The sequence below is a fragment of the Monodelphis domestica genome, chromosome 5 (genome assembly GCF_027887165.1).
Source record: "Monodelphis domestica isolate mMonDom1 chromosome 5, mMonDom1.pri, whole genome shotgun sequence".
Taxonomy (NCBI): Eukaryota; Metazoa; Chordata; class Mammalia; order Didelphimorphia; family Didelphidae; genus Monodelphis; species Monodelphis domestica.
Window position 1 is genome coordinate 103,119,026 of NC_077231.1, and position 269,006 is coordinate 103,388,031.

Below are 269,006 nucleotides of genomic sequence, written 5' to 3' on the forward strand. Positions count from 1 at the left end.
GTACTCTTAAATCTGGAGGCCATGCTGAGTAAATGGGGAAAGGCCAGAAGAAGAGCAAAGGGCCAGGATGATGGCCAAATTGCCATTTTGCCCTGGAATCACTGAGACTTGTCTGTGTTTGAAAGACTAGCCCAGTCTACCAAGAAAAGACAAAAGGGAAGATGAAAAAGAATCCTTTTATTTCCCCTATGTAACAAAAGGAGAAATGAGTCAGCATGTATTTGTAGCTATATTTTAATCTAAATAAACAATAAAAAGCTGTGATTGACAGCTGTTTGGGGACCTTGTCTCAATTTAACCCCTAGCTGACTGTGACACCAAAGAGCTGGAGCCCCAAGTCCTGGTTTATGATTCACAGCCTCAATGACAAAGCAGTGGATTTAATGAGCCAGGTAGACCAAACTCCTCCCACCCGAAGGATAAGGTGTATTAACAAAGGGGCTTTTTAGAACTAGAAACCAAAGAGCTCCTGGAGCCCTTGTTTAGAAACTCTAGAAAACGGAATTCTGTTGGGGAGAAAGAAAAGGCTTTTACTACAGCTTTATTCATTCAGAAAGAAAATAGATACCACGTCAAAGGGGAAATTCCCTTGGGTTTACAATGTGCAAGCATACCTAGGACCTAAAAATGTGAATCAAATATAACATCTTTTCTCTCTCTCTTAAAAAAAAAGCCACACACCCTCCTACCACACCCAAATGTACTTACTGATTGGAGAAATGTTTGCTAATAATCTTTTTTTAAAAAAAGAGAGAAGTGCCCCACGAATCCTGCTGGTGGGACTAGAAATACTCAGGGAGGCACCACCATTGTCCATTGGAAGGTCAGAACTGACTGGGATGGCCATCTGGGGGAGCTCCGGGCAGTGGAGGCTTGTTGACTTGCTGAGTTTCTTGCTGACTGTTCCCAGCCTCCAAGCTCACCAGGTGACCATTGATGACTCGAAGCTCTCTGACCACAGTGCTCAGATCTCCATGCAGTCTCCCAATAGCGTTTTTGATCTCCCCTAATAAAACCAGGATGGGTGTGTTGGCACCAGTTGCCTCAGGTAGCTGTTTGCTCACTAGGGAAGTAGGATCAGACACTGACGTCAGGCACTGTATATTCTGGGCCGGGAAGGTGACCCAGTTACCCCTGGCACCAGCAAGAGTTCGATCGTCTACAGACCTGGAACTATTAGGGAGGATGTTTAGCAGGTTAGCTGTGTCACTCTCATCTTCATCTGAAGATGCCAGGCAAGGGGCAAAGGGGCGATTAACCTTGACCTGCATCTCTTTAAAGAGAGCAGAGGAGGAGGAAGATCCATGGGATGAAGGCCTGAGGGAACGTCCACCGGAAGGCAGGGCTAAAAGATGAAGTGAATTTTCTGGAGTGACTAAGTCAGGGGATGAGACCGAGAAGGTGGAAAAAGATGAGGATGTTCCTTCAGAGATGGCCGAATCTAAAATAGATGTAAAATAAGAGAAAGATTGTGTAATATCCAAATGAGATTAATAGTTCAAATCATTTGTATAAACAAAGATAATGACAAGCAAATCACATTGAGCTTAATGTTTTAAATATACACAATTAATTAAACTTAAGTCAACCTAAAGTAGGACCTGAGAAAACCTACAGTTGGACAAAATATCTCTAACACCTAGAAAATTAAACAGAAATAGAATGGCTGATTCAGTGCTGTGATGGATTTTGCATGCCATCTATTTCAACCTCAACCTGAACTGGAATTCCATCCACAGCAAACCTAGAGAAATGATCAGACGTCGTCTACTGGAAGACAACCCCCAGGGCCAGGGAAGCAAGCTACTCCACTGCTTCTCAAGGCATCATCGTAGTAGTTGGTTGTTGTTGGTCGTTGTTGCTGTCAGTTGTCGCCTTCCTCTTTCTCTTCTTCCTTCTTCAAAACAACTCACACCTTCTGTCTTAGAAGCAATATGCAGAAGAGGTGACGAGGGCTAGGCAATTGAGATTGAGTGACTTGTCCAGGATCATAGAGCTAGGAAGTATCTGAGGTCCTATTTGAATCCAGGATCTCCCATCTCCATGCCTGGCATTCTACCTACTGATCCACCTAGCTGGCCTTTCACCCATTCTTCTTTAGGACAGCTCAAATTTGAAGGACACTTTTCCTTCCAGTAAGTCACCACTGCTCTAGTTATCTTTAGCTTTTCCTTCTAGGGTCAAACCCAACAAACCTAATTCTTCTTCCATAAGTCAATTCTTCAAACACATGAACAATACTCTCATGTCCCACTTACTTTTCTTTAGGCTGAAGACCCTCAGTTCTTTCATACAGTCCTCAAATGGCCTGGCCTCCATCTTGGTCACTCCCTTCTAACAGAATTAGTTTTATTTAGCCTATGCCACAAAGCATTCCTTTTCCCCCTTATGGACTCCTTTACCAGAATCATATTGATATTTATTAACAAACCATGTCTTTTGTACTTATTAGGTACAGAGGAAGACTGGCATAGGAGCTAGAGAGTGAGTCTTCAAACTACCCTGGCCTCTGTCCCTTCCCTCTTCTCTCCCTCATCCCAGAGCTGACAAGCAATTCCACTGGGATATACATATATTATCACTCAAAATCTATTTCCATATTATTCATTTTTATAATTGAGAAAGCTTTTAAAACCAAAATCCCAAATCATATACCCATATAAACACCTGATGAATGATAATATTTTTCCTCTGCAATTCTTCTCCAACAATTCTCTAGATGTGGATAGCATTCTTTCTTTCTCATAAGTCTCTCAGAGTTGTCCTGGATCACTGCATTGCTATTAGTAGCAAAGTCTATTTATTACATTTGATTGTCCCACATTATGACTGTTACTGTGTATAATGTTCTCCTGGTTCTGCTCATTTCACTTCACATCAGTTCATGGTGGTCTTCCCAGTTCTTATTTATTTATTTATTTAGTTAATTTAGAACATTATTCCTTGGTTACAATAATCACAATATTTCCCTCCCTCCCCTCCACCCACCCTTCCCGCAGCCAATATGCAATTTCATTGGGCATTACTTGTGTCCTTGATCAGAACCTATTTCCATGTTGTTGGTGTTTGCATTAGGATGTTCATTTAGAGTCTAAATCCCCAGCCATATCCCCTTGACCCATGTATTCAAGCACTTGTTTTTCTCTTCCCAGTTCTTATAGAAATCAAGCAGTTCATCATTCCTTACAGCACAATAGTATTCCATCACCGTTATATACCACAATTTGTCCAGCCATTCCTCAATCAATGGACACCCCCTCATTTTCCAATTTTTTGCCACAACAAAAGTAGTGGTATTGCTGGATCAAAAGACATGCATTCTTTTAAATCCCTTTGGGCACAGTTCCAAATTGCCCTCTAGAATGGACAGCCTACAATTTAGAGGGAGTTTCTTCACCTGGGAGTTCCTTTGAACAGAGAAATCCCAGGTTCTTCCCTACAGTACAAAGTACTGTGCTAATGGAGAATTTATGATTGGACCATGCCCATGTCCTGTGTATGACTTGGTCTGAGGTGGGGCAGGGGAAGTCTAGGAGAACCTGATGCATATAGAGATGGGCTAAGGGAAGGTCACAGGGAGGAAATGGCACTGGAGATGGGTTTAAAGGATGGGTAGGTTTTTAGCAAGAGGAAGGTAATGGAGGAAAAAGACCTTCTAGGCAGAGGCAAAGTGTAAGAAAAATGGAAAACGGGCTGGAAAGTATAGGATGTGACTAGTATAAGGCTGGAAAGGGATGATGGAGGCACAATTTTAAGGATAGATGTAAACTAAGAAGGCTAAGAAAGGTAAGTGACTTGCCCAGTCTCACAGCTAATGACTAGCTGAGATGGGATCAGGACTCCCAGCCCAGCAGTCTCTCTGCTTGGCCACATTGTCCATTTGGTTCCCACAGTCCCACAGCTTATTAGTATGTGGGTGGATCATGAATGGTCCAGTTTCACTGGGGCAAAAAGTTCATGGATGGGGATGGTCTGTGTGTGTGTGTGTGGTGGGGGGCAGTATCACCCAGAGCAGGCTGAGAAGCTGGACTTCCTTTAGCATCATAAAAAAAAAACAGAAAGTAAATGCATAAGGTGCCCTTGAAGTTTATTCACTCTGAGAGCTGTCACTATTTAAAGTTGGCATTGAAGGTAAGAAAACTCAAGAATTTAAAACAGAATACATCTTTGCCCAAAGACCACCATGGCAAAAATTAACTAACTAATAGTGAGAGTTTTACATTTTCCTTCTAAGGAGCAAATGCAGTGTGGTTCACAGCTCACCAAGACTGCAGTCCAACATGTTTTATCCCATATGTGCACTTATTTCTGGGAGACTCCAGGAACAGTACAAGAACAAAACAGACACATCCCTAAAATAACATGCAATTAAGCCTAAGAATGCCCCCAAAGGCCCTACTTCAAGGCCTCATCTTGGCTTGGAGTTGTCCCAAGGGCCCCTAGAAAGCATGCTCAAGTAGCCCAAGCACTGGTAGGTGCTTCCAGCTGGAAAGGCTTTGAGCCTGGTCCCAGCACACACAGTGCCTGTTGTCCAAAGATTACCCTGGATCTATAGAAGACTCTTCATTGCCAATGGGTTGGTTATTGGGAGATAATGAATTCTTTGGTTGTGACAAATCATGAAACAAAGAGAAAGAAATACAGCCAAGGTCTCAAACCTGAGTGGCCCTTTTCTGGCTCTGCACAGCTGATGTCAGACTGGTAGAAAATGGGGCAGAGGGAACTAAGAAACTTAGGTTTCCAGGTTGATAGCATATTCACTTCTGGCAGTCCTCTAAGATCTTGGCCCAGTGGCCAGTGGGTTGGCATGCCACCAGAAGATGAAAAACATATTCATATGGATATTCTTACTATAAACAAAGAAATGGAAGGATGGTTGTCCTATTGGATTCTCTTTGGAGAAGCTAGTCTTCTCCTAACCAAAGGCTTTTTCCTAGGCACTTAGATCATTTTATCTTGTGATACTCATGATGAACATAAGCAAAATGACCACTATCAAAATAATGACAGTGTAAGGGACAGAAAGCAAATGACTTGAAAAAAAACAAGATATATTATTACCCCAAAAGTTTGAGAGTATATCTGTAACACCAAACCCAAATGCCTCCTTTCTAACTTTTTTTTAAATCCTTACTTTCCTGTCTTAGAATCAATTGGTTCCAAGGAAGGAGAGGAGAGCAGTAAGTGCTAAGCAATGGGGGTTGAGTGGCTTGCCCAGGATCATACAGCTAAGTAAGTGTCTGAGGTCATATTTGAACCCAGGACCTCCTGTCCCTAGGCCTGGCTCTCAATCCACTGAGATACCTAGTTACTCTTTTCTTTTCTAACTTCTATAGAATCTCTATGAAAATGATCTACATAGATACTGAGAACATCCTTGAAAAACAGGTAAACTTTTTGTAAAAATTTTTCTATTATAGATGAGGAAAATTAATATTGAATTATTAATAATATTTCTATATGGAATCTTCCTTAAATTTAAGTTTTAAAAGCCAGTCTGTTTCCAAGCTAAAGTAATTTACTCTCAGGCTTGAAGTCATCTAACTGAGCTGGATCCTTTTGTCTTTTGATTAGAGGCAGAGTGAAACCTTCTCTTTCTTTATGTTTAAACAAGACCACCCTTCCTATGGCATTTGAAAGCAGGATAGGTCTGTGTTTCTCTAACTTAGTAAAGATCCACTTTCCCTGTGATGAAGTAAAGGAGGAAGAGCTGAAATCTTTCAGTTTACCTCCTCTTTTGAAATATCCACCAATGGGGACTGCCAGGGGAGGTACAAAGGATGAACTGTCAGTCCAATAAGAAAAAGGACATACCTCACTAAGAAAGAAATTATCAGAGCCTAAGGAGCACCTTTCATATAAGAAGCATACATAAAAGACCAATCTTTTGTAAAGAGATCACATGCCCCTATTAATAAATGCTATTTTTAGAGGAAATGGCCTCATATTATTTATTAGTTAAAATTCCAGGCACTCCAAAGAGCTACACAATTGACCTAAAGATAGGGAGAACTCAAGATCCCTCAGTGCTTATAATCTGATGGTTGTTAGGGGGAAAAAAGGCTTGTAAATTGATAATACAAGATGTGATCTCAAAGGTACACCTTCAACAAGATGTCTTTCAAATAAATGCTAATAGTCTACAAGTTCCCACAGAGAAAACGTTCAGGGACTACTGATTATTATGAAAAGAGTCATGAAACTGGGAGCTATATCTTCCCCCAAGTGTTCACTACTGTCTTAGAAGCTGTTCTCCAAAAAGTTCAAAGAGAATAGGGGTTCCCTAGAGATGGTGAGGTCCTCCAGAGGCTCTTGTTTGCAGAAGACATTGTCCTGATTGTTTCAAATCCCAGACTACAGAGCTTCCTTAGTGAGATGTGTGACCACCTGAAAGGGAATGCTTAATAATCCATACGAGAAAACTAAAATGGATGAAGAATATCTTTTGTCCAAATATGCTTTGCAGTTGGATGGGCCACCTACATTGATCATTAGATATTTTTTGGGCAGCAGCTACCTCAAATGGACAAAGACCTGGACCCAGAACTGAATAGGAGAAAAAAGGGGAGAGTGTATCACATCTGGGAAACTGATCTGACTTCAGCAATCCCAGGCGGCTCCCTGACTCAACAACTCACCTTCTCCACATAAATATTCTTCCAGTGATGGCTAAGGATCACCAATCCCCACAATAACATCAGATTTAATACCACATTTTCATTCTAAAGTGCTCTAGACTCTTAACAGACTGATACAATATAGGCTTGCTATCTTCTTTTTCTTTGTTTTATATACTTGAGCAAGGGATTGCATTTCAGCCATTCAACATATAAGAAACTTCATTGTTTAAAAACAAACAAACAAAAAAACCCAACCCTAGTCAGTAGGCCTGACCAAAAGCTAAAAGGCTTATTTTGGAAGACAGTGAGCTCCTCATCACTGAGCTGTACAAGCTGGAGTGTGATAAACCACATTTCAAGAATAACATTGAGGGGATTCCTATTCAGGTCAAGATTGGCACGTAGGAACTCTGATGATTCCATGAATCATGCAAGTACCAATCTTGATTTTTCCTATCATTTTAGTTAGGTTTATATATTTTTTCTTCTAAACTATATATTTGGATTATGCTATGCTAAGGAAAGTAATTCACCATCAGATGGGTTATGGATGGATGGCTAATCTCATTTTTATTTTTAAGTTGAATACCTATTAGTGATCTATGAGAGATGGTTAAAGGTCATATTCAGAATATATAATTTCTATATCTCTAATTCTGCATCAACTAAAGTCTTCTGGAGGAAAAGAGATATAAGGGGAAATACAAACTGATAATATTAAGAAAGCTGCAACATGGGTTAGGATAAAGTAGGAGAAATTCCTCAACACTTTCTTCCTATACTGCTAAACTAGTAGTGATCTCTCCCTTCTTAAGCTACTCGGGACACTCTTGGTCCATGTTCAATTTTTTATCTAGCATTGCAGTTATTTCTTGACGTACCTTTTCCTCTTCTTATGACTGTAAAGCCCAAGAGGGCAAGAGTGGGGTTATTTGTCATCTTTGTATCCTTAGTGCTTCACATAATACCTCCTGGGTAGTAGATGGTTTGTGTTTTTGTTTTTGGATTTATGTTGAATTTCATGGATTGAAGGAGAAAAATCAGAAGTGGGAAAGATGAAAGAATGAGAGAGAAGATGGGAGGTTAGCTAGCAATAACAATGTCCTATGAGGTCATTGGTTCCAAGTCAATTTAATAAAATACAGGTGGGAAGCCTCAAGGCTTCATGTTTAAATCAAACACAGATAATGTATTTTTAGAAGTAGAGTGAGATGGGCTAATATGTTTTGCGTGGGCGGGGGGAAGTTCTGGTATTTTTTAGAGATGAGATCTACTAGAAAGAAGAAAGCCAGGAGAGAATAGCTTTCAGTAATCCAAATATGAAATGATAGAGACCTGGGCCAGAAGTATATCCATGAGAATCCTGGGTTCAAAGAATCACACTTTTAGAACTAGAAGAGACCATAGAAATATCTAATCTAGGGATATCTAGGGGGCTCATTGGATAGAGCATTAGACCTGGAGACAGGAGGTCCTAGGTTTAAATCTGGCCTCAGATACTTTAGAGCTGTGTGATCCTGGGCAAGTCATTTTACGTCTATGGCCTAGCATGTAAGAGGCACTTCATAAATGTTCACACACTGATAAGGGGATGGAGAGCTTCCCTTGAAGCCCAGAAGATCTCAAGCCTCACCTCTGACACTGCTGTCAGTGGCTTGAGCAAGCTCAAAGACCTCTAAGTCATAGAAAGGAGCTGACCTGAAGTGATGAAGGGAGTTTCCTAAGCCAGGAAAATCATCATTCTGTTAAACGTGTTTTTGATCAAACTAATATTATCCAATGGCTCCTATTAGAACCAACTCTCTAAATATATATCATAGCTATTGTAGTTAAAGATGGTATGGCTATTTTATCCACGGATGTACATGGTATGACCCAAGGACTGGCATTGGTTTGTCTTTCAATGCTTCACATTTTCAACCACCATCCTGCTGGCTTGTGGTGGAGCAGCTGCTTACAAAAGTGTGTCACTGTTCACATTCTGCATCTTTGGCTTGTGGGCTGGATGTAAAAAACAAAAACAAAACCAAAACCATGACCCTCTTGGAGATGGACCATCCTAGGTTCAAATCTGGCCTCAGATTATGCCTAGCTGTGTGACCCGGGGCAAGTCACCCTCATTGCTTAGCCCTTATCACTCTTCTAACTTGGAACCAATACATAATATTGATTCTAAGACAGAAAGTTAAAGGTTTAAAAACAAAACAACCCCTACACTGGCTGCTGTCTACAAACACTGCACAATGGTGCTGGTTGCTTTATGATGTCTTTCAGTAAATCTTTTGCCCATCCTCTTTCTCTGCTCCTTGGCTTCCTCTGAGGCAGCCATGACCTCGGTATCTGTTGCCATCCATCTTCCTGTTCTTTAGGTTCTCTGTCCAGTATTCTGGCATAGGCCCTGCATTGCAAGATCAAGGCTGCTGGGATGGCTGCATTTTCATATTTCATCATGGGAATGAACCTTTGGCCACTTGGGGTTAAGAACTACTTATAGGGGATGCTGATAAAATTGTTCCAAAGGCCCAATGTGTCATCTCTGACAGATCTAAGTCTCACTGTCATAAGGGTCAGATCATGCTACAATTTTAGATTTCACATCCCAAATCATTTAAAGTACTGTGCTGTAAAAATGTAACTGTAAATGACTTTCCAAAAATGGGAATTGGTTCCAAATTTATGTTTAAAACTCCCACTAGTTCTAAATTCAATTCATGATTTATCTGAAGGCAGGAGGTCTCTTCACCAGCTGAACACCTTCAGAATTCTTCACTGTACAAGGCAGGGACAGCTTTTCATCCTTCAATCTATCTTCTGATTCCATCTTTCTGTTGACAGACAATAGCTGTTGTGTCAAGAAGTTATACACATAAGATCTAAAGTTCCTGATGATGTCTATGAATGGAAAATATCCCATTTGGAAACCTATCTTGGTTTGCCCATGTGTCACACTAGGATTGAGGACACTGTATAGAAAAGAAATAAGGTGCAAATCACCCTTTGTTTCATTTGGTTTAGGCCAAGCGTGGGGATGATAGATCTGATAATAGATTATAAGAGATGTATCAAAACTACTTCTTGAAGTGAGGAAGTGAGAAGAGTCCTGGATTCAGCATTAAAGGATTAGAGTTTGAATCCTGATTTTGTTCATTACTACCTATGTGCCAGTTTCTTCCCCTCTGGGCCTTGGTTTCCTATTCTAGGTGGACTGAGTGATCTCTGAGGTCATTTCGGATCCAATTCTATGAATCTACTTAATGTGACTATAAAAATGTGTTTTGGGGACTGCTGGATTTGAAAATTCACACTACTCCATGCTAGGAACTCTACAGATCAAAAAGTTGCTGGCAACATCTCCAGAGTGAGACCAACCTGTGGGATTTCCTAGAGGGCACAATAGATGGCTCCCTCTGGGGCTCCCCACAGTTCTTTTAAACCAGGCTGACCAGGGACGGGGCTCAGTGAGCTGGACTATTGTTGGCTCAACTATTTTCTGTCATTTCTTCACATTTCCTTTAGAGGATGTTCATTATTCCAATTCTGGTGACTTTTTGTATAAAAAAAAGGGAAAATGGCATGATTAATAGCTCCTTTTTGTGTCCCGTTCAGTTTCTTTCACTAGCAAAAGGTGAGGGGAAGAATAGCTTTAAAGAAAGACAATCCCTGCCAGCCAAAATATCCCTAGCAAAAAATGGGGCAGATGAGATAGGAACAAAGAGATGGGTCAAGGAGAATTTTCGCCAAGGTCCATCAAGAGTAGCATATAGGTCCATCAAGAGTAGCATATAACACTAATAGATTTTTTTCCCTCAAAGCTGATTAGAGAACAAATTCCCAGGACAGTTTAATCAACTTTAAATGTAACTTTATCTTCCCAGAACATTATGCAAGTTACCTACCATCCAAAGCAGCTTCTAAGACACCCCTAGCTCTTTTGTCTTTTTCCTTTTTAACATGAGAGGCAAGTTATCCTCGGCCTAAAAGTAGTATGAGATGCCAATAAATAAGTTGAAATCAAAACTGCAGAGCAGGAAAAGTGGACTACTGTATCTAGATAGAGCATTGAATACCTAAGGGTCAAACAGGATTCCTGCAACCAAGCTGAGGTGATCTCATCCAGGGAAAAGACCAAGAAAAATTGAGCTGCCCTAGCCCACCTTTTAATTTGAGACCTGTCAAATGAGAGTGAGTGTTAATTATTTGATTTGCAGAGTCCAAAGTGCCATCCATAGAACTTTTGTAACTGTAGGTGAAAACATGAACTGGAATCAAACTATGGAGGCATAAAAAGAGCTGGAGAGATGAGAAAACAGAACAGAAGGTAGAAGAAGACAAAGTAAGCAAAAGCCAATATGCTAAACAGGGCAAATACTCTAAGTATTTTCTATTCCAAGTCAAACGTGAATTCAGAAGAAGAGAGGGGAGAGATAATGGCCAAATATTTTTAGAATGTCTCATGGTAATCAATCTAGGGGTGTGATGAATTTCAATTTCCTTCTTTCTCTGTTCTTATTGGCGGGGCAAAGGGCAGGGATATTTTAATTTTTGCTATGATTTCTCACCAGCTGGAGTCTAGAGGTTTTTACTGAAAACTTGTGTGCTTTTCAAGAAGTGGTCAAAAAGACATTATCAAGGATATATGAGTGAAAAAGGGAATCAGGCTAGGCTGGACACATTGTGAAAATGAGAGATAATAGATGATCAGCCCAGGCAGCGGGTGGATATCCCACAAAACAAGAAGAGAATCATTGGGCAGATCCTCTATGGAGGGTTAGTGGGAAAGCATGAGCAAAAATGGCATAGGATGAGAGAGCCTCAAGGGGATGCAATTGGCACTAGCAGAGGGTGGTGCCCCTGCTGATGAAATCATGGGGGCGATATGAAGCTGGTGCATGTGCAAATGCTTGCTAAGATGGCGGCTCCATGAAAGGATGCCAGGAGACTGTTTCACAGAGAATCATATTGTCCTATAAGGGGAGCACCTTGAAGAGCCTGAAGCAGGCAGGGAGGTTCGGTTCCATTGGCTGGCCAAATATTGAAGCATTGAAGTTGATAAGACTTTTAGTGTTATGGACTGTTTGTGCAGCCTGGTGAAGCTTATTCTTTTTCAAAAGAATATTTTTAAGTGCAGAAAATACTTAGGATTGGGGGCAGCTGGGTAGCTCAGTGGATTGAGAACCAGGCCTAGAGACGGAAGGTCCTGGGTTCAAATCTGACCTCAGTCACTTCCCAGCTGTGTGACCCTGGGCAAGTCACTTAACCCCCATTGCCTAGCCCTTACCACTCTTCTGCCTTGGAGCCAATACTCAGTATTGACTCCAAGACGGAAGGTAAGGGCTTTAAAAAAAATACTTGGGATTACAATGGAAATGCCATTTTTTCCCCCCTCATTCAAGTTTATGGAACCCTCTGAAATCTTTCCATATACACCAGGCTAAAATTCCCAATCTAGAAGTCTTAAATCCTTGATCCAGAGCTAAAAAGGATCTCAAAGACAAACCCTCTAACTCTTTAGGTGAGGAAATTAAGGCTCCAGTAGGCTAAATAACCCAAGGGTACTCAAGTAAGCAGTGGAGTTAAGATTTGACACCAACACGTTGACTCCAGAAACAATGCTTTTTGTCTCACTGCCTCCCTAGCCAATTCCCCCTTAACTTCTTTTCTTTTCCTTTCACCCTTACCTTCCATCTCAGAATCAATATCATGTATTGGTTCCAAGGCAGAAGAGCAGTATGGTTTAGGCAATGGGGGTCAAGTGACTTGCCCAGGGTCACACAGCTGGGAAGTGTCTGAGGCCAGATTTGAACCTAGGACTTCCCATCTCTAGGCTTGGCTCTCCATCCACTGAGCCACCCAGCTGCCCCTATGTACGCTTTTAATGAAAAAAAAAAAGCAAGCTTTCATGGTTAATGTTGTCATAATCAAAGGAAGAAGGAGGCATCTGCCTCTGAGGCAAAGGAGGAAGCAAGAAGCATGCTCACCATGCATTTTCCAGGGAAGGATCCTATCCTAACAAGATTCTCTAAAATAGCTGTGAAATAGTGATTGCATAACCCCTTGGAGCTCTGGCACTCCCCAGAGGGTTGCAAGGGAACCAGATAGGGAAAGACTATCATAGCTCTCTTGAATTTAACCAGCCTGTACCCAATATGAGTGCAAAGAAGAAACCAGTTGCTGCAAACCAGATCCCAGTGAGCCCTGTGTGCTTATACTTTGAGAGGTAATGGCCTCTGACTGATCCTTACTCTATCAGTCTGAAAGCACCCTGACTTACCAAGTGTTCCCCCAATCAGTAATGATTCTGAGCCTCTTGGCAAGGCCAGGATGGCTGAACAGGGGGACTGCAATTAATCAGAAAGCATTTACTATGTGATAGGTACTGTGTTAGATACCAGGAACATAAACTGAAAAAAAAAAAAACAGTCCCTGCCCTCAGGGTGTGTACATTCTAATGACCATAGCATCCCTACAAACCCTACTAGTTCAGTTATTTCAGTCCTGTCCCAACTCTTTGTGACCTTATTTGGGATTTTCTCAGCAAAGATATTGAAAGGGCTTCCCATTTCTGTCTCCATCTCATTTTAGATGGAAACTGAGTCAGAGTTAAATGACTTGCCTAGTAAGTGTCTGAAGACAAATTTGAACTCGGGTCTTCCTGACTCTAGGCTCAGCATTTGGTCCACTGTACCACCTAGTCATTCAACCCTTAAGGAGCTGACCCCTTGCTCTGTGGCCTTTTGGCATTGCATAATTTTTCTGATCCTAAACTTGTCCCTTCCTCTCTGTCTACTGAGCTGGACAAGCCCATTCAGTAGACTTCTTCTCTTAACTGCCTTTTTCCAAAATTTTTTAGCCCCATTTTAGCCCCATCCTAGCCCCGAGGAGGCTCTCAGCTGTTACAACTCATTAGTTTTCTCTAGCAATGGCCTGGCCCCTGGCCCCTGTCCCCCTTCCTGCTACCTAACATGGAGACCTGAAAAGGAAGACAAGTCGTCTATATTGGACTCAAGAGTTTCAGGGGTACAAGCTTCTTTTTCTGTTCTTTTTGGCATTAAGTTCAGAATAAAAATTAATTAAAAGGAAACTGCATCTGCCCGGGTTCTACTTGAGTGTTTTTACAGATTGTCTGTGATTCTGCCTTCAACACACCTTCAGCACCCTAGCAGAGCTCCTTCTCCCTTTTATCCCTGATTCCCCAAGCTGCAGATGCCTTAAAAAACCTGCCCAGGGACTCAATATACAGACAGGTCTTCCTGGTGACAAAGTCAGCCCCTTGAATGTACTTTTTTTTTGTAATCCCATTGCTTAACTCCCAATAATCAGGTAATCCATGTTTGTTGATTGACTTTGATTGAGATAGCACTGACGGACAATGAGGTCTCAGTGAAGATGAGGGCAGAAAATCAAATTACAGCCCACCTGGGGAGTTCTACAGATCAGCATATAAGCTTATGACAAAGGGCCAAGAGAGAAAGAGTCCCCAAAAGCCAGGGAGAGTAGATGGATTAAAGGCAGCAATTTCTGGCTAAACTAGAGAGCAAGGAAAACAGGTCATAAATGTATTATTTGGCCCATAGCCTGAGAGGCAGCAGTGAGTTCTACGGAAAAGGGTAGCAGGATGATGGACCTCAGCTCAACGGTTGTTTCCCATATATAAGAGTTGGCTGACCTTGGGCAATTCTCTTAAACTCTCTGGGCCTCAGTTTCCTCATTGGCAAAATGGGCATAAGAGTACTTACCTCCTAGGAGCATGAGGATCAAGTGATATAATCTACTAGAGCCTTTGCAAACCTTAAAGTACTGAATGAAGAGATTATGATGATGGTGATGATGATGATCTCAACAGAAAACAAATGGGGGAAAATTCAGTGAGATGAGCTGTTTGAACAAAAACAGAAAACGAAACCCTAAGATCATCAATTATGGTATTCAGGGTGGCTGAGTTCTCATGTCGACAATCATCTGTGTTTGGATGGATGGATATTACCTGTGTATATTTTCAACCTGAAAAACTCACATGAAGTATCTAATGTCCAGAATTCATGCCAGTACAGGGTTCTATATCCAATCTAACCCCAACAAGCATAAGAATATTGGGTGTTTTAGAGTTTTTTAGAACTTGGAAATAATCAAACAAAAGACAAAACTAAGCTACCAGCTCATACATTGATGTAACAGAATTCATACTTCCCAGAACATCTTTTCACCAATAAGTACTGCAATGCTACTCTGAATGGGCTGTTGAAGTCAGTAGTGTCCAAGCGATCACTTGATTAAGGAATATTTTTATTTCCCTAAAATATCTCTAGCAACAGTAAAATGAAAAGAAATACAAAAGCAAAATATTTATAACAAGTAGTTTTTTGATCCTTCATTTCTCTTCAACTTCAGACTAGCTCATGACTCTCCAGACCACTCCTCCACCTCCACCCACAAGGGACTGACATCTCCCACTGGCAATGCCTCCTCCTCAGCAGCTTCTTCTTTTATTTTCTATTAAAAAAAAAAACAAACCTCTCACCTTCCATCTTGAAAACAATACTATGTACTGGTTCCAAGGCAGTAGAGCAGTAGGGGCTAGGCCATGGAGATTAAGTGACTTGCCCAGGGCCACAGGACCTCCAGTCTCTAGGCCTGGCTCTCAATCCACTGAGTTAACCAGCTGCCCCCTAAATATATATATATATATATATATTTTTTTTTTAAACCCTTACCTTCTGTCTTGGAATCAATACTGTGTATCAACTCCAAGGCAGAAGAGTGGTAAGGGCTAGGCCATGGGGGTCAAGTGACTTACCCAGGGTCACACAGCTGGAAAGTGTCTGAGGCCAGATTTGAACCCAGGACCTCCCGTCTCTAGGCCTGGCTCTCAATCCACTGAGCTACCCCCTAAATATATTTTATATTTCATTTTCTGTGCACTTGTTGAGAATGAATTACTTAAAGAGGATGACTGTTTAGTTTTTTGTCTCTACATCCCCAAAACTAGTACAGTACTTGTCCCATTCAATCATAGGCATTTAAAAATACTCATTAGATAAATAATACAAATCCAAGAATGGAAATATTTATTCCAATTAGTTTTAAAGAATTAGAGTCACATTTATGCCAAGCTGACAGTCATCCCAGAATGATCTCCCTCTGCTTTTCCATGGTCTCCGTGAAACAAGCATAGCACCAGGGCCAGAATCCTTTGGGCCAGTCCTACCTGAGAGCTCTGCAGGAGGCCCTCACATCTCTACAGCATGAGAAAAGCTAAATTGTCCACAAAACTAAAGCCCCATTTCACCATTATTCTGGTTCAATGCCAATCTTCTCCGAAAGGGGAATGGGGATAAGGCTTTCTTCTTCACTGGCTTTGTCATACCTAGTCTGTGGATTCCTTCATCCTTGATGCAGCAACTTTCATTATTTTTATTGATTTTTGGTCCATGCACAAGGCATTTAAAAGTTTTATATTCATATCAGTTGGTAAGCTTTATAACACTTGATTCATACCTCAAAATCAACAAAACTACTACTTGGACAACTGCACGAGCAAACAAACTGTACTGGCTCTAATTAAATAGTGGAAATAAAACCTAATTATACATTAAAGGGTATGCAGCTGATGGCCACAGGCCTGGAATGTAGATCTAGTCCTGGACTTTTCTCATTTCTAGACCATACTATGACCTCTTTTTTTCATGCTATGACCTTCTTGTAGGTTTTTAAGAAAGGAGAGGGAGAAAGGAAGAGATCTGTTCATGAGAGTCCAATTTTAAAATAACCAATGTAACACAGCAATCTGTACAAAGGGATTCTTTAAAAAAAAATACATACAAAATACCAGCTTTCTCTTACACAGCCAATAGCATCGAAGACCAGTGTCTAAGAGAAAACTCTTATTAACACTGATTGCTTTCTCATTTGGTCTACACTGCTGGGGCTCACAAACTGTGCTAATGCATTCTTCCTAAGTGCTTGCAGCCCATAGTAAATGGGTCATAGTACCTGAATGCAAAGGGCCAATTTCTTAGCTAAAAAATATTCCATGGCAAGCATGTACTTAAGAGAATAGGCTCCAGAGGAAGAGAGAAGAGAGAGTGAGAGGCAGAGACACAGACAGAGACAGAGACAAAGATGGGTATATACTTGCGTTTATTAGACTCACCATGTCTTGCAAAAGGGTTGAGATCTACACCCTCCATCTTAATGCTATTGGAGCTGAGATTTGGCAGCGGTGTCATATTAGTCTCCGAAAACTGTTTGGAAGAACTCTGTGTTGTTTTTGGATACTCCTTGCCATTTATGTTCTCCTTCAGAGTATCAATAGTTTTGAAGGAGGGAGACATATAGAGGGTTTCTACAGAAGCCTGGGATTTACGGAAAAAAGCCTGAGATCTTTGGAAGAAAGGATCTGATTTTGAGACCCTTAAGTTGGCATTGACAACTTCTTCTCTCCCCGATGGCCAAAGACCCTGCAAAGTTTCCAAGGCATCACAATTTTTCTGAGGCGAATGATGTTCTAGAGATTGCTGCATAGTGTTTTCCATTGCAAAATTTGATAAGGGGAGTCGGTCAATGCCCAAACTGTCTAGCCTCTTGCCCAAGCTCAAATTCGTATGCAGAGATGGACTTTTCCCCAAAGGAACAGGTACTGCATCTGGAAAATAACCAACAAGAATGATGGTTTGAGAATGAAAGCTGCCATGCTCTATTTCCTACCATAACAAGGATAATTCTATTGCCCTAAATGTAGTTTTCTAGCCTAGATGGGAATATTTCTAATTTTCCTGCTTATTATATAAATGATTATTACTATTCTTCACTTCTGTCTCCTGTCATTTTTGATTCAAGTTATTCTTGAATACACACAACACCATATCACTTTACAAGTGGGAATACTGAAACCCAGAAAAATGAAATGGCCCCTTTCCCATAGTGGTAGAGCCGGGGTCTGAACCAGTTGAAGACAGGAGATTCTAAAGAGAAAGACGCATTTGGATAATGAATAGCTAGATCAGAATAGCAGGTATAATACAACAGGAAGAATAGTCAAGAGAACCTATCATCATTCATAGGAGACAATATCCAAGAAAAAAGTCAGAAATAAAATCTACGACCTCAAAGATCTGTATACAAAAGTACAGCTCCTGAGTAATGAATAGAGTAAACTAGAGATCTGAATGACAAGAGGCAAATCTGACTTCATAGAGATCAGAACAACCTGACAGAATAAGATTCATAAGGAGAATATACCACATTCAAAGGGAACAGAATATATAAAAGAGAATGACTAGTGTTGTGCATTGAGGGTATATATGCATAGGAGCAAATTCAGGATTCTTAGGGTAGAAGATATAGTGGAGGGCACTTGGATGAGAATCAATGGTGAAGCAAAGTAGTTACAAAGATATAATACAAACCACTTGTACAGAAGGAAGCAGGAGATGAAGACTTGGGAAAACATATCACAAATCCAGTATGGGAGCATGATATTGTAGTGATGGGAGATTTCAATTATCTAAACATATGTTGGTGTTCTTTCTCTGCCAAAGGAAGAGAAACTAATAGATTTGTGACTTGCCATAATGATAATTTTGTTTCTCAAACAGCGAAGGAAGCCACAAGAGGAATAGCTATTCTGAGCCTTTTTCTTTTGGAAAAACAAAAACAAAAAAACAAAAACAAAAACAAATCCCAAACCTTACCTTCCATCTTAGAATCTAGACAATTGGGGTTGTGACTTGCCCTGGATCACAACAGCTAGGAAATGTCAGAGGCCAGATCTAATCTCAGACCTCTCATGTCCAGATCTTCTTTCTGTCTACTGAGACACCTAGCTTCCCCTGAACCTTATTCTTTCTTAATAAAGATATTTTATTTTACCAGTTATATGTAATATCAATTTTCCACATAAGTTTTCTGAAGTTATATAATCCAAATTGTCTCTCTCCCTTCCTTCCTTCCCTCCCTCTTCCTGGAGATAGTAAGCAATTTGATCCATATTGTTCTTTTTTGTAAGAGAATAAATATGTAAATGCAAAATCTCAAAATAAAAACCCAAATAAACTAAAGTGAAAAATAGTATGCTTTGATCTGTATTCCAACACCAACAGTTCTTTCTCTGGAGGTAGAGAGCATTCTTTGTCATTAATCTTCCAGAATTGTCCTGGGTTACTGCATTGCTGAAAGTAGCTGAGTCTTTCACAGTTCCACATCATTCCATAAAATTGCTGTTACTGCATACAATGTTCTCCTGGTTCTGCTTATTTCATTCTGCATCAGTTCACATAGGTCATTTCATCTTTTTCTAAAATCATCTTGTTCATTGTTTCTTACAACATAATAGTATTCCATCATCATCATGTACCACAATTTGTTCAGCCATTCCTCAATTGATGGACATTTCCTTAATTTCCAATTCTTCACCACTACAAAAAGAGTTGCTATAAATATTTTTGTACAAGTAGGTCCTTTTCCCACTTAAAAAAATCTCTTTGGAATATAGGCCTAGTAGTGGTATTATTGGATTGGAAATGGTATGCCCTCCAGAATGGTTGAATCAGTTCATAACTCCACCAACAATGCATTAGTTTCCTAATTTTGCTACATCCCCTCCAACATTTATCATTTTCTTTTCTGTCATATTGGTCAATCTGCTAGGTGTGAAGTGGCACCTCAGAGTTGTTTTAATTTTCATTTCTCTAATCAAGAGTGTAGCATACCAGGCATCTTAGCATCTTGGAAGTATGATTGATGTATTGATATTGTATCCTGTATATTCATTTACCAAACACATGGTCAGATCACTTGATGTTCATTGTATGGAAAGGGACAGTCCAAAGGATGGGCAAATTCCTGGGCTGGGCCTTGACAGCCACACTGCCCTGGCTCGGAGTACATTCATTTGCAAAGGGCAGGTTGAATTAATCTCCTCCTCTTTGATTCCGGCATTGTCAATGCTACCAATGTAAAAACCTATGTCATGTTATGTATTCGTTGATCACCGCCCAATCCACATTCCTAAAACCTCCAATAAATCCTGGGGAACAAGTGCGAATCTCTCTCTTACTTTCCTGAATCTTCTAACTGCTCTGTCCTATCTTTTCCTTCTGATCTCTCTTTCCTCGCAATGCTGTCGCCCCCCGCCCCCCATGCTTCCTATTAATGCTCGGACTCTCTTGTCCATAGGAGGCATTAAGGAGTCGTTACTTCCCACGTGTTTTCTTATTCCTCATGTTTCCCTTTAATTAATTATCCAAGGGAAATATTAAGGAGTTCATGCCACTCCCCATGTGTTTTAACTTGTTGTTTCTGAGTCTTTATTATTTGCCTATTTCCTTAGTCTCCCTTCTCCTTCTTGGGTTATCACCCACAGGTAAAAATATATAGGGACTGCAGGCCGGTCCTTATAAAGAGCAATTTAGGATTTTTTTCCCACATGTTTGTTGATAACTTTGATTTCTTCATTTGTAAACTTTAATTTCTTCATTTGTAAACTATTTTTTCGTATCCTTTGACCATTTGTAAATTGGGGAATGGCTTATATACTTATAAAATTGACTTTGTTCTCTATGTTTTTGAGAAATTAAGCCTTTATCAAAGAAATTTGTTAAAAATATTTTCCCCCAGTTTGATGTTTCCCTTCTAATCTTGGTTACATTGCATTTGTTTGTACAAAAAAATCTTTTAATTTAATATAGTAAAAATTATTCATTTTATATCTTTTAATGTTCTCTCTCTTGTTTGGTCATAAAACCTTCCCTTTTCCATGAATCTGCCAGGTAAACTATATTATGTTCCCCTAATTTACTTGTGGTATCATCCTTTATGTCTAAGTCTCATTTTGACCTTATTTTGATATAGGGTATGAGATATTGGTTTATACATAATTTCTGCCATCCTGTTTTCCAGTTTTCCCAGCAGTTTTTGTCAAATAGTGAGTTCTTATCTCAAAAACTGGAATCTTTGGTTGAACCTTATTCTTAAAAATAAGCAGGAGCTTAATGATGAAGTAAAAATTACTGGAGCTTTGGAGGCAAGTGACCACTCAATCACAGGGAGCAGGAAAACTGAGGATAGTTTGATGTGCATCCTTAATCCTGAGAGGGCCACATCTGAAGTGCTCAGTAGAAGCTGGCCCAAATGGAATGGGTAGCTCTCATAGATGAAATTCTGAAGATCTGAGCAGACATGCTGAAGAAGATGAAGAGGAGGTACTGTATAGATCAATGTGGATACTCAGGAAACTCAGATTTTTAAGATATATAGAGAAGGTGGAAGCAAGGGCCTCTATAATTTAGAATGAGTAAAAAAGGTTATTTCAATCCTATGGGAGCTAAGAGTGACCACAAATGCCAAGGACAACCAAAAAACAGGATTTTAAAATTTGTTTTAATAGTAATACAGAGCAAGAGAAAGCTTAAAGAATGAATAACACTGCTATTAATGACACACGAGAAGATAGCAATGAGGGACAATGTCACCTACTCTTATTTATTTGTTTTCTCTTCCAAGGAGAATTATCTTTGGACTGAGGAGGATACAACAAAATGGTTATCAGTAAGAATAAAATGAGTTGGGGGCAGCTGGGTAGCTCAGTGGATTGAGAACCAGGCCTGGAGATGGGAGGTGCTAGGTTCAAATCTGGCCTCAGACACTTCCCAGCTGTGTGACCCTGGGTACAATTCACCTGGCCCACTTAGAGGAACTACATCCAGAGTTCTGAAATAAGATATAGGTCTGATGCTGAGCCATTGTGGGGGATCCTGGGAAAATCTTTTCTCCTTACTGTAACAGCAAACTGGGAAAGAAGAAGTGGCAAGGAGATTCATCATGGTCTTTTAAGTGCACTGCTGTTCTGCTCTCTCAACAGTTTGGCTCTTACTCTGTAGTAAGCATACTGGAATGAGTTGCAGAATGTCTGTTACTAGCCCCAGATCAAGGGGCAGGCCCTTCACTTAGACACCATCATGACTTTCTGGAAGCAAGCTCCCAGGCTTTTCTACATGGACTAGTAGCAGGCACAGCATACTGGGCATGTTTGTTGGATGGCGTTCCTTTGGCCAGCTCTGTTTTCAGTAACTAAGGAAGGTAAAGGTGGAATGTTCATCAATGTGAGGATGGCACAGTCCAAGGGGGCAATAGGCTTTTCAAGCAAGGCCAAGCTAGCTCACAACATGGAATGAGAATTAATATCAATGCATGAAATGGCAAAGTCAAGATGAAAAAATATCTCCCCAGGCTAGAACAATGGCTTAAAACTTACCAACTGAAACCAAATGAGGATCAATAAAGAGTCCCTACCTGGGTTCCAAAAATTAGTTTCACAAACAAGAACTGAGGGATGTGTAGATAGAAAACAGCTACTGTAAAAAAGCTCCATGAGTTTAGAGTCAATAGCATAGCATGGCCCCCCAAATTATATCACAACCTTAAGCTTCCTTAAGAAAAAGCTACTTATTCAGTACCATCCCAATCAATTAAACTGCCAAAAAATCCTCTTACTGAGGTAGAAAAAAGTAATAAGACATGGAAAATATTTTTAAAATAAAATTATATTCAAAAAATAAGAAAATTCATTTGGAAGAACAAAAGATCAAGAATAGCAGAAGAATCAATGGAAAAATGTAAAAGAAAGAGGTTTATCAGTATCAGACTTTAAACTGTATTATAAAGCAGTAGTTATAAAACTATCTGGAACTGGCCAAGAAATATAAAGGTAAATCAGTGGGACAGAGCAGACATATAACAAATGGTAGTAAACGATTATGGTAACCTTGCATTTGACTACAACAACAACAATCTCAAACAGATCCTGGCTATTGATATAAGAAATCACTATTTTGGTAAAAAATTGCTGGGACAACTGGAAAGCAGTTTGGCAGAAACTATATATAGACCAAAATTTTATACCATTCACTAAGATAAGATCAAAATGGATACATGATCTAGAAATAAAAGGAGATATAAGGAAATTAGAAGAATGGGGAGCATATTACCTATCAGATTTATGGATAGGAGAGAAATTTATGAGTAAACAAGAGATGGAGAATATCGTGAGACATAAATGGATAATTTTATGGACATTAAATTGAAAAGGTTTTGTACAAATAAAACAAACCTTGCCAAGATTGGAAGGAAATCAGGAATAAAATTTTCATAGACAATCTCTCAGATAGAGGAGTCATATCTAAAATGTGTAGAGAATTTTATCAAATTATGGGAATAAGAGCTATTTCCCCAATTGATAAATGAGCAAAAGAATGGTTTTTAGATGAAGAGACCAAAGCCATATATAGGAACTTGAAAAAAATATTCTAAATTACCACTGATTAGAGAAATGCAAACAAAAACCATTCAGAGGTATCACTTCACATTCGTCAGATTGACTAAAATGACAAATATTGGAGGGAATGTGGAAAAACATGGACATTAATACATTGTTGATAGAAATGTGAACTGATTCAACCACTTTAGAGAACAATTTGGAATTATGCTCAGAGAGCTATAAATCTGTATATATTCTTAGAACACTGCTAAGTCTATTTCCTAGGAAGATCAGGGAAAAAGGAAAAGAACCTATATGTTCCAAAATATTTATAGTATTTTATTTATTTATTTATTGTTAAATTTATTATTATTATCATATTATTATTAAATATTTATTCATTGTGGAGGCAAAGAACTGTAAATTGAGGAGATGTTTGTCATCCCCATCCAATGGGGAATGTTGAAACAAATTATAGTATATGATTGTGATGGAATACTACTGTACCATAAGAAACAATGAGAACTACATGAACTACATAAGATAATGAAGAGTGAAATGAGTAAACCCAAGAGAACATTATCTACAGCTATGGATTTAATATTTGAAAAATAATTTGTGAATGTTCACCTCCAGAGAATGAATTGAAAAATGGAAACACAAAAGATATAATCTGTATAGACAAATCTGTTTACCCTCTATGTGGGTGGATGGGGCTGAATAAAAAAAAAAAAAACTTTTTTAAGGAAAAAATTGTGAAGGAATGAAGGGTCATAGTTCTGCTCTTCTCAATCAATCAATATTTATTAAGTTCCTACTATGTGCCAGGTTCTGTGCTAGGCCCTGAGAGATAAAAAAGAGGCAAAAGACAGTACCTGCCCTCAAGTTGTTTACAATCTGCTCTGTCCTTGTCAGGCCACTTCTAGAGTCCTATGCTCCCTCTAAGCTTAGGAATGAAGGAGAAACAACTTCAGTGCATAAAGGAGAAGGATCAGATAAAAGAACAAGGAGTGTTTATTCTGGAGAAGAAAGGATTTCAGGGAGTTAAGAGAGCTGGCTTTAAGAACTTGAATAGTCATCAGATGAAACAGGGATTGGACTTAGTCTGTTTAGCCCCAGAAAGCTAAACCAGGAAAAATGGGTCAAGCTGCAGTTAGATATAGGTTGTCTCTTTCAACTGAATGGAAGTTCCTTGATGGGTGCTAACATCATTCCCTTTTTGCTTCTGTCTCCTTAGCACCCAGCCAACATGATGAGACCATGAATAAAGTATTTCTTGATCTCTGAGAGAGAAGCCTTCCAACACTGAAAAGTCTCCCCAATGTAATGCAATGCCCCAGGAACTTGGGGCTTCCCCATTATTGGAGGCCTTCAAGCAGAGATTGGAAGAGTACTTTGGGGGAGACTAAAGAAGGGGAGGAGTTAGGCCAAGTACAGTTTGGGCAAGAGGAAGGGCTCCTCACTTGGGGTCCCGTAAACTTGTTTTAAAAAATATTGTAATGACAATAATAAAGTATGTTCCTTCTTATTCCTATTTATTTTATTTCATGAATTTTTAAAGACATTCAGAGAATGGCTCCATCCATAAGTTTACTCAAACTGCCCCAAAGGGGTTCAATGACACAAGAAAAGTCAAGAATCCCTAAACTAGATGACCCCAGAGATCCATTTGAACTCAGAAAGTTCATAAAGATAATTCTGCAAAGCCAATGCATTTGCCTCTGGAAGTGAAGTAAGCCATTAGAGCCACAATTGGCCATTTGGCTGTTGCCATCTCCCTGTCTTTCTCTCTGAAGTTATTAGGCAAGGCAAGACAAGTTCCAAGGAAAGGCTGGTGTTGTTTTTTTTTAAACCCTTACCTTCCATCTTAGAGTCAATATTGATTCCAAAGCAGAAGAGTGCAATGGAGGTTACATGACTTGCTCAAGGTCACACAGTTAGGAAGTATCTGAGGCCAGAGTTGAACCCAGGACGTCCAGTGTCTGGACCTGGCTCTCAATCCTCACTGTTCTGATAACTTACCCATTAATTCTGAGAGTTCTCCCTTCACCATCTCACTGTCTCTGTTTCTCCTGATCCCATTTCAAACCATTATATTCTTAATTCCTCCCAAATTCACTTCTTCTACAAAATAACATGGAAGGAAATGGGTCCACAGCACTACCACACACTTCTCTACCTGCAGATAGAAACTCAAGGCTACAGACAACTTTCCCCACATGCTATAAAAACAACATAAAACTTTAAAAACTGCTGGGCAGATGTCATCTTTTCCCACAATTATCACAAAGGAGCATCATGTCTATAAGAGTCAGTATGAACTTATTAGTCTGATACTGCAGGGAGCTGCAGGGGGGAGATCTACCTTTAATTCATTTTTACTATCAGTCACATAAGCATTAGAAATAAGAGGAGAGGAAGGGAAAGACCTGCCTATCAAAGGCAGAGGAAGGAGAATGAATGGGTCAATATGCATCTATGACAAGCAATTAGGTTCTATGAAAAAGTTCATTTTCTAGGAGAAAGAAGAAAATGAGACATTTATTCCAATAGACACACATCTGTAAGAGAACTGAAATTGAATGTGAGGCTGGCCTAGGAATGCCTATTTGTATATGAATCATTTGTCTTTGTCATCACTTCTCAGCCCTATCCTTGCCATCAATCTAAACACCAAGGCATTCCAACAATTCCATACAACTGTGAGAAGAAAAGAAATGGAATTAGAGAAACTAAGGGAGAAAGAAGGGAATGGTTGAAGGGAGGCCTACCATCCAGCACAAAGTTCCAAAGGGCAAAATACAAGAATAAAATGAACTGTTTACCCACTGAAACCAAAAGGAATCATGCTATCTTGTCTGCATTCTATTTTTGTTATTGTTTAGTCTTTTCAGTCATGTCTGACTCTTCATGACCCTGATTTAGGGTTTTCTTGGTAAAAATACTGGAGTAGTTGTTTGCCATTTCCTTCTTCAGTTCATTTTATAGATGAAGAAACTGAGGCAAATGGAGTGAAGTGACTTGCCCAAAGTCACCTAGCTAGTGAGTGTCCAACTCAGATCTTGCTGACTCCAGACCCAGCACTTTTACTACTGCATTACCCAGCTGCCCCAGCATATTCTATATTGATCCCATATGAATTCACCTATTATAAATGTCAGTGGCACTTTGGATTTTTTTTTTTGTTTTGTGTTAACTTTTTTTTTTCAGTTACACATACAAACAATTTCTGATCGTTGTTTTCTGACATTTTATGATTCAGAGTAAAAAATAAAAAGAAAGTTAAAAAAAGTCACTCTCCTGAGCTGAGAGCCCTCCCCATGCATATAGACTACAAATTCAGCCTGTAGCTGGCATGAGCATCAAGCTTTAGACCAAGGCAGTGCTGGCTGATCCTGCTCCCTTTCTTCTGGACCCCTTAGAGAGGCACCTAAATCAATACATGTTGTTGTGAGTAGTTATAGGCTATGAATTCTATCTAAGAAGGAAGCAAAGTATACTCCCATCATTGTCATGTCAAAGAGGGCTCACTGACCACTTGTTTCAAGTCTGGGTGTGAGTACCAAGAAATTTGTCCTTAGTATGACCACCTGACTCACTTTTCTGAGCGGGAAGGACAAGACGGGAGTTGGAGAAAGCAGCTCACGCCCACCTTCTTTCAAATGCAGGTGGGTGCAGAAATTAAGGGAAAATGGTTCTTGGAGAAAACCAAGCTGAGCATCAGAGTACAGTGTGAGTCTACTGAAAGAAGATAAGAGTCAGTCAGGGAAAGATCTAGACCTTTCACAAGCCACAGATGACGATGATGGCTGCTTCTGACAATCCTTTATTATCTATTTGTTGTATTCCACTTTTCTGTGACCTCTAGAGCCAAGATGTCCAATGGAAATATTCAGTGTTTATTTGCTGTACTGAATTTTCTGTTTTATAGATTTTATAATATCACATAAGTTAATCTATTGAGTTTCTGAATAACCAGGTAGTTCTAAATATAAAGGCAAAGAGAAAGAGGCCAATTAGCAAACTGAGTATTGTGCTGGGTACTGCTGAGCTAAGGATTGTGTTCTATGTAAAGGGTGACAAAGAGTTCTAAGATGCAGCATCTCACCTCAAGGGGCTTTTAATCTTGTCAGGAAAGAGAAGACATATATACAAGCAAAGAGGGTAGAACAAGTGACCAGTTTCATTTCACATGAATAGCTTAATGAAAACATTTTATAAACTCAACTTTTTAAAAAGTAATCTTAAAGGTAAAGTTACTTCCTCTAAGAAAAAAGCATTTTCCATCTTCCTTTTGGCTGGGTGCTAATTCAGCAAATAACATGGAACAATATTGGACCAACAGTATTGAAATTCAAAATGTCAGGGAAAGCTACTTCTAAATGTGTTTGACTTTTCCATTCCTGATGGTCATCATTGCCCTACCATTCAAGAGAAAAATGAGGCAATCTTTACAAATTCCACCACAAGGCAATTCCTTTCTCCTAAAGATTTTTGGAAAAGATGAGTCAAAATTTCAAGGATCTTTAATTAAGTAAGAGTAGATCTATCTTTTTTTAGCCCTTACCTTCTGTTTTAGGATTGATAGTAGGTATTAGTTCCAAAGCAGAAGTGTGTTAAGTGACTTGTTCAGAGCCATACAGCTAGGAAGTGTCTGAGGACAAATTTGAACTCAGAACTTCTCTAGATCTGGCTTTCTATCCTCCTAGGCACCTAGCCACCCCTGAAAATATTATTAAACTGAAGCAAGCATTCTTTCTGGGGTGCTAGGTTCAGAAAGTTCCACTATGGAGTGACCAAATTTTTGGTGAAAAGCCTCTCTAGTAATGAGGCTGGTCCCTGAAGGTCAGCTCACACACAGCCTTCCTAGCTTCTCAAGGACCCATGGGAGTTTTTGCTTCACCCACAGCCCTTTCTAGAACAGGAAAAAAATGATGGATTTGGAGCTAGAGGTTATGGGCTCAAATCTCAGCTTTGCCACTTACTATCTGTTCACTTTGGATAAAACATTTCCTGTCTCTGGGCCTCAGCTCTTTTTTTTTTTTAATAGATTAATTCCAAGACAACTAGATAGTATAGAAGACTGAATTCTATTTTTTTAATTTTATAGTATTTTATTTGATCATTTCCATGCATTATTCATTAAAGACAAAGATAATTTTCTTTTCCTTCCCCCCACCCCCTGTAGCCGACGCATGATTCCACTGGGTATCACATGTGTTCTTGATTCGAACCCATTGCCATGTTGTTAATATTTGCATTAGAGTGTTCGTTTAGAGTCTCTCCTCTGTCATGTCCCCTCAGCCATTGTAGTCAGGCAGTTGCTTTTCCTCAGTGTTTCTACTCCCACAGTTTATCCTCTGCTTATGGATAGTGTTTTTTCTCCTAGATCCCTGCAGATTGTTCAGGAACATTGCATTGACACTAATGGAGAAGTCCATTACGTTCGATTATTGGGCCTCAGCTCTTCCATGTGTAGAATGAGGAGGCTGGAAAAGATGGCCTCTAAGTTTATGATCCTACAGTTCATTCATAGGGCAATTTTCTCAGAATAATGGAGACACTGGGAGGGGACTGTAGGCAGGGGGACCTATGAGCAATAAAAGATGCATTCCCAAACCTTGAGTGGCTTACAACTTAGCTGTGGAGATCATGTATCACATGATCATCTAGGACAAATCAGGCATCCCAGCACTCTGGAAAAGAGAACTGAATGACCACAGTGGGGATAGAATTCACTGGAGAAGACTTCCTGAAGATGTTTAATTATCTAAGACTTATCAGGAAATGAACATGGCTCAGAAATCAAGGATACAGCCTGACTGAAAAGGCATTTCAGCTGGGGAAACAGAATGAGCCAAAGGGCTGGAGATGGGATGTAGGAGTTTATGTACCAAGGAAGACAACTGATCAATTAGGTTGGCCAGAGGCTGGATGGACCAATGTGGAGCCAGGTATGGGAAACCAGTCAGCGGGGCTCTTGGATGGAAACCAAGGAGCCTGGATTTATGATGATAAGCAATGAGGAGCCACTGGAGAGACCTTTTTGAGGCAGTGGAGTGACATGATAAAACAGTATATGAGGAATATTATTCCTGTAGCCTTTTATTGGAAGAACTGAAGCAGAGAGATCGCAGAACTGAGGAAACCCACAAAAGGTTATTGTTATCATTCAAGTTTTAAGAGTCCTCTTCTACTGCCCTGCTGAGTAGTGTTCAAAGAACTAAGAAAAGCAAAAACAGGTCCTGCCCTCAAAAAGGTCACATTCTGGGGTCAGCTGGGTGGCTCAGTGGATTGAGAGCTAGGCCTAGAGAAGGGAGGTTCTAGGTTCCAGGCTGGCCTCAGACACTTCCCGGCTGTGTGACCCTGGGCAAGTCACTTAACCTCCATGGCCTAGCCCTGACCACTCTTCTGCCTTGGAACACAGTACTGATTCTCAGATGAAAGGTAAACGTTTGGGGGGTGGGGGAGAAGGGATCACATTCGGATGAGGGAGACAACATGTAGATAATATGATGCCTATAAGAATCATTAGAATGTAACTACCTTGAGAACAAAGATTTATTTCATTCCTATCTTTTTTTTCACCCCCAAAACCTAGCATAATCCCTGGTATGCAGTAGATATTTAATAATTAATGCTACTTGGTGGCTTGATTGATGCATAATAGAATTTCAAACCTGAAAGGACTCCTAGGGAAGATCTAATCTATTCCTCTTGTTTTACAGATGCTTGTTTAAAGAATATGATGAGAGTAGCTGTGAAGGAACTTCAGTTTTGAATTTGAGTGAAAGAAACTTGCTTGTAAGCTCTGCAAATACTCTCATGGTGCTTTTTTCATTTCTCTGTAACGTTTCCACAGCCTTGTTTCAGGTACTATAATCAGTGTGTGCTATTTTATATGCCATCATATTGTGAATCTAATAATAGGTGTTACATTCCTATGGAGCGCTTGCTGTGACCAATTCTTCTATTAGTAAGATAAATAGTATCCTATTACAGATTACAAAACAGAGAGCTGGCAAGCAGGACATGAGATAAACGCTGAAATGTATCTTGCACTGGTTCAAGCCTACCTCTGGAACTCTTCTTCAGTTAATTCCTCTCCTCTTTCTGTGGCAAGAATCTGTCCCTAGCCCCCTTTCTCTAACTATCCTTGCTCCCTGCCCATCTCCCCCAGGCCCCTGGATCCAGTTCTCTGCCCCGTTCAGATGGCCCTCCAGTCTATGGATGTGCAGCCTCTTTGGAGCTCTCCCCTGAGTTCCAATATCAATTTTCTTTAGGCGGCTGCCAAACACAGTCCTCTAAGGTGAGACTGACTGCAGAACTAAAGAGCTCCAGGGGCTTCCTCTTGCCTCTAAACTCTTCCATTTGGTTTCAAAGCTTCTTTGCCAGCTGGCCCCAGCTCACCTTTCCAGGCTCTTCACCCATTAGCTTGGAGAAGCTTCTCCCCACCCTAGAATGTGCTCCCTGGACCACCTCCACTGTAGAGACTCCCTCATCTCCTTCAAAGCTCAGCTCAAGGGGCACCTGCTGCAAGAGCACCCTCCTGGTCCCCTCTGTCACTAGTGATCCCATTTATATTTATATTCAAGGCCTGGGTTGTTTTTCCTGGGGGGGAGGGGGGAGAAGCTGCTGGAGTCTTCAGCTCTATATTGCTAGCACCATGGCGCATAGTAGGCTCTTCCAGAACTGAGCAAAGCATCTTTTTCCTCAGACATTCTTCTCCCTATATCTCTTGTTCTGCTTCCCTGGACTTGAACCCTCATAAGGATCTGTGACTCCTTTCTTACTCCCTAGAACAAATCCATTTCTAGATTTATCAAAACTTACATTGGCATCCATCTCCTCCCCTCTTACTGCCCTCAGGCCTGAATAGTTTAATCACTCTTTATGTTCATATCTACTACTACTAGTCAAGTTGGTATTTAAAATATCTTTTCCATTTGAATTAGATATACTTGTTAGCCCACAACTATAAACTACTAACCTAGCTAATGACCAAGGTTCAATGATAACAGGTTACCCAGAAGTTTTACCTATAGACTATGAATGTTGGGATTAAAAAAAAAAATAAACCTTTATCTTCCATTTTAGAATCAATGTTATGTATTGGTTCCAAGGCAGGAGAGCTATAAAGCTTGGGCAATGGGGGTTGTCTCTTGCCCAGGGGCACACAACTAGGAAGTGTCAGGGGCCAAATTTGAACCCAGGACCTCCTTGTTTCTAGGCCTGTCTCTCAATCTACTAAGCCGCTTTCTGTGAATGTTTTCTTGAAGAAAGTCAGAAGGCCCTGGGCATATACCAAAGAATTACAGAAAATGAAGCAGTAGATCCTGACAATCACTAATGGCAAGTTGCTGGTGTGGTAGGCATTTCTAAATCATAAAGCAGACTATTGAGTTGTTAGAGCAAAATCAATATCAATTAGGAAAATGAACAAAAATGAAAAGCTATGTCATGCTATTGAAACAATTCCAATCTGGCCAGTATAAACAAGCTATCGATGCTACTTCTAACCCCTGTCCCCCAAAGAGGGAGGGGAATGAGTAAAAGAACAGTTTAAACAATTTAAAACAATTGCTGCGATGAAAAGACCAAAAGAACCCAGAAACTACCTCAGCCAGCAAATACTTGATCTTCTTGCCAAGAAGAGAGATATGGCAGCCAAGGGCAGTACTAATTTGGAATGTAAACTCATTTGTAAAATTTTACAATGGAGAATAGGAAAAGATAATAAATGGAATAGCCTCATAAAAGAGCAATAGAAGAAAAAAGTTGAAAGAAAGCTTGTCAACCAACCCAATTAAGTGCAAGGGTATTTGAGGATGAAAGTAGGACAATTGGCAGATAAAAAGTGGGAAAGATCTGTCATGATTTCCATTAAGAACTCTTTTCTTCATTAATGACACTGGATTTGCCAAATTTTGACTCTAACATCCCATGTTGTAATGCATTCCATAAAGAAATAGAAATAGAACAAAACTGAGCAAAGTTGTGAATGGCAGTTAAATTAGACCAGGTGTAAACAGAACAGGTTCATGTTGGAGGCAAAGAAATAGAGGAAGGAAATTTAAGATGCTTTCTGCTATTAGTGCAAATAATGAATCCAGTAAAATGATCTCATTATTTGAATTTTCACTGCATATTTCCAAAGGACTAGAACTAATTACCGTCTTTATATATAATATAACTTTGAATGGTGCAAATTCAAATAATGCAACCATTTCACAGGAATTAATTATTTGAAATAACCAAGACCTATCCATAATGTATATTATAATGTATTAATTGAAAATAGACATTGACTATTCCCTCTAAATGATATCAATTAGCTAGCAAGCATTTACTAGGTGTTTGTTATGTGCTAGATACTGTGATAAATCCTAGGAATATTAAAAAAAAAGCAAAAATACTTCCCACCCTCAAGAAGCTTATAACTCAGTGGGGTAGCCAACACATACACAAGCCAGAGTAGATGGAAGGTACAAAATATACTTGAAGCAAGCCTTTTTTTTTTTTAGTTACAAGTATATAATTGAAGAGGAAAATAACTATTATAAACTACATAAATATATTTTCCTTTTAACTTATTTCATGTTGTTATTGCTCATTCATTTGTCCTTTATTTTCAAAGAAGACCAGTGACATCATGGGAAGATGTCTTAACCTGTTCATGAATTGGATTTAAGTGAGGCAGAATTTCACAATCATCAGCTTCACTCTCTCTTCCAGAGTCATCAGTCCAGTGGTAAGACAAAAGTCAGGACAACTGGTGATGGCCCAAGAGGCAATGGATGACCTTGGAATCTTTTATGTCTGAGCAAGCTCCAATCACTCCACAGTCAATGGATGGGTGTTCAGGGAGGACTAGCACCAGGTAGGAGCTCTTTTCAGAACTGCTTGTCCACCTATGGTATCCACCTTTCACTCAACTCTCACCTCTGGCTCCAAGAAGCTGTAGCACATGCAGCAAAAAGCCTCAGGAAGAGCTTATCAGCAGTCATGTTGAGGATAATTGACAGGTCTCAAATCCATCGCTGAATTAGGGGGATGTCTACTCCAAGCATGTGAAGATAGAGTGGGCACATAAGAACAATTTGTTTCAACAGTCAGGAAGGTGGCTGAAGCAGGTGCTGTGGAGTGCTTGAAGCTTGGCCAGACATCAAAGACACCAAAGTCACTGACTGCATTCTTGGCCATCTGGTAGTTGTCCCAACTTTTGTCTCATCACTGGACTTGGACAACTCTGGAAGAGAGAATGAAGCTGAAGACTCTGTGTCACTCTGCCTCACTTAAATCTAATTCACAGCAAGTTAAGGCATCCCCCATGATGACATTGGTCCTCTGAAAATGAAGGACAAACAACACTGTCAGTAGAGTGCAAGCTCTAACAGATCATACCGAACCTATTGTTCATGGACCAACTGAGATAAGTCTGATGTCTTGTTACCGAAAAGTTGGCTCCTCCATGATGAATCTTCTGGACACATCAGCTTATATGAAATCATCTTATTGCAACAGCTTGTGGTTGAGGAAATGAAAACTTTGTTTTCTAAGCCTTAATGCATTCTAGAAATGTGAATGCTGTGACTACTGTGATGACAAAGATGACGATTATGAATGAAATTGCTGATCTAATGAAGCGCTGAACTTTCTTATCTATAAACACTATGATGAGAACATTTGTAATTGTACTTATGAGATAGGCTTTGGGATATTATTACCTATTTTGATCAGAGTAAATCTAGGATAACGATTTAATTTTCCAAAAGAAATGGAGCTCTATGGTACATATAAAAGGAGCTTATTTTTCTTTGTTTTCCTTTTTTTCAATTACATGTAGAAACAATTTTTGACAATTTTCTTCTGACATTTTTCAATCCAAATTGTTTCCCCTCCATATGTAAATAGTTTAATATAGGTTATACCAGTGCTTTCATGTAACACATATTTCCATGTCATGACAAAAACACATATCACACCTACAATAAAAAATTCATGAAGAAAATAAAGTGTAAAATGGTATGCCTTGATCTGCAATCAGACTTCATCAGTTCCTTCTCTGGCTGTGGATAAGTGCTTCTTTTTCAGTCTCTAGTATGATAGCTCAATTTTTTTCTTTCTTTATAAATAGACCATATGGAGGAAGTTAATTAATAAGTGTAAAATATTTTTGATAGATAACATCTTTTACAACACTAAGTTCTCCACCAATAATAAATAAGTTTTTTTCCAGTAACAAATATGTCTGAAAACTAGGTAAGTTGTTTCCATACCGATATTCTTTCTTTCAGCTAGAATTCAAACTCAGTCTGATAGATGACAGAATGTCTAGGCATATGGCCAATCACTGCACTCTGGGAAAGCAGTGAGATGATTAGGTGCCTGATGGTCAAAGTATTTATGACAATTGGGGCCATTCCTGGAACTTAAACTGGTGATGGAATCATTCTAGCCTCCCCAGGAATACATATTCTGTATGGAATTGACCAGTGGTTGAAGCAACCTGGAGAGGTAGAAATAGAAGACAATTTCCACCATCAAATTAAGCTCTGGGCAGGGGTCGGATCCTGAACCAAACAAGGCCATCTTTTTGCCCTCATAAGTGGATTAGAAGGCCTAGAATGAATCCCTTAAATCACCAATATTCACTGGAGTTCATGGATTTTACAGTCTCTAGGCCAAGGAGACTCAGGAGCCCAGAAAAGTCAGAAGCAGCCCTGAGGTCCCAGGATATAGGCTGGGCTAATACCAATCCAAGGTGCCAAGGGGATTCTCTTTGGCTTATGGAGGACACTGAATAGCCCTGGCATGCTTTACCATGGAAAGTGCCTGAACACTTGAGCTTTCTGTCAAGGGTGCTGCTTGATATCAAGACAAAAGCCGGGTTCCTGAAAAGCTAAGATTCTTCCATCCTTCCCCGCCAACCCCCAAATCTGTCCCTTTACCCAACTTCTGTCTCTGTGAATGAATGATACCACCATCTGTCCAGGATCTCACACTCAACTTGCCTCCCCATCCAATCAGTTGCCAAGTCCTCTTATTTTTACTTCCAAAATTTCTCTGGGCCCCTCTTCCCCCCTCCAGGGCCTTACCTCTTTACTAAACAGGAATTCCTTTCTCCCTTCTCTAAGCCCTCCAACCTACACATCATTGCCCAAGCCATCTTCCTAATACATCTCTATGATTATTTTAATTTAACCCAATTCAATAAACATTTATTCAGTACCTATGTTATAGACTGTGCTGGGTGTTGAGGACAGAAATATATGAAGGAAATAGTCTAAAAGGGGTAGATATTCTACTGGAGGGAGGGATACAGGTACAAAGAGAAAGAAATCCAAAGTCATTTCAAGAGGTGATTGTTAAGATCTGGAAGCAACTGTAGAGGCCTGACATTCCAATTCTCTCTTTTTAGAGTTGAGGAAACGGAGTCACAGAGAGGTTAAGTGGCTTGTTGAGGCTCACACAGCTAAGAAGTGACAGGTAATATTTGAATTCAGGTGTCAGTCAGGGGAGTACTGAAAGACGTTTAACCTCTAGGTCTATTAAAAAAATTCAAATCACACTTTTAAGTTCAATCTGCTTTATTAACATTTTACCCATAATTTTCTTAAGTCTAGGTGATCAACTAAATAATAAACCAAGCCCTGATATGCATTTGCCAATTTCTGAGGTATAAATGCTTACAGTGAAAATTAAACAATCTTCTGTCACTATCAAGCTGATTCCAGCATATGCCTGGTTCTTCTTGAATACAAATTCATTGCTCAGCACTCTCTTATTCCTCACTTGGGCAGGAGGAAGGCTAGGTGAAAGAAATCTAGAAAACTCTCTCCCATAACCAGTGGCAAGTGTGGACTAAGCTTTGAGGGAAGATAGGGGAGATTCAAAAAAGGATATGTGAAGAAGGAGTACATTCCAAGTAAGGGGCATTATGGGGAGTACAAATTCACAGAAACCAGAGATGAAACTGGGACTCTTTCTCTTTATCCTGAGCTTTTCCTTTAACTTATCCTAGTCCAAGTCTACCTGGGCACTCCCAACAATCTCCTTTCTTTTAAAAATGAATTCTTATTCTTATTCTGAACTTACCCACCAAATAGAATGAATCTACAAGTCTCTCTTATGGACAGCTAGCTTTTCTTTCTAAGTATATGATAAAAAAAAAACCAACAACAATCTGAAGCTTCTGTTGCAATGTAAGCAGGCAAGGACCGCTTTTGCTTTTTATTTTTGTGCCTGACACATGAATACACATATTCCCATTCATTCATTTTTGTGTGGAGACTAGCAAATAGACCAGTCCTCTATTTAAAAGCCTTCAGTCATTCTATAATGCCTACCAAATAAAGTTTAAACTCCAGATCCTGGCATTCAAGGTCACATCCAATCTGGCTCCAAGATATCTGGTTCAGCCTTATTTCTTTCTAGCCCAAGCTGTTTATCTATGGCTCAGCCAAACCAAACCACTCTTTAGTTTCCTTCTCCCACTACAGTCTCCTTCCTCTGTGGTTTTTGCCCACATAATTCCCCATTCTTGGAATATAGTTCTCTCCCTCTTTCTCCATCTATCAAAATCCCTTTCCTTCAAAGCCCAACCTGGAAGCCTCCTCTCCCAGGAAGCCTTCCCTAGTCTATTCCCACCCCAGATGAAAGTGAGCTCTCCCTCCTCAAATTTCTCCAAATGCTGTCTGGCTCTCCTTGCCCATGTTACAAACACATTATATGCCATATTGCATTTTCTTGTGTATGTTCTATAATCTAACCCACTTCCACCATTAAACTATAAATTCCTTTTGGGCAGGGTCTGTGTCATTTTTCACTTTTATATATTCCTGGGCACACTGGAAGAGATGTTTAATAAATGTTTCATGAATTGAATTATGAAGTGTTGCTCAAGACCATTGGGAAGACAGGACTGTTTAACTAACCATTATGAAAATATCAGTTTTCTTATCTACACCTCTGCTCCTATTTGAAACTAAGTGAAATAGAGGCAGCTGGGTGGCTCTAGATTGGAAGCCAGGCACAGGGACAGGAGGTCTTGGGTTCAGATTTGGCCTCAGATATTTTCTAGCTGTATGACTTGGTGTCACTATACCCCTGTTGCCTACCCCTTATGGCTCTTCTACCTTGCAACCAATATACAGTATTGATTCTAAGATGGAAGGTAAGGGTTTTTAAAAAAGAAAGAAAGAAATTGGGTGAAGTAATTGCCTATGCTGATGCAGAACAACTTTCTATTTAATCTATATTTGTTCAAATCATTTGAACCTGGTCATGAGAGAGGCCTGGAGTTCCAGTGACCCTCTGCCTCCCTCTTCTTGGGACCCATTTTCCAGGCTGATTCAGCACTGCAAAAAAAAAAAAAAAAAAAAAAAGGCTGCTGCAAAGAGGCACTTCCACAAGGTAACTATGAGAGCTGGGTCTGGTTTTGTAAAAAGAAAAAAAAAAGACTGCAAAATCAGAAAATGGGAGGAAAGTGGCTGCTTTTATGGATTGAATCAACTTCTTGAAAACCAGGTCAAAGGGTGCCCTATCTGTTTTGTCCAGTTTTCTGTGTTCATGATCTGTTTTGTGCAACATGAAAATTGCAGAAGAAATATTCCACTGCCATTATTTGCATTTCGTTAGCAATCTGCTGGCTTTAGGGAAACAGAGACTGCCATAAAAAAAACGTCTGGCTCTTATCAGCAACAGGAACATCAATGGAATTGCTGCTGTCTTCCCAGAACTGCTGCTATTGGATAGACCAGCTTTGGGAATGACCCATATTTAAGGTTTGGTAGCCTATGGTTTGGGTTGATTTGGTTTTTTTCCTTGTGATAATGGGGCTCCTCAAATCTCTGCAGTGCTCTGCAAACAACCAGCCACCAGTCAGGAGGAGCAGTTAGGGGAAAGAAATTAAGATTTCTTTTTTAGAAAATTAAAAAATGGGAGTACTTGCCTAAGAACTGTATTTCAGTCATTTTAAGAATACTTTTGCTTGTATCATTCATTCACTTCCCCTCATGAGGGAATATCAGAGCCTTTCACATATAATCTTTGGCCTTCTGGTCTTATTTTCCAGGGTTTCACCTGTGGTTTGACTGTTATTTCTGCATCTAAGATTTAGCAAACTATTTGGAATCATTGCTTATAAAGGCAGGTGCTTTCTCTCTCTCTCTCTCTCTCTCTCTCTCTCTCTCTCTCATATATATGCACACACATATTAACACTTTCTATCTTAGGAAGAACTCCGTGAAGACAAATAGGGTTAGGTGACTTGCCCAGGGTCACACAGCCAAAAGGTGCTGGAAGGCCAGATTTGAACCCAGCATCTCCAAACTCTGGGCCAGGTGCTCTATCTGCTGTACTACCTCGCTGCCTCTCTCCTTATAGGTTGCCTATTACTTAGAATGTAACAAACTTGCAAAAAAAAAGTAACAAATAAAATGTCAACATTCTTTTTTTCCCCCTTTAAATGTCTTGGGAAATTATTCTTATTTCAGATAGTCACTGTAATTTCCATGACAATATCCATGCCATCTTGTTAACATCCTTACATCACAGAGGAATCCATTCCTCTATTATCTGGGAGTAGAGGATGAAAGATGGTCAAGACTCTGGGGAATAGACATTGATTGATCCTGTGAATATTCTCTGGAATCCAACATTCTAGATCACTGGTAACACTGTCCAAATATTACCCCTTCTTCTAAAATGTTGTGCAGATCAAATGATCAGGGACATGTGAAGTGCTGAGAGTTCCTTTTTCAGAGCTCTCTTCCACCTCTTCTCCAGCAGCTCCTGTTTTTCCTGTTGAGATCTCATTTCTCTGACTTCCCCACCATGGCTTTCACCCTTCCGTCTATCATTTCAGCCTCTGTCCACTTCATTTGGAGACCTCATATGCCAGAAATCCCTTTAATCGACCACTAAGGTATCTCTCCTGTAGCCTTGAGGCTGTTGAGCCGGTAGCACCTTACTGATAACAAACACCTTTTATTGTTTGGCCTCCAAGGCTAACACCAAATCTCTCCAGGATGGCCCGGCTAGCAGGAGGGAATTTCTAACAGCTAGAAATCACACAAAGAGAGTGGATCAGGAGACTTCCCTGATCAACTTGCAACCTGATTAGCTTAGAGATATGGCTGGTGTCCATTGGTTCCTCACAGAGCATGCATCACAGGGAAGAAGATGAAGGGGAACTGGTGGCTCCCACAACTGTGGGATACTAGTGTGGCTTCAAAGGTATTAGAGGAAGTCTACACAGTGGTAAAGAGCAGCAGCAGGCCTGGCCTTTACCTTGCACTTAGTTCCTTTTTTTTCCCCTTTTTAAACTCTTACCTTCTGTTTTAGAATCAATACTGTGGATTGGTTCCAAGGCAGAGACTTGCCCAGAGTCGCCCAGCGAGGAAGTATCGGAGGCCAGATTTGAGCCCATGACCTCCTGTCTTGAGGTCTGGCTCTCCATCTACTAAGCCACCTCACTGCCCCCAATCCCCCACTGTTAGTTTCCTTGAGATATGTGGACAGCACAGGTCTGATGGAAAGCAAGCTTGTGTCCCTCTCTCCACTCTTGCAGCCTTGACCAAGGCTCTTTACTTCTACAGGGAAGCCCTTTAGAATTACATAAAGCTAGATCCCTCTGTGGCTTCTGGCTTTAGAAATTGGGACTCACCACAGTCTAGAGGGGAAGGCCATGACGGTCTAGCAACCTCAAAGTGTTTCCGTCCAGGGGATGTTAAAACCACAGGGCAACCTTATTGGTGAATGCCAAATGGGTTTGTGGGGTAGAAGACCTGGGCTTTGGGGGGGTTGCCTCTTTGACAGCCTGAAGTTTGTTGACTTTCTGAAGAGAGACTCCACCACAAGGTTTTGCTATGAATATGGAGGATTTTAGGACACTGGTGGGGAGGGGAGAAGGCTACTACTACTCACCAGAGAAAAAATTATATTCATCATTTATGGGCTAGTGGGAGCCCTTTTCATGTTTCTAGGCCCTGGAAAAAGGCTGTCCTGTACCCCACAAGCACACTGTGGTGATTTATAAGTGCCAAGAGCCCTTTGAGCCCCCTGTGTGGATCAGATATTCAATTAGAAGGGCTCTTAGAGGCAGATAAGCATGAGGTTCTAAGGTTTCTCAGTCTGGCTCAGGGTAGAGGAGTTCTGGACAAAGAGGATGATTTGGGGGCTGCTTCCCACACGGAGGGTCAGGGCACATCCAGAGAAAACCAGAACAGAGCTAATTTTATTTATTTATTTTTGTTCTATTCCTATTCCAACAGGAATCTGCTGGATTCAGACATCTTGAATCAAAATGAAGGAAGAAGCTAGAGAATGGCTGGGTAAGCTTTGTCTCTCCAAATGCCCTCCCTATGTGAGACTAGGAAATATCTCTGGTTGCAGGAATCCATCGTAGTTTGATTCCCATTGGTTTGATCTATACCCAAGCCTAGGCTCTCCCCTGGTAAAAGAGGAATGTGCTAAGTGTGCCAACTCCCAGAGGCAGCTCCCCCAAGGAACTTGACTTTGCAGCACCTTGAAGAAGGTAGCTCCTGGGGATCCACCAATAAAACTCCTCTCAAGTCTGGCTTTCAGAGCCTTTGCAGTGCATCACTATACAACTCAAATTGTTCAAGAATGCCCAGTGAACAATTATTTAATAAATAAAAACCAAAGGAGAAAAGCATAATGAAAACAAGTATACCACAAAAAAATAAATACATTTAACTCAGTCATTTCTACTTTTCAATAGGATTTGGTTTGGGTTTGGGTTTTTGCAAGTAAGCACCTCGAAGCTTAAGTCCCTGTTGGTCTTAACTCCCATTGGGAATGAGATCCCAGCTACCTGTTTAAAGATCTTAGATAAAGTCAGCTCGGACTCCAGATCTCAGAGGATGCCATCAGTGTTATATGGCACATCACTAGGGTTTGGATTCAGCCTGAGTCTCCTCATTTGAAAAATTCCTGTGATGTGTTTTTTTGGCCCTAACACTCACCAGTAATAAGGCTTTGGGCTCGCTGCTTGACCCAAAATTCACAAATAATTCCAAAGTCAACTTCCTTTGGGTCATCATAGTAATAAAAACCACTTGATACGTGAGCAACAAATACAAATAGGTGGCATCTTCAAAGCGGAGCTACCTCTGTCAATAAGTGTTTGTGGAATTGACAGATATATTGCCTTGTATTCTTTTACTGATTTTTTTAAACTAAAGTTGTTTGTCACTCTGACCAATTATAATCACAGTAGTAGAAAAGTGAAGACTCTTTCAAAAATTTCCATGATAGGCTTTAAAAAATTTAAACCCTGACCTTCTATCTTAGAATCTATACTGTGTGTATTGGCTCCTAGGCAGAGAAGAATGATATGAGCTCGGCAAATGGGGATTAAGTGATTTGCCCAGGGTCACATAGGTAAGAAGTATCTGAAATAAAATTTAAATACAGGACCTCCTATCTCTGGACCTGGCTCTCTATTCACCAAGCCACCTAGCTGGTCCTACAATAGGCTTTTTATTTTTACATTTTTATTTTATTATTATTATTTTCAAACCCTTACCTTCTATTTTAGAATCAATAGTACATATTGGTTCCAAGGCAGAAGAACACTGTAAGGACTAGGCAATGGGGGTTAAGTGACTTGTCTAGGGTCACACAGCTAAGAAGCATCTGAGATCAGATTTGAAGCTCTTGTCTCTAGGCCTAGCTTTCAATTCACTGAGCCACCTAACTGACCTCATGATAGGCTTCTTTATAAAGTCACACATTTATTGCTTGGGTTGTGTATTTTCAATGATAAAAAGAAGAAAATAGTTTGACAGGGAGGCAGTGCCTAACTGCAGGATCCTGGGCAAGTCACTTATCCTCAGTTGCCTAGCCTTTACCATTCTTCTGCCAATACTTGATTGATTCTAAGTATTCTGAGTATTGATTCTAAGATAGAATATAAGGGTTTTGAAAAAAGAAAATGGGTTTACAGACAACCATATCTGGAGCCAAAGAGTCTACTACCTTCCAAGGGCAGCTCCCCAAATGTCATGGAACTTATTTTGATGAATCAGTCCTTGGGTATCAGATCTGTTATGCAGACAATTTGTGTTTCTCCTACAGCTCTAGGATTTAAAGTATGCTCTTTAATGTTCCATCAAATGATGCAGAGATTCTCTAAAAGCATCTGCTCTCAAAAACGGGAGCTAGCAACACTAATGCTCTCGGCCAGCTGTACAACATGTGGAACAGGGTCCCATTATTTGAAAAATGTCACATGTGTGTGGTGGCTGCCAAAAAAAAATAACATAAAACAAATACTAAGTTAATGTGCTGGAGATCAAATGGGATGATGCATATAAAGACATTTGAAAATTTTGAAAATGAGAAGTACAATATACATGTAAAGCATTATTATGTCATTCTCCATTTACTAAAATATTTCCTGTTGTTCTCCTGTCCCTAAGCTTTTCTTTTTTCTTTTATTTCATAATTATTTTCTTTTAGTTTTATAATGACAATAATTCATTTTGTTTCCTAAGTGTTTCTAAATTATGTTATTATTTGATGAGCCACATTATCAGGATAGTATGGATTATTCTGATGACTGGGCAAGAGTAGTTTAAGAAATACTCCTATCCAAAATAGATGAAAAGGTGTTTAAACTACCCATTCTGCCCTGGCTAGTGTCTATGTCCCCCATGTGATAGTGTAACTTGTTTGTACAAACCACTTCACTCCCCTCTCCTGTCCTCATAGCCCTCTATTTAAGCAGAAAACAGCCACTGTCCAGGAGGACCTAGCAGAGAAAAGAGATTTTGCAAATAAATATCATGTTAGGGCCACCCTGTTCCCCTTGCATTCAAGAGAGGAAATGTCAAGCATGAAAAACAAATCTATTTTGTTTCTGCCCAGAAAATGGCCACTGTTGGGTGGCTAGTTCTTAAAGGACAAAAATGAAAAGCAGCTCCAACCTCAAGGTGTTTTTAAACCCTTGGAGTGGAGATATGTGTCTGAAAAGGAAGTTATCTTGAGAATCAGCCCACTCTGAAGGACTTTCTAGCTATTTCAATTGTCCAACAATAGATCCATCTACCTCATCTAGTAGTGAGTCCCCCATTCCTGTAAGTGTTCAGATAGAGCCTGGATGACCTATTAGGAATGACACAGAAGGAAGGTTGGTCAAGAATCTAGATTCAGGATATCCTCTAGCATATTATAATTGCATTCATTTTGCCCAGCAGAAGTCATTGTCAACAGCTCAAAGCAACAAAAGCACATCTTGAAGGGCAACTATTGGCAAAATCACACAGTCATATATGCCCACTAATTCCAATGAGTTTCTCATGGGAATCTGATTCATACAAACAAGCAATGAATACAGCAAACAAAGGAAAGCAATATAGAAGTGTTCACAATAGTTTTACAAGATTCCCATTAATCAAATGATAAAAACAGATGTTGAGTTATGAACCACATCCTCCTAAAATTAAAAATGAACAAAAGTTAATTTAAATCAGATAGGAGCACTTACTCTGAAGTCTTATTTTCACATTCTACTCACTGTTGTCTTTAGAACTTGAAAATGCCATAACCCAGGATGATTGCTATGCTCATGTTGGATGGAGCTTGCATATATATATATATATATATATATATATATATATATATATATATATATATATATATCCCCAAGGTTCTTTGATTTGTGGTTGCAAACACCCTGTAGAATCTGTCAGTCCTGGTGACCTCCCCATCAGGCATCAGGCTGGCTTTGGTGTTACAATGGTGAAACTTCAATACTTTTGGCCTGTTATTTGAAGTTGTGTTTCAATGCCCATGTAAAGCCTTCCTATCAATATTCCCTCAGAGTACATTGTGTGTCAGGGACTCTGATAAGCCCCTGCCCACAGGGAGTAAACATCACCCAGGGATCTAACATATACATAAATTTGGAGAGTGGAAGGTGAAGGGCAGAGAATTCCTTCCATATCCACCATTTAAGGAGGACACCCAGGCCAACCTTTTCTTCATTTCTACCAAGCTGCAACACTCTGGGCTTCATCTCCCACCCCTATTTCATCTCCTCCTTGTCCCTTCCTTTTATGTGTTGCCATCTCCCACTAGACTGCTCCTAGAGGGTAGGGACTATGATTTTGCTTCTCTTTGTATCCGAAGTGCTTAGCCCAGAGCCTGGCACACAGTAGGGACTTAATAAATGCTAACTGACTAAATAAGTATACATGAGATGGCTGAAGAAAGAAAAGAGCACCAACAACTAGGGAATCAGGAGTTCTCTCTCTTCCAGCCTTGATTCTTAGAGGTTAATATCTCATTATTCTATCTCCCCTCTGGGGAGAACAAGAAGGATAAGTGCACAGCTGGCCAAGTTATACAAGCTGAAAGCCTGGCCTGGAAAATGCTGATGAATGGATCAATGCCAAGTCTTCCCTAGAGGGAGGTGCCCAGCAGCAGCCCACAGCACTTGGTCCTCTGCCCTGCCTATGAAGCATTCTTATAAATGACTTGGATGAAGACATCAGTGCTATGGTTATCAAAGTCACAGATGGGATAGGCAATTTAAATCTCTATAGAGTGCTGGGCCAAAGCTAAAGAGGTGAAATTTCTTAGATATGAATGTCAAGTTCTCTGTTACTAAGTAATTCACTCAGGATGCATTGATAGATGTTCAGTAAGGAGGCTAGATGTGCATTGGATAGGGTGCTGGATCTGGAGTCAGGGAGCCTAGATTTTTGAATGTGAACTCTCTTTTAGCTTCTCTAGTCTAAAGCTCCATTTAAAATATGATGGAGTGGCACTAGGTGACTTCTCTAGATTGTCACTAAAGCTGAAGCTTTATGCATCGAGATGGCCTATACCTAAGCCTATCCTTGAACACAGATTTCACAAGCCCAGGGTCTCATGGAAGTAATCAATCTTAATGACAATCTTCCTCTGATCTTATGGTTTTAATGTCCATAAGAAGGAAGAATATAGAATACACACACTTGGCTCGTGTTGGTCTAACCTCTCCTGAAATAATGTGCTCAGTAAGATCACTGCATTTGAGAATGATGGTTGCAAGCTGGGGTACATCCAAAGGAAGGCCATCAGGACAGGGAAGGGGATCTTCAGAACCAATGGCTCACTGGATAGAGAGCCAGGCTTGGAGACAGGAGATCCTGGGTTCAAATGTGATCTCAGACACTTCCTGGCTCTGTGGCCATGAGCAAATCACTTCATCCCCATTGCCTAGCCCTTACCACTCTTCTGCCTTGGAACCAATACCCAATACTGATTCTAAGATAGAAGGCAAGGGTTTAAAAAAATAAATCAAAGTGAATGAACAGCTAGGTTTTTCAGTGGATAGTGCACCAGGCCTACATATAGGAGGTGCTGGGTTTGAATATGGCCTCAGACACTTCCTAGCTGTGTGACCCTGGACAAGTCACTTAACCTCATTTGTAGAGCCCTTGCCCTTCTGTCTTAGATTTGTTACTAGGACAGAAAGCAAGGATTTTAGAAACCAAACCAAATGAAACCAAATATGGGAAGGACAATCAAAGAAACCAGGAGAATTTAGCCTGGAGAAGAGAGAGACAGTTCCAAAGGAGCATAACTTTATCCTCCACTCTTCTCCCTCTCCCATCCATTCACCCCAGCACTCTCAGTGCCATCTTCCTTATGTTGTGATGAAAAGTCTCTAGAGAGCATATCTTAATTTTGTAATTATTATTTATGAAGTAGCAAAAATTGGGCCAGGGAAAGAGAGAAGCCTGAGCCATTGTGGCCAACTAGCTCTTTCAGCCTCCTCTTCCATGAGAATGATGAACTAGCCCTCTAAGTCTGTGATCCCAGGAAAGGAGAGCCACTTCCTATCCCCTCCCCCAATTTATGCTCTTCCTGATGTCCCTTTCCTGAGCCTTTCTGATTGGCAGACTCACACCTCAATATGGACAACAGGCAATCTTCCAGATGCCAGAAGTAACCACTGTGGCTTTCAGAATGGCGCTTGTATAGCATTTCCTAGCATGCCAAACAAAAGAAAGGAAGACTCCACCAATGGCATCAGAGAGATACAGTTCAAAACTTCAGCCCTAAGATTTTATGTTTTAAAATCAAAAGGTTGTTTTGGGGACCAAAATGGGATTTAGATATTAACTTCCCACATTTATACACAGACTGTGGAGCCTAACAAAGGGCTTACTTCCATGTGAGGCAGAGATCCTGGGCTTGTGAAATCTGTGACCTAGGTTTAGGCCATCTTGATTCATAAAGCTTCAGCTTTAGTGACAATCTATGTCTACTGACCAAGGAGTAGCCTAAATATGGAAAGTCACTTTCCCACAAGCTAGCAAACAGATAATGAATTTTTTGGCCATGGCAATCCATTAAAAAAAAAAACATTGAAAACAACAAAACAGTCTTCAGTCCCAAGTAGGGCCCTGGAGGCATGGGACCGAAGAAGGAGACAAATGGTACTAAAAAGGACACCATTGTTAATACATTAATTTAACTGCTGGTATTCTGAATGTCAAGTCAACATTACTGGAATTGGCTCATATCAATATTGACTTTCTCACTATAAATGAGGCCAGAAGATACAAGGCAAATACAACTAAATGGAAAGACAGCTCAGAGATTCTCTTTAAGGAGACAACTAAAGAAGTGGGCAAAGCTGGTTTTATCCTGTGCCCAAAGGAAACAAGAAGCATCATTCCCTGGGGCTCATCTACTCTAGCAGTGCTCACAGCAAACAAGCAAACAGATCTCATCAATGAAGATTGAAAAATACATCTTACTAATATCTACTCCAGAAGGGGAAAAAGTAGAGGAATTCTAGGACAACTTCAATGAGACCCTGAGCATTTCAATAAATATTCAGTGTCTTCATTGGAAAGATGGGCATAGAGGGAGGATGATGAAAAATTGTCACCCAGATTCACAATCTTGGAGTCATGCTCAAATTCTCCCTCTTTCTCACCAGCCGCACCCAATCAATTTCCATAAAATCTCTAGTAGAGATCCCCTTCTCTCCATTCACACAGCTACTCCTATAGTTCAGGTGTACAGGGAAAACTAGTACTTGTCACATGAGGGCTTGCTGGGCCCTTTACAGGGCTGCTCATCCTCCTTTGGTGACCACCTGCCATCCAGCTTTCACAAGTGGTTCCAAGAAGCTGTAGCATGCACCAGTAAAACTGTCTGAGCAGGCAGGCTTAATGAGGTTCAGGATAGGTCTCAAACCCATTGGTGATATAGAGGGGTATTTATCCCAGGCACATGAAGATTTCCCCCAATGGAATGGGTGATGAGAATAGAATAATTTGTTCCAATAGCCATGAAGCAAGCAAGGAGGGTTTAGAACCTGGTCAGACATCAAAGATGCTATAGTCAGGCACTGCCTCCCAGGCCATCACTAATCATCCTGACTTTTGGCTTGTGACTGGACTTGGATGACTCTGGAAAAGAGGGTGAAGCTGACAACTTTTTGTGACTGCCTCACTTAAATCCAATTCATGAGCAAGGCAAGAAATGACCAGCAGGGATAGCTGGGTAGCTCAGTGGATTGAGAGCCAGGCCTAGAGACGGGAGGTCCTAGGTTTAAATCTGACCTCAGCCACTTCCCAGCTGTGTGACCCTGGGCAAGTCACCTGACCCCCATTGCCTAGCCCTTACCACTCTTCTGCCTTGGAACCAATACACAGTATTCACTCCAAGATGGAAGGTGTGGGTTTAAAAAAAAAAAGAAAAAGAAATGACCAGTGATGCCATTTTGGTTTTCTTCACATATAAAGGACAATAACTAACCCTATAGCTCAGGCTTTCATCACCTTGAGCCAGGATTGTTACTGTAGCTTCTTCACTGGTAACCCTGTCTTCAGTCTCTCTACTATGACCAAAATGATATTCCTAATGCCTAGATCTGACCACATCATTCCCCAGCTCAAAAATTTTCAGCAGCTCCCAATTGTCTCTAGAATAAAACACAATATGTTGTAGGGCATCGAAAGTTTTTCACAGTCTGGCTACAAATTTTTCCTTCTGCCCCTACTAACCCTACTAACTCTCCATTGCAGTCAAGCTGGCCTTGCAATTCCTTGGACAAGACATCTCATCTCCCACCTCCAGACCTTTGCAAGGCTGCCCCTCCATGCCTGGAATGTACTCTCTTCTCACCTCTGTCCCTCAGAATCCCTGGCTTCCCCCAAGGTTTAGCTCAAGGAAGTCTTTTCCACTGTAGGATCCACTTAACTTGCCCCAGGACACTCCCAGGCTTGCCCACAGAATCTTCTCCAGGTGGCCTACTCCATACAAGATCCATACAATCACCTCCCAGCTTCAGGCTTCAACCACTAGGGTCTTCTCTAGCTCTAAGTCCACCTTACACTGTCATATCCTACCTCCTGATCAGGCTCCTAAACTCAAGCCCACACCTCTACCTGCTCCTTTCTAGTATGAGACGAATGTCCAAAGGTATTACAGGACACTACCTGTTACACAGAGGGTCTTTGAGAGAGGGCTTTGATCAGTCTAATCTCCCTCAATGGATCTCTTTACAACTGCTAATAATCTGTCTGCACCTATCCCTTAATGGCTAGCATACTCTCCTACTCCTACCCCCATGTAAATGATCCCCGCCTATGATTCTTTGGGGATTAGCATGTTAATTCCCCCCATCCTTGATTCTTCAGGAAATTAACATGCCAGTCTCTCCAATGAATTACTTCTGAGAGGGAAGGTAAAGCTTTTTTTAAAAAAATTAAAAAAAAATACTTGCTGACTAACTCAATGATCTAAACAAAGCCTATCCTGATCCCTATGGGTGCTAGGAGACTTCCCTCAGAAATCAAATCTATTTTGTGTTTACATATCTATTGGTGTTCTTCCCCCCCAAATGGAACACAAGCTCTAAGAGAACACAGAGTTTGTGGTATTATGTGTGTACAGAGCACTGGATGTGGCTAGAAATACTTAGATTCAAATCCTTTCTCTGGCACATGGTAGCTGACCAGGGGTTTTACCTTTCTCTAAAATGGAAATAATAAAAAAATTAATAGTAAACAAATAAAATGGGAATAATGGTACCTGCAGTTTCTACCTTACATGGCTTGCAGAAGGCTCAGATTAGACCACAGAGAGCAAGCATTTTGAATATGCTATAGAAATGTCAACTATTATCACCACCTCCTATACCTAGAAGGTACTTAATAAATGCTTGCTGACTGACTGATTAATAATCAAGTTCGAGCACTTTGTAAATATTAGGCAGTCACAATAAATATTTCTTCAATTAATTTACTCTCAAAATGTGAATTCTTCTAGGTAACGGTTTAATACTTCTGTTTTGCATTGTACACAATATCTAATGGGGTTCAGGGGAAACAATAGACACTTAATAAAAGTTTGTTAATCAACTGATAAGTGAAAAACTTAAATGTGATCTTGTTCAGACAGTCCAAGTCACCAAGAACTGATTACCCTTCACCAGTTTAGGGGCTTGCTGTCCTAGAGACACCAGACTCCTATCAACATTCTCTCACAAAGAACATTTGGGCCTCTGTGGAACATGGCCATGCACCAGTTCCAGAGAGGCCAGCCTGAGCATAGCCATCCATCTGCAGCAGTGCCTGGATACTCTGACCAGAACTTAGATCATGGGACCAGAGATACAGAGACTCTTCATTCATTCATAGACCTCAGAGGCCATCTGAACTAACTAAATTGAAAAAGCCTCCCAGATAGATGGAATCATATTCCAACTCCACTTTCTATCATATCCACACCCAAGGTTTCAGAGAAAAGATTAACTAATGTTTCACTTAATATGCACAAATACTGACATTTCAATTGTATTCTAATTGTAATCAGTTAGAGAAAATACCATCCATTTTGATATGACTAATATTTTTATGGGTTCTTGTTTTTTTTTTTGTCACTTATCAAATCATAACCTTCTTTCCTGCCCATAAGTGCTACCAATCATTAGAGAGATCTCAGAAAAAGGTTATGGGGTCCCTTCCGGGGGGATTTGAAAAGGTTTTTCTATTAAATGCCAGCAATCCATCTCTAGAATGCTGGAGTTAATTGTATTGTTCCTTTTGCCTTAGCCTATAGAATTACATGGAATATTCACTAGCATTTGTGAGGGGAAAAAAACAATGCCAAATTGTTTTGTATTAAACCAATCTGGGTAGTTGACAATAACTATTCCAAAGAATAAAAGATTTTTTGTTTTTTTTCTGGAATGGAATTCTGTCTTTAGGCAATATAATGGATGAGACTATAAATCTCTGGAAATTGCTGCAACCTCCTTAAAAAGCTCCTTCCCTCTCTCTCTCACACACACACCATGCAAACATCAGAGTCATTTATGTTGCATCCTTCCAATAGACAAATTCCCATAGTCTTTCACTGTCATTGTCATCAAGGACTTGTAGACTCAGGGGCAGGTTATACAACCCTTCTATTTTCTTTTTTTTTCAGTTATTTATTTATTTATTTAAGTTTTATTTAATCAACCAATTTAGAACATTATTCCTTGGTTACAAGAATCATATTCTTTCCTTCCCTTCCCTTCATCCCCTCCCACAATCAACACACAATTCCACTGGGTTTTACATGTGTCTTTGGTCAAAAACTTTTTTCATGTTGTTGATGTTTACACTAGGATGATCATCTGGAGTCTACATCCCCAATCATATCCCCATTGATCCATGTAATCAAGCAGTTGTTTTTCTTCCACCCCTTCTATTTTCAAACCATTATAAGCCCTCTTTTTTTTATTCCTAAGTTTCAACTCATTGTAGCTTAGAGCCTGCTTTCTTTTGTACTGATTTCCGGGCATTATTCCATTTTGATTTGGGTATAACACAAGCTGTGTACATTTCCAACAGAGAAATCTCCTGAACATACAAAAACTCAGAATACAGAGTATGACCAGGGACAAGCAGATAAACTTCCAGGACTGCTGGCTGATCCACCAAAAAAAAAAGGTTATCATCAATCCTGAAAGAAAAAAATATCTATTGGAATGGAAGTCAGAGATAAGAAGTTATTAAAGGATAATGTAAGTGAAGCAGGGAGGGAAAATGTAATGATTATATTCTGAAGTTAAACTTTGGTGCTTATCCCAATCAGACTAAGCCTTCTGAAAAATCCTCTTCTGCATCAACTTCTTCTGTCAATATTACCATGGTTACAATTACTAACATTGCCATGATTCTTTAAAAAAGCATTTCCTCACAACAAATGAAGAAGAAATGAAGGATAACTTAGATAAAATAGAAACTATTTTACTCAACTATATGACAACAAAACCAACAACTTAAATTTAATAAATGAATTTTTAGAAAAATACAAAATTTCTAGATTGAAAGAACAAGAAACAGAAAACTTAAGAACCCAAACTCAGAGTGAAAAAATCTCTAACAGGCTACAAATTAACTCACAAAAGGAAAAGCCTCAGAATCAGATGAGTCTATAAGCAAATTGTATCAAACAATCAAAGAATTCTGATCTTACACACAGTATATCCAAAATCAGGAAAAGGATGGATCCTATTGAATATATTCTATGATTCAAAAATTATCTTCATATCTAAATCAGGGGGAGTCAAAACAGAGAAAAAACCCTAAGGACTAGTATCCTTGATGATAATTTGTTCTTAATTTTAAGTAAAACACTAGCAAAGAGACATCAACATAGAACAAAGATCAAGAACTATGATCAAGTTCAATTTATACGAGGAATATGGTACTGATTCAATATTAGGAAAAACTATAAACCTAATGTCATATGAAGTATATGCAAAATATGAACATCAAAAAATATAATTATTTCAATTAATATGGAAGATTTTGAGGAAATACAATACACATTTCTGTTTAAAAACAATAGAAAACATAGGAATAAACTAGATCTTTCCCTTCCATGGAGAGTAGTAAATATATATATATAACCAAGAGCCATTATCATATATAATGAAAATAAATTGGAGTCCTCAGTAAGATCAGCAGTAAGGCAAGGATGTCAGTGGTCATGTATTTGATATAGTACTGGAAATGTGAGTTATAGCAGTAAGGCAAAAAACAGAAATTGAAGGAATAACCATAGGCAAAGTAAAAACAAAATTATAATTATTTTGGAGATGATATTAGAGTTTATTTAGAAGACCCTGGAGAGACAACTAAAAATTAATTAAAATAATAACTTGAGCAAAGTTGCAGGATATAAAGTAAATCCATATAAGTCATTAAAATTTCTGTATATTACTAACAAAATCCAACAGAAAGAGTAGAGAAATCCCACTTAATATAACTAAGAATGCATAAAATACTTTGATGTTTACCTACCATGATATACATAGGAACTATACAAATGCCACAAATAACTTTATAGAAATAAACACAGACCTAAATAATTGAAGAAACATTAATTGCTCATGGGTAGATTATAATATGTAATAAAAATGACAATACTACTTAAAGTAATTTAGTCAGTGTCATACCAATCAAACTACCAAAGAATTACTGTATAGAATTAAAGAAAATAATAATGGAATTCATCTGGAAGACTAAAAATCAAGAATTCAAAGTGAAATTATGAAAAAAATCTGGAACGGTAACCTAGAAGTACAAGATCGTATAAAGCAGCAACCATCAAAACATTTTGATACTGATCAAAAAATAGAGTGGACAAGAAGAACAAATTAGATACACAACATACAGAAGCAAATGAATCTAGTGGCCTAGAGTTTTGACAAACTCAAAGATCTCAATTACTGGAGTAGGAACTCACTATTTGACAAAAACGGCTGGGAGGACTTCCAGGTAAACATGACATCAAACTAGACATAAATCACTTCCTCTCCCCAGCACCCAACAAAATAGACTACCTCAAAAAAACATAAAAATCAACTTTGGAAGAATGGAGGGACTCTACAGTAGGGCACAGCACTGAAGGTATGCGGGGTTTGAGCATTTCCACACTCTTATAAGAAGGAGAAAAAGCTTGCACCCAAACATGATCTGAACTATCCTTCCCCACCTCATCTACAGAACCAGAGTCGGGACCAGCACACCCACCAGAGACAGCAAGTGAGCGATGGATGTCTCTGTAGTGAGTGGGGGGCACACCAGGGTCCTTGGGAACTGACAAGGACTGCCAGGGATCTACCCCTGAGAGTGGTTACACAGGAGACCCCTGTGCACTGGAGACCACAGACCTCAGGCACTCTAACAAACTGTGGAGGCTGCGGAGATGCCAGAACCTGCCTGAGGCAAAAGCCCTGCCACATAACTCCACAGAAAACCTTCCCATCTCACTCAGATTTCTGACTAAAAAGGAAAGGGAAAACCATCAAGGGATGGCTCATTATGCCCAAGACCAACCCTCCAAGAAAAACAGGAAAAAAGTGACTCTTGAAAACTTTTATGGAGGGAAAACCCAGGCAACAGAAGAAAAAGAGGATGAAATTCAAACAAAATCAAAACCTTCCCCCCCAAAATGGAAATTGCCCACAAGCTCTGGAAGAATTCAAATTGGAGCTTATCCAAAAGATGGAAGCCTTCTGGCAAGAAAAATGGGAAAAAATTCAAAAAGGGAACAACAGTCTGGAGAAACAGCTGGAAGCCACAAAAGCAGGGTAGACCAAAGTGAAAAGGAAATCCAGTCTTTAATGACCAGATTTAAGCAACTGGAAGACAATGATCTTGCAAAAAAAAAGCAGGAATAAATTAATCAAAGTCAAAAAATTAACGAATGAGAAGAAAACAAAATATCTCTCTGACAAGGTGACAGACAAGGAAAACATAGGAAGGAGAGACAATTTGAGAATCATTGGTCTACCTGAAAAACCAGAGATAAACAAAAATCTTGATGCCATACTACAAGAAATAATTGAAGAAAATCGCCCTGAAGCTCTTGAAGAAGGGGGCAAAATAGAAATTGAAAGGGTTCATAGAATACCCTCTATACTAAATCCCCAAAAGACAACTCCCAGGAATGTAATTGCCAAATTCAAGAGCTTCCAAGCTAAGGAGAAAGCCTTACAAGAAGCCAAAAATAGACAATTCAGATACAAAGGAGCACCATCAGGACCACACAAGACCTGATAGCTTCCATGCTAAAAGACCACAAGGCCTGGAACATGATATTCAGAAAGGCAAGAGAACTGGGTCTTCAACCAAGAATCACATATCCATCAAAACTGACTATATACTTCCAGGGGAAAGTATGGGCATTCGACAAAATAGAAGATTTCCACGTATTGTAAAGAGAAGACCAGAACTCAGCAGAAAGTTTGACATCCAAACACAAAGAGCAAGAGAAACATAAAAAAAATAAATATGAAAGAAAGGGAAAAGGAGATTTGTTTCTTTTATTCAAACTCTCTTCTATAAGGGCTATAATTAGATCAAAGTATATATATTAATATAAAGGGAAATGTTATGTGTAACTCTCAAAAAATGTATGCATTAATAGGGTAATCAGAAGAACCACTCATAGGGAAAGATTGAGGAATTAAGATGATTTGGAGGGAAAAAAAGAAAGAAAAAGGGAGGGGGAAAATTGATGATGGTACCAAGATATACTTGAAGAAATAGAAATAAACTCTAAATAGAATAATCTTTGTCACACAAAGATACACATGGGAAGGGGAGGGGAAGAATTCTCTTATAAGAAGGAGAAGAAGAGAGTGCAAGTTGGTATTACTTAAACCTTACTCTCAGTGAAATCAACTCTGAGAGGGAAGAGCATTTAGATCCATTGAGATCTTGAATATCTATCTTATCCAACAGGGTAAGGGAGAAGGGAAAACTAAGGGGGGTATGGAGGAGGGAGTACAAAAAGGGAGGGATGGAGAGGGAGGAGGGAAATTAACAGACCCCCCCAAAAGAAAACAAGAAAGGAACAAAAAGGGAGGGGCCAGAAAGGGAAGCATAGCAAGGGAGGGGACTAGGGGGAATGATTTAAAGTTTAAATCACTGGTTTAAAAGGTTAGAGCAAAAGAAGAAAGGTCAGAATTAGGGGAGGATATCAAAATGCTGGGGAATTCACAAGTGACAATCATAACATTGAACATGAATGGGATGAACTCACCCATAAAATGTAGATGAATAGCAGAATGGATTAGAATCCAAAACCTTACCATATGTTCTCTTCAAGAAACACACATGAGGCAGGTGGATACTCACAAGGTCAGAATTAAAGGTTGGAGTAAGACCTATTGGGCCTCAACTGACAGAAAGAAGGCAGGAGTTGCAATCATGATATCTGATAGCCAAAGCAAAAATAGACCTGATTAAAAAGGACAGGGAAGGTAAATACATCCTGATAAAAGGGAGTATAGACAACAAGGAAATATCACTAATCAACATGTATGCATCAAATGGTATAGCATCCAAATTTCTAATGGAGAAACTAGGAAAATTGAAGGAGGAAATAGATAGTAAAACTATACTAGTGGGAGACCTGAACCAACCACTATCAAATTTAGATAAATCAAATAAAAAACTAAATAAGAAAGAGGTAAAAGATGTGAATGAAATCTTAGAAAAATTAGAGTTAATAGATATATGGAGAAAAATAAATAGGGACAAAAAGGAATACACCTTCTTTTCAGCAGCACAGGGCACATTCACAAAGATTAACCATACACTAGGTCATAAAAACATGGCATACAAATGCAGAAAAGCAGAAATAATAAATGCAACCTATTCAAATCATAAGGCAATAAAAATAATGATCAGTAAAGGTACATGGAGAGCAAAATTAAAAATCAATTGGAAATTAAATAATATGATACTCCAAAATTGGTTAGAGAACAAATCATAGAAAAAACTAATAATTTCATTGAGGAAAATGACAATGGTGAGACATCCTTTCAAACCTTATGGGATGCAGCCAAAGCAGTACTCAGAGGAAAATTCATATACCTGAGTGCATATATTAACAAATTAAGGAGGGCAAATATCAATGAATTGGACAAGCAAATCAAAAAACTTGAAAGTGAACAAATTAAAACCCCCCAGAAGAAAACCAAATTAGAGATCCTAAAAATTAAGAGAGAAATTAATAAAATTGAAAGTGGTAGAACTATTGAACTAATAAATAAGACTCAAAATTGGTACTTTGAAAAAACAAACAAAATAGACAAAGTACTGGTAATTCTAATTAAAAAAAGGAAAGAAGAAAAGCAAATTAACAGTATCATAGATGAAAGGGGAGACCTTACCTCTAATGAAGAGGAAATTAAGGCAATTATTAAAAACTTCTTTGCCCAATTATATGGCAATAAATATGCCAATCTAGGTGATATGGACAAATATTTACAAAAAATATAAATTGCCTAGACTAACAGAAGAAGAAATAGAATTCATAAATAATCCCATATCAGAAAAAGAAATCCAAAAGGCCATCAAAGAACTCCCTAAGGAAAAATCCCCAGGGCCTGATGGATTCACCAGTGAATTCTATCAAACATTCAGAGAACAGTTAATCCCAATACGATACAAACTATTTGACATAACAAGCCAAGAGGGAGTGCTACCAAATTCCTTTTGTGACACAAAATATGGTACTGATTCCAAAGCCAGGCAGGTCAAAAATGGAGAAAGAAAACTACACACCAATCTCCCTAATGATCATAGACGCAAAAATCTTAAACAGGATACTAGCAAAAAGACTCCAGCAAGTCATCCCGAGGGTCATTCACTATGATCAAGTAGGATTTATACCAGAAATGCAAGGATGGTTCAATTATTAGGAAAACCATCCACATATCAACAAGCAAACCGACAAAAATCACATAATTATCTCAACAGACACAGAAAAAGCCTTTGATAAAATATAACACCGTTCCTATTAAAAACACTATAAAGCATAGGAATAAAAGGGTCTTTCCTAAAAATAATAAACAGTATATATCTAAAACCATCAGCAAACATCATCTGCAATGGGGATAAACTAGAAGCTTTCCCAATAAGATCAGGAGTGAAACAAGGATGCCCATTATCACCTCTATTATTTAACATTGTACTAGAAACACTAGCAGTAGCAATTAAAGAACAAAAAGAAATTGAAGGTATTAAAATTGGCAATGAGGAGACCAAGCTGTCACTTTTTGCAGATGATATGATGGGCTACTTAAAGAATCCTAGAGAATCAACAAAAAAGCTAGTGGAAATAATGTAAAAATGGAGACTTGAATCCAGGACTCCAATCCCCAGAAGTCCTTGCTCCATATCTCCAGAATGCCTTGTAACCTCACCTGGGCTTAGAGCAAGATGGGGTATTTAACCTGGTTGTAAAAAGGCTCTGCCCCTTTTTTTCTACTTCTGCTTGGGAGCAGACGCGGCTCTCCACCTAGCAGGCAAGATGTGAGTGGTCGTGACTAGGCTCTTTGGGCCTAGACATGTGCCTCTCTTACTTGTATTTTCTTTATATTTTAATCTTCCATAAACCTCTAAAAATATAATACTCCTTGCAGCGAGAAACTAATTTCTACCTGCCTCAGTTTCCCCAAATTTTAATCTTAATAGTTGGTGACCTAATGGGACAAAAGACTCTCAATTTTTAAAGAAGGATAGCCTAGATAATGAGTTCTAAGCCGCGTTTCTCCAAGCCTTTTTAGTCTTTTCACTCATCTTGGCCCTGCTCCAGCTCCCAGCCCTGCTTTCCTGCGTTCCTGTCCCAGCCATGCCCACCCCAGTGGTCTCTCGCTCATCTGACCCAGATTGCAGCTCACCTGCCCACCCCGGCTGTCTGCTCAGGCTGCTGCTCCTGGTCATTCTCTCGCTCACCTGGCCTACCTGATTCAACCTAGTTTGCAATCACCTGGTGACCTGCCTGCCCAACAAACTCTACCCTTGGAGTAGATTCGCTCACCACTCAAGACTCATTTATACTAGCTGGTAACAAATGAGGGTATTGACCACATTGGCGGATGGTGGTGGGGAGAGAGACAAGAGGGAAAGAGGAAAGGTTTTTTCAAGCAGGAACTTAAAAGCATGGCTATTTTACAAGAATATCTTTTAATTGCATTAATCCTTTTATTGACTTCACCTGCATGTCAGAGAAAATATTCAGCTCTATACAACCTTTTAGCTAACTTTGGGGAGACACCTGGGTGTCTCAGTGGACTGAGAGCCAGGTCCAGAGAAGGGAGGTCTCTGGTTGAAATATGACCTGAGACACTTCATGGCCCTGTGGCCCTGAGCAGATCGCTTGGACCAAATTGCTTACCCCTTATCAATTTGCCTTCGGGCAATAGATATTTAAATGGATAATAACCCAAGGAACTTTAAAGACTGGAGGTTATTTAATTTTAAGGCATTTCAGACTCCAATGGTTTATACAAATCTCTGTATTCTATTGCATTTTACTGTTTACTTTGCTTAAGGTTTAACTTTGTGATTTTAAATTCATATATTACTGAATTCAATATTATTCTGTTACACTGAATCATTTTAATGAACTGATTTTTAAATACTGTTACATTCTGTTGCTTTTCCCCTAGAACTATATTAAACAAATGTCATTGTAATTAAGCCCATATATAAAAAAACAGCTTTACTATTTTTGACTTTGTAGATGGACTTCATCAGAACTGGTTACAATTGTATAACAACCTTTGGAAAAATTACTGTGCTAAATATCTCAAATGATTTTAAGGGTTTTTTAAACATGATTTTTGGAATTTTTTTAACAATCTCTGGTTATTTTGCCTGCCCCTACCACGAGGTAAGGCCCATTCTAGTAGCTGAAGTGAAATACATTTTATAACCCCCAACCTTCCCGCATTTCTAAAATTGTGAATGGAAGTAGGGCAGTTAATCTCAGGGCATTTGTACCCCTAAAAAGCCTCCAAAAAAGGAGCTCGCTTCATTTATACTCTTCAGCTCACTACTTAACTTCCACCAGAATATCTAGATTTCTTGATGATCTTCTAAACCTAAAGTGAGTTTTACTTTGTTTAAAAGTGTTTATTACCAAGGTTGAAAGATTTGGTACATTTGTAAAAGCTTGTGACAAATATCCATGGGTTCATAGGCTTTTAAAAATGCCATACAGCAACTTATGTGAAATATGATAGTGTATTTGTTTGCTGTTGTAATTAATTGGCCTATTGAGAATTTTGGAGATATTGATACCTACATATTTGTACTACTGTTCTTTAACAATGAAAAATGTTACCTTGTTCAATTCATTTGCTTATACTCACAGTGGATCATGGCCAGATATGAAGAGGAAATGGATCTCATTTTTGGTGAGAAAGCCTTGTATTCCATATTTTCTTAGCTGTCACAGTGTTTCAATGATTATAAGCTATATTTTTGAATTTTTAAAGCTCTTTATTATTATGTTTTTCTTGCATGTGCAATATACTTTTTCAGTTTTTTTCTCTCCTTTTTATATTTGAAGCACATGTCACCAGCATTAAGATTTTATTTAACTTTTTGACTTTTCAGTACTATAAGTTTAAAATACATTTGTCAATACATGCCCAAAAAGCTAGAAACTATAAAAATGATGCCACTAATTATTTAAAAAATTATGGGATTTGCTTAATGATTCTGTCTAATTCCAGGACAAGATATACACAAAAGAGCCAATGCACAAAGAAGCACAAAGCTAAACTGCATAGTGCCAATCGAGCACAAGGTCAAAGAGACCAATCAGTCCTGGTGGCATTGATGTAATTTTGAGCCTAGACAAAGAGGACTTGAACATGTTTGGGGTTCAAGGTTGCAGCTGTTTAACATGTGTTAAAGGCAGGTCTTCCTTGTTCCATATTCTACCAAGTATCTCAAACTTGTCTCCTATAATCTAGTCCCTTTTTTCTGCCTTTCATAGTGTGGTACCTTTCTGTAGTTCTGGCTACTGACTGGGTAAATGCATCATTGCTTAGATCATTTTAATTGGGCCCTGATTCAAGGACCTGCTATAGACTTATTTTTCCTTTACTTAGAATTTTTACACATAAGACTTTGATAGTCTATATTTTCATCCAGAGGTTTTTCTTTTTTATTTGGATTTTTCTGATATCTTTTTAATTTCTCTTGCCAATTGATTCATATACCTCATACCTCAGCCATGCATCCCCAAGTGATCCTGTGTTTTTTCAATCACCCTCTTAATGGGGGAATGTAAAAAATATCATTATTTAAATTGCAAAGTTTAAATTCCTTTTAGAAGAATTTTAGGTAAAGATAGATGCTACCTCTCTGAATCCAGAAACTGAACTATTGGAGAAGATACCATGAAAAAGCCTCCGGATCACAAGCTGCACAAGAATTGAACGTTGGGTGTAGTTGATTGAAAATTTATTTGTATGTATACTTTCATGCCAAAAGGGACTGCCCCCTAACTGGCTTTTTGTCAATACGTCCAGCAATTATTTATTTTGTTCTTTTTTTTCTCTTATCCTCAAATTATTGTAATCTTTAAATTGATTATGTTTTTATGATCCTTTGGGGAAGTCCTTCTTCCCAGAGGATCAAACGGAGAAATGTAAAAATGGAGACTTAAATCCAGGATTTCAATCCCCAGAAGTCCTTGCTCTATTTCCCCAAAATGCCTTGTAACCTCACCTGGGCTTAGAGCGAGATGGGGTATTTAACCTGGTTGTAAAAAGGCTCTGCCCCTTTTTTTCTACTTCTGCTTGGGAGCAGATGCGGCTCTCCACCTAGCAGGCAAGATGTGAGTGGTCGTGACTAGGCTCTTTGGGCCTAGACATGTGCCTCTCTTACTTGTATTTTCTTTATATTTTAATCTTCCATAAACCTCTAAAAATATAATACTCCTTGCAGCGAGAAACTAATTTCTACCTGCCTCAGTTTCCCCAAATTTTAATCTTAACAGAAATCAACAACTTTAGCAAAGTAGCAGGATACAAAATAAACCCTCATAAGTCATCAGCATTTCTATATATCTCCAACGCATCTCAGCAGCAAGAATTAGAAAGAGAAATTCCATTCAAAATCACCTTACACAATACAAAATACTTAGGAATCTATCTGCCGAGACAAATACAGGAACTATATGAACACAACTACAAAACACTCTCCACACAACTAAAACTAGACTTGAGCAACTGGAAAAACATTAACTGCTCATGGGTAGGACAAGCTAATATAATAAAAATGACCATCCTACCCAAACTTATTTATCTATTTAGTGCTATACCCATTGAACTTCCAAAAAACTTTTTTACTGAATTAGAAAAAACTATAACAAAGTTCATTTGGAAGAACAAAGGATCAAGGATAGCCAGGGAAATAACAAAAAAAAAAAATACAAAGGAGGGGGGCCTTGCAGTCCCAGATCTCAAACTATATTATAAAGCAGTGGTCATCAAAACAATTTGGTACTGGCTAAGAGACAGAAAGGAGGATGAGTGGAATAGACTTGGGGTAAGTGAACTCAGCAAGACAGTCTATGACAAACCCAAAGACCCCAGCTTTTGGGACAAAAATCCGCTATTTGATAAAAACTGCTGGGAAAATTGGAAGATAGTGTGGAAGAGATTAGGCTTGGATCAACACCTCACACCCTACACCAAGATAAACTCAGAATGGATGAATGACTTGAACATAAATAAGGAAACTATAAGCAAATCAGGTGAACACAGAATAGTATACATGTCAGACCTTTGGGATGGGAAATATTTTAAAACCAAGCAAGACTTAGAAAGAGTCACAAAATGTAAAATAAATAATTCTGACTACATCAAATTAAAAAGTTTTTGTATAAACAAAACCAATGTAACTAAAATCAGAAGGGAAGCAACAAATTGGTAAACAATCTTCATAACAAAAACCTCTAATAAAGTTCTAATTATTCAATTTACAAAGAGCTAAATCAATTGTACAAAAAAAAATCAAGCCATTCTCCAATTGATAAATGGGCAAGGGACATGAATAGGCAATTTTCAGTCAAAGAAATCAAAACTATTAACAAGCACATGAAAAAGTGTTCTAAATCTCTTATAATCAGAGAGATTCAAATCAAAACAACTCTGAGATATCACCTCACACCTAACAGATTGGCTAACATGACAGCATAGGAAAGTAATGAATGCTAGAGGGGATGTGGCAAAGTCGGGATATTAATTCATTGCTGGTGGGGTTGTGAATTGATCCAACCATTCTGGAGGGCAATTTGGAACTATGTCCAAAGGGCGATAAAAGACTATCTGCCCTTTGATTCAGCCATAGCACTGCTAGGTTTGTACCCCAAAGAGATAATAAGGAAAAAGACTTGTACAAGAATATTCATAGCTGCACTCTTTGTGGTGGCCAAAAATTGGAAAATGAGGGGATGCCCTTCAATTGGGGAATGGCTGAACAAACTGTGGTATATGTTGGTGATAGAATAGTATTGTGCTAAAAGGAATAATAAAGTGGAGGAATTCCATGGAGACTGGAACAACCTCCAGGAAGTGTTGCAGAGCGAAAGGAGCAGAGCCAGGAGAACATTGTACACAGAGACTGATACACTGTGGTTCAATCCAATGTAATGGACTTCTCCATTAGTGTCAATGCAATGTCCCTGAACAATCTGCAGGGATCTAGGAGAAAAAGCACTACCCACAAGCAGAGAACAAACGGTGGGAGTAAAAACACCAAGGAAAGGCAACTGCTTGACTACAGCGTTTGAGGGGATATGATTGAGGAGAGACTAAATGAACACCCTAACGCAAATACCAACAACATGGAAATGGGTTCGGATCAAGGACACATGTGATACCCAGAGGAATCACACGTCAGCTATAGGAGGAGTTGGGGGTGGAGGGGAGGTGGAGGAATAGAAAATGATCTCTGTTTCCAATGAATAATGCTTGAAAATGACCAAATAAAATAATGTTTAAAAGGAAAAAAAAGAAAAACTTACTAAGCAAGAAAAAAAAACTGCTGGGAAAACTGGTATTTAGTCTGGCAGAAATTAGTTTTAGACTAGACCTTTATACCACATACTAGATAAGCTCTAAATGGATCTGGATATAAAAGATCACATCATAAACAAATTAGAGGAGGTAGAAGAAAATTACTTAATTAAAGACATTTGGATATTGGAAGAATTTGCAACTAAAAAGGGATCAAAAGCACAACAGGATGACAGGAATCAGAAAATAAAATGGACAATTTTGATTACACAAAATTAAAGCCTTTGCACAAACAAATTAGAAGCAGTTAAGATTAGAAAGGAAATGGTTAGCTAGGGAAAAAATCTGGGCAGTAAGTTTCTCTGATAAAGGTCTTGTTTCTTTCTTTTTTTTTTTTTAATTAAAACCCTTACTTTCTGTCTCAGAGTCAATACTGTGTATTGGCTCCAAGGCAGAAGAGTGGTAAGGGCTAGGCAATGGGGGTCAAGTGACTTGCCTAGGGTCACACAGCTGGGAAGTGTCTGAGGCCATATTTGAACCTAGGACCTCCCGTCTCTAGGCCTGTCTCTCAATCCACTGAGCTACCCAGATGCCCCCTCGTTTCTTTTTTAAAAAGATATTTTATTTTCCTAATTACATGTAATAACAATTTTCAAATTCATACTTTTTCTAAAATTATAAGATCCAAAGTTGTCTTCCTTCTTCCTTCCTGCCCCCCTCAGAGATAGTAAGCAATTTGATCTGCATTATACTTGTGTTATTGTACAAAACACACTTCCATGTTGGTCATTATTGCAAGAGAATATTAATACTAAAACCTCAAAACAAAAACATGAATAAATGAATGTGAAAAATAGTATGCTTTGATGTGCATCTGACTCTAATAGTTCTTTCTCTGACATGGATAGCATTCTTTGTCATAAGTCTTTCAGAATTGTCCTAGAGCATTGTAATTGTATTGCTGAGAGTAGCTAAGTTAAAGGTCTCATTTCTAAGGTATTTAATAAACAGATTCAAATTTATGATAATAAAAGTCATTTCTCAACGAAAGAATGGTCCAAAAGATATGAACAGGTATTTATTGAGGGAAGAAATCCAAGTTATCTATAGCCATATGAAAAAAAATGCTCCAAATCACTAATAATTAGAAATCCAAATTAAACCAACTCTCATACCCATCAGACTATGAAATTTTACAAAAATGAAAATAACAAAAGTTGAAAGGGCTTTTTAAAAATTGGCATTTTGATACACTGTCTGAAGAGCTATTAATTGGTTCAGCTATTCTAGAAAGCAATTTGGAAATTTATGCAGAAAAAGTAACTAAACTGTGCATCTGTCTTAAACCACAGATAGTACTTACTAGACTTATTATCTCAAAGACCTCAAAGAGATCCTAAACACACAAGAATAAAGCTCATTTTTGGTGACAAAGAATTAGAAATTATGGGGATCTTTTAAGGGGAATGCATTAGCTAATTGTGGTATATGAACCACATGCAAGATGATGCAAAGTAAGAAATGAAGGAGAAGGTTCTAAGAAACCTGGAAAGACTTGTGTAAACTAGTGTAGAGTGAAGTGAAGAGAACCAGAAAAACCAATTTATATTATAACACCAATATTTTGAAAGTGAACAATTCTTGACAGATTCAAGAAGTATGTTAACCAAATGATCAACCATGATTCCAGAGATGATGAATAACAATGAAAATCACTTCCTGGCAGAAAAATGATAAATTCAATATGCAGAATGTAACACAGATTTTGGATGTTATCAGTATGAAAATTTGTTTTGCTTGGCTACACATTTTTCTTTCAAGGATTCTCCTCCCCCTTTTCAAAAGAGGTATCAGCAAGGAAAATAAAAGCTTGTTAATTGAAAAAATACAATTTAGTTTTTTTTAAAAAGAAAGAAAGGCATTTTCCAAACTGATTTGTCTACTGAGTGCTTGTGGGCTTGAGATGCAGCTATAAAACCCATAAATATGAGACCTAGGACATGGAATCCTCCCCAGGATCAAAGGGGCAGAGTGAGCAAGTTGTTACATGTTTAAGATAGGCACAATTTCATATTTAATATTTTAGAGTGAGTACTAGCAATGAAATGTTTTCATGCAACCTTTATTCACACACATACATACACACACACACACTGTAGAAAACACTGTTCTAGAATGTAGCAGATGTGACATATTTCCTTTTAAATTCTTACATTTCAGAAGAGTAATTCAAAGTGATATTTAAAAAAAAAAAAAAGCCAAATCGGCTGCACTTCTTCCCATACACACAATTAAGCCACTTTTCTCTTTGTTCTCCAAACACATGAAACTTATCTCTGTACCAAAGGGGGTGTTTCCGCATCTGAAATACATTCCCTCATCCCTTCCACCTATAGTACAATGGAAAGAATGCCAACAGATTTGGAGTCCAAGATCTTGGATTCAAATATAAACCTTCCTCTTTAGTGTGGAGTTGGTGCCTATCTGGGCCTCATTTCCTAATCTGTAAAACAAGGTGGCATTAAACAACCTTTAATATTCCTTCCAGCACTAAAGTCACTGGTTTATTATCTATGATCTAAATTTTTCTCATGTTCTAAGGCACAACCTAACTCCCCACCCCCCCACTCGTGGACCTTTAAGCCAAAATCATTTATTCCTTCTCAGAGTTCTCATTGTGCCTTAGAGTCAGTTGCCCTCAGTTAAGCACTTAATTATTCTCTAATATTTTCAAATGTATTAATGCCTTGAAAATCTTAAAGTAGTATGGAAATGTCCATTTTTACCATTAATGGTATAATAGCATAGAATACAAAGAGACATAAAGAACAATACCTGCCCAATGAAATGAATACACATGAAAAAGTGAAAGAATGGTACAAGAAATCAATATCAGTACAAGGGAAGTTACCTGATAACTCAATATCTGTAAATACTGTGGTGTGGTGTTACTGGTCAAAAAGACAGGTTCTGATCTCAAAGGGCTGGGGTAGTCAGGACAAGACTTCATGAAAAATGAGTCTTGGGGTGGATCAAGTGCATTCTAAATGGTGGAGACAGAGTGGGCAAAAGTGTGAAGGTAGGAATGTCCAAGATATTTCCTGGCATTCTAACAGAAGTGAGGGTTCATATAGAAGAGAATTGAGAGGCGAGATTAGAAAAATAGATCTGAGCCAGACTGTGACACATACAGAATGCCAGGAAAAGGTATTTTGACTTAAACTTCTAGGTGATCAGTTTTTAAGAAAGATTAAGCTATCTTATTCAGAATAAATTGGAGAGGAAAGAGAATGAAGGAAAGGAGGCAAGTTAAAAGGCTATTGCAATGATTAAGAAATGAAGTGATGACAGCTGGACTAGTAAAGGACCCCTATGAAGGGGAAGGAAAGGGCCAATGAGAGAGATATTACCAAAGAAGAATAAATAATAAGTCTTGTTGACTAAATTATTAGAGAGTAAATGAGAAGAAATAAACAAAAAAAAAGTTAAGCAGGACACTCAGGATCAGAGCTATCAGTAGAACTAGAGGAATATCTTAAGCTCCAGAGGATCAGTCCTGCTCCAGGAAGCCTTCTAGGTGGTCCAGTGGCAGGAAAAAGAGATGACTCTGCCTTCTGGGAGCAATGGGTTGCTGGAAGAAGCTGGAGGGTTAAGCTAAGTGAAGGTGGGGAACAGCCACTATGGGAAGGGTACTGGGGAATTACCAAAATAGGAATCAAAAAACTGTTAAGTAGCTGGGTCTCCCTGAGGCAAGAGAGTATAAATTTGTCATGAGCCATCTCTCTCTAATTTCATAGTGTGACTTAAAGTATGGATTACTTGTGAATAAAAAAAATTAGGAGACTAGTCCTTCCTTGATGTTTTCTTAATTACCATGACCCTTGGGCCAATCCATGAAAAGATGGTTAAGAATGTAGAGAAGGCTGAACTAAATTGAGTCTTCAGCTTTCTTTCACAGCTCTCACAGAAGTCTTCAGTTGTGAGAATTTTGAAGCCAATGGCTTCCATGTGGCTTAATTTAGCCACAATCTTCCTATTTGTTGGTACTACAGATAACTGAGAGTCACCTATAATTCCCTTTCACAAAGGAGCTATCCAAAATACAAGGAGTCCAGGCTGAGACTTCTGTTTGGGAATGGGCTTCCAACTGCTAAGCCATTTTACCTGAATCCCAGAGGCTGCATCCTTCTTCACACTCTTGTGTCATCGATGAAGTGGGAGGGATCATTGTGGGAGATGGTGGTGGCAAAAGTTGCTTTGGTTCTTCATCATAAAATACCATCAGGTCCTTACAGAAAACAAGAGAGCACCTTAGTTAAGCAACAAAGAATCATATCTTGCCTCTTAAGATGGTTAAGGACATCTTAGTATTTTGGTCAACATAACAACTTAATTGTCCACCCAAGTAAAACAGAAAGAAAAAATAGTGAAAACATTTCAAACTGCCCAAATCAGTTTGTAGTAATTTACAAAAATGGTAATGTTAGGCAAATATTGTCTGCATATAGTTTTTCTGTTGTCTTCCCAGTTCTAGCTGCATTAGCCTGCCCTGAAGCCCAGCTTGAGAGACATTCAGTATGCAGGTCCCTACCCTTGGTTGCTCTTAGGATCCCTTCAGGTAAACCAGTTTAGAAAGAGTTCTCTGATATAATTTCAATTCAAATGAATGGAAGTATTAAGACTCCTCGGTCCCATAAGCAACAAGATGGAGGACTAGACAATTTATCTGATCCTCATGACTTCTCAAACTTCTCTAAAACTGAAACTGTGTAATGAAGATAAAGCAACTTTGGCTGTCACCATGATCTAAGACACTCAGAATCCCAAAGAAGGTTACCTGATGCTCACTGACATTGGGTTCAGCCAGCACCCTTCCTCTACCTCCCTTGTTATAGGCATCAAGAGTGCACTAGTAGCCTCAAAGACCTGACACACAGGTTGAGGCTCATATCAAAACCCAACCCTACACTCTGGTCCACCCTTCCTCATTCTTGTTAAGTAAAGACCATTATTCTAGTCTACATAAGTTTGCTTGGGCAGAGACAGCCAGCCAGTGTAGCAGAGGTCTACACTGCAGTCATAAAAAGGCTGCTGGGAACTACAACTACAATCTGGTAGTACTGATGTGGCAAAGCCTTGAATTGCCTATGATCAAGGTAGACAACCCTTTAGTCCTATAGCACCAGGAGACACTGTTCCAATAAGCCAGAGGGAAAGAATATAGCTTCTATCTGGGGCTAGTTCTGACCACCCAAAAGTTACTGGGACCAGAAACCTAGGCTGGTGAACCATAAATTGCCTAACATGGGAAAAGGTTGATTCTTTGAGATACAGACCCCAGGGAGATCACCATAACAAGGTTTAGAGTCAGAAAGTAAATAGGGGAAAATGAGTTGAGGGGAGACTGAAATTATTGATGATCTCAGGGAGAAAAAATCTCAAAGGCCTTGAACATGAGCAGATACATCAATAGGAAAAACATTAGCAACACAAGGAAATATGGCCTCCTGTCCTAGCAAACAAGTTCAGACATCTATGAAAAAATACTGTAAAACTAAGGAACATGATCCAGCCACTTGACTCTGTGGAAAAATGAGGAGATCATGGAACCACTACACACTGTTCTTGAGTGTTTTAAAAGAGAAATGAAAATTATGAGATCAGATTTTATGACTGTATACAGCAAAAATAATTAACAGAATAGAAAAACTTGAATCTGTAATGGCAAAGAAATAAAAGAAAATTGATAGTTTGGGAATGGAGAACTTCTAAATGAATAAAAGCAAAAAACATTGAAAGAAAATATGTTCACTATGTAAGCAAAACATACTGATTTCAAAGACAGACTGCATAGAGACAACTTAAAGATCATGGTCTCCCAGAAGAACATTACAAGACAAAAATAAATTTTAACATCCTAATGCAGAATAGAACTGCCCAGAACTTCTAAACAAAAAAAATGAAATATCAATTAAAAGAATTCATAGATCACTTTCAGAAGAAAACAACAACAAAAACTCATGGTTGCAAACTTTGAAACATAAAATAGTTAAGTTTAAGAATTCAATTCAGAAACAAGTTACACAAGTGATCAGGAGAAATGTCTTCAAAGAGAAATTAGAATAATGGAAGACTAGCATCCACCAAAAAATGCAGGAGGAAATGGAAGAATGTATTCTGTAGAGCAATGGAACTCAGAATGTAGCTCAGATGACCAACCCTGCAAATCTGAGGTTGCTCATAAATGAAAAAAGATGAACATTCAATAATAAAAAGGAATTTGGAATATTTTTGGAAAGTAAATGATAACTAAAGAAATTATTTGCTCCACAAATACCCTAAACAAAAATGAATCAAGGATTAATAAATATAATATCCAAGGACAGCAACAGAAACAGAATGATAACAGAGACCAATAAGAGACTTTTTTCTAAATGTACAGAAAAAGGGAGAGGTGGCAGCAGAAAAGGTATGTAAGAAACAGTGAAGAGACATTATAGACAGAAGTTGATATACGGGTAAATTTTTTTTTTGTCAGACTACATTATTACACTATAGGATGTTCTATAAAAGGAGGGGAAGAGACACAAAGGGAAAGAGAGAAATGTGTGATGTGCCAGGGATAGTGTCCTCTCTGATTCCAGTAATAATTGGCATTTTTCTAAGAGTGAGGCACAGTGGAAAATGGTAATCCACAAAGCATATTCTATAAGGTTGTAGCAGAAACTGGCTAGGTGGAAGAGTCTAGAATGGATACCTTGGAAGTTTTTTATTGCATGAAGATACAGAGAATATAGAGACTAGAAAATTATAGAGGTCATGAATCAGGAATGAGATCTAGAGTAGACAAAAAGAAAGATTACATCATAAATGGAGTGAGAGATAATATGGAGAAAGGAACAAAAAATTAAATTTATAAGAACTAATGAACAAGAGTAGTTGAGGAAAGGAGAAGGGGGAATCTACTTGATTGACCAAGAAGAAAAAAGGAGAAAGATATATAACCAGATAAAGACAGGAGAAAAAAAGGAACTAATGAGCAAAACTTTAAAAAGGAAAAGGGATAACATGAATAGAAGTGATCAAAGGTGAGGAGAAGAAATCAAGAGGAACAAGTCACCTTAAAAAAGATTAAAGTAACCGAAAGACCATAATACTGTGTTTAGAGCAGAAGAGCAGGAAAAATCATAACTTGCGGAGGAAAAAACAATTTAGAGACAGATGGAGGAAAATGCAAACATAACTCAATTTTAAATGTGAATGGATTAAACAATCTAATAAAATGAAAAGATAATGACAGATTGGATAAAAAAACAGAACCAACTATCTGTTCTAAGAAACACACTTGAAAAACAAAAGTGAAGAGATGGAAAAAGGTTTACCACACATCAAGCATATCAAAAAAATATCAGTAGCAGTCACACTGACAAAACAAAAACAAAATAAATAGGTAAATAACAAAAATATATTATCTGAAAGAAACCATAAACAAACCAATACCAATATGCCCCAAATTCTTTTTTTTTTCCTTAGCAAAGGGCGATGTCTTCAATCAGAAGACTTTTAAAATTAATTTATTTGTTTAGTCAATTTAGACCATTATACCTTGGTTACAGCAATCATATTGCTTCCCTCCTCCCACCCTTCCCATAGCTGATGTGCAAGTCCACTGGGATTTACATGTGACCTTGATCAGAACCTATTTCCATGTTATTGGATGTTCATTTAGAGCCTACATCCCCAGCTGTGTCCCCTCAATCCATGTAATCAAGCAGTTGTTATTCTTCTGTGTTTCTACTTCCTCAGTTTTTACTCTGAATATGGATAGTGTTCTTTCTCGTAGATCCGTCCAAGTTTTTCAGGATCACTGCATTGCCACTAATGGAGAAATCCATTACATTCAATTGTACCACAGTTTATCAGTCTCAGTGTACAATGTTCTCCTGGTTCTGTTCCTTTCACTCTGCATCAATTCCTGGAGGTCATTCCAGTTCACATGGAATTCCTCCAGTTTATTATTCCTTTGAGCACAATAGTATGCCATCACCAATATATACAACAATTTGTTCAGCCATTCCCCAATCGAAGGGCATCCCCTCATTTTCCAATTTTTGGCCACCACAAAGAGTGCAGCTATGAATATTCTTGTACAAGTCTTTTTCCTTATGATCTCTTTGGGGTACGAACCCAGAAGTGCTATGGCTGAATCAAAGGGCAGATAGTCTTTTATCGCCCTTTGGACATAGTTCCAAATTGCCCTCCAGAATGGTTGGATCAATTCACAACTCCACCAGCAATGAATTAATGTCCCAACTTTACCACATCCCCTCCAGCATTCATTACTTTCTTTTGCTGCGTTGTTGGTCAATCTGCTAGGTGTGAGGTGATACCTCAGAGTTGTTTTGATTTGCATCTCTCTTATTATAAGAGACTTAGAACACCTTTTCATGTGCTTATTAATAGTTTTGATTTCTTTGACTGAAAATTGTCTATTCATTTCCCTTGCCCATTTATCAATTGGAGAATGCCTTGATTTTTTTGTACAATTGATTTAGCTCTTTGTAAATTTGAGTAGACCTTTGTCAGAGGTTTTTGTTATGAAGATTGTTTCCCAATTTGTTACTTCTCTTCTAATTTTGGTTACATTGATTTTGTTTATACAAAAACGTTTTAATTTAATCAAAATTGTTTTACATTTTGTGACTTTTTCTAAGTCTTGGTTGGTTTTAAAAGCTTTCCCAAAGGTCTGACATGTATACTAATCTGTGTTCACCTAATTTACTTATAGTTTCCTTCTTTATATTCAAGTCATTCATCCATTCTGAGTTAAGATAAACCAAGATAGGTGTAGGGTGTGAGATGTTGATCCAAACATAATCTCTCCCAAACTGGCTTCCAATTTTCCCAGCAGTTCTTTTTTTAATCAAATAGCGGGTTTTGGTCCCAAAAGCTGGGAACTTTGGGCTTATCATAGACTGTCTTGCTGAGGTCACTCACCCCAAGTCTTTTCCACTGATCCTCCTTTCTGTCTTTTAGCCAGTACCAAATTGATTTGATGACCACTGCTTTATAGTACAGTTTGAGAGCTGGAACTGCAAGGCCACCTACCTTCCCATTTTTTTTTCATGATTTCTCTGGATATCCTTGATCTTTTTTTCTTCCAAATGAACTTTATGTTTTTTTTTCTAATTCAGTAAAAAAGTTTTTTGTTGGTTCAATGGGTATGGCACTAAATAAGTAAATCAATTTGTGTAGTAGTGTCATTTTTATTATATTAGAGCTCATCCTACCCATGAGCAATTGATGTTTTTCCAATTGTTTAGATTTAGTTTTAATTGTGTGGAGAGTGTATTATAGTTATGTTCATATAGTTCCTGTGTTTACTAAAGTTGGTGATTATTTCAACTACCTTTTTAGTTAATTCTCTAGGATTCTTTAAGTAGACCATCATATCATCTGCAAAGAGTGATACCTTGGTCTCCTCATTGCCTATTTTAATACCTTCAATTTCTTTTTCTTCTCTAATTGCTACTATTAGTGTTTCTAGTACAATGGTAAATAATAGAGGTGATAATGGACATCCTTGTTTCACTCCTGATCTTATTGGGAAGGCTTCTAGCTTATCTCCATTGCAGATGATGTTTGCTGGTGGTTTTAGACATATACTGTTATTATTTTTAAGAAAGGCCCTTCTATTCCTATTTCTAGCATTTCAATAGGAATGACTGTTGTATTTTGTCAAAGGCTTTTTCTGCATCTATTAAAATAATCATGTGATTTTTGTCAGTTTGCTTGATAATATGGTCATTTATGTTTTCCTAATATTGAACCATCCTTGCATTCCTGGTATAAATCCTACCTGGTCATAGTGAAAAACCCTTGTGATCACTTGCTGGAGGCTTTTTGCTGGTATCTTATTTAAGATTTTTTCATCTATATTCATTAAGGAGATTAGTCTGTCATTTTCTTTCTCTGTTTTTGGCCTGCCTGGCTTTAGAATCAGTACCATATATGCATCATAAAAGGAATTTGGTAGAACCCCTTCTTTGCTTATTCTGTCAAATAGTTTGTATAATATTGGGATTAGTTGTTCTTTGAATATTTGATAGAATTCATTTGTAAATCCATCTGGACCTGGGGATTTTTTCTTAGGGAGTTCTTTGATGGCTTGTTCAATTTCTTTTTCTGATATGGGGTTGTTTAAGTAATTTATTTCTTCTTCTTTTAGTCTAGGCAATTTATATTTTGGTAATTATTCATCCATATCACTTACATTGCCATATTTGTTGCCATATAATTGGGCATAGTAGTTTTTAATGATTGCCTTAATTTCCTCTTCATTAGAGGTGAGATCTCCTTTTTCATCTTGGATACTGTCAATTTGGTTTGCTTCTTTCCTTTTTTTAAATTAGATTGACTAGTACTTTGTCTATTTTATTTGGGGTTTTTTTCAAAGTACTAGCTCTAGTCTTATATATTAGTTCAATAGTTCTTTGACTTTCAATTTTATTAATTTCTACTTTGATTTTTAGGATCTCTAATTTAGTCTTCATCTGAGGATTTTTAATTTGTTCACTTTCTGGTTTTTAATCTGTATGCCCAATTCATTGACCTCTGCCCTCTCTAATTTGTTAATATATGAACTCAAGCATATAAATTTCCCCAAGTACTGCTTTGGCAGCATCCCATTGATTTTGAAAGGATGTATCATCACTGTCATTTTCATCAATGAAATTATTGTTTCTATGATTTGTTCTTTAACTAACTGATTTTGGAGAATCATATTGTTTAATTTCCAATTAATTTTTATTTGCCTTTCCATGTACCCTTACTAATTATTATTTTTATTGCATTGTGGTCTGAGAAGTTTGCATTTATTATTTCTGCTCTTTTGTACTTGTTTGCAATGTTTTTAAGCCCTAGTACTGTGAATTTCAAAACTACTACACCCTATTCAGACCATTCTTTAGAAGATTGGATTTAGCTATTTCCTGATCAATAACAATAGAGATACTTGAAATAACAGAATTAGGTCTTGGAAACTATATTCTCCACCCTACTCAGGGTAACAAGATTAGGAAGGGCTGCAGCAAAACTCAAGATTTAATTATTTGAGAATATGGCCTTCAACAGACATGTGCAAAAAAGGACAGAACTCTGGGTGGTCTGAGGTCAAGCTTGAGCCACCATTGGCACATGTGAGATGCAGGAAGTGAGGTAGAAAACAGCCTCTGGAGTTCTCGGGACTTCCTGTGAGGAGGGCTAGAGTTCAGTTTAAGGTTGGAGCTTGAGGTTGGAGGAGCCCCACAGACTGTTTTCCTTCAGATTGGTCACGTGAGTGATAAGGACTGATCCCTTGCCCTGTCTTGGCTCTCCAAGGCCTTAACGCCCGCTTTGGTTCAGCCTGAGACAGAGTGGTTCTGAGTTAAACTTCTTTCCTTCTCTCCCTCTTTCCTTCTCTCTCTCTCTCTTTCTCTCTCCCTCTAATATTTTCTTCCTCCTATTGTAATTAAAACACCATAAAAATTGGCAGCTGACTTGGGTATTTTATTATTTGGGATTTCCTTTGGCGACCATTTAAATTTAGATTTTTCTCAGTCCATAATATTCACCCTTTATAGTTTGGCTGACCACTTTGATGTGACGAAATATCCTCAATCTTCTTAACTTTCCTAAACATTCCTCTACTGTGACTATTTTGGATTTTTTTCCCTTTTCTCCCTCTCTCCTTAAATTAGATAGAACACAGCTGTTTTAAATCTTACAACAGGCCCTAAGGTCCTGGCTGGGAGAGCTACTTCTAAATATCCTTTCCCTTAGGGAACAACTGCCTAGATTAGGAGTGGAAAAAAAACCTGTGGAAAGTTTTGACTTTGTCCTGCTCCCCACATGTTTTGTGAAGACTCTTAGAAAAATAATTTATATATATATATATATATATATATATATATATATATATATATATATGAATACTATATTCTTCGACACTTATATGGCAGTTGAAGAATTAGGGACATTGAGGAATACAGCATACCTCCAATTTTTTATATTAATAGGTAATGTCATTTTTGTACTCCTCAGCACTGTGTTTAGAGATGCTAACATAAAAAATTAATTGAAGCTGAAATTCAGAAAAACACTTAAAAAATTGAGGACATAAAAAAGATGCAAGAGAACAGGCAAGCCCAATTTGAAAACTTAAAATGTTTCTTACAGGATCAATTGGCAAACATCCACCCTACCAGAAACAGACCTGTTTCAGAACCTTTGAATGAGGAAATTTCCTTCCCTGAAATAGAGATGGAAAACACCTTCCCTATAGCTCAGTTAACAGACTGCTTCTCTCATGAAGTGCAAATTTTGACTGAATTTAATCCCCAAAACCCTTCCCCTGCAATCCCAGTTTCTCATGTTCCCTCTCCTACAGAAAACCAAATTCCAGCCCAAAGGAGATCTCATCCTCCTAGAGAAACCTGTCCTTGTCAAACTGACCCACAGGTACAAAATTCAACTAGAGGCCTGTTTCCTCTAAGAGAAGTACCTGAAATAGGACAGAATGGGGATGTGGTGACTTTAAGACACAGGATCCCATTTACTCCCCAAGAAATAAATGAATTTACATGAAATATTCCCACATATGAACAAGATCCCTTTCTAGTAACAAAAAAGATAGGAGACGTATTTTTTTCAGTATAATCCTTCTTACAAGGACTTTGAGAACTTGCTACAATCTTTTTTAACTGAACATAAGAAAAATAAAATAATTGCTCATGTCAACAAAACCTGGGGGCATAATGCAGCACATTGGTGATCTCAGGATCCCGAATGGGACTATAACAACCCTGAGGATTATCTACAACTATACAGTTGTAGAGAGGCCATCCTTACAGCAATGAGGGAATGTGCAGACAGTACAGATAAGTGGATGGAACTTGAAAAAATTAAGCAAAAGGAGGAAGAAAAACCTCCAGATTCATGGATAGAATAATCGGGTTTGGAGACAGATACCTGGATTTTGACCTAACTAAAGAGAATAGCTTAAGATGAGTTAGAAGGATATTTGTCAATAACTCTTGCAAAGCAATTAAGGATTATTTTAGAACACATTGGCCAAGATGGTCTGAGGTTGGACCTTGAAGAATTGCGAAAAACAGCTATATATGTTTTAAAGGGAAACCAAGAAAAGGAAGAAGAAAATAAGGATGCCATGGAAGAAATAAAGAAATGAGATGTTTAAAAGATAAGATAGCTAAACTAGAAAGTGGCCATGATAATGAACCAATGACACTTGCCCCTTTCCAGAAATCTAATTATCAATCCATTACCTGCCACTTTTGTGGGAAGAAGGGCCACAATATAGAGATGTATGTAGAGCTTTTCTCAAGATTATAGGAAGGAATACACAGTTTAATAACTACATAAGTGATGATTATAGAAATAACTGTAATTATGACAATGCAAACCACAACTTTAGGAATGGTGACTATAGGAATAGATATTGGGAAAATGATAACTCAAATCAAATGACTCCACAACAATATATAAAAAATGGTACTTGTCCAAAAAATACTTGAGATGCTAATGCCCCTCAGTAGGGTGCACTTCAGGGAGGTGGCCAAGGAACTTCCCAAACACAATGAAGGTGTCCGGGGTGGGGGGGTACTGGAGCACAGGAATCAGAGGATACAACCTTTGATTTTCCAGACCCTGATGTCCTACTACCTGTTGTCTTTATCCACTACCCCCCCATCCTAGTGAACCCCATGTCACTTTAAAGGTGGGTAACACCTGTTATGTTTGTCTTTTAGACACTGGAGCTTCCTGATCTGTATTAAAGAGAACACCTGATTTACATTGTTATTCTGTTGGCTCAGAGAATGTAATGGGAGTATCAGGAATACCCCAAAGAGTTAAAAGACTTCCCCCTAGAATGGGGTCTGTAGAACCCCTAGAGATATAACATTCCTTCCTTTTGATGCCAGACTCCCCTTTAAATTTGCTGGGGAGGGACCTTCTATGCAAACTCAGAGCCACAATAACTTGCTCCCCAGATGGTTCCTTATCATTGGAAGTACCGGAGGAATCGTTAAATTTACTCCCTGTAATTCTCTCAGAGAGTCAGGAGGAAAAAGAGCATCCCACCATTGCAATACCTGAAGATATACCGGAGTCTCTTTGGGCCACATCTTCTTCCGATGTAGGCTTACTTAAGTCAGCTGTTCCTGTGCAGATAAAAACTCAATCTAGCCCACCTACTTCCATTCCTCAGTATCCCCTCTCAAAAGAGGCAATTGAGGGAATTGCCCCAGTAATTAACTCATAAATTGCAAGGGAATAATAACCCCTTGTAAATCTGAATACAACATGCCCATCCTGCCCGTTAAAAAACAAAAAAGAGGGCCCAATGGCAAATACCTCTATAGATTTGTGCAGGATTTGAGGGCTGTGAACAACCACGTTATAAAGAGACACTCTGTAGTTTCCAACATACATATGATTATTTCTTCTATTCCTAGCACAGCTACATTCTTTACAGTAATAGACTTATGCTCAGTCATCTTTTCAATACTCATATATGAGAACTCCAGGCATATCTTTGCTTTTACCTGGCAGAGTCGTAAAATACTCCTGGAGTCATTTGCCACAAGGTTTTGTAGACAGCCTGAGCTTATTTGCACAAATTTTGAGCCAAGATACAGATGATATAAAAATTTTAAAAAGCCAATTAATCAAATATGTAGATGATCTACTCTTGGCTTCAACAGATGCAGAAGCATGTCAGAAAGATAGCAAACACATTTTTTTGGAATTGCACAAAAGAGGGCATAAAATCTCGAAGAATAAGGTTCAGTGGTGCCTCCCTAAAGTAGAATATTTGGGATTCAATGTGACTGCGGGTGCCCACTTTATTTCTCCCAAACAAATTGAGAATATTCAAAATGTAAGCACTCCTACCACTAAGAAACACTTGAGAGCAATTTTGGGTGCATCAAGATTTTGTAGACAATGGATTCCTTGCTATGGGGAAATTACGAAACCCCGTATAGCACTAACAAGGGATTCTGTCCCTGAATCCCTCAAATTAGAACCAGAACACCTGTAAGTTCTATCAGATCTAAAAAAGGCTATCCTGTCTGCCCCCACTCTAGGCATCCCTGATTACAACAGTGTATGTACTTTGTATGTACATGAGTGAAGAGGGGTAGCTTCAGGTGTTTTAACTCGGACTTTGGGACCTTCTCAGTACCCAATTGCTTATTATTCTGCCCAACTGGACCCAGGAGCACCAGGAGCACCACCATGTCTTAGAGGAGTAGCTGCTACAGCTTTACTAGTGACAAAAACTGTTTATCTAGTATTGGGATGCCCATTAACAATTATGTGCTCACATGAGGTAGAAGCATTGTTGCTAAGACATAGAACACAGGCATTTTCTGATCAGTGAATTACAAGGTATGAAATAACCTTGTTAAAAGATGAAAACATACCTTGAAGTGCTGTTCAACTCTTAATCCTGCCACCTTGCTTCCAGATTTACCAACTGTAGGAGAACCATTGTATAGTTGTGAAACACTAGTGTCCATGGCAGAAAAGCCTCGAAATGATCTCTTGGACACTCCCTTAAACAACTCAGATCTGGTCTTATTTACTGATGGTTCTTCTTTTATGAGAGATGGCATACGCTACACTGGAGCTGCTATAGTCACAGAATTTGCCACTGAGTGGTCAGCTTCGTTGCCCTCTAACATTAGAGCTCAAGAGGCAGGACTCATAGCTCTGAAACATGCCTGTATAATTGCAAAGGGTAAAAAGCAACAATTTATATGGATTCTAGATATGCTTTTGGCATTTGTCGCTCAGTCGTGATGCTATGGCTCCAGAGAGGATTTTTAACCTCAGCTGGAAAATCCATAGCTAATGCAGAAATTATTAATGAAGTTCTTCCTGCTTTCAAACTGCCTGAAGCCCTAGCTGTAGTTCATTACTCTGCCCACAGCCCAGAGGTGGCTCTGACCCTGTCTCTAGGGGAAATGACCAAGCAGATACTGTTGCAAAGCTAGCAGCCATGGAAGGGCCTGAATTAATTTTAATATTAACAACCTCTGATGATTTAAATTTATCACTTTCCTATAATGAAAAGGAAGTGGAAAAATGGAAACAAAAATTCAAAGCAAAACAGATTAATGGAGTATGGGTGTCGTCTGAAGGAAAACCCCTACTCCATAGAAGTTTCTGTTATTAAATTTGCCAATCTGTTCATAAAAATGGTCACTTTGGTACCCAGGGCATCGTGGACTCTGTTAAGAGAGTATGAACAGCCCCCAGTATAACTACCATAGCCTCTAAAGTGTGTTCAGCCTGCTCTACCTGCCAGGCATATAACCAACATGCCTTTCGTGGCAAAGCTTTTGGTGGGCATCCTCGGCTTACACACCTTTTGAGCACCTACAGATAGATTTCATAACAATACCAAAGGCCAGACATTATAAATTTTGTCTAGTCATAGTAGATCAACTGACCAGTGGCCAGAAGCTTTTCCTGCGACCAGAGCCTCAGCAGCTTTTGTTGCTACAGTGCTTTTAAAAGAAATTATTCCCCATTTTGGCCTGCCAGCATGTATTGATTCAGATAGAGGAAGTCATTTTACTGATTCTGTCTTAAACCAAATATATTCTTGCTTGGGGATAACTCCCAAATTCCATGTTCCATATCATCCCCAGAGCTCAGGCCAAGTTGAAAGGATTGATTGGCAAATTATGCACTGAGACCCATTTAAAATGTCCTGAAATTCTCCGCCTGGCCCTATTTTATCTTAGAAGCAGACCTAAAGGAGACTTACACATCTCACCATTTGAGATGCTTTTTGGACATCCACCTATACAGGCTAAGACTTTCTCCCCAGCATATACATTGGTATTAGGGGGAGATACTACTATTGCTTCATATATTCAGGAATTACAGCACAAACTGTGTGAACTCCATGAATCTGGAGCTGCAGTACAAGGCGGACAACTAGACTTTTCACTTCATGACCTGAACCCAGGAGACAATGTGTATATTAAGAATTTCCAGCATACTGGAGCAACTCAGCCTTCCTGGGAAGGACCATTCCAAATCTTGTTAACTACTCCAACATCTATAAAGTATGAATTTCAAAACTACTCCACCCTATTCAGACCATTCTTTAGAAGATGGAATTTAGCTATTTCCTGATCAATAAAAATAGAGATACTTGGAATAACAGAATTGGGTCTTGGAAACTACAATCTCCACCCTACTCAGGGTAACAAGATTAGGAAGGGCTGCAGCAAAACTCAAGATTTATTTATTTGAGAATATGGTCCTCAATAGACATGTGCAAAAAAAGACAGACCTCTGGGTGGTCCTAGCAGAAAGTGAGGTAGAGAACAGCCTCTGGGGTTCTCGGGACTTCCTGTGAGGAGGGCCAGAGTTCAGTTCATGCTAGGAGCTTAGGCAGGGAGGAGGCCCGCAGACAGCTTTCCTTCAGATTGGTCACATGAGTCAAGGACTGATTCTCTTCTCTACCTTAGCCTTCAGGCCTAAACTCCCTCTGGCTCTGCCAGAAGGTTGAGTTAACCTTTTCCCCTTTTCCTCCTCTCTCCTTCTCTCCCTCTCCCTTTCCTACTCCTGTTGTGATTAAACTACCATAAACTCCATTCTGACTTGACTGTTTCATTTTAGGAATTTCACAGGTAAATTCCTTGGCGACCTTAAATTAATATATATCAGTCTTTTAAAGTGATTTCAATATCACAAAAGGTTGGAGAGAAGGACTGTTGGATTCATTGCTCACATGTGAAGAGAGCATCTTCTGTTGAGACTGATTGACTATATCCTATCACATGCATTAAAGATAATAATCCATTGACAAGTGGATGCTGTTTTTCAAAAACACATTGAGTTCCTGATTTTTTTCTTCTCTTTCCCTTATTTTTTATTATTGCTTTTCTTTTGAATATTTGATTTTACCCCTTTCCTAATTTCTTGTACAAAAGGTACATACAATTAAATTTTTTTCTCTCTCTCTGCAGTAATATAAGTTTAAATATACATACTTGCTATGTTATGAATACATACCCAAACAGCTTTAGACAGTGGGAACCTACCATTTATTGATAAAATGTTATGGGACTATGATTAATGTTTGTGTCTGATTCCAGGAAATGGGATAAAATAAAAACAAAGAGCACAGACTTAACCTGAATAGTGCCAAAAGAGCACACAGGAAATACTAATGTGGACTCAAGGTTGCAACGCTTGACATATGTTCAGTCATAGGACTTCCTTGTATCTACACCCTTTATGAAGTACTCATACAAGTACCAAAATTTAACTATCAAAAGGTATTCACCCTTTACAGCACATGGTCAATCTTTGTGAATGCACCATGTGCTGCTGAAAAGAAGGTGTATTCCTTTTTGTCCCTATTTATTTTTCTCCATATATCTACTAACTCTAATTTTTCTAAGATTTCATTCGCTTCTCTCACCTCTTTCTTATTTAATTTTTGGTTTGATTAATCTAGTTCAGATAGAGGAAGGTTCAGATCTCCCACTAGTATAGTTTTTCTATCTATTTCATCCTTGAGCTCCTCTAGTTTCTCCTTTAGAAATTTGGATGCTATGCCATTTGGTGCATACATATTGAGTAGAGATATTTCCTCATTGTCTATACTGCCTTTTATCAGGATGTAATTACCTTCCCTATCTCCTTTAACTAGATTTATTTTTACTTTGGCTTTGTCAGATATCATGATTGCTACTCCTGCCTTCTTTTTATCAGTTGATGCCCAATAGATTTAGCTCCATCCTCTTACTTTCACCCTATGCATATCTACCTTCCTCATGTGTGTTTCTTGCAGACAGCATATGTTAGGGTTTTGGATTCTAATCCACTCTGCTATTTGCTTGCATTTTATGGATGAGTTCATTCCATTCACATTCAGAGTTATGATTACTAGCTGTGTATTTCCCAGCATTTTGATTTCTGCTCCTGGTCCTGCCTTTTCTTCTTTCACTATTTCCTTCTACACCAATGTTTGTTTATATAGTCAGTCCCCCTAGTTCCCCCCCCCGTTATTTTACTTCCCTTTCTACCCCCCTCCCTTTTTATTCCCTCCCTTATTTTCCCCTGTAGTCTTTTTAAAATTCCCCCCACCCTCTCCCTCCCTTGTACTGCTTCCCTCCCCACCAGTCCGTTTTTTACCCTTCTACTCCCCTATAGGGCACAAATCTATTCTCTTCCCCAATGGACTGGATTGTTCTTCCCTATTTGGGTCAGTTTCAAAGCACGTAAGAGTTGAGTATTGTGAGATTTAAAATGGTTGAGGTCTTAAACTGTAGTGAGTTAAAATGGTGGAAGATATAAATTGTGATAGATATAAGAGAGGGTGAGTAAATTTGACCACAGAAATATGTTTCACTACAGTGTCTTGGTTTTTAAATCAAATATAAGGTGGTCGCCAGGGAAATATTCCCAATTTTTCAAATACCCAAGTCAATTGGGTTTTATAGAGATTTCAATTAACAATACGATGAGTAATCAAAGAAAGGGAGAGAGTAAGAAAGGAATAAGTATGAAGGGCCTCAAGCCAATATGGCCTAGACCTGAGTCTTAAGAGAGAAATCAGTCAGTTTTTTAACACTCACCACAAGGTCTGACTAAACAAGGATTCTAGTAACACCAGGCTAGTTCCATCTCAGCTGGCTTCACCAGAGAGCCTTCCAGCAAGAGACTGTTCAAAAGGGCCTCTCTCCAGAGCCTCCAGAGGGACAGAGTCCCTTTAGAGGAGCTCCAAGGAGATCTCCTTAGAGATTGTCCTCCAAGAGTTTCCCTTATCCAGAGTCTCTCTCAAGAGATTCTTCCCAAGTGGTCCTCATCAGAGATCCTCCAAAAGGAATTCTCCAAAAGGAATCTATCTGCTCAAGAGATTCTGCTTTTTCTTATATAGGGGTTTTTCTCCCATGTCACCTCCCCTAAGTCCCTACATCTACCAATCACTGTAGACTCTTTCCAAAGGACTGCCCATCTGAATTACTGCTAAGTCGACAAATCTCCTCAGTATGTCTGAACCAGTAAAAACACAGCTGAGTCAACTAATCTCATTAAGACAAAACTTGCCCAACCCTTTTAGGTACCTAGCATCTCATTGTATCAATTCTAAAAACAGGCCTGGCTCAAAGAACTCCTTGCCCCACATAAGCATGGTTCCAAGTACTTTCTTTGTTTAGCAAGGAGTTTTCTGCCCTAAAGCAGTCTTAAGTACAGGTAGAATAGAGGTCCTCCCATTTCTGATCCTGGCGAGTTCTCACATCAAAATGGGGAATGTTTCTCAGTAGGGAATTTGTTCCAATTAAGAATTCCCCGATGGGAAAATTTTTAACATTCACAAGTCTGAGAGATTTCAAGATTTACAGTATTTACTATCTCCATCCTCTTTACCCTTCCAGTGTATCGATGTTCTCCCCCCTCCCACCATGAGCTTCTTTGTGACATATAAATTTACCCCCATTTGTTTCTTTTCCCATTTCTTTTAGTATTAACCTCTTTTTTTAGCTCTGATATATATATATACACACACACGTATATGTATTTATGCATGCATATATCTATATACCTATTTATGTCTTGTCCTTTCATCCTATACAGTTTGTCACTGTTCCCTCTAAGTGTAATTCGTCTAGCTGCCCAGGTGATAGCAACAGTTTTTAAGAGTTACCAATGACCTCTTTTCTTATAGGGATACATATCATTTTAACTTATTGAGTCTCTTAAAAATTTTTTGTTGTTGTTTTGTTTGTTTTTCCCCTCTTTTTAATTACCTTTTGATGATTCTCTTGAGTTCTGTGGTTGGACATCAAATTTTCTGTTCAGGTCTGGTCTTTTCTTTATGAATGCTTCTAACTCTTCTATTGTGTTGAATGACCATACTTTCCCCTGTAAGAATATAGTCAGTTTTGATGAATATTTTATTCTTGGTTGTAGACCTAGTTCCCTTGCTTTCCAAAATATCATATTCCATGCCTTTCGGTCCTTCAGTGTGGATGCAGCCAGATCCTGTGTTATCCTCACTGTGTTTCCATGGTATGTGAATGGTTTCTTCTTGGCAGCTTGTAAAATCTCTTCTTTGGTCTGATAGTTTTTGAATTTAGCTATAACATTTCTGGGTGTTGTCAGTTGGGGATTGAATACAGGAGGTGATCTGTGGATTCTTTCAATCTCCACTTTCCCCTCTTGTTCTAGGATCTCGGGACAGTTTTCCTGAATAATTTCCTGTAGTATTATGTCCAGACTTTTTCTTTTGTCATGGTCTTCTGATAGTCCAATTATTCTTAAATTGTCTCTTCTCGAATGATTTTCTAAATCGTCCATTTTGTGAATGAGATGCTTCACATTTTCCTCAATTTTTTCATTCTTTTCGTTTTGTTTTATAGTGTCCTGCTGCCTTGTGAGGTCACTTAATTCCAGTTGTTCTATTCTGGTTCTTAAAGATTGGATTTCATCTCTGGCTTTTTGGTCATCCTTTTCCTTCTGGTCTGATTTTCTTTGAAGATCGTCTTTCATCCTCTTTACCTCATCTTTCATCTCCTTTGCCTCATTTTCCAGCTGGTTGATTTTGGCTTTCAAGACACTATTTTCTCGTTTTAGTTCAAATGCCTCTGTTTCCAGATGACTTATCTTAATTTTTAAGTTCTTTTCCCAATTGTCTTCAGCTTCTCTTAGTTGTGTTTTGATTTCTTTCACAGCCTGTATCCAATTCGCTGGGATTTCTGATTTATCATTTGCTGATCTCTCCCCCTCTGTTCCATTTTCTGAGTAGAAACTCTCTATTGTAGTTTCTTTCTTCTTTTTCTGTTGTTTGCTCAAATTCACCCCTTCTTTACTCCCCATATTTGTCTGTGCTCTTGCTCCTTTCATTTTTTTGTTTTTTGGGGGCTTCTATCGGTCTCTCCTCCTGGAGCTTTAACAGAAGATCTCTTGGTGTAATCTCTGGGGGAGGGTTGTTGGGGATTTGAGCTTCCCTGTCCTTTGGAGGCTTTTGATTGGCTTAAAGTCCAGCAGTCAATGAGGATGGGTGAGGAGCCTGGGCTTCCCTGAGTTCTGAAGACTTTTGATGGGATTAAGTTCAGCTTAGTTGGGCTGGGTGTGCTCTGAGTCCTAAACTTCCTGGAAGGCTGGAGCAAATATGGAGGATCTCCAAAGCTCTGGCCAGGCTGCCAGGTCTATGCTCCCTCTCTAACTCCTTCCCTGCCATCTGTGTTGGACGCTCTGAACTTGGCCAGCCCTACTCACAAGGTATGGCCTTCAGATCAGCACCTTTGCCTGCCCAGAAGTTCCCACTGCTGCTGGAATCTCAGCTTTCTGGGTGGGAGGGGGAATGGGTCCTGGGACCTTCCTTCTGTCTTCCCCTTAACCTGAGTGTTCTTGGATTCCGGCTTTTCAGGGGACAGAACTTTTGAATTAAGTCCCGCAGGAGGGTTCCTTGGCTCTCTTGTTGTTAAGTTTGGTTTTCAGTCCCCAAGGAGCATTCAGTTTGTGATCAGTAAGGAAGGGTTTTCAGAGGTCTGAACTTCTGCTCCTTCCGGGCCACCATCTTGACTCCGCCCCTCTAATAATATTCTTAAATATAGCATACTCTTAATCTAGCAAACTAGTAAATTGAATAATACTGAATACTGAAAATTTTCTTTAGATCACACTCCCACACACATAATCACACACATTCATAAAAACACATACACACACATACACAAATAATTTTCTATTTCTTTACTCTAACTTAGTAACTCACAACCAGACCAGGTTTTGGCAAACTCTAATTTTATCTGAACCAATTCTCATTATCCCTATCTGTTGCCATGGAAATGACTGTGGCCAAAAAAAAAATCAACATTACAACCTTATCCTCCAATCAAGTCAAAGAGGAGAAAATGGGCTTCAAGGGGGAAATGTGATCATATGAATATAAATAGGCTTGTTAATCAGCAAATTTTGTAATAAAAATTACAAACAATGTGGAGAAAGAAATCTGATTTGTGTCTAAGAGGCACAAATTAAAAACCTTTCTTTTGGAATTAAAACATCACTTAGCCAAGTAGAGTTATGTGTCCGTCTGCAGGCTCCATTCTGTTAGGAGTGTTAGCTGCTGCTTTGGGAGGCAATTTTCCTCTTCATATGCGGAACAAGAAGAAGTTAACAGTTTCTATTTCAAATTGTTTCTTTAAAAAGAAATCTTCAAGTGTTTCCTGTGCCCACTAGACCAAAGAAATGATCCCTTTTACATTCCCAGGCTGTAGAGAGACGGTGGTAGGCCTCCTGTGCTGTAGCTCCCCCCAAGCCATTATGTGGCACATGCAGCATCACTAATTAGATCGATTGCTTACGTGTGCCAGGTTTCATCAGCTGCTACCAAAGCAGATGACTGAAGAAAGGGCAAGCCAGCTTTCCTCAAATGCCACTGACATTAACAAGAGATGATCGTGGGCGCAGTAACAGAATATTGCTGTGATGCCTTGAGGAGCAGAAAAGGGGGCAGTCAGATTTCTAACCTTCTTTCCAAAATATGGAGAGACCATTTTTGGAAAATGATTTAGGGTAGAGGATGAACCAAATCAAGGGTCTTGTATAATCAGAGAAATAAGAAGGCCAAAGTAAAATTGGGCAGTATTTATTATTTAATATTTCTGTATTTATTCAAGAAGGATTTAAGACCTTCCAATAGTGTTGGTCCTATATTAGGTCCTAGGGTTACCAAGATGGAAAAGGAAATAGTTCTTGTCTTTAAGAAGCTTATATTACATTCTCTTGAGGGAAAACAATAGGTATTTGGAAAAATAAGTACAAAATGAGCATCATTTTGAGAGGGAGGATATTAACCCCTTTGATCATGAAGTAAAAGTAAGAAAGAACCTTAGAGGTCATCAAGATCCTCATTTTACAGATGAAGAAAACTGAGGCACAGAGAGATCAAATAATCACCCAACTAGTCTGAGATGGATCTGAACCCAGGTCTTCCCAATTCCAAGTTTAGCCTTCTCTCCTAAGCTAAACCTGGAAGAAAACCAGGGATTCTAGGAAGCAGAAGTGAGGAACAAGTGCCTTGAAGGTATGAGGGGCAGGAGGCAGCTTATACAAAGGTATGAAAACCAGTGGTACTATGACTGAAGAATGGGGCAAAGGCCAGCAGGGCTGGGACAGGATAAGGTCTGACTTTAAAAATCAACAGAATTTGGATTAATCTTAGAGGCAAGAGGAAGAATTGGTAATTTCTTGAGCAAGGGAGTGATAGGTAAGAACTGTCTTCATTTGGTAATATATATTCAGTAACTGTGCAGGAGAGACTGGGAGCCTGGCTGTCAGAAGACCAATGGTCCAGGCCAGCAGGAACAGGGGGCTGGAGTGGGGGAGGGGTTGCTGCATAAGTAAATCCCAAATTCATAGAACTTTTGGAGTATACTTCCACCTTCATCTGTATCAAATAAATTATGCACCACAGATTAATGTTAAAAGAAGAATTCTGTCCAATTACTCTATTGATCCATTTAAAACCTGTGTTTTATCAATGCAGTATCTATTACAAAATGAAAACAAGCTAATTAAGTTTAAACTTTACTTATTCCTAAAATCAATAAATCTAAAAATTAGAAAGGACCTTAAAAATAACTACCTGCCTTCCAAAAATTCTAAAGCATCCTCAATAAAAAGTATCAACTTTATGCTTACTAGGGAATTCATGACTCCCCAAGGAAGCTCTTTGAATTGTTTGATAGTTCTAATTGTTAATTTTATTTCTCTTATTTACCTTTTACTCTTGTCATAGTTCTCCCCTCTGGGGACAGACAATAATTCAAATAACCTTTATTAAACACCTACTGCATACCTTGTTCAAGGTGCTACAGATACAAAGATAAAGCAAAATATAGTCCATGACCTTAAGGAACTTATAATTTATTATGGGAAAGGAGAATGAAATATGAAGCCTGTTCATGAATAATTATAATACCGTGGTGCTTTGATACATGAGCACCCTAAGTCATGAGCAGTCATGATCTGGATTTTTGCTGTAAGTCAAGAATGGATATTTGAATCACAAGCTTCCACCACCCTCCATTAGATAGCCTGATGAACTTTCTGTTTCATAAGTTACATGAGGCTGTCTAGTTTAGTTCAGTATTTTTGGCCATGTATTGAATTGCTTTTGTGTTATTCTTTATTTTTGTCTTTATTATCAGTTTTTTGGGCAAATTTATTAACTTTTAACCATGGGTTCTGATGATATTAGAATTGGAGGAGTAACAGCAGCAGCAGCATATGAAGGTTTTTCAGGAAATTAGTGGGGAGGAGCCCAAGGTGGATGAGGTAATCCATACAAGCGATATTAAGAAAATGTTGAGGATTGGAGGAAAAATTAAGCAGTTTATTGAAAAGATAGACGCAGAAAAAATTGCAACGGGTCATATATTGGAGCTGTGTAACAGCACTTGTTTCACACATTATCAAAATGTTCTGAAAGGGAGGAAGAAACAAACTTCCATAAAAAGGTTTTTGATTAAACAGCCTCTAAGTGAAATCCAGGAAAGTGTGGCAAAAAAGGCAAAATTCAATGAATAAAATGATGATAATTAAGTAAAGTAAAAAAAATAGAAATTAAGTTTAGAAATAAAGTTACATATCATAAGTAATGTGTAAGGTCAATTTTGCATTTAAATGTAGCATTCCATGTATAGAGAGTAAATTATGTTAAGTGATAGCCCACAAAATGAAAACCTTCTCCACAAGCATCTTCCTTCGCCTGATCTTGAAGGTAAATAACTGCATAAGCAAGTTTATTTCTTTACATTCTTTCTTATTATCTATAAATATATTTATTTGTCATTTTAAAGTACATTTTTGTGTTTTAATGCATATAAAACAAAAAATTCATGTGGTTTTTGGGGGCTAAAACAGATTAATTGTGTTTCCATTAATTTAAATGGGGAAATTCAATTTGACACATAAGCAAATTGAGTTATGAGGTTGGCTATGGAACAAATGAAATTCGTGTGTTGAGGTACCACTGTACAAGGTAAAATATCATATAACTTGAATGTAAGACATTTATCTCTAATACAAGGTCACAGGTTTCATTTGTGGACCTTTGGTCATAATAAATACTCTCCATCGTTCATTTTCTTCTCACCTTCTATCTCTATTTTAAAATCCTTACCTTCCATTTGTTATAGGAGGGTTGTAAGGAAGGGTTAAACAAGCTTTATATGTAAATTAAAGTTTATTTACCTAAAGGGAGAAAGGGATGGAAGGGAAATAGGAAATAACTTGCATCTAACACACCCCATATATAAAATTCCTATACTTTATATAATTATACTAAACTGTTTAATTCAAGTTAAGAGAGGATTGGTAGAGGCATGGACAATGGGACCCAAAGAAAATCTCACAACATAGAGTCCTCCTTTGCTCCAGACAGCAGTCCCTGAGAGATGTCAGCAACTCCAGTAGAAATCCTCTATCTCTGTAGTATCAGCAGTAGGAAGCAGGCAGAAATCTCAAGACAAACAAAGGAAAAGTACCCACTGGGTTTCTGGGGTGGTCCACCTGGTATTCTCTGGTTTATTCTGAGAGCAAGAGAGAAACAGTTTCTCCCTCCTATGAAGTTCAGCAACAACTGACACCAACTGGTTTTCCAGTAACTGCCTCTATATCCAGCCCAGTTCCTGGGAGTTCCAAGTGGAATGTTGGCCCTGCAACATCTCTTGCATTCAGCTTTTGCAAAATCTCTTACTACACATTTTAGAATTAATAATATATATTAATCCCAAGGCAGAAGAGCAGTAAGGGCTATGCAATTGGGGTTATGTGACTTGCTGTGAATTTTATATTTCTTCCACCCTGCTTATTCTAGCAATCAGGAATGTCTATACCCCTACTTAAGGATTAAATATTGAGAAGGATGGTCTATGACAGATATGTGCTAGCAAAGTGACAAATAAGAAACAACTGACAGACCCCCTGGGCTGTCCTAAGTCAAGCTTAAGCTACCATTGGTACATGTGAGACGCTGGAAGTGATGTAAAAAAGTGGTCTATATATTTCACGTCACTTCCTCTCTCCAGCTGCTCTTTTTCGCGGAGAGGTGGCTCTGGCTCTTTTGGTGGAGAGGTGGCTGGTAGTAGCATGCTGGGAATCTTGGCATCTTGGTGTAGCTGCAGCTATTGTTCATGTTTGGTGGTGAGCATCCTTGATATAATACTGAAAGAAGCTTAGTAGCGTAGTTCAGGTGAGGCGTCTTCCCTGAGCTCTCTCCGAGTTTAGGCTTTTTTTTTTTCCTTTACCTTTCCTAAAAGTGCCATCCTCCTAGAAGGCCCCTCATCTTGGAGACCTCATGGCTAGAAGGTCTCTGAACTCCCCTTGGCTCAGGCTAGGCTGGAGAAATCTTATACCCTTTTCCCTCTCTCTTCTTAATTCCTTCCCTCTATATTAATTAAATCACCATAACATTCCCAAACTGACTTGAGTATTTTTATTGGGATTTGAATTAATACCTGGTGACCAACTAAATTTATATTTCAGTTAATAACCCCTAAATTTACCCCTTACACTTGCCGAGGGTCACACAATGAGGAAGTATATGAGACCAGAATTGAACACAGAACTTCCTGTCTCCAGGGCTGTCTCTTTAGTCACTGAGCCACCTGGCTGCCCCCCATCCTAAATTTCTCGTCTTTTTCTCAACCAAACTTCCAGAAAAGGATGTATATATGAATTGCTTATACTTCCTCTCTTTACTTACTCCTCAGTACTCTCTAGTCTGGCTTCTGATCTCATGATTCCACTAAACAGCTCTCTTCAACATGACAAATGATCTTTTAATTGCCAAATCTGACGATCTTTTCTCAGTCTTCTTGTTCTTGATCTCTGCAGAATTTGATACTACTAATTGTTCTTGCCTCACAATACTGTTTTTTCTCTGTGTTTTCATGACACTCTCCTGGTTCTCCTCCTACTCTGTCATTCTCCTTTACTAGAGACTCATCAGATATAAGATGTCCCCTAACTCTGGGCATACCCTAGGACTCTGTCCTAGACCCATATATACACATATTCCTTATATATATCCAGCTCCAATATCTTCCAAGTTTCTTTCTCACATCACCAACTATCTATTGGATATTTCAGACTGGGTGTCCCAGAGATATGTCAAATACAACCTGTCCAAAATAGAAAATGAGTTCTAAATCTTTTTCCCCAAACTCAGTCCTTTTCCAAAGTCATTTCTGTTGAAGGCACCACCATCCTTCCAGTCTCCCAGATAATAATAATAATAATAATAATACCTCAGTATTATCCTCAGCTCCTCCTTCTCCCTTCCTCCATACCTCCTTTGTCATTGTTATTCAGTTGTTTCAGTCATCTCCAACTCTTGGTGACCTCATTTGGGGTTTTCTTGGCAAAGACACTGGAATGGTTTGCCATTTCCTTCTCCAGCTCATTTTATAGAGAAAATGGAGGCCAACAAGGCTAAATTGACTTGCCTGGGATCACAAAGCTAGTAAGTGTCCGAGGTCAGATTTAAACTCAGAAAGATGAGTTTTCCCAACTCCAGACCAGGAGCTCTATCAACTGTGCCACCCAGTTGCCCCTATCAGTTGCTAACTCTTATAATTTCTACTCCACCCAATACATCTTGTTTTGGGCCCCTTTTCTCCCCTCACACAGCTCCACCTTAGTCTAGAACCTCACCACCTCTTTCCCAGACTATTTAAAAGTATCCATCTTTCAGCTGCCAAAGTAATTTTTTCTTAAGGATAGGTCTGACCATTGTAAGATGGGAATAAAGGAGAACTCCTGGGATGATGTTATGTTAGTTAGTTAATGAATACTAACTCCCAGAGAAACTCCTTCCCTAATGGCCACTCTCTACCTCAACCTGGATCACTAAAGGTGACTTGAAGGAGAAGCAGATAGTCACAGATCAGAGATCACTGCAGGAAACTAGTATGTATCGGTTGACTAAGGATTTTGTGTAACCTGTAACCTAGCTTAGATGATCCCTTTCTCTGAACAGATCTGCAAAGGGAAACTAGTATTGGACGCCCAAGATTTGACTTTTACATAGGCCTAAGAAAGGTTTCTCTCCTAAAGCTCCTTCTTCCAAACCCCTTCATCCTTTCAGTAATATCTGACTGTGTATGAATATGTTTCAAAGATGGTTTACTAATATAACTAGCAAGGGAAAGATTGAGGAATGAGGAGGTAATCAAGAGATCCCTAAGCTAACTGTTCTGACCAGACTTGAGTCCCCAGCTTGGGCCACCAGCCAGAACCAGTCTAGAAATCAATTCTTCCTTTCTCCTATGCTATACTAACTTAAACTAAATGTCTAAGTAGTAGCTGGAGTCTTGAGATTAAGATGCTACAGAGACTGATGCTTTATCTTCAGGTCAGACACAGACTGCCCTCAAGGGAATAATCCCTGAAATGTCTTGTCTAACCACCAAGTTCTTGACCAGACGAGATTCACGGCTGTTAACAGACACCAGAGATGTAGAAGTCAATTTGAGACACTTCTGGGAATCAGATGAGATTCACAATCCAGAGCTCAGGAAAAGCTGTTTCAACCCCCCCACCACCACCACCACCAAGACTCAGAATTGAACCTCCTTCATCTGTTGAAAATCCTTCCCAGCAGCTCTCTACAACATTCTGCCTCCAGTCTGTCAATCATGTCTCTTGCCGTGTTCCATCTCCACTCTGTATTAACTTCTACTCTTACACCATGTTACTTCCATATTTAATATTATCTCTGATAACTCCCTATCACTTTTGAGATGCTATATAAACTCCTCCTTTTAAAGGCATTCAGAATGTCTTACACAAAGATAGAGAGATAGAAGAGGTCAAGAGAAGGTCAAGAACCAGAATAGACCAGTCTGCCTGGAAAACAGATATTGTGAAAAAGAATAGGAAGAGATGAAATTGCACAAGCTGGAGAGAATGGAAGGCTTCAAGTCCCAGTATCAGGATCTTATTCTTTTGTCTAATAGATGATAGGGGCATGTGCACATTTTTTGAGTAGAGGCATGGCATGATCAGAGTGGTGTATTAGGAAGTTGGACAGCCCATGAAGGATGAAGGATGAGATGCAGGAAGATGGGCTAGAAGGAAAAGGGAGGGCCTAAGTGAACAAGAGGAGCTGCAATAGGAGCTGAGGGGGGGGGGGGGGAGATGGTAGACATGACAGAACTCAATGAGCAACTAGAGGAGTGGAAAGGGACAAATGGAAAGGTTGAGGATAAGCTGCCCAAGGGGCAGGGCAGACAACCACAGCACTGGCAGAATATCCTCCCCTTCCTCCTTTGTTCTGAAGTCAAACTATGGATTAATACAACATAAGCCATTCTTGTGCCATCATGAAATGCAGTCATGTCTTCAAATTGGATAAGCATGTTCTCATTGAGGCCATTAACATAAATATTGAACTGAATGAGACAGGGGATAAAGTTCACTGCTACACCACTAAAGACATTCTTTGGATTAACATTGATCTATTAGCTGATCATCTTTGAGCTTAGCCATTTTAACATTTCTGAAACAGCCAACTATAACATCATCTAGCCCATGAAAGACTTAGTCAAATGACATGCTAAAATGAAAATATATATCTATCACTTTCTTCTACCTAGCCAGTTAAAAACAGTGTGACTTATTCTTTGTGAATCCGTGCTGGCTTCTGGTGATCACCATATACCATATTTTAAGCACTTGCAAATAAGAATTTTAATAATACATTCTAGAATTTTTCCTAGGATCAAGATTTACCAGTCTATAATATGGAAAATTTACCTTCCTCCACATCTACCCCAAGCTGCCAGTCTATAATTTAAGATGAATATAACACATTTATGGCATAATTAGATTATCTATAATATAAAAGCAGGATATGTACATATATATGTATGTGTGTATATGTGTGTATGTGTGTGTGTGTGTATAACCCTTATCTTCCACCTTAGAGTCAATACTGTGTATTGGTTTTAAGGCAGAAGAGTGGTAAGGGCTAGGCAATGGGGGTGAAATTATTTGTCCAGGGTCACACAGGTAGGAAGTGTCTGAGGCCAGATTCAAACCCAGGGCCTCCCATCTCTAGGCCTGGTTCTCAAACCATTGAGCTACCTAGCTGCCCCCAGGGCATATATTTTTAAAACCAAGACAAAATAATCATTGTACTTAGGATAAAATTTACATTGTTATAGGGAATGCGAAACACAAAATATTGAGACCTCCATTTTCTGATGGTCTCCATGAATCCATATTTTCCAGTTTATGTTCATTGCTGTTCTGTGACACCCCTGCCTCCCAAAATTACTTTGAAATATGCTGGCTTTGTAAAATGAGCAACATTCACCACAATCCAAAGGTGGGGAAAATATCTTAAGATTCTAATTCCAATGACCCAAGTTCCTTAAGTAGAAGGGTTTTTTTCTGAAGTTAGAATAGTGTAGAAGCCCTTTAGACTGTGAAGGAAAAATTAAAACAGTGTCAAATGCACAATTTCACACTGTAGAAAATACATTTGGGGGGTTTGGACTTGTGATTTATCTCTCTAAGGAACACATCCAGTGTGTTTTAGAATACTGAGGCAGACCAGTCCACATTTCTATAAATTCTGTAACTTAGAGAGATGTCTCACAGGCAGAAAGGCTATGATATTTTCTGTATATATTAGATTCCAAGGCTAGCCCCCTCTCTCCTAGGCCACCCTAGATCTCCAAATCCCTAGAATCTGTTTATGTCTCCATTTATTCCAGAGCGGCTCACCTTGTTTTTCTTTAAATCTCTTCTAAACAATCAGAAATAACCACAAGGCTTTGCATCAGAGAAAAGGGGAATTTTCTTAAAATAGAATGCTAAGTCTATAGTAGCAAATAGAAATCCAACAGTAAACACTATTGCCATTTCTTTCCCAAATTACAACCACCCAAACTTCTAGAGAATGTAGGTGATGAGTCCTCTAGGCTTGGCTTCCCATATTTTCTTATCAGCCCAGCATTGTAATCCAGAAGAACAGAAAAAAAATATGATTGCAAATCCCAGCTGCTCTACTAATAAATGGAAGCAAACCAAAAAGGTAGGAAGAGATGGAAGAGAGAAGGGTGGGGGGTAGCAATTTGCCTGGTCACCAAATCCAGGAAGGAAGCATTGATATGATCCCTGCTGGTTGCCAGGCACTGGGCTAAATGTTTTTGACAAGTAATGATCTTATTTATCTCATTTAATGGAGCTTCAAGGTCTGGAAGGCATTCACTACATCACCTTTAAAGGAATAATTGAAAACTCAGCTTCTTGGGATAGGAATCACAGCTGGAAGAATGCTTGAATTCACCTCTTCCTGGCCAAAAGGGAAGAAAGCCTCCTTTTGGGAACAGCAGAGCTCCAGGAGCTGTGGGGTAGCATTAGGGTTCTGAATCTGTTTTTCCTTTTCTTGCCTCTGGTATCCTGTTTGAACTTTTCCAGGGTACATTCTTCTCCTGAGTACTCTTATTCAGCATCCAGCCAAACACACTACAGGTGCTCTCATCCCACCAGAGTCTGGGCTCAGGGAGCACCATCATCAACTGAGATTCACCTTGTGAGGAATGGCATTCCCAAGAAGAACGTTACTAGTCAATAAGGAAGCAGAGCCATGCTTCCACCAGACAAGGGACTGAGTACTGACATTGCAAAAGTTTGGAATCTGGGGATTACAAATTTGCCTTCTGTACCAAGGTCCTAACCTAATGCCTAGTTGAAATGTAGCAGTGGTCTGGGATTCTCCAAGCCATCATGCCAGCAGAGCACAGACGGGTGGTGACCTCTACCAAGTTAGCAAGCCTCACTCATTCAGCCTCTGCTCAAAGAGCTCTGGTGAAGGAGGAGTCACTGCCTCTCAAGCTAGCCCATTAGCCTAGAGAATACTGCTAAGGATTCAGAAGGGGGTCCCCCCACTTTGACCAAGCCTTTGCAACTTTTTCACACTGCTCCCTATTCTTCTGAAGACAGCTCTAATCCTTCTTCCATACTATTACCTTTCCAGTGCTCTAAGACGCCAGTCAATGTGGCCCCTCAGTTTTCTCTTCTCCAAGCTAAACAATTTGGGTTCTTCCAACTGATCTTATGTGGTAGAATCTTAAGGCCTTTTACTATTTTGGTGGCTCTTCTCTGGAGGCTCTCTTGTACACTAGGCCCTTCTTCAAATGGCACGAAGAGAACTGAGTATGGTATCCCAGGTTTGGCCTGTCCAGGGCAATGCACAGTGGGATTCTCACCTCCCTAGTCCTGGGCACTAGTCTCTTTTAATACCCCTGAATATGACATTATTAGCTTTGGGGACTGCTAAATTACATGACAGATTGTTCTCAAAGGTCACTGAAATCCCCGGATCTTTTTCAGATGTGGCAATATAGATCATTCTACCTTTGTCTTGGTACAAATACCAAAGAGTGTTTGTAAGGTTAATTTTAACCCCAAGCATAGGGCTCAGAATTTACCCCTATTAAAATCTATCCTACTAGATTTCACTTGACAGTATAATCTAACTCAATCTTTTGAGTCCAGTCAATATTTTACCTTGTTACCTTTGATTCGGCTTCCGACTGGATAAGCATGTTATCAACACTGTGGTCCACATCATTGATAAGAACACCAAAGATCACAAGGCTACGGATAAATTCCTGGGGCACTCCTGTTTTGAGGTCTGGCTTCTCTCTGCTTTCATGATCTCTTCCCAAGTAGCCACCCCAGCCCTTCCTCAAACCACCCAGTCTGAGTAATTAGAGTTAAAGACAAACAAACTTCTGGTTGTGGTTTGCTTCTCCCACCAGCCTCCCCATTTCTTCAGAGCTCTTCATTGGCTCCTTCAGAGCCACTAGTCCCTCAATATTCTCATTTTCCAGATGAGGGAACTGGGGCCCAGAGAAAAGTAAATTAATTCCCCAGTGTCATCCATTTAATAAAGATCACTCAAATTCTGCTAATGTCAGCCAGTCAGTAAGAGACCTATCCTCTATCTACAAGACCAGAATGATTCTGCCCCCTTGGATTCTCCATTTACAAGTCCTCACTTCTTTCTTTTCCCTGGGTCTTTTCAAAAATGTAAATTGGCCAGTAAGTCTCTTGTGCTCTACAATGTTCTCTTTAGACAACACCTTTCTTTTCTCAAGATTGTTTCTCTTTCTGTCTTCAGATTTCAAATTGCTTTGAAGATTCATATTTCCTCAGGATTTCTGCACAAGCATGGCAAATCAGAGACCAACCTAATCTGTGCCCTTGAAGACCAGAGGAAGAGGCAACCAATTCCCTCTATAGTTAAATTATGGAATATAAATTTCAGTTTCTGGAGAAAATCAACCATCCCATACATTTCCTTTCTTGGAAAATGGAATTCTCAAAGATGTATTGCTTATATTTTGTTTCTTAGCACTCTAATAGTGGGTTAAGCTAAGTGAAGTTAGAAGAGAAAAGATCTAGACATTTGCTAGCTGGATGACCCTGGGTAATAAGTCCCTTAGCCTGACCATGACTCAGATGCAAAATGAAGGTGCTGAGCTCAGTAACTTCCAAGCTTCTTCCCATTCTAAATCGATGATTTTATATGAAGCCTGAGAAGTATTAGTTTTCCAACAGCTACAATTTATTCCCCAGCAGGCCAGATAGTTTTTATGGGTTTGTCTCAAGACTTACTTCTGCTGACTTCCAAACGCTGATCTTGAGTGGTAATGCTTCTTGGGACACTGCGCTTCTGCTCGGCATGTGAACACAATAGCTCGGCTCTGGTCTCAGTTCTGTCTTGGAAGCACTTTCTGTCAATGAAAGATACCTAGTTATTCTGGTGAAAAGGAAGTATGATTGAACATAAGCATTACATTTCTTAGTCACATTGAAAAATGCTTCTCAAGCCTCACTGGGTCCACTGACTCTATTACTACCTGCCAATGGCTAGCAATAAATATTAACAGTTTAGTATCTCCTGATGATCCCTGATGGGCTCCAACAGATTTAAAAATTCACCATAACTTTCCATTCTTACCTGTCTTCCCATAAACACTTCTATGAGCCTCATCCTTGTAAAACCAAATGGGATATGTTGAAGTATAGAAAACAGGAATTAAAACTTATTCAAATGGACTTCTGACCAATAAGGGATAATATCAGTCTTCCTTTTCCCCCTTTAATTATATCAATTAGTCTTTTTAAAATTTTATTATAACATTATAAGTTGCATGTACCATAAAGGAGAAAATGGGAATTTTTAGACCATTTGATGAAAAAAAAAGTACAACATGTAACTCATGAGGCACTCCAAAAAAGAAGTGGAATGCATGAAGTCATTAAGAAATTATATAACAGGCCTTGGGTTTAAATCTAGCCTCAGACCCTTCCTAGCTGTGTGACCCTGGGCAAGTCACTTAAATCCCATTTCTTAGCCCTTACTACTATTCTGCCTTGGAACTAAAACACAATATTAATTCTAAGACAGAAGGTAAGGGATTTTTTAAAAAGAAATTATATGGCAGAAAGAGAATAATCAGGGGTCATGTGGTGAGGACAAAGTCTAATAGGATGGATGTCCTCCACTATTACTCATCAGATTTTAGAATAAAGTAAAAGAAGAGGCCTCCAGTTCTTCAGGTAGACCCTCTGAAACAAATTTTGGGGGTCCCTTGGATAAAGGTAGCATGGGAACATAGCATCATATAGAGTTGGCCATTAGAGGCCACTGAATCCCTCAATGGAGTCACTGGTCCACTAGACTCATTTTCCAGATAAGGGAACTGAGGCCCAGAAAAAAGTAAATTAATTCCCCAGTGTCATCCATTTAATAAAGATCTTTCAAATCCTGTTAATGTCAGCCAGTTAGTAGGTGTCATTCATACCCATGTCATCCTGACTCCCAGATTAGGACTTTATCCATCTTGCCACATTGGGTGGGCAGACCCAGTTGGGTTGTGATCTATGTGGTTGAAGGGAATTTCCAAGCAATGAGATGGCATATCTATGAGATTATCTGAGAGAAGAAAAAATAAAATAAATTCCTTTTGGGGGGGGAAACCTTTGAAAGGATTTGGGAAAATATACAGGTGAATTTTTTTTCAAAATTCAGAGAATTTTGAAATTCTTTGAGATTAAAGATCTTTTAAATTCTTAGATAGAAGAGGACTTAGGACAGTACATAATGCCTGGAGTCAAGAAAACCTGAATTCAAATCTGGCCTCAGATATTTGGGTGACTCCAAGCCATTAAGTTGGATGACTCCAAGCCATTAAGCCCTATTTGCCTCAGTTTCCTCATCTGTCAAATAATCTGGAGAAAGAAATGGCAAACTACTCTAGTATCTTTGCCAAGAAAACCCCAAAGAGTCACAAAGTCAGACATGACTGACATGCTGAACAACAATTCTTAAACAAATACATTGTCCTTTCTGTAATATTAGTTATCTGTTATCCATCATTGATTAATCACATATTCTGTGCCTGGCACTCTGAACAGTGCAGTAGGGGAAGTAGAGGAAGCATAAGACTTGGACCTTATCCTCAAAGCACTATAGTTTAGGTGCAGAGACAAAATTACATTAAACCAACAATCAGAGAATAATTAGAATTGTGGAGTAATAAAATTTTTCAGAAAAAAAGCAGTGCAATCTGAGGGGAATTTTAGTCACTCTCTGAAATAGTCATAAAACACGGAGAAGCCGAGACCAGGCAAAGAGGAGAAACTCTGAGGGGTGAGGGAATGATGGGAATATGAGCAGGAAGGTTTAAATAATGGACAAGGTGACTGGAAGCAGCCACCCTCCCTGCAGGAGGGAAAATACACAATGTGTTTGGGAGAGTGAAGAGATCTAGGGGAAATCTTTATTCTTTACATTAACAAAATCTGTCAATAAAGGTGGATTTTACAGAAAAAATAAGTAAGACAAGAGTGAATTTACCATAGACTTGGAGATTTGAAAATTAGCCATGGTGAACAGAAACATCACCTTAGAAGCAAATGATTTAAGGTCTGGTCTATTTGATCTACTTACCATTGATTTCAGCAGTGACTATGTCTTATTCTCCCTTGTATTACATATATATATATATACACACACATATATATAAAACACCCTAAGCATTCATAAAATAAAATGATTTTAAATCATGAGAATTGATGATATTTTGAGGACTCTACAGTCTGGAACAAATAAATGAAGGACTTCTTTAAAGTGCCTGAAAAAGCCAGAAGGCGAACAAGAATGGAGGAGGCAGACACTCACAGAATAAAAAGCAGCATGACACTACCACCAGTAATAATAACTGTCATCGATCTAAAGCTCTCAAGGTTGTAAAGCATTGTGCATGTATTATCTTCATTTGGACCCCTCACTCTGTGGAGTAGTAATTACAGGACTTATTTCATGACCATTTTCAGATGAGAAAACCAAGGCTCAGAGAAATTATTATAGACTTAGAGCTGGAAAAAAAATTTAAGTCAAATATGGAACGATGTTTTACACTAATACACATGTAAAATCTGTATCAGATTGTCTGCCAGCTCAGGGAGAAGGGAGGGGAAAGGAGGGTGAGAATTTAGCTCAGTTTTCTTTTTTAAACCTTTACCTTCCATCTTGGAATCAATACTATGTATTGGTTTCAAGGTAGAAGAAGGTAAGGTAGGCAATGGGGGTCTAGTGACTTGCCCAGGATCACAACTGGGAAGTGTTTGAGGTCAGATTTGAACTCAGGACCTCCCATCTCTAGGCCTGGCTCTCAATCCACTGAGACACCCAGCTGCCCCCTCAACTTTTTAAAAAAAGACAAAAAATTGCTTTTTCATGTAATTGAGGGGGAAAATAAAATTCTTAAAAAAAAAGAAAAAAGAAAATTTAAGTCATCTAGCCCAATTCCCTCCTTTTTCATGGATGAGAAAGCTGAGATTCAGAAAGGTTAGTGCCTTATCCCTGGTTACACAGTTTGAAAGAATCTGAAATATGATCTGAAGCCAAGCTTTTTCATGATTAGAGTTAGGAATGGACTCAATTGCCAAGATGTACTTAGGCAAAGACTAAAGTCATCTGGATTCTAGGAACTGAAACTGAAGGGAAGCTTGTTGTCAGACAACACAACACTGGAAATATGCAGCATTTAATGACACTATTAGGGAGGTGTACTGAAAAGAAGAATTTGCACTAGGTTCTTGATTAAACTTTATCAGTTTGGGCTGTGAGCTGGTAGTGCCAACATGGAAATGGGTAACCTCAAAGGAAAAATGAAGCGATGCCATAGGAATTGATGTTGATGGTTCATCAGAAGTACTTAGAGATCAGATTCATAGTTGCTAGGTAAAAACATTTCTAGTGAGATTTAAATTTCTCTGAGGCTGTACCACTAAGATAATAATACCGCAATACCACAAAACAAAACTCAAGAACATTGTGACATTTATCAGATGGGACAGGAAACTGACACCCTAACTTCTGTTTATTCAGGATGCCAGAAACTCTTTTGGAAACTAAAAGGTGTCCCATTGTTCTTTTGTCCTGGATAAATTCCCGAAGTGTTCCCTTTATGATTTAGCATCTGAGCATTGTTTACGTACCAATCACAGAAAAGATTCAGCACCTGACTAGTAGACTAAAATCTAACTAGGACAGATTACAGGAGGCAGGTAAGTTTCTCAGATGATAATTGTTTGTTTTTTTATTTTCACATAATCAATCATTAGCTTGAGAAGGATGTTGAGGTCAGTGTTATTGTCCTAACATCACATCATATCAAACCTAAGTATCCTAAACTAATTATCATTTGTACAACTTAAGAAAAAAAATCTAGGAGAGATTTCCAAAACCTACATGCCTTTCTCTTCCATTCTATTTTCTTCTCAGAAATTCTTCCAGTAAAGGGATAACAATTCAGTGCCTTTCTTTAACAGTCAACTTTTATTTCTTTTTTTTAATTTTTATTTTTATTAACATGCAAAATACACTTTCATATTGGTCACTGTTTTAAGGGCACAATCATACAAAACCAAAGTCCCAAAATAAAACCATAAATACAATGATGCTTTGATCCATATCCATCTTACTCCAACAATTCTTTCTCTGGAGGTAGAGAGCATTTCCCATCATGAGTCTTTCAGGATTGTCCCAGATCATTGCACTGCAGAGTTTTCACAGCTGGTCATCATACAATATTGAACAGCTAATTTTTAAAAGAAATTTGAAAGAATTACATCAACTTGGTAGATAAGAATGAATCAATCGTTCCCTGGGATAGGGAAGGCAGGTATGGAAGAAGTAATGAAGATAGTAAGGGAGAAATATTTATAGTCATGCTATTTGTGGTGGCAAAAAATTGGAAAATGAGGGGATGCCCTTCAATTGGGGAATGGCTGAACAAATTGTGGTATATGTTGGTGATGGAATACTATTGTGCTCAAAGGAATAAACTGGAGGAATTCCATGTGAACTGGAACAACCTCCAGGAAGTGATGCAGAGTGAGAGGAGCAGAAGCAGGAGAACATTGTACACAGAGACTGATACACTGTGGCACAATCAAATGTAATGGACGTCTCCACTAGCAGCAATACAATAACCCAGGACAATTCTGAGGGACTGATGAGAAAGATGCTATTCACATCCAGAGAAAGAACTGTGGGAGCAGAAACACAGAAGAAAAACAACTGATTGATCACATGGGTTGATGGGAATATGATCAGGGATGTAGACTAAACGATTACCCTAGTGCAAATATCAATAATATGGTCTTGATTAATGACACATGTAAAACCTAGTGTAATATTGCTCATTAGCTATGGGAGGGGGTGGGAGGAGAGAAGGGAAAGAACATGAATCTTGTAACCATGGAAAAATATTCTAAATTAATTAATTAAATAAAATTTAGAGAAATAAATAAGTAAAACAAATGTTCCCACATACAGCTCTCCTGTTTCCCTATTTATAGTATATGATTTCTCAGGGTATGGGATCCCCAATTCCTTTGTACTCCCCAAAACCAATCCCTACCTGGTACAGACCAGATAAACAATGGCAATCAAAGTAAAAAAAAAGCACTTTAATGTCTAAGAGGATTTAAAAAACAGGATTAGTCTGTGGTGGTATTAAATAATAACTTTTTTAAAGGCCTTACTTTTTGTCTTAGAGTCAATACTGTGTATTGGTTCTAAGGCAGAAGAGCAGTAAGGGCTCAGCAATGGGGTGAAGTGACTTGCCCAGGGTCACCCAGCTAGAAGGTGTCTGAGGACAGATTTGAACCTAGGACACCCTCATCTCCAGGCCTGGATTTTAATCCACTGAGCCACCCAGCTGTCCCTAAATAATAATGTTTTTTAAAATTTCTACACAATCTATTTTGGGGAATTATCCATTCATGAGTAAGAATACCCTTAGTGTTGCTAAGATTCCTTTAATATGTAAAAAAATGGATAAAACAGGAGAGAAGCTTCTGAAAGTATGCTATCCATATACCCACTTTCCTGGTTTCTTGCATTCATGGTATCAAAGCCACATTCATTCACTTCACACTAATAGCATAGGCTAACAGAGAGAGAACTGACCTCGAAGCCAGAGAAATGGGTTCAAATCCTGCCACTGATCCCTTGTGGCTGTGTGACCCAGGGTGAATCACCAAATCTCTCTGTGCCCTGGGAAACTCTTTAAGGCCAGAGGTTACAGAGAAAATACCAACCTCTATTGCTAAAGAGAGTTCTCTCATGGTAAGTTGCTATAGCAATGAAACTATACATAGGCCTGAGTTTATTGACCTAGGTCCCACACACTAGAAAGTCAGTCAATAAATAAATAAGTATTAAGCACACTAAAAAGGCAAAAAGACCATCCCAGTCCTCAAGGAGCTTGCAATGCTCAGTATTCGTCCATCCCCAGATTATCCTTTGTTCCTTATCTTCAATATGGGATATGGGCTTGAGTCAGGAAGAGCTGGTACAAGATGGCACCAGGAGAACTTCCCATCTGGAGAAAAGGGACCAAGCATTCTCCAAACCTTTCCCAGCTGGGACATTCCAGGTTTCAAGTTCCACCTCAGTAGCTCTAACGTTCCCTGCTCTGCAGTCCCCACCAGTTCGACATTCCATAGGCTTTTCCTATGAGACATTTTGAAACTTCTTTTCATGAACCAAACTATCCCTTTACTCTTTAATTAGCCAACCCCCTTCAGTACGGTACTGAGTCCAAATGCTCCCTCTCATTTCTGCCTCCCAAACTCTATTTAACATAGTTCTTCACCTACAACACTAAAAGATGGGTTTTTTTTAAGTGTTTTAAAATATCGTCTGGGGCTACAGGTCAGAAAATATGTAAGAACTAGGACAAAATAAACGCTGACTAAAATGATATAAACATCCAGCCATAGATATATGACAAGACATCAGCAAAGGATAGGAAAAATAAAGGTTATGTTATCTGGATGGGAACATCTATTTTTACTGCAAATAGTTTTTAGTTTTTAAACCCTTACCTTTCATCTTAGACTCACTACAGAAGAATAATAAGGGCTAGGCAGTGAGGGTTAAGTGACTTGCCCAGGGTCACACAGCTAGGCAGTATCTGAAGCTAGATTGGAACCCAGGACCTCCTATCTCTAGACCTGGCTTTCAATCCACTGAGTCACCTAGCTGCCTCCTATTTCAAATAGTTCTGAACATTTTGAATTTTGAATTTTGTTGAGACAGTGTGACATGCGGGCAATAACTCTGAATCTAGGAATCAAGAGATATGAGTTTGTGTCCTGGCTCTTCAGGACATGGAATTATTGAACTCACAGATCACAAACTTAGAGCTGGAATGGGCCTTAGAAGTCCCCTTCCAGTCCAATTCAGGGTTAGCTAGACCTGAGTTCAAAACCAACTCTAGACACTCCATAACTCTGTGGCCTTGTGCATCACTTAACTTCTGTTTGCCTCAGTTTCCTCATCCGCAAAACAAGGATAACAATAGCCCTTGCCTTCCAGAGGTGTTGAGGGGATTAAATGAGGCAATACATGTACAGTGTTCTAAACACACTTGCAAAGATTGCCAAGTTCTCTCTCTGCCACAGGTTTCTTGGTTTCTGAAGGGACCATGCCTTATTCCACTCTGCCTAGTGCCTAATGGAACACTACAGGACAAGGGCTTTATGAGCAACAAGGATGCTGAAGATACCAAGGGATGAAATTCCTATTCTTTTCAAATTTGTGTTCACCCTAGCAGGTAAGAAAATGGTCTTTACTTCAAACATTTCTCTGAGAGCACAGAAGCAGTATGAGGTTGTGATAGAGAGCTGGCCTCAGGGTCAGACAGATTTCCATTCATGCCTGGCTTCAGACACATTTTGAACGTGCCATCCTGAGCCAGTCATTTCACAGCATCAAGATGTCTTCAACCCATAAGCCACAGAGTAGGAGCTGACCTGCTTGGCAGAGATGGTTCCTCACCAGCACTCCCAACACTGGGGCAAAGAAAGATTGTCTTGAGACCCCAGATGTAGTCCCTCTAGATGCTGCCCCTTTGGCAGTTTCTGGATTAAGCAAAATACAAGGATCAGCCATGTAAAATTTCTCCCAAAACTGACTGCCAGCTGAACCCTCACTAAGCACCTTGTCTTGCTGGCCCTTAGTTTCCTCATCTTTAAAACTGGGTAGTGATGAGGTAAAAACCTACCCAAGGAAGGGCTGTGAGTAAAACAATTTATTAGCTTTAAGCTACAGAACTAGAAATTTAAAAACAGGATAGGCAGATGTGTGTGGGACTAGCTCAGTAGGTTTCCACTGCATGGATTTTCATGACTTTGGCGAGGCCCATTGACTAGTCAGCAGCCACCTGTCAATCACATTCCAGGTTTCCCTCCCCTGCATGTCTGCTCCCCACTTTTAGAGTTCTGGACATTCTGTTTACCCAACATGTCATGGCCTGAGTCTCTCTCTCCTTGGCATCAGTAGTACCAGCATCACCAAGTCTCTAAGAAAGCTCCCTATGGGAAGGTTTTATTTTTCATTCTGAATGCAGGCGCTATTATCTCTTCTCTCTCTGCTCTGTTCTATTGTCATTTGCTTTTCCCCCATTCTTCCTACCAGGCTCATTTCTTCCTCCCACACTGTGCACACCAAGCCTAGGAAGATGGGGCTTAAAAGCCAGAATGTTTAAAATTTGATATAGGGAAAACAATGTTTTAAGGGGCTTCCACAGTGTTCTTTTTAAGGATTCTACAATTTCAGTTTCCATTTCTCTAAAACATTACAGAGCAGAGATGCTAATTGCCTGTACAAGTATGAGGCATAAATTCCACTGCTATGATATTGGAGGTGGTAAAACCAGGGATCCAGTCTGCCAGATCTTGCTTCATTCTCTTTCTTCATGACTTGGATGCCATAGTGGCAAGTTCCAATAAACACTGACTAGCCATGGCCTTTTGGGTCCCCTGTCCTACCACCCTCCCACCAGATCAATTTAGAGCTAACAGGGGCCAAATGTGGATGGCATCATGCCCAGGCTTTAAAATAGGATCTCTTCTGCTATTCACTGTCTCTCCTCCTCCTCCTCTGGAATCATAGCCCTCAAGACAACAGCACCCACTGCAGTCACGCTATCCAACCTCATGAGTAGTAGTATGATAGGGGCAGCTGGGTTGCTCAATGGTTTGAGAGTCAGGCCCAGAGATAAGAGATCCTGGGTTCAAATATGATTTCAGACACTTGGTCAAGTCACTTAACCCCCATTGCCTAGCCCTTTCCACTCTTCTGCCCTGGAACATATACAAAGTACACAGATTGTATACAACCTAACAATATACAATATTGATTAATTTTCTAAAAGTAGTGTGGCACTGTGGATAAATACAGAGTGGGAGTTGGAACCAGGAAAACCTGAGTTCTAATCCTACCTCTGACACATCAAGGCCTCCACGACTACAATTTAGGTGTCCATCGACATGGATTAGAAGGAATTTTCTTATGGGGAGTTCCCCATACCAATGATATCACATAGCTGGTCCACAAAGTCCCACCTACATAGCACAAATTTGTTTTTCCCTTGTTAACTCCCTCCTATACCCTTGGACAACTTTGGCAAGCCTCTTTTAAATCCTATTAACCTAACTTCTGCTTCCCCAAGCCAATATTCTTGATTCTCTTTCCCCTGGTCCCCTCCTTCAGCTCTCCCATTCCTGCCCTCAAATCCTCTCTCCTCCTCCTTTTCTCCAGTCCCCAGGGCCTTAGTGATCTCTCTTTCCCCCCCAACATCCCTGCCATGGAAGATGCTGCTGCTTTCTCCTAATTCTTCTCCTATCTGCTTGGTCCTTTTTCAATCTCCTTGGCATCCTAAGCTTGGTGCTTCCGTCAGTCCTCAGCTCTCTTTTCTTCTCTGCCCATACTCTTGTAGATGATACAGGTGATAAATATAACCTTAATACAGGTGATTATCAAGTCTATTCATCCAGCCTTAATCTCTCAACCAGATTCCAGCCCTACAGAGCTAGATGCCTCCCTGAGGCACCACCACTGTTATGGGGAACATTGATTTGTATTGATATGAATAGTTGTCAATATTGTTGAGATATATATACATATAACAATATAATCTACTCTATTTATAATTATCCTTATGTTATACCTTCAAAAAACCAATTCAGACTTCTCTGTCTCTCTCTCCAGTCTCCACTTCAAACTGTGACAAGAACACAGACCCTACAGGTTTCACAGAGATCAAGTTCTCTCTTCTGCCCCCTCTGTTAGAATCAGGGAACAGCCTGAGTTTATCTCACTGTCAGATTAGTCTCTGATTCTTCTCAGTTCTCAAAATGTTTTCCAGACCAACTGTTACCAGTTCTTCCAAGATTTCCAGAGGAAAACTCTAGCCAGCCATCTTTTGAGTGACAAACTCAAAGAGTGTATAGAATTCCTAACTGCTCCCTACTAGGGGAATCTGAGAATTCTTTTTCCATCATCTCTTGAGGGTTCCACTGTCTGAATTTAACGGAGTCAACCCATCTTCTCTAGCAAACCACCTATTCCTACTTATCAAAATTCTCTAATTATTTAGTTAATTAATAATTTACTCACTACATTACCAAGATTTCAAACTGGGTATATCCAGCTAGAATGTATAATTTGCTCCCCCAAACCATCCCACCTTTAAATATCCACATTTCTAAGGACTTCCTCAGGCTCATAACTATTCAGGTGTGTAACCTCAGAGTCATCCTAGACCCATGTTAGCAAACCTATGGCACATGTGGCAGAGAGGGCTGCTCCCCTCCCCCTCTCCATGCACTCCTGAGGACATTTCTCCTATCACCTGCCTCTCTGCCCAGCAGCCCAATGGGAGTTCTTCCTCCCTTCCCTGTCTGGAATAAGAGGGTGGCTCACATGCAGTATGAGGGTTGCAGTTTGGGCACTCAAACTCTAAAAGGTCCTCCTTCACTACCTTACACTCATCCCTGCTTCACTCCCCATATCCAATGAGTTGCCAGTCTGAAGACCCTGAGACATCAGCAGCCTCCATTTCCCCTTCATTCTTTCCCCCTCCTTATCCATCCCCCACAGAGCTGCCAAAATAAATTTTCTAAACAAAATTTCTCAGCAGGTCATTTAAAGGCCCCCACAACCTGATTTCCACTGAATTTTGCAAATAAAGGAGCCTTATTTCGCATCAGTCCCTTCACTTCACAATCAATGGAGTTAGCCTCCAATTTATCTGCCAGATTTCTGCATTCAAGAAGCTACTGGTGATGTCTGCAGGCACACCAGAATGTCTTCTGTGATATTTTTCTTTCCTTCCAAGATGCTCTACTTCTCAGACTTCACCCTGCCTCCAGGACTGACCTCTCTCTAACTCCTATAGTCACTGTGTATTTGCTTACATGGGTCCAAATGTTAGAGTTCCACCCCTCCCAGATCTTTCCAGGAGCCCCCCCCAAAACACCTCTGTGAAAACAGTTTTATTTCCAGAGCCGAGCACAATGACTTGAATATAATTAGTACTTAATGAATGCATGTTGGATTAAATTGTGGCATTGTAGAAAGAGCCCTGGCTCTGGGAACAGAGGGTCTGGATTCAAATCATACCCCTGGGTTTCCATTTTTATGACCCTGGGCAACTCCCTTAACTTACTGGGTGGGGGGTTCCCCCTCACTCATTAATAAAATGAGAGTTTCTGAGATGAATTCTGAGGTACTTTCCAGGACATCATGGGATAATTCTACAAATCCTTGTATCCCTAAAGAGAAATGGGGTAGTGAATTTTCCTAAGAATATACCCCAAATAGTATTTTTGAGGCTTTTTCTTTATCTTCCAAATATTTAAGCTAAAGAATCATTGTTCCCACCACCTTGAAAGTACCCTAATTTTTAACCTCCTTTTTCTCATCAGGAATTCAGCAGTACACAAAACAAACAAACAAGAAACAAAAATCCCATTTTTCTGCACTAATGCCCTCATTATACAGGACAATGTGTTCCAAAATGGTTAACAGTTAAACAAATACTCTTCCCACTAGATTTCCTTAGAAATTGTAAACTATTCAAATATTGTTTACTATACATTACCATACATACAGGAATACCATGCAGTGCTTTCAATAAACTAACTTACAGAATTGTTGGTCTGAGAAACTTCTGAAGCAAGTCATTAATTCATTTTATTGAATTTAGTATACCATATGTTAGATGGTGCCTACAGACACTGACCTCTGTCATAGAATAGAGGAGAGCCAAAGGATGCCTAAAGGTTATCTAGTCTAACCACTTCATCTTTCAGATAAGGAAACTCAGGCCCAGAAATGGGAAGCAATTTGCACAGTCATACCAGCATTCAATAAAGGAGCCAGAATTGGAACCCTGCTCTCTAAACTCCAAAAGTAGTATTCTTCCCACTGCCACACAACTCCCCTACTATATCCTTTCACACTGGATATTCATATCCTTTCCCTTTCTAGTCATGCATTCAACTTTAAAGGTATCATCATACAAAGTCATTTCATTATAGATTCATTTGGTAGCTTCTAGACTTAAGGAAATTTTGCTTGAAGGTATATTTATATTCAGGAGTAGTTCAATAAAACAAAAAACACAAGGAGTAAATTGATCATTTTCTCTCTGTTGTAGCCTTTTTTACTTTTGCCCTCCATACCTGAGCCAGACACTTGGATATTTACATATATATGTACATATATATGTATGTAGAACTATACATACATATATATATACATATATTTTTTAAAAGCATGGATACCCACCAATGCAGTTTGACTAACTTTCCCAATACGCACTTGTGAGGTGTAGTCTTGAGACCTTGAGAGGTTTATGCTTGTTCTCTGAAGCAGAAATGTCTGATGCCAGGGGAGGGCCTGGTAATGGCGAGTGGCTGGTGCCGGGCAGTCTTTTAGGAAATGTCATTGAATAGGATGTTCGCCTTCTTGTCCGACATGCAACCTCCCGTTCTTTATGCAGCAACTGTTCATCCATCAGCAAAGCGATGACTTGCTTAGATTTTTCCCGGACATAGTAACCTGATAAACATATTGGATTTGCTTAGAGAAGGAAATAGTCATTAATTTTATAACCAATTTCATTTTAGAGACAAAAAGCTAAGAATATGACTCAAATGATCACAATCACCAGCGACCAGAGTACACATAAAGTAATCAAAACCTGACTGCTCTTTATAACTGTCTGAACCATCCAGGGGGAAAACCTAATGTCTGTACTCCCAACCTGATGCAATTTGCATTGTCTGGTTATGTTATGGCAAGCCAAAATATTTCAGAAATTAGTTTTTGTAATCTGCAATGAAGGAGCATTGTTATACATTGGCTTTATATTCTGTTCAACTTTCTGTCAGTAATTGATAGTTTGGAGGTGGGGGGGCAGAGATAAGTGGCTCAGTACCTGGAAACAGGAGATTCTGGACTCAAATTTATACTTCCTAGTTGTGTGACCCTGGGCAAGTCACTTAAACCCCATTGTCTAAGTCCTTACCTCTCTTCTGCCTTGGAACCAATACACAGTATAATTCTATGACTGAAAGTAAGGATTTTAATAATTAAAAACAAATTTTAAAGGAAATCTTGGGACTCTGATTCTGGGTATTGACACACTATGGAAGAAACAAAATCATATCAATATTCACATTCTCATTACAAATGAAAGCACAAGACAAAAAGAGCCAAAATAGAAGTGTGACTCATAGAATCTCCTCAGAGATTCAAAGAAAGGGGGCAGTTGGAAGTATTTCCCCATAATAGGTCATATTGCCTTACAGTGCTCCTAGTGAACAAAAGCTCAACAAAAATGATATAGATAACAGCAACTTGTTCCAACAACTGTGGCAAAAAATAAAGACATGGAAAAATTCTCTGAAGAATTCACCAAAATCCTTCAAATAAATCCTTCAAAAAACTCAGTATATCAGTGTACTCATTCGATATAAAGTTTGACACAGAAAAAGATGGCAAAAAAAAATATGGGGAAATAAGGGTTAAGATTGTGAGATGGAGGACAAAGAATGGTTGACTACTAGTAGCCTAAGGCTCATGAATACCTTCTCCAGGAAGAGTAGGAAGATATTGACCAGAAGAGCAGCAAACACCACCACAAAAAGCAAAACCAGTGGGGATGGCTCATCATAGATTTTGGAATCACCAGTTAAAGTCAAGGTCAAAATTCACATCCAACCAGAAGAAAGGAGAAAAAGAAGGCATCGCTTTTGAAAAGGTTCTGAGGGGTTGGTTGGGTAGACTGCAAGCTCAAGATGAGCCAATTATGGAGTGTGGCACCCAGAAAAGACAACCTGATGTTAAGCTCCCCTAGGAGGAGCATAGCTTCTGGGAAGAACAAAAGTGATCAACGCATTCTACTTTTCCATGGGCAGACTTCACCTGGAGCGGGAGCAGTTCTGGGGGACTGGATGGTGTCCAGATGGTGATGAACCATGGCACCATTCATTACACTGAGGAGAGGTTGATAGTACTTGGCAAGTTTAGCCTGGAAGGGGAATGTGACCATTGACTTCCAAGTCCCTGAAGGACCATTGTATAGAAGAGGGATTGGTGAATGGGCAAGGGAAATGGATAGGCAGTTCTCAGATAAAGAAATCAAAACTATTAACAAGCACATGAAGAAGTGTTCTACATCTCTTATAATCAGAGAGATGCAAATCAAAACAACTCTGAGGTATCACCTCACACCTAGCAGATTGGCTAACATAACAGCAAAGGAAAGTAATGAATGCTGGAGGGGATGTGGCAATGTAGGGACATTAATTCATTGCTGGTGGAGTTGTGAATTGATCCAACCATTCTGGAGGGCAATTTGGAACTATGCCCAAAGGGCGACAAAAGAATATCTACCCTTTGACCCAGCCATAGCACTGCTGGGTCTGTACCCCAAAGAGATAATGGACACAAAGACTTGTACAAAAATATTCATAGCTGCGCTCTTTGTGGTGGCCCAAAACTGGAAAACGAGGGGATGCCCATCAATTGGGGAATGGCTGAACAAACTGTGGTATATGTTGGTGATGGAATACTATTGTGCTCAAAGGAATAATAAAGTGGAGAAGTTCCATGGAGACTGGAACAACCTCCAGGAAGTGATGCAGAGCGAGAGGAGCAGAACCAGGAGAACATTGTACACAGAGACTAATACACTGTGGTATAATCGAACGTAATGGACTTCTCCATTAGTGGCGGTGTAATGTCCCTGAACAACTTGCAGGGATCCAGGAGAAGAAAACACCATTCATAAGCAAAGGATAAACTATGGGAGTGGAAACACCGAGAAAAAGCAACTGCCTGAATACAGAGGTTGAGGGGACATGACAGAGGATAGACTCTAAATGAACACTCTAATGCAAATACTATCAACAAAGCAATGGGTTCAAATCAAGAAAACATCTAATGCCCAGTGGACTTACGCGTCGGCTATGGGGGGTGGGGGGAAGGAAAAGAAAATGATCTATGTCTTTAACGAATAATGCTTGGAAATGATCAAATAAAATATATTTAAAAAAAAAAAAAGAAGAGGGATTGGTTTCAGAGGGCAGAGCCAGAAGCAAAGAGGCCAAGGTAGGCTTGATTCAGAAAACAGGTTCCTAGCAATTCAAGTTGTCCAAAAGTGGAATGGCTTGTTTCAAGAGGCAGTATCTTCCCCCACCTTGAAGGTCTTCAAGTAGAGGCTGTCAGATGTCAGATATGACTTCTACGTCTGAGTTGAGCTAGATGGCTACTGAGGTCCCTTCCATTTCCCCAAGTTCTGTGATTCTATTCAATGAGAATAGCACCAACCCTACATTCAGACAAATTATGGAGGCTGAAAAAGAGGAAAGGGGTAAAGAAAAGAACCTGATTCCAATTAATATTGTAGATTTAGACCCTGGGGATATGAGCATGAATTCTGGCTTATTATTTAATTTATTACCTGTGGCCTCAAGAAAGTCACAACCTCTATGGGCTTCAATTTCCACCTCTACAAGAGGAAAGGACTGTACAACAAGATCTCTGAGATTTCTTCTAGCTTTAGAACTCTGATCATAGTGGCTATTTCCTAAAGAAATTTAACTTATACAAAGCAATTGCCACAATAAGGTAGCTAGAGAAGCCCAGAAACTGCCTCAACCAACAAATACTTAAATCTCCTTGATAACCAGAAAAAGATATGGTTTAGAAAGTAAGTTTATTTTCAGAATGGTACAGGGAGAAGATGGAAAACTATAAGCAATATCACCCTCCAAAACAAGAATTCATGGGAAACTAAGTCTATAGAAAGCTTGAAGTAAGAATTGACTAAAGCAAGTGAGTGAGCATTTATATGTGAAACTGGGAGGACAATAGAATAAATGGAACAGAGCTCCAAGTATTTCAATGATAATCTGTTTTCATCATCAATGAAAATAAAGTCAACTTATCAGGAATCTAGTACCTGAGACCTTGATATGATATTTATATGAGGAAGTGCAAACAACACTTCAAGAATATGAAGTCAGGAAGAAATGCTGGACCAAACTAAGTATACACAGAAGAAATCTGTACTGAAGGTGACACTCTCTAAAGGACTAAAGAATTTATTTTTAAGATATTTAAAAGTGGAAGAGAAATTGAATATTTGGGGGGGGAATTGAATCCTATAACAAAAAAGATATTGAGAAAATATCTGAAACTACTGATCAACATGCACACTTTTTCACCTCTATAGATATTTTTAAAAAATAACACAGGTATTGACAGAATGTATCCTTGATGAAAATATGAAAAGGGAACAGGTAGACATTTTCTGTATCTTTTCATTTTTATCTAAAACTTTTGCTCTCACATAACCATCAGAAAAATGTTTAAAAACTGTAATTCTCAAGATATTGATAAAATTGTTATTTTAGTTATTTTTCAGTCATGGCCAACTCTTTGTGACCTTTTCGGGAGTTTTCTTGGCAAAGATACTGGAGTGGTTTGCCATTTCTGTCTGCAGCTCATTTGACAGATGAAGAACCTAAGGCAAACAATGTCATACAGCTAGGAAGTGTCTGAGTGTCAGATTTCGGGTTAACTCCAACCCTCCAACTCCAACTCTGACTCCAATTCTGAGTTCAGGAAGACTCTTCTTCCTGACTCTAGGCCTGGCACTCTATCCACCAAGTCATCTATATGCCCATTAATAAAAATTAAATACCATTAATATTAGATACCTAACTCAAAATAAGTTATCAAACAAAAACAATGCTTCAAAGGAACTATGATCTCATGAATGTGGGATGGATGAAAGGAGTCTCACTTTTTCATCCTGTGTGTATCTATATTCTTCCATAAACCTCAAGAGGATCTACCCAAAACAATGAGGCTCTTGGTCTCTTGCAATTCTATGAGTCTTTGAGTGTAGCACATACTGCCCCTATCCTCTGAACCCATGACATGACCAACCAACTTATCTCTTTTTCTGAAGTATAACATAATGGGAAAAGAGCTGGACATGGATTTGGATTCAAACTCTTCCACTCATAACAATCTCTCTGGGTTCCAATTTCCTCAACCATAGAGTGATAGGATTGGACTAGATGATTTTTCTGGTACCTTCCTGCTCCAAATTTAAGCAAATAATAAATTTTCTTGCTGCTTTTGATAGCTTTCATGCCACATCATCTGTGTAATTCTTTATTCATGATATTCTTTAATCTAGGAACACTCTTCATTGCTTTTTGTGTGACCAGACATTTTAAATCCTCAAAGATTGTGGTATCTCATGATATTGAGCATCGATAATAGTACCTTGGTCTTAAGATGGGATTTTTTGTGTGTGTGGTCAAAAGCTTAGGAGTCACAGTGCAATTTCCCTAATGCACTACACTCTCCTCTTTTCCTTCAATTAAATTCTAGTCCTAGATTCCTGGGTCACAGTTTTATGAGCAACATATACAACTGCATGTCAGACGCTGAGTGATATGTCATCTTCATCTTCCCTTGTTGAACTGAATTTCCTGCATAGATAAGAAAGCTGAGTTCTTTTGAATGAGTTTGGACCTCATTTAGGGAGTTCTGCAATATCCCAGGGCTTGATATGGTCAGCACAATATCATCTGCCAAAAGAATTTCTAGGATATGTCATTGTCATCCACAGAGAATACCTTGGTGATCTAGACTGTGCTGTTCATGTTCCAGGACAATAGCAAAACATCTCTGACAAACCTAAAGCTAAATTGATATTACTAATCAGAAAATTAAACAACATTTACCTCTGTTGTGTTCAAGGGATCACATATGATCTTAGCATGTGCATAGGAAAGTTCTCTTCCTTGGAGGAAAGTTTTGAGGTGGCATTTTGTTTTACCAAAATCAAATGATTTTTTTTTATGACTAATAATAAACATAATGGGAACTTGTATTCACTTCACCTTTCTATCAGTTGTGGTGCTGAGGAAATATGATCTACTGTTCCCTTTTCATATTCTGATCAAGGATGCCCTCAATATATGTGTAAATTATTCTCATAAAGATGACGAAGGAACCAGAGAGGTGAATAGGCATTAAGAGCCTCTCAATCACCTTTTTTTATAGCAATAGTCGGGATTTTTTTCAAATTGTTCATTATCTTCATTTCTCATATATCTTGAGAATTAATTCATCAGTGCTTTCAAAAATGTACTGTCTCCAGCAAAGATCTCTTGTTTATTTGATCCAATCCAGCTGATTCTCTCATCTTTTTTTGCTTTATTTAGTGCCATTTTCATTTCATACACAATTCACACACAAATAAAAATAAGTTCATACGACAAATAAAAATAAGTATACCATAGGATAAGAAAATGTGAAAATGTGATTTTCTTTACCATGCCTCCTATCTTATTCCCACTGGACCAGTAGTCATCTCCAAACTTTAGCAATCAAGTTCAAGCTTCAAGCCATCCTATACCTTTAATTTTTCATGCAAAGTAATTCCATTGCTTTTCAGGGTTTTGCAATTTTTCCCCTGCCTCCTGAACATATTTGTCTCTTTTCAGATATTTTTTAACTTGAAGGTTCATTTTGATCTCCTCAAAAAGGAGATAAAACACATGTAGCCAGAGACTGAGAGTTTCAGGACTGACTTAGAAAACTTATTACCATGTCTCCTGAGGTATATAGTTCTCTGGCAATTGACTAAAGTCTAACTATGATAGGTAAATTAGTCTATACTCCCTCTGTTTATTCTTCTGTTCCCAACTTAATGGTTTACAGCTTAATGTTGTCACTAGGGGCACTCAACACATAAAACAAAAATGTTGTGTTCCATTCTTGTAGATATTAACTAATAACAAAGTACTAGTCTCATAAACATTGGCCATGTTGTCATAAAACATATGGTAGACTGAGAAGGCAATTCAACTAGTGGAAAAAGAAAAAGATATTGAAATCAGTTTTCCCTGCACTACAACCAAATTGTTCATAATCAGGAGAACGCTGTGCTTTAGAACATTAGCTTGACAGGGTCCTCACTGCAACAAGGCAATCACTTTATAATCTCCTTAATCGATTCATTATTGACTCATCACAGGGACTTTTTCAAACTTTTTTTTTTATCCCTTCTCAAACTTCCCATAGCTCCCCCATCTTACACCCTCTTAGCTGAGAATTGTGACCCATACTTCACTGAAAAATTTGAGGCCATTCTTGAAGATCTCCCTCTTCAGCTTCATCTCACCTCACTCAGTTTCTGCTTCTATCTTTCCTGTCTCTCCTGGCTCACATGAAGAGGTGATCCTTCTCTTTGCCAAGCCTGACCCCCTCTACATGCACATGATCATATCTATTCCATCTTCTCCTAAATATTGCCCCCATATCATCTCTGCTCTACCACTTTTTTTAATCTCTCCCCATCTAATGTCTGCTTCTTAACTGCCAATAAAAATGCCCATGGCTCCTCCTTCCTCAAAAAAACTCATTTCATCCATCTGCCTCCACTAGCTATTGTAGCATATATCTCCTCCCATTTATGACCAAAATCCTTGCAATGATCATCTAAAAAAATTCTCTTCCTAACTCTCTACAATTTGGCTTTCAAGTTAATCATTCAACTGAAAGGCTCTCCAAAGACGTTCATTGACAAATGAAATGTTCTTTTCTCAGTCCTCAGCCTCCTTGAAGACTCTACAGCCTTTGGCATTGTCAATTATCCTCTTCTCTTTGATGATACTCCATTCTCTCCTCTCTCCAAGTTCTTCTCCTATGTCTCTGACTCCTCCCTCTGACCTCTCCCTCTCCCTTCACTTGATCTTCATCCAAGTCATACCTGTTAACTGTGAGTGTTCCCCAAGGTTTTATTCTGGGCCTTCTTCTCTTCTCTCTCTATACCATTTTACTTGGGGGTTGGTTCAGCTCCGTGGATTCAATTATCATTTCTGTGTAGAGGACTAATCTCTATTTCCCTAGCCTTAACCTCTCTCCCAACCTTTAGTCTCACATCTCCAACTACCTATTAGACATTTAGAACTGTATTCCCACAGACATCTTAAACTCAGCATGTCTAATACCAAATTCATTATCTCCCCTCTTCCTAACTTCTCTGTTACTCTGGAAGGTATCACCATCTTCTTATTCACACAGGCTCACAGACATCCTCAACTCCTCACTCTCTCACCTACCTCCTATCCCATCTGTTGCCAAATCCTGTCATTTCTATTTGATTTTTAAAGCCTCTCATAAATTAGCCCTTCCCTACTTTTCCGCCCTTTTCACCTAGATATACTCCATGATCCAATGACCCTGGCCTCCTTGAAGAAGATACCCAAACCCCCGTCTCCAGGCATTTTCATTGGCTGAGAACTTTCTCTCTCCTCTTCTCTAGTTCCTGGATGTAGGTCACAGTTTGATCTCCAAGAAGCCTTTCCCAGTGGTTCCAGATGCTCATGTCCTCCCTCTGAGCTGATATATCTCTATTTTGTTTGCATTTATCCTATGCTTGTTGGTTTACTTATTAGACTATGAGCACCTTGAGGGCAGGAACTGTTTTCTGTCTCTATGTATCCTGAATTCTTAATACAATACCAGGCACATTAGAGGCCCTTATTCAATGTTTGTTGACTTAACTCAAGTGAGAAATCCTGAACTGTAATTCCCAGTCCTCCAGTTCTAGCTGTGTGCAAGTCCTATAATCTTTGTAAGCCTCAGTTTTTTCATCTGTAAAATGAAGACAATTATTCTCATTATATCTTCCTCTTGGGTTGTTGTGAGGAAATAATGGAAAGGATGATAGCTAACATTTCTCTGATAGTGAAAATCTGCAAATTACTTTACAGGTATTAACTCCTTTGATCCTCACAACCACCCTGAGGAGTGGGAGTTGTTATTTTCCCCATTTTATAGTTGAGAAAACTGAGGCACAAAAAGGAAAAGAGTCACATAGGGCCACATGACTAAGATGCATCCAACTTGACTCCAAGTCCTACATGCTATCCATGGTCTTTGTCAACCACAAAGGAATAAATAAGGTGAGCTGTTAGGATTATTTACAATTATTATAGCCATGAGGAGTTGCACTCCTCACAGGAAATGCTGTGATCATAAGATTCTTATCTGCTTAATGGGTCACCATCACCTCTGCCAGCAGCCACCATCAGCCTTCTCCAAACTGAGCTCAGTCAGTCTTCTAAGAGCTGACCCAGGCTCTTATCAAGATGGCCCTCAAAGCCTTTCTAGCTTTGCAAAGCCCAACAAAGCTCAAGTTCCATTGAGAAGAGTATTTCAAGGGCTATCAGCATCTCTCTGCTACAATATGATGCAATCATTTCAAAAGCATTTAAAAAGTGTTTGTTATGGATTGGCCAATATGTCAGTAAAGGAAAATAATGTTGGAGGGATTATGGCAAAACTGGGACATTAATGCATTGCTGGTGGAATTGTGAATTGATCCAACCATTCTGGAAGGCAATTTGTAATTGTGCCCAAAGGGCTTTAAAAGACTGCCTGCCCTTTGATACAGCAATAGCACTACTAGGTCTGTATCCGAAAGATATTTAAGAAAAGATGGAAAGAGGTCTGTTTGTACAAAAATAGTTATAGCTGGGCTTTTTGAGGTGGCAAAAAATTGGAAAATGAGAGGGTGTCCCTCAACTGGGGAATGACTGAACAAATTGTGGTATATGGAGGTAATTGAATAATATTGTTCTATAAGGAACAATGAACTGTTTGATTTCCATATGAGCTGGAAAGACCTCCATGAACTGATGCAGAGTGAAATGAGCAAAACCAGGAGAACTTTGTATATAGAAAGTTAAACATTGTGGAACAATCAAAAGGCATCGACTTTGCTACTAGTAGCAATGCAACAGTCCAGGACAACCCTCAGGGACTTATGAGAAAGAATGCTATCTACATTGAGAAAAAGAATTGTAGGAGTAGACATCCAGAAGAAAACATCTGATCTATCACTTGTGTGTATAGGTACAGGATTTGGGGGTTTGGTTTTAAAAGATTATTGCAAAAAATGAATAATATGGAAATAAGTTTTGAGTGATAATACATGTATAACCCAGTGGAGCTGCCTGTCAGCTCCAGGAGAGGGAAGGGAGAGAGGAGGGAGTCAACAAGAATCATGTAACCATAGAAAAAAAATTTTTAAGTGTCGTCTATAGGCAAAGTATTGAAAAGGGAAAAAGAGAAATAAAAGACAGATCCTGCTTTCATGAAGCTTCCCTTCTATGGGATACACTCAAACAAAGGGATGAGAAATACAAAATGACTGAGGAGGTAACAGGCACTAACATATGGGGAGCCTAGGAGGCTTAAAGGAAGTTAAGAATCCTCAGAAGGTGAGAGGAGGCTGCATATTCCAGGTACAGTGGATGGACTGATGGAAAACACAGAGGTGAAACAGAATGCTGGCTTTAAAGCACAAACAGTAAGCCAGTTTTGGCAGAAATTGCAATTTGGCAAGATCCCAAGACAGGAAATGTGAACTAAGTTTAGAAAGTGAGGCTGAAGTCAGATGATGGACTTTATTGGTTGAGCTGAAAGTATATTGTGTCCTGGAGATAATAGGGGAATCATTGAAGATTCTTGAGAAGGGGAATAGCATGAACAAACCTTTGATGCAGGAAGATAACTGGCAGCTAAGGAGAAACAGAAGGAGGCATTGGGTAGAATTAGTACAGAACATTTTGGAAAGTATATGATTACCATATGAGGAGAAGGCCTGGATGACTTACAAGCTGCACTAGTGGACAAGATAAAAGATCCATCAAAGAACTAAAATATAAAAAATGGAATACAAATAAAATAATATAAAAGTTAAATTAACTTATGAATTCATTAAGTTTGGAATTTGTTCATTAAATAAATATTTGTTCAATTCCTACTCAATCTTTATGGCATCATAGTAATCAATCAGTCAGTAAGTATCTACTAAGAATCTACAAAGGGTAGTTAGGTGGCCCAGGAGAGAAAATGTCAGACCTGGAGTCAGGAAGACCTGAATTCAAATCCAGCCTCAGATATTTAATAGAAGTATGTCTCCAGGCAAGTCACTTAACCCTGTTTATCTCAGTTTCCTAATCTGTAAAATGAGCTAGAGAAGGAAATAGCAAACTGCTCCAGGATCTCTGCCAAGAAAACCCCAAAAGGGGTCATAAAGATTTGACATGACTGAAATGACTCAACAACAACAAAAATATGTATGTATGTATATAGATAAATAGTATACGCAGACAGTATAAATGGTCAAAGTTAAGCCCAAATTAAAGACGAATAGGATAGAGGGCTGGACTGCTTGCAAGAAATGGCAATGCTCCCTTAATGAATAAAATAACACATGGCAATATGCAATGAGTGCTATATAAGTAGTACAAGTAACATACCAGGAGCACATTGGAAGGAGGAATAATTTTTGAGTAGAGTAGTTAGCAAAGGTTCCAAGGAGGGGTGCCTTTTCATGTGGACTTTGAAAGTTGCATAGAATTTTGACAGGCATGACCAGGTAGGAAAGACATTCCTAGGTGACTGATAGACACTGCATTCTATTAAATGATTTTCTACCCACTGAAAATTCTGTTGAATTTTGTCATAAACTAGTGGTCTTCCTTTCCTGGTAAAGATAAGTATATTGAGGGGGAACAAGAGTACCTTTTCTGAGTCCTTTAAATTGTGAAAAATAAGCAGCCACCAGCTGTGCTTAATCATAAGACTGGCCCTGGATACAAACATAAATTGACTGTCTTAGTCATTTCATTTTCTGCATGAATGATCATAATAATAATAATAATTTATATTTATACAGCGCCTTAAGATTTACACAGCATTTTCTAAGAAAATACTAGTCATAATACTTAGTATATTAATAATACTCAAAGTATTATTAGTAGTAATACATGCCAAATTCAAAATGAGTCACAAAATTAAAATACTGAGAGTAAAAACATGGTATGGGAACAGTTAGGTGGTTCAGTAGATAAAGAGCCAGACCTGCAGACAGGAGGTCCTGGGTTCAAGTGTGACCTCAGACACTTCCTAGCTGGGTGACTCTGGGCAAATTACTTAACCCCAACTGCCTAGCTCTTACCACTCTTCTGCATTGGAACTGATACTTGATATTGATTCTAAGACTAAGGTAAGACTAAGACTAAGATTCTATGGTAAGGATTTTTTAAGTATAAAGATTGAAAATATGGAAGTTGTTGTGACTATGTAAATAGGTACCCCTAAAGCCTTACCAGTTTGGCTACACAATGGTAAATTCTCAAAGTCAAGATACTAGTAATGTCACCCATCAATACACACATCCTAGTTATGAGGCAATTTGATTTCTAACTTAAATCTGTATTTCAATTTTGGCTTCTTGAAATAGGCTTTTTCCTACTTGCTTTCCTTTCAATGAACTAGTATTATTGCTTTGCTTAAAATGATAACAATAATCTATTTCAGCAAAATTAACCATAATTTTATAAATTAATTCATTAAGAATAAACTTTCTATCTGAAGCCATAATCCGCAATTCATTTCTTAGAATTTAAATCAACTCAATGAAAAATACTATATACTATGCAATTAACACTAATTCTAATTAAGAATGGGATCGTTCTGATGACATAAATGGGGTTTCGGGCTTGACAGGCATTTTTAGACAATTTTAATTAAATTCATTCTGATATTACAATGAAATGTTCTTAAAATGTTTTTAAAGGATCAATTATTTAAATCTTCCTCAGAAAGAAAATTTCTTAGCAGGAAAAAGGTAAAAAAATTATTCAACCATCAATTCTGACATCTAAATGGTTCATCATTTCATTAAAAGCAAGGCTATTGCTATGACTGCTAAAAATATCTAAGCACAAAGCTATTTGTATTAATTGCATCAAATGTGTGTATCTAGTATAGAGTACCAGAACATAATTATTCCTCTCCTTTTTTCCCTCATCTTCTCTTCCCTTTCTCATAAATTCCAGCCAGGTTTTCCCTCATTGATTCCTCAAGTCCTACCTGCTCCCCTTCCTTTTCCATCCCATCACCTACCTCAAGATCATAGAATCAGAGTTCTAGAGCCAGAGGGAATCTCAGAAGCCATTTAGTCCAATTTCCTCATTTTACACAATAGGAAACAATTCTAGAGAGCTTAAGTTAACTTGCCTGTAGGTCTAGAGCTGGTAAGAGGCAGAACCAAGGTTCAAATCCAGGTCCTTTAACTCTACATTTAGCATTCTTTCCACTACACCATGCTCGTCCTTGACTTCTATTACCCCAATATTTAAACTATTTGTAATAATTCTATAATAGTTTTGCAGGCACAAAGGACATATGCCTTAACCCAGCCTTTTCTTCTGTAATTGTAGCAATATAAAGCTGTGATAGATATGTGGGAAGAAAATTAGAGAATATCAGCAACTAGATGAGCTATTCCATTTATCCATTCATCTTTGGGGATCTGGGGAGAAGTACTGTGTTAATCTCAGAAACCAACAACTCTTTGGAGGCTGTCTCACATGTAATGAGCCTTGGGACTCATTGGGTGTCGTGAAGTGACAGAAAAGATGAAAGAAATTAGGGTGTGGGAAGTCAATGATTCCATTCACCACACATCTACTGAGCACTAGCTTGGGGTGGAGCATCATGGGAGGACCCAAGGGCACTGTGCCATGTACTGAAGGCACCATGCTAGGTAGACATACCTAAGGCAACTGGATGAATCTTACTTTTAGTTACTGCCGTTGGGACACAGAGCAGTGACCAGAATAGCATGAGGTTAGTCAAACAAGACTCACAGGATCACAGTATTTAACAGTTGAAGAGATTTCATTGACCATCTACTCTACCATAACTGACCAGTAGATTTCTAGCCTCTACCTAAAGACCTCCAAGGAGAAGGAATCCCCCACTTCTTACTGTAGCCCATTCCACTTCCGAAGGACATCTTGAAGTATAAATTAGCCTGATTACTACTTACTTCCACTGTTTCTGGTTCTGCACTCTGGAGTCAAATAGATCAAGTCTAATTCCTCCTTCATGGAGAATTCTTCAAACAATTGAAGGCAGCTATTATTATGGCCTCCTGGGTCTTCTCAAGGCTAAACCTCCCCAAGACCTTCAGCCATGATGTCTAGAACTGAAGACAATATTCTGGATGATGTCTAAAAAGAGCAGAAGTCTACTGTCTTTCTCTTCTGGTAAGCTACATATGTCCCTTTTAGGGAAGCCCAAGATCATATTACCTCTTCTGGCTGCCACATCATACCATTCCATTGCCTAAAAGTTCATTCTTCTCCATTTTCTCTGCAATGATCTTATCCAAGTGAAAACTCAGGTCTTAACTTACTCAGATGATTACATTTGTCTCATCATTGTGGTCTTCACTTTCTGTAACTTACCTTCTGAACTAGCAGCAAAACATTGAGTGCCATTTCAATCATATCCATTCCCCTCCTCAAGTCTCTATCAATAACTTTTTGCACAGAGGGCAGCTGGGACGCTCAGTGGATGGAGAGCCAGGCTTAGAGATGGGAGGTCCTAGGTTCAAATCTGGCCTCAGAAACTTCCCAGCTGTGTGACCCTGGGCAAGTCACTTAACCCCTATTGCCTAGCTCTTACTGCCTTGGAACCAATACACAGTATTGATTCTGAGATGGAAAGTATAGGTTTAAAAAAATAACTTTTTGCACACACGCACACACACACACACACAAATGTCAACCCTAGCCACTCCATGGCCTTCTGCCATCTAGCTCCTCAATGTCTTTTCTCCTGACTCCCCTGCACATACCTTCCAGTCCAGCCAAGCAATATTCCCTTTGTCTCCCACTTCCACTCAATCCTTGCAAAGGTCTAATATGCATATAGGAAAACTCACATGCTCTCCTAAAGCACACACCTCTTCCTTCCTCTAAAACAAAATAATAAATTATACCACCTCCCAGATTTCCATGGCACAAATAAGTATAATCTACACCCATCATTTTTACATTCTCCCATATGTTTTTAATAATAGGTATCAGTTTTGATCAACAGCAAAATGTTGATCAATGATCCTTAAAGGGTCTGTTCATGTGTTCACTGTGCAGTTCATAGGATCATGGGATATAGTGTCATAGATTTAGAGAAGGAAAGGCCCTGAGGCCACCTAGTTCAACACATCCATTTTAAAGATGAAGAAACTGAGGCCCAGAAACAAGAAGACTCTGGTCACACGTGTAGAAAGTAGGTAAGCCAGGGGGCAGCTGGGTGGCTCAGTGGATTGAGAGTCAGGACTAGAGATGGGAGGTCCTGGGTTCAAATCTGGCTTCAGACACTTCCCAGCTGTGTGACCCTGGGCAAGTCACTTGACCCCCATTGCCTAGCCCTTACCACTCTTCTGCCTTGGAGCCAATACACAGTATTTGACTCCAAGACAGAAGGTAAGGGTTTAAAAAGAAAGAAAGAAAAGAAAGAAAGTAGGTAAGCCAGAATTTGAAACCTTATCTTCAAACTTTGAACCCACTGTTAATTTCATTGCACCATGTTGCCTATTTGTCTGTGGTTGCATATGTTAATACATTAAAATAATATTTACATAGGCTAACAAAATAGTAGAGTGTACCTGTATTTGCTTTCATGTTCCTCAAAGCAAGGGGTTTCCACATCCTTCTGAGGAAGTCTTTAACATTTTCATATTCTTTAACATTTTACATATACTGTACGTGGGTACATATTTTACATATTTGTACATGGGTAAAAATGTGTTGGGATGCTATCCAGATATTTATAATGCAAATATAGACAATGCACACAGACATACATATCTATATATGTAATACACATTGAAAGCCACACCCTTTCTTATCTGGAAGTTCCCTATACCTATGAAATCAGTCCCAGCCCTGGCCCTGTCTCCCTGTTAACCTGTAAACTCCTCAAGAAAAGTGCTGTGTTCTCTCCACATTGTATCAATGCTTTGGGGGCTTTATACAAAATCCCAAAGAATACAGAAAGGGTGCTTGAAAAGCAACAAGGATGTCTGAGATCCCTTGGGATAGAATTCTTTCTTTGACCTCAGTCTTCACCTCACAGGGTAGGGAAATCGCCTTTATTTTACTCATTTATCTTGAGACCAGCAGTGAAGTCCCTGTGGATATTGCTGCCTTATCATTTTCTGGCTTAGAAAGCAGAGTACAAGTATCGGTCTTGTGGGCTTTCTTCGGCCTACCTATCATTAAGCCTCACCCATGATCTACAAGGAACAGAACTGTAAACCTCAAAATTCCTTAGACTTATAAATGTTGGAAATTTCACCATTGGGATATTTCATACTTGGAAAATTTCTTACTGATAGTCTATTGGAATGGGAACCCCATTGGCATGGGAGGTTCCAAGAAGGGAAGAGAAGGAACCTCCCATGCCAATGGGGTTCCCATTCCAATAGACTATCAGTAAGAAATTTTCCAAGTATGAAATATCCCAATGGTGAAATTTCCAACATTTATAAGTCTAAGGAATTTTGAGGTTTACAGAACAGAAGGGAACACTCCCTCACCATGGCTTCCTTCGATCCTTAGCTTCTTAGCTAAATTGACAATAGGCTATCACTTAGTACCCCAACTTTGTCCATCCCCTATTGGACAAGTGTTCAGAGTACACCATAAAAACTGAAAACCCCCATTTACTTCTTACAGGGATGGGGATCAGAGTTATCTAGATCTCAGTCGGAACCAGTCTGCATCAGAATGAAAAGGACGATCTAGAAGGAAATGCCCTCCCCCTTAGCTTGGCCTCCAGTGGCTTTTGGGGGGAGGATAACTTCTAGAATGGAAGAATATTGAGAAATAATTACAGTGAACCATTGTCCCCAATAAATACAAACCAAAGTGCTGGATCATCCTTCAAATTATCCTACAATCTAAAATAATCTAGTCTATGGAGACTGCAGTGTTACTGAATAACTCAATTAGTAATTCTAGCCTAGGTCCTGGGTATTGCTTAGATCCAGACAAGACTATTTTTTTGTGTATTTTTCTTGAAAGCTATAATGTAAAATAATTTGTCTATAAATGATTTATTGTACTGAGAAATATTTTTTCCAAATCTTGTTCTAGTGTGATAATCAATCAAGATTGTTATAATTACCTACTTAAATGAAACTTGTTTATATTGTTTTTCAAGAAATTGAAAAATGAAAACCCTCTATTCACAAGAACTTTAACTGCCAGACAAATGGCTTTATGAGCTATTAGTTAACACTGTTGAATTAGAATGCTGAGGTTGAACAAATATTCAGGAACAATAAAAAACAAGGTTCATTGCAGTTCTAGATTAATCAGGACTATATTTCAGCAAACTACTATACTATATGGTAAAGAAAAAGAGTATTCTGATTAATAGGATCCTTCCTAACATTGACCTGATATATAAGACATATGCAGATTACAAATGACCAAATAATAGGGATTTTTAAAAAATTCTTGGGGTAGCTAGGTGGCTCAATGGAGAGAGAGCCAGACCTAGAGAATGGAAGATCCTAAGTTCAAATATAGCCTCAAATATTTCCTAGCTGTGTGACCTTGGACAAGTCATTTCACCTCAATTGATTAGTCCTTATAGCTTTTCTGCCTTGGCACAGATACTTAGTATTGATTCTAAGACAGAAGGTAAGGGTTTAAAAAATAAACTCTCCACACCAGTCCTATAGAGTTTGAGTTAGTCCCGACTGACACTTAGTAGCTGTGTGTTCCTAAGCAAATCATTTTAGTGCTCTGTGATTCCATTTCTTTATCTATAAAATGGGGATAATATTCACACATGGTTGTTGTAAGAAAAGAGCTTTCATTGTATACTTTAATGTCCTATATAAGTGTGTGCTGTTATTATACTAACTACGATATAACGATATAACTCCAAAGAGAATGAAGCCTTGCAGTGAGGGCTCAGTGCCATCATTTTAAATGCCAATTATCTTTGGATTGCAGGCCACCACCTCATCCCTGCAAGCATCAGGTTCTTACTGTGCACTATGGTGCCAACTCAGTATCCTAAAGATCCTAAGATTGTTTGTATGTGGACGCTTCCCAGACCTTCCCCATTTGTCATTTGTATTATTATAACCTGCCCTTGTTAGTCATAGAGATCCTGCTTTCATCTGGAAACTATCTAGAGTCCATGGAAACACCATCTCCCTTTTATTACCAAATTAGCTTTCTGTCAGAGTAAGAAGAAACTATGAATATCCATCCTGCTGAGAGTTATTTTATTATGCCAAAAAAATTCTATGTGCTACCTACAGGTTCTCCTTCTTCCTCACAATGTCTCCCACTCTAGTCATTTTCTTTGGACTCTGTATTAGCATCAGAAATCTAATTGCCTCTTCATATATCTCCATTTGAAGAGAAGTTATTGATCTATTAAGGACTAAGCACAAATAAACAAAGTGGCAAATCTATCTCTCCTAGAAGAAAGACATTGTAAGCAACCATTTCCCCACGGTTCCTAATTCAACTTATTCTGCCAAAACCCTTATCATTGATGTCAGTAGGTCATATCAGCTTTAACTATTACCTTGGTCTTTTCCAGCTTCATCTATGTGATGAAAATCTTTTAATGTCTGAATGTTAAAGAAGCCCTCGCGGCAAAGCTGAATGACTTTTTTAGATCCATTCTTGATCAGATAATCCATGAGTGTGAGGGACTTGTACACATGGCGCCAATTCTTCCCATGGTCATTTAGTCTCTGCCATAGCATACTCATAATTTCAGAGAGAGAAACTGTATTGAAGGTCAGATCACTGATATCTAACATCAAAGAACTCGAAGGACCCCAAGGGTCATTAGAAGTTGCTTCCCGAACTTTGACTTCTGCCTCTGAGTAATTTTTCACAAAGTTTTTCACTTGCCTCCTGAGTGCCATGGATGAGACCAAAATGGAGGGGCAGGGGAAGGGAGAGGAAGTGGAAGAAGGGGGAGTAGTGGTTTGTATGGCTGCTCTACAGAGCTCTTGACAGCTAATGGGTTTCCTGCTTTGCTGCCCCCAAAAGCAACTTATCATTTTCCATCTTGCTAAGTTATCAAGTTCCTGCAAAGAAAAGAATAGAAAATGTTATTTATGCATTTTAAAACTGTATTTGAAGAAGATTCAGGCAGCATGTGAAATCCAAGTTCAGTTTCTATTTTCAATCATTTTTCTGCCTCAGACAGAATGAGGATGGGGACAGGCTATGCATATGGTATTTAATAAAATATAGGAAATCTCTCTGGTCCTGAGTGTGCCTATAGGCAGACCCAAGTAACCGTTATGCATGGAAGTGGGGTGACTAAACCAAAAGCAAGAGGATTAATTGAACATTCCACCAAGTGAACAAAGACTAGAGTAAGAAAATGGAGCTGACGATTTATGCTGAAGACATTTCAACCTTAGAGAAATACTTAGAACAGTTAAGATAGTCAAAATACAAGGGTTGAATTGGGCCAGGTGACCTGTATTTATGTAATTGTAGACCATGCAACATTCAGATCACATCACAATTCAGATATTTCTCATTTTATTTTTATCGATTCCATTTGTTTTTACATTATCTTCATTTCCAAATATATCCTTCCTCACCTCCCTAGACAGTATATCTCTTAATAAATAATAAAAGAAAAAAAGCCAAAACTATTCAGTAAAACCAACAAACGCATCAACAAAGACTGCTAGCATATGTCATGTTCCACACCAATAGACTTCCATTTCTCTAAAGAAGGAGTGGGCAGGGGCAGCTAGGAGACTTAGTGGACTTAGCCAAGCCTACAGATGGGAGATCCTGGGTTCAAAAATGGCTTCAGACACTTCTTAGCTGTAACTTAACCCCCACTGCCTGGCCCATATCAGTCTCCTTTCTTAGAATGGTTCTAAGACAGAAAGAAGGTAAGGGTTTAAGGGAAGTACATTTTATCATCTCTTAATTGGGACCAAGTTGGTCACTGCAATGACACATCATTCTGTTTCAGGATGGTTGGTTTGTTGATTTTTTGGATTTTTTAAATCTCCATTTACATGACTGTGGTGACCAGCTCTCTACTTCACTTGGGAAGGAGGAAAAGTGGCTGCAGGAACAAAAAGCTGTCCCTCACTGGCTTGTGTTATTTCTCAACCCAAAGGAGATCTGATGCATTCCAGTGGAGAACCTAATTGTGTTTTCCTCAGCTGCAAGAAAAGGAGAAGGAGCCAGTGGAGAATATAAGAATTTCCCTAATAAACTGAAGCCACAGCAGTCACTCTGAAGTGACAAGTCTGTACCTGTCAGGTTTCACAGCCTATCCACACAACAGGAGGCACAGTTAGGTTCAAACATCAAAGACATAAAAGAGTAGATCCCCTCCCAAACTTTCAGTGAGGCCTGTGAATTGTCAGTTCACAGATTCATGAAATTGCCCCACTCCCTCCCTACTTTTCATTAGTTTCCATTAGGATGGGTCAATCAGTTTGCAATTTCCCTAGTGAGCCACCACTGAAGGCCACCAAGATAGTGTATCAAATTGATTTCAGGCCCTGACAAGCACTCAGACCCAGTAAAGTCAAGACAATCTATAATCAGATTTAAAAAGTAAAACTGTGTACATCAAAAGGAAAAACATTAGAATTGACATTGGCTGTGTTTGTACTCTCCATTTGGATTTCTCTTCTTGTTCTTTCTGACCTCAGCTTGGGCTTGTGATAAAGGATGGAAAGTTCAGAAAGATGGGAGGTGAAGCAAAACTGCCAAATGTGGTGCCTCTTCTGGAGAGACAGAGAGACCAAGAAAAACAGAGGAATGATTAACCTTTCTTATCAATGTATGCACACCCTCAAATAAGCAAGATGGAAAATGTATTCATTTAAATAAGATCTCTCAAGGAGACTATCACCACCCCTAGGAAACAGAAAAGAACAAGAGGTCTTGGTGGGGAAGGCCTGGCTCTCTATTTTTACATCTCAGCTTTTCTCTCTTGTTTGCACTTCAAAATTTTTATCTCTCATTCCTGCAGTGAAAAACCTGATTTATAATGGGTTTCAATAAGCTATTAAAATTTTCAATCATGAAGGTTTTCTTTTCCCATTGTCTTTTTTTCTCTCTTCCAAATCTCACTTGATGCAGAGATGCACTGTGACATTGGCGATAACAGCAAATATTGATCGGTTTCTTCAAAAGTCTATTAAAAAACCCTGTTTGACTCATAACCTGCTGGAGGGCAGCAGCTGGCATCAGAACGTTCAGCTCACTCACTAGCTGGGCTTTCTTGTTTGGATAACCACCTATCTGCATTTCCGAGGCACAATCCTGCCCTTTGGAGATTTTCCCTACATCCTAGGATACACATACTCAGACATGTTTTCTTAAGTGAACTTCCTACCACACACACACACAAAACACTTCAATCAGCAACACCGGGATACCTGTCTTTGTTTCACTGTATTTGACATAAGGCATTAGCTACCACACAGACAAAATTCAATGCAATCCCGAAGCAGAGGGCGAACCACCAACCAAGCAAATCTGATCAAGTAAAACCATATTCTCTGTTCACCAGGGGGGCAACTTAAACAAAGGGTAAGTAAATTTCCCATTGTTCCTCATCCATTCAATCACTGGTCTCTTCTCAGACCCTAACTGGAGAGTTCATTTAATCTGTGCAAGTTGTAGATGACATTTGGGTTTATTATGTATCCTGGGAATCTGTCCACACTGAGCTGCTCAATTTACAATATGACCAAACAGCCTTGACATTGTAATAGTTTGACATTTGAGACAAGATTAACACCCCAGAGAGGGATTTTTTTTTCCATCCTCATACTTTCAATTATCAGGCAGCTCTATTCCTATAATGTCTTTCAATTTACTATTCCATAGAAGATGATGGGGAAAACCTTGTCATCATGAGTATGTTTTGTGGCACTAAATTGACTTTTTTTTAAACCCTTACCTTCTTTCTTAATATGAATTCTAAGACAGAAGAATGGTGAGGACTAGCCAAAGTGGGTTAAGGAATTTGCCCAGGGCATATGACTAGTAAGTATCTGAAATTTGAATCCAAGTCCCCCTCACTCCAAAGCTGGCACTCTATCTACTGTGCTACCTAGCCGCCCCACTAAATTGACTTTTGAATAGGCCTATTTTGAACCAGAGGATCATGAGAAAGCATTTAGCTGCATGCTTGCATTTTAAAAATCGGGAAACAGAGTATTTTATTATAAAGGTGATAAGGAATAGAGGAAGCAGGATTCAAACCTCTCCCTGACTCCAAGTCCTTTTATGATGTTTCTCAATGAATATTCATTTAAATAAATGTGTTGTAAAATCAGTAGGAATTCTCAACCATAAGTATTATACCTTCATGATCAAGAATTTTGAAATTCCTGTCTCCAAACTCAACTTTCTATCATTCCACTTCTCCCTCCTACACTTTTTCCCAATCTCCCCACAACCTCCAGTACCCCTAGCCTTTAGCTTCATCCAAGCCATCACCCCAGATCTGTCTTCATGCTTCCCTTCCTAATCCTGACACTAGAATTAACCAATTCTATTTTTTTTAATCCTTCCAAAGCATAAGAGCTCTAAGAGTTAGGCATTTGGTAAGGAAATAGGTCTTTATCAATGATACATGTAAAACCTAGTGGAATGGCCTGTCAGCTATGGGGAGGAGGAGAGGAAGAGCATGAATCATGCAACAATGGAAAATGATTTTAAATTAATTAATTTAATTTTTCAATTAAAAAAAGTTAGGCATTTGGGGTAAAGTGTTTTGCCCAGGGTTACACAGCTAGGAAGTATCTGAGGCTAAATTTGAATCCAGGACCTCTCTCCTGTCTCCAAGCTTGGCTCTCTATCCACTGAGCTGCCCCAACCAATTCTATTTTACAACGTCTGTCCCTTATTTTTCCAATCCCTTTCTATGGCAGAGTCTAACCCTGAACCACCACCAAATCCACAAAAATACAGCCTTATTTCATTTTTAAAGAAGGTAACTGACATGCAGAGAAATTAAGTGCTATGTGCTTGAGACTCTTATCAGCTCCCTCTCACCTCCATTACTTTTAACAATCTCCTAACCAGTCTCCCTGCCTCAAGTCTGTTCTCACTACAGTCCATCCCACACCCTACTGCTAAAATAATTTTTCTTAAGCACAAACCTAACCAGGTCATTCCCCTCCCTATTCCAGCATCTTCCAGGGATATTCCTATTGCTTCTAGAATCAAATGCCACTGCTTCTGCTTAGCTTTTTTTTTTTTTAACCCCTACCTTCTGTCTTAAAATCAATTCTGAGGCAGAAGGGCAGTAAGGACTAGGAAATAGGGATTAAGTGACTTGCCCAGGGGCCCACAGCTAGTAAGGTCTGGGGCCAGATTTGAACAAAAAATCTCCAGTCTCCAGGCCTGGCACTCCATCCACTGCACCATCTAGCTGCCCCTGTCAACTTAATTTTTTTTTTAAACCCTGACCATCTGTCTAAAATTCAATACTAAGGATTGATTCCAAGGCAGAAGATCGAGGCAATGGGGGTTAATTGACTTATCCAGGGGTCCCACAGCTAGGAAGTGTCTGGGACAAATTTTAACCCAAGGCCTCCCATCTCTAAGTTTGGTTCTCAATCCACTGAGCTCAATCCAGCTCCCCTATTGAAGCCAAGCTGGTCTCTCTGTCCTGGTGCCCATCTCCTAATGCCTTTACACTGGGCACCCACCATGGTGGAATTCATGGCACCTCTTCCTTTGGGCATGGCAGAAGCCCTTTCTCTTGCTGGAAGTCTTTTCCAATACCCCCATCTCCCTGCTCCCCACTGCTGCACTATCCAATCCACAGGTCCTAGGCCTAAATCCCGGCAGGGCTCCGGAGAGACCAGGAAGCAGGGTGGCCAGGTCCTCACCACATCCGAGCCCTCTGGGACCTACCCTGGGGGCCTTAGCACATCCTGTTTCCAAGGTGATGGATGTAATCAGTCTCCATAGAGGCCTGAGACCATTTCTTCCAGGGTAGGCCCAGGAGGAGCCGGCGGTGGCAAGCACCAAGTAAGGTCATGAAAGCTCTTAATGAGAAAGGCTTGCTAGGGAGGCTGGAGCGCCTGCTGTGTACCAGACTCGACCCACGGAAGAGATTCCACAGAACTGGCTGCCTCCAGTGACAGAAAGTTCATTTCCTCCTCTTCGTGGAGTAGAGAGCTTAGAGTAGACTCCTCCTTAGAACAAGGCTAACCCCGACCCTCAGGGAACAGGCTTGGTAGGGCTTGGAGATCGCGGAACCCTCACCTGCTCTTTTAACAGACAGGGAAACTGGGGCCCAGCGTTCCCCCTCCCTCGCCCCCGGCGACTGCAGAGTCCCTGACATGACTCAGCACCCTCAGGAGCTCCCCCAGACTAACAGGCCCAGTTACCTGATGAAGCGCCAGGGCCGCAGCCGTTGGCGGCCCGTTCCCGCCTAAATTCAAACAGTTGCCTCTCAAGCCCAGGGCTCCTTGCCATCCTCCAATCAGAATAGAGCATGGCAGCTGCTGCCCGCCCACCTTCCCCTACGTCATTGGGAGGAGTATTTGCTCCTCCCCTCAGCGGGCTCCAGGAGAAGGTGTGGCTTCACTAAGCCCCGCCTCCTATGCACAGCTCCATCTCTTGGATTCTAAAGGTTTCAGCCCTCCAGGAATAAATGCTGCCTAGCATCCTGTTACTGAGGGGGAGGCCCTGAGGCAAGGAATGTTTACTATCCAAGTCATTTAATCGATCAACAAGCATCAATTAATCCATTCTTCCCACCTGACCCCTGGGGATTAAAAGCAAAAACAGCCTGGGCCCACAAGAACCCCAATTTCTGAAGGAGGACAAGGCCTCCATGACTTAGTGCTTAAAAGATACATCCAAAGCGGTTGGAGATGGCCTAGAGCAGGCGACATTAGCAGCCAGAGGCTTCCTGCAGAATGTTGGGGTTAAGCTGGAGAAAGAAAACTGAATTAAACTCCTCCAAGGCTCCCTCCCAGCCAGGATTTTTGCCGCCCCCCCCCCATTCCAGACCTGTGAGATCTTGGGCAAGTCACCGCTTCTCCCCCAGCCTCAGTTGCCTCATCTGTAAAAGAAAAATTTGGACTAAAATGAACCCTGAGGCTCCCTTCCAATGCAATGATGGGTCCCTGTCTTGTCTAGGGCTGGATGTGAAGGGACCTCTTAAAGTTCCTTCTAACTATAAGGAACTGTGATTCTCTGAAGTGGAGCTAGAGAAAAGCAGAAATTAAAAAGAGGAAGAAAAGAGACATCTCAAGCCTCAAATCCCATCATGTTATATTTGAGAAAAAGGAAAGTCAGAAAATAGGGACTCCCTACCAATTTTTTAAAGAAACCACAAGTCATCTTTCACATGGTAGAACCAAAGGCCATGGAGAAATGGAAGGATAGGAAAGGGGAGGAGAGATATCATTTAAAGGGATGTTCCAGGATATAAAAGATTAGCCTTGTTCTGCTTAGCCATAACCAGAAACATTGGAGGGAATGTCTACAGAGGCTGAGTTCATCTTAACATCAGGACAAACTGTCTCAAAGTACAATGGGCTGCCTAGAAAAGTAGTTGAGTTCCCCATCATTGAAGGTATCCAAATAATGGCTGAATTCCATTTGCCATACATATTTTATAGGGAAATATATGGCCTCTTGGGTCTCTTCCAACTCTGAGGTCCAGGAATCTGGGGGAGAATTGTAGACTGAAATTTTCTTTTTTACAACTTCACATCTCCCCTCCACAATTTACAACTGTCTGTATCAGCATCTGGAGCAGATAAGTGACTCAGTGGATAGCATGCCAGAAGATTCTTCCTCCTTCTTGAGTTCAAATCTGGCCTCCAACACACTTACCAGCTGTGAGACCCTAGTTAAGTCACTTAACCCTTTTTGCCTCCATTTTCTCATCTGTCGATGAGCTAGAGAAGGAAATGGAAAACTACTCCAGCATCTTTGCCAAGAAAAGTCCAAATGGGGTCCAAAAAAGTTAGACATGATTAATCACATGACTAAACAACTAAACAACATATCAGTACCTAGCCAAGGTGCCGACTAAATGTCAAGACCAAGGGAGATCCTGCTAAGCAGGAGGAGGGAGAAAGGAGTCTATAGCAAAGAAGGCTATTTGAAGATATTTTGTCATTCAGATACTATTTTTATATTAACTTCTGCCAAGCATTAATTGACAACCCCAGAATGCCCTTATATTTTGGCTTTCCAGTTTCACAGATGCCCAGATAATGAATGGAGCTACCTGGGCAAATAGTAATTGGCAGCTTCCAGTGTGGTCTGGAGACCAACAATAGGACCAGAGTTCTCTGGTTCAGGAAAGGAAGAACCCAAGGCAGGGGTTGGGGCTGCCACATGGCTAGAGCCTTTTTTCCCTTCTCTCCATCTCTAGCCCTGAAAACTTGGAGCTCTAATCCCTACTTATCTCTGTACCTGGGGACCTACTTGCCTTAGCATTATGTGGAAGTTGCCTCTGCTCTGTGTCTGCCCTCTTATCCATTATCAATGGACCAACTATAGCTAATATTTTCATGTATCCATTAAAATTAGTCCATGGATCTTTCTGTGGACCCCAAATTCAACCCCCCCTCCTAGATTTTGTCTTTTTAATGAGATGGGTGGGGAGGCTCCTTCTCACTTTAAATCTATGATCCCATAATCCCTTTTATTCATCTTCAACCTCTCCTTAACTTCTAGCTCATTTCTCACTGACTAGTTCCATCCAACTTTAAAAAATTTTCCTATAGCCCTAGAGTCTCCACAAGCTATCTTCCTATATCTTTCCTCTGTTTTAGACCAACTTCTAGAAAAACCTTTCAAGACTTGTTGCATTCACTTCTACTAACACCCACTTATTTCTCAGTTCCTAATCTAGCTTCCACCCCGACAGCTCAATTGAAAAGGGGCTATCTCTAAATTGCTCAATCCAATGGATTTTTTATTTTTTTTATTTTTTAGTCCTCATCTTCCTTGATCCTTCAGCTATTGACCCTGAGGACTATCCTTCTTCTTCTGAAGAACATGGCAGGCAGTTTCTTAGTTTCCCTAGTATTGTTCACTCAGTCATCTTCCCAACTATTTCTGCTTACTTCTCCTTCTCCCACCCTCCTCTTTTTCCAGGAACTGTGAAGGCCCAGCATTCTACTCTTTGTGGTTCTTTGTGGGCTAAGACTTCCTTTTCTGAGCAAAAGTCCTTATCATCCATCCACCCACCCATCCATCCATCCATCCATCCATCCAGGTCAGCTCTATCCCTCTAGTGTTCCTATAACTTTCTATCCTACCCTCCTCTGTGCCCTCTGGAACTCTGTTCTTTTATAAACAAACTGACCTTTATATTTAGATCTGTACCCACCCAGGAACATTATTTGTGTATGATGTTGTTCTTATGTGATAGTAATTCCCCTATTGAATATAAGCTTCCCAAGGGCAAGAACTGTTTCAGTTTTTGTCTTTGTGTAAAGTGAGTACTTTGGTTTTACTCTCTCAAACCTTCTACTTATCTCCCTTTCCTTGGGCTTCTAGAGAACTCTGAGGGGTTCCAGAAGTCTAGCTCTCTACCCTTAGCTCAAACTAGTTGTGTTCTCCCCATTTTAGGGACCCATGACTAGCAACGTATTTCCATCTAATGGTTCTACACCAATTAGCTTTAAAATGGATATATGCTTCAAATATAGAGCAAGAATAAACATTCATTTCCCCCCAATAGTTCAGGAATATGATTCCTTCCCCCCATGCCTCCTCTCTAGGAGGGATTGAGGGGTATAGATTATAGGGTTCAATTCCTATTTAGCATTAGTGTCACCAAGTTCAAGTCCAAAGCTCAGCAGGGCTAGACCCTTGTCCCTTAGGGTTGTGAGACTAGATAAGATTTCCAGATGCCCATAACTCGAGATGCTGGACCAGAACCGAGACCCCATTCCTTGCACCTAGAATAGAAAAGAAAGATTTAAAAGGTCAAAAACCTAGGGTTGTTTCTTGGGGTCATGTGGCCTGAAGTAGAGAAATGAGAGTGAGAGACACTCCAGGACCATCTTCTCCCTCATCCATTTTCTCATTTGATATGAGTGAAGGAGTCCTTCATTTCAGGATGTTTTAAAGATGTTGACTTTTCTGACTTCAAAGAGTCTGAATAAAGGCAGCTCACCTGGTGATGTGGTAAGCCAACACAGATTGACCTCACATTCTCTGTTCTCTCAGTCTTTGGGAAGCAGGTCCTCAGTGTCTTCTGCATGGTTGCACCATCTTGGGTGGACTAAACATGAGCAAAACACCAATTACATTTGTTCCGGCAGTTCTTGGAACATAGAGACTTAATAAATGCTTGTTAAATTGTAGTGAATTTCCTTCTCAGGCTCCTTTGTTGCATCATCATCCACTAACACTCCATTATCATGGGTGCCCCCTTCTCTACCCTACTCCCAGACTCTGCCCTGGGACCTTTTCTCTCCTTCCTTTAAGTTTCTCATGACTTCACCTATCCACTGTTGTCCTGATGGCTATAGATAAAGAACAATGGACTTAGAATCCTGAGGACCAGGGTTCAAATCTCATCTACTTGCACTTACTCCATATGCGATCTTGGGCAGGCATTTAACTTCATTAGTCTGTTTCTTCACCTGTAAAATGAAGGGGTTGAGCATGGCATGACTCACACATCTATACATTTAGCTCTTAGCTCTCTGACCTCCAATCCTGCATCCCCAGCTGCTTAATGGATCTCTGTATTTGGTTGTTCCATAGTTGTCTCAAGCTCAAAAACTTCTGGATCAGACTCTTCTAACTCTGCCCCAATTCATCCTTTTTCTCCATTTCCTTATTTCTACCTTCCTTCCTGGTATCTCAGTGGGCAACTCCAAGTCTTCCTTGCTTCTCTCTCTCTCTCTCTCTCTCTCTCTCTCTCTCTCTCTCTCTCTCTCTCTCACTCTGCTCCAAATCCAATAAAATATCAAGCATGGTCAAGTATTTCTCCCCAACATCTCTCCTACTTGTCCCCTTCTCTCCATTCCCACACCCTGGTTTCCCACATCTTGGTTCCTGGGTCTAGTCTTCGTTATTTATCATAATCATTCCTCCCCTTCCTGTATCTCCCCTCTCTAATCTATCCTTGACACATTTACCAGAAATAAGCTTCTGCAGGAACATCTGACCATGAGATCACTTCCCTACTCAAAAAACTGACACATGACTCCCTATTGCTTTAAAGATAAAATACAGCCTTTTAATTCTAGCATCAAGAACTCTATTAGCTCTTCCCAATTTATTTCACATTTCTCTTCTGTCCGCACTCTAGATTGGAGTCATATTGGTCTACTTGCTCTTCTCCAGACCAGGCATTCTATGTGTTATCTACCTAGCCCTATGGCTCTCTTCCTCTATCTGGAACCGATTTCACTCCTCCCCTGTGCTCCTTGGAATCTGTAGGTTCCTTCCAACTCAGCTTCAGTCTTCCTCACTTCCCCTGGTTGTTCGTTTTAATTTAATTCCTCAGATTATCTTGTATTATTTTGTTTCTAGGTTGTATCTGTTATTATAACATAATAATGACTAACATTTTCATAGTACTTTACTCATATCATTTGGCCCTCACAACAACCCCATGTTATTATTATATTATACTATATTTTATTATATATTACTATGTTATGCTACATATTATATATCACCACATTACTATTTATGACTACATAGTACTATATTATACTATATGTTACCATAAAATATTATACTATGTGTTATATGTTACTATATTATACTATATTATCATTTTATAGAATATCATTAATATTTTCCAGATGAGGACATTGAGAAGGGAAGTGAGTTGCTATACAGCTTTTGAGCACCTGAGGCAGGATTTGAACTCAGCTCTTTCTGCCCCCAAGTTAAACATACTCTCCCTTATGCCATTTAGCTGTCTCCCCATACCTAACACCTAACAAAAAACCTTGTACATAGTAAGGACTTACTATAGACTTCTTGGTAAAATCAACTGAATTTATTGAAAAACAAGAAAAGAGGAGGTCAGGGTGCACTCAGCACATGGAAGGGACTGTGATAGAGAAAGTGAAAATCTCTCTAGCTAGGTTTTGTGTTTGTTTGAGCCTCAGTAATTGGAGAGCAGTGTTCCTTTTGTACAATAACTATCTCCATCCCTTCAATTCCATGTTCCCTGCCCTTTAATTGGGGCCTTGATGGCCTGTGCCTACTGCCCCCTTGCTTGTAACATGATAAAGGAATCAATCAGATGCATCTGTGAGAGTCTCCCCCTCCTCCCTCACCTTGCTGGACTCCTTAAGCTGCCCCATGGTGGAGATGTTGGAACCCCAACCCTTCCCCACACAGAATAGGATGAATGATGGACAACTGGCTATGTGAAGTCTAAGAGCCAACTCTCTGTAGGAGTAGCATTAGGGGCATCTGGAATCTGCACATCTGGGGACAAATCCTGGTTTGACAACTTGATTTCTGTGCGATGTTGAATGAGTTAATTTCCTCTCTCTGTGCCTCAGTTTCTTCCTTTGTAAAATAGGGGGGAGGGTTAGACTTAATAGCCTCTGAGGTCCTTTCCAGGTTCTGTCTTTGCCTGTTCACCCTCTGGCCTAGAAACCATCCATCCAGGGTTCTGGCTCCCCTTGATGGAATCCTTGATTGCCCCCAGCTGTCTCATGTTAGGCCTTGGGCCTTCCCTTGTGTGAATTAAAACATGCTATAATAGAGGGATGTTGCTTTGTGCATTGCTGGCCTGCCTGACCTCCCCCCAGATACAAGGCAGACAGGAACAGATAGGAAGGCCCTGAAATAGGGAGCGTGTTCGCATTGCAAAGTCTTGTAGGCAAGCATGAAGGATGCTGAATAGGCCATGTGATGAGTGAGCCTTTGAAGCCCCTGAAAAGCCTTCCAATCAGAGCATTTCAGAGCTGGCAGGAAGCCGCTGTGAGGAAGAGGGCGAAACTCTCTGAAATGAGGAGACGTGAGTCAAATTCTGGCTCTTCTCCTTAACAAGAAGTATGACCTTGGGCAGGTGACTCAGCCTCTCAGGGCTTCAGCCTTGCTCCTCTGTACAAAAGAGGAGAGCCTGTTAGGTGACTCCCAAACCTTTTCTAGTTCAAAAGCTTATGGTCCTCAGAGACCATCTAGCTGCCTCCTCTCATTTATTAGCGAGGGAAACCAGAGAGGAGGTAGGGACTTACCCCAGGTTGAAGCCTAAGCCTCCTGCAGTCATTAGCAGGGAAACTGAGGCTAGAATCCATGGCTTTTGCCTCTCAATCTTTTCATTGTACCCTACTATCTTTTTCAAAACGGCAATGTAGAAGCTAATAAATGAAAGAAGAAAAATTGTCTTGCAGTTTAATTTTTTCAAGGGCATCCCATTAACTGCCAGCTCTCTAAGAAGGTTCTCTGCAAAGTCCAAATACTCTTGCTAGATGGCCACATTAAGAGAGAACAAGGTGAGGGTGCTCGGGCTTAGTGCAGGCCACTCTGGAGGAGCTGGATAGGACCTCAAAGGCCATCTAATTTCATCTGGACCAGAACCAGGTTCCCTTCTGCAACATGCTTGACAAGTGGCTATTCAGTCTTTGCAAGAAGATCTCTCCAGGGAGATGGGGACTCCTGACCCCTCACCAAGACAGGTCCTTCCACATGAGGACACCTTCTTCAAGTTTAGGAAGCGTTTCCAACTCTACAATCTCCACTGATTTGTTTTTAGTTCCTACCTCTGGACCCAGAAGAACAAGTCTCACCTCTCTGTTAGGAATCCATTACCATAGCTATCATGCCTCCCAACCTTTTCTTCTCCAGACTAACTACCCCCCTTATCTCCAGTTGTTCTTCATTTGTCATTCTCTGGTCTCCCTCACTACCCTGATTGCTCTCCTGTGCATATTTTCCAACTGGACAACATCCTAAAATCTGGCTCCCAGCCCTGAACATAATACTCCAGGTGGGGTCTGACCAGGGTGGAGGATGAACATACTGTCATCTCCCTAACCCTCTGCCCTCTTCCTCTCCTTCCTCAGCCTAGAGCCACATGGAGTTTTCAGCTGCCATATGGAGTGTTTAGTCTACTCGTACCCACCAAATCATTTTCATGAGCACTTTTGTCTAGCCCTATGCTAGAAGTGAAGTTGATTTTTTTGAACTCAGGTATTTGTCTCAATTAAACTCCATCCTATTCAATTTATCCTGTTGAGATTTTTTTTCTTGAATCTCAATTTTTCATTTGGACCCATGAATAACCCTCCTAGATTGGATGAGCATTTCCTGAATTAAACATGGTTATGATGGGAACCTTTGTATGCAAAGGGAACTCTGTAAAGACTAAACCCAGCAAAAAATGGGGGCTGGGGACTCTACAGTGCAACACTGGCAGCAAGGAAGCCAAACCACATAAACTGAGATGCACACCCAACTCACTGAAGCATCGAGTCAGTGAGTTCCTGTGTGGTTAGCACGCTGATTGCCTGGCTGACAGGCGGTACTCCAGAGGAGGGGGGAAGTGTGCACATGTGTGTTTGGGGGAGGGTGGGGCGAGTCTTGGCCCTGCCATACTCATTAATGGGTGTGCAGGCTCACCCAGCTAGCCTTTAGTTAGTGTTCGGCCTCCAGGAGAGAGCAAGGGGGCATGGAGTCCTGAAATACGGGCATTTTGATGGTGGACGTCATCTTTTTCCTTCTTGCAAAAGTAGACTACGGGGACCAAGCCAGAAAACAGAGTCAGCCCCAGCTGCCCAGGAAAGGTACGTTATTGCAGAGACATTTGGGTGCTTTCTTTGGGTTATATTCACCTCATGCTGCTGAGAAGCAGAGCCCAGAGAGCAGGACCAAGGGAAGGCAATTTGAGGTTCTGGGTTGTGGAAAACCTTCCTCCCATGCAGAGCTGTCCAAAGTGGAATGTGCAGCCTTGGGAGGTGGATGGTTTCCTATCCTTTCAAGTCTGCAAGGCAAGGGTGGATGGCTGCATGGCTCCTTGTCAGTAAGGAACAAGAGAGATTTCTTTGGGGGATGGATTGCAGTAGAGAACCACCGCCGAGTCCCTTCTGCCTCTGAAATTCCGCAGTTCTTGGATTGAATCATCCAATGGCATTCAATGGTTCTGTAACTCTCATGACTTCCATACAAGTTCCACCTCATTAAAACCAACTCCAAGAGGTGGTTTAAATCCTTCTGTTTTTCCAAACAAGTTCTACCTTCTATGCCTTCAGCCTGGCAGGTCTTTAGGCTCCACAGAGACTTCTTTTTACTGGAATATTTATTGGAATATGCTTTTGAAGGAAGGTCTCTTGGAGGAAGGTTGATTTGTCTAAAATGAACTCTAAGAAGGATTTTATTCTGGGAGATCATGGAACAGGGAGCCCCTAGGATTGGAGGCAGGAATCCTGGGTTTAAATTCTACCTCCAGAAAAAAAAGATAAAATTAAACAAATTCTACCTCCACCTCTCTCGTTGGGTTTCCCTTGATCAAGTTATGTCACCTCAGTTTTCTCAACCATGAAATGAGGATAAATGAGAATTCCACTACCTATCCCACAGGATTCTTGTAGGGCACAAATGAGATAATGCCTATATGATGCATCATAAGAGCAGCTAGGTAGCATAGTAGAAAGAATACCAGGCCTGGAGCTGAGAGGACGTAGGTTCAAATCTAGCCTCAGATACTTTCTAGCTGTATGATTCTGACCAAGTCACTTAACCCTGATCATCTATCTCTTGCTGCTCTTCTGTATTAGAATTGATACTTATACTGAAGGTAAGGATTTTTTAAGTACATCACAAATAAAATATCATTTAAATAGCAGTTATTATGATCTAGTAGGACAAATAAGCATACTCCAAAGTACCATTTGAATATTTGTGTTGAAAATTACCCACCAGTCTGTAGGCACATCTGATAGTATAAACAACAGGCTAATTTTTCTCTCTCTGTACATGCTAGTACCAAGGTTGCAGCAGCTGAAAGAACTCTGGCTTTAGAATTAGAAACCCCGGGTTCAAATCCTACCTCTGAAGCTTGCTACCTACATGACATTGGGCAAGTTTTTCATCTCACTGAGCTTATTTAATAAAGTAGATTATATTGTCTCTGAGGCTCCTTCCAGCTCCAGCTCTAGGCTCCCATCTCCCATCTGTAAAATGGAGGAATGAGACCAGATAGCCTCCAAGGTTCCTTCTAGTGCTTGAGTTATGATCCTATAGTAGTGGGTAAGTCATTTCCCCTCTTTCAATTTTTCCATCTGTAAAATGAGGAGGTTGAACTAGATGTCCTCCAAAGTCTCTCTTGTTCTATATCTAGGGCCTCTGACTTTAGGGGAACATGAAAAACCTCATTCCTGTTCGCCTCAGACAGACTTTAACCCAACCATAGGAAGGCAGAGGATTTTTGCATCCCCAGGGCCTAGCACAGTGCCTAATTTAGAATAGACAATTAATAAATGCTTGTTAGCCTGGATTAAATTGAACCCAAGTACTTAAAAGAGTGTCAGGGGGAGGAAAAATTCTACTTCTGTTTGATTTATTCTGTTTGTTCCCAGAGAGCAGAGCCAAGAGCAATGGGAGTGGGGAGGAAGAAGTGACAAAAAGCCAAATTGAGGCTGAATGTCCAGAGAGATTTCCTAGCAAATGGAGCTGTCCAAATGCGGGGCAGGCTGCCTAGGAAGTTGTCTGTGGAAGCAGAAAGAAGGCCCATGGCAGAAGCCCATCTGTAGGGGGATTATTGAAATTACTCCCAATTTGGTTCTTATCTCTACTGCTCCTACCTGTGTGATACAAGTCACTTAATCTCTTAATTTCCTCATGTATAAAATAACACCGTTGGAACAAATGTCCTCCAAGGTTCTCCCTGGCTATAAATCTATCGCTATCATTTCTTGCCTTTTGATATTTCTGTTGCTCATTTCATCACTCTCATAGAGATTGAAAGTAAACTCCCTGCAAGCAGGCCTACTTTTTTTTTTGTCTCTGTATCCCCAGGGCCTAGCACCATATTTTGCACATAATAAATAAATGCTTGTTGGACTAGATGAAGAAGGATCCCAATTTTTACTCCTTGCCTGCTAGGTGAGGGGGTTAGATAAGGTGATCTCAAAGGTTCTGTACGTCTCTGATAGCTCTGACTCTGAAACATTGCAGCCAAAATTAAAAAAAAAAATGTTCACCTTCAGGAGTCCCTGAAGAGCAGGGTTATCCACCAAGATCCCAGCTTGGGATCACGGGACCCTCTGAGCCTGAGACCCGGCAGGGACCTCAGAGGTGCATCGGATCCATCTCTTCTACCCAAAGGGGGGGGGGGTAGCTTACCCAAGGTTACCCAGGAAATAAGGCTCAGAGACAGGTTTTAAACAGAGGTTTTCTCCTCCCTCCTGCCTGTTAAGTTTCTGTGAGTCAATGTGCGGCTCTGTGCTGTAGTTAGACCATTTCTCCAGGCCAACCTACCTGGGGAAAACCAGCTGAGGAAATGAGCTCTCTTCATTCTCCTTGTTCCCTCTCTTCCTGAACACTGGCTTTAAATAAATGTCCCCAAAACAGGACCAACTTTTTTAAAAGATGCCTGCACGTTTGACGTTAAGTCCTTCATGACCAGATCGTGCAAGTATGTGTCTGTGAAGGAATGTGCATGCAGAAGTAAAATCAGAAGAAAATATCAGCGTAGGATAATGGAAAGCAATCTGGATTTGGAAACCGGGCTCCTAGGCTCTCTCTGACACTTGTTGTCTGATCTTAACTGAATTACTTAATCTCATGAAGCCTAGACTATTGTCTTCATCCTTAAATTGAGGGGATGATAGTGGATAAGATGGATTCTGAGGGCTCTTCCAGCTGGAAACCTGTGATATGATAGACATAGTTAAATAATATAATAGTTATAAGTTAATTCATTTCTCTAGGTCTTAGTTTCCTCATCTATAGAATGACAAGGAAACTTAAATGGCTTTGGAGGTGACTTCCAGCTTTTCTGTGACAATATGATACATTTGTGCAGAAAACAAAGGAGAATTTAGGCAAGCTGTGCCCCCCCAAAACCCTGAGTCACTACCGGCCCCCTCAAATATATTCTGTACAATGCAGCCCCTCTGGACCTAGGTTCCTTCCTCTGTCAGATGAGAGGATTGGGCCACACAACCACTAATCTTCCTGCCCTAGGTCCATATTTCAATCATATCTTCCCTGCTACCTGTGTGAAAGACAGAAGCAAATTTGGGGGAGCTGTAGCAAAAGGCCCTAAATTTACTATCACCCCCTATTCTTTGGGATTAGAGCTACTTACTGGTTGTGTGCCGTGGACAAATGGCTTAGCCTCTCCATGACTCAATTACCTCCTCTCTAAAACAAAGAGGCTGGCCTCTACAGCTCCTTCTAGCTTAAGTCCTGCAAGCTTGTCCTCAGATAAACTGGAGGGATAGGGACTCTCTAGAGAAGGCTGGATAGTCGCATGTGCTCAAGATCCTCCAAGATGGCAACCCCAGGACTCCCAGAAGTCTTTCTACCCTTCGCACTTTTTGGTTTCTCATCTGCCACTTATGACTCTCTGGTTAGCATCTGGGTCAGGGACCATAAAAGAGCAAGGAAGCAAGCACGAATTCTGGAAGTATACCTCCATTTTAAACAATTTCAATATGGCATCTAGGCAAACCTTTTCTTTTTATTGATAAGGGAAGGGGATAAGTGCCTGCTGTGTGCCAAATACTGTGCTAAGCTATTATTTCACAGTTGAGGAAACTGAGGTTGCCTAGGTCATGCAACTAATAAGTGCCTGAGGCCAGATTTGAACTTTGGTCTTTCTGATTCCAGGCCCAGCACTCTCTCCACTGAACCACCAGACACCTCTAAGGAAAACTAAGGCCCTATAAATTATCTAACTTATCCAAAGTCATAGAGAATAAGTATCAGAGATAGGTTTTGAACTCAGATCCTATATACCCTGTCTATAGAATTCTAGATTTCCAAAATGTATAAATGGGATGGGGAGCCTCTCCATCATAGAAGAAATTATTCAATCAATCAATAAACATTTTTAGGAACCTTCTCTATGGCCAATACTAGAATATGGAACTTTAAATGTAAGAATAAACTATACCTTGTCCTCAAGAAGCTTACATTCAATTAGTAGGAGAGGAATAAGGAAGAAACAAAATAGCATGTACAGAGATAAGTAAATACTAATTAATTGAAAACTCAATCAACATGCATTTACTAAATACTCACTCTAGGCCAGTCACTGTGCTAGAAAATGATTACAAAGACAAAAAGAAACAGTCCCTGCTCTCAAGGCATCTATCCAGAAGATAACTTGCACGTGGGCACTTACATAAGTGATTAAACACATTTGTAAAGTGTTGGGTCATGGAAAGAGGACCGGACTTGGATTCAGGAATCCAGGGTTCAGAACATTGACCAACTATGTGATTTTGAGGTAGTTCCTTAACTTTTCTGAGCTTCAGCCTATGAATGGAGATGGTAGTACTTGTTTCACAGGGTTGCTAGAGGTAGAGAACTCTGTACTTGCTGCAAAAATGTAAGCCAGGATGAACATGATTCAAGGGGTGGCAGGTGGGAGGGTGCAGGTAAGGAATAACCATTTATATAGCACCTACTATGTGTTGGACACTGGGTATGTGTTTTACTCATTTTCTCAAATAACTGTTGTTGAGTTGGGATTTTAGCAGCCCCCAGGAAAGGCTCTGGTAATAACAATAATCTCTTTTATTTCCTTTCCTTTGGGGTGAGAATTTATAAATTTATCAGTGAAGGGAGCTTCCCTTTGAGAAAACTCCCTTCATCAGCTTGGATCAATAATCTCTTTGTAATGTCAAGCCTTGAAGTGAAGTAGCTTCAGTCAGGAGGATCTCAGTTCAAGTCTTCGCTCTGAAATATATTAGCTGAATGACCCTAAGCAAGTCACTCAATTCCTCAGGGTGGCCCAAGAAAACCTCTAAGACATCAATGAATTTATTTTTCTCAGATTGGATATTTATCTCCAAAACTACAATATCCCAATGCAGCTATGATCTCATAGATGAGGATCCTCCTTCCAGTAAGAGAGTCAACAAGCACATTGTTTTGGATGAGGTTTCGAATCAGAAAATGAATTCTAATTCAGCTCCTTCCCACCTCATGTGATCTTGGGAAAATCATTGCTCTCCTCAATAAAGTAAGGAGATTGGACTTGATGGACTCTGATGGTCCCTTCTACCTATAGATCTAAGAATTTGGGGGCAAGTTACTCCCCTGTTCTGGGCCTCAGTTTCTCCATCTGTAAAATATGGATGGTGGATGGGCTCTGAGAGCCTTTCCAGAATTAGCTGCCAATCTTAGCCTGGCCACTCGATGCAAGAGTCCTGTCTATACCTTCCCATTCATTTGCCATAGGAGGGCCACCCACCACTCAAGGGGTCTTTCTCCAGTTCTCTCCACTTTGTATGAAAACAAAAGGCATCTGTGGACTGTCCAACTATGATCAATCTTGTTTATTATGTGACTGCTCCCACATCTCCCCAACAAAAGTACGAAGGATTCTTCAGTCTCCTTTAAAATGTTGTTAGCCAAGAGAAAGGAGGCGGCAGATGGATCCTGAACCTCTGCTGCTAACACAATAACCTTTAGAACATCATAGACACTTTCTGTCTTAATGAAAATCCTTTTTACTGCCATAATTACTCCAACTCTACCTGGCTGATATATTGGGAGAATAAATGAGTTTACCGATGTGAAGCGAAGCATCCCAGGACAAAAATACATCATGAGACTCCGGTGCGGTGTCCTTGTCAGTCCATTCATTCGTTCATTTTCTCTCTGCCACCCAAGGATGGTTCATTCCCAACCAACTAGCCAAATTTTCCCCTTGTCAGCCTCAGGCCCTCTCTTTGCTTCACTGACCTTCTAAAGAGCTGAAAGGGATCCAATTTCCTCTTTATTCCCAGAGAATATAACCTACTCAGGGAAACTGTTAGTGCCTTTGTGATGAAGAAATCATGTCTGAATGGCAACTGAGTGCACAAGGCCAGGTACTCAGTGGAAGGAACGACCTGGGTTCAGATTCTGAGGTTCTCACTTTCGGGCTTTGTTCTCAGGACAAAAGTCAGTCTGCTTTGGTAAAGGAAATTCCCTTGCCCAGAGTTCCTGAGCCAGTGAAAGAACATTGACGCAACACAAGAATGTTGATTGACAATTGGTGATAGATCTATAGATGGATGGCAGAAAGAAGTGTGTGTGTGTGTGTGTGTGTGTGTGTGTGTGTCACTTACAGATATAAAGGATCGTCCTTTAGATCAATCAGAAAACTGAAGCCTAAAAGACTAACTTGCCCAAGGTTACACAGGCAGAAGTGGCAGAAGTGGGGATTTGAACCCAGGTCCTCTGACTCCAGACGAGCACACAATCCACCGCAGATCAGTGGCATCTAGAGCTCTGAAAATCTCGTGTAGCCTCCGAGAGGCCTCCCTGGGATTTCTCAGTTGAATCCCCACAGTTCCCGTGCCTCTCCAGCCCGCGTGGCTGCGGAAGCCTCCTCCCGTGAGTCTGAAACTTGAGGACGGAGCCATAAGCATCCGCGCTGCCCATAAGGCGCGCCCTCAGGACGACGCACACGCCCAAATGCCCAGCCCGGGAAAGCAAACGAGTTTTCCTACGCTCATAGTGCGATGTTGCTGCAAGCTTGCAGGGCCATAAGGGGACGTTTGGTTTGGTTTGTAAATTCCATTGCGTGCGTAGGGGTTGAGTCAAAGCCCACTATAAGCAAGACACCGTTCTAGGCACTCAGCCTCAAGGACCGGCAACGCTCGGCCGGACGTGGGGAATTCACCATCTCGCTGCCAGTCGATGCGCGGGCTGAGGAGATACCGAGGAGAGACGAGGCCGAGAGAAGCCGGGAGGAATGGGGAAGAGGCCAGTTTAATTGGGGTCAGGGAGAAGGTGGCCTCGGAGGAGGGGCATAGAGGTGGGGGACAAGGAAGTGGGGGCACTCCCAACACTGGGGGAGAACAGAGCAAGGGTGCCCCGCTGAGGGGCTCGTTGTGGGGAGGGGATCGATTACTCTGTAAGCATTTAATAAGCGCCAGCTGTGTACCAAGCAATGTGATAGGCTCTAGGGCTTCGGGGGAGACAGAAAAGAAATAACCCTGCCGAGGAGGTTCTACAGGAGGAGGCAACATTTTATATGAGGGTGAGATCGCTGATACACCTGTTACCTCTAGTATAGAAATACAATATATCCTATATTGTATCAAAGTATACGAACACATACACATGTTGTGTAGGATCTACTATAGATAAATACGCTCTAGTATAGGTTATATGTCTAGTGTATTCTTTTATGTGAACATCTACATGTGTGTTGTATGAATACATCTATGCACGTGCTATACATAATATACAATCAACATATAGTGTCATGTGTGCTGTGTTTATATTATACCACATGTTTTATATGCATGTTATTCATAATATACAATAGAAATGTAATCTATTGTATTATATTTATTTTATATTATACTACATGGACACATATACACATGTGTTAGACATACTACACAATAGATATCAAATCTATTACATATGTGGAATATCTCTATAATACTATATGACCATATATACATATGTGTTGTACACAATATACAATAGGCATATGCATGTATGTTCTATTTCTATTTTACTCTGTGAACATGTGTACATGTGTGCCACGCAGTATGCTAGCTGTGTAGTCTGCTACATGTGTGTCATATTTAAATGGTGTTATACCAAATACATATATATGTTATATATGATATATCCTCTATTACATATCTTGTTATATTGTATGTATATAAACAGAAAGACCATTTGGGAGGCTGATACAATTATCTAGGCAAAAAAAATCTAGGCAAGGCTGGTTAGAATGGGAGAGGGAAGAGCACAGAGGTAAAATCAAGAGTATTTAAACTATTTAAATAAAAACATACGTTTAAAATATAAGACTAGAGAGAGAGCTGGAGAAGGGACCTGCACATCCCACTCTCCCAGTTTTACAGAGGAGGAGACTAAGGCCTGGCAAGGTCATCACCTCCCTCAGGTCACCCAAGGAGAAAGTGCTGGAATTCAAACTCAAATCATAAAATCAAAGACACAAGTCTGGAAAGGATTTGGAGGACTCAGAGATTGTCTTGGTGCAAACTCCTCATTTGGTAGAGGAGGAAACTGAGGCCCAGGAAAGGCAAGCAACTTACTCAGGGTCTTGTAAGGAATGAGTATCAGAGTGGGGAACTTGAACACGGGACCACTGGCTCTTGGACTATTATCTTTCCACTAGAACACAGTGATCTAAAACTCCAGGTCTTTTTTTTTTTTTACCACACCAGGTTATCTTCCCTTTTGTGTGTGTATATATATTTACCCAGTTGAGTCACCCAGCTGGTATACACACACGCACACATGCATACACACACATATACACATATACATACATGCACACTCATGCACATACACACATGCACACGTGTACAGGTCTGTATCACTGTGCATGTGTGCATGCACACATAGACATATGCATCTGTGTATATGAACGTGCATATGCATAGACACATGCATATACATGTGTGTATACACACATGCATGGGTGCATACCCATACATTTTGTGTTTGTATGTGTATTGTGTATGTACTTATCTGCACATATCTATGCTCACATATGCATGGATATGTATACATGTATAGATGCACTGTCTATGTGCACACACATACACACGACAGGCCTACATATTTGTGTATGCCTATACACATGCATAATAGTTATCATGTCTGTATACATGCATGTATGTGTATATGTATACATGTGCATGCATACATGTGTTTCTGTAATAATTAGGAAAATCACAAGAGCAATCAATTCACAGAATGATGGAAGTGAAAAGGACCTTAGATAGATGATTTTTTCATGGAGAGGGGCAATGACTTGCCCAATGTCACAGAGCAGATGAGAGGTAAGCACTAGTTACAATTCTTGTGCTCTTTCCATTAAATGAGTAGCAAAATCTGTCCTGCTTTCTAAAAAACAATAACATGCATAATATAGAAATAAGTGATGATAATAGAGTTAGTATTTTTGCAGGTTTACAAAATTCTCTACAAATGTCATCACGTTTGATCCTTACCACCACAACACAATAGCAGGTGCCATTATTATCACCTCCATTTGACAGATGAGGAAATGAGGGCAGAAGAGTAAATTGACAGAGTTGCCCAGCTGGTGGGTATCTGAGGCAGGATTTGAACCCAGAGCTTGCCTGACTTTCGACCCAGTGCTCTATCCACTGAGCCATCGAATAGGTTCCAACGGTCATTTGCAGGAATGATTACATGCTTAAATTCCATTCCAGCTTTGGTAAGTGGCAGCAGGAGCGACATTTGCTGAGCAATCAATCTTATATGTTATTATTATACATTATATATTTTATCTATCATTATATATTTATATTTATAATTGTATCCATTGTTATATATTTATTTATTTAGTTATTTTTTTAAACGCTCACCTTCCATCTTGGAGTCAATACTGTGTATTGGTTCCAAGGCAGATGACTGGTAAGGCTAGACAATGAGGGTTAGGTGACTTGCCCAGGGTCACCCAGCTAGGAAGTGACTGAGGCCAGATTTAAACTTAGGACCTCCCATCTCTAGGGCTGGCTCTCAATCCACTGAATCACCCAGCTACCCCCCCCCATTGTTATATATTTATTATTTTATCTCTTATTATATCATATTTATTATTTTATCTATTCTCAATTTATACTTTTAGAGTATACAAAATAAATTTGTAAATTTCTTTCCAGACAGTATCTCATTTAATTCTCACAATAACTCTATGAGGTAGGTGCTATTATTGTCCTTATTTTGTAAAATGATGAGACAACTGAGGCACATAATGTTTTTTCCAGAGGTAAAAAGGACCTTAGATAGGATCTGTAAGGGGTCACTCAAGTTCCACATGATCTAGTCTAGTCTTCTCATTTTAAAAATGGGGAAACTGAGGCCCAGGGGATGGGAAATAACTTTCCCAAGATGGCACATTGGTAAGTGTCTGGGGCTGGATTTGAACCTAGGTCTTCCTGACACCACTACCCCCGCCCACGTCAGGAATATCATCTGCTACCTCATAGGATTGTAAGCAAAGTGCTTTATAAGTTTTAAAGATCTGTAAAAATATCACCTGTTGTGGTTGCTGCTAATTCGTATAGCTGATTCCTATATCTGATGCGCTCTCTCTCCCAGCTCTCTGCCTTTGCATGGCCCCCACTTGCTCCTTCCTCCCCCTTTTTTTTTAAGTTTTTAAAACATTGTTTTATTTGGTCATTTTCATACATTATTCATTGGAAACAAATCATTTTCTTTTCCTCCCCCCCCCGCCACCCCACCCCTAGCTGACACGCGATTCATCTGGGTATCACATGTGTCCTTGCTCTAAACCCATCTCCCTGTTGTTGGTACTTGCATTTGGGTGCTCATTTAGCGTCTCTCCTCAAACATATCCCCTCAACCTCTGTAGTCAAGCAGTTGCTTTTCCTCGGTGTTTTTACTCCCTCAGTTTGTCCTCTGCTTGAGGATAGTTTTTTTTTTTTTTCTCGTAGATCGCTGCAGGTTGTTCAGGGACATTGTAAAGCCATTACTGGAGAAGTCCTTTACGTTCTCTTGTACCACAGTGTATCAGTCTCTGTGTACAGTGTTCTCCTGGTTCTGCTCCTCTCACTCTGCATCACTTCCTGGAGGTCGTTCCAGTCTCCATGGAACTCCTCCACTTTATTATTCCTTTAAGCACAATAGTATTCCATCACCATCAGATACCACAATTTGTTCAGCCATTCCCCAATTGAAGGGCATCCCCCCATTTTCCAATTTTTGCCACCACAAAGAGTGCAGCTATGAATATTCTTGTACAAGTCCTTTCCCTTATTATCTCTTTGGGGTACAGACCCAGCAGTGCTATGGCTGGATCAAAGGGTAGATATTCTTTTGTCGCCCTTTAGGCATAGTACCAAATTGCCCTCCAGAATGGTTGGATCAGTTCACAACTCCACCAGCAATGAATTAATGTCCCCACTTTGCCACATCCCCTCCAGCATTCATTACTTTCCATAGCTGTCATGTTAGCCAATCTGCTAGGTGTGAGGTGATGCCTCAGAGTTGTTTTGATTTGCATTTCTCTGATTATAAGAGATTTAGAACACTTTTTCCTGTGCTTATTAATAGTTTTGATTTCTTTAACTGAAAATTGCCTATTCATGTCCCTTACCCATTTTTCAATTGGAGAATGGCTTGATTTTTTGTACAACTGATTTAGCTCTTTATAAATTTGAGTAATTAGATCTTTGTCAGAGGTTTTTTTATGAAGATTGTTTCCCAATTTGTTGCTTCCCTTCTGATTTTAGTTACATTGGTTTTGTTTGTACAAAACCTTTTTAATTTGATGTAGTCAAAATTATGTATTTTGCATTTTGTGACTCTTTCTAAGCCTTGCTTGGTTTTAAAATCTTTCCCTTCCCAAAGGTCTGACATGTATACTATTCTGTGTTCACCTAATTTACTTATAGTTTTCTTCTTTATATTCAAGTCATTCACCCATTCTGTTTATCTTGGTGTAGGGTGTGAGGTGTTGATCCAAACCTAATCTCTCCCACACTGTCTTCCAATTTTCCCAGCAGTTTTTATCAAATAATGGATTTTTGTCCCAAAAGCTGGGGTCTTTGGGTTTGTCATAGACTGTCTTGCTGAGGTCATTTACCCCAAGTCTATTCCACTGATCCTCCTTTCTGTCTCTTAGCCAGTAACAAATTGTTTTGATGACCACTGCTTTATAATATAGTTTGAGATCTGGGGCTGCAAGGCGACCTTCATTTGTATTTTTTTTCATTATTTCCCTGGATATCCTTGATCCTCTATTCTTCCAAATGAACTTTGTTATGGTTTTCTCTAATTCAGTAAAATAGTTTTTTGGTAGTTCAATGGGTATGGCACTAAATAGATAGATAAATTTGGGTAGGATGGTCATTTTTATTACGTTAGCTCGTCCCACCCATGAGCAATCAATGTTTTTCCAATTGTTTAGATCTAGTTTTAATTGTGTGGAGAGTATTTTGTAGTTGTGTTCCTATAGTTCCTGTGTTTGTCTCAGCAGATAGATTCCTAAGTATTTTATATTGTCTCAGGTAACTTTAAATGGAATTTCTCTTTCTAATTCTTGCTGCTGAACTGGGTTGGAGATATATAGAAAAGCTGATGATTTATGTGAGTTTATTTTGTATCCTGCAACTTTGCTAAAGTTGTTGATTATTTCAATTAGCTTTTTGGTTGATTCCCTGGGATTCTTTAAGTAAATCATCATATCATCCGCAAAGACTGACAGCTTGGTCTCCTCATTGCCAATTTTAATACCTTCAATTTATTTTTCTTCTCTAATTGCTACTGCTAGTGTTTCTGGGTACAATATTAAATAATAAAGGTGATAATGGGAATCCTTGTGTGACTCCTGATCTTATTGGGAAGGCTTCGAGATTATCCCCATTGCAGATGATGTTTGCTGATGGTTTTAGGTATATACTGTTTATTATTTTTAAGAAAGGCCCTTCTATTCCTATACTTTCTAGTGTTTTCAATAGGAATGGGTGTTGTATTTTGTCAAAGGCTTTTTCTGAATCTATTGAGATAATCATGTGATTTTTGTCGGTTTGCTTGTTTATATGGTCAATTATGTGGATGGTTTTCCTAATATTGAACCATCCTTGCATTCCTGGTATGAATCCTACCTGATCTTGGTGGATAACACTTGTGATGACTTGCTGGAGTCTTTTTGCTACTATCCTATTTAAGATTTTTGCATCTATATTCATTAGGGAGATTGGACTATGGTTTTCTTTCTCTGTTTTTAACCTGCCTGGCTTGGGATCAGTACCATGTTTGTGTCGTAAAAAGGAATTTGGTAGAACCCCTTCTTGGCTTATTCTGTCAAATAGTTTGTATAGTATTGGGATTAGCTGTTCTTTGAATGTTTGATAGAATTCATTTGTGAATCCATCTGGACCTGGGGATTTTTTCTTAGGGAGTTCTTTAATGGCTTGTTCAATTTCTTTTTCTGATATGGGGTTGTTTAGGTAATTTATTTCTTCTTCTTTTAGTCTAGGCAATTTATATTTTTGTAAGTATTCATCCATATCACTTAGATTGCCATATTTGTTGCCATATAATTGGGCATAGTAGTTTTTAATGATTGCTTTGATTTCCTCTTCATTAGAGGGGAGGTCTCCCTTTTCATCTTGGATACTGTCAATTTGGTTTTTTTCTTTCCTTTTTTTAATTAGACTGACTTTGTCTATTTTATTTGTTTTTTCAAAGTACCAGCTTCTAGTCTTATTTATTAAATCAATAGTTCTTTGACTTTCAATTTTATTAATTTATCCTTTGATTTTTAGGATTTCTAATTTAGTCTTTATCTGAGGATTTTTAATTTGTTCACTTTCTAGTTTTTTAACTTGCATGCCCAATTCATTGACCTCTGCCCTTCTTAATTTGTTTATATGTGAACTCAAGGATATAAATTTCCCCCTGAGTACTGCTTTGGCTGCATCCCATAGGTTTTGAAAGGATGTCTCACCATTGTTATTTTCTTCAATGAAGTTATTAATTGTTTCTATGATTTGTTCTTTAACTAGCTGGATTTGGAGAATCATGTTGTTTAATTTCCAATTAATTTTTGATTTATCTCTCCATGTACCCTTTCTAATTATTATTTTTATTGCATTGTGGTCTGAGAAGGTTGCATTTATTATTTCTGACCTTTTGCACTTGTTTGCAATGATTTTGTGCCCTAATACATGGTCAATTTTTGTGAATGTACCATGTGCTGCTGAAAAGAAGGTGTATTCCTTTTTGTCCCTATTTATTTTTCTCCATATGTCTACTAACTCTAATTTTTCTAAGATTTCATTTCCTTCTCTCACCTCTTTCTTATTTATTTTTTTATTTGATTTATCTAGTTCGAATAGGGGAAGGTTCATAGTTTTTCTATCTATTTCATCCTTGAGCTCCTCTAGTTTCTCCTTTAAAAATCTGGATGCTCTGCCATTTGGTGCATACATATTGAGTACAGATATTTCCTCATTGTCTATACTGCCTTTTATCAGGATGTAATGACCTTCCCTCTTTCTTTTAACTAGATTTATTTTTACTTTGGCTTTGTCTGATATCATGATTGCTACTCCTGCCTTCCTTTTATCACTTGATGCCCAATAGCTTTGGCTCCATCCTCTTACTTTCACCCTATGCATATCTACCTTCCTCATGTGTGTTTCTTGCAGACAGCATATGGTAGGGTTTTGGATTCTAATTCACTCTGTGATTTGCTTGCATTTTATGGGTGAGTTCATTCCATTCACATTCAGAGTTATGATTACTAGCTGTGTATTTCCCAGCATTTTGATTTCTACTCCTGGTCCTGCCTTTTTTTCTTTCACTATTTCCTTCTACACCAATGTTTGTTTATAGTCAGTCCCCCTAGTTCTCCCCCCTTATTTTACTTCCCTTTCTACCCCTCTCCCTTCTTATTCCCTCCCTTATTTTCCTCTATAGTCTTTTTAAAATTCCCCCCACCTCTCCCTCCCTTGTACTGCTTCCCTGCCCACCAGTCCGTTTTTTACCCTTCTACTCCCCTATAGGGCACAAATCTATTCTCTTCCCCAATGGATTGGATTGTTCTTCCCTCTTTGGGTCAGTTTCAAAGCACAAAAGATTTGAGTATTTCCTATCTCCAATCTCTTTACCCTTCCAGTGTATCGATGTTCTCCCCCCTCCCACCATGAGCTTCTTTGTGACATATAAATTTACCCCCAATTTTTTCTTTTCCCATTTCTTTTAATATTAACCTCTTTTTTTAAGCTCTAGTAGTATATATATATATATATATACATACACATGTATATGTATTTATGCATGCATATATCTATATACCTATTTATGTCTTGTCCTTTCATCCTATACAGTTTGTCACTGTTCCCTCTAAGTGTAATTCTTCTAGCTGCCCAGGTGATAGCAACAGTTTTTAAGAGTTACCAATGATCTCTTTTCTTATAGGGATACATATCATTGTAACTTATTGAGTCTCTTAAAAATTTTTTGTTGTTGTTTTGTTTGTTTTTCCCCTCTTTTTAATTACCTTTTGATGATTCTCTTGAGTTCTGTGGTTGGACATCAAATTTTCTGTTCAGGTCTGGTCTTTTATTTATGAATGCTTGGAACTCTTCTATTTTGTTGAATAACCATACTTTCCCCTGTAAGAATATAGTCAGTTTTGATGGGTATTTTATTCTTGGTGGTAGACCTAGTTCCCTTGCTTTCCAGAATATTGTATTCCATGCCTTTCGGTCCTTCAGTGTGGATGCAGCCAGATCCTGTATTAACCTCACCTTGTTTCCATGGTATATGAATGGCTTCTTCTTGGCAGCTTGTAATATCTTTTCTTTCATCTGATTGTTTTTGAATTTGGCTATAACATTTCTTGGTGTTGTCAGTTGGGGATTAAATACAGGGGGTGATCTGTGGATTCTATCAATCTCCACTTTCCCCTCTTGTTCTAGGATCTTGGGACAGTTTTCCTGGATAATTTCCTCTAGTATTTTGTCCAGGCTTTTTTTTTTGTCGTGGTCTTCTGGTAGTCCAATTATTCTTAAATTGTCTCTTCTTGAACGATGTTCTAAATCGTCTGTTTTGTGAATGAGATGCTTCACATTTTCCTCAATTTTTTCATTCTTTTCGTTTTGTTTTATAGTGTCCTACTGCCTTGTGAGGTCACTTAATTCCAGTTGTTCTATTCTGGTTCTTAAAGATTGGATTTCATCTCTGGCTTTTTGGTCATCCTTTTCCTTCTGGTCTGATTTTCTTTAAAGATCATCTTTCATCCTCTTTACCTCGTCTTTCATCTCCTTTACCTCATTTTCCAGCTGGTTGATTTTGGCTTTCAAGACATTATTTTCTCGTTTTAGTTCAAGTGCCTCTGTTTCCAGATGACTTATCTTAATTTTTAAGTTCTTTTCCCAATTGTCTTCAGCCTCTCTTAGTTGTGTTTTGAGTTCTTCCACAGTCTGTATCCAATTTTCTGGGATTTCTGGTTTATTGTTTGCTGATCTCTCCCCCTCTGTTCCATTTGCTGAGTAGAAGCTGTCTACTGTAATTTCTTTCTTCTTTTTCTCTTGTTTGCTCAAGTTCACCCCTTTTTTACTCCTCATATTTGTCTGTGCTCTTGTTCCTCTCATTTTGGGAGGGGGCTTATATTTGAGCTTCCCTGTCCTCTGGAGGCTTTTGATTAGCTTATAGTCCAGCAGTCAATGAGGATGGGTGGGGAGCCTGGGCTTCCCTGAGTTCTGGAGACTTTTGATGGGATTAAGTTCAGCTTGGTTGGGCTGGGTTTGCTCTGAGTCCTAAACTTCATGGAAGACTGGAGCAAATATGGAGGGTCTCCAAAGCTCTGGCCAGGCTTCCAGGTCTATGCTCCTTCTAAGCCGCCATCTTGACTCTGCCTCTAGGCTTCTGTTCTTTCAGAAGACCCTGCTCTCTAAGGGGTGAGGGATCATGGCCTCCCTGGGCTCTGAGGGCTCCTGATGGGATTAAGTTCAGCTGGTTTGGGCCAAATGAGCCCTGAAGCAAAAAAAAAAAAAAACTCCTCCTCTACAGTCTGTGTTGAATTCCCTGAGACTAGCCCAGGTTACTTTCAAGGAATGCCCTTTGGAACAACCCCTTTGCCAGCCCTGAGGTTTCTGTTCTTTCCGAAGACCCTGCTCTCTAAGAGGGGAGGGGTCCTGGCCTCCCTGGTTCTGAGGGCTCCTGATGGGATTAAGTTCAGCTGGTGTGGGCTGAATGATCCCTGAACCAAAAAACCTCCTCCTCTACAGTCTGTGTTGAATGCCCGGAGACTGGCCCAGGTTGCTTTCAAGGTAAGCCCTTCGGAGCAACCCCTTTGCAGGCCCTGAGTTTTATGTCCTTTCAGAAGCTATGAGGGCTTCTGATGGGATTTGATTCAGCTGGTGCCCGAAAGCTGTAACCTCCCTTGAAACTCAGATGGAAGGACCCAGCCAGGGGGCTACAGGCCTTCCCCTTCTCACTATGTTTCCCTGCCATCAGTGTTGGGCACCCTTGAGACTGGCTCAGATTGCTTTCAAGGTGAATCCTTCAGAATAGCCAGCCCTGAGGCCCTTTTGCTGGCCCTGAGGTTCCTGCTGCTGCTGTGAGCTCAGCACTTTGGGTTGGGGGGATGGGTCCTGGAACCTTCCTTCTGCCTACCCCTTAGATCCGAGTGATCTAGGGTTCTGGCTTTTGGGGGGCCATACCTTTTGATCTAGGTCCAGGAGGAGGGTTCCCTGGGTCTGTCCTGTTGTTCAGTTTGAATTTCAGTGTCCTGGGAGCATTCAGTTTGTGATCAGTAAGGAAGGGTTTTCAGAGGTCTGAACTTTCGCTGCCTCTAAACCACCATCTTGACCGGAAGTCTACTTCCTCCCCTTTGCCTTGCAGAACCTCAGCCCCCCTTCCAAGCCTAGCCTAGGGGTGCTGCCACCTACAGAAGACCTTTCCTGACTTCTCTGTTCTTTGGCATTTTCTCCCTCTGGTAACTGCTGTGTGTAAGACTTGGCATCATAACTGTCCGTGGCCACAATGCTGTGCCCCTCCGAAGAACAGAAGCCCCTTGAGGGCAAGAATTTTTTTTTGTCTTTTTGGTCTCAGAATAGGACATCCATTTTCTACCTAGTTTATACCTAAAATAAATGTTTATTACATTGAATGGCGCCAGAGTTCCCTCTGGGGTGCCCTCAAAAGGTGCCCCCCTCTCCTGCCTGGCCAAGCACTTGCCCATCTTCTGGCTTAGCTAGATAGAGAAATCTTTTGAATGCTGCTCCTCAGGAGAGCTAAAAAAATAAATGAGGAGGAAGGAAACATCCATTCCGCCTCTATTTGTTCCCCACGCAGGCCTTCCTAAATTGGTTCTGCCTTTTGCTTTCTCCAATGAAAAGCCTGCCTAATTGATCAATTGGTCATAAATAATCTTTTTTCCTTTATTACATTTCCCCCCAACCCCCCCTCTAGCTTGGCTGGCTTAATGGGACAATGGAAGGATGCTTTATGGTCTTCCTTTTTTATCTCGGATTTTATATGGAAATGTTAGCCATGGAGAGCTGAGCACTCCACAGGCATTCAGTAAATAATAAGGAGATGGCTCCCATCTTAATGTGCTTCTTGTAAAAAAAAACAAAAGAAAGAAAAGAAAAGAAATCTTTCAAAGAATAAAGAGGAAAATACTTGAGAGGAAGGCAGGAGGACAAAAGGTATTAATTTTGTCATTTGGATTTTATTGTTGTTGCTTTTTCAACCTTAGATCCTAGGCCTATGGGATGCAAGGAGAAAGCAAGATGGCCACAGCTCAGCATCACAGACAGATTGAAGGCAGAGAGGCTTTTGCTTTTATCTTGGGGCCTCTCATCCCTAATACAGTGTCTCGTATACAGTAGGTGCTAATAAATGCTTAAGGAAGAAAAGAGAAATGACTTAATTAACTGATGAAGAGCCAGACGTAGAGACAAGAAGTCCTGGATTCAAATTTGACCTCAAACACTTCCTAGCAGGGTGACCCTGAGCAAGTCACTTAACCCCCATTGCCTAGCCCTGACTGCTCTTCCACCTACAAACCAATAATTAGTATCAATTCTAAGGCAGAAGGTAAAGAGGTTTGTTTGTTTCTTTTAGTGCTCATTGATCATTGATTGGGACAATCAGATTTAATAGCTAATGCTAACATTTATTAGAGCTTACTATGTGCCAGGCACTGTGCTAAGCATTTTACAAGATTCAATTATCATCTCATTGTATCCTCACAACACTATGATTTTATTTTCCCATTTTATAGATGAGGAAATTGAGGCAAACATAAGTTGAGCGTGTTGTCCAGAGTCACACAGCTAGTAAGTGCCTGAGGCAGAATTTGAGCCCAAGTCTTCCTGACTGTCCTACATTACCTCAAAGGGTCCTTAGAGATCATCTCTTGCTCCTGTTCCTCCTTTCTTCCTGTATTTCTTTCTCTCCCATCTTTCCTCTCTTTTTTTCTCTGCAGTGCTGAATGATTCACCCTGGACTCCGCTGCTAACAGAGAAATCTTTTCATTCCTGCTCCTGAGGACTTTGATTTGTTTTTGTTGTTGGTTTGGTTGGTTTTCAGATCATTGTGTCTAATAAAGAAATTAAGGGAAATAAATAGTATGGTCAGCCCTATGTTGGTGGCCTAAACAGCAATCTTCTTTGGCCGTGGTGACTTTCTCTGAAAGTTTTAAGAACCTTCCTTCTAATTTGTCATTATTGATAGAAGTCAGGCTTGGGGGCAGCTAGGTGTATGGAGAGTGAATGGAGAGCCAAACCTAGAGACAGGAGGTCCCACGTTCAAATCTGGCCTCAGACAGTTCCTAGATGTGTGACCCTGGACAAGTCACTTAACCCCCATTGCCTAGCCCTTACCGCTCTTCTGTCTTAGAACCAATACACAGTACTGACTCTAAGATGGAAAGTGAGAGTTTAAAACAAAAGTCAGCCTTGTTAATATCATGGAAACTTGCTCCTGGGCTAGATGCCCTTCTGGAATCATGCAGCACCTACCCAGGGTCCAGAAGCCCTGAAATTCAAGCTGCCACCTGGTCTGGCAGCTTTCGTGTCTGTAGCATCTGGAGCGATTTTGTTTCAATAACCACAAAAACAATAATACTAGCTGACATTTTTCAATGGATAAGGTGCTGGGTCTGGAATCAGGAAGACTCAGGTTCAAATCTACCTCAGAGGCTAATTTAACTGTGGGACCCTGGGAAAGTCACTCAACCACTGTCTGCATCCATTTCCTTATCTGTAAAATAAGGTGGTTGAACTTGTTAACCTCTGACTTCCCTTATGACCACTGTCATATTGAGTTTCCTTATGAACTCCCTGAGTTCCCTTAGATCTATGAATGGATGAATGAATGAATAAGCATATGAATGAATGAATGAATGAATGAATGAATGAATAAATGGAAAAAGCTTTGATTATGTCCATAGCACTATGATCCTGTGATATCAATAAGGCTTTAAGGTTTGCCCTGTCCCTGACCTACTCTCCCATTTGAGCCTCACAAGAGCCCAGTTAAAATGGGAAATGATGAAGCCCGTCACCGTATAGAAGAGACAGCCAAGAATTAATTGATGAACTGGATTCTTCCCAGTCACGCGGCTCATTATCATTGGAGGCTGACATTGAACCCAGGTCTTCCTGACCTTCCTGAGCACCCTGTCATCCAGAGAATTGAGGTTATTTAGCTCTGATCACATGAAGAGTTCATTCCAACGATGGGACTGAAAACCCAGATCTCCAGGTTCCAAGGCTTTCACTTCATGCACTCCATTCCATCATCCATTCTTTTCTTGTGGTTCAGTCGTTTCAGTTATGTCTGACTCTTTGTGACTCCACTGGGGGGATTTTCTTGGGAAAGATTCTGTAATGGTTAGCCTTTTCCTTGTCCAGCTTATTTGACAGATGAGGAAACTGAGGCAGAGTGAAGTGACTTGCCCAGGGTCCCACAACGAGGAAGTGTCAGAGGCTAGATTTGAGCTCAGGAAGATGGATCTTCCAGGCATAGTGCTTTATCCACTGTGCCACCTATTGCCCTACTCTTTAAGGATTTAATTGATTATAGATTGATTTTAAATGCCCATCACAAATATTATTGGGCACATGCAAACTTTCTTTTTTCCAAAAAATAATTTTTCTATTGATATTTTTTTGCTTTTTCTGTTACAGTTTTAGATATAGTGTCTCCACATCCCCTACACACACACACACACACACACACACACACACACACACACACACACACACACACACACACACACACCTTTCAACGAACAAGTTCTCTGTAACAAAGAAACATAGTTAGGCAAACCTCAGCCAACAGTGCCCACAGCTGATATTGTAAACCATATTCTGCACCCAGAGTCTCCCACCTCTCCAAGGAAAGGAGGGAAGAAGGTCTAATTCCCTCACCTCCTTCTTGGGAGTTTATTGGCCATCTTTTCCCATATCTTTGTAGCCAAAGAGAAGGAAGCATTTTTAGCTGCCCTTTTTCCAGCAGACATTTAATTTCTATGGGAATCCCTCCTACATTCTACACTAGTTTGATAAGAGAAATCTACCCCAGCTCACATTCTGCAGGACAGTCAGATGGGACCCATCCAAACCCAGCAGCCTTGCCCTTATCATGGCTGGCACCTGGCCTCTCTCCTTCCCCACCTCTGCCTTTCTTCCCATTTCTTTGTCTCATCTCCATCAGGGCCATCAGCCAGAGCTGCCTCACAGAGCTCCACTTAGGCAGGGAGGTAATCTCCCCTCAGCATTTAGAGATGATGGGAATAAATTGGGAACCTGTTGATCGAGTCTTTTCACTCTTTCAATTGTCCAAATTATTTCAGGCCAAGAAAATGGCACTGGAGCTGCTCTTTACAGGGGGAATAGAGAGGTGGCTGCTTTCTGGGTCAGTTTAGCGGGCTGGGAGGAGGGCTCATGGTCCACTGGCTGGAGTGGCGGAGCACAAACTCGTTTCTCTATTACTTGTCCCTCTCTCAGCAGCTCTGAGCCCTGGCCCCTTCTCTGGGCTTCACTCCAATAGGATTTATCCTTTTACTTTACTGCAGAGAGGACTTTGTGAAGGAGAATGAGAAAATGCTTTAAAATCCTAGAGTTGGAGCTAGAAGGGAACTCAGAGACCACTGAGTCTAAAGAAGACCCTCATTTTACGTGCCAAAAAAAAAAACAAAGCCCAAAGACGGGAAATATTCAAAGCCACATAAGTCATGTCAAAGGTTCTCTGATTCCAGAGAACTCTGGGTCATCATGCCAATGTGTCAACTTTCTCATCTCCTTCAAATGTAAAAGAATGATGTGACATAGTAGAAAGAGTGCTGTGTTCAAAATCAGAGTTTGGAATCATCACTGACTGTATGACCTTAGACAAGAGACTTAACTTCTCTGTGATTTAGTTTCCCCAGAAATAACATAGGGAGTTTGGGTTAAATGGCCTCTAAGCTCCCTTCCCATTCTGAGGGCTACCTAGGCTCTTAGAACCAGTGTGTGTCAGAGGGATTTGAACCCAGATATTCCTAATTCCCAGGCTCGCCAAAGACAAAATATCTGCAAAAGTATTTTGGAATCTAAGGGGAGAGCTCAAATGGGCAAGGGAGATAGTAATCATCAAGGATTGAGTAGGAGGGAGCATCTGAGCTATGTGGCATAGCAGTTAGAGTGCAAGCCTGGAATCTGGAAGGTTCAACTTCCTGAGTTCAAATTTGGCCTCAGACTCTTACTAGCTGAGTGACCCTGGGCAAGTCACTTAAACTTGTTTGCCTCCATTTTCTCATCTATAAAATAAGCTAGAGAAGAAAATGGAAAACCACTTCAAGTATCTCTGCCAAGAAAACCCCAAATGGGCTCAGGGAGAGTCAGCCATGACTGAAACAACTGAACAACAACAAAAAACAACCCACGTTGGAGCTGAGTTGTGAAGGGGGTTCCAAGATGGGGATGGGAAGAGGCAGAACATGGGGGAGAGCCTGGGCAAGAGGATACAAGTGCAAGATAGAGAATCAGAGACTAGGGAAAAGCAAGGGAGCCAGTTTGGCAGGGTGAAGTCCAGAAGGACAAAAGGAAAAGGGACCCTCTTCCAAATGGATCCTGGGAGCCTAGAATTTTAGCCTGAAATCCCTGCCTGTTGAGTCTCCTCCAGAGAAAGATGATAAAAACATAGCTTGCTGTCTTGTGACAATCATTAGGGCAGATAGGAACAGCCAGGACAGCTAAGAGACTCTCTGCTATCACCCCCTCCTCTCCGACCCCCAACCTTGCTCCAGCATAGATCTTCTTCCCACCTCTCCCTTTTATTTTCTCCTCACATCTTCCCAGACCTACTGGTGTCCACTGGCTCTGAGAGATGCTTGCCTGCCCTACTTTTGGTTCAGAGAACTTAAGGCCTAGATATTGCAGCAAAAAGCAGTCACTTGGGTAATGACTGGCTGGCTCTCGGCACTGGCAGGACTTTGCCCCATTTGCTTCCCTCCTGAGCTGTTCCGAATCCAAGCTGCCTCCTCTGGCTGCCACGTTTGCCCCCTCCTCACCTCCACTATGGTGAGTCCCTTCCATGTATGGCCTTCCCCTTCCCAATCCTTCCTGATGCTCCTCAGTAATTAGAGCTCTTTTGGGGTGTTGTTCCATCATTCTTTGTGACCTCATTCGGGTTTTCTTGGCAGAGAAACTGGAGTGGTTTTCCATTTCTCTCTCCAGCTCATTTTACAGATGAGGAAACTGAGGTAAACCAGGTGAAATGTCTGAGGCTGGATTTGAATTCATGAAGATGAGTCTTCCTGACTCTAGGTCCTGTGCTCTATCCACTGTGCCACCTACCTCCCCACCACACCTCCCGCATTCTGCCTCTCTTGAAACGACTTTGTAGATGCTTTGCGTTGTTTGATCTGGGGACATAATTGGATCTCTCAGCCATCACCAGTACCAGCAGAATGTGAGCTTCCTGGGGGATGTTTTGTTTTTATCTTCTATCCCCAGCCCATAGCGTCGGACACCTAACAAGTGCTTGCTGAATTGAATCAAACCTATCCTACCTCAACTCTCCTATCTATAAAATAGGGATAAAAAGGTTTGTTGGGGGCATAGCTGGGTGGCTCAGTGGGTGGAGAGCCAGGCCTAGAGATGGGATGTCCTGGGTTCAAATTCAGCCTCAGACACTTCCCAGCTGTGTGGCCCTGGGCAAGTCACTTAACCCCCATTGCCTAGCCCTTACCACTCTTCTGCCTTGGAACCAAAGCACAGTATAGATTCCACGATGGAAGGTAAAGGTTTAAAAAATAAAGGTTTGTCATCAATTCCTTCACAAGGATAAATTAATGCCACTGAAATCCTCAATAGGACACACACAGATCCATAACAATGCAGGTGAAATGCAAGTGAAAAGGGAGGATCATAATTTTTCTCTCTAAGAGAACAAAATTTGGACAACCTTATTTTTATGAGGCTGAACTGAGAGCAAATGTCCATCGCTGTTGTAAAAACAAGCCCAGCCTCTTAAAGATGGAACTGGTGGCTTATCTGATCTCTGGTTTTAGTAAGATTCACGTGGTAGGTCCAGGAGGTACTGTGGGCCATCATATTTCTATTTATTACAGAATGAATTATTTATCGTTTCAGTGAGCCAGATAAGGAGTGGCATCTGCTTCCTTGCAAGGCATCAGACTGCCATGCCTGAAAAACAGAATATTCTCAGCTAGTTGGCAGGGAAGAAGTATGGTAGAGTGGGAAGAGCCCTGGGCTTGGAGCCAAGAAGATCTGAGTTTGAATCCCAACTCCAACACTTACTTTAATGGTTCGACCAAGGGGGAAGTCTAATCACAGAGCCTGTTTCCTCACCTGTAAAATGAAGTTTATAATTGGATGGCTAATCTAAGGCTCAAATAAACTGCTGCATAAAAGTATATCTGCAGACCTTAAATGCTACCTAAATATCATTTGGAGAGTAAAAGAATTAAAAAAGCATTTATCAGTTGATTACTATGGACCAAGTACTGTGTACTAGGAACATAAACAGACAAGCAAGGCAGGATTTACTGTCAAGAAATTCACATTCTTCAGGCCTAGAGATGGGAGGTCCTGGGTTCAAATCTGGCCTCAATTACTTCCTAGCTGTATGACCTTGGGTAAATCACTTAACCTCCATTGCCTAGCCCTTACCACTGTTCTGCCTTGGACCAATACACAGTATTGATTCTAACACACACAAAAAAAATAAACAAATAAATTCACATTCTTGCTTGTATGCTCTGGGAAGGAGGAGGGAAGAGGGGAGGGAGAGAACATGAATCATGAAACCATGGAAAATATTTAAAAATTAATTAATAATTTTTTAAAAAAGAAATGCCTGTTCTAATAGTGAGAGGCAACATGTCTAGGAAGGTGGGGCCACAGGGCAGATGGCAAGGCCATCTTCTTAAAGATCCAAAGTCAATTCAAAATTCTGGAAATACAAGTATCCCTTCCACATTCTGGGGGGTTATAGGAGAGGTGCCCCCATAATCTGAAAAATCTGGGTGAAATTTTTTGGACCTCTCTTCATATGAGAGAAGAAGTCTGACTTTTTTTCTTTTTCTTTTATGGGGTATCTACAGTAACTTATTGTAAAATTTGGGTTGAGTATTTGGTCATGGGCTATCTAGTTTCTAAACTTTTTCTGTGTCATCTAGGGCCTTTGTGCATCCTAGGCAGCTTCCTCAAAACTCTCCCCAAAATTCCCATTTAATTTCTTAGGTCGATACACAGTACATCAAGACCACCATGGGGAAAGTCATGATGTGCATAGGATACTTGTAATTTGTAATCCAAAAAAAGTGGTTTAATACTCTGCCTTTATCTCTTTCCAACACTCTCACTCTTCCACGCTCCCATCAATTACAAGAACCTATCAAGGGACCTTGCATGTAACTGATGTTCAAAAAGTTTGGTTAAGTGAACAAATGAATTCAGAAAGAATAAATGTTGGGAGCTGCAAAAATGCAGACACTTGGTTTTTGCTTTGAAAAAGAATTGTCAAAAATCTTCTGGTCTCAGGATGAATCAGAAATCTCATGTAGACTTCTTGGTTTTCGGGCTATTGTCACGGTAATTTTCAAACTGGCAGAAATGTTATTTCCAAAACATGATTTCTTCAGCAACGTTGGTTCATTTGGGGTACAAGAGTTCACTTTTTTAAAAATTCTAGTGACAATTATAATATCACAACTTTAATCTCATCATTATTAAGTGAAAGTCCATCTGGATATTCCTCACTCACCCCATTTTCTCATCTTCTGCCCTCTCCTAGAACTTTTCATCATCAGGATTATTTATTCACTAATTAAGGAGTCAAAGAAAGCAAGTGGAAAGGATTTTATAAGTCATGTCATCTGTTGTTGTTCAGTCATTTTAATCCCATTTGGGATTTTCTTGGCAAAGATACTGGACTGGTTTGCTATTTTCTTCTCCAGTTCAATTTTACAGATGAAGAAATTGAGGCAAACAGGCAAATGGGCAAAGAGGGTACTTGCCTAGGGTCACCCAGCTGATGTGTCTGACTGGGGATTTGAACGCAGGAAGATGAATCTTCCTGACTCCAGGCCCAGTCCTCTCTACCCACTGCATCACCTAGCTATCCATTGATGTCATCTAACTCCCTTGTTTATAGATGAAAGCTTGGGGAATTTGGGTCAATATGTTACCAGATCATGTTAAAAGCATAGAGGCCCTGGATTCAAATCCTACCTCTCACATGTACTTGCTCTGTGACTTAGGATCAATCACTAATCTTCCTAAAACTCAGGTTTCCTCATCTCTAAAATGAGGGAGATGGACAAGTTGGCTTTGGAGGTTCCTTTCATCTCCAGAACTAAAATCTAGGTGACCGCAGGCAAGTGCCTTCTCTCTAGACCATAATTTCCTCATCTTAAAATGAAGGAGTTGACTAGCAGTCTTTCCAGATTCCTTCCAGCTCTAAGTCTAGGATTCTAAATTACTTTACCTTTGTTGGTCTCAGTTTCCTCGTCTGAATAATGAAGATATATATTATATACACATATAGTATTCTATATAATACAAAATACAATACATGAATATTATAATATACTTATAATAAACTAATAGGCATGTATCTTGTGAAAGCTTGCCCAGTAGGCACTATTTTTATTAAACCCTTTTATTTTTTATTTATTTATATATTTATATAACATTATATTATATATAAAAATATTTATATATTTTTATTAAACACCGTGTATTGGTTCTAAGGTAGAAGAGAGCTAGGCAATAGGAGATGAAGTAATTTGCCCAGGGTCACACAGCTAGGAAGTGTCTGAGGCCAGATTTGAACCATCCTCCATCCACTGAGCCAACCAGATGCCCACTTTGTGCAGTGGGCACTATTACTCCCATCTTGCAGTTGTGAAAACTGAGGCCCAGGGAGAGGAAGTTTGGGAATCATAAGATCCTAGACTTGGACCTGGAAGCCATCTAGTTCAACTCCTTCGTTTTAGAGGTGGGAGAACTGAGGACAAGTGACTTTGACCAAGGTTACCCAGTTCTCAAGGGTCCAAGTCCAGTTTTGAACTCGAGTCTTTGTGACTCCAAACCCAGCACTCAGTACTTCACCTTTTCTCTGTCCAACTCTTGACTATCTCTCCTGGCCAACCCACGTAGACCTGTGGAGTGCCTACTGCGCACAAGCTACTTTTCTGTCCACTGTAGGAAAAGGCCGCACAGGGAGGATACAGAGGAAGACACTGACAATATAATCTCGGTAGAATTTATAGTCCAGCTGGGGACAATCGTCTTTAGTCTAAGTCCCCATTGAAACCATTTCACAGTGTTCCGTTGATGAATTGTGCGACCTTTTACCCCAAGCCAGCGGAATAAAGAGGAAACAGAAAACAGCCAGAATGGGAATTTATCTCCAAATGAGACTGGAAGAAATGCCCTAGGGCAACCCAAGGGAATGCAAGCATGGCAGGCCCAGATGGGTTAGGGTTCAAATGGATTTACAAAAGAAACATTCGTCCTCCAAAGGAGAGGTTTTGACAGTGGGGTAACTCACTCAGAGGCAACTGGATTCAATCATCTCTTGGCTACCCATGGAAGAGTAGACTGATCTATGGCAGCTGGAGTTCTGCCGGGGCATCATGGAACTAGGGCTGCAGGGGGCCCCCAACTCCCGCCTGAGGCTCCCACCCAAGTGCCGTGCTCAGAGTCCCACAGGGAGCAAATGGCAGTAGCCAGATTCACAGTGAGGTTGCTTGACTCCAAGTCCAGTCCCTCAACCCCAGGATGGATTATGGCGGTAGCAGGGACTTCCCTGCAGTTTCATTTATGTGCCAGGAGTTGCAAAAATGCAGCACTTTGCCGACCACTGAAAAACTGGCAGCTACGATATATTAATTAAATGCCTACACTAGGATGATTTTACTACAGGAAAGGGGACGGCGATCAGTCAGTGTGACCTGCCACATCCTCATCGCCCTGAACAGGAATGAAATCAGTCCTTGAGTGTCTTTCTCTTCCCTCCTTATAAGGATGTCCCACTTAAAAGCCTTCCCCAAGCCCCCTTTCTCTGCTCATTATTTCTTACGTGTTCTCTTTGTACCTCACTCTCTCTTAAATTATAAATTCCTTGAGGACAAACTATTTTTTGCTCCTTTTTGTATTCCCAGAATGGTCAAATGTTCTATAGATATTTTAGTGTTCCCAGCCCTAAACACAGTGCCTGGCACATAGTACGTGCTTAATAAATGTTTATTGACTGATTCATATGTATGTTTTCAAGTCTTTTTATTTATTTATTTAGAATAATTTTCCATGGTTACATGATTCATGTTCTTTCCCTGCCCTCCTCCCTCCCTCCTCCTGTAGCCAATGAGCAATTCCACTGGGTTTTTTATGTGTCACTGATCAAGCCCTAGTTCCATATTATTAATATTTGCACTGGGGTGATTGTTTAGAGTCTACATCCCCAATCATACCCCCCCCCCATCAAATCACATGATCAAGGAGGCGGGGGATTTTTTTCAAGTTTTTTTTTTTAATTCTTACTTTCTGCCTTAGAATCAACACTGTGTATTGGTTCCAAAACAGAGGAGTGGTAAGGGCTAGGCAATGGGGGTCAAGTGACTTGCCCAGGGTCACACAGCTGGGAAGTGTCTGAGGCCAGACTGAACCCAGGACCTCCCATCTCCAGACCTGGCTCTCCATCCACTGAGCCATCCAGATTTCTGGAGGCTTTATGTAGCCCTGATGCCAAGTTCCAAAATCTACAAGCAGTTAATTGACCAGCATTCATTGACCATCTCCTCTGAGCAGGGCACTAAGCCAGGCACTATGGTCAACTTAGCTGTAGGTCATTCATTCACCTATTAGTCAATCATTAAATATGGACAAGGACAGAGAAATGTGCAATGGCCCTGGGGGGGAAATCCATCCTCCTGGGGCTTCTAATCTAGCAGAGAGGATACAAGTAATCGCAACTATGAAAAACTGATTCTTGGCTACTTTGATCAATCTGTGATCAATTCTACTATTGCTGTCGGCTGCAATGCTGCCAGGCCTTCTTGTCTTCTTGCCCATGTTTTCCCATAAAATATCTATAGAAGATCTAACCATTCTCTGTTCTAACAGCCTTCTCTTAGCTTTGACATGCCATTATTCTAGGCTTCTTGATGATGCTTTAGGAGATGGGGCTCCAGCTCTCGGGAGGGCCTGGGTGATCTTCAGAGAATCCAGGAAGGCCTTATGGCTCAGTGCTGCTGCTGGCACAGGCTAGAAAAAAAGAATTCGAGCTTTCACCAGGAAGGAACAAGCCAAGGCAGCAAGTCCTGCTGGGTCCAGGTCTCTGCTCATCCCTAGGCAAAGTGTGAAGAATAAATTTGAGTTATGGTCCATTGAAGGCCCTGAAGCTGAGCTCAGATACATGAGATTTGACTTGGTCCCAAATCAATCCCTCACACTGTGGAGAGTGGGATTTTCTGGCATTAGGACTATAAGCGTTCATCCAAAATCCCATAAAAAAGCAGGTCTCCTGGGTGCCCAGCTCCCCTGCAGGCTGTGAGCCTCTGAAGGCTGCCTGGCTCGCCTTTCCCAAGAAAGGCTTGCTGGCCCTCATTTTCTCCTTAGTCTTATTTGAATCAGCCCCATAGTGGGCCTAGGAACTGAATCAGCTTAAAAAAAGGGGAGTGGGAGTCCAAAGGGCACAAATGGGAGAGATGCCCCTTTCCAGCCTGCTGTGACCCCTCAGATTTCGGTGCCAAAGCTGGGATGGAGCCCTTCTGGTGGGGAGCTGGAGAGACAGAAAGCAGGGAGAGCATCAGGGAAACTGTTACTGCAGGGATCTTCCTGATGAAGTCACAGGCTCCTGGATCAAGAGCTGGAAGGAAGCTCAGAGTTTCTTCCTTTTACACAGAAGGAATGTGAAGCCTGACCAGGTGAGCTAACTCATCCTAGGTCACACCCAGGCAAATGTCACCAGAGTAGGATTCAAACCCAGATCTTCTGACTATAGAACCTGTGCTCTTGATGCTATTCTAGGTTGCCCTGCTGCCCTGAAAAGTTCTAGCAGGTATAACAATTATTATCATTATATAATATATTAATATGTCATCGTGTTGTTATTGTTATTATTATAACTAGCATTTTATAGCACCTATATCATTGCCAGGCACTGTGTTGAGTACTTTATAAATATTATCTCATTTGAGCTTCACAACAACCCTGGGAGGTAGGTACTGTTATTATTCCCACTTTACAGATGAGGAAACTGAGGCAAACATAGGTTAAGCAGCTTGCCCAGGGTCATACTGTCTGAGGTTGAACTTAAATTCAAGTCTTCATGACTCCAGGCTCAGGGCTCTGTGCATTATGGTGCCACCTAGTAGAGTAGACAGAATATTAGATTTGGAGCCAAGATATCAATTTTTTTCCTGGAAAATTACCAGTTGTGTGATCATAGGCAAATCATCTTCCCTCTCAGGGACTCAGCTTTCTCATCTGTACAATGAGAGGGTATTGGCCTAGAGAACCCTTAAGATCCCCTTCTAGATCAAAAGCTACCATCCTGTGAAACTTTTTCTCTAATATAGCATTGTCTCCTCCTATAGAATGGAAGCTTTTTGTCGTCTTGATCTTTTCATTTTTGCCGTTGCAACCCCAGAGCCCCCTCCTTAATAAATTCATGTTAATTAACATTGATCAGTTACCTGGTACCCAAAATGAAGAGAACCCTCTATGAGAAGGAAGAATGTGAGATATAATAGAAAGATCTGTAGACCTGGATACAAAGGCAATCTGGGTTCAAATCCTGCCTCTTCTACTCTATTAGCTATGAGCCCCTTAGTGGGTCACTATCTCTAGGAACTCAGTTTCCATATCAGTGAGATAACTCTTAGTATATACTTGAGAGAGTTGTTCTAAAGAAAGTCCTTATATCTATAGATGTAGATATAGATATAGATATAGATATAGATACAGATACAGATACAGATATAGATATAGATATAACCTTCATGTGCTACAACAACTTCAGGCACTTGAGTGCTTCGTCCCCTTGACCATGACCTGTCAAACGCCAGCCCTGGATTATCCTCCTTTGCTCCTATTCACATGCTCTCCTCCCCTTCCTCTTCCTAGCTTAGATGTCTTATTCCCTCATTATCTCCTTCATTCTTGACTTACATGAAAAGGTGGCCCTTCTCCTTATTGTGGCAAACCCCTCAACATGTACCTTTAATCATAATCATAATCATAATAAAATTAGCATTTACATATACACTTCTATATTTCTTTTTCTATATTTTATATTTTATTTATATATTTTTATATATTTCTATATAATACCATAAATAAAAGCTAATCTATATGTATATATAAACTTTTAGGGCTTACAAAGCACTTTATAAATATTCTCTCATTTCAATCTGACAACAATCCAGCAAAGTGAGTGCTATCATTTCCCCCGTTTTACAGGCGAGGAAACTGAGGCAGACAAAAATGAAATTCTTGCCTGGAGTCAGACAGCTAACCTAAGTGTCTGAGGATAGATTTGAACTCAGGTCTACCTGACCCAAAGTCCAACATCCTATCTATCCATTGAGCCTCCTAGTTGCTTCTGAAATGAAAGGTAAAATTAGTTGTTTTGAACCAATAAACACTGAACCCTTCCCAAAGTATCTCATTTTTTGCTAAATAAGAGTCCTAGAATTTGAGTAAGTCAGAAGAATTATTTCATCCAAGAGTCCTCAAGAGAGCTTATCATAATTTGTTTACAGTCATTTGGTATGGAAATATTTTCCAGAGTGGCTGTTATCCTTGATTCTAATCATATTCCTTCTGGAACAGAGACTTGGCTTAGAGCCCCCATCTCCTTCCAAGCCTTACCACCTGCCCTATCGCCTTTCACTGAGGCCCTGTTCTTCCCTTCCAATTGCTTAATATGATGTCGCCTTGGCATACCACCCCCTCCCCCCAGCCAAGTTTTCCCAGCATCCCACCCCCTTCCCTTCCCCTGCCAAGAGCTATTCATTCTCAGGGACTCTCTCCCTTGGAATCAGGATGAGGGAGGCAGTGAGTTAAAAGAGGAAACCAAATTGCTGAGACATTCACAGCTCTGGGGCAGCCGGGAAATGTCTCCCTGCCTACAGCGAGCACAGTTAACAAAACCACTGAACCCTTCCTGGCGAGCAGCAACCACCTTCTGTTCTCTCTTTGATTGAACTGTCTGCCCTCCTTGATATTTGACTAGTTATTAACTCAAGTGGGCCCTGGACCATGGGAAAACATAATTAGTAGGAATACGTTGTTATGGGAGCAGAACACCCTGGGCTAGCATCTCATTAGATGCCACCTTTCCTGGGCTTGGGAACCACTAAGGAGAAGTCAGGAACTCAGGAGAGTCAGATGGGTGGCTCCTGAGGGCTCCCTTGCATGCCCCATATGTTTGATCTCTAGAATTACCCGAGGAGCTGTAGGGCTGGGGAGTGAATGATGAAAGAAACACTGATTTCTCAGATCGATTAAAGAGGCGCTGGTGGAAAGAGGAAGCCGGGTCCCAGATGTTAGCGAATCTCCCACCATGTGGATTTTTTTTTAATAGCCTTGTCATTTTTTTCCCTGGAGAAGTTTATATTTTAGCTCAATCCAAATCAATAACTACCTCCATGCCAGGCACTGTGTGTAGTCCTGGGAATATGGAGCCTAAACCAATCTAGTCCTGCCTGCAGTGAGAGCATATTCTTCCGGTGGGAGGCAGCATGTCCACAGATGGTTGGACACGAAGAAATTTCAAGAGAGAGAAGGCTAATAAGTAAGGGGAGGATCAGGAAAGGGCTCCTGGAGGACAGGGTGACACCTGAGATGGGCTTTGAGGGAAGGTAGGAATTCCAGATGGCATGGGGACCATTTGTGCCATAGTGTTAGCCTCGCAGAATTAGAGCTGGACCCAGGGGACATCGTTAGGACTGAGGAAATGATGACCCAGGCCCCGGGACTTGTCTGGGACCGTACAGCTGGTCTGAATTAGGATTGGGGTTGAGGGCCACGTTGGGGCACTCGACCCACTACACCATAACAGCTCAATGGGAGTAAGAGGATGGAATGTCAGGAATGAATATATATATATATATATATGATATATAATATAATATATAATAATAATGTATAAAACACAATGGCCAGTAGGCCAACCAGAATGGAGAGTGAGCAAGAAGAAGGAATGTGAAATAAGGCTAGAAAACGTAGACAAGAGCCTAATCACAAAGGACATGAACACATTTCATTGATTTAACATTCCATTCTGTAAAGGTGAGACAGACTTAGACAGAGAGAGAGACACAAAGAGAGAGACAGAGAGAGAAGAGAGACAGACAGAGAGAGAGAAGAGAGAGAGAGAGAGAGAGAGAGAGAGAGAGAGAGAGAGAGAGAGAGAGAGAGGGAGAGAGAGGGAGACAGACAGACAGACAGACAGACAGAGACAGAGAGAGAGAAGAGAGACACAGAGAGAGAGAGAGAGAGAGAGAGAGAGAGAGAGAGAGAGAGAGAGAGAGAGAGAGAGGGAGAGAGAGAGAGAGAGAGGAAGGGAGACAGACAGACAGACAGACAGACAGACAGACAGACAGAGACAGAGAGACAGAGAGAGAGAAGAGAGACAGAGAGAGAGAGAGAAGAGAGAGAGAGAGAGAGAGGAGAGAGAGAGAGAGAGAGAGAGAGAGGAAGGGAGACAGACAGACAGACAGACAGACAGACAGACAGAGACAGAGAGACAGAGAGAGAGAAGAGAGACAGAGAGAGAGAGAGAGAGAGAGAGAGAGAGAGAGAGAGAGAGAGAGAGAGAGAGAGAGAGGAGAGAGAGAGAGAGAGAGGAAGGGAGACAGACAGACAGACAGACAGACAGAGACAGAGAGACAGAGAGAGAGAAGAGAGACAGACAGAGAGAGAGAAGAGAGAGAGAGAGAGAGAGAGAGAGAGAGAGAGAGAGAGAGAGAGAGAGAGAGAGAGAGAGAGAAACAGAGAGAGAGAGAGAGGGAGAGGGGGGGAGATAGAGAGAGAGAGGGAGACAGAGAGAGAAAGAGACACAGATTGAAACAGAGACAGAGAAGGGGGGGGAGAGAGACAAGGAGGGAGATAGAGATATGGGGTGCAACTAGTTGGCTCAGTGGCCTGAGAGTCAGGTTGGGAGACAGATCTTGGGTTCAAATGTGACCTTGGATTACTTCCTAGCCATGTAACCCTGAGGAAGTCATTAAATACCCATTCCCTAGCCCTTTTGCCTTAGAACAAATAGTAATGATTCTAAGATGGAAAGTAAGGGTTAAAGTATAGATGTCTCTCATATATACATATATGTATGTATATACACACACACCTATATATGTAATCAGGAGTCTACCATTGTGAAGCAATTCTTGAGGTTGCTTAAATTGCACAAATACTTACTAAACCGCAGAGGATTCTACAACTCTGCCTCACTTAAATCCAATTTACAGGCAAGTCAAGATAATACCCCATGCTGTCACTGACCCTCTTCACAAGGAAGGATAAACAACAAAGATATGCATTAGGATTAGGCAAATATCGCTGGGCCACAACATTTTTCATTGAGGGTTTCAGAAGTGTCCAGAAATAAAAATGAAACAGTCCCCTGCCCTCAGAGAGCTTCCATTCAACTGTCTTTTCATTTTCTGTCAGTCATAACCCTAAATCTCTTTGAACCCAGGTCTTCCCAACTCCAAGCCCAGTTCTTTGTCCATCCTTTGTTTCCAATTAGATTAATGTTTGTTAATTGAATGATTGGTTCCAGAGGGCAGACCTAGGAACAGCTAGAGAGGCAGATTTCAGTTACTCTTAAGGAAAACCTCCTAACCATAAGAGCTGGCCCAAAATGGAATGGGCTGCCTCAATTTCCCCTCACTGGAGGTATGCAAGCACAGGATGGATGTCCTCTTGTCAAGGATGATAGAAAACAAATTTTCATCCAGGTATGGATTGGCCTATAGCAATCAATCAATTGCCAAGTATCTTTTTTTCTAGTAGATTTTATTTAATTTTTAGGAATATAAAAAATGGATAGAGCAGTAGAGATAAAGGAAAGGGAAAGAATTTGGGAATAGCCTTCACCAAGCATTTATTAAGTGTCTATGCATCAGACCCTGTGCTAGACTCTGCGTATACAAAGATAAAAAGAAAAAAGAAGTCATCCTTGTCCTCAGGGGGCTTACATTCTTTTGAGAGAGTTATATAAGTAAATATAGAATAATCATATGCAGTAGAGCAACTAAGTGGCTTAGTGGATAGAATGCTGGGTCTGGAGATGGAAGATTCTGGGTTCAAATCTGGCCTCAGACACTTCCCAGCTGTGTGACCCTGGGCAAGTCACTTCACCCCCCATTGCCTAGCCCTTAGCACTCTTCTGCCTTGGAGCTAATACACAGTATTGATTCTAAGACAGAAGGTCAGGGTTAAAAAAGGGAACATGTACAGTAAAATTACAACATAGATACAAGTGTTTCAGCTTCTTATGGGGAAGGACTGCTTCATTCATTGTATTACATCCCAACATCTAGCACACAGTGCCTGGCATACAGGAGGTGCTTAATAAATATTTCATCGATTTTTAAATTAGTAAATAAATACAAAGGCATTTGGGAGGGAGGACACTCATATTTGTTGAGATATAGAAAAATTTCATGTAGAAAAAGGATGTTCAGCTGCATGTTGAAAGAGAAGGATTCCATGAGGTACCAGAGAGGAGAGTGTATTTCAGGTATTAGGAGTAAAAAGAAAGCCAGGGTGTCTGGATGGTAGAATTCAGGTAGAGGAATCATGTGTATTGAAGCTAGAAATGTAAGTTGGGACCAGGTTGTAATAAAGATTTAAGTACCAGAGGATTTTGTCTAAGCCTGCTGGCAATAGGGAGCCACTGGAATTTATTGAGGAAGGTAGTCCGGGAATTAGATCTGTGTTTAAAAAAGATCACTTTGGCAGCAGTGTGGAGGATGAATTGCAAGACTCAAAGCAGGGAAACCAATTAGGAGATAATTGGGATAGTCTAGGAGAGACGTGATAAAGCTTGAACTAGGGTGGTAGCTGTGGGAAGAAGTCAGATTTACCCAGGGAGGTGGTAGTGTTGTTCAGTTATTTTTTCGTCGTGTCTGACTCACTGTGACCTCATTTCCTCATTTCAATTTTCTTTTTTTGGCAAAAATACTGGATTGGTTTGCCATTTCCTTCTCCGATTCATTTCACAGATCAGGAAACCCAGGCAAAAAGGATGACATAATTTTCCCAGGGTCACATAGCTAGGAAATGTTTGAGGACAGATTCAAACTCAGATCTTCCTGACTCCAGTCCCACTGTACCACCTAGCTGCCTATAGAAGTAGAAATGGCAAGATTGGGTATCCCTAACAGATAGGTGGGAGGGAAGAAGAAAGACGTGTCAAGGACAAAGATAATCTTAAACTTAGGGACATGGAATACCAGAAGGATGGTTTTCCTCTAACAATTAGGAAAGTCTGAATGAGGAAAAGGTTTGGGGGAAAGCTAGATGCCTCTAAAGTCCCATCTACTTCTAAAATCCTCTCATTCTATTACATAAGGCAGGCAGTAAAAAGAACCCTAACTGGAGCCTAGGCTTGGCTTGAAGGACTCCTGAACAGAGGAGATTCTGTCCTTGGGACAGTAGTGCTGGAATAAGGGCATCCCACTCCCCAAAGAGACCAGCCCCTGGCCCTGAAAGAATGACAAAGAAAAAAATTCAATTAAAAATCAAAATAAAATAAAATTTAAAAAATAATTGGAAGACCCTGTCCCAGCTCAAGCCTCTGGGGTATAGCCTTACAAAGATGACAAATCAAGAGGTCAGAACAATGGTCACTGGTGGGGAAGAAAAAACAAAACCCTTATCCCTTTGGCTAGTAGAGCCACCCCAGTTATGTGAAATCCTTGCTCCTCCCAAAGGAGCTAGGGTCATAGAATCATCTATCTAGGGCTGGAAGGGCCTTAGAGGCCATCTAATCCAACCCCCTCATTTTATAGAAGAGTACACTGAGGCACAGAATGAGGGTATGAGTTACCCACAGACTCCGCTGGTTCCAAATTACTTCTTCCCACCAGTATTCTATCTCTGAGAACACTCACCATTCATCACATTTGTAATTCTATCAAATAATCACTATGCAAATAATACCTTCTCCTAGTAGAATTTCCATCAGCTCCCTTAATTGTGAAAACACCTCTGGTTCAAATTTGCATTTTTTTCCTTGCCCAAGAACTGGGCAGGCAGAGCCTCGCCTGATCCTGTATTCAATTAATAATACATTAATTAGCTGCCCCCACTGTGGATCAGATTGCCCTTGTGGAAATCACAAACCCCAGAATGAAGGGACCATTGGCTTCATCGTGTTTCTTTGAAAAAAAAGAAGAAGAAAAACCATCCTCAGCATCCCCAGGGAATGGTTAGGTCTGACGTTGTGTTACAAGGGAATCACTTTAAAAGACTGATATATATTAATTTAAGGTCGCCAAGGAATCAGCTATGTAATTCCTAAATGAAAAACTCAAGTCAGCCGTCAGCCTTTTTGGAGTTTAATTACAATAGGAGCAAGAAAGGAATTAGAGATAGAGAGAGAGAGAGAAAGGGGAGAGAAGGGAATAGGGCTTAAATACCCCCTCTGTTTAGGCTGGGCCAAAAGGCCCAAGCCCTTAGATAGCTGGGGCAAAGAAAAGAGATCAGTCCCTTTCACTCACGTGTCCAAAATGGAGAAACAGTCTCAGAGGCCCCCACTTTCAGCTTCCTTCAGAGCAAGCTTCCTCAGAGCCCAGGAACCACCTTCAGTCTCCAGACCCTCCTATCTTTAAGGACACCATCCAAGTTGCCTCCCCTCAGTCCTCACATCTACCAATCACTCTTCATCAATTTCCCTGTCAATGGAGGCTCTCGCTTAACCCAGGACCGCCCAGAGGTTTCTGGCTTTTTGCACATGTCTGTTGAAGGTCATATTTTCCAATGATTAAATCTATACTCCTTTGCTACAGCCCTTTCTAAATCCTGTTAACTTGAGTATGGTAGAGATTGGAATAATTAAATTTTGATCTAGGCTGCAGCCCTTACTCAATCCTATTAGGACTGAATAGGGTGGAGATTTATTCCAAGTATCTCCATTGTATCAATTCTAAATCAATCAAGACTCAAAGAAATTCCTGTTCTATGCTTAAGCATAGGTCAAAGTCCTTTCCATTGTTCAGCAAAAGGTTTTCTGTCCTAAAGTAATCTTAAGAAGGGAAGAGAAGGAACCTCCCATGCCAATGGAGTTCCCATTCCAATAGACTATCAGTAAGAAATTTTCCAAGTATGAAATATCCCAATGGTGAAATTTCCAACAATTATAAGTCTAAGGAATTTTGAGGTTTACAATCCCCCCTGATGATCATTGGGAGACTAGTCTCCCCATTGATCATTTAATATAATCATTTTGTAGTTCTAAATTCACTTCTAACTAAAGATATATACAATATTCAATTTTCTAAGAGAAATTAGAATAGTGAGAGAGGAAATAGAAAAGAAAAGAAAGCAAAACCAATGTTTGCTAGGCGCATTGACAGAAAGCCAAATTAGGGGCAGTCCCTTTTGGCATAAATGTTACAATAAATGTTCAATCAAAAGTTCAGTCCAATCAATCACATCCAAAGTTCATTCTTGATCTTCTTGATGAAGTGTAGGTTTTTGGCATCTTTCTGCAACAGTTCATTCTCTGGATATAAAAGTTTCAAGCTTCTTTCTTGAAGATCTTTTCTTGAACAAAATCAAAATCTTTGAATTTTTTATAAAAGTAAAATCTTAAACAAAAGTCTTGGATTTTTATAAAAATAAAATCTCAAACAAAAAAAATTCAAAAATTCTTAGATTTTAAATTAAAATACAATCCCCCCTGAAGTAAGTATTAAAAAAAAAATATCAAGTTTAGCTCAGAATGCAATGTTCAGTTATGGGGTTGTATGTGTCAATTATCAAAAGAATAGAAAAAATAATCAAAAACATGAGAAAAACTCAAAATAGACCTTGTATAGGTCCAGTTTAAAGTAATTTCTATCCCACAAGTATGTAGGACAGAATGCAGTAATATTTCACTTAGCCATTTGTAGCCAAGACTACAGGAAGTTGCCATAATATAAGAAGAAAAGAATTAGAATTCTATTTTGATGGGGAAATGTCATTCCCTTGTCTGATTTTTTTTTTCTTCAGAGATATAGGGAGCCAGCATGATAGTCAAGCTTTGTACTTGTTTGAGTACTTCGAAAGGAGTGTAGATACAAGGAAGTCCTACAACTTAAACATAAGTTAAGCGTCGCAACCTTGAGTCTCACTTTAATATTTCATGTGTGCTCTATTGGCACTATTGAGGTTTAGTCTGTGCTCCTTGTTTTTATCCCTTTTCCTGGAATCAGACACAAACATTAATCACAGTCCTATAATATTTTATCAATAAATGGCAGGTTCCCATAGTTTAAAGCTTTTAGGCATATATTGATATTATAGCAAGAGTATATATATTAACTTGTATTACTGCAGGGAAAAAAAATTAATATTAATTATGTGTACCTTCAGTACAAAAATGAAAAAAAATCAAATATTCTGATAAAAAAATAAAAGAAAAGAAATAAGAAAAAATAAGGAAAAAAAATCAGTAATTCAATATATTCTTGAGAGAAAAAAAACCAGCATCCATTTGTCTATGGATTATTATCTCCAATTCTTATGATAAGATAGAGTCACAATTCATATGATAAGATAGAGTTAATCAGTCTCAGCAGAAGATGCTTTCTTCACATGTGAGCAGTGAATCCAAGAGTCTCTTTCTCCAATCTTTATAGATGTTGGAGTAGTTAATAATATTTGGAATGGTCCTTCCCATGAAGGTTCAGTTGCTCCAGTTCGCTTGAAATTCTTGATATAAACTTTATCTCCTGGGTTCAGGTCATGCAGAGAAAAGTCTAATGGTCCAGCTTGTACTGCAGCTCCGGATTCATGAAGTTCATGTAGTTTGTGCTGTAACTCCTGTATATAGGAAGCAATAGTAATATCTCCCCCTAATAGCGATGTATAAGCCGGGGAGAAAGGCTTAGCCTGTATAGGCGGATGTCCAAAAAGCATCTCAAATGGTGAAATATGTAAGTCTCCTCTAGGCCTGCTTCTAAGATAAAATAGGGCCAGAGGAAGAATTTCAGGCCATTTTAAATGGGTCTCAGTGCATAATTTGCCAATCATAGTCTTAAGTTCTTTATTCATCCTCTCCACTTGGCCTGAGCTCTGGGGGTGATATGGAACATGGAATTTTGGAGTTATCCCCAAGCAAGAATATATTTGATTTAAGACAGAATCGGTAAAATGACTCCCTCTATCGGAGTCAATACGTGCTGGTAGGCCAAAACGAGGAATAATTTCTTTTAAAAGTATCTTTGCAACAAAATCTGCTGTGGCTCGGGTCGTAGGAAATGCTTCCGGCCATCTGGTTAGTTGATCTACAATTACTAGACAAAATTTATAACGTCCAGCCTTTGGCATTGTTATGAAATCTATCTGTAGGTGTTCAAAAGGTGTGTAAGCCAGAGGACGTCCCCCAAAGGCTTTTCCACGATATGCATGTTGGTTATATGCCTGGCAAATAGGGCAGGCTGAACATACTTTAGAGGCTACAGTAGTTATACCAGGGGCTATCCATACTCTCTTGACAGAGTCCACGATGCCCTGGGTGCCAAAATGACCATTTTTATGAATAGATTGGCAAATTTGGTTATAGAAACTTCTAGGGAGCAGGGGTTTTCCTTCAGGTGACACCCATACTCCATTAATTTGTTTTGCTTTAAATTTTTGTTTCCATTTTTCCACTTCCTTTTCATTATAGGAGAGTGATAAATTTAAATTATCAGTGGTTGTTAATGTTAAAATTAATCCAGGTCCTTCTATGGCTGCTAGTTTTGCAGCGGCATCTGCTCGGTCATTTCCTCTAGAGACAGGGTCAGAGCCACCTGTATGGGCAGAGCAATGAACTACAGCTAGGGCTTTAGGCAGTTTGAGAGCAGAAAGAACTTCATTAATAATTTCTGCATTAGCTATGGATTTTCCAGCTGAGGTTAAAAATCCTCTTTGGAGCCATAGCATCCCGACTGAGTGACAAATGCCGAAAGCATATCTAGAATCTGTATAAATTGTTGCCTTTTTATCCTTGGCAATTATACAAGCTTGTTTTAGAGCTATGAGTTCTGCTCCTTGAGCGCTAATGTTAGAAGGTAGTGAAGCTGACCATTCAGTGGCAAATTCTGAGACTACGGCAGCTCCAGTGTAACGTATGCCATCCCTCATAAAAGAGGAACCATCGGTAAATAAAATCAGATCTGCATTGTCTAAGGGAGTGTCCAAGAGATTATCTCGAGGCTTTTCTGCCATGGACACTAATGTTTCACAGTTATGTAGTGGTTCTCCTGAAGTGGGTAAATCTGGAAGCAAGGTGGCAGGGTTAAGAGTTGAACAGCGTTTCAAGGTAATATTTTCACTATTTAATAAGGTTATTTCATACCTTGTAATTCTCTGATCCGAGAATGCCTGTGTTCTATGTTTTACCAATAATGCTTCAATCTCATGTGGGCACATTATTGTTAATGGACATCCCAATACTAAATCAACGGTTTTTGTTACTAGTAAGGCTGTAGCAGCTACTCCTCTAAGGCATGGTGGTGCTCCTGCTGCTACTGGGTCTAGTTGGGCAGAATAATAAGCAATTGGGCGCTGAGAAGGTCCCAAAGTCTGAGATAACACACCAGAGGCTACTCCTCTTCGCTCATGCACATATAAAGTAAATGGCTTGTTGTAATCTGGGATGCCTAGAGCAGGGGCAGACATGATAGCCTTTTTCAGATCTGTTAGAGCTGACAAGTGTTCAGGCTCTAATTTGAGGGGTTCAGGAACTGAATCCTTTGTTAATGCTATAAGGGGTTTAGTGATTTCCCCATAGCAAGGAATCCATTGTCTACAAAACCCTGTTGCTCCTAAAATTGCTCTCAGCTGTTTCTTAGTGGTAGGAGCACTCAATTTTTGAATGTTCTCAATTCGTTTTGGAGAAATATAACGAGCACCCGCAGTCAAGATGAATCCCAAATATTCTACTTTTTGGAGACACCATTGAACTTTATCCTTAGAGATTTTATGTCCTCTTTTGTGCAATTCCAAAAGAAGGTGTTTGCTATCTTCTTGACATGTTTCTGCATCTGTTGAAGCCAAGAGTAGATCATCTACATATTTGATTAATGTGCTATTTTTAAATGTTATATTGTCTGTGTCTTGGCTCAAAATTTGCTCAAATAAGCTCGGACTTTCGACATAACCCTGTGGCAGCCGACACCAGGTATATTGTGAGCCCTTCCAGGTGAAAGCAAAAATATGCCTGGAGTTTTCATGTATTGGTATGGAAAAGAAAGCTGAACACAAGTCTACTACTGTAAAGTATGTAGCTGTGCTAGGAATAGATGAAATAATAGTATGTATGTTAGAAACTACGGAGTGTCTCTTTATAACGTGATTATTCACTGCCCTTAGATCCTGTACGAATCTATAGATGTGCTTGCCATCGGGTCCTTTTTTTGGTTTTTTAATTGGCAGGATGGGCGTGTTGTATTCAGATTTGCAAGGGATTATTATTCCCTGTTCTATTAATGAGTTAATAACTGGTGTAATACCCTCAATTGCCTCCTTTGAGAGGGGATACTGAGGGATAGAAGGAGGTGGGCTAGATTTAGTTTTTATCTGCACAGGAACAGCAGATTTAAGTAAGCCTACATCAGAAGAAGATGTGGCCCAAAGAGACTCTGGTATATCTTTAGGTATTTCAAAAATGGAAGGTTCTTTTGCCTCCTGGTTTTCCGAGAGAAGTACAGGGAGTAAATTTAAAGATTCCTCTGGTACTTCTAATGATAATGAGCCATCTGGGGAGCAGGTTATTGTGGCTCTGAGTTTGCATAGAAGGTCCCTCCCCAGCAAATTTAAAGGGGAGTCAGGCATCAAAAGGAAGGAGTGTTGTACCTCTAGGGGTCCTACAGACACCATTCTAGGAGGAAGTCTTTTAACTCTTTGGGTTATTCCTGATACTCCCATTACATTCTCTGAGCCAATAGAATAACATTGTAAATCAGGTGTTCTCTTTAATACAGACCAGGAAGCTCCGGTGTCTAATAGACAATCATAATAGGTGTTACCCACTTTTAAGGTAACATGGGGTTCATTAGTATGGGGAGGGCAGTGGATAGGGACAACGGGTAGTAGGACATCAGGGTCTGGGAAATCAAAGGTTGTATCCTCTGATTCCTGTGCCCCAGCCCCCCCCGGGTACCATCATTGTGTTTGGGATATTCCTTGGGCACCCCCCTGAAGGGCACCTCTCTGAGGGTCATTAGTACCTCGAGTAATTTTTGGACGAGCGCCATTTCTCATATATTGTTGAGTATTATCATTAAAATTTTCTTCAATTTGAGCATTGTCATTAAATTCCCAATTCCTATTTCTATAATTCTGGTTTCTAAAGTTCTTATTTCTATATTCATTATAGTTATTTCCATAGTCATTATTATAATTTCTAGAATTCTGATTTCTATAACCATTATCATAATTTCTATAGTTATTATTTCTAAAACCATTATTAAACTGTGTATTCCTTCCAAACATCTTAAGAAAGGTTCTACATTCCATCATTTTGTGGCCCTTCTTCTCACAGAAGTGGCAAGTAATGGATTGATAATTGGATTTCTGGAGAGGGGCAATTGTCGTTGGTTCATTATCATGCCCACTTTCTAATTTAGTTATCCTATCTATTACACATCTCATTTTTTTCTTCATTTCCTCCATGTCATCATTATTCTCTTTCTCCTTTTCTTCGTTTCCCTTAAAAACATATATAGCTGTTTTTCGCAATTCTTCAAGGTCCATATCTGACCATCTTGGGCATTGTGTTTTAAAATAATTTTTAATTACTTTGCATGAATTATTTACAAAGATTCTTCTAACTTGTCTTAAACTATTCTCTTTATTTAAGTCCCAATCTAAGTATCTGTCCCCAAACTCGATAATTCTGTCCATAAATCTGGAGGGTGTTTCGTTTTCCTTTTGCTTAATTTTTTCCAGTTCCATCCACTTATCTGTACTGTCCGCACATTCCTTCATGGCTGTGAGGATGGCCTCTCTACAACGGTATAGTTGTAGATAGTCCTCAGGATTATTATAGTCCCATTCGGGATCCTGAGATGGCCAATGTGCTGCATTACGCCCCCGGGTTTTGTTGACATGAGCAATTATTTTATTTTTTTCACGTTCACTTAAAAAAGCCTGTAGTAAGCTCTCAACGTCCTTGTAAGACGGATTATATTGAAAAAATATGTCTCCCATCTTTTTTGTTACTAGAAAAGGATCTTGTTCATATGTGGGGATATTTCGTGTAAATTCATTTATTTCTTGGGGAGTAAACGGTATCCTATGTCTTAAAGTCACCACATCCCCATTTCGTCCTATTTCAGGTACTTCTCTTAGAGGAAACAGGCCTCTAGTTGAATTTTGCACCTGTGGGTCAGTTTGACAAGGACAGGTTTCTCTAGGAGGACAAGATCTCCCTTGCATTGGAATTTGGTTTTCTGTAGGAGAAGGAACATGAGAAGCTGGGATTGCAGGGGAAGGGTTTTGGGGATTAAATTCAGACAAGATTTGCACTGCACGAGAGAAGCAGTCTGTTAACTGGGCTATAGGGAAGGTGTTTTCCATCTCTATTTCAGGGAAGGAAATTTCCTCATTCAAAGGTTCAGAAACAGGTCTGTTTCTGGTAGAGTGGTTTTTTGCCAATTGATCCTGTAAGAAACTTTTTAGATCTTCTAATTGGGCTTGCATTTTATCCTCAATTTTTCCTATTTTATCTTCCATATCTCCCATTTTATCCTCAATATTTCCTATTTTATTCTCAATATTTCCTATTTTATCCTCAAGTTTTTCTATTTTATTCTCAATATTTCCTATTTTATCCTCAATATTTTCTATTTTATCCTCATTTTGTTTTATTTTATCCTCATTTTGTTTTATTTTATCCTCATTTTGTTTTATTTTATCCTCATTTTGTTTTATTTTATCCTCATTTTGTTTTATTTTATCCTCATTTTGTTTTATTTTATCCTCAATATTTTTTATTTTTTCATCTCTAAATATAGTATTGAGGAGTACAAAAATGACAGTACCTATTAATATAAAAATTTGGAGGTATCCTTCATTCCTCAATGCCCCTACTTCTTCAGCTGCCATATAATTGTCAAAGAATGTAGTACCCATTTTTATATATATATTTTGTAATTTCACAAAACACGTGGGGAGCAGGGCAAAGCAACAAACTTTCCACAGGGTTTTTTTTTTTTAATGCAGGAAGTTGTTCCTTAAGGGAAAGGATATTTAGAAACAGTTCTTCCAGCCAGGACTTTAGAGTCCTGTTGCTGAGATTTAAAAACAGCTGTTTTCTGTCTATCAGAGTCACACAGCTGGGAAGTATCTGAGGTCCGATTTGAACCCAGGACCTTCTGCCTCTAGGGCTGGCTCTCAATCCGCTGAGCTACCCAGCTGTCCCTTAAGATTAAAGGGAAGAAAAAGAAAAAACTGCTGATTCCAATTTAACTTAAGGAGAAAAGAGAAAAAGTTTTTTATACTCACGTGTTCTAGCAGCTGTGTCTTTAAGCCAAGTTTTTTTTTTTTTTTTAAAAAGGACTAAGTGGTGAAACAGTATAGTAAAAAGGCAAGGAAAAAGTTTTATTGAGAGGATTCTTTAGACTCCCGTGTGGTCAGCCACAATGTTACAAGGGAATCACTTTAAAAGACTGATATATATTAATTTAAGGTCGCCAAGGAATCAGCTATGTAATTCCTAAATGAAAAACTCAAGTCAGCCGTCAGCCTTTTTGGAGTTTAATTACAATAGGAGCAAGAAAGGAATTAGAGATAGAGAGAGAGAGAGAAAGGGGAGAGAAGGGAATAGGGCTTAAATACCCCCTCTGTTTAGGCTGGGCCAAAAGGCCCAAGCCCTTAGATAGCTGGGGCAAAGAAAAGAGATCAGTCCCTTTCACTCACGTGTCCAAAATGGAGAAACAGTCTCAGAGGCCCCCACTTTCAGCTTCCTTCAGAGCAAGCTTCCTCAGAGCCCAGGAACCACCTTCAGTCTCCAGACCCTCCTATCTTTAAGGACACCATCCAAGTTGCCTCCCCTCAGTCCTCACATCTACCAATCACTCTTCATCAATTTCCCTGTCAATGGAGGCTCTCGCTTAACCCAGGACCGCCCAGAGGTTTCTGGCTTTTTGCACATGTCTGTTGAAGGTCATATTTTCCAATGATTAAATCTATACTCCTTTGCTACAGCCCTTTCTAAATCCTGTTAACTTGAGTATGGTAGAGATTGGAATAATTAAATTTTGATCTAGGCTGCAGCCCTTACTCAATCCTATTAGGACTGAATAGGGTGGAGATTTATTCCAAGTATCTCCATTGTATCAATTCTAAATCAATCAAGACTCAAAGAAATTCCTGTTCTATGCTTAAGCATAGGTCAAAGTCCTTTCCATTGTTCAGCAAAAGGTTTTCTGTCCTAAAGTAATCTTAAGAAGGGAAGAGAAGGAACCTCCCATGCCAATGGAGTTCCCATTCCAATAGACTATCAGTAAGAAATTTTCCAAGTATGAAATATCCCAATGGTGAAATTTCCAACAATTATAAGTCTAAGGAATTTTGAGGTTTACAGTTGCAAAGAGTTATTTAATTTGAACCTTAGTAATAGAAAAGTGGAAACTTTCAATAATTGGGCAAAGTCAACACAGCAGCAAAATCAGGGCGGGGAGAACAGGAAATAAGAGGAAATTTTAGTTGTATTTTTAGCTTATTTGTGTGTTCTTTTATCATATTTATATATTATTTGGTTTTATGTTTGATATGAAATTATTATAATGTTCATTTTCATACTGTACATTATATCATTATAGCTGTAATATTCAACTTTCACAAATGTGTAGGTTTTAGTTGATTCCATAGCCATTCATTAAGTACTAGCTAATGTTCAGTTTGACAGCTACATGGCACAATGGATAGAGCTCTAGTCCTGGAGTCAGGAAGATAGATCTTCTTGAAGACACTTGACCCTGGACGAGTCACTTAACCTTGCTTGCTTTTGTTTCCTCGTCTATCAAATGAGCTGAAGAAGGAAGTGGCAAACCACTTGAGTATCTTTGCGAAGAATTCCCCAAATGGGGTCACTGGCTGAAATTAATGGACCACAATAACAATAATTGTTATTAAAACAACTGAGAAGAGAATAAACAAAGTGAAACAAGGCCTCCCTTCAAGACACTTACATTCCCTTTGAGGGATACAACATCTACACTCATAAGTAAATGCAAGGGAGAAGCACCAGGAAAGGTGATGGCTCAGCGAAGCCCTGAAGGAAGAGGGTTCTGGGAATCAGGGATGAGCACATGCCCCATGGCTCAGCCATTCTGAGCTGCCTCCTGCTTTCCCTGCTGATATTCCATCTCTTGATGCCATGTTTTTTTCTAGGCTGACCATAACTCTCTTCCTTTTCACATCCAAAAGAAATGAATGCATTCTAGGGAAGGGGCTTATGGGAAGTAGATGATGTCAATGACCCAACTAGAGAGCAAAGCGAAAGCCTTTTTAGTTTGGCTCGCATTTACTGGCCACAGTGAGAATGGCCCATCTTCTAGCCATCCCTCCCTCATTTTCTACATTGTGCCCTTCTCCTTGGCATTATCTTACTCTACTGCGAATGTTTTGAAGGCAACTGCTTCTCTTCTCTTCTCTTTCCAGACAATTTTTCTATTTATAAGGTTCTTTGTCTAGTCAGTGACTTTCTCTTTGTCCAAGTTAAAGCCATTATTCCTTGACTTGTCCTTGGGCACACTGAGCCTTCCCTTGACCAGCTTCTAAATGTTCTTTCCTGTGCCGTTAGTTTGACCTCATCATCTTCTTCCTACAGGCTAGAGACAGCTCCATTCAGTAGTATTGAGTGTGAGGCTTGGACCCACATAAACCTGGGAGCAGTGAGAGTGAGAGCATCGCTGGAAATACCTAGGAGGGTCCCATGAAACCACATAGCACAGATGTAAAGTTACTGATGCCCTTAGCCTTTCTCCCGTCGTGTCTTTAGGTGGACAACTAACTGGTCCCCTAAAAGCCCTATGGGGTAGCAAAGGTGGGGAGTAGAAAGAGAGAGTACACTGCATATGTCCATATGTCCATATGTCCAGGCTTTTTTGATGTCCATCAGTTTTGCTGATTTTTTTTTCTCTTATTACTCACCAATACTCTTTTTTTATATGGGATGGCTCTCTGGGAGGTGGGAAAGGGAAGGATATTGGGAGAATTTGGGTGACATAAAACAGAAGAGACCAATAAATTCTGTTTAAAAAGATGTGTGGGGTAGTAGAAAGGAAATGGGAATGATAATCAAAAGAACTGAAGAGGGATTTGAACTCGCATCTTCCTGATTTTTAAATAGAGGGCTCTATTTACTTCTTTAACTATCCTATTACAGAGGAATAAAAGGATTGCCTTGCCACAATGAGGGCCCAGGGGAAGTTGGATAACATGAATTCACAGTGGACCCACCCAGTCAGCACAGATGTGTGATTGCCTCCTGCTGAATTCAGGCATTGGGGTGTCACCGTGGCCTGGAGTCAGAAAGACCTGAGTTTGAGTTCTTCCTAGCTGTGGGTCCCCAGGCAAGTCATTTAACATCTCTCAGTCTGTTTCCTCATCTGTAAAATGGGGATAATTATAGCACCTATCTCCCAAGGTTATTATGAGGATCAAATGATAAAATATTTGTAAAGTAGGGAAGGAAAAGAGAGAAGAGGGAGGGAAGGTAGGGAGAGAAGAAGGAAGAGAGGAAGGAAGGAAAGAGGGAAGGAAGAATGGATCTAACAAAGAAAGAAATCATGGTTAAGATTTAAGATCACAGATCTAGCACTGGGAGGAACCTCTGAGACCATCTACTTCAACCTCATAATTTTTACAGATGAAGAAACTGAGACCTAGGAAGCCTTTGCCCAGGTCACAACAGGTGGTAGGCTCAGAGAGGGGATTTGACCTCAAGTCCTCTCCAGACTTACTACTCTTTCCATGGTACAAACAAAATCCTTTAGCCTCCTTATTTTTATTTTGGCCAGCACAGCACTCCTTTTCTAGGTGGTCTCCTACAACCTTCCTTTGGAGCCATCAACACCCAGGTCACAGCAAGGACAGCACTTGGAATGTCCTGTTGGATCCACAACCATCTGCTCCCTCTGGGAAAGAGAGATCCAAACCAAAGTCCTTCCCTTGGGTTTCAGGGCAGCTCAGCCAAGTCAGTGCCCCAGAAAGGCAGCCTGGGAGAGCTGGCACTGAGTCACTGGCATTTCAGGTTGACTGGGATGAGGCTGTAGCTGTTTCTTCAAATTTAGACATATCAGTGTTCTCACATTGAGTCTAACAGGAAAAGAATGGCTGAGCATGCATATGGCCTCTGAGAATGGCAAGCTGCTTTGGTAATACCTTAAGGTCTGTGATAAAACGAGAGGCAGTGCTATGTGGTAGATAGAGAGCTGGCCGTCAAATCAGGAAGTCTTGGGTTCAAGTCCTGCATCTCTCCCACAATAACTGTGTGAGATAAGAAAGTCCTGTAACTTCTCTGTGTCGTAGGCAGCTCTACAGAACAGGTCCTGCCTACAATGTGCCTCTCTATCACCCTATGAGTGATCTGTAAAGGAGCATTTTTCCTGTTACTGATTCTTGTATTTATTATTTGGATTATGATGTAAGGCAGTGGCTTTTTAAAGTGTGATCTATGGACCCCTGGGAGTCCTGAGGAACCTTTCAGGAAGTTCTCTGGATCAAAACTATTTTAACAATAATATTAAGATTAAAATATTCTTCCCTTTTTCAAAAAAAAAAAAACAGGTCCTGACCTATATTAGGGAAAGGGATTTCCTCCCAAGAGTGACAATATTAAGTCCAGTATTTAAATTAAAGGCTCTAAGAAAAATATGACTCTTTAGGAATCAACACGTTAGAAGATACTGACTGTGACATCCTTTAGAAATTGTACTGGGACAAATGATGAAACTATGATGGATGGCAACAGCCATATTCTTTCTTTTTTAATTATCCTTACTTTCCATCTTAGAATCAGTACTGGGTATTGGTTCTAAGGCAGAAGAATGGTAAGAGCTAGGCAATAAGGGTTAAGTGACTTACCCAGGGTCACACAGCTAGGAAGTGGCTAAGGACACATTTGAACCCAAGACCTCCTGTCTCTAAGTCTGGCTCTCAATCCACTGAGTTGACCAACTGCCCCTACCATATTCTTAAGTGAGTGGAATCCAACTCAGATAGAAATAGGGACCAATAAACTGTATAGAGGATTCCCTGTGGGGGTATATTGACTTAGAAAACCACACATCAATATTATCTATATTTTATTGTATTTTTATTTATTTGGTTAAATATTCCTTAATTACATTTTAATCTGATTCTATCCATACTCAGGGGTGTTGTGGGTCCCACACAGCCCCATGAGGCCCCTTCACATACGTTTTTGACATCTCAAGTCAGCTTCTCACAGAGCTGTGACGGACTTTAGGACAGTAAATGTCAGAGCTGGGAGAGCTCTAAAACCAAGAAAGAGCTGGGATAGTTATTAGAACAGAGAATGTCAGGGCTGGGAGGGTCCTTAGAACAAGGAATGTCAGGGCTGGGAGGGAGCTTAGAACAGGGAATGTTGGAAATAGGAAGGGCCTTAGAATTTGGAATATCAGAAATGAGAGGATCGTTTGAACAGGGAATGTCAGAGCTGGAAAGCATCTTAGAACATGAAATGGCAGATCTAGAAGGGGCCTTACACCAAGGAATGTCAGGACTGGGAGAGACCTTGAAACAGAGAATGTCAGAGTTGTAAAAGGCCTTAGAACATGGAATGTCACACCACAATGACCCAAATCCAGGTTCCCATCACCTCTAGCCTGCTCTGCTATTCCAAAAAGTCAGAAGAATAAAGGTCTCAGTGTGAGACAGTCTAGAAAGGCTAAGGCATAAGGAGAAGTGGAATGATAGGAGAGTGTGTCCAGGGAGGTGATTGTCAGGGTTTCTAATGAAGACTTTGTTCCCTTTGTGGGTGATGGGGAGATCCAGGGCATAATCATCCTTGGGTGTCGCTGAGATAAGTAAAGGAATAGATAGATCCTATGGTTTCGGAGGCTGGGGAATTGGGAAGCTAGGGAAGTTTGGAGGAACATGAGTATGGATGCCAGAGAACCCTAGTAAAAAGCCAAGAGTTTGGAGAGAAGAAAATTATGTACCAGGTACTAAATTTGTTTGAGAGAAGGAGAATGAGCTGGCCACCTGGACAAAAAAAAATGCTACCATTGTGGATTGGGTGGAAAAGTTTAATTGGGTGAACTCTACCTGTGGCCAAATCTTCTGTCTCCCCTTGAGAACCAGTGTGAGAGAAGGTGCAAACCAATGAAGGAGAGGAAAATCAGGCCTATGGAAGGGTCAGTGATGGAAGGGGAGTGAGAGAAAGAGGTCCATTCTGCATGGCTGTCCTATCTTTTGGCACAGGGATTTTCCATTTTATTCAGGGATGACAATTTAGTCAGCCATTCCTCAAACAATGGGCAACTGCATAGGTTCCGGTTTTTTGCTATCTCAAAAGGTACTGCAATTAATGTTTTAGGATTAACTTGAATCCTAGATCTGGAACTAGAAGGAACCTCAAAATATGAAACAGGAACCTTGGATCTATAACTAGAAGGATCCACCTAGTCCAACTCCTCGTTTTTCAGAAGAGGATACAAGGACTCAGATGTCAAGTAACTTGACCAAGGTGACATGGGTAGCAATTGGCAGAGTTAGAAGTTGAACAGAGGCTACACAGGATCATGAGATAACTGACAGAACTAGCAAAGACCTCAAACGTCATCTAATCCAACATCTTTATTTAATAGATTGAAGAAATGGGATCTGAAAGGGGAAGTCATTGGCTTAAAATTACATGGGTATTAAGTGGTGGTAGAGTTAGGATTGGAACTCAGGGCTTCTGAACCCAGATCCAGCATTCTTTCCACTTGCTGGTCACTTTACAAGATGGATTTCTATTAAGAAGGCCCTTAAGGACCAAGTAGAATGCAGATCTAATTTGGTAAATGATAGGGAGTCTTTGAAGGGGTGGATGGGAGACCAGGTCACCAGACTGAAACATTCTGTGCATTTGGGCTCCTTTCTGCTGAGAGAAAGAGGTAGCCTCTCTTCTGTGTGGAAGGCCAAAGGCCTTCTGTACAGCATTCATTTCTCTGTTGCTAGAATAAAGCACAGGACACAAGAGCTCCCTGAAGACTTTTCATCAGGTAATTAAAACGGATGAGAGTAATTATTCCAATTAACAAAGAGGCTGGGTACTGACAACATTTCATTCTCTTCAGTTTAATTCAGGAAACAATTATGAAGCAGTTACTTCTTGAAAGACACTGTAGTGAAGTTCCTAGTATACAAAGACCATAAGAAATAGTTCCTGCCCTCAGGTAGCTTACATCCCACCTGCAGAGATCTTAGAGAAATTCAAGATTATTTAAAGGCCAGGAAATATGCTAACAAGTAAGAAGATCTGGGAAGGCTCAGGGACATAGTGACACTGAAAGAAAGTGATTAGTCTGAAGATCAGGATGTAGAAAGGATGTATGGGGGTGGGGTGGCAAAAACTAAGTTTGTAAGATACACAAAAACACTTTATAAATAGTATCTCATTTTATCCTCACAAGAACCCAAAGCAGTAGGTACAATTATTCCTATTGTACAGATGAGGAAACTGAGGCAGACAGTGGTTAAGTGACTGGCCCAGAGTCACAGTGCTAGGAAATATCTGAGGTCAAACTTGAACTCCAGTCTCCCTGACTCCATGCCCAGTGCTTTGTCTACTGTACCCTCTATCCAAAAGCTGTGAAATAGAAAATACAATGTGAAGTTGAAGGAGTTAGAGTGCGTGAAGGGGAGTACTATATGAATGATGCTAGAAAGGCTGTAGTCTGGTAGCAGAAAGCCTTTCTAGGCTAAGGAACTTGGATGAAATCCCAGGGAAACCACAGGGAATCACTGAAGATGTTTGAATGAGGAGGTATCAGAAAATTTCTTAGTTAAGAGAGAAAAACAAGAGACATGCTTTAGGGGCTGTGGGTTCCCTCCTCCTCATTCCTTGCTAGTGAGTGAATTTCTTAGTACCTCAGTTTCCTCATGTGTAAAATGAGAGGGTAGGTCTTGATGGTCTCAGAGATTCCTGCCATATCTAAAGTCTAAATGTCTGTTTCTCTCTGTCTTTCTCTCTGTCTCTCTCATCCTCAGTTTCCTCATGTGCATAGTCAAGGGGCTGTTCTTCCGAGATCCCTTTCAGCTCTAAAGTTCTGATCTGTCTTTGACTCCCCACAACTCCAAGTTCACCTCTTTCCATTGGGTAATTCCATGGGTACCAAAGATACAGAAGAGCTGTCCATGGTTTTTCATTAACCCATCCTTGAGGTGACAAGATGTTGGGCAGCTCATGTGCTGGGACCTGAAGAAGAGTGAGCACTTCCACGCACTGTGTCTTTTTTCACATCTAATTGTTCAACTAGTGTTTCTGAAGCACCTAGTACGTGCTTTTTCTTCCAGGTTTTACCTGCTAAACTCTAGGTAAGAGATAATAGAATATAAGCTTCTCGAGGGCAGCAATTTTTCCTTTTTGCCTCTTTGTCCCCAGTACCTATCATGTTTCCTGGTCCACAGGAGGTACTTAGTGCATGCTTGCAGATTGACTGGTTGATTGGATGTTAGTGCCTGGAAGACAGGAATTATTTCACCTTTATCTTTGAAAGCATTCCCAGCATCTAGCACAGTGCTTTCCACATAGTAGGAGCTTCATAAATGCTTGTCATTTCAAGAATTAAAACTAGGTGGGACAGCTGGGTGGTTCAGTGGATTGAGAGCCAGGCCTAAAGACAGGAGGTCCTGGGCTCAAATCTGACCTCAGACACTTCCTAGCTATGTGATTCTGGGCAAGTCACTTAACCCCCCTTGCCTAGCCCTGACCGCTCTTCTGCCTTGGAACCAATAAACAGTACTGATTCTAAGACAGAAGGTAAGAGTTAAAAAAAAAAAAGAATTAAAACCAGACTTACATCCCCACCCATCCTGGCATCTTTGTATCTAACTTCAATCCTTATTGAAATGCAAGACTTCTTTCTCTCGTTATGTGTTTTATAAAGCCAAAGAACTCGCCAGTCTGGGCACTGAGATTCCCCATCTCTCCAAGGGGTTGTTAAATCACTTTATGGCAATCTCTTCCAGGACAAATCATTTCAATTCCTCAGGAGGCCTTTTTTTCCAATTCCTTAATGTTTCCATTGACCCTTCTTGGTGATCCTCTCAAGACTTAGGATGACATTGTGAAGTCTAGGTCTTCTGTTCCAACCCACCCACCCCTTCTCATCCTATAAGACTCTTGCTCCAGAAAACGAATGCTGACTTGAGAGATTCTTCATCCTTGTCTTTGTGTCCCCAACACCTAGCCCGTGACCTGGACCATATTGTTATAAACACTTGATGGTGAGTAAATGGTGAGTTAGGAGCACAAACTTCTTAAGCATATTCTTTCCCTGGCAATTTCACTGTCAATCATGTCCCCCTGGCATAATACTTGCAATTCAACTTAGCAAGTACCTACAATATGTCAGGCACTGTATACAAATCCTGGAAAGAAATAGTCCTTGTCCTCAAGGAATTGCCATTTTACTGGGACAGGAAGGGAGGGAGAGGAATAGGAAACAAAATGTACATGGGCAGTCATAACCCAAGTGTAGACTTTCCCTCCCCTCAGAGATGTTGCCATGGAGACTTGTTGGGATGGAGGATGTGGGAGTCCAGGTGTATTCTGGTTATGTAGAGTTCTACCAGGTCCTGGACCTTTTAACCTTCAAAGAACAAGGGAGACAGCTCAAAAGGAGATGGAGTGGAAAAAAGGAAGTAGGAGTGTGCCTAGTTCCATGCTTCTCCAGCCAAGCAAAGCTGTGATTTTGGGTTGGACACCTAGTCATCCTACCACTAAAAGAAGGGAGATGGGGACGTGATCAGAGCAGGAGACTAACCAGACCACCGAAAGAGCTAAGGATCCACTGCACACAAGAAAGGAAGCAGGTAACAAATTGGGCCAAAACAGCAGACATGTCATTGATAAGATGACAAGGACCTGGGTCACAGGACAATGATGTGCTGACCAATGTTTAATAACCAGGTCTTTGGGAAAGAGAGGATTCTTATCACACTTTTAAGTTTAATCTTTATTATCAACTTTTCTCCATCACTTTTTAAAGTCAAGACCCTTAACAAAATAGATCAAGCCATGATATGTAATATTTGCCAATTTCCAAACTGCAAATACTCACACTAAAAATTTAACAATCAGTTTTCCTGAACTGGCTAGAGCAGGTTATAGCACACCCTTGACTTCTTCCTCCCTGGAGCTCTGCTTGGGGATATTTCCTCTCTGTTTTACCTTTCTATGTTTCCTGCCATTGCGAGGAAGAAGGATAGGGATGGAGAGGGAAAGAATGATTCCCCCAACTGAAAGTCATAATGTAGCCTGCTCTAACTCATTTACAAGTTTATCCGTGTTTCTATGCTAAGGAATAAGGAGTGGAGCTACGAGATTTCATTAGTAGAGAGAACTCCTGGGAGGAAATACTATCTAGCAAAGCAGATAATATCTGATCTATAATTTAGTCTTAGAAGATCATCATGGGGCACTGAGAGGCAAGTGACTTACCCAGGGTCACACAGCCAAATGTGTCCAAATTAGGATTTCGACTTAGAGTGCTATTAAAATACATGGTGATTGATAATGACTGGTGTCCAAGCCCACAAACACAGTTTGAGATTAAGTAAAGAAAAAAAAACTAGTACAAAAGGAGAAGAAATTTTCCCAGTTCAGTCGTGTGTGTATGTATGTGTGTGTGTGTGAATTAAAGAGAACTCTGCATTTTAGGTAATTTTTGAGTATATTCATAGCCACTAGAATGCTTTTGAACCTGGGGAAAACAGCACAAATAAATGAGCCTAAAAGCAGAGAGGCAGAGGGGAGGGGAGAGGAGGGATTGGTGAAGTTGTGTCCAAGCATCCCTCTTACTCAGCTGACTTCAGTTATCATTGGATATCCCATCCTCCATATATAAGCAAATATAGAATATGCACAGAATCACACCATTTATTTCAAGAGGGAAAGAGGGTTAATGACTTAAGAGGACTGGGGAAGGTCCCATGTAGGAGATGGCACCTGAGCCTGTAGAACCCTCGAGATTCCAGGAAGCAGAATAGAGGGGAAAGATTATATTCCAGCTGTAGAAACCACCTGTGCAAAGGCACAGGCAGGAGATGGAATATTATACATGGAAGAGAGCCAAATATAGAATTCCCTTAATAAACATCTGCTGGATTGCAAGGAAAGAAAAGAAATAGGCAGGAAGAAGCCTGCAGTAAGACCAGCTTCAGCCAGCCACTCCAATTTGCAAAAGTGAGTCTGCAGTTAAACTGGTCCGAAAGGCCATTTTTCTCCCTGATTTCTCTACAGTTGTGTCTCTGGACAAACCCCAACTGCCAGCCCAGAGGGGGGTGCGACGACACAGCTCGTTACAAAAGCCACACCGTCCTGTGGCTTGGCAGGGCGAGGCTCTCCTCGAGCTTCGGTATCAGTGACTTGAGTAATTCTTCCTCATTGGGCTCACGCCAGTTTCTCTTTTGTGAATGACCCCTGGTAGCGCCACAATGCTGGCTGCCCATTGGGAGTCAGGAATGAAATTGTCACAGGCAGTAATGGGGGACTTTAAACCATTGCTACTTTTTGCTCTCATCAGCTCCTGCCATCAGCCATTCCCCTCCCCAGAATCCTCCTGGGAGACTTCACAAATGCTCCCTTTGATGGAAGCTGTCATTCATTCCTGGATGAACGAGAAGGGCTAGAGAAGCAAGGAGGAGACGACTGTTACCAATTGGGGAAGAAAGAGGTTTCACATTCTTCTTTCCAAAATGGCCCTCTCTCCCCCAAGCCATATATTTTCACTGTTGTTATGATGAAAAGATTTTTTAAAAAGTTAGGGTTCCAAAATTCATTTTTAGAGATGGCTCCCACTTAAATAATAGACTCTGCCAGGCATATAGTAAGGAATTACTCTATCTATCATCTCTCTATCCATCTGCATCCCTGGGTACACACACATATATGTGGATGAATATGTATATCCTTTAACCATCCTGATACAGTTTTGAATAGACCAAAGTACAAATCAAGCCTCATGGAAGGCACCCCAGTCTTGAAAGTCAGATTTCACCTGCTCACTCAAGAATGGGGAGCCAGAGAGAGCCAATTAGCTCCATGAGTCCTGATTCTAAGAAAAGAAAACAAAATATAAAACTCTTCTAGAAAATAGCGGGGAAAGGGGAAAGGAGTTACTTTGCTTTCCTTTTTATTTATTTATTTTTAAAGCCTTACCTTACATCTTAGAATCAGTATTAATTTTAAGGCAGAAGAGTGGTAAGAGCCGGGCAGTGTGGGTTAAGTGACTTGCCCAGGGTCACACAGACACTAGGAAGTATCTGAGGCCACATTTGAACCCAGGACCAACTATCTCTAGGCCTGGCTCTCCATCCACTGAGCCACCTAGCTGCCCTCTCATTTATTTATTTATTTATTTATTTATTTATTTTTGAGACTAGATCTCCTTTCTCACCCAGGCTAAACAGGTCATGACCATTCATGAGCCTGATTCCCACACTGATTGCCCTGGAAACTTTGACCTGCTTTCTTGCTAACTTGGGCTGGGCTGGTTCACCCCTCAGATGCCAACCTCCTGTCAGGCTAGGGTACCCCCATCATTTGCCAGGATCAGTCACAGACCAGTCTCACAGGGGCACCTCTTTTTCTTCCAGCTGCCTGGGAGTCAGACGCTAAGGTCAATGTGATCCCTTCACTAAAGGCAGGAGGGGATTTCTCAGAAATCCAAATTTCTCAGAAACGAACCAGAAAGGAAGCCACACCTGGCATAGCCCTCTTGGCCTGGGGGGCAGAACGGGGCTGTTCCCAGTCTGGCTTGGTTTCTGATTGGAGAGTCTCTGCCTACGACCAAATCAAACAAATGTCTGGAGGAGGGAAGCTCTTTGATGGAAGTCTGTTTGCAGGGAGCGAACTCAACTTAAAACCAGCAGCACGAGCAACTTTGGATCCGTCCTCTTTACTCTGACTTTACTCAAATTCGTAGAAGTTGACTGATCCAAGGCAGAACGAAAGAAGGCCTCCTTCCCTCTGAGGCTGCCTCCACAAGAGGCCTCAGCTTCTTTCTTGTGGCTCCAGAGCCCTCCCTTTTTTGAGCTGTACCCATCCTCAGAGACGTCACCTTAGCAGCATCTCACTTTCAGGTTCAGCTCCTTGACAGTCACAAAGACAAGCCCAGAGTGAGGAGAAGCAAGGGCATGTTCTGGGTGGGGGATGATCGGGGTGCAGTGGAGGGAAGTGCAATGAGCAGGACCCCTGGAGTTGGACAACTTATCTGGCCAGAAACTCCAGTAACTCTATCAGAGGTATCACACTCATGACCCACCGGCCACAAGTGACCCACCACACTCCCGGCGTGACTCGACCCAAATGAAAATGTAAAATACTTAAGAAAATAAAGGAAAATACAACAAAACATAGAGTATTGCATTTTAAGGCTGAGGCAGTAATGCAGCCCACAGGGATCTTTCTAGGTGGTTTTATGGGCCCCCACCACTGACCTGCAGGACCAAATGGAAAATCTTCTGTTTGCCATTAAAAGATTCTCATAACCTACCTTCACAGTCTCTTCCATTTAAGGTTGCCAATCTGGAGCCTGGGGAAGATGGTGGTGCCCTTGATGAACATAAGGGAATGGAGAAGAGGGGCTAAGTTTTAGGAGGAAGACGATGAATTCTATTTGGGACACGTTGAGTTTGAAGCTAGGTGGTTCAATGGATTGAGAGCCAGGCCCAGAGACCTCCAGAGGTCCTAGTGCAAATGTGATCTCAGACATTTCCCAGCTGGGTGACCCTGGGAAAGTCACTTAACCCCCATTGTCTAACCCTTCCCACTCTTCTGCCTTGGAACCAATACACATCATTGATTCTAAGATGGAAGGCAAGGATGTTTTTTTTAAAATTTTATTTATTTAATTAGTTGATTTAGAATTTTTTTCATGTTTACATGAATCATGTTCTTCCCCTTCCCCCCTCCTGTAACCAATGAGCAATTCCACTGGGTTATACATGTGTCATTGATCAAGGCCTATTTCCATATTATTGATATTTGCACCAGGGGGATCATTTAGATTCTACATCCCCAATCATGTCCCCACCAACCCATGTGATCAAGCAGTTGTTTTTCTTCTGCGTTTCTGCTCCCACAGTTCTTCCTCTGGGTGTGGATTTTTTTAAAATGACTATCAAAGATCCAGTTCAAAACGTCATCCAATAAGATACACAAGTATAAGTTGCCTAAAGAGAGAGAAAGCCATTGAGTTGAACCCATTGGAGTTAGTGACATCACCAAGGACAGAGTAGGGAGAAATAAGGACCCAGGAATCAGCCTTAGGGAATGTGTACTGTTAGTGCATGTAGTACACGAGACATGGAGGAAAGTCCAGAAAGAAAACTGAAGAATGGCCAGATAAAGTCATGGAAACTCAGAGAGTAAAGCCATGGAAGACCAGGGAGGAGAGAATATTGTGGAGAAGATAAGGACTGAGGAAAGGGTGTTAGACTTGTCTATTAGAATATTCATTGGTAACTTCAGAGATGACGTCAGAGATCAGAATATAGAGGATTTAGAACTGGGTGAGAGAAGAGGAACTAGAGGAAGAGGGAGGGGAAATACATTTATGGAGTCACCCATATTTTATAAATATCTCATTCAGTCTTCACAACAGCCCTTGTAAGATAGGTACTGTTATTGTCATCCCCATTTTGCTGATGAGGAAACTGAGGCAAACTGGGTTAGTGACTTGCCACGGGTCACCAGGTCAATAAACATTTGATGAGTGACTGAATGACTATTATTCCTTCAGAAATTCCATTATTTTCATTGGTTCAATGGAACCGCCCATACAACTGATCTACTCTTGGCACATTGTCTTAATGCTTTGAAGATCACAGATATTTATTTCGGTGGGGCAATAGAAAGAGTGCCTTGGGCCTGGAGTCAGGAAGACCTGCGTTCAAATTGAGCCCCCAGACACTTCCTAGCTGGGTGATCCCAGACAAGTCACAACCTTTTTTGCCTTGCTTTCCTCATCTGTAAAATGAGCTAGGGAATGAAATGGCAAGTCACTCCAGTACATTTGCCAAGAAAACCCTCAAACAGCGTCACGACAAGTCAGATATGACTGAAATAAATGACCAGAGATCATTGGTTCGAAGATTTAGAGTTACAAGTGTCTAAGATTTAAACCCAGGTCTTCCTGACTCCAGGCCCAGCGCTCTCAGCTGCCTCCGTGCTGGGTTTGGAATGGAGATGGCTTTTTTGCTAAGGAGAGGAGGATGTAGGACAATAGCTAGAGAGGACGGGTGGATCTGGTTTTTGAGGATGAAGGGAACAGGAGCGTGTTTGTAGGCAGTAGGGAAGGAGCCAGTAGACAGGGAGAGACTAGAGAGAAGAGAGTGGAATGTAATGGGTGCCATCTTTGGAAGCAGGTGGGATTACATGGACTTGTGGAGAGATAACTGGTTCAGTGGTTGATCCTCTGACAACCACTCACCAGTTGCATACACAGAGATGGTTGGAAAGTATATTTATGATTGCACCAGAGTTAGGGCACCCTCAGGCCCCTGCACTGGGTGAGTCACCACAGGCCCCACCCACGTGGGCATGGGAACCAGCAGCTTCCTTCGAGGCTGGTTCAGTTTTCTTTTGTTGGTTTTTATTTCTCTGAAGTCACGTAGACTCTCAGCTATCAGTCTATTGGGTTTGGCTTTTGAAGGATGGGTGCACACACACACACACACACACACACACACATTTTGTATTTGGGTCTCTTTTGCTGCTTGATGCTTGAAAAAAGAGGCAGGAGAGAGGTCAGTTGTCTGGTCTCATGAATCTCCACTCTTGGGGAGAGTCAGGCCATCATACGGAGCTGGACTCCCCTTGTTTCTCTCATCACAAAGTAATTATTATCTACTGCCTTATGTTCCTGCATTGGCTACTCCATCCATCGTGGAACCACCAGTCCAGAGCTCAGGGGTACCTTAGAGGGCATCTAGTTCAACATTCTTATTTTATTTACCCAAAGCCATTGAATCATAGATTCCTCTGTCTAGTTCTGGAATGGACCTCAGAGGCCATCCATCATTACATTTACCAATGAAAAAACTGAGCCCATGGAAGTTGTGTCTTACCTAAAGTTTACCCAGGTAGCAAGTGGCAAGCCAGGATTTGAACTCAGATCCTTTGGGTCCTCCTTCTTCATCTTATTCTCTGTAACAACTAGCATTTCTCCCTTGCATATGATAGGAGGTCAGTCAACACTGGATGAGTGACTGGATGACTATTATTCCTTTATAAATTCCATTAGTTTAAAGTTGCTGCCCATGCACCTGAGGAGCATCTAGGTAGCACAGTGAATAAAGTGCTGGGCCTAGAATGAGCAAAACCTGAGTTACTAGCTGTGTAAATCTGGGCAAGTCACTTCACACCTTTTTCCTCAGTTTCTTCCTCTGTCAACTGAGTTGGAGAAGAAAATATCCAACCATTCCAGTATCTCTGACAAGTAAACCCCAAATGGGGGTCACAAAGAGTCAGATATGACTGAGCAACAAAATTCAACTGATCTGCTGTTGGCCCATTGTTTTCATGCTTTGTGGATCACAGGTTCAAAGATTTCAGGCCAGGAAGGACTTTAGAGGTCATTTTGCAAATGAGGAAACTGAGGTCTAGAGATGATGAGTGACTTATCCAAGATCACAGAGCTAGTAAGTGTCCAAGGCAAGATGTGAGCCCAGATCTTCCCAACTTCAGGCCCATCGCTCTAGATATTACGTCATGCTGCCTTTCATGAAACATCCATAATCCATGGGATGGAGAAGCCAGGAGGGACCCCATGGGTCTGCAATTGACTCTCCACCTCTCTCCCGGGGCTATAAAGAGGAGGATGAGGCCCCTTCATAGCCACAGATGAGGGAACCTCAGTGCTGAGAGTATTTGTCAAAGCAGTCCTGTGGGCAGATTGTGGTGGAGTAGTTATCGACAGATTAGAATGTGTGGGCAGTAAGACCCAGCTGGGGCCACTTAGATTATGGGAACTGCGGGAGTCCCAAGTATTCATGCCACCGAGCACCAGGGAGAATGTGCCCAAGTTGAGAGTACGTATGCCTACTCGGCTTGACTAAAGTGGGGAGGACAGGGGGTGCCCATCCAAAGAGCATTTCTATTCTCTGGGGGTGTGGATTCCCCCAGGACCGTGATCATGGAGAGAGGAGACGCGGTGGCTGGCAGAGGTCTCATCCCTCCAATGATGCTCTGAGGTCAAAGCGGGTTCCAGTATCCCTGTCTACAGCTGCTCCCTAGGGACTGACCTCAGCACACTCTTGGACTCTGCTGATGGTAACACTCAGGCAGCCATGATCCAGATATTGTGTCCAGAATCTCTCCAGGGAAGAGAGGATGATGTTGGGGAAATCGATGGACTTGGAGCTTGGAAATGCATGAGATGAATGCATGTGGTCACACCTTGGAGGCCATTGGCATCCACTCCTTCACTCTCTTGGACATTTCAACTTTCCCAATCTCACCAAGCTAAATGCATGTTAATTCTTCCTTGTGCCATATGACACCGCATCTCCTCCCGCCATTTTCCCTGCCTGGAATGCTCTCCCTCCTCACTTTTGTCTTTTGGAAACCAAATTCCCTTTGAGGCTCAGCTAGAGAACCACCTCCTCTAAGAAGCTTTTCCTGGTTAGTTCCCCTTTTTGCTCCAACTCTGTATACATTCTCTCTACTTAGCTGGGAATGTGTACCTCACTTGTAGAATTTGAGCTTCTGTACGGGCATGGTGTAGTGGGCAGAGCACTAGACTGGAATCCAGAAGACTTGGGCTCCCATCCTGCCTCAGACACTTCAGATACTTCAATCTTTTGTGCCTTGCTTTTCTCCCCTGTTAAACCAAAGAGGTTGGATGCAGAGACCTTTAAGGTTGCTTTCAGCTCTTAATCGATGATCTCTCAAGCAGCTGACCATGAACTAGCCGACCCGTTGTCTAGGCAGCTCCATTGGTAATCCCATGATAAGCAGCAGTATCAGAATTCAAACTTGGGCCCTCTCTGAACCCGTCCCTTTCCCCCTAGATCCCTCTGATTTTTTAAAAAACCCTTACCTTTCATCGTAGAATCAATATTGTGTATTTGTTACAAGGCAGAAGAATAGTCAGGGCTAGGCAATGGGAGTGAAGTGATTTGCCCAAGGTCACCCAGCTAGGAAGTATCTAAGGTTACATTTGAACCCAGGACCTCCTATCTCTAGGCCTGGCTCTCTACTCACTGAGCAACCCCGCTGCCTCTGATTCCTCTGATTTTTACAGATGAGGGCCAACCCTGGCTGACCTCTGAGGTCCCTCCCATCCCACCTTCAAAAGTCCAGAATTCTCCACCTCCCAAATCCAGCCTAACACTGAGGTAGAGCAAGGAGGTAAAGAGGGCAATAATTCACCCTCAATATAGGGAATCTAGAGGAAAAAAAGAAAAAGGAGAATCCCTTCCTGAATGAGGAAAAATAGAGGAACCCCTTTGCAAGCCCTCAATGTGTAGGGTAGAAATTAACTTGGAAATGGCTTGGGAAGAGTAGTGTGGGGTTACAAATGCAAAGGATTCCAATTGTCTGGAAGCAGGGCTGACAATCGCTCTGTGACTCGTGGCCTACCCTCTGCCCTCTGTGTCAGGAAGAAGCCCAAGGAATGACCCTCATTACCAGAAGGGCTTGTTGTGGGAGGAGAGGAATGAAATGTTCCCCATTCCCCAGCCCACCCTGTCCCCTGCAGACCAAGATCTTCTGAGGGTGCTTTTAAAAAAAAGAGGAGGAGGAAGTTCAGCAGACTGAGAGCCAAGCATAGAGACAGGAAATCCAGGATTCAAATCTGGCCTCAGACACTTCCTGGGCAAGTCTTTTAACCCACATTGTCTAGCCCTTGTGGCTCATCTACCTTGGAACCAATACACAGCATTGATTTTAGGACACAAGGTAAACTGTGCTCATTCAGGAGAGGGGAGACTGTTCTAAGCATCAATACCCACCTACCCCTATCCCAAACGTTGAAAGGCAATATTTAAAGCACTGGCAAGACTCGAGGATGCAGGTTCCAATCCTGCTTCACACACTCATTGTTTGGTGAGTGGCTTTGGGCAAGTCACTTCTACCCCCTAGGCCTCAGTTTCCTCATCTGTAAAATAACCTCTGAGGTCTCCCTACTTCAAGCCATTTTCTGGACACCTTCAGACCCTTCTTGCCACTCGAACCATGATTCCTGCCTCGGAGGCTTTAATGAATTTGTTGTTGGTCAATTGATTGGTGCTTTCTCCCCCAGTCAAACCCAAGCTCTTTGAGGACAGGCATGCCCCTAGCAAGGGGCCACACACAGCCGGCACTGAATAAATGCTCTTTGACATGTTGACTGACTTCCCTGCCTGTCATTCAGAGCTCCATGAAGTGGCTGTCAGAGGAGCAGGCGCAGGGACTTGGCATGAATCAAGTGAAGGCGGATGCAGGCTGACAAAGCAGTTGATTATTTTGGCTCTTATGGAGAGAGAAGTAACATTTGATCCTTTCTTCCTCGATTATTTACGACCCTGCTGTACTTCGTCTTTGGTGTCTCCATTTAAATACAGAACGCTAGCCCGGTCCTGGCTTACTTGGCTTGGGTGGTTGTGGGGTTGGTTTGTTTTTTAAGTAACTCCAAGCACACCATGTAAAATCTCATTTATCATCCTCTGAGACTTCCTATTAGGAAACTGTTTCCAGGCTCCGCATACAGATTCCCACGAGCATTTTATAAGCTTCCATTTTTTCCTTCATGAATTACTACTTGTGGCATACGGCCATTTCAACCGATAATCTATTCTTTCCCTTAAAGATTACCTTGCTAGGCTGTAACATAAAGGCAAATGGTGAACATCCATCTCCCAAGTCTGCTACCTTCCTCTGTTTTTCAATTTCATTCAGCTCAATGGGTACTTACTTCTAAAATTCTTATTATGTGAGGCACTAGATGAAGATGTGGGGAAGGGGACAGGTGACGGGTATAGAGAAAGAACTATACAAAAGAAAATTGGGGAGCAGTGGAGTACCAACAACTGAGGCATGAGGAAAGGTCTCTTGTAGGAGGGGACACTGGAGTTGAATTTTAAAGGGAGATAGGGATCCTGAAAGATAAAGATGAAGAGGGAGAGCATTCCAGTTTGATTTTGAATGCTAGAGTACATGAAAGGGAGCAGTATCTAATGAGGATAGGGAGCAGCCAGGTGGTTCAGTGGATAAAGACCAGTCCTGGAGACAGGAGGTCCTGGGTTCAAGTCTGAATTCAGATGCTTCCTAGCTGTGTGACCCTGGGTAAGTCACTTAACTTCCATTGCCTAGCTCCTCTTACTCTTCTTCCTTAGAAGCAATACATAGTACTGATTTTAGGATGGAAAGTAAGGCTTTGTTTTGTTTTGTTTTGTTTTTTAAATCTAATTAACCTGGAGGGATAAACCAGAGCCAGCTTGTGAAGGGCTCCAAATAGCAAAGAGGAGTTTATATTTTATCCCTGAGGCTATAGGGAGCTACTAAGGATCTCAAGCTGGGGAGTGTCTGTGCTTTTCCTCTCTCAGTCTAAAATCCTGACTGCCTTTGTTGTTTTGATGAGTCTTTGAATTATGAAACTTTCTCTAGTGAGCTCCCAGTTGTTACAGCTCTCTCCCTCTCAATTACTTTGTTTTACTCATCTGTGTGCCTGAGGGGGTTAGACTAGAGAGTCCCTAAGGTCCTTTCCAATTCTAAATCGCTGTGTTGTGTATCATACAAACACACACACACACACACACACACACACACACACACACAAATAGATTATAAACACCTTAAAGGTAGGGTATGTTTTGTTTACAGAGAAAAACTAGATATTTCACACAAAGCATCCCTCAGTTGAAGAGGTCAAGTCTGGTGTCACCCCATTGGTGGAAGACAAAGATCTTGGAATTCTAGTCCAAGGCTGATACTGAGCATTCCATTATAGCAGAGAGAGAGAAATAGTAGAGAGAGAAAGGGCAAAGGATTGTCCCACCTTCTCTCCCGTAGCTTCTTATTTTAACTTAACTTTTTTTTTAATTTAACTTATTTAAAGGAATGATGAACTGCTTGATTTCTATAAGAATTGGGAAGACCTCCATGAACTGATGAGCAGTGAAATAAGCAGAACCAGGAGAACTGTACACAGTAACTGAAACATTGTGGGATGATCAAATGTAATAGACTTTGCTACTAATTATTTAAATGTTTCTTATTAGATTCTAAATTCTGTTGTTTCAATCAAACATTCAATAAAAATTCAAACACTGAGCATTGTACCAGGCACTGTGCTAGTCTCTAGAGATACAACAAGTCAAAAATAAAACAATTGTCCTCTCAAGCAGTTTATATTCTATCCTGTTTCTATGCTTCTGAAGGAATTAAAGTCTCAAAGGCACCCTCTAAATCTGACACCCTGGGACAAATTATACTTTTCTCCACTCTCCTTTTGTGTCTAATCTCCAACACTGGGCACAGTGCCTTCCATAAGGGCTTAATAAATACTTGTTGATGGAATAGTTATTTTTAAATCTCAAATATTCTCTCATGTAGATATCCATCATCTTTTGTGTTATCGCTAAAAGAGAAGAAAAGGAATGGATGAGTCTATGTAACATAGCCACATGTGGTCAATGTCAGAAGGAAGCAACAGTCACTAACAAATTCAATATATCAGTATGTCCCATTTCTGACAAAGATTTCTCTTTGAGACATACATTGGGGTGGAAAGAGCATTGAGGGGAAGGGATTCAGATTTGAATCCTGACCTCGATGCTAACTTACTCTTTATTTCAGCTAATAGGCACTTATTTTCCTCAACAAAATGACATGTGGATGACAATTCTTGGCCATTAGGATAAAATGCTCGGTTTGGGGTCAGGGAGAACAAAGGTCAAATCTCACCTCTAAAACTATCTGTACAAACTTAGACAAGTCACTTCTACTCTCTGTGCCTCAGTTTCCCCATCTATAGAAATGAAGGGATAGAACTAAATGTCCCCGAAGGTCCCTTTCAGGGGTCTAGATCAATGATCTAATGATCAAGGGACCTGTGATTTTATCAGAATAAGAACTTTAGGTATGATAATTCTGCCCACTCAAGCCAATCATTACCTCCCCCTTCTTCTCTCCTCCATAAAACTTAGTCTTGGGGTATTGTCTAAGGCTCAGTATGTTTCCCAGGGTTACACAGCTAGAAATTTCAGAGGCAGGATTTAAACCAGGTCTCCCCATCCAGCCCCTTATCCGCCATTTCAAGCTGCAAATGCAGTGATTGTAGTCTAGGTATAATTCTGTTCTGAAGAATAATTGCCTATTATCTTAAATAAAGATCCCTGAGAGAGGTCATTAGAGAAAAATATCGACTGAAGGAGTGGCCCAGCTAATTCATGATTCTTCAGGATTTCAAAGCTCTTTGAGATCTGCCTCCACCTACACTCTCCCCAGGACTTAGAAGCATGTCTGGCTGAAAGATTCATCCCTCTCCAGCCAGCCCTGGGGAATGGGGCTCCCAGAATCTGCCCTCAACATCTTTTTCCATCTAGCAGGACCTGCCAGAGCTCATGCTTTAATGACAGCACCCTGGAGAGCCCAGGGTAACCTCTGGCCTGGGATGAGCATTGAAAGGAGAGTCACACATCTCCCTGAGGAATACTAGCTGACCTGAGTCTCTTGGTCAAGCCAGAAAGAATTGAAATAAAATCAACTGAACTGCCTTCAACAAAGGATCATAGTTGACCCAGAAGTGTGAACCTAGCTTTAACTGATACCTTGTCCAATTGCCATTTCTTCTTTACTGACTTGGATCTTTCTATAGCCTTGTATCAGAGGTCCCCTATCTTAGGGAGGAAAGAGCTATTCTTAGAGTCAAGGAGTCATGAGTTCAAATTCTGCCTATGGCTGTGTAAACTTGATTGAAGTACTACCCTAGGAACCTCTCTAAGAGTAAGAAGAGAAGAACAGGTAGTAATAATCTATATTGGCAGAGAAGGGGTCCTCACCAGGCTTCTCTTCACCAATGAAATAACAGATCCAGTTCCCGTCGACCAGGCCATCTTTCTCATTGTTGGGTTGGTTAGCCTTTTCATTTTTTATTGTTCCAAGATCTTTGTTCCTTCCCTTTTAGGAGTGGGAGGTCACTTAATTACTCATTGATGGTCAATTTCACTTCATTGAAGGTCAACTTAACTTCCCCAGTGCAAGTCTTTAAGACTATAACATTGTAATCGTTTTATAGTCAATATGTTTTGAGTCACTCTGAAAATATAAGAGAAAGTGCCTATCAATGCTGGTAGAAGGAGTTTCCTCACCTGGGAGTTCCCTAAACCAATGAAATCACAGGTCCAATCCCTATCCTTGTCCCTGAGTATTAGACCACTGTGACTCCAGACAGAAAAAAGGTGTGACTTGAACATCATTTCTCACATTTTTCTTATGTGTGATTTTAATTACAAGTGTTAAGAGTTTGGAGATGATTGGTTTTGATTTTCTTTAAGCAATTTATCATTTGTGGCAAATTATTTGGGATATTTGCTTTCTGCCAGTTTTCATGCCACTCTAGACCAGTGAGTCAACCACCTTTCTCATAAGGCTGCCCCAGTATCTGGTGAGTTCATCCTTTGGCCATGATATCACCCCAGCCTGCTTGGAGGAAAGCAGCTGTTAGCACAATAGGGAAAACAGGGCAGCCAAAGATCAAAGGCAGGAAGAGGGAACTGAGATAATAATAAGGAAAATAATAGCTAGCATTTCTGGAGTGCTTTTAAGGTTTATAAAACACCACATACATATGTATACGTACACATATAATTTTTATATATACATATAGAGAGGAGAGAGAAAGAGAGAAAATCTAGGTGGTACAATGGCTAGAGTACTGAGCTTGGATCAGGAAAACCCAAGTTCAAATCTAACCACAGACACTTAGCTGTGTGACCCTGGACAAGTCACTTTGTGTCTACTTCAGTTTTCTCAACCATGAAATGGGGAAAATAATACCACCAACACCCAGGGTTCCTATGAAATAAAATAAAATTATATTTGTAAAACTTTTCAGATCTTAAAAGTCTTTTTTAAAAAGCTATAATTATACATAAATAATCTTATAATAATATATAAGTCTATCCTCTACTGCAGGAAAGAACATTGAATTTAGAGTTAAGGGACAAGAATTTGAATTCTTTTTCTGCCACCGGCACCTGTGTGACTTTGGCAGGTTATTTGACTTCTGCAGGCCTTCCTTTCCTAATTTGTAACAGTAAGGAGTTGGAGTTCATTCCTCTGAGCTCCCCTCAAGCTCTAAGGCTGCTAAATGGTTATCAAATTAAATGAAATGGAATGCCATGGGCCCTGCCCCATTTGGAGATTGTGGCATCCGTTTATTAACATTATAGCCCAAAAACATCAATTGAAAGAAAAAATCTGGGCTTGTCCATCGAAGCCCTCCCTCCACAGGAGACAGATGTGACAGCTGACATTTAAGCATCATGAATAATAATAATAGCAGCTGACATTAACACAGCCCCCATTAAGGCTTGCAAAGTGTTTCCATCTCCTTTGATCCCCAGAAAAACCCTGTGAGATCATGGTGGGGGGAGAGGAGAAGAAACGTTTATTAAGCACCCACTATGTGCAAGACACTAGCCTAAGCCCTTTACAAATATCATCTCATTTGATTCTTATAGCAACCCTAGGGGAGAGGTGCTATTATTATCCCCATTTTATAGTTGAGGAAACTGAGGCAGACAGAGCTTAAGGGAAGATGGAATGTCATTTAACTTCTCAATGAGGGTCAGTTTAATTTAATTGAGGTTCAATTTAACTTCCCAGGGTCACCTAGCTAGGAAGTATCTGAGGCTCAATTTGAACCCAGGACTTCCCATCTCTAGGCCCAACTCTCCATCCACGGAGCCACCCAGCTGCCCTCTAACTTGTGTCTTTATAAACACACCAGTCAGAGGAAGCCCCCCAGCTCCAGAATTGATATCTGTTGGGTAAGTGACACAAGGTTTCATTTCCTTCTTCCCCGCCTCCCATCTAGCTCTCTAATTGGGATTCCCATCAGGTTTCCCTGCCAAAAGAGATTCCCTCCAGATTTCTGGGTCCTTCACGGTCTCCTTTTCCCTCTTCTTCCTCCTCCTCCTCCTCCTCCTCTCACTCCATATTTCTTTTTATTGATGCCGGACTCTGCACGGGGATCTCAGTTGTAAAAGGAACCATTTGCCAGCTCCTATGGGTGTCAGGGTGGCCCAGGTAGACTCAAGCCCTTGGCCATCATTGTCCTCCAGGCCAGACAGGAGGGAGCATGGCCTCAGCTCTTGTTTGGGGGGGTGCCCTCACGTTGTGCCCTCCCAGGCCCGTCAGTGCCTTTGGGAGCAGCTTTCTCGTAGGATGAGTGTAGACGCCTTGCCAAGGCTCCCTGCTATTCAGGTTGTATTTTTCCTGTAGATACTTGTCTCCTAGGGCTCTTGGGCTAATGGCTGGGGATACAAAAGGAGGCCAAAGACAATCCACTGTGCCACCTGGCCATCCCATTGACCCTATCAAAATCTTAGCTTCCCTATTTGATTGTAAGCCCCCCAAGAGCAGAGACTGTCTTTGGCTTCTTTTTGTATCCCCAACCATTAGCCCAGTCACTTAATAATTGTTTAATTAATTAATTAATTAATTAATTTTGTATTGTTTAAAAACCCTTCCCTTCCATCTTCCAATCAATACTGTGTACTGGTTCCAAGGCAGAAGAGTGGGAAGGGCTAGGCAGTGGGGGTAAAGTGACTTGCCCAGGGTCACCCAGCTAGGAAGTGTTTGAGGCCAGATCCGAACTTAAATTGACCTGACTTCAGGTCTGGATGATCTATCCACTGAACCACCCAGCTGCCCTGGGTGAACCTGTGTCTTCATCTAACTCAGCACTCAGCACAGTGCCCGGCACATAGTAGGCACATAATAAAGGTGTATTAATTGATTCATTGAAATGACCTACTGTCCTCCCTTTTTGTCCTGTTTTTGCTTCAGGCAAAACATTCTCATTATCCTTGCCTGACAAGAGATGGACCACCATTTTTATCACTTCCATCTCCTCGGTTTATCAGCGCCCTTCTTAAAAGGCAGAAAACTCCAGATAAGCAAAGTACAAGGGAACTCTTTAGGGTGCCTTTCTCCCCCTTTCTGCAACCTAAACCAATGATAACCTTGTTTTTTTTTCAGCAGCTACACAGATATGATTATAGTCTTAGACCAAGTATATAGACTCCAAGACCAAGTCCAGACTCTTCATTTCCCAGGAAACTGAATCCCAGCAACAAAGTGACTTGTCCAGGGTCACACATCTATGCTATATTGAGTTTGTAGTTACTAAAGACCCAGATCTTTTGCCCATAAATCCATCTAGTCACCTTAGCCAAAAAGGCTAGACTTTCTCTATCTATGGCATCAAAAGGGAGTAAAAATAAAGATTGTTTGGGTCACCCAGTTCTTATGCTGTTGGATTTTTGAACCTAAGTCAAGAAGCTTATAGTTGTCCCTCTTCGGTTTCATCTTGTAGGTTTGGCCCAACAATCCAGCCCGATTGGAGATCCTGATTCTGCCGCCCGGTGTTTTAGCTACCCCTGCCAGCCTTGAGTCATCTGAGATTGGTAAGCATGCATTCAATGTTTGATTCATGACTTCAGTATCATTGCTTAAATTCCATATACCAGAAGTAGGGGCAGAACCCAATGGGACATCCATAGAGCATCTAGCTAAGATGTCGATCCATTCATTACTTTGGTTGGAGGTCATTCAGCCCACGATGAATTCACCTGAATGGCCCCACTCATCACCCACCCACCTTTGCGTCTCAGCAAGGATTTCATCAGAGATTGTGTCCAGTGTTTTGCCAAAATGTACATGAGATGTCTATCGGTAGCCTGGTTGAAAAAGGAAATCCATCACGATCACACCAACTTCTCCCCTAGGTTTGGACCTGGAGGAAAGTGGAACGATTGAGAGCCGTGTGTCCTCCACCTCCTGCTTGTCCATTGTCTTCTCTCCTAGCCCGTTATCTACCCAAGGTTCTCGAGCTCTCTGCTCACCTCAGAAAGGGGATCGGGTAAACTAATTCACAGGAAAGTATTAGTGACATGGAGAAGGGCAAGGCAACCCTGAGGAAGGAGTCTCTAAGGAGGTCCTTATTTTTGGAGTGCTTGGGTGAAAAGAAAAATCCTTTGAGATTCTCTCCTCTGCTCTTCTCAGGTTAGTCAGGTGTTAAAATCATATTTGGCAAATGGGGAAAAAATGTAGAGGTGTTGTATTATGTTCTACAGTCCAAGGACCAGAATTCTGATCTTACCACTACCTAGGTGACCTTGGGCAGGTCACATAATTCCTCACTTGGAAAATTAAGGGGTTGATCTAGATGGCTTCCGTGGCTACTGACAGCTCGTAGCTATGACTCCTCTCTATTCCTCAGTTTCCTTTTCTGTAAAATTCATGGCCTTTGAAGTACCTTTCTCTTCTACAACTAGCACCCCATGTTCCTAAACTATATAAGCACTTGTTGAAGGATTCCTCCACTATAAAACTGGACAGTGTCTACCTCAGTCCCACCAGCCCCCAGTAGAAAATGTTTTCTCCCTCATCAAATTTTCCTAGAGCCCCTAAAACAAGATAATATTTGTAAGATCCTTTGCAAATCTTAAAGTACTATATGAATGCCAGCTCTCACTATCATCATTGTTACTATTATTCCCTGGATCTCTCCTTTGCTCCCACCATACCTGGTCTCCTACTTTGGACACTTAAAAATATTAATCTGAGAAGCAGTCCAGGGGGGCACCATAATGACTTTCAGAGATGATCATGGCAAAAAAAAAATGTTAGGACCCATGGTCTAGACAAACTACCCTCATTTAAAAGACGGAGAACTGAATCAAGGACCCAGAAAGTGGGTCAGGGCACATGGGAAACATCCTGTGTGAGCAATGACTTAAAAAAAATCTTACTTTCCATCTTAGAATTGAGACTAAGTATCAGTTTCAAGATCAAAGAGCAGTAACAGCTAGGCAGTTGGGGGTAAGTGACTTGCCCAGGGTCACATAGCTAGTGTGAACCTGAGACCAGATTTGATCTCAGGAAGAGGAATCTTCCTGACCCCAGGCCCAGTGCTCTATGCACTATGGTGTTACCTACCAATAAATTTACATCCATATTCCCATGGACACCTGTGGACTATAAGTATTTGGGTACCCACTTTACAGATGAAAAAACTGAGCCTCCGAGAGAAGTGGCTTGCTAATAGTGTCTGAGATGGGATTCAAACCCAGATCTTGCTGGCCACCATTTCCAACACCATTGCTATTAAACCAGTAGTTCTTGGACACACAGTCAGTCTATTGAAGTCTACAGATCCCTTCTCAGAACCAAGTATTTAAAGGCATAAAATAAAAATACAAAGAAAATTAATTCTATTGAAATAGTTTTCCAATTTTTTTTTAAATAACCTCCCCAGGGACAGATAGGTGGCTCAGTGGATTGAAAGTCAGGCCTAGCTAGAGATGGGAGGTCCTGGGTTCAATTCTGTCCTCAGACACTTCCTAACTGGGTGACCCTGGGCAACTCACTTGACCCCCATTGCCTACCCCTTACTGCTCTTCTGCCTTGGAAGCAGTACTTACTACTGATTCCAAGATAAAGGTATGGGTTTAAAAAAAAGTAAGTTTCCAGGGGAAGCTGGGTTGCTCAATGGAGAGGTCTAAAGCTGAGATCGTCATCCTCGGTTACTGAGAGACTACTACTACTACTATTACTAAAGCTGAGAGAACCTAGATTCATATCTGGCCTCAAATACTTCCCAATTATGTGACCCTAGATAAGTCACTTACCCCTGTTTGCCTAGCCTTTGTCCTTCTATCTTAGAGTTGCTACTAGAACAGAAACTAAGAGTAAAACAAACACAAACCCCCAGAATTCCCAGATTCCAGGTAGGGAAGCCAGACTAGACCCTCAGCTCCATTGGTCTCCCTGGATTTTTGAGTGGGTCCATCATCTCCTCTGCCTTCCCTCTCTTTCCCCTCCTTTGCTCTCTCCACCAAAAAAACTCTCAGTTGGAAGAAGGAAATGATTAGAAAAGAGAAAAAGCATTCATGAGAAAAATGCAATCTAGGGAGCCCAGGCAGGGCATGCCGAGCTGGGAGAGAAGGAGCTGAGGAAATAAGCATTGAGATATTCAGGAGCCACGCTTCAGCTGGGTCAGCTTTCCCTCTGAGGATCTACGGTTCCAAAACCAGGGTTCCTGGCACCTGGAAAAAGCAACAGCCAAGGAAGGAGGCACCCCAAGAGTGCTGGGAAAGGACACTAGACTTGGAGTCTGAGAGCCTGGGTTCGGATCCTGCCTCGATCACTTGCTACCTGTATAACCTGGGGTGTCATCCCCCTACCCCTGGTCCTCAATTTCTTCCTCTGTAAAATTAGGGCCAGTTGGTCTAGATGGCAGCTGAGGCTCTGTCCAGCACCATATGTAAGATCCTATGTTACTCCAGGTTGTGGTCCCTTTCAGGAAGATGCAGGGGCAGACCTGTCTAAAGGGTTCAGCAAGCCATGACTACCGGCATTGTGGATGGCCAGCCATGCAGGTCCATTTGGCAGTCAGGGAGGAAATGCTGCACTGCCCAGCCACCTCCTCTCCTGTCCATTGTCAGCCTTTCTCTGTCCCTCCCCAAAGAATTAACTGCCCATTAGTCGCTTGCTGCTGGCTACTTTCAGAAAGGCTGGAGTTGGAAGGGTGGATGAATGGCTACAGAGCACAGAACAGGAATAGATGGGACTCAAGGAAGGGCCTGCCGGGCTGCCTGCTCTCCTAGCTTGGCATGACCAGATCAGCAACTAATGGATGATTGTTCCCTGACAAACCATGGAGAATCGCCTCCCAACTCCAGCCTTCCCACACGCTGCTCGTTCCAGGGATTAATGCCTTCCTGGGGCTTAAAAGGAAAAAGTGAATGGGTTAGCTGTGGACAGGGGGAAAGGAAAAATGTCCTCAATGTGAAAAATCATTTTTAAATGGAAGTTTCTTAAAGAGAGTCGAGAACACTGGGCTGGATGTCAGGAGAGATGGGTTCTCCTGTCTACTTTGCCACCATCTGACTGTGTGACCTTGGGCAAGTCACCTTCATGGACCTCAGCTTCCTCCTTTGTCAAAGACATAGACAGTAACAGCTGCTAGTTTTAGTGCATTTTAAGAATTTACTCAAATGGAACCTCACAACCACCCTGAATGGCAGCTGGACTTGTCAAGGGCTTGAAGACTTCTAGGGTCCTTTCCAAACCAAGATCCAGGAGTGTTGGGTCCTTCTCCAGGCATTATTTTGTCCCCTGTTTGCCTGTGTTAAAGGTAGGTTCATAGAGCTGGAAGAAACCTTCCAGGCCACTGAGTCCAACCCCCTTGTTTTATAGGTGAGCCACTAAGACAGAGAGGGTAGTGGCTTGTCTAGAGACACACAGGCAGCAAGGAAAAGAGCTGACATTTGAACACAGGACATGGGAAAATGGGTTTACCCCTACAAGGGACCTCAAAGGCCATCTGATCTAACCATCTCATTTTATATGTAGGGAAACTGAGGCCCAGGGTCAACACAGGAAACTGGAAGCAAAGATGAGATTCAAACCCAGGACTCTGCCCACTGCTCTGGGATTCCTCCTTGTACCATGAGATACTCAATGAGAAAACCCTTTGAGCTCTTGACCTTATTTCCTCTGAGTTTTTCATTGTATGTGTGATATGCCTTCTATCACTATCTGAGCAATATGGAAAATATGTATTACATGAAAGTGCTGGTATAACCTATATCAGACTATTTACAACCTCAAGGAAAAGGGAAGAGAAGAGAGAGAGGGAGAAAATCTGAATCTTAAAATGGCAGAAAACAATTGCCAATAACTGTGTCTACATAGAACTGAAATAATTACTTTTTAAAAAAAAAAAGAAAGGAAAAAGGCATAAGATGAGATTGCAAAAGAAAAGAAAAATATAAGAGCAAAGGTTTTTTATAATGAATGTGAATGTACAGAAAGCAGCAAACTGAATATAGGAGATGGTATAACAACCATTCCAATAGATGCAAAAACTAGCTCAGAAATAAAAATTAATTCAGATGAGTTCAGGAAAGAGAGAGGAAGGAAGGAAGGAAGGAAGGAAGGAAGGAAGGAAGGAAGGAAGGAAGGAAGGAAGGAAGGAAGGAAGGAAGGAAGGAAGGAAGGAAGGAAGGAAGGAAGGAAGGAAGGAAGGAAGGAAGGAAGGAAGGAAGGAGGGAAGGAAGGGAGGGAGGGAGGGAGGGAGGGAGAGAGAGAGAGAGAGAGAGAGAGAGAGAGAGAGAGAGAGAGAGAGAGAGAGAGAGAGAGAGAGAGAGAGAGAGAGAGAGAGAACTCTATGAGCCCAGGGGCTCTTGGGGGCGGGGAGCTTCAGGGGATCATCCCTCTGAACCCATCTATCCCCTTAATGGGGAGCCATCAATCAAAACTTCATGGTCGTCTTTATTAGCTGAAGTCTCTCAGTGGGAAACAAATAGATTTGGAGGCTGGCTCTGTGGACCCTTCTGCCCCCTGCTGGACAAAGTCCATCCTACCTGGAACTCTGAGGACCATGGATTTTTTGAGCTAGAGATGGATCAGCTTTAAGACTCCTTAGAATCCTACCCAGACTTAGAAGTCAGGGGGCAGTGGGGGGGGGGGGCGGTGCTTTAAAGAGTGACCACCATCTGATGAGCTTCCCTAGAAAGGCAGTTGTGGAAATGTATAGACACGTTTTAAAGATGATGGTTTACTTAGAGAATTCTAAAGAGGCATAGGAATAAATGGAGATTTCTTAATATGGTCACAAGATTTTCTTCAGCATCCCTGGGTTCTAATCTATGTTTATGATACACACCTTCCTTATTTTTCAATTCAAGAGGTCCAGGGAGCAAGCAAAGCAAGCATGGGGGCATAACCAGAAGCATGGTCAAGCTCCCCAACATCTCCTCCACAAGGATATAAAAATACATTAGAGGAGGCAGCTAGGGGGCTCAGTGGATAGAGATCCAGGCCTAAAGACAAGAGGTCCCGGGTTCCAATCTGACCTCAGACACTTCTTAGCTGTGTGACCCTGGGCAAGTCCCTTAGCCCCCATTGCCTAGCCCTGACTGCTCTTCTGCCTTGGAGCCAATACACAGATTGATTCTAAGGCAGAAGGTAAGGGCTTAAAAAAAAGATAACACATTAGACTGTGACTGGGAAATCTTTTTTTCTTTTGCAGTGAAACACATTTCCAGCCTAACTTAGCATAGGAAGACATGTGTCCTATGTGCCAAGCCAAGAAGAGATCCCAGACCCATACAGCAGAGCCCCAACTTCATGTATGATATAGGAATAGATGCCAATAAACAGTTCTGTTGTTCACTGCCCAGAGTGGAATAAGGAGGGGATCTACACCTAAGAGTGATATTTGAGCAGCTGCAAGCCCTAGGCTGACTATAGAGCAAGTGGAGAAGCAAACAGTAGCTGGACATTTCTGACCCCATAGCTGGTCTGAAGCCTTCCACGTCATAACCAGGGCAGGAATCTCAAAGGAGAGCCTTCAGTTCTGTCACCCTGAACCAGGAGAGCCTTCCAAAGCATTAGTCTACTGGAACTTCAACCAAAGGCAAACCCACATGTGTGCTGCTCTGACCCAAACCCAGGGCAGACCAGTTGGGTGGTGTTCAGACTTTGCCCAAGATAATACCACTTAAGTATTTTTTAAAGCATTGAAAACATACAGATCTCCAGCTTGTACTGTCCCTGAGATCTTGAAATAACTCCAACCTCAATATCCCAAGAAAACAGCAGTAAGACCCAAGAGGACCTAAGCCCAGCCTCCCAAAGAGCACAAGATACAGCCCTAACATAAAGTCCCAAGTCAAGAGGTCTATAAGTATAAATATATACCTTTCCAATAAAATCGGGGTGGGGGGGGGGGGGAGAGAAGACAATTACTATCACCATTATCACTCAATATGCTGCTAGAAAATCTAGATATCTGGATAAGGTACGAAACAAGTCAGAGAATAAATTTAGGCAAAGAGGAAACAACATTACACTTATTGTGGATGATAAGATAGTTTACTTTAATATTGTAAAGAGGCAAGCAAAAAAACTAATTAAAACACTAGAAAGCATAGTAATAAATGGATATTATCTTAACATCATATGTAACTTTCAAGTGGGAGTCCTTTTTACCCTCTGGACATTCTATAGCTTTTTGATATCAACTCACTGATTAAGAGCTGGAAGAAACCTTAGATGCTATCTAGTTCGATGACTTCATTTTTACAAATGAAGAAGCTCAAGGCCTAGGAAAAAAGGAAATTACTTGCCTAAGGTCACACATCTATTAAATAGAAGAGCTGGGATTTGAACCCAAGTTCACCTCCAATTATAATGCTTTCTCCATCTTGCTATAAGAAAATCACTTCCCTAAGGAGCTTAAACTTTATTCAATAATAATCATAATAGCTAATATTATATTTACTTTGTGTCACCTACTGTGCTAAGTACTTTATAATTATTATCTCATTTCATCCTCACAACAATAGATAGGTGCTATTATTATTTCCATTTTACAAACAAGGAAACTGAGGTTAATTGACTTGGCCAGATTTACCAAGCTATTAAGCATCACATTTGAACTCAGATCTTCCTGACACCAGGCCCCAAGCTCCATCCATTGCACCACCAAGCTTCCTCAATCAGCAATGGAGATCCATCAAAGGATTTTTTTTTTATTTTTATTTAATTAGTCAATTTAGAACATTATTCCTTGGTTACAAGAATCATATTCTTTCCCTCCCTTCCCCCATCCTTCCCATAGCCAATGCACAATTCCACTGGGTATTACATGTATTCTTGATCAGAACCTATTTCCATGTTGTTGATGTTTGCACTAGTATGATCATTTAGAGTCTACATCCCCAATCATATCCCCTCGACCCATGTGATCAAGCAGTTGTTTTTCTTCTGCATTTCTATTCCCACAGTTCTGGGTGTGGATAGCATCTTTCTCATAAGTCCCTCAGGATTGTCCTGGATCATTGTATTGCTGCTAGTAGAGAAGTTCATTACATTCTATTGTGCCACAGTGTATCAGTCTCTGTGTACAATGTTCTCCTGGTTCTGCTCCTCTCGCTCTGCATCACTTCCTGGAGGTCGTTCCAGTCTCTATGGAATTCCTCCACTTTATTATTCCTTTAAGCACAATAGTATTCCATCACCAACATATACCACAATTTGTTCAGCCATTCCCCAATTGAAGGGCATCCCCTTGTTTTCCAATTTTTTGCTACCACAAAGAGCGCAGCTATGAATATTCTTGTACAAGTCTTTTTCCTTATTATCTCTTTGGGGTACAAACCCAGCAGTGCTGTGACTGGATCCAAATTGCCCTCCAGAATGGTTGAATCAATTCACAACTCTACCAGCAATGTGTTAATGTCCCAACTTTGCCACATCCCCTCCAGCATTCATTACTTTCCATACATCAAAGGATTTTTGAGCAATGGAGTGGTATGATCAAAGCTGAGCATTGATGCAGTAAAAGGAACACTGAATTTTGAATCTGGTGACTTGAGTTCAAATTTCATCTTTACCCATTATAGTCTGTAAGACCTAGGGAAAAATTACTTTATACTTTGATACTCAGTTTTCTCATCTATAAGATGGAAATGTTGGAGTAAATTACCCTGATGTTCCTTCCAGTTCCAAAACTGTGGTTCTGTGTCTAAATAGCCTTTGATGTCCCTTCCAGGCCTAAATCTTTCATTCTGGAATATTGGGTGCTCAGCATCTCCTACTTGGTTATAAAGGATCATCAAAATTCACATTTGCCTAAAATGAGCAGTAAAAAAAGCAGCTATTAAGAGTAATCCAGAAAAATCCCATTCTCCTTATTTATCTTCATTTCCTCCCCTTCGTGGATTATACCTCTCTTTCAAATAGACTGCTAACTGGCCCCAAAATGAAATTCCTTCACTGGTCTTGATACCATTGCAAAATCTTTCCTCCTCTCTCTTCACCCTCTTTCCTCATAGCTGCCTCCTCAGAATCCTTTTCAACTCATCTCAAGGGCCACTCCTCAAGGAACCCTTTCCTGACCTCCTCCTGCCCAATTGTCCAAGCCAGCTGCCTTCCCAAATGTCCCTTGAGCCCCTTGAACCCCTACTCTGCCTCCATACCAACACCCTTCCTGTTATACTTATCAGACCATCTATCTGTATACGCAGGCACACTATGAAACAAACCATCCAATCATCCACTTTCTTCTCTGTGGGTCTCAGTAAAGTGAGAGGGTTGGACTCGATGTTCCTTGGGGGCCATCCAATTCTAAATCTCCACTCCTCCAAGTTACTTAGCTTCTGTTTCTTCTGATATAAAACTGCCCTTGTAATCACCATAAGGACCCAGCCCCATGGGAACAGAATGGGCACACACAGATAGATGCCAGTTGTTGTTGCTATGTGTAGGGGCCAGCCCTATGTGCTAAGGATCCAAAGATGAGAAATAAGATTGTCTCTATTCTCAAGGAGCTATTTGGAGGTAAGGCAGGGTCATATAGATAATGTCAGAGGTAGGATTAGAACACAGATTGGGATGTTAGAGTCTTCCTGACTTTAAGGCTAGTGTCCTAAACACCAAGCTAGGCTGCCTCATGTAGTCACACAGGGCAGGGGTATAAAAGTTGGATTTTGAAGGTATGCACACTTAGGATCACATTTGAGGATCTAAAGTGGAGTAGAACTTGATATCAGTTTATTTGGGAGGTTGGAGAGTCAGTTGTGACTCATGAGGAAGCCCTAGATTGATTCCAAGGGCCCAGGCATCTGATGTGATCTTGCATAGATCATACAGAAAGGCTTATGGCTAATTCTGCCCATTTCTCCATATTATATATCAGAGGCAGTCCAGATTGTGGGACTGCTCTGACCCAGGAGGCCCTAGGCTCCCTTTTCATCCTCTACCTGTGTCCTATCTCCTCTGCCCAAATGGGATGATGCAGAAATTGGGGGTGGGGTCCTTTCCCACTCGAAGCTGCTGTCCCCATTTTCTAGTGATTGAAAGTGATTATTGCTGGAGAGTTGTTTGTTGGCCAACCTCCAGTGAGTGTTGGAGATGCAGTCAAATTTTCAACAGCAAAAATGTTTTTGTTGCCAAACTGGAGCTTTGAGGATTCCTGCCTTCTTGACAGTAAGCCTCCTTACAGCAGAGCCCAAGGACTCCATCGGGTGCAGAGGCTAAGCCTGGCACTATAAGAAGATAAATCTCTAGATTCAATTCAAGAAACAAATTGAGTATCTGTTACAACTCCCATTAGCCCCACTTTAGAAATGAGGAATCTGAGACAAAGAGGTTCAATGACTTGCCCAAGGTCACACAGCTAATAATTGTCTGAGACAAGATTCTCAATCATACCTTCCTGAATTCAGGCCCAGAATTCTATTCATCAGGTTCCCTCTTGTCTGGGCCTGGCACCATGCCAAGTAAATATAAACCTTGCTTTCCAAGAACTTTTATTCTCCTGGGGGGTAAGCAACATGGACAGAGCATAGCATAATGAATGCAGCAGATCCTGAATCTGGGAACTTGGGTTCAAATCCCAATTCTGCCTCCCTGTGTGAACTTAGACAAGTCATTTCATGATTCATGGCCTCAGTTTCCTCATCTGTAAAATGATGCCCTCTAAAGTCCTTTCCAGCTCTAAAATCTATGAATTCTCATATAAAGTCATTTTAGGAAGAATACTTGACCACTAAAGAAAGGAAGAAAGGCCTTGCCTTTGAGTTGGGCCTTGAAGAGAGGTAAGGAATCTAAGAAGCAGAGGTGAGGGAAGGTATTCCAGATATGGAGGGCAACCTAAGCAAAGTCACGATGGTGGACCATGTACAGGGAACAGCAGTTCTACCAGTTTGGTGACTGGAACATAGAGGCCATCAGGGAGTGTAATGGAAAATCAATTTGAAAAACCAAGTTGGAGCCAAATTTTGGGGAGCTCTAAATGCCAAAAAGAGGCTTTTGTCCCTTTTCCTTGAAGAATTAGGGAACTAATGAAGTTTTTTAAGCAGAAGAATCATAGAAACAAATCTTTCTAGCAGAAAGGAATCTCAGAGACCTTTCTTTTTACAGATGAAAAAATTGAAACCCAATGAAGGGAAGTGACTTGGCCAAGGCCACACAGGCAGTAATTAATACAGGTCAGCTCATTCGAAATCCAGCTTTCCTTTCCCTGAACCATAAGGCCTCTAGATCTGTGCTTGAGGAATATCAATTTGGCAGTTGTATGAGGAGTGGACTAGAAGCAGAGAGACTAATTAGAAAGCTAAAGTAATAGTTTAGCCAAGATGGGAGGGCTTTAGCTATATGGGATGAGGATGGAAGAAGATTTTCACTGTTGTTTGTGGGGGTGGAGAGGGAGGAGAAAGCAATCATTCCAAGAATTTAGAAAGCACTTCTCTCTTAAAGTATTTCGTGTAAATTATCTCACAAATCCCCACAATGTCCTTAATGGATTTAATCGAGTTCATTTATCAAATGCCTACTGTATACACAGCAGTGTGGTAGGCGGGGGAGTTCAGAGATAATAATGAAAAAACAGCACACCCTCAATCCCTGATCAAGTTTCCATTCTCCTAGAGGATACAGTATGTAACCAGTTGAAATAATAGAAGGGAACTGGAGGAGGAGGGGGAAGAGAAGGCTAACCACTCAGGGGAAGAGGGAAGGCTCCCTGTAGGAGGCAGCCCCTGAGCTGAGCCTTGAAGGAGAATTGAATAGAGGGCAGCTATTATTAGGCCCCTTTTACAAAGGTAAAACCAAGATCTTAGAAGCAAAATGAACTTTCCCAGATAATTTCACTGAACCTGATCAAACTCAGACAACTCTGTGTCCAACCCTCCATGGAGGTGTCTTTCCATTCCCTGGACCATAAAAATGTTCACTTTGATCTAGTTGCCATGGAAAACCCTCTACAAAATTTATAGGTCAGTTTCGCTGCCCCCACTTGGGTTCCAGCCCCTCCTACTTCAAGGCTGAGGGGATAAGCTAACTCTAGGTCATTATCAGAAGGAAACAGGCACAACAGAAGAAGAGGGAGGCAGGCCTGGCAACCCTGTGAAAGGAAAAAAAAAGATAAAGGGGAAATGGAGAGGCTAAGAAGGGCTCACCTCCTTGGGCCCTTGTGGTCAACAGCCAGCCTTTGGGGGAACCCCTGGAATGCAGGAAAATGTCTTCCTGACCAGAAACAGTCCCCTTCCCACTCTGGAGTTCCAGGAACAGTCAGATGGCACTCTCTATGGACTGGTCCAAGCACCCCAAAGCCCAGCAGCTGGGCAGATGCCCCTCTCCAGGCAAAAAGGACTAATAGCAGCATTGTCTCTCTTCCCCCAGCGCAGAATGGAGGCCATTGCCAAGTTTGATTTCAACGCCTCTGGAGAGGATGAACTAAGTTTTCACACCGGGGATGTCCTAAAGGTAAGAGGTTCAGAGCCCCAGGAAGAAGGTGGTTTTTAAACTTAGGAGAAGAGGGACAGTCCAAGTCATCAGCCCAGCACTCAGTGGCTGCATCCATTAGGAACAGTCCTATTTTCCTCTGAGAAGGAGTTTGACCAGCAGAAGCAAAGCAAAAAGGCACAGAAAAACAGCTGAACTCAGATTTGTTGCAAGCTTAATCTTAAAGCACAGAGAATCTAAGCCCACCTTCCTCAGCACCTTAGAGGAATGGAGGACTCTGGGGCTGGAATGTTGAATCCCCCAGTAAGAAGAAGTTTCTGTTCTTAGCCCCTGGGCTTTTCTTTAGTGGTTACTTATTAGGAAGAAGAGTTCTGTTGTGAAGAGGTGTGGAGCATATTGGGAAATGACTGAAAAAAGGTGTAAAAAATTAAAAGCATCAATAAAACATTTTAAAATCAGTTAAATGCTGGGAGGAGGTTCAGAAAATAAGTAGACAAGGTGTGGCCCCATAAACCTCATGACATCAAAGTTGGTTTCTTGGGGGTTTGCTTCCACTCTATAGCTTGTAAGGGAGGTGCTTGGTTGAATAATAAAAAAGGGAACCCATAGGATTTTGAGCAGAGGAGAGTTTAGGGATTATCTTCCTCAAATTGCGGATGAGGTACAAAGAAAGGAAGTGACCTACCCAAGGTCATCTGACTAGTGGTCTGATTCCACCTTGGACCCAGGTCAGTCATCCTCCGTACCTTCAAAGATCCCTGACTTCATTAAGGTGGCTGTTTCTTCTGCCATATCATAGTCATTCCTAGACAATTTCAGCAGTTTCCATGGTAACTCAACAATTCATTAGCTGGTGGGCCACTGTCTGAAGATGGGCCAAATGCTGTCCACAAAGGGCCAAAGAACCATTTTAAGGCCTTGTAATCAGCAGCCTCTCAACTTCCCCCTTTCTCTGCCTCCTTTTACTTTGGGGGAATGTCTGGACTGGTCCTTGGATGACAACCTGTCTCCAGGCCTGTCTGTGCTTGCTTTCTGATGGTCTACACCTTGGCCAATTCATCCCCCTATTATTAAGCACACCCACTGAGCCCGCAACACAGTCTGCCCTCCTCCATTAGTGGGCTTCCCTTCCAGCATCCTTGTCGAATCATCCCAATGGTACCACTGCTCTGCGTTGACTCCCTCCCTTTGCTCTCCCACGTCCCTGGCTCCAAGAGCTCCACTTGGCCTTTGCTGCCCTCCCCAGAAGCATCTCTCACTCTTGGTCTATAGTCCAGGAACTCTCCCCCACCCCTCGCAAAGAGAAGAGACCTTGTTAGCATGAGCCTGAGGCCAAAGGGAACCATCAAAGAAGGGCAAGTCTCCATGGAGTCAGGAAGACCTGAATTCAAAACCTACCTGTGACCCTTACTCACTGTATTACCCTGGGCAAGTTACTCCGCTCATTATGCCTCAGTTTCCTCATTAGTAAAATGAATATAATAATACTTGTAGTATCCACGTCAAAGGCTTGTTGTGAGGCTTTAATGATGCAATAAACCTTAAAACATCAGAAAAATGTCAGTTATTGTTTGTATTGTTACTATAGCTATGGGGCAGCATGGAGTGATGAGTAGAACTATTTAACCACTCCTATTGGCCCCCATTACTGATTCACTGCCTACTCCTGGTAGAAACACTCTTTCTCTACTCATAGAAATTGTTTCAAAGGATTGTTATTCTCTCCCTCCCTCCTCTTTTCTCTCTCTCTCTGTCTATCTCTTTTTCCCTCTCTCCTCTTTCTCCTTCATCCTCCCCTTCCTCTTCCCTCCTCTTCTTCCTCCTCCTCCTCTTCCTCCTCCTTCCCTTGCCTTCAGTAATGATGCTAATAGAATAGGCTACATGGACCCTTCAAGACCATGTGAAAAACCTACCAATTAGCCCTGGGTACATAAGAGTATGCATAAGCATACCTAACCATCACATCAGACTCTGCAAATACTATTTGGATGTGATAATAGCCACAGTCATAATTGAATCATGCAGAATGGGCAAAGGATGGGTAAATGAGGCGCAGTAAAGAGAACTGTGGACTGGGAAGGAGAGCTGTGTTATGAGCTCAGTGGATAGAGGGATGAAGGGCCAGGGTCTGAGCCACTGGAGAGCAGCAGCAGCAGGATGGCTATTTGCTGCCTGTTGGTAGTCATGGAGTGGTCGATCAAACCCTCAGCACCTCAGTTTATCATCTGTAAAATGAGGGTTGGCCTGAATGATTTCTAAGGTTCTATGCAGTTCTGGGTCTTCAGGGGCTCCTCTGTTCCATATAGTCCTTCCCCTGCCCACACCTCCTCCTCTTCTTCCCTCCCCCTGCAGTCCACTTAGAAGGGGAGGGAACAAGTCCAAATGAAGTGCCTGCTTTATGCCAGGCACGGAGTTAAGTGCAGAGTGCCTCATTTGATCCTAGAAGGTTGGCAGTTTTCTAAAGGTGAAGAAGGCACAGTAAACCTCATGGGCTGTGACATCACTCATGTACCCTGAACCCTCTCTTAGATAATGAGTATGGAAGATAAAGAAGCCATCCTGATGGGGAGATGAGAACAGGAAACAGGAGGCCCCTTGCAGCAGTGATAGGAGGAAGCCACCAGCACCTTCCCCTCAGCCCCTGGCATGGAAGGGCAGGGAGCAAAGCGTGAATGGCCTGCAAATGAACCAGGCTGGAAACCCTTTCCCTCCTCATGCAGGTGGGTAGAGAGGATGGGCATTGTGGGATCAAGGGGGAGAAGGGGGAGACAGTGTGCAAATAATTAGATGCAACTAAGATAGAGAATAAGTAAACAGAAGGAAATCTCAAAGCAAAAGGCTTAGAATTAAGGAGGATCAGAAACAGAGGGAAGGGGCAGGATGGGAAAGGGTTGGAGTAGGACTGCAGGGTCTGTCAGCACCTTCTAACCTGGGCACTTTGGGGCAAAGTCCCAGTTGTCTACCCCGATTGTGGCTCTCCATCTTTCTATCTACCTAACACGTGACAAGTCTGTTCCTCTCTGCCTCTCGGCTTCCGCTCTGTAAAATGAGGAGGTGGGCTCCGGTGATCTCTAGGGTTCCTCCTCACTTTAAATCCTACAATCCAGACATGCCCTGGGTTTCTAAATTACTGTCTCTGCAATGTACACACTTATCTATGCACAGAGCTGAACTCCCTGGGCCTGCCCCCTAGGGAGGAAGGGATTCTCAGGAGAGGTGCCCAGGGGAGATGGCATGGATCCAGCGAGAGGCTCCTGGGTCCCTGATGTGAGCCCTCGCTCCCAGACTTGAATGCTGATTGTCTCCTTCAGGTGCTTGAACATGCACTTTCCCTGACTAGCCGAGGTGTTCATGGCTCAGGAAGCTCTTGCTTGGCAATTTCTCGAGCTGTCAAAGACAGAACCCATTTTTATTCCCTCAATCCAATCTATTAAGTTCAAAGCTTCCGCACACAGCATTTTAAAAGAGCTCCTGACCCCGTCCTGGCCCCTCTGAGCTGCGGTTTTCCATCATCATCAGCTCTCCCATTTGGAGAGTACTTTATAGCTAGGCATCATTTTCAGATACATTCTTGTGGTTCGAGCCTCAAAACAGCCCAGAGAGGGAGGGGGAGCTGGAAGGGGCATGGCTCATTTTTTCAGATGAGAAAACAAACCTGGAGAGATCATAGTGACTTATTTAATGGCAGACCTGTCAACAACTCTCTAAGGTTTTTGAAGCATTCTTCTTATATGATTCCATTTGATCATCACAACAACTCCGAGGGAGGGGTGCTTTTATTATCCCCATTTAATAAATGAGGAACCTGAGGCATAGAGAGAGGAAGTGATTTGCCCAAAGTCACATAGCTAATAAAAATCAGATTCGAGATTCAACTCAGAGCTCCTTTTAAAATATACGATATTTCTTTTTGGCTCAATTATATGTAAACAAAACTTTTTAACATTTGTTCCTTTGAAATTTTGAGTTCCTAATTCTCTCCTTCTGTGCCCCCCTCCCTGAGAAGGGATTGATATAGATTATACATGTGCAATCATGCAAAACATTTCCATATTACTCGTGTTGTAAAAGAAAACACAGACCTAAACCCCAAGAATAATAAAGTTTTAAAAAGCCTGCTTCAATCTCCACATAAGAATTCATCAGTTCTCTTTCTCTCTGGAGGTAAATAGCATTTTCAGCACAGGTCCTTGGGAATTGCCTTGATCAGAGTGATTAAGTCTTTTACAATTGATTATAATTACCATATTTCAGTTACTATGTTCAGTGTTCTGGTTCTGCTCACTTCACTTTGTATGTTCATAAAAGGCTTTCCAGGTTTTTCTGAAGTCATCCTGCTCATCACCTCCTTCCTTCCTTCATTTCTTCCTTTTCTCTTTCTCTTTCTTTGTCTCTCTCTCTCTCTCTCTCTCTCTCTCTCTCTTCCTCTCTCCCTTCCTCCCTCCCTTCCTCCCTTCCTTTCTTTCTTCCTTCCTTTCTTTTTCTTTCTTTCTTCCTTCCTTTCTTTTTTCTTTCTTCCTTCCTTCCCTCCTTCCTTCCTTCTTTCCTTCCTTCCTTCCCTTTCTTTTTCTTTCTTCCTTCCTTCCCTCCTTCCTTCCCTCCTTCCTTCCTTCCTTCCTTCCCTCCTTCCCTCCTTCCCTCCTTCCCTCCTTCCCTCCTTCCCTCCTTTCTTCCTTCCTTCCTTCCTTCCTTCCTTCCTTTCTTTCTTTCTTTCTTTCTTTCTTTCTTTCTTTCTTTCTTTCTTTCTTTCTTTCTTTCTTTCTTTCTTTCTTTCTTTCTTTCTTTCTTTCTTTCTTTCTTTCTTTCTTTCTTTCTTTCTTTCTTTCTTTCTTTCTTTCTTTCTTTCTTTCTTTCTTTCTTTCTTTCTTTCTTTCTTTCTTCCCCCTAACCTTCCATCTTAGAATCAATATTATGGATTAATTCTAAGACAGAAGAGCAGTAAGGGCTGGGCAATGAGAATTAAGTGACTTGCTCAGGGTCACACAGCTAGGCGGTGTCTGAATCCAGATTTAAACCCAGGACCTCCTGTCTATTTTCTATCCAATAAGCTACCTAGCTGCCTCCCTGCCCCTCCCCACATCATTTCTTAAAGCACAGTAGTATTCCATCACAATTATGTATCACAACTTGTTCAGCCATTCCCCAATTGATGGGCATCCTCTTATTTCTCAATTCTTTGCCACCACAAAAAGAACTGTTATAAATATTTTTGTACAAATAGATCCTTTCCCTTTTTCTTTGGGATACAGATCTAATAGTGGTACTGTTGGGCCAAAGATTATGCATAATTTTATAGCCCTTTGGGAATAGCTCTAAACTCCAGAAGAATCAGACTAGTTCACAACTAATACCAGCAGTGCATTAGTGTCTTTATTTTCCCACATCTTCTCCAACATTTGTTATTTTCCTTTTCTGTCATATTAACTAATCTGATAGGTATGAGGTAGTACCTCAGAGTTGTTTTAATTTGCATTTCTTTGATCAAGGCTGGTTTAGGACATTTTTTCATATGACTATAGATAACTTTGACGTCTTCTTTTGAAAACTGCCTGGTCATACCCTTTGATCATTTATCAATTAAAGAATGACTCATATTCTTATTAATTTGACTCAATTCTCTACATATTTGAGAAATGAAGTCTTTATGAGAGAAACTTGCTGTAAATTTTTTTCTTCCACTTTCCTGCTTCCCTTCTAATCTTGGTTATATTGGTTTAGTTTGTGTAAAATCTTTTAAAGTTGACTTAATCCAAATTATCCATTTTATACCCTATAATGTTCTCTACTTCTTTTTTGGTCATATGTTCTTTCTGTACCCATAAATCTGACAGGTAAGATTTTCCATGCTCCTTTAATTTGCCTATGATATCACTCTTTATGTCCAATTCATATACCCAATTCTGGCTTTATCTTGGTATAGGGTATGAGATGTTGGTCTTAATCTAGTTTCTGCCAAACTGCTTTCCAGATTTCCCAAAAATTTTTGTCAGGTGGTGATTTCTTGTCCCCAAATCTTGGATCTTTGGGTTTGTCAAACTCTAAATTACTGTGGGCATTTACTACTGTATTTTGTGTACCTAATCTTTTCCACTGATCCCCCACTCTGTTTCTTAGCCAGTACCAGATTGTTTTGATGATTATCACTTTGTTATATAGTTTGAGAACTAGCACTTCTAAGCCAACCAATTTTTTAGTTGATTCTCTAGGATTCTCCAACTATACCATCATATCATCTGCAAAGAATGAGGGTTTTGTTGCCTCATTGCCTATTCTAAGGTCTCCTATTTCTTTTTCTTCTCTTATTGCTATAGCTAGCATTTCTAATACCTTACTGAATAATAATGGTGATAAATGGCATTCTTATTTCATCCTGAATCTTGTTGGAATGGTTTCTAGCTTCTCCCCTTACAGATAATGCTTGGTGACTGTTTTAGATAGATATTTTAAGGAAAGTTCCATTGATTCCTGTGCTTTCTAGTGTTTTTAATAGGAATGGTTATTGTATTTTGTTGGAAGTTTTTCTGCATATATTGAGATAATAATATGATTTCTGTTGGTTTTGTTACTGGTTGTGGTCAATCCTGCTGATAGTATTCCTAATATTGAACTAAGTCTGCATTCCTGATATAAATCCTACCTGGTCATAGTATATGATCTTTGTGCTATATTGCTGCAATCTCCTTACTAGTATTGCATTTAAAAATTTTGTGTCAATATTCACTAGTGAAATTAGTCTAGAGCAACATTGGTGAACCTTTTAGAGATCACATGCCCAAAATGCACCTTCAAGCTGCCTGTGAGTCCCACACCCTCCCCACATTACCCCAAACAGCAGAGGGCAGAAGAGCTCACATTGGGCAGAGGGGCAAGGCATGTGATCATTGTCCTCAGATGCAGTGGAGAGGGGAAATGGAGCAACCTTCTCTATATCACTGGGGCATGCGTTCCAACATGAGTCTAGAGGGGTTTTTTTTTCTCTTTTTGTTCTGCCTGGCATGGGTCAGTGCCATATTTGTGTTGTAAAAGGAATTTGGCAGGACTCTTTCTTTGCCTATTTTTCCAAAGAGTTTATATAGTATTTGAATTAATTGTTCTTTAAATGTTTGGTAGAATTCAACTGGGAATCCATCTGGTCCTGAGGTGTTTGTTTTTTTCCCTTAGGGAGCTCCAAGCCCTGTGCTAGAAATTAAAAAAAAGAAAAAAATCAAGCAATACCTGCCCTGAAGGAGCTTTCATTCTATGGGGGGTAGGGAAAGATAAGCAATTCTTAAGTGTCAGGCACTAGGTTAAGCGATTGTCAATAAGAAATGAACAGTAATAAGATTGATTATAAATTTAGTATTATAATCATTATTAGTTAGACTATATTGTTAAATTGTAACTATAGATTTAATAGTAAGAAATAGTTCCAGTTATTAATTGGTTGACTGAATATGAAATGTGAAAAAAGATTTATATAGATATTTATGAAATTTACAAATTTATATAGGGCTGAGCTTTGAAGGAAACAAGGAGATTCTACAAAAAGGAGGTAAGGAAGAAGTGCATGCCTTGCATTAAGAACAGGTTGCAAATCTGGCCTCAGACACTTCCCAGCTGTGTGACCCTGGGCAAGTCACTTTAACCTCCATTGCCCAGCCCTTACTGCTCTTCTGCCTTGGAACCAATACACAATATTGATTCTAAGATGGAAGGTGAGGGTTTAAAAAAAACAGCTTGTACAAAGGTTTGGAGATAGGAGATGGGATATCAGGTATACAGAACAGCAAGTAGGTGATCTACATCCTTTGTTCTCTTCCTTGCAGATTCTCAGTAGCCAAGATGAATGGTTCAAAGCTGAGCTGGGGAGCCAAGAGGGGTATGTGCCCAAGAACTTCATAGACATTCAGTTCCCCAGGTAAGTGCCATCAGGGTACCTTCTAAAGTGATGAGCATGTATGTGTGTGTGTGTGTGTGTGTGTGTAATATGAGAGTGAGAGTTTTGATATATAATATATAAATATATATTCATATATTTTTGTGTATACATATATAAGTAAATCCTTATTTCTATTTGTGTTATTTCTATTATTTTTCAAACAATATGTAAATAGGCATCTATACATGTATATCTACTTGTCATATATACTTGTGGGGGGGAATGCTTTCTCTCTCTCTCCCCCCCCCCCTCTGTTTCTCTCTCTCCCCCCCCTCCCCTCCCCTCTCTCTCTCTCTATCTCTGTCTCTCTCTCTCTCTGTCTCTCTCTCTGTCTCTCTCTGTCTCTCTCTGTCTCTCTCTCTCTCTCTCTCTCTCTCTCTCTCTCTCTCTCTCTCTCTCTCTCTCTTTCTTTTTCTTGATGGGCAGTTAGGTGGCACAGTGGCTGGAGTGCCAGACCCAGAGTCAGGAAGACTCATATTCCTGAGTTCACATCCAGCCTTAGACACTTATTAGCTATGTGACCCAGATCATTTAACCCTGTTGGCCTCAGTGTCCCCATCTGTAAAATGAGCTAAAGAAGGAAATTACAAACCACTCCAGTATCTCTTCCAAGAAAACTCTAAATGGGGTCACGAGGAATCAGCCATGACTGAAAAACAAAACAACACTAGAGAGCTAGATATCTCAGGCAGCTAGATGGTGCTGTGGATAGAGCCCTGGGTCTGGAGTCAGGAAGACTCCTTTGAGCCTCTCTCTCAAAAAAAGCTCTGAAGTAGCTGGTACAGGCTTTGTTTGTCCCCATTTAAAGAGGGAAAAACTTGGGGTCAAAGAGGAAATGTGACCCTCAAAGGAACACAGCTCAAAAGGGATTTGAACCCACATTTTGACTCCAAACCCAGCTCCTTATTCACTCCTTTCCCTCTGGAGCTCTCCTTGCCTTGCCTTGCCGCTTCAAAAGCTTATAAAGCTTGGTAATGGGACCACTACCTGCATGGAATGTCCAAGTTGTGAGGGACCTTAGAACAAGGAATATCAGGACTGAGAGCGGTCTCAGAATAAGGAATGAAAGAGGTAGGAGAGACTTAGAACATAGAATGTCAGAGCCTGGAGGGATCTTAGAACAGGGAATATCAGAGCTGGGAAATTCCAGAGAAATCATGTTGCCCAACTTCATTCTCCAAAAGAAGTAACTGAGCCCAAGGAAAAGGAAGTGATTCTGATGCCCAGCACACAGTAAGTGCATAATAAATGCTTATTGGTTAACTGGTTGTTGGAAGTCCTTGGGATATTCTCAGCAGATCCAATTGAGCTCTTCCCATTCCCAGTTCCCTTCTCCTTACAGAGGAGCATGGTTTGAGAAATAATGAGTCACAGGATGGGCTTGTCCTGGAGACAGAAGACCCGGGTTCAAATCTCGTGCTCCATGGCTTATCAGCAGGGTTCATTGTGTCTCCTCCCTGAGGCTGATTCCCCATCAGCAAATTGGGGCTAATAATCTTTGGACTTTTCACCCAAAAGGAACCTGGAAGGAAAAGACCTTGTAACTTTCAGTGCAGGATAGAAATAAATGCTGTCATCCTATTATTCTATAAACATTTGTCATGTCCCTGCACTGTGCAAGGCCACAAGTAATTAGTTTTAAGAGGTCTCTAATTAGCTCCTGTTGAAGTCTGTGAATATTTGCCTTGGAGGTAGCCCTCAAACACTGTTTCCTCCTCCCCTCTGCTTACACACCTGAGGGAGTCCCCTCTCCTCCTCCTTGAGACCAGGCCTTATACCATAGCCCAGGGTTTCATCTTCTCTGTCTCTGACTTTCCCTGTCTGTTTATCTACCTCTTTAGCCTTCTTTTTCTCTCTGTCTTTATCTGTCTGTCTCTCTCCACCTCTCTCTGTTTCCCTGTCTCTTCCTATTTCTGTCTCTTTCTCCCTACTCTCTGTTTCTTTCTGTCACACTCTCTGATTCTCTCTGCCTTTGTCTCTCTTTCTGACTCTCTCTGTAGTAGCTAAAGACCTGAGTTTGAATCCTGCCTCAGATATTTCCCTTCTGTATGACACTAGGTAAGTCACTTAAATGTCTCTGCCTCGGGTTCTTCATCTGTAAAATGAGGATAATAAGAGGACCTGCCTCCCAGGATTGTTGTAAGCATCAAATGAGATAATAAATATAAACTTGAAAGCACAGATATAAATGTTACCTAGACTTCTTTTTAATTAATTGATTGATTTTTTCAGTTACATGTAGAAACAACTTTTGACAGTTGTTCTGACATTTTACAATTCTGATTTTCTCCCCCCTCCCTACCCTGTCCCTAATATGATAAATAATCTGATATTACTTATACCAGTGTTTTCATGTAATACGTTTTTCCATATTGCTTATTCCATGACACGTGTCACACATACAGCAAAAAACTCATGAAGGAAATAAAGTGGAAGATGGGGTGCTTTGATCTGCAATCAGACTCCAACAGTTTCTTCTTTGGCTATGGAGAGAATTTTTCATCATGGGTTCCTTATAGATATTTTGGGGATTTTCTTTGCTGATAATGGTTTAGTCCTCCCCAGTTAATCACTGTACAATATTTTAGGCACTGTATACATCTGTTCTCCTGGTTCTGCTCACTTCACTTTGCATCAGTTCATAGAAGTCTTTCCAGATTTTCTGAAGTCATTCTGTTCAGCATTTCTAATGGCTCAAGGGTATTCCATTACAGCCGCATATCACAACTTGTTCGCCCATTCCCCAAAGTGATGGACAACCCCTCGGTTTCCAATTCTTTGCCATGACAAAAAGAGCTGCTAAAAATATTTTGATGAAAGTAGGTCCTTTTCTTATCTCTTTGGGATACAGACCCAGCAGTGGTATTGCTGGGTCAATATTGCTAGTTTTATTAATTCTATAATCCTCAGTTTCCTCCTCTATAAAATGAGGAGATTGGACCAGATGTCCCCTGAGGACCCTTCTAGTTCTAAGTCCAAACTCTTATCATTCTATCACTACAAAGCCATTTCTCTTTTCATGGCAGCCCAATCAATCAATTGATCAATTATTTAAAATGTATTACGAATACTACCTCCCAATTGTGCTGTGGATTACAAATCTCTCTCACTTTCTCTGTCTCTATCTGTCTGTGTCTCTCACCTTCTCTCTGTCTCTGTCTCCCTATCTGTCTCTCTCTGTCTCTATCTCTGTCTGTCTGTCTTTCTCTTCCTTGCTCTCTCTCTCCCCCTTTGTAATTATCCAGTCCTGAGGCCTGAGCCCAAAGAACCAGGAAGAGCAGATTGGCTCTCTGGCTCATCCTCCCTGCAGCCCTTCTCACACCGCAGCTGGTCTTTATGCCCCTTCCAGCAATGACTCACTCCCCCATTGTCTTGATTCTGTATGGCAATGTATTTCCATGATTCAAGGTTTCCCAGCTAGAGAAATCCATCTTCATGGTAGGAAAGAAAAAGGAGGAGAATTACTCACTGCTGGCAGATTTGCTCCTGGAGCATTGGTTTGTCTCAGAAGAAGGCATTTCTTCCAGCCCCTTGTCCATCTCTGCCCCCCTGCCCTGGCCCGTTTTCCCTATTCTCCTACCATCACTGCACCCTTTGCTTCTCCTTTTTCCTCCTCTTCCTCCTCATCACCGTCTCCCTGCTTTGTCCCCCTTTACAGCTGGTTTCATGAGGACATCTCCCGGCATGACGCAGAGAGCTTGCTCATGGGCAAGGACGTCGGCTCCTTCATCATCCGAGCCAGCCAGAGCTCACCTGGGGACTTCTCCATTTCTGTCAGGTACTGACGGGTACTCTCCAGAGAGCTGCCTGCTGGGCCAGAAGCCTAGCCCACTGACCCAAGGAGACATCCCTTTGGAAGTAATGAAATGTTTGAGCAGAACATGGGAGGGGGGCAGAAGCTAGAGATTGAGGCAGGTAGGGGAGAACCTAGGACTCCCAGACTCCCTCTGATCCTCCTCAAATGCCCCATAATAAATAATATATATATAATAACATAATAAAAGGACCCCCAAAGGCTCTGCTGGTGGCACCACTTGAGCCTGGACTACTCCTAGACTGCTAGAAAGGCTTCAGGTGTGGGCCTGGACTCTGTTTACATCCCAAGGTTGAACCTAGTGATGGTCAGGGAGGCTCACTAGCAGCCTGGTCCTGAGAATGGATTTCTCAGAAACAGAGCCTCCTGGGAATATCTACCAAATCTGTCTGTCCTGTAGTCAGTCAACAAGCACTTATGATATGTTTACAATTAGTCTGAGAAGGGAGCTTTACTAACTCCATTGATGAAATCGGGGAGCATGAAAGTTAATAAGATAGACTTGATTCGAGGTGCCAGAGAAATGGGCTGGTTTCCAGTCCCAGCTCAGCCATCTCATAGAATCAAGATTCAGGGATTAGCTCCAGAATTGCACCAGAAATTAATTGACTTGCCTAAGGTTACACAGGGAGTAAGTGGCAGAGGTGGGATTTGAACTCAATCCCCAGGACTCAGGGCTGCATCTGGGTCATCTTGGGCAGATTAATTTTTTTTTAAACCCTTACCTTCCATCTTGGAGTCAATACTGTGTATTGGCTCCAAGGCAGAAGAGTGGTAAGGGCTAGGCAATGGGAGTCAAGTGACTTGCCCAGGGTCACACAGCTGGGAACTGTCTGAGGTCAGATTTGAACCTAGGACTTCCCGTCTCTAGGCTTCACTCTCAATCCACTGAGCTACCCATCTGCCCCCAGCTTCCTCCTCTTTAAATCAAGAGAACTACCAAAAGATCTCTGAGGTCCTTTCCAGCTTTAACTCTTAGGAGTGTGGATACCAGCTAAAGAGCAGGAGTCCTCTCCTGGGAAGTGTCCTACAGGCCTGTGGCAGTCAGTCTGGTGAAGCATAAACTTAGATGCAAAAAAATAAAGTCTAGAATAACAAAGGAAACCCATTGCATGGATTTGTTTTTGTTCAGTTCTTCCAGCTATGTCTGACCCTGTTTGGGATTTTCTTGGCAAAGATCCTGAAGTGGTTTGTTATGTTCTTCTCTAGCTCATTTGACAGATGAGGAAACTGAGGCAAACAAGGTGAAGTGACTTACCCAGGGTTACATAGCTAGTAAGTGTCTGAGGCCAGATTTGAACTCAGGAAGTTGAGTTCTCCTGACTCCAGGTCCAATGCTCTATCCACTATACTACAATTGTCCAATTATTTTTTTTTAACCATATTCATAAAGGATGGAATTCTAAGACTGGAAGCCCTGAGTCTAAAGAAATCCTACCTCTGATACTTAAAGCTATGAAGTCCCAGACACAGGATCTGAGCCTCAATTTTCCAATCTGTAAAATGAGAATATTAATTCCCAGAGAACCTTCCTTTCTGAATTGTTGTGAGAATCCAGCGAGATAGACAAAATGAAAGCATGACAGATGAGGCAGCAGAGTATAGTAGGAAGCACAATGGCTCTGGAGAAGACCCAGGTTTAAATCCCACTTCTGCTGCTTGCTACCTATATGATCTTAGATAAAGCACTTTCCTTCTCTTGGCCTCAGTATCCTTCTCTGTAAAATGAGGCAGTTGGACTAGACAATGTGTGAGGTCCCTTCCAGCCCTAGAGCTATTTGCTCTTGTGGCTATTAAACTAGGTGATCTTAGGCAAGTCACTTAAAAGCAGTACTGTGCCCCAGTTTCCTCATCTGTAAAATGAAGAAATTGTACTGGATCAAATGAGATAGAAAATAAATGAAAAATGCTTTGCAAACATTCAGGGCTTCATAAACTAGCCAATACTATGGTTATTAGATAGATATTAGATGTTTCTTCCATTTCTAAATACATGATCTTATATGAGTTCCTAAAGATAAGATGATGACATGAAAATATGAATTGTTAAGGATAGTTGGCTTTGTTTAGCACTTTAACATTTGGAAAGCTCTTTGCATCCAGCTAGATGTCAAAGTGGATAAGCTGCTCCAGTATCAGGAAGACCTGAGTTCAAGTTTAGCCTCAGGTTAGTTGTATAACTCTACTTGACTCAGTTTCCTTAATTGTAAAATGGGGATAGAACAGAACTTCTTCCCAGTGTTGTTGTGAGAATCCAATGAGGTAATATTTGTAAAGTACTTGAGAGATATTGGTTATTATAATGAGCTATTATCTCATTAAATTCTCACAACGGCCCCATGAATATCATTCCTACTACTCCCATTTTCCAGATAAAGAAACTGAGGCTGAGATATTGTATTACCTACACAGAGTCACACAACTATCAAATGCCAGAGTCGAAATTTGAATTCAGATCTTCCTGGCCCCAAGTTCGTAGTTCAGTCCACGACACATCTAGCATAGCCATGGTATTGGCCAAAGCCTAGAAAGCTGAACAGGAAGGTCAAAGATGGCAAATCCTCAGCGCTTTAGGGAACCATGTCCAAGTGTTCAGGGAGGAAATGGAGCCCTTGCAGCCTGCTTTCTTCAAGGCCAAGAGCAAGGACGAAGACTCACCAGAGAAAGCTGCTTTAAGCCCCTTGTATTGCAGCAGGAGGGAGAAGGAGGGAGCTCCTCCCAATTCCCCATTATTTCTTAAACAATTGCTGCTTTATTACTTTTAAGCACTCTAATCACAATCTAGGTTAACAAAGTGCTGCCAAATAGGAGCCCTGTGGAGGTCTGGTTTAATATTATTGTTATGTTGATTGCAAATCATTTCTATTTCCACCCACAGAGAAATGATTTGTAATTAGCATAACAACAACTTCCATCCAACTGTGGGCTTGCCAAAGTGTTTGAATATAGTTTCCTCCCTTTAGCAGGTTAAACATTCCCCTTGAAGGTGGCTGAATAAAGATCCATGGAGTAGAGCTGAACTGAATTCCTTGGAGGTGAAAGAACACTTCAGTGCCCCTTAGAACGTTAAGTTGTTGCAGGGTCTTGGACGTCAGTTTCTGCATCTGTTAAATAAGAAGCACAGACTAGTCCCAGCTCCATGATGGATCAGAGCACGTGTTCACTGGTTACTAGGTGTCGGCACTGCTTACTAAGTGTCAGGCAGTGGGGATACAAAGACTGAAAAAGAAACAGTCCTGCCCTCTGCTGGTTCACTCTCTGCAGAGACAAAGTCCTCATTTGTTTTCTTAGCAAATGCTTCTTTCAGCCTGAAACTGTCACAAACTCCAAATCTAAATTAACCCACTTTGCCTAGAGTGCCACAGATGAGCCATGTTGTTTCTAGTTTGGCCAAAATACATATCCCAGGCAGTGCAGTATAGTGGATAGAGTATTTGACCTGGATTCAGGAAGACCTAAGTTCAAATCCAGCCTGAGGCATTTACTAGCTGCATGACCCTGAGCAAGTCACTTCACCCTGTTTGCCTCAGTTTCCTCATCTGTCAAATGAGCTGCAGGAGGAAATAGCAAACCACTTCAATATCTTTGCCAAGAAAACCCCAAATGAGGTCACAAAGAGTTGGGCATGACTAAAAAAAAAAGACTCAACAACATCTAAGCCATAAATCAGTTGCAATATGCTTCTGTGAAAGAAGAGTTGCCACACCAGGAATCTCCCTTGATAGGTTCCAGAAAAACAACGCATAAGAATGTAAAGCCTTAGAGGTCCTGACATTAACTTTCTTTATCACCTTGAAAGCCTCTTTTCCCTTCCAGGACTCAGTTTCATCATCTGTAAAAGGAAGGGATAAAATTAGATGATTTTGGGGGTCCTTATAGAATATGGCATCCTACCTCCTCCCTGAGTTCTGTTCCTTCTGTAAAATGAAGGGAGAGAGGGAAGGAAGGATAGATTTGAATCCTGCCTCCGATACTTCCTAGCTGTATGATCCGGGGGGACAAGTTCCATATTCCTGTGAGCCTCAGTTTCCTCTTCCTTCCAGTTGGGTACGATGACCTCTGAGGTCCCTTCCCGACATCCCTACATCTACGAGCCTATGACTTCCTTGTTCGAGGCAGATTGAATCTACCTTTTCCCAGAGTCCAGCTGGCCCCAGGATTTGTGAGATCACAGGGGCCTTTTGGCTTCTCCTTCATCTCTCAATCTTGTTAACTTTGCCTTAGTTACAATTCCAAACCATCTGCAATGAGGGCATGGGAGGGCCGCCTCCTTTTGCAATGCGGCTTCTCATTAGCGTGGCTGATGTCTTATGATTATCTCCTTGGACAGATCATAAATCTTGGGCAGGGATGTTTCATCATGCAGCCGAGAGCCCCATCTCTTTATCACTTGTACCTCTCTCCCCTTCCTTAGTCTAGATAACTAAGTGTTTGGCAGGCATCTATCTGGAATAGCTGCTCTGACAGCTATTATATATATAGATAAGATAGCAAAGTATCTTATTCGAAAGGCTCCCAGCTGGCCAGTTGTGACCAGCAGCAGAACCGGAGCTGTCTCTAGAATGACCCCATTTAGGGTTTTCTTGGCAAAATACTAGAGTGCTTTGCCATTCCTTTTCCAGTTCATTTTTACAGATGAAGAAACTGAGGCAGATTGAGTTCATTGACTTGCCTAGAATTACAGAGCTAGTAAATATCTGAGGTCAAATTTGAACTCAGGTCCTCCCGACTCCAGGTCCAGCACTCTATCCACTATGCCAGCAAGCTGCCCTTCTTTCAAAAGAAGAGTGGATCAGGGGCTGTGCCACAGGGCTCAGCGAGGAGGGGCAGATGACTGTGTCTTCAGTCCTCTCTCCCATGACTGCCCCATGTGCTCACTTTTCAGCTGCTTCAAGAGTTGCAGGTTTGTGATCCATTTAGACAGCTCAGACCCTGACCTTCAGCCTGGAATCATCCTGCTAATAAAAGTGTGATTGTTTATTGGCTTGAACCCTTCGATTAAAGTTGGCAAAAGAGTGATGGTAGCCTCCTTGGGATACATCCCCCCCCCACTCCTCTTCTTCCTCCTCTCCCCAAGCCTATTAATGAATCATGTAGGGTGGAAATGGAAAGAGCTGCTGCCTCCCAGAAATGAAGTTAATAACAATCAGAGCAGACAGCTAGAGAGCTCTTAACAATTTACAGAGCCCCTTCCCATCCATTATCTCATTGAAACCTCACTGCAGCCCTGTCAGACAGGCAAGGCAGGGGTGGCGCACAGGGAAGGGAAAGAGGAGGGATCTCAGAGCCAATTAGACCTGAGCTTGACGTTCAGATCTAGTACTTACTAGTCGTGTGACCCCTTCTCTGAGCCTCAATGTCATCATCTGCAAAATGGGCTTAAACAAGAACCCGCTATCTCTCCTCTCTAAGCACTTGCATTGGCCATCCCTGATTCCTGGGTTGCCCTCTCTATTCGATTTTGCCTCTTAAAATCCTGAGTTTCCTTCAAAGTTCAGATTCCTTTATAAGGCCTTTCCCAGTTCCACCCAGCCATCCAAGTTGATAGTTGAAAAGTGGTTCAGCAGATAAGGCACTGAGTACCAACCCCACACATACTAGCTGTGTGACCCTGGACAAGTCACAACTTCTCTTTGCCTCAGTTTCCTCTTCTACAAAATGTGAGGTTTAGATTCTGGGGCCTTTGAGGTCTCTTTGAGCTCTACATCTAAGATTCTAGTGCCTCCCCCCCCCTCCAATCATCTTGTATCTATTTGTATGTACCCACATATGTCCGTATTATCTCCCCTCACTAGAATGTAGGTTCCTTCAAGGCAAAGACTTTCACTTTTCTTTTTGTAGCTCTAATACCTGGCATACTACCTGGAACGTTATTATTGTTCCATTGTTTCAAGCTAGTCCAACTCTTTGTTTTTTGGGGTTTCTTGGCATTTGGGGTTTTCTTGGCAAGGTTTGCTATCTCCTTCTCCAGCCCATTTTCCACATAAGGAAACAGAAGCAGACAGGGTTCAGTGACTTTCCCAAGGCCACACAACTAGGTTTCTGAGACCAGATTTGATCACCTGATTCCAGCCCCAGCACTCTATCCCCTGCACCACCTAGCTGCCTAGAACACAGTAGGCACTTAATAAATGCTTATCCATCCATTGATTGATTGATTCAGTAGACATTAAGAGCCTGTTATATTTCAAGCATTATGCTATACTCTAGGCATTAAAGGACAGAATATTCTCTGCCTTCAAGGAGATTATATTCTATGGGAGTTAAGCCCAGCCCTCTCAATGTGTCTTTCTTCATTTTTTCCAAGCATTTATTTTCTCCCCTTCCCATCCCTTCCCCCATTGAACATTTTTTTTAAGAACAACAGTCCCACTCAGCAACTAGGTGGCAGAGTGGACATAGCATAAGACCTGGAATCAGAAGGACCTGGGTTCAAATCTGAACTCAGACACTTCCTAGCTGTGTTACCCTGGGCAAGTCAACCCCATTTGCCTAGCCCCTTTGTCCCAGAGTTGTTATTAGGGCAGAAGGTAAGGGTTTAAAAAAAAAAAGACTAATGATCTCACTACAAATATTCCTAATCACCAGGATTGGCTAAGAACAAACATCCATTTTGGGTCCCTTGCCTGCCTGGAAGTAGAAGGAAGGTAGCTTGTGTCATCATGGCCTTCTTTTCTCCTAGCCCAAAGACCAGGGAAGCAAATCCAGTTGTTCTACCCCCTGTATCCTCCTCTTCTTTTAATCAAGACTTCTGATGGCTCATGGAACTCCAGTCTTTAAGCTGGAAGGGATCTCAAAGGCCATTGAGCCATCTCCAATGGCGGCTGAGATGCCTCCCTTCAACGTCCCCTACAAGAGACTCTCCAGCCTTTCTTGGCGACCTCTAAGAGGGAAAACCTTGAGGCTGCCCACTCTGCTTTAAGAAACTTTTCTGACATGCCTTCTTGCCTTTTCCCTTATAACTGCTAATTCTACCCTCTGAGGTTAAGCAGAATGAAGTCTAATCTCTCTAAGGGTCCAAGAACTGTAGGTTTCTGAGGATTCATATATTGGCATCCCAGTATTTCCTATGGTACCAGTTTCATACGAGATGCTTAATAACTAGATCTAAATATTTGGAAAAACATTAATTGCTCATAGGTAGAATGAGCCAATATAATAAAAATGACAATCCTACCTAAGTTAATTTACTTATTCAGTGCCAGCCCTATCAAATTGCCCCAAAACTATGTTAGAGGATTAGAAAGAATAATAACAAATTCATCCAGAAGAACATAAGAGATCCTAAATAAATCAGCAGCTAGGGGGAGACACAGTGCGCAGGAGTCTGGAAGACAGGAGTTCAAAGCCAGCCTCAGAGTCTGAACAAGTCCTGGGTCCAACTCTCCAAAAGTCATTCTCTGCCTGAGTTTCCACATCTGTAAAATAGGGATGATGAAAACACCTACTTCCCAAAGTTGTGGAAATCGAGTGAGAAAGCACTTTTGTAAACATGCTTTATAAACCTTAAAGCACTATATTAATGCTAATTAATATTAGCTGTTAGAAATTTTGATTGACTAATTAGAGAAGGTCCCCATTAGTGAGTCCTGGGCAATTTATCTAGTCATTTATTTAGTGTTGGAAGGAATTTTAGAGGTCATCTAGTTCAGCACCTTCATTTGACAAGGGAATGAATGAAAGAATAAATGAATGGATGGATGGATGGATGGATGGATGGATGGATGGATGGATGGATGGATGAGTGAGTGAATGGATGGATTTCCCAAATTCTTACTATGTCCAAAGCACTGTGCTAAGTCGGGATACAAGCAGAGAGTAGTCCCTGCTTTCTAAATGCTCCCATTCTCAGAGGGGAGAAAACACAGTTTCAAGTCAGATACAGGCAGACCTGTTACTGTGGGGAATTCCTGAATCTCAGAACTTATCCAGTCTAATCTGTACTTGTAATGATTATTCAGAAAAAATCGTAGCTAATTTTTCCATGTCCCTTTAAGTTTTGCAAAACACTTTAAATATATTATCTCATTTCACCTTCACAACAACCCTGGGAGGGAGGTGCTGTTATTATCCCTATTTTACAGATGAAGAAACTAAAGCAGAGGTTAAGTGACTTATCCAGGGTCACCCAGCTAATAAGTATCTGAGACAAACTTTGTATTTAGCTGGTCTTCTTCCCCTTATCTTGACATTTCATACAGCAAACAAAGGGGTAGGATTCTATCTTTGAGGCTCCTTTCCTCTCTTAAATACTAATCTGTGATCTTAGAATATCTGATAATCAGTCATCAAGCCCCTACCCACTTCCCCTGTAGTGATAGAAAACATTATTTTCCTTTTTTTTTTAAGCCCTTACCTTCCATCTTGTAATCAATACTATGTATTGGCTCCAAGGCAGAGGAGTGGTAAGGGCTAGGCGATGGGGGTTAAGTGACTTGCCCAGGGTCACACAGCTGGGAACCGTCTGAGGCCAGATTTGAGCCTAGGATCTCCCATCTCCAGGCCAGGCTCTCAATCCACTGAGCACCCAACTGACCCAAAACATTACTTTCCAAAGCAGTTTGTTCCATTTTTTTGTCAGTTTCAGTTATTAGGAAAGTTTTCTTAACATTAAGCTAAAATCTGATTCACTACTGTGTTTTCCACCTTCCCCCCTGCTGCCCCTCCCAACCCTATCCCCATCATTCCACTGTCTAAGCCAGGGGTCCCCAAACTTTTTACACAGCGGGTCAGTTCAAACCTAACCCTAACCCTAACCCTAACTGGACAGCAGTATACACAGTTTGGAATCCCCTCCCCCAGATCACTGCTCACCATGCTGATATTTTCCACTGTGCAGCCACATAATCCTTTGGGAAGCGCCTGTTCTAAGGCGCCATGCAAAGGATTATGTCACCGGAAGTAGTACGGCACGTGAGCAACGTTGCACCGCCACATACAGTGCTCCTCTCACTAACCACTTCCGGAAGTGTGGTGGGGGCCAGATAAATGACCTGCCCCCCACATGTGGCCTGCGGGCTGTAGTTTGGGGACCCCTGGTCTAGGGCCTACCAGAGTAAGATGAATCCTTCTCCCTAACAGCCCCTTTCAGATACTTCAGAGGCCAGATGAGGGCTGAAACTGAGTCCTTGACCCCTCTTTGGCCTCAAGGAGCTCACAGCAATGCATGCTAGTTGTTGGGGATTATTTTGTTGTGTTTTCTTTTTGTCTTCAGTAAAGATGCTGGCTTGAGTGTCCTTGACACAATCTGGCTTTCTGCTGGTGTCAAATCCCCCGTCATCATGTGGGAGGAAGTAGCCATACACACGCGCACGCACACACACACACACACACACACACACACACACCTCCTCCTGCTATCCTTGATATGGATGCTCCCAGCTCCCACAAGCATCCTTCCAGGTGAGGATCTCCTTTTATAACGGACCCTTTGGGTTCTGCTTGGGTCCAGGCACGAAGACGATGTCCAACACTTCAAAGTCATGAGAGATGCCAAGGGCCACTACTTCCTGTGGACAGAGAAGTTTCAGTCTCTGAACCAGCTGGTGAATTTCTATCGGACTTCCTCCATCTCAAAGCAGAAGCAAATCTACCTGAGGGATGGTGGCCGAGAAGAGCAGGTAGGACACGGGGACACCCCTGGTGGAACCCTGGGGAGGAAGGCCATCAGACTGGAGGGTGCCAGTTTACAAGACAGTGAGTTAACAATGAATCAGCCACTCTGTGCTGGGCACTGAGGTAAGTGCTGGGGCAAAACGATCAAGAGGCAGAAAGAAAGAAGGGCAAAAAGAGTCCCTGGCCTCAAAAAGCTTGCATTCTAATGGAATGGAAGGAAGCCTTGCCTATGGCAGGTGCTTAATTAATGCTCCAGATTGGATTTGGGGAGGGGAGACAGAGTGCAGAGACTAGAGGCAAACAGGGCAAATGAGAGGTAATAAAATGAAGGCACTGAGGGCCTGGCAGGATGGTCATGGGATCAGGAAAAACTTCAGACAAAAAGTAGAATTTGAGCTGAGTCTTGAAGGAATCCAGGAGGCAGAGGGGAAGGAGAAGGAGCCTTCCAGGCATGCGGAACAGCAGAGAAAGGAGATGAAGAATCTCTAGCCTTTGCTAGCCTCACATCACTTCAGTTTCCTCATCTTTAAAATGAGGACAAAATGTCCTAATGGATAGAGAGCCAGCTCAGAGGACCTGTATTCAAGTCCTGCCTTTGCCACATATTGGCCACATCACTATAGGCAAGTCTCTTGATCTCTCTGGGACTTGGTTTCCTTCTTGATCAAAGGGGAGGGGTTGGAGCAGATGCTAGAAATGTCATGATTCTGGGGAAAGACCATTAGGGCAGGAGTCGAAGGATTTGGGTTCAAATCTTACCTCTGTTACTTATCACCTTGGCTAACTCCAGCAAGTCAGTTCTGTGTCTAGGCCTCAGTTTCCTCCTCTATAAAATGAAAGAGGTTGGGATAAATGACCTCCCAGGTCCCTTCTAGCTACAGATTTGGGATCCTATGACAACCTCAAAGCTCCCGTAGGAGAATAGTACATTGTAACCCTTATGGTGAGATATGGAAATGCAAGGGGCTATAATTTATAGGTTTAATTAGCACAACCATTCTATCATAAACTATAAACTAATTTTAGGAGCATTAGCATAAGGCTAAGGGCAGTTCCTGGGAAAGGGGCATTGGCAGGAGCTGTAGAAAGGATTCAAAGGCTCAGCATTGGAGCAGTACAGGGGGAAGGAAAATCTTCCTGGTCCAATGGGCAAGTGGTGTCCAGCCTGAAAAACCTGACAAGAGAGGACAAGAGAGGTTTGTCACAAAGGCCACACCCCAGTTCAGGGAGAAAAAGATGAGGCAGCTTCAATTTCAGAAGGTTCCTTGAATAATACAGTAGAAAGAGCATTAACTGTGGAGTCAGAAAACCTGGGTTCAATCCCCACCTCTGACTCTCACTGTATTTGAGTTAGGCAAGTCACTGCACTTCTCCTGGGGGCTCAGTTTCCTCCTCTATAAAAATGAGAGCATTGGACTAGATGGTCTTAAAGGTCCCTTTGAGCTCTAGATCCATGAATCTGGGAATGAATAAAGGTTTCAGATTCCCAGGATGTTTACTTCGGGTACAAGGCACATGTTCCATGACATTTTCTCTGATAGTTACAGTTGGCACAGAATTGACTAGAAAGCCCTAGAATAAGAATAAATCTAGAACTAGAAGGAACTTCCCAAAAGGGGAATGGGGAGAGAAGCTGACATTACCTAATGGCCATTGAAAGTCTGAGTTTATAAGGGGGGATGCCAGGCATGGGAATTTCTCAAGTTTAATGCAGCCTTAGTATGTCTGGGAAATTTGGGGGTCTCTCTCCTTATGAAAAGTGCAGGAATTGGAAAGGAGCACACAACACCCACTTCTTGGCCTTCTGGCAATCATGGAAGAAAGCCCCAGGAGACCCAAACCCAATGTCTAGCACTATTCCTGGAACATAATGACTTGACAAGGATCAGGAAAAGACTGATGCTTCATAGGTGAACCTGGCAGCTGGTTGGGAAAATAGCCCATATCACTTTGCCTCCTTGTACCTCAGTTTCTCCATCTGTAAACTGGTAGTTAATATTCGTGTTGGGTTTTTGTGGGGAATGTTCTGAATAAGCCAAGGACTTGAGAGACATGAAATCAAGTCCCACCTCTGCCATTTTATTACCTGTATGACTTGGGCAAGTAAGTCATTTCTGGACCCGTTTCTTCTTCTGTAAAAATGAGAGGATTGGACTAGCCAACCTCTGAAGTCCCTTCCAAGTCTAATTTTATGATCTTATGACTTCTCTCTGAACCTCAGGTTCCTCCTCTGTGAAATAAGACAGTTGGGCTAGAGGTTCTCAGAGGTCCCATCCAGGTCCAGATGTAGCCTCCTACAGCAAAGCATCAGATGTGACCTATGGTTCCCTTTGTTATTCTTCCAGGACCGGTGGGGTGGGAGCCTAGAACGACGGCTCCAGGAAGGGCTTCACATCAGCGGAGGTGTTGGAGAAGAGACTCGTCCTTCGACAAATAGGAAACAATCTGATCACCCTCCTGCCCTGCAATCTCACTATCAGGCGCAGCAGCCATCACCACACCAGCAGCAACCAATGCCACTGCCATCACTGCAGCAACATCAGCAGCAGCAGCAGCAGCTGACCACAGCGGTGCCTCAGCAGTACCAACAGCAGCAGCAGCAGCAGCAGCAGCAACAGCGGTACCAGCAGCATCACCAACTCCAGCCGGTACTCTAAGAGAAGTCTGGGGCGGGATCTAAGGCAGGACCAACACTGGTCTGGTCCCTACTGTCAGGCAAAAGGGGAAAGGAGGTCAGACTTGGGGTCAGGAGGCCACAGATTCAGCTCTTCCCTCTCACACTGACCCCCATGTAGCCCTGGGTGAGTCACTTATTTCTCTGTTTCCTCATCTGTTACATGGGAATACCTCCCAGGGTTGTTGTGAGGATGAAAGGAGAGGCAATAAATAGTAAGCCTATAGGATGTTCTCCCAGTGCTAAGTAATGAGGAAGAAAGAAGAGTCAGAGGCAATGCCTTTGGTTTAGAGCCCCCTGGGTGCTCTCAGCAGAGAACCCCTTAACCCAAGCCAAGAGTTCTTGGAGGTAGCTGGGAGTTTGGCCTGAGATGCAGTCTATCCAGATGCCTCAAAAGCTAGAGTCCTGGGAAGCTAGCCTTGGGGCATGTAAGTTCTGTCAAGTCTTCCTAAACTGGGCAAGCTTCCTTTGGGGTTCAGAGGGGATGGAGGGATGAAGAGTATGAGTGGAATGGCCCAGCCCCCGTCAGGATGGAAAATCATCTGACCATCAGAGACATAGAGGGCTTGTGGTCAAGGATGCCTGTGTCCATAGATGAGGAGAGCCTGAAGCTGATGAGGTCGTCCCCTGGAAGCATTAAAGGAGCACCTTCAGGTCTTACATCTATGTATGACACTACGACAATACTCATTCATAATAATAATAGTTATTAATTAGTTACAGAGGACTTTAAAGGCTATAAAACTTTTCCTCCTCACAACACTGCTTGGAAGGAGGTCACCAGATCACAGAATTCAAGCTGGAGGGGAACTGAGAGGTCACTGAGTCCAACTTCCTAGACAAACAAAGAAACTGAGGCCCACAGAGTTTAAATGGCTTGAGCAGGTAGCAAGTATCAGAATCTGTTATTAGATACCTTTTTACAGACGAGGAAATTGAGTCCTCTCCAAATTAGGTACCTTTTCCCCTGGATCACAGAATCTTGATGATCTCCCTCTCTAGGACCGTCGAGGTGGCAGCTTTGATGTCAATGAGGGGCGACGGATAAACCCCGAGATGAATGCTGCCCTCATGCATCGGAGACACACGGACCCTGAGCAGCTACAGATGGTTGGGGTAGGTGTCTGACTTCTCCCAGGATGGAGCTTGAAGGGCTGGGGTTGGTGAGGGAGAGAGGGAGGGAGGGAGGAGGAGGGGAAAGCTGTTCTTCTTTGGGGGTAGGGGGCAGGAAGATCAGTGGGGCAGCAGCAAGAGCCTAGATGAACCCTCCTAAACCCAGAACCAGCCCTTTTGGCCCTAGCAGAGTTGTACCTACTTTACAGAGGCAGGAAGATTCAGCCTGTTAGCCTTATATTGTATCACCCAGTCTTGTACCTACTTGCCTAGTTCCTGGCCTTGCCCCTACTGGAATGAGATCAGCTAGACACTGGCAGAAATAAGCATCCACCTGGGACACACATGCTAGGGACTCCTTCCCTTGCCCACCACCTGTCCAGTCTGTGGGCCTGGAACTTCAAGATCGAGCTGGACTCCAGCATTCTGCAGTGTCCTGGTAGAGCAGCAAAGGCCTTTGGGCACAAGGAAGAAACAGGAAGGATTCCTCCTTGAGTCATGGTTGAGTCCAGGCTCTGGATTTAGGGTCAGAGTTCAAATCTCAGCCCTGCTGCTTACTGGCCTGCAGGAAGGACTACCTAAGAAATAGTAGAATGGGCAAGCAACCTCGAATGTTGGCAGAGGGTAGGGGGTCCCCGTTGTCATAGAGAGTCTTCAGGCCATAACAGCTGGATGACCACTGTTTGGGAAATGGCCTTGGAGAAGTCCCTTCCTATTCTGACATCTAGTGACTTCTTAGCCAGGGTCCCAGTACTTTCCCACTCTCAAATCCAGTGATTCTCTTTTTTCTTTTAATATATTTTAAATCCATTAAAAATTAAATAAAATACATTGTAGGATCAATTCTAAGACAGAAGAGCAACAAGAAATAAGCAAATAGAGAAAAGTGACTGACCCACATAGCTAGGAAGTGTCTGAGGTCACATTTGAACCCAGGACCTCCCTACTCCTTGAACTCTATGGAGTGATTCTTAACCAGGGTTTCAGCGGCAAGCCTGCAATTCTGTTCTCTGTGAGGACAGGACCGGATGGCAGAGAGTGTCACTTGTGTCCTTGGACTAAGCTCAGCCCAGGGGCTTGAGAAACCAATAGAAGCCAAGGGAATTTACTCCCAGTGCACACACCCCAAGTAAGGCATTCCCACCCCCAGGGCAGCATCTGCCACAGAGACAACTCATCCCCCATCCATCCTGGCTCCATGTCAATAACAACGAGCTCTGTTGTTACAAGCTGGAGGCCTGTTTGTTTCTGTCACTGAAAAGAGACTCAAAAGTGATTTCAAGAGATTAGTTGGAGAGCAGAGACTTTCCTGGACTCCCAAGCTGGCTTTTTGATTCAAAGTAAAAAACTTTTTTAATAAGTCCCTACTATGTGATATGTGCAGGGAATACACAGACCAAAAGTAAATAGTCCCCTCAAAGAGGAGAGAGGTCATGCCTTCACAAATACCATGATAAAAAGTTTAAACAAATGAGAACACTGAGGGGCAGTTAAATGACTTAGTGAATAGAGTACCAGGCCTGACAAGAGATCCTGAGTTCAAATGTAGCCTCAGACACTTCCTAGCTACATGATCTTGGGCAAGTAACCCCCATTGCCTAGCCCTTACCACTTTTCTGCTTGGGAACCAATATTTGTTTCAATTCTAAGAGAGAAGCTAAGGGTTTCAGAGAGAGAGAGAGAGAGAGGAGAACACTGACTTGGGCCAGATGTTTCTTAGCCAGATGACTCTGGACAAGTCACTTATGTTCTTGGGATTTGGTTCTTTCATCTATAAAGTTGAGGGGCTTGGACTAGTTGGCTTCTTCCAGCTTTAGAGCTAAGCTAAGCTCTTTTATACAAAATCATCTCAGGAAGAAGAGTGAATGAGGGTGAGGGAGGAAGGGGTAGATCAGGAAAGGCACCTTGGAAGAGGGCACACCTGAGCCTTGAAGAAAGACAGGGAGTCCTGGGCACAGTAGAAAAGGAACATTTCATGTATGGGGGTTCATCTGATCAAAGGCACAGGGACTGTAGAATGGCTGTTCTGCACAGGGCATAGCTGGCAAGCCAGGCTTCCTTATCTGTGTTTGCTGAAGGCCCTTGTGTCTCAAGGGCTACTTCTGTGGTTTCAGGAGGTCAAGGAGGCTCAGTGCATACAGGAGCGAAGGTCAAGTTAGCCATCTCCCCTTCCTGCATGCTCATACATGATCCAGCTGTCCCAGAATCTCAGTGGTAGAAGGGGCTTCAGAGGCTGCCCACCCCCAAACCATACCTCAGTCAATCAATCAACAATCACTCCTAGGTGCCAGGCATTCTGTAGGTATTAGGGATTTTGTTGTTCAGGCATTTTTCAGTCATGTCTAATGCTTTGTGATCCCATTTGGGGTTTTCTTGGCAAAGATCCTGGAGAAGTTTGTCACTGCCTTCTCCAGGCCATTTTACAGCTTAGGAAATTGAGGGATACAAAGGCAAAATTGAAATAGTCCTGTCCTCAAAGAGCTTACTGTCTAATGAAATATACCTGAACGAGTAAGGGTCATGCATCTTGGCTTAAAAGCCTCCCCTAAAGGAAAGCCCATAAACTTCTCAGGCAATCCATTCCACTTCCGATAGTTCTAAGGTTTAGGCTAGAGGCAGCATGAGTCATGGAGCCAGGAAGATCTGAGTTTGAGTCTTATCTCTGACATATGTTCCTACCGCCTCTCTAAAACTTTAATTTAGAAAAGAGTTGGCCTCAGGCACTTTCTAGCTGTGTGACCCTGGGCAAGTCACTTAATCCCCATTGTCTGGGCCTTACCACCTTTCTGCCTTGGAACCAATCCTCAATTGATTCTAAGATAGAAGTATGAGGAAAGAAGGAGAAAGATAGAAAGAAAGAAAGAAAGAAAGAAAGAAAGAAAGAAAGAAAGAAAGAAAGAAAGAAAGAAAGAAAGAAAGAAAGAAAGAAAGAAAGAAAGAAAGAAAGAAAGAAAGAAAGAAAGAAAGAAAGAAAGAGAGAGAGAGAGAAAGAGAGAGAGAGAGAGAGGGAGGGAGGGAGGGAGGGAGGAAGGGAGGGAGGGAGGGAGGGAGGGAGGGAGGGAGGGAGGGAGGGAAAGAAAGGAAGGAAGGGAAGAAGGAGGGAAGGAAGGAAAGAAGGAAAAGAGAGAGAAAGAAAGAGAGAAAGAGGAAAGTTGCTGATCTGTACCAAGGGAGGGCATTTCCAAAACAGGAATCCAGGCCTGGATTAAATTTTGCTAACAAGCTTTTCCTAATGGAGCAAGAATGATTTGCTGGAGGAGGACTAGGGCCTCTCAGGTGGCATGATACACTGACATGAAGCCTTAATTTGCCTCCAGTTCCACACCATTATTCCTGGTTCTGCCCCTGGGATGGGGCCCTCAGGGAAAAGAGAAGGACTGGGGAGAGTCTGAGTCCCCTGACTCACACCAGGTCCTTTCTGCCTGCCTTTTCCCCCTCTTCCCCACCTCCTACAGAGAATACGCTGGGCCAGAGCATTGTATGACTTTGAGGCCGAGGAAGAAGATGAGCTGGGCTTCTGCACCGGTGAAGTGGTGGAAGTCCTCGACAGCTCCAACCCATCCTGGTGGACAGGCAGACTGCACAGCAGATTGGGCCTTTTTCCAGCCAACTACGTGACCCCCCTTCTCCGATGAAGCCTGTTGAACCCAAGCCCCTGGGCCAGGCCCAGAGTGGCAGACCTCTTCTGGCAGGGAAGGGGGAAGGGGTATGGGATTCTCTTGCAAAGGCATAACATGCATATTTGCATGCACACACTGTTTTATTACTGTAATTTATTGGTGAGCTGGTTGATAAATTAGTTAACATAAAAGGCACCCAGGTGGGGGTTATTTTTATTCCATTTTCCCCTCTTCTTCAGCTAGGGAGCAGAGGGTGGAGGAGAACAGTCAAATTCTAAAAGTCTCCTTAAAATCTCTCTGCCTTCTCTTCCACCCTGGTCTTGGGCTCTCCCTAAAAACAGGGAAGCAGCGCCCTTCTCCCCAAAGTGGGGTGGAGAACAACAGGGGTGGAATGGTATTTGGCCAGGGCAGGTTTTGACTTGTCACCCACTCCCTGCCCCACCACAACTCCACCAGCTGAACCTGCAAACCCCAGCTCCACTTTGGGGTTCCTGGCAGGTGCCAGCTTTCTCCTCTCCGGTGAGATGGATTCTGGGTTGTGGCCATGTAGGACAGTGACAAGGATAGAGAAGCAAAGAGCAGGGGCAGAGGGAGGCTGGGAATCAGAATAGACTTTGGACAGTCTGGCTAGTTCTTAGAATCATGTTTTTAAAATGCATACATACAATAAAATTCAGAGGATTACAAAGAAAACCAGGAATCAATTTTTTTTTTCATTCCCAAGTCCCAAGATAAGAATCCTTGTTCTAATCCAACTCTCTCATTCATGACATGCAAAATTGAGTCTCAGTGAGAGCACACAAGTAAAAAGAAGGCAGGATCTGAACCTAGATCTTCCAATACTCTTATCATTGTACCACACTGCCTCTCACCTAGAGTGAGGGAGAAGGTAAGAGTCCTAGAGATTCTGTCAGGGATAACTTAGGAAACTCTGGCTTTCCCAAGTCTCTCTTCTGAGTATCTGGTCAACACTGCACTGAGCTATTTTGTTTTCCATAAAGAGGCATTCACTTGCCACGACTCACTACACAGAAGGAGAGACTGAGGCACACTGACCAAAGCAAGGTGCAGAGCCTCAGGAGACCCAAGGACTTTTCACAATCCACTTGAACAAAAGCTTCCTTTTCCCTAAAAGGAGTAGTGTGGATTTTGTGAAGGGAACCAGAGTGAGAGCAACAGCTTTAGGGATACTCCCAAGAATTTCCCCTCTTGATTTTCTATATTTTGGAGATGTTTGTCTCAGGGCACCAAACAGAGACCTGGAATTGCTTGCTGGATTAATTAAGTGGGACCCTGGGTAGGTGTTGGGTTTGTGGGACATCCCAGACTCTGTCTGGTCACCAAAACAGCCTCTGGGATGGGGTGGTCATTTCTTTGGAGAGGGAGAAGCCCAAAGAATTCTTCCCAGACCCCCACACAACACCCACACAACGCTGGCTCTCAGTGAGAAAATCCCAAAGGTTTCTGAAGCCAGCTGGGATGGATGGCACTTGTTTAAGTGATGGGTAGGAGAGTGGGGGGGGAAGAGGAGGGGCTACTGCTGGGGAAGGGGAGTATCTGGACTCCTCAACATGTCCACACTGAGGCCACTGGAGAAGGGATTTCTCATGGTTTTACAGTAAAGTGGATGAAAGAATTGGGGCACATGTGTCATTGTGACAATGGAGAAGGCAGGGGATAGGGGGAACATTCCTCTGGCTTTTTCCCCTCTTGTCCTACTTCCTGCTGGAGGAAAAGAGGGCTGGGGGAGGAAGAGCAGCTCTGGTCCAGAAGAGGCGCCCAGTATAATGTGCGTTCTAATCGCCATGAGCCTCTGGAGAAAAAGAAGCAGAATGGAATGGGAGCAGCAGTGGGTCTAGAGGAGAGATGAGAAAATGGGGGGGGGGGGGGTGGAGGGAATGAATGATGAGAGTTTAGCAGCTCTGGGAAAGGGAAGAATGACAGGAGGTGGGGGAAACAGGAGGGGAGAGATCTCAAAAGAAAGACAAGGAGCCAGAGGTTAAGTAGGATCAACCAAGGAGAAATAGATGTAATGAGAGAGATGGGGGAGGGAGGGAAGAGAAAGCAAGAGAGGAAGGGAGGAAGGACAAAGGGAAGGAGAGAGAGGGAGAGAGATAAGACAGAGGGGAGGAGGAGAGGGAGAGAGGGGGAGAGAGAGGCACACATACAGAGAGAAGAGGAGGAGGAAGAGAGGGAGAGGAGGAAGAGACAGGGGAGGGGAGGGAGAGAGACAGAGACACACGTACACCAAGAGAGGAGGAGGAGGAAGAAAGGAAGAGAAGGAAGAGACAGGGAGAAAGAGAGGGGGGGGGAAGAAAGGGAGAGAAGGAAGAGACAGGGAGAAAGAGAGAGGGGGGGAAGAAGGAAGGAAGGAAGGAAGGAAGGAAGGAAGGAAGGAAGGAAGGAAGGAAGGAAGGAAGGAAGGAAGGAAGGAAGGAAGGAAGGAAGGAAGGAAGGAAGGAAGGAAGGAAGGAAGGAAGGAAGGAAGGAAGGAAGGAAGGAAGGAAGGAAGGAAGGAAGGAACTTTAAATTAGACCAGGAGCACCAAGGAAGACAGAAAGACAGAGGTGGGGCACAAGAGCACGAAAGAAGAGGTGCAGAGCCCTCGGGGCTATTTCTGTACATGCCATTGGAAAACACTACAGTAAATAAAAGTCAAAGGCAACATTTGGTTGCACGGTATTTGCCTACTGTGTTTCTGCATCCTGCTCCCTTTGTGGGGGATGTGAAGAGGAGGTTCAGGAGAAAGGCTGAGGCTGAGAGGGGAGAGACTCCCAGGTCTTGGTTCTTGCCTCTAATTCATATGCTCTGAGATGCTACCAAAGAGGTCTGTAATACCAGAAGGGGCCCTAGCAGGCCATCTTGCCATAGCTACCCGGGTCGGAAGCTGGAGTGAGCAGGAGGGTGACAACCTTGGGGTCCATGGGGGAGGGGACATCCTGTATTTCCTTATCTCAGGGCAGCTGACTCAGTGTTCAGTGGGTGACTCAGAGGATAGAGTCAGGCCCAGAGATAGGAGGTTCTGGGTTCAAATCTATCCCCAGACACTTCCTAGCTGGGTGACCCTGAGCAAGTCACTAAACCCCAATAAGCCTGGCCTTCACACTCTTCTGCCTTGGAACCAATATTTAATATTGATTCTGAGATGGAAGGTAAGAGTTTAAAAAATAAATCTCCCGTCTGTGGCCCCAGGAATTGCAGATGCCTGCTGACATCATCCCAACTGGGGTCTTCCTTGGCCTCCCACCACAATCTCCCCAAGCTTGAAGGCTCAAGGGAGAGGTTAAAGAAGCTGAGACTGCTGGGAAAGGCTGGTCTCTGCATAGAAATCTGTCATTGAGAAGGAAGCCTCCTCCCTCTGGGGCAATGCCAAGACCTGGCTAGGAACCCCAGCGCCCCAGGGGCCAGGGCATCAGGCCCCTTTCCTCAGCAGTCAAAGCAGGCCCATTGAGAAGCATGAAGCATGGCTCCTGCAAAAGCCTCTGTGCGAGTCTGGGGAGCTGGGAACTTCCAGAGAAGAGATAAGTTCCTGCTAGACCAGTTTAGGGTCAGTTCCCAGCTTGCAGATCTGTCCACCCACCTGTGGGAGGGAGGCCAGTGTCTGCTCCCCACTGGCTTCCCCAATGAGAAGTGCCGCTCCTGCAGGTGGGGGTGTTCAGCCAATTCTCCCAGGAGATGGTGAAGCCATGGGGTGGAGCACACAGTGCTCTGGAGTGATTTAAGCTGGACCTCTGCTATATGCTGACCTGGAACCCTGGGAAAGTCACTCAGGCAGCCACCTAGAGCTCTCCGAGCGCTGGGAAAGGCAATTTCCTCCTTTGGAAGTTTATTCCAGTGAAATGTGGATCCAGACCAAGAAGAGAAAAATCGGCGCGTGTTCATACTTGATGGACCAAACGAATGAGAGTTAGTGGTATTTACAAACCCTACAAGAGCTGGAAGAGACCAGAGAACGGATCACCTTTCTAATCCTATTTTTTTAACCCTCACCTTCCTTCTTGGAATCAATACTGTGTATCAATTCTAAAGCCAAACAGTAAGGGCTAGGCAATTGGGGGGGGAGGGGGGTAAGTGACTTGCCCAGGGCAATACAGCTAGAAAGTGTCTGAGGACGGATTTGAACCCAGGACCTCCAGGCCTGGCTCTCTATCTGCTGAGTCACCCAGCTGCCCCCTATTTAGAAAAAAGGAGGATATGACTCCTGCCCTTGGGAAGTTTACAGTCTACCAGGTAACATACATAAGAATTGGAGGAACTGTTAAACTACACAAGCTCAAAGAGAGAGAATTCCTAGTAAGAAAGATCAATTCAGGCAATTGGATTCCATAAATGTTTATGAAGTTCATGCTCAATACCAGGCAAAGTGCTAGGCTCAGGGAGAAGGGGACCAAAATTAAATGATGCCTTTCATTCCATTGTGTCCTGTTCTTCATAGCTCCATTGAGGGAGGGGGGGGAGGTTCTTAACAAAGACAGAGAGTACTTTGGTATTTCCTTCTCCAGCTCATTTTATAGATAAGGAAACTGAGGCAAAAGGGGACAAATGACTGACCCAGGGTCACATAGTAAGTATTTGAAGTTAGGTTTGAACTCTGAGTCTTCCTGACTTTCTCCACTGTGCCATTTGGTCACCCTGAAAAGGGCAGGTCCCTTTACTGCCTTCAAAAGGCGGTCTACTGTGGGGTAGGGATATGTACACAAATAATAAAATACTGACTACAGACACAATAAATATAAAAGGGACAATTTCCTTTATGAATCTCAAAGCAGTATATAAGTGCTAGTTGTTATATTATTTATATTTATAATATATATTCTAAATATACTGTATTTATTCTATAATATTTTCTATTTATAAATACATTCGACTTCTATATTATATATAAATGCCATATGTTCTATATATTATTTCTGACTAGGAGGTGGTATTTGCGCTGAGCTGGCTTTTTTGCTCTATGTGGTACCAAGAAAAACCTTAAACTCCAGCTCTCTTCGTTACACCCTATATGATCTTGGGCAACAACAACAATAACAATAATAATATCTAGCTAGTATTTATAGGGCATTTTAAGATTTAAATGTGATTTCACTTTTTCCTCACAGCAATCCTGGGAGGGAGGTACCTTTAATTTCTCCATTTTACAGTTGAAACTGAGATAGACAGAGGTTCAGTGACTTATCTCAGGTCACACAGCTACTAAATGTCTGAGGCTAGATTTGAACTCAGATTTTCCCGACTCCAAACCCAGCACTCTTGCCCCCTGTACCACCAAGTTGTCTTCCTATTCTGGCCCTCAGTCCTCCCTATCTGGAAAATAAAATGGGAGAACTAGATGATGGCCATGGCCCCTTCTTGCTCTAAGTCCTCTGATACCGTGGTGGAAGGGGAAGATGGATGGGATTTTAGCTGAGGGAGGAGAGCATTCCAGAGTTAGAGAACAGTGTGAGCAAAGCCTTGGAGGTGGAAAAGTGAACAAGTTTGTGGCAAGTTTAACTGGACTGAGAAGAACCAAGCCTGCAAGGGTAATAAGTAGAGGCGGATTCATTTGTGTCTAGAATCCCTCTAAGCTCCAGGAAAAGCTTAAAATTCTGCAAGAGGAATCAATTCTAGGGAGGACTTTTCCTGCTGGTATCACAAAATTAGAATCACAGAATTCTTGAGGTATTTCAAGGCCATCTAGCCCAACCTAAAAAAATCTCCCCTCCACACCAGATCAGCTAAGTGACTAGGGACCAAGCAATATAGGAGAAAGAGCACTACCTCATATGGAATCCAAGGACATGGGTTCAAATCCCATGTCTGATGCTTCTTGCCTGTGTGACCTTAGGTGAGTCCCTTCACCTCTCTGGGCCTCAGGTTAATCGTCTGTACGGTAGAAGAGTCAAACTAAATGGCCTTTCAAAACCATTAAAATTAGGACTCAAATTCTTCCCTCTGGCACTCAACCAAACATGCCAGATCCCTCTTCCCCATGTCCACCCTTTAAGCACTGGAGAGAGGTAGCAGATCAAGACTAGTTAGAAAGAGTGTGATGTAGGAGATTAAATGAAAGGCTTAGTTCAAGAAAGCTTGGTTCAAATCCCTGTTAGATAAATACTAGCTGTGTGACCTTGGGCAAGTCACTTAATCTCCTTGTTCTTCAGGGAGCATCCTAGGTCTTATCTATTATTAAGTCGGGGGTTTATCTTGAAGTTCATAATTTATGGACAGATCCCAGGGGTCCATGAAATTGCATAGGAAAAAAATTACACCTCTATTTTCATTAACCTTTAACTGAAATTTAAAATTTCCTTCAATTAATTTTTAAAGTCTTTTTTATTTTGAAATTGTCATTTTTTATTTTATTTTTAAAAATATTTTTCCATGGTTACATGATTCATGTCCTCTACCTCATCTTTTGCCTCCCCCTTCCCAGAGCTGACAAACAAGGCCACTGGATTATACATGTATTATCACTCAATGCCTATTTCCATATTATTACTACTTGCAATAAAGTGAACATTTAAAGCCCAAATCTCCAATCATATTCCCCACCCCCATCAAACCATGTGATCAAGCAGTTGTTTGTTTTCTTTCCTGTGTTTCTGCTCCCACAGTTCTTCCTCTGGATGTGGATAGCATCTTTCTCATAGATCACTCAGGATTGTCCTGGGTCATTGCATTGCTGCTAGTAGAGAAGTTCATTACATTCGATTGTACCACAGTGTATCAGTCTCTGTGTACGATGTTCTCCTGGTTCTGCTCCTCTCGCTCTGCATCAATTCCAGGAGGTTGTTCCAGTCTCCATGGAATTCTTCCACTTTATTATTCCTTTTAGCACAGTAGTATTCCATCACCAACATATACCACAATTTGTTCAGCCATTCCCCAATTGAAGGGCATCCCCCCATTTTCCAATTTTTTGCCACCACAAAGAGCACAGCTATGAATACTTTTGTACAACCCTTAAAAAACATTCTGAGAAGAGGTTTGGAGGCTTCACCAGCCTGCCAGAGGAGTCCAGAACATACACAGAAAAAAATTATATTAAATCACTGAGTATATGAGCTGATTGGGTGAGGGACTTCCATGCTGGGAACACTCCCCATTCAAAGAGGTCACTGAATCTTCAGGGATTCTTATAAAGATTAGTTACTAGGAGAGAGAAAAAAAGAAAAGAGAAAAAAATGTCATACAATGTCTAGGAATCTAAAAATAAAACTCCACTCTCACCAGGAATTGGCTGGGTATAATCCTACCTAAAAGCTAGAATTACATAATTTCATCAGCTCCCATTCAGTTTGGGGGATCCAAGGGACCCCACAGCAAAATGACCAATTTCAGGGACAGGTTGCCATGGTGCCAGATATCTGCAAAATTAGAAGAGCACAAAATGGCAATCTAAAGATGATCACATCAGGAGATAGAAGACATAGAGAGCTTTGGATCCCCCAAAGATTTGACCTCTGGAGGTTGGGATTCCTGCTCTGCCACCTTTCTTTCTTGGTCAGGACACAGGTTAAAAAGCAGGGCATCACATGCTTGGCCATCCTGAAAGGAGAAAAAGTTGGGTCAGTCTGGACACCGAAGCCATCAGGGGCAAAGCTGGCCTAGGAAGATTCCATTATCCCTTTGAGGAGGGTATTGAGGGGCTGGTGATTCCATATCTTGATTAGTGTTTGATCTTTTTTTTCCAATTTAATTTGACAATCAAACCAGGTATTAGAGGCCTACTTTGTACCAGGAACCAGACACGAGGCATCTAAAGTCAAAGAAAGAAATATTCCCTGCTTTCAAGGAGCTTATACTCTACCAGTTTTGGTCACTACCTGGATTATCTGTCCTGGAGCTAGAAATAACTTCTGCAACCTTCTCAATGGCTAGGGGTTGAGGATATGGCAGAGGAGGCAGAGGTCCCTTCTTGCTCAAGATCTCTGACCTCTGTAGGCTTCGGTTACTTTATCTGTAAAATGAGGGGGTGAATGAAACACATGGGTTAGAATTCTACAAGTCTGCAAACCAGAGGTTCAAAGGACAAAGATTTATGAAGAGCACATCCACAAGCACCCCTTTCCACCTTGTGCTTCCCCAAACTCTTCTAATAATCCCTTACACTTTTATGGGGCTTCACAATCGACAAAACAACACTTTCCCACACATGGTCTCAACTGAACCTGTGAAGTGGGCAGGGCAAGTGATATTGTTCCCATGTTACAGGTAAGGGAAATGAGGTTTAGAAAAGGGCAGAGATTGGTCCAAGGTCACCTGGCTTTCTGCTCAGACTCCCCAAACCAGGGCTCTTTCCATGACTCCGCTGCTGTTTCTCATGCCCAAACCAAATCAGGAAATGGTCCGACACCCAGGCAGGGACCAAATAGCCCACAGAAACCCACATTGCTTGGATGGCCTCAGGTTCTCATGGTATGCCTTTCTTCATCCCTCCAAGAAGACCAGGATGCACCCAGATCAATGCCAGCCACCGAGAAAGTCACTGCCATCTGCCAGAGGCCTCCCAGACTGCCAACTGCCATCAGGTTGGGAATAAACTAGTATTATTCTTGGCCATTTTCCAACTTGGGTACCTTTTCTTGAAAAGTTCATCTCTCCCCCTGGACATCTGATGCTTAAGAATGGCATCCTACTTCTCAGTCTATGCCCTTATTGCAGCAGTTTGCTAGGTGACTGGCATGCAGCTGACCAAATCTGGGTGACTTGTCTCCATGGTGGGTCCAAATGAGTTTAGGGGAGTGTGTGTGTGTGTGTGTGTGTGTGTGTGTGTGTGTGTGTGTGTGTTTATATAAGAACTAAAGTATCAAAATAATGGAACCTCAAATCTGGAACAAAACCTCAGAGGCCACCAAGTTCAACCAGTAGCCAACATAAGTCCCTTATACACCATCTCCAACAAGAGCTCCTCCTGCCTTACCTGAAGATTGCACCCCCTCCTCTGCTATGGAGTTTGGGGGAGAAAGAGACTGAGCCATGACCTCCTCCTTCTACTTTGGAGCAGCTCTGATTGTTGGAAAGTTTTCTGACCTGGAGCCCAAAGGCACTATAACTCCAGCAACTGCTCCTGGTCCTGGACTTTTCCTCTGGAGTTGAGCAAAGAAAAATCTAATCCCATCTCTTCATGACAGCTCTACAGATAAAGATAGTGATTCCCTTTCCCCATCCAAGTCTTCTCTTCTGTCACTTTTTTTTAAACTCTTACTTCCTGTCTTAGCATTAATATTGAGTATTGGTTCCAAGGCAGAAGAATAGTAAGGGCTAGGCAATGGAGGATAAGAAATTTGCCCAGGGTCACACAGCTAGGAAGTGTCTGAGGCCAGATTTGAACCCAAGACCTCCCAGTCCCTAGGCCTGGCTCTCTTATCTACTGAGTCATCTACCTGCCCCCTGCCACTTATCTTCCTATAGCATGAACACAAGACCATTCACCATCCACTCCTTTCTCTGGTCTCTTTCTAGCTAATAAAAGATCTTCCTAAAAATGTGTCACCTAGAACTGGACAAGGCCCTCCAGAGCAAACATGGCAGGACTAGCATTTCCTTAGCAGCCCTGGAAGCTCTTCCTCTCAAGGCAGCATAAGCCCCAATTCACTTTAGTAGCTAGGATAACTCACTTCCAAATCCCACAGTGGGCAATTTGAATAAAATCCCCAGATCTCATTCAGACTCAATATCCCTCCCATCTTATATTTATGAAGATGATTTTTTGGACCCATGTATGAGACTTGACATTTACCTCTATTCAATTTCATCTCATTAGATTCAGCCCCCAATTCAAATCAGTCAGGATCTTTTGGGGGTCTGAACTTTGTCTTCCAAACTATTCATGAATTATCTACCCCAATGCTGTTCCATCTGAAAATGTCATAAGCATGCCATCTATTCTTTTATCAAAGTAGATCAGGGCCAAGCACAGATGTACTGGGGCACTTCTTCCATTCAATCAGTTCCAAATCCGTCTAGTTGCCCAATTGTCTGCTTATTCCCAGAACTGTAACTAGCAACTTTTGGCCCTCGGACAATGTTTGGTCACACTGGCTATGGAGGCTATAGTTGAGGAGTTGAGGGTGAGTGGGTAGGGAACAGGGTAAAATAGATCAATCATAATGGGAATTTTTCTCTATAATTCAATGCTAAGCTCAGTAGTTTCTAGGATATAGAAGATTTAAAAGTGTTGTCAGTGTCTTCTAAATTTTGCTGCCCTAGGTCAAACCCCATCCCTTGCTCTAGTTATTCCCTCACCTTTCCACCTCTTCCAAAAGAATAGAATGAGAGATTTTGTCAAATGCTTTGCTAATATGGATGTAAATGATCTTGATGACACTCTCTGATCCAATCCTCCTGTTGAAAATAGAAGTGAGGTTAGTTTAACATGGCTAAACTTCATTGATGAATCCATGCTGGTCCTTTATGATCATTACTTCCTTTCCTAAATATTTCTATTTCTGTAGGAGCACAAATATCACCATAAAGAAGGATAGATCTAAGTAGTATGATGGATAGATGGATGCATAAATGAATGGATGATTTTTCAACCATTTACTATCTGCTAAGAACCAAGGATAAGAATACAAGAGGGACAGACAGTGCTTACACTCAAGAACATTCTAATGGGGGAGAGTAGCAGATAAGGGAAGGATTTATGGGCTGAAAAATCACAGGGTTGGCAGGAGAGCAATGGATCTAACTTGACACACCTACTCCAGAGGTCCTGCCAGTCAGGATTTGATTACTCTTCTCAGAACAAAAAGTGGAAAGTAGGTGGAATGGGCAAGATCCCTGAGAATACATCTGTGCAATGCAGGAGAGAATGTTGAATTTGGAGTCAGAGGGACCTGAGTTCAAATTCTATTTCTGTCCCTTACAACCTGGGCAAGTCAATTAATATCCCTTTTCTCGTTTGCAAAAAGAGGGAATTAAGCTCAATAACCCCTCAGGTCCCTTTCAGTTCTTGATCTAGGTTTATGTGACTGAGGTTGCCAAATCCCACCTCAAATTGATTGTTTCCTTCAATTCAGTACAGTGAGTTCCCCATTTGGTCAAAGGATATGAATAGGCAGTTTTCAGATGAAGAAATCAAATCTATCAATAATCATATGGAAAAATGTTCTAAATCCCACTTGATTAGAGAAATGCAAACTAAAACAACTCTGAGGTACCATCTTGAAGTCATCAGATTGGGATATGATAGTAAAGGAAAATAATAAATGTTGGAAGGGATGTGACAAATTGGGGCATTAATACATTGCTGGTGGAGTTCTGAATTGGTCCAATCATTCTGGAAGGCAATTTGGAATTATGCCCAAAAGGCTTTAAAAGAATCCAGTACAGTGATGGGTTGGGGAGGGAAAGAAGTGGTAGGATTAGAGTTGGAACTCAAAGGAATCCTGGAGATCTTTGAATCCAGCCTCCCTCATTTTTATATTCTGTGAAGGCAGAGCTTGTTTCACTTCCATGTTCACTCCCCAACACCTAGCCTACAGTAGGTACATATAATGTTTATTGAATTAAGTACAATAGGCAAATGGATGCTCAGTAACTGGAGGGTCAATGGACCAATGGCTGGCTTCATAGTCAGAATCACTGTTTTAGAGCAGGAAAGAATCTCAAAGGTCACCTAGTCTTCTAACTCAAGGTCTCCCAGGGAGCAGACCAAGTGCCTCACAACCCTGAATTCAGGCTTGAGAGGATCCCTTCCTAGTCAGGGATCAGAGAATCTTCCTTCTCTAGCTACTCTCAGTGCCTAAAATAGACAAACCAAAGGGAATGGGAGGGAATTAGGTATTGGGTCAGCCAATCTCCTGGGATCTCTAAGAAGTCCAGCAAGACTCTGAAAGACAAAGGACAGAGTTGAGCCCCAGAAAGGGAGAGCTAACATTGGTCAGCTGACTCAGCTTGTCCTACATTGGCTTCCAGGTCACTCATCTCAACCCCTCAGCTACTCTGGGCTCACAAAAGGCTTCTCTTTCTACCAGACTGAAGAGGAGCCAAAAGAAGAGAAAAATGTCAGATCTGGGACGTTTCCAGGCTGAGTTCCTTGGTCAGGTTCTGCCTTTTGCCTGGTCTCATAGTCAGAGGTTTCTCAGAGATTTTCTAGGGGCACATAGCTTATATGTGTCAAGAGATGAGCCTTTCTTCCTAGATTCAAACCCCACCTCTGCTGCTTCCTACCTGTGTGACTCTGGGCAAGTCCCTAGACTTTTCTTCTATAAAGTGACAGGGCTGGGCTCAATAGACATCTGAGGTCCCTTTCTGTTCTAAATCTCTGGTCTGATCTTTGACTGAAAGCACGAATGAACTTCATGTGAGCTGGTCTTTGCTCTCCTGGGAACTCCAGTCTCTCACTGAGGATAATGAGGCTGAAAGTGTGCAGAGAACTTTACATACATGATCTCCTTGGAGTCTCACAATGACCCTGGGAGGGAGGGAGGTAATGAATGCAAGTCTCATAACCCTGATTTTACAGGTGAGGAAGCTGGGGCCCAGCTAGGGAAAGCCACTTGTCCATTGTCTCACAGCTACTAAGTGTAGTTGATGGGATCCAAACCCAGGTCTTCTTGACTACTGGGTTAGCATTCTCCCTCCTTTCCCATCCTAAATCTTCTGGGCAGCTAGGCTACCCAGTGGATAGAAGAACAGAAGTTGGAGCCAGGAAGACTCAAATTCAAATCAGCCACTTAATTACCACACTGGGGAGGTCCTTTAAATTCTTTCTTTCTGTTTCCTGATCTTTACCTTGGAGGATTGTCACAAGGATCAAAATTTTAAAATATATGTAAAGTGCTTTTGCAAGCCTTAATAACACTCTCTAAATGCTAGCCATTATTATTATTAATGGGAAGGACAGAAGAAACTCTGGGCAGTCTAGATGAAGGCAATTGGGAGAAAAGAGCCCAGGAAGGGTGGTTGTGATCAAAAGAGAGGAAGCAAGGTGAGGAGGTTATCAAAGTTGACAATTGCCAGGCTTACTAGCTTAGAATTCACTTTGGGGGGGGGGCAACTATAGATATCTCAGTGGATTGAGAATCAGACCTAGAGATGAGAGGTCCTGGGTTCAAATTTGACATCAGATACTTCCCAGCTGTGTGACCCTGGGAAAATCCCTTCACCCTCTTTGCTAGCCCTTACCACTCTTCTGCCTTGGAGCTAATACACAGAATTGACTCTAAGACAGAAGGTAAGGGTTTAAAAAAAATTCACCTTTTTTTTTCCTCGTAGCTCTGAAAGGGTTCTTCAGAATTCAGTCCAATACCTTCCTTTTGCAGATGTGGAAACTGAAACCCACTGCAAAAGGGGGTGATAATAAAGCGACTTGCCTAAGATTACTCGTATCTAGTGAGCAGACTGAGGACAGGAACCTGCCTCCTATAGTCACCTATTTTTCCCTCTACACAATCTCTTTTATCATGAGAGTCAGCAATCAATCTGCCAATCAGTTAATAAGTAAGGTAACAGTGAAAGTAGTTTATAAATGGTGAAGTGCTCTATAAGTCTAAGGAGGA

The 269,006-nt window shown here is 41.1% G+C and overlaps 2 protein-coding genes across 5 annotated transcripts; one reads left to right on the forward strand and one right to left on the reverse strand.

Moving 5' to 3' along the window:
* Positions 1-525: 525 nt before the first annotated feature.
* Positions 526-134,236, reverse strand: ENTHD1 (ENTH domain containing 1). Of its 3 annotated transcripts, none has more exons than XM_007503160.3 (7): positions 134,086-134,236; positions 128,259-128,772; positions 110,061-110,300; positions 97,484-97,602; positions 66,908-67,031; positions 16,771-17,262; positions 526-1,441 (listed from the first exon to the last, which is right to left on the reverse strand). In XM_007503160.3, the coding sequence occupies exons 2-7, from the start codon at positions 128,743-128,745 to the stop codon at positions 825-827; spliced, it is 2,079 nt and encodes a 692-aa protein (XP_007503222.2). In that variant the 5' UTR covers positions 128,746-128,772; positions 134,086-134,236; the 3' UTR covers positions 526-824. The 3 variants fall into 3 exon arrangements, with proteins under 3 accessions (XP_007503222.2, XP_007503223.2, XP_016281183.2); XM_007503161.3 differs by having other exon boundaries at positions 133,961-134,091; XM_016425697.2 differs by lacking the exon at positions 134,086-134,236 and adding an exon at positions 133,607-133,856.
* Positions 134,237-214,819: 80,583 nt separating this feature from the next.
* Positions 214,820-256,209, forward strand: GRAP2 (GRB2 related adaptor protein 2). Of its 2 annotated transcripts, XM_007503158.3 has the most exons (8): positions 214,820-214,908; positions 226,700-226,783; positions 234,568-234,659; positions 238,339-238,458; positions 247,946-248,114; positions 250,455-250,757; positions 251,786-251,899; positions 255,352-256,209. In XM_007503158.3, exons 2-8 carry the CDS (start codon positions 226,706-226,708, stop codon positions 255,529-255,531), a joined length of 1,056 nt encoding a protein of 351 aa, XP_007503220.2. In that variant the 5' UTR covers positions 214,820-214,908; positions 226,700-226,705; the 3' UTR covers positions 255,532-256,209. The 2 variants fall into 2 exon arrangements, with proteins under 2 accessions (XP_007503220.2, XP_001364683.4); XM_001364646.4 differs by lacking the exon at positions 214,820-214,908 and having other exon boundaries at positions 226,438-226,783.
* The last annotated feature ends 12,797 nt before the right edge of the window (positions 256,210-269,006 follow it).

What these genes read in the sequence shown, in the direction of transcription:
- ENTHD1 (XM_007503160.3), bottom strand. Translation starts at nt 128,745, where the DNA reads ATGATAAGTTGCTTTTGGGGGCAGCAAAGCAGGAAACCCATTAGCTGT. An exon ending in CTCAAGACTACACCTCACAA is followed by an intron (nt 97,603 to 110,060) that starts GTGCGTATTGGG and finishes TTTCATTGACAG; the next exon opens with AAAGTGCTTCCAAGACAGAA. An exon ending in CAACCCTTTTGCAAGACATG is followed by an intron (nt 1,442 to 16,770) that starts GTGAGTCTAATA and finishes CATCTATTTTAG; the next exon opens with ATTCGGCCATCTCTGAAGGA.
- GRAP2 (XM_001364646.4), top strand. Translation starts at nt 226,526, where the DNA reads ATGCAGGAAAATGTCTTCCTGACCAGAAACAGTCCCCTTCCCACTCTG. An exon ending in ACACCGGGGATGTCCTAAAG is followed by an intron (nt 226,784 to 234,567) that starts GTAAGAGGTTCA and finishes TCTTCCTTGCAG; the next exon opens with ATTCTCAGTAGCCAAGATGA. An exon ending in GACTTCTCCATTTCTGTCAG is followed by an intron (nt 238,459 to 247,945) that starts GTACTGACGGGT and finishes GCTTGGGTCCAG; the next exon opens with GCACGAAGACGATGTCCAAC.